Source organism: Ammospiza caudacuta, chromosome 2, assembly GCF_027887145.1.
Source record: "Ammospiza caudacuta isolate bAmmCau1 chromosome 2, bAmmCau1.pri, whole genome shotgun sequence".
NCBI classification, from domain to species: Eukaryota; Metazoa; Chordata; class Aves; order Passeriformes; family Passerellidae; genus Ammospiza; species Ammospiza caudacuta.
In genome coordinates, this window is record NC_080594.1 from 58,016,316 (window position 1) to 58,237,271 (window position 220,956).

A 220,956-nucleotide genomic window follows, 5' to 3' on the forward strand; every position below is an offset into this window, starting at 1 on the left:
CTACCAATACAGGTTTCCAATGATCTGCACAGAAATCTTGAAGTTTCTGCCTTAACTGTAAAATGTAAAAGTTAAATGTAAAAGGAAGATGAAGAGTGAATGGTCTTCTTTCTTCCTCATAATCTGCAGGACCCAAATGTATCTCCCAGTGTTTGATACTACTCAAAAATGTAACTGTAATTTTTAGCAAGCCACCACCAGCACTTAGTGAGAGTCTGAACAGAACCCCAAGTGTATTATCTACCAAACCAGGTATTTACATCTGACTGCATCTCAGTCTTCTCAGATTCTATAGTAAGCAAAAGATGCTTATTCTGGCACTTTCCTCAAAGCAACCCACCAGGTTTCAGATATTACAGCCATCAGTCAATGCAGGTTGAGCATATTTGCAGCAGAGACCCCCTGCACTGCTGTCATGGCTGTAAGATTAAATTAAAAAGCACAGTTATCTTTTGTAGCCTGGAGCACTGTTGTCTCTTCAAACACAAGGAAGCCTTATTCCTTTTCCACTAACAGAGCAATGCCAGGGACTCACCAAGTACTTTCTATGCAACACTTGAAAAAAAATTAAAATCTGTGGCACTGAGACAATTATCTGAACTCTCATTTATTATGTGGAAGAAATCTGGCAGGACTTTTGGTAGATCTGGCAATGATTTTCTGCCAGGGAAGGAATTCCCTGTAGCCAGCAGGGAGGCTTTCAGTTTCTCATCCACTTGGCTTCCCTCTTGTTTTAATATGAGCTTGCTGAGTGCTGACAGGGGACATGGTGATGTGCAGCTCAGCATTTCCTAAAGCGAGCAGTTGAGGGGCAGGAGGGAGCACATGGGTCTGCCAAGGGGGTTTCTGAGGGGACCCAGCCAGCATTCCCCCCAAAGAGAGTCCCCTGTCAGTACCATTTTTCAAAGTGGATGAAGGAGGCTTGCAGGGTTTTGGGGTTTACCGCTGTTGTTTTCCCTCACTGCTTGTATTTACCTTGGCAGCTGGGGAAATACTGATCCGTGTTGCTGAAGGTTTGCTGGAGGTTTTCTGGGAGGCCCTGGTGGTTTCTTACTTAGTAGCTAGCTGAGGGTAGGAAAAACAGACTGGGAAAAGAAAAAAGACCACCACAAACACCTCTCTCCCTTTTTCTCTTTTCCCATGGATCAGTTCCCTGACCTGATTCCTGACAAGCCTGCCAACCATCCATACTGGCACATGGCAGGGGCCTTGGGGAGCAGAACCAGCCTTTGTGCCTGGGGCTGGCAGCAGGGATGCCAGCCGAAAAGGCAGCACCCCTCTCCTCACCTAAAATACTTGGTGTAAAATACCAATTTGAGCTAAATTTTAGTAGCCACAACAAGCTGGCTGACACCCAGTTCAACTGAGCCAGATTTTACATCAACTGCATTGAATCATTGTAAAACTATCTGCAAACAATTACTTACAAAAGGCTCCCTCCCCTCTCAAATAGCCCACACTCACATTTTTTGCTCCTGCTATGTTGTCATTGTCATGTTTTAGCTTAGATAGAGCATTGCCAACACTCATACTGCTTAAGGTTGCACTTTAAATCCAGTGTTTGAGACAAGCAGTCAAGTAGGAAATACAGAATGCTTTATTAGTTTCCTTTTGCCCTCTCCTCTCCTCTCCTCTCCTCTCCTCTCCTCTCCTCTCCTCTCCTCTCCTCTCCTCTCCTCTCCTCACCCCTTGTCTATTATTTTCCTGCCTTCTATTGCCTCTGCCTGCTTTTTCTTTTGCCTTGACTTTCATTCCTTGCTTGCTCCTTACTTCTCCCTTTTCCTCACACTGCTGAAGAAAGCTTAAAAATACCTCCAGGGCTCACCCTGAAGACAAAGCCAAACTCAGGACTGGCTTAGCTCAATCCCCTCTGCTGGTAAACAGCAGCTGGTGAATCTGTTTTACCAGAGGGCTGGATGTCCCTGCCCAGGATGACAGCATCCATTGGTGGATGCTGGAGACAGGAATGGCAGTCATCTGCAGTGATGTGTCCCCTGCCAAGCTTGGAGTTAATGGCCCCCAGTCTCCTCCAGCAGGGGCCTGGCAAGTCCAGTGCAGCACCTGGCATTGCCCCATGCTGGCCAGCGAGCCATGAGGCCTCAGTCACCTCATCCAAGTCCCATAGGATGCTTGGGAATGCCCTTGTTCCAGCTGGCCTGTGAGAGTCAGGCAAGGGGCTGAGGACACTTGCCTTTAAGCAAGCTCGCTCGCAGCTGGCGAGATGTCATCGTAGCGAGAAGTTGTCATCACCCGCTCTGCTGGTTGTGATAATAAAAAGAGACAATTTAGGGTTGTACAGCTCCAACTGGGAGTGTTTCCCAGCTGTGTGTGCTTCTCAGCCATGCCACAGCTTTGCTCTGGGTTGAGCAGAGCAGAGCAGAGCACAGCCTCAGCCTGTGCGACATGAAAAGCTCCTGTCTGGAGCTCTGCAGGTTCCTCACTGCTCCCTGCCACTCTGCTGGGATCTCTTGGACTCCCATGCAACCCATGTTGATTTTGTCTTATTGCCACAGCCCTGCACCTGCAAGCCCTGTTACGACAGTCTGCCATGAAAAGTAATGGCCACAGTGTGAGAATTGCCTTCCTTTTCCATCTCTCTTCCTGTTCCTGGGCTCTTGCTCTCAGCTGACATCACAGAACACAACAAAATCCTAGAATCATATAATGATTTATAGAATCATAAAATAATTTAGATCAGAAAAGACCTCATTGAGTTCAACCAGCAATAAGTTTGAGTGTATAAAAAAACTCCCCCAAACCCCTATATACTCACCATGGGGAATATTTCTGCAGAGAGGTGACAGATGTCAGCAGAGAGGATGCTTAGGGGAGGACTCTCTTCTGAAGACCTCCTGTACCTTCTCCTCCCAGCTGATTGTGTGGTGAGCTTTCCTTTCCCTTCTGTTTCTCTCCTTTCAGTTTTTACCTTTTCCAAAGAGTAGCTGTTATCTCTGAAGTCAATGCACGTCGCAGCTACAGACCCTGTGAATAAAGCTCTGTGTGGGTTCAGCTGTCTCAACATCCTCCCCACAGCAACCTGGGTGAGACTGGCAGCAGCTGAACAGCAGCCAGCAGGTGAGCTCCACTGGTAAATAGTGCCCAGCTTCCCGAGGGACTCTGTGCCTGCCAGCTCCTGGCATTCCTGCATAGGGATCACACTGGAACCAGGCTACAAGAAGTGATGCAGAATTGGGCAACCAGGAGAGAAAGTACATGTGCTACCTGTGGCCTGCAGAGAGAGATTAATCCAGTCACAGTCCTGCTGGAGCATCCTCAAAGGACTAAATGAAGGTCCCTCAGGATGGCAGAAAGCCATTCTTTACTCAGAGTGAGTAAAGAAACTTACTGTGTAGTTGGTTCTTCCTTCATTGCACATTATCTTCCAACACCTAAGGCAGCACCAAAGATGAAAACAGGTTTCTATTCTTAACCAAAACGACTCACAAGGCTTCCCATTTTGATTAACAGTTCCAGTTCAAAGGGGGAACATATGGTCACCAAAATTAAGTTAGAATATATTTTTCTCCCTCTGGTCTTCTGTGGCACTATTCCAGTGATTCTTTGCTGGGAAGAGTGATGCCTTATGGGTTCCCAGTGCAGGTACACCACATCATTAGAAAGCCATTCAAAGGACTGAATGCAGATCTGGTTTAAAAAGTCACAATATAAAAATGTCACTCTCTCACTTGACACATCTGATCAAGCAGAGCATATCTTCATGTGCACTTGGAAAATTGCTGTTTATTTTCATGACTGAAATGAAACCCTCACCCCACAAGCACACAGTGTTACGCTTAGCTTTGTGCATACGTGGCATCTGGTTTATTCAGTCAAAATAGCTGTGCACATTGTTATTTTCAGGCTTTGAGAAGCTATTGCCATGGGGACTGAAGATCCAAATAGATCCTGAGATCAGATCACAGGAGGTTTTAAAATAAAATTGGCACTTTTGCCAATAATCATGTGAAACCAGCTTCGATGTGTAAGCACAGAGACTCACCACCTTGGTGACTCCTCACAAATCATAGTCACTGAAACACGAAGGATATTCTATATTGTTCATAGCAGCCTGATACCAAATGCATTTTCAGGATTTAAATATACAGAATGTCTCCTCAAAGGAGAGGGAGATGGCAGTAGCCAGCTGTAGAGGCTTTGTATTGGTACCATAACCATAACTCCAGCTGAATTTTTTTCCACCAAGGAACACAGAGGCAAGATCTTGTTCCAGATTCATATAGAACTGCACTTGTGACCTTCTTATCTCAGCAGGAAGACAAGCTATTAGACACAGACAGAAAGAGAGAGAGAGAGAATATGTATACATATAAAACTATGTATAAATATATGTATAAATATATATATAACTATATGTGTATTAACTTATAGTGGAGCAGAAACTAGAACTTGTTTTGCAGAGAAGTCACTGGAATCTGCCTCTACTTCTGTGTAATCTCTTCAGTGAAGCAATCTCAAGCTGTGCTATCAGCTCTGGTAAATGAAGCAATGTCAGGGCAGGTTAATACTTGGATATGAGAACGTGAAAGAAAATCCGCCTTTCCAAGGATGCTGTAATCAGAGCTGCATTAACCAGGGACAGAAACAGCCTGCTCTGCCAGGCTGCAGGGAAGCACTGCTTGCACAACATGCACACAGTGTGCAAATGCATGTTGTGTTGCTGGGATTAAGGGTGGGATGGAACCAGAAGGCCCCCAGATCCACCTTAGTAAATCTTTGTGGGTTTTGTCATAATTATTGTCATTAAATTGCTTTTGCTTGCACACAAAGAAATTTTTAGTCTGAGTTAGTGAAATCAGTTCAAATCCAAGTGAAGGCTTTGGTGTCATTGCAATTCTACTTTTGAGACACTTCTGGCTTTATTTTGCAGTGCAGATGTAAGCCCTTCAGCTCTCAGCAATTGTATTTAGGGGCAAGAGTGTATTGCTAACATGTACCAAAATCTGAAACAGGTCACCATGCTTTGTGATGGTGTGGTGGGTTGACCCTGGCTGGACCCCCAATGCTCACCAAGTCACTTTATTAGTCTCCCTTCTCAGTAGGATATGGGAAGGAAAACAGGACAAATGCTCATGGGTTGAAATAAGGACAGGGAGGGATCACTCACCAATTACTGTTGTGGGCAACAACAGAATCAACTTAGAGAAATTAATTTATTGCAAATTGAATCAGAGTAGAGTAAGGAAAAAAACCCGAAATCTTTAAACACCTTCTCCCCACCCTGGCCTTGACAGCTAGGTCCATCTGGGAGCCCCCTGGCCTTGGGGGCTCTAGGACATGGGGAAAGCTTCTGGCAGCTTCTCACAGCAGCCCTGCCTGTAGCCCCCCTGCTGCTGAAATCCTGCCATGGAAGCCCAGCACAGATGGTAATGTGCTGGCTCTTCACATCTGTGCTAGCTAAACACCACTGACTATGGCTGATCAAACTACTCTCTACTATCCCCGTGTTAGCTATTGTGTATCACTCACCACCTCTGCAAAGCATCAGTGTCCCAGCACCAAGCTGTCAGCATGGTGTCTCATTATCGCTCTGGAGCTGGTGAAGGTCACCCCACCCACAGAGCTCCAAACCTGCAGTCAGGTTATTTCAGAACTGATCCTTCAGTGCTACCAAATCAGAGGCTACGAGAGCAAAACCATCCTTTTCCCTTGTCCTGCCAAAATACAAGACCTTGTCTGATGTGCAGGCCAAGACTTGGACTTGATGATACTTGTGGGTCTGTTCCAACTCAGGATATTCCATGGTTCTGTGAAACTTCTCATTGCTTGGGGTTGTCAGCATAAGGGAGTTTGCAAGTTGAGATCTGACCTTGCAGCACTCCAGAGACTTTATGTGTTCACTAAAATGAGGTTGTCCTGTCTGGATCCTCTTTGAGAGACCAACCAGAGCCAAGCAGGGCTCTCCTGTGTTTATATGGTCGAACTGAAGCCCTCAGGTGGGTATACAGGCTGGTTTGCAGAAGCTTCATTAGTTCTGGGGAGGACAGGCCATGGGCATGCGTCCTGCCAGCTGTCAGGAGTGGGCTGTGACAACAGAGCTGCCATCCCTGCTGAACCTCACCAACAGCAGGCCTGGGCAGCACAGCCAGCTCTGACCTGTCCACATTGTGCACACACTGTGACCACATGGACAGACATGTGCAGCACCAGCACCCTGCTGCAAGTGGTGCTGACAGCTGTCTCCATGATCCCCATGGCCACCTCCTCATAGATGGAGAGCAGCAGCATTTATCTGGCCCATGACTCTTGCAGAATGCAATACAGGGCCTTTGGGCTGCTGATGTGAGTGCCACGGCTCCCCAGACAGGCTTTCCCTCAACCACTGTGACATTCTCCACCTGCCACAGTTTCCACAGCTTGCATGAAGACTTTGAGGAGTCCTCCTGCCTAGAAGATGCAGTGAGACAGGGAATAGGAAGAGAGATGTCAAAAGACAGTGATTCTCACATTGGTGGTCATCAGTGGTCATCATTTCTCGTGGGAGAACACTATAGCAGGGCTTGCAGGTGCAAGGCCATAACAGTAAGACAAAACTTCCAATTATGCTAACTGAATTATCCACTTTGAAATATAAATTAAGAGTCATCCTGCGGACAGTCACTCCCAGGTCCTCAGGGACCTTTCCTGTAAATTGCATTCCTTTAACATCTCCGTCAGCTACAACGTTGCCAGTGCCAGAGATTTCCTGGCCCTATTTGGCTCTGGAATTGGGCTTCAATCAGTGCATTTCCGGGCTACCTGTGCCAAAGGCTCTGGGCCATGGGGAGGACCGCCCAGAGCCATTTCTACAAAATGTTTTTTATAGAAAAAACACTGGCCCATCAGGCTTTGCTGTTTGTGGCACAGCCCAGCCCAGCCTTCTGAGCACCTGCATCTCAAGGCCAAAGCCAAGAGGGTGGTGGATCCATGGTTCTGCAAAGAGTATCTCAACAGCCCTGCTTGGATCCTCTGGGCAGGATGACATTCCGTCTCCTGATCAGCATCTAACTTAAATTTGGAAAAGCTGGTGTGAATATCGGTGACCTGTCAAGTTTTGGAGCTCAGACATCTGGAGAAAGGGATGTCTTCAGCTCCAGGTGGGTGCCCAGGCCCCCAGCACATCCCCCTTCTCCTGGGGCTCGGGCTGCCTGGGCCCAGGGCCAGCTTTGACAGTGCAGCTGCCTGGCCTCAAATCAAAGAGCTGTTTGAGAACAAGCTGTGAGGAGCCTTGGCAAGGATTCACTCCCCTTATCTCAGGCACTGTTTTTAAGTAGGGCTTTTGCCCTTGGTTTGTGCCTGAGCTACACTGCAGCTATCCCTGTACCTGGCCATATAACTCCCTGGTCTGGACCTGGACATGACCTGGCACCTGCCTCAGCTCTTCTTGCTCGGGTACCATGGCAGAAGATCCTTGCCCATGAAGCCCTTATTTCATGCCCACCTTGCTGTCACCCACAACAGCAGCTCACCAGCTCTTTTGTGGAGCTGCCTAAAAACAGGGAACAACAGAAGATGAGGAAATATTATAGACTGTGGGATTTCCTCTGAGAATAGCAGAGAAGGAAAGTGATGCTCTGAACCAGTTAAAGTGTGGACAAAGATGCTGAGACAGCAACTTGGCTCAGACAGAACACAGAGAACCCATGAATAACCAGAGGTTTCATGGTTCCTCCTTCATTAACAACGTTCCCCAGACTCTGAAGATGCTGGCAGACTATCCAGCTGCTCCCTCAATGCTTCTGTTCCTCGTCTGCAGATAATGAGGCATTTGTTAATCCTGACCCTGGGCTGCTCACTGGCTCTCCCAAAGCCAGCCTCATGCCAGCTCCCTCACCAGCTCTTTGTGTTGTCCCCAGAAGTCACTGCTTCCAGCAGAAAGGGCAGCCCTCTGGGACTGGTCCTGGCACAGAGATACTGAGGAGGGCCCTCATTTCCCTGAGCCCTTTGCCAGTCTGCACAGCTCCTGAGAGCCCACTGAAGCTGCTTGTTTGTGCAAGGTGCCATTGACCATGCTGCCCACGGGTAGCGGAATAAGGTGCTCTGCTGCAGAGAAGTATTTCAGACTGCCAGGTCGACTAAGGCACTGTTGAAAGACTGGAGAACAACATCAGAGAGCCAACTGGATGAGATGCACACCCCACTGCAGCCAGAGAGTGTTTCCTTGTGGGCATCCAAACCTATGGCTGGAGTTCTCTTCCGAAAAAGCAGCTGTTTTCATCCCAGACTGGAGTCTGGCACCAGGTAAGCTGACTCCAGGGTGGGTGACCCGAGAGGGGACAAAGCAGCAACAGGACAACCAGGAGACACCCGTAACCACCTGCTTTGAAACTGGAGGACCACGCTGGGACTACTCAGGTATCAAATTCACACTGACATGGCTCACTGAGCACTAATGCTCTGCTGTGAATATAAGAACTATTGTGGGTCAGACCAAAAGCAGGTCTGAATAAGAATTCAGTAAGGCTGTTGCATCTCCAACAGTCACCAGTAAACAGATGTATCAAAAAAAGCATAAGGACAAGAAAAAAAGTGATGCTCCCCCAGCACTTTCCCAGTGTTTCGACTGTTTTCAGCTTAGGGATTTCCTGACCTGGGGGTTGTGGATCTTTCTACACAGCAACTCACCATGGGCTTCTCTTCAGTGGATCTATCTCATGTCTCCTGGAGTGCATTACCTCTTAGTTCACATGGCATTTGTTGGCAGCCTTTGACAAAGCTGGAGTGTCTACCAGCATTTAGCTCACTGTCATTACCAAGCCACAGTTGCAATGAGGTGAGAACATAACTCTTTTCCTATGAAGACAAATTTTTTAATCTTAGTGGTGGAGAGAACTGCAAACCTGCATTAATGGTCTCACCAAAACAATACACGTACCTTCAGGGAAAATGAGTGTCAGAGGCATTGCTTTCTGCAATGAGTAACTGCATGAGTTACTCATCCCTTTTTGTAAGAGAGCAACACCCAAAACGCTGCCTAGCCAGCTGCTGGAGAGCTGTATATACAGCAGGACAGCCACGGAGGGTCTGGCCAGGGACCCCAGCCATGCAAGGGTCTGAGCCTGCCCCAGTCACGCTGTCTCTAGAGGTACTAGAAGGCAAGGTATGAAGATTAATGTCTGCTGAGAGGCAGAGAGCACATGAACAGTGCAGATTTTATAAGGCAAAAAGGCTTTCTCTCACTCTGCCATGCCAGTGGTAACACGTGGTGACAGCTGTCGTGCATCCCAGGTCAGAGGTGCGTGGGTATTCCATTTTGAGGTGGGCAAGCAGGGCATGAGACCCATGGGTGCTTTAGGTAACAGCTTAAACTTCTGTAGCAATCCTTGTACCTTGTGATTACAAGTTACACAATTTTACAGGCTGTTCTTGACATGTGGTTTGTAGCCAAACGAGCAGCAGTGTTTTAAGATGATCCCACCTTGCCAGCCATCCTGCTGCCCTGCTGGGGAGGCATCCATGCCCCCTCCACCCTAAGGTCTTGGCTGCAGCTGCTCATGGCTGTGAACAGGGACTGAGGAGCTGACAAGTTTAATTGTCTCTCCTGCCTCGCCTTCTAATATCCATTAGCAGGGTGGGACTGCATCTCAAAGCAGTGCACCTAAACCTCCCCAATCCTTCTTGAAGGGATTGCCAGCGAGAACATGACTCAGGTTCATTACATTTTTTTCACATGCTGGTTTCCTTGCAGCTCTGTTGCCTGGTGGATACAGACAAAATCGCTGACTTTTTGACAAAAGAACAAGTGACGGGCAAGCACAGGGTGAGTGGCCTCTGACTCTGACACTGCACTGAGCTGACCATGTGCTCTTCCCAAAACATGGCAATATTCATTGGGCTGATCCAGTTTTGCTGGAGCCAACAGGTCATCCCAGAAACAAGCACTACTCAACTTCATCCCGTAATGGGACACCTGAAAAGGTCTTATTTCCCTTGTCTTTGAATTACGAAATATCTTTCCTCCCACAGCTCTTCAAGCTACAGATTTTATGTTGTCAGGGCACTGAAGGCACCCACAGGCCTTCTTTTACTCCCCTTCCCCTAACCACCCTCTTTTGCTCCCCTTCACCCTTCCCCATCACCCAGCCAGGACACTGAGCACCCACATTTGGGCCAGGGCTGCAATGGAGCTTGAGGCTGGCACCACTGCAGCATCACTGGGGCAAGGGGTGGAAATGGAGCACAGGGAGGCTGCTCAGGGTCAGTGAATCCTTCAAATGTGCTCATGGCCCTGACACATATCTTGCAGGTCTTGACAACATGAACACAATGATTTGAAAGTCATGGTGATGAAGAACCATGAGCCACCCAGATACTTTTTAAAGTAGCAAACTACTCATTCCTTATATTTCATAGTGTCTGTTAATTTCTGTGCCAAAAAGTAGTATTTCCTTAACTGCATCAATATGTTTTCCCTGATGCAAATCAAGAACTTCACCACAAAGCTTTATTCAGGCAGCAAAGCCAAGCAAACTTCCATGTAGCTCTGTCTAAAAGGTGCTCAACTCCTGAGTGTCTACCAGGACTAATGAAATGCGCTGTAGAAACTCTGAAGGGCTTGTGTACAGGAAGAAATGGGAAAGGAAAGAAAAGAACAGTGAATTTATAAATCCTATCTAGTGGAATAGGTATAGATTTATGGATTGGTAAATTGAGTTATCCCAATCTGGAGACACCTGATATTTAGTTGCAAGTTTTCCTTTTACCTCTCAGTTTACGCTGAGTGGTGCTGAACAATAATCCTTTGTTCATGGTAAAAGTGGCCAATTCCTCCAGAGGAGAACTGATCCTGCCTAGCAGGGATCATATCAGCATTGCTCTGGTGCCCTACCAGGCCTGAGACTGCCACAGCCACCTTCCTTGGGGGGGATAAAACAAAGCCCTCAGCTGCTGAATCTGCTTTAGGAGCTCTCCTGGAGACAACTGGGTAGCTGGAGAAATTTTCCTTCAAAATTCCAGGTAGCCTAGAAGCATCTCTGACAAACGCCAGCCACGCTGGTTGTGCCTTTTTGGCTCTGCCTGTTTCTGATTCCTTCTTGTCTTCCACTCCAGCAGCAATGGTGCAGCACACCCAGATAAAGCTGTGGGAAAAGGCACAGAGGGAAGTGTGCTGGGAGTTGGAACTACTTGGAAAGGAGAGGGATGGAAATGCTATATTGATCCCTCAGATAAGGACATTTGGCACGCAGCTCAGTGACGGTGAGGAAGAGCATTCCTCTTCCAGATTTTTACTCATCTCCAGCAGGCTGCAAGCCTTGTTTTGCCAGAGCTGTGAGGTACAAGCTACAGTCACTCAAATGATCCAAAGAGGGGTTGGGAGAAGGCAAATAAAAAGCTGAGCTGTCAATTAGAGACCTCTGAAAGAAAAATTTATATATAGCTGTAAGGATCTGTAGCACATCCTGATGCGGTGTAAGATGAGCTAAATTTGAACACTACATGTTTTCATTATTTTGGGGTTTTGGTATTCTTGGATAATACTCTGCTTTATGCAAGGTGTTAGATCACCGCTTACCACTGACTATAACTACATCACCCACCTACATCCTCCTTTCTACCATGAAAATTCCAGGTGTGACTTCAGGGCACCATATTTGACCCAAACTGCTGTGCCCAGGCTGCCATCAATCTGGGGGTGCTGTATCTGCAGTCTGTCCAAACACTCCCAGAGCTGCATGTGGGGAGTTGTGCTGCAATAATTTTGACAGTTTGAGAACAATTTGTTGGGCTGGCAGAGCCCCTCTGTGCCCTGCATCCCAGTAGGTACGTGGCTCCAGCTGCCACGTGCACGTGTGGAATGAAGGGCATGTTGGCAAAGCATCTTGCATGGCAGAACCACCAGAGGGGCCTCGAGGCTTCCCAAAACACCTGGATTTCCTAGGTGCTTGTTGTGCAGCACTTCCCAGGCTGGGTACAACGATGTTAGTGCAGTCATGGGGAGCAGAGTGAGGTGCAGAGAAGATCCACGACACAGCCCTGGCTGGAAGAGCTGCTTGAGGCCACTTTGTGCATGAGCCCTGCCAGTGGGGTCACCCCAGAGTGCATTTGGGGGGGGAACCCCACAGCTAACAAGTGGAATCCTGGGATGCATTAGGAAGAGCATTGCCAGCAGGCCAAGGAGGTGATCCTGCCCATCTACTCAGCCCTGCTGTGTCCAGTTCTGGACTCCTCGGCACACTGGGGACAGGGAGCTCCTGGAGCAGGTCCAGTGGAGGGCAACAAAGATAATGAAGGGACTGGAGCATCTCTCTTGTGAGGAAAGGCTGGGGGAGGATGGAGCCAGGCTCTGCTTGGTGGTGCCAAGCAATTGGAAAAGAGGCAATGGGCAAAAACTGATGCACAGGAAGCTCCACCTGAACATGAGGAAAAACTTCTTTACAGTGTGAGTGACCACACACTGGAACAGTTTGCCCAGAGAGGAGACTGTGGAGTCTCCTTTACTGGAGATATCGAGAACCATTTGGACACAATCCTGTGCCATGTGCTGTTTGAGCAGGGAGATCGGACCAGATGTCCCACTGTAGTCCGTTCCAACCGGACCTGTTCTGCGGTTCTGCCTGCCCAGCACCGTCAGGCCCTCGGTTCGCCCGGAGCGCCCGGCGTCGAGCCGGCCCCGCGCGGCCGGACCGCCGCTCCACGTGCGGAGCCGCCGCCCGCCCGCACTACACTCCCCAGAATGCCCCGCGAGACGGGGGCGGGACCGGGGTGGTGAGGGAGCGGGACCAGAGCCGCGAGGCCGCGCCGCGATTGGGCGGCGTTCGCCCGCCCTCCGCGTCACGTGCGCTCGCGCCGCCCGCTCCCCGCCCCCCCCACCCCTCTCCCAGTCACTCAGCAACGGCGCGCGCGCGCGGCAGCGGCCCCCCCTTCCCCCTCCCCGCCCGTTTCCCCCCCGCGCGCTCGTCACGGAGCGCGTCCCGCTTCCCTCCGCCCCTCGCGCGAGCCGCCGCCGGGAGCCGCCGGAGCCGCCTCGCAGGAGCCGCCGGGAGCCGCCATGGCCGAGAACGCCGCCGCCACCGGCCTGGAGAGCCACCGCATCAAGAGCTTCAAGAACAAGGGCCGCGACGCGGAGGTGCGTGTGGGGCCGGCGGGGCCCCGGCCGGGCCCGGCCTCCGTCGGCGGCCGCCAGAGGAGGGGCCGGGCCGGGCCGGGCTGGGCCGCGCTCGCGGCGGGAGGAGGCGGCGGGGGAACGCCTGAGGGGGGTTTTTTCTTCGCCGTCATACGGGCGGGCGCGGCCGGCGGGGGGCGGAGGCGGCGGCGGGGAAGGGTTGGCGCGGCCGGGCCGCCCGCGGGCCCCTCCGCCCGGCTCGCCGGGGCCCGGGCAGGGCCGGCGGGATGCGGCACCTTCTCCTCCCGCGGCGCTCCCCGCTCCCGGCCCGGCGGCCTCCCCGTCTCGCCGCCTTCCCCGTGCCCGGGGCTCGGATGGGGCCTCGGACAATGGTGCCGGCCGCCTTTGTGCCGCCCCCCGAGGCGGTGGCGGCCCTTCCGCCGGGGCTCGGGGCTGCCCTGCCCTCGGCCCGCCGTGCCGCTGCCGCTCTCGGGGGCCTGTGCTGGTGCCGGGGACCGCTCCCACGCTCCGGTGAGCCTGGTTACGGTGTGCTGTGCTGGCCCGTTTTGTTCCTTGTGCTACCGTGTATCAACCCCTCTTTTCAATTTTTATATTTTATTTTCAAATGCTGGTAGGCACATCAGTAATGGCTTGCTGGGCGTCTGCGTCTAAATGGGGAAGGAGTGCGGTGCTCGGTAAGGCTGATGGGGTAATAGTTTTCTCCCCCGAATTTGAGAGGTTCAGGGTTATTGGGAGCTTATTCCCTAGAGATGTTCCAGAGGTCTTCGAATCAGCGTGTCATTTTCGGACACATCTTCAGCTCTACTCGCAATTGAAAGAGGAAATCCCAAATCTCATGTTTAAGTTTCTGTAATAGGAAAGGAAGGGGGAGGGAGCTCTGAAATCAGGCTAGGATTGAAATCGGCTTAGGATTCGCTAGAGTGAAAACCTAAATATGTGTCAGATTACTTTGACTTCACCTGAGGGTGTTTTCCATGCTTCTGTCGATTTTATCACTTAACTTTTGTAATCGGTAGACTGGAATTTTAGTCCTCTGAAAGCACATTTTGTATTTTAGGAGAATTCACACTTCTACTGCTATTGTTTGCATGGAGACAATTTTATGCAGGTCAGGCTTAGCAGCAGCAGTGTCTTTAAGATGACATTCACAGTGTAAAGTAATCTTTATTTTTTATTTAAGTCTGCAACAGTGAATCTTTCTTACAGAAAACCTTGCTTGTAAAGAGTATGATAAATTCAACACTTATGGCTAACATTAGTAAATGTTAGAAAGTAACTAAAAATTGCCCATCCTTCTGTTTAGCAGTTGCTTCTCAGGGTGAGGAGGGGGCGTGGTGCATTTCTTTTTCCCCTTCTCATCCAGTGAGGCTCTCCCTGCTGCTCCTCATTCATTTTGTCCTTGTCTCATCTCTCCGTATTGGTTACCGGCTTTGTTGCTGCTTTCTCAGTCACTGGCCTGAATCCATCAGAGCTCTAAACAGGGAAAGGTTAGGTATGTTCGTGCCTGGTGTGAACTGATCTGTCATCCACGCTTGCTTATATTATAGCATGCCCAAGACTGGGGGAATTGAATGTCTGCCTCCATGGGGAGGAAGGAGGGGATGGACTGCCTTCTGCCAGACCAGCTAAGGTGGCTTAGCTCTCATTTCCCCCTGAAGGGGAAGCAATTATTTTGGAGTAGTGTATTTGCTCTTTTGGAGAAGCATATCCCTAGGGTTGGCTTCCAGTGTGCTGAGTGATTCCCTTTCTGTGGCCGAGCCTAGGAGTGGTGCAGAGCTCCAGTAACGCAGTTAAAGCTGTCGTATCTGCTTTTGAAAAGGGTTCAAATCTAGGTAACATATTTCTTTTGCACTAACAAATAGATAAAATGCAGAGGTATTTTAAAGTCACATACCCATGGAGAGATGCTAAAATGAAATATAGGTTCATTTAAAGGACTTTTAAAGATTGGAAATGTTTCAGTGTCTTTCCAAACAGCTTAATTTGTATTAAATATCTTAGATTTTCTACTAAACCTCCTTTTTGACTCTTTTCTGATCCGGGTATTTAAAAGTTCATGTTAGAAATACCCTTCTGGAGTAAACTTTATCTAACTTAAGCCTCTAAAAGTAAAACAATGTTGATTAAGTTTAGAGTGGAGAATGAATGAGCACAGCAGAGCTACATAATTGCCATTAGTTACTGTGCCTCTCTTGAGGAGCTGGTACACAGACTGACCTGCTGATTGCACAGATTGTCTCTGCGTAGTGAAAGTTATTGGCTCTTCACAAAGTGTTTGTTTTCTAAATCAAATATACCTAATTCCCAACTGTCAGCCATTAAATACACTTGGTTTGCTCCCTGTACTGCAGTAAAGGGTTTGACATACAGAATCTGCCTCCAATTTTCTGTGCTCAGCTTTTGAAATCAGGAGGCATCAGTGCTTTCATTGGCATTGATTGACACTGCCTCATTTTGTCAAACTCCACCAAAGAGAAATGAAGTATTTAGAATGATGGCATAATAAATCATGGTCTGATCTCTAGATTATATCCTCTGGATAACTTAAAATATTCAAAGCTGTACAGTCTCAGCATCAGTTTGAAAACAGTGGCACTTGAGTCACCTTCTGCCTGGAAGCAGTCATTGCCTTTGAACACAGCAGGCTTGAACACATTCTTTAATAATCTTCCTTTGACTGCTATTAAATACTTGAGAGTTACTATTGATCCCCTCTGGGTACAGACTCTTCTGGCAGACCAAAATACTTACTCCTTTAATTTGTACTTAACTCATATTTTATTACTGGGTTTGCTGGGACATATAATTGTCTTTGCTTTTTCTTAATGCAACTTTAAGGGAAACAAAAGATAAATAAGTACTTTTGGATTTCGCTCTGCACCCCATGCAGCTTCTCATTGTGAATTTCTAAGAGCAGAGGAACAGATGTGTTGAGCAGAAATCAAAGTTCTGAATCTTTGACCTGTACAGGTTCATTCTCCTTCTTCTAGTTTCAAGTTTGGGTGGAAGTTCCATACCTCTTTGTTGTCTTCCTCATTTAGGGAGGTAAAGTTGTTGATACTGAACTGGAATTTTGATTTTGAGGTATTAATATTAAAAAAAATATTTAGTCCTCAGAAAGGATAATAGCAGTATCAAATGCCACAATTTAAGTGTTCTTCACTTAATAGGAGTTTTTGTTCTTTCTTTAATTAGTGAGATTTTTCTATTTTTATAGGTACTGGCCTGTGATTAGCAGCAGACAAAGTTAACCTCAGCATGCAGAGCTGATCAGTAAGGAGCCAAGACTCTCATGGCTACAGCTGCCAGTTCTCTCCTCACTGAATTCTGTGTTCTCCTGAGATGTGAAAGAGGTTTTTGAATTGTTACACATAAAATGAGAAGACTTTCCTATGTTGATTATGGACATGAGTCTTAAGTCTCCGTGATGTTTTTTTTCCCTAAATATCCAGCACTAATTATTCCAGTACAGTTGAGGCTTCACAGGACAAAATTAAACAGTTGCAATCACTTAATTTGTGACACTCATTGTAACTGTGTTTATTTGTTTGTATTGATATCTAAGCTAGCCTAGCTTTTAGAAAACCTAATTTGAACCTTCTGATTTTTGCGGTTCTTCAGCTTCATTCTTTGCTTAGTAACATCCTTCCTAACATTATTTACTCCTTCAATGTTTTGGATTAGAACTGTTGCTTATTCTTTATTACAGCAGCAGGCACCCATTTGTTGACTCACAGTTCTGATGTTTAAGGTGGTGGATCAAACAATCAGCCCATTTCTTTCTGTCAGGATTAGTCAGCATCCCTGACTAAAACTGAGAAACAGTCTTGGTGAGCAGAGGTGTTATAATTTGTAGGGCTGTCTGCATGATTTGCTGGTGTTTTTTGTGTGTGATATAATGAGATTGTGTGGTCATGAAATAAGCAAAGTGCATACTAAATTGAAAACTCTAAATGCTCTCATTTAAAAGAAAGCCAAGGAGTGAAAGAAACCCAAAACCTAGAAGGGAGTTGTTGTCTTATAAACTGAATAACTTTATGTAAAAACACTTCAATGACTGGGATTAAAATTTCCTTTTTGTGTACTCGTCATACCCCTAGTCGTAAGTCAAAAGAAGGCAAGTCCTAGATCTTCTGTTGGTTAGGCTGTAGGGTTATCCTTCTGAGATTTGCTGAGGGCCATTTACCAGAAGGAAATGTAGCCACTGTGTCATCTTTCACCTGCTCCTGCTCTATTTGATTTTTAGTTTCTGAAGTGCTGGTCACTGATGTATTTTTCCCAGTTACAGGCAGTTGTGTGATCTTTAAGTCTGGATCACCTTTGGGATCAGGAACTTTGAAGGATACATTTTTATTCTGTGCCTTCAGCATTTTCACTCCAAATGAGGCAGAGGAAGCAAGTGGCCTTAGCCCAGATCTCCATCATCAGCTCTGGCAGATTCAATGTATTTACTGTTCCTGCATTGCTAACAGTGAGGATCTAGTTTTTGAGGATGCTTGAATTCAGCCCCATTTTTCTATCATGCTGCCATCAATTTTTTGTGAGCACAGGAATGTTGTTCTGGGGAGGCCAGATCAGTGCAGTCTCTGGGCATCAGGGAAAGGTACAGCCTGGCTTAAAGCCCTGCTCCTGTCAGGTGTCAAAGGCTTTTTGCAGTGGAGGCTCCGTACCTGCACAGTGCTAGGAATAGTGCACATGCTGCTGCCAGCTCATTTCTGAGCGCTGTTCTGTGCACTAAGGAGAGTTTTCGCTGGCTCCCTGTATTCCCCTCCAAGGCTTAATGAAACAAGCAAGTGTTGTAGCAGTTGTAGAAGTCCTGTTACTCCCAGCTACTTTGTACCAATGCAGTTTCTCTCAAAATTTCACAGTACGGATTGGTCAGCTCTCTGCATTTCATTTGGACACAGGAAAGGACACCAGAAGGGAGTAGGGATTTAACAGCTGGCTTAGGTGGGTTTAAGGTACTGTGGACCTGCTGTAAGGTTCACTGGCTTGTTGAGTCTCAGTAGGTAAAGTGAAAACAGGTGTCAGGTAACTTCCTGTTGGGAAAGGTAACTTCCTGTTGGGAACTAGATGTAATACATGATCCAGTACTCTCATGCAGAGTTTTTTAGCTCCAGCTGCTTCTTTATTACCCTTTAAACCCAATATATATACTCTTGGGAGAGCAAAAGTGTACATGTTTGTACCTTGGAAAGAATTACATGGGTAGGAAGTAAGGTACGGATGTGGGAAGCCTCTTTGGTTGCTATTGCTGCAGAACTTTCCAAGCTTTAGTCTGCAAGTAAATAGTTCAACACTGTGAAATGTTCGTGACTCTTGGCAGAAAGCAACCACCTGATAAGTCCATTTAGATGTACTGTGTAGTGTTTTCTATGAGGTTCAAAATCAGTTGAATCCATGGCATTTTAAAAGATTTAAATACACACATACATTAGGAAATTGTTGTTTATTTCCAAAATACCTGTGGAGAATGCAATTTGGAGATGGTGTCTTGTGATGAACATAATCTTCATAAGCTGATTGGGATCTGTGCTTGCTGTATTGAGGCCCAATTATTGCTGTTTGCTGTTGTGATACACCAAGCCTCTGGTAATCTTCCGGTAATTACAGAATTTGTTTTTCTTCATTCTTGTGTATTTCTAACACTATAGCAGTGCCACTGGTATCTCTAGAGCTTCTTTTATGAAAGGATTGATTTTTAATTTGTAGAATATTAGTCTGGTCACAGCTGGTAGCAGAGTAACAGTCAGACTAGTTTTAAAGGGCTCTTTAACTATTTTTTACATAAGTTCTTTGAGGCCTTTGTAATTGTACTGTTCCAGCACATATCTAATCAGGATGTTTTGTCCTTTAAAACAGCGTTATGTGAAAAGACAGCAATTAGGAAGATACAGCAGCTGCAAGTAACTGATCAGATTTGTATTTGTTGTGGGATTAGAAGTGGAATGAGGCATCTAATTTATAACAGGCTAGAGGAGGCAATGAACTATTAGATAACGGGTTAGTCATCAAGTAGTAAAGACAAATTATCAACTGACCTGATTTGAAAAAGAAATCCAAAACCTGTATATTTTCCAGTAATAGAGTCTGTCAGTTGTTTCCAAAATACCTGCTGTAGGAAACTCTGCTACTGAATTGATGTTCCTGCTTACTAACATAGTAGCAGAAACTGGGCTTTGTATTCCATTTCACAGAATTTCATGTAGGTAGTCAAAAGCACTGGTATCTTCCAAAAAGTTATTCCTGCATCAGAACTGTCTGTGCCTTGGAGTGAATGAGTTGCAAAGCTCTTCATGTTTCTTTAATTTTCTGCTCCCTTAGCTTCCTGAGCCAGCCCTTCACATCTGGAGACCAGTGGTGGCTCAAAGAGGTCAGTGTGAAGGGGAGAAGGTATATCTTGTCTAGTGGTATTTAACTGTTGGATTGTTATCCCTTCACAATCTGGTTAACACCATTAAATCTGCTGGGGAGGCTCCTTGGCTCACCTGACACTTGTCTCCCTTCTCAGGCTAAGCAAATGTTGCAGTCAGCTTTGAACTTGATTTTGTGTGTATTTAAAAGTACAGCAAGTACAAAATAGGAATATATAATGTACTAGTTTCTGCAGAACAGGAGACAAATTTGTATCTTCTTCATTCAAACACCTGTTACTGAATTACTCATTTCCCTCGTACTCTGTCATGTCTCATCAGCTGAGGACCTCTTCTTGAGCATTTTTAACCTTTGTTATTGTCAGATTCAGTAACAGGTGGACTTTGGAGGTGGTGATAGAGTAAGTGATCCTCAAAATCCGCTTGGGAAAACAGCTTCCTTTCAAGTCTTGTAAGCCTTGATGGAGAAGTGTTTTATTGAGTGTTCCAGCCCCAGTGCAGACTTGCTGGTGTGGAACACAGAGCTCATCTGTGTGAGGAGACGGTGGTCAGTCACCTAGGGTGCTAATGTGGTGTGTGCCCAGGCTTTCAGAGGTGCAGTAGGGGATTCCTGACCAGGTACCATGTCAGATTTCAGCTTTGCAGCTCCTGGAGTGCCAGTCCTTGCCTTTTCTTAGTCAGCTACAGTGTAAGTCAGAAGGTTGATGAAATTCTGCAGAGAGTTGTTGTGTCCTGCTTAGGTAACTGAAGTCACCACTCACCAGCAGATACTCTTTGCATGCAGATTTTTAGCATCAGGGCCTCTCACTTCTCATGCACATGTAATGTTAGGTGCAAAGTCAGTGGTAGTGATTTCTCTGCAATAAAAATCTGACTTTCAGCCAGATACAGGAGGCTTTCCACATCAGGAGAGGGTCCTGAAATGAGAGCCCTGCTGCAATTCATCAGGATCCTGTTTGCCAGGTGAGCAAGAAGAATCTGTGGTGTTCATAGCACTGATCAAACAGCACTGAGGAGCAACCTTCCAGACAAGAAGAGGCATTAAAGGAGCACTGACATGTGCAATCAGTGTGATAGCATCTTTTCTTTAAGTGGAAGGATGTGTAAACTGGAATTTTAAGAAACTGAAGGAGTCCTCAAGGAGAGCAGTATGATACCCAAAATGTTCAAGTAATGTAAGCACACGGATTCTCTTTCTGTTACATTAAAAACTGAGGTAGAAGCATCTAAAATTTAGGATACTGAAATGATTAAATCAAAAGGGCAGCTGACAAGGTTCATAAGACTGTGAGATGTTGCTAGAGTGCATTTTCTGGTTCCTAATGCTCCATCTTCTTCCTGCGTTGTCAGTTGGGTTTGTTGTTTTCTCTTGCATTTGAGCAGAATGATCTCTTCATAGATTTAATTAGGCAGCTAGCACATGTTTAATCTTTTTTTTTTTTGCCTTTTGATTATATCTTTCAAAAAAACAGCAAAGAAAATCTGATTTCATTTGGGCCATGTAATAGTATACCAAAAAAGTCTGCTGTGGTTGAATATAGCCTAGCTCTCTAGGGACTTGATTTATTGTTTTTTTTTCATGGCACCCTGTGAATGTATGCAAATTGTAATTATTTTCTCATTTTATAGATGGAATAACAAAATTTTTTTCCCCAGTTCACAGGGAAGTGTTTGTAAATCTATAATGGATTCATAGAATGATCATCCCAGGTACTTTGGTATTACAGTTGAAGACTGTTTACGTATTTGAAAAGGGAGTGTCTTTATTCAAACACAGATTGCACAAGAAGGTATCTGGCTGTATTTAGCCTTGTATGTTTTCTTTATTTTTCTTCTTGCTAAGGGAAACTAGTATAAATATTTGGCACGCTTAAGAATCTCTGGTCTTCTGGTGTTTGCCCCAGAAATCTGTGAAGCCTTTCTGACCAAACACTTAATTTCGTAATGAATTTCTTAAAAGTGGTTATCTACAATTTCTACAATCTACAATATAAGTTTTTACATTTGAAAGTATTTAAATCTTTATGTTGATCTGAAGATCATAATTTTAGTCAGTTGTTTGCACCTAGTTACCATGAAAGATCCTAATTTGGCTTTGCTGCTTTGATGTCCTGTACACCAGTGAATATGGTATTTTGTCTATGAAATATGACATTAGGTGGTAGGTTTGATTTCTGGTAACATCTGTTAGTAAAAAAATGAAAGTGTACCTGAGTTGGTTTTCTAGACTCTTCTTCAGACTCTTCTGGGCTGTGGAATGGGAAAGGGCTTCCTTGTCTTTTGTGGATGCAGTCAGGTTTTTCTGCCTGACTAGACAGGTCTGCTGCTTTCCCTGCTCGAAAGGGATGGGAGGGATGCTTGCTTAGAAACTTTAGGAGAGGATAGAAGAGGTGTCATGTCTTAGGCAAGACCAAGGAGTGGTGGAGGTATTTAATTTGTTCTCCCTCAAGGCGGGGTTAAGCTTCTCTTTCCAGGAAACTCTAAAGCTTTTTCTATCCTGCTCATGCAATTTAGTGAAATAACTAATTGCCTTTTTAGAAGCTTGTGTACTGGCAAAAGCAGATTCCTGTAACATAAAAGTACTGAATCTCAAATCCTTGGATTTGCTTGTACCTATTTAATGTGTCAAGAAGCCTTTATCTTTTAACTTTCAAAAGAAGTATGAATAGGAATCACTTATAATTAGACTATCTTGGTTTCCACTCTTCTTGGTGTTTATTTGGTGTATAGAGTATTCAGATAAGGCAGAGCTGGCATCTTTGTGAAATTCAGTATGCCCTTCTCTGTCCAAAAGAGATGAGAGGAGAAGAAAAACTCGATGCAGGTGTCCATCAGTTTCTTTTGGCTGCAGCATAAATGACCAAACACTGCAGTTAAGTTTTTCAAGGTAGACCTTGTGTCAAAATGGAGATGGCAAGTGACAGCATTGCCACTACTTTTTGTGACATTCTGTGGAGAGGTTCCTTGCTCACTTAGGACCACCAGTCAAAAGTAGTACTTGGAATTAGTTGGTCATCCTTGCTGCCTATCTGTTGGTTTGTGCAGACCAGCTGTTGCACATTGGTGACTTTATCTGGGGATGCTGTTGAATTACCTGGAAACTTGATTTTGCGTTCAGGTAGAGCCCAAATGGGTGCGTTTCGGTCTTTGGTCTGGTGTCAGTAAGTGTGATTAACAGTGTTAAGATCTACATACATCTGAATGGAAGTCCTGTAAAACTTTTGATAGGATATAATGTCCTTGATTCACACAACTGTAGTAACTGGAAATGGACTAGATTTTGTATTCCTTCCTTGAGTTGTGATGTTGAATAGAGAATTCCAGCTCTTTTATTCTATATCAAACCAGGAGATAACATGTTCACCGTATTCCAGTATTGGTGCAATTTGTGTTGAATGCAGCCAACTTGCTTCTAGTCCAGTCTCCTGAGGGTTGTTTGATAGTTTGTACTTGTAAAGTGGATGATTGGTATATGGGAATGAAAACAGGAATGCTCATTTCTCGCTTCTTTGCTGGTAGTAGCTCAGTATGAAGGTTGAACAGTTGCAGAGAGGATATCAGGACCTTGAAAAATATCCTTACAAAAGAGCTGGTAATAAATAAACACAGCAATTGCTTTTCTGCTAAGATCTTTTGGAGCAGTAGAAGCAGACAATGTGGATGGGCAGCTCTGTCTGCTTCCACAGGGCTTTCAGGTGGGTCAGCATCATGAGCAATAATAATTGGAGGTTTGTGGCTTTCAATATTGGCATGAGAATCTGCCTTCAGTGAGGCATTACCCTCCACTAAGTAAAAGAGTTATAGTAGATCTCTCATTCATCCAGTTTGCTGAGGCTAGCCATGTTCAGATACCTGAATTATCTTGCCACAGACTAGTTTACAGAAGGCAGCTGGGCTTAATTTCAGGGGCCCCAAATTGGGGATTTTAAAAAAAAATGTGTCATCTCCAGCTGCAAAAGAACTAGTTTGCTTTTAGTGGCCTTTATTAACCCTGAGGAATATAGGTCCCAGACAAATCATGGCATAAGATAAGTAAGATAAGACAAGTGGCATAAACACTGCACTCTGCTCTTTATGTACCTAGTACTGTGTTAAATGCTACAAGCCAAAAGGAAGATTTAAAATATTATGGTCCTGCAGCACACAGGGAATCTCAATTAAGTTTTAATACCTTCTGCAAAATAATAGAATGTTTACCTAAAAGAAGAGCAAATACCTTTTAGATCAAATAGTAATCAAACGAAATAAAACTGTCTTGGAGTATCAGATCAAGGTACAGACACATTTTAAGTTTGTTTGGCTGCTTTGTACTGTGGAATCCATGCCCCCTGCCTGCATTTTTAACTGGGTCAGCATAATTTATGTGGAGTTATGATAACAAAGCCAGAAGTGAAGTTGTTCTAACTCTGTAGTCTATACAACTGGGAAAAATTCCCTTTTTTTTTTTTTTTTTTTTTCTTAGAAGGACAATTTGGAACTTTATATAGGAGCACTTGGTAATTAACTAAGTTTCAAAATTAGGCTTGGGGAGGAAGTCTGCCTGGAACATACACTGGTTAGGGGAGAAAAGATGGGTAATAGTCCATGATGCTGGTGAGTAAGGGAATAAACCTAGCTAGAAGGGTTAATTTGGACTAAACATTTGGTTTACTTGGCGTGAAGGTCAAATCTTTTTGTGTGTCCAAAAGAACAAGATGGGATTGGTGTACAGAGCATCATTGTTTTTAATTCCTCCAATTGTGATTAAGTAGTTGCATTCAGATTGTCATGATGCTATCCCAGAATTCTTCTCTCCTGTATTGTGAGATACTTGCAATTCTTGCAGTAAGGGATATATATACACTTTGAAGGTGTGAACAGGTAGAACAGCAGTGTCACCTCCTGTCAGTGTTCTTAGTCTTTGTTTTTATCTGAAGCCAGCTGTTCTCAGAACAAGTAGAATATCATCAGTTTAAGCCTCAACTTTGCATGTACAAATTTACAAATTATATGTCTGTGCAAATTGAGAATATTTAGCGTCCGATGTTAACCAAAGATAGGCAGCTGTCAGTCTTAATCATCTCATCCATTGTATGCGAACAAGCATTTTGATGGGCTTTTTTCCTGCCCCAAATCAGCCTGGCTCCTGAGGCTTGTGCATTTTCACGTGCATTGCAGTATTTTGTACTTTTGAAGAGGTGTCAGGGAAGGAATAGGGAAAAAAGGCCAATAAAGCAATTTCTGGGGAAGATGGGTGTTTACTTCATCTATACAAACATCACCTTTTATTGTTTTGCACACACACCTATGTTGTGAAATATAAAAATTGTACTCAAGGATATGCTCACATGCAAGAGGGAAGGCATTAGTTACATCCAGTCCAGCTGTTGGAACTGGGCCAGATTTGTCTTTCAGTTAGGGAGGTGGAAGTAGTCTAGAACTGACTTGCAAATGCTAAGCTGGTTGGGCTCACTGTATGTTTTATCAAGCTGCTTTACTAACCCAGCTATGTGTTCAGGGTAGCTCTTTCCTCTAAGCATGTGACTTCTGATTTTCTGAGACCTGTTTCTGTAATGTTGAGAGACAAAAGCAGAAATAAAGAATTTAATGATGTTTGTAGATTGAGAGAAATTGGAATTGGTCAGTGAATTTGTTGTCTCAATTTAATAGCTGAATTTTCAAAAGAATTAAATGCACATCTTAATAAAGTTCCCGGAAACATAACTTGTGTATCCAGAGGATAGCCAAAGCTGACATTGAGGTGTGGTGTTCATCTTGATGCCTTGCGAGGCTACCCAAAACAGAGGCTAGACAGTGTTAAAGGAATAAAGTAGGAATTTATTAAAAGGTCCTCAAAGGATCAACCTTGGGCAGTGCTAGAGCCTGGCTGTGGCTCCACCCAAGGTGGACACTGTGCCACAAATTTTCACACTTTTACAAGTTTTGGTCCATTTATATATTGGGGTTAACTGTCCAGTTACAGCTTCAGGTTATGCAGTCCCATCCTCCCAGACTGCTCTCCTCAGTTCTCTGTTGTTTACACTTTTTGGGCCTGAAGCTACAACGGTGTCCTTGCTTCTCAGGCTGGATAAAGGATTGTTTTGTCTAACTAAACTGTGAAGAGAACTTGCTAACACTTTAACACTTTATATGAAGTTCAGAGTTATGTCCTACTGCAGTACAGAACATGAAAAATATGAAAGCTAAAACTTAAGGCATGAGTCTTGTCAAGGGGGTGCTGGCTTTCCCACTGCCATGGGCTAGCTGGAGGCTGGCCCGCAGGAGAGTGGGGGTAGGCAGCTAGCTGGCAGTATTGACGTGCTGCCTGGGTAAAAACATCTGCTTCCTCCCTCTTAATTTCTGATGGCTTGTGGACTTGCTTGCTGAAGTTGTAATGGAAGTGGTCTAAATGTGTTGATTTAAAGTTGACACTGTTGAGGTATCCCACTTAATTCCCACTTAATGAGGTGGATGCTCAGGATGAGCACCAACTGAGCTCCCTATGTTGTTGTTACAATGGTAGATAGATTTTTAGTTGTAGATGCTGGTTATGCTTTAATCTTCCTTCTGACACAATTGGTATAGCTAAAAGTAGTTAAAATTATTAGAATTCATACCACTTACTGTTGTAGCATTTGATTGTCTTTTTCTGTGCAGCAAATCTACATTATTAAGCACTCTGTACATGAAACTTAATTTTTAATTTTGTTTAAGGGTTCTATATCCCAGTGTACAGCTAGTCAGGAGGTCAGGTCGTTACATTTCATTTTGTATCACCCACTTATTTAAATAGTTTTGGTTTGCTGATTTCTGCTGTAACTGGGGATGAAGTAATCTTACCAAGTGTCCAGAATTCTCTGACTCCAGAAGTGATATACTTAAGGGACTTCAAAATGTTTATAGTCATTTAAGATTGATTTTTAGATATGGAGTAGAAACTTAAAATTAACTGAAACCCTAAGACTCATTTTCATGTTTAATTGTGCATGAGATTTAGCTGCTTAAAGTAGTAACATTGTTTTAAAACATTGTGTCATAAATGGATGACTACTCTGTCTGCTTTGTCTGAGGTGTGATTTTTATCCTTTTGGATTAGCTTGATTTTTTTTTTCCCCTGCAACCTTGTATAACTATAGTAAGGTTTGGGTTGTTGTCCCATTGCCTCCCCTGCTCCAGTACACCACTTTATGTATTTGCTACAGAGGAGTTGGAAAAATGTTATCTTGTTCTCATGTACAAGTACAGGTGATTGGTTTTGGGGTTCCTTGAAATTTATTTTCTTTTTTAGTCTACAGAAGCTCTATGGGTTGCCTTTTCAAGTAGTTTAATGTATTTTTATTATAACTGCATAACTATTATGCAGTTAAATAGTTTTTATGTTAAACAAAGGCTCGAAAAGCTTGTTGGACTTACCTCCATAGAATCTCAGCATTATTCAACACTTGAAAGTAGTCCTTTTTTTCCAGAAAGGTCTGCGTGGCTCGTGGTAAGGCACCAAGTGTCAGTGTGACAGGAGTGGTATTGGCTCTTTAACATGTGATGAGCACGTACATCCTGCGCTCTCTCATATGCGGTTTCACAAATGGTAATTGTGCAGTGTGTATGGTTTGGTAAAAGGCTTCCAAATATTTGAAAAATAATTCTTTGCATTGCTGGTGGTACAGCTTATGCTGATAAATCAGAATTTCAGAGGCCATTGATTTTTGATACCAAGAGTTCGATGCAGTTTTGTGTTCTGTCATAAAACAAGTATCAACTGAAAAATAAGGAAGACATTTCTCTTCGCCTCAGGTGGCTGAAACTGAACTTTTGAGTTTCTTGTCATCTTGTTGAGAGAGATGCCACCCTTGTTGAGAGATCTGAAACATTGATCTGATGAGTACAGCTGTATTCTGTGTTCCTTTTGCCCGTTGAGTGTGTCAGAGGCAGTTTTACAAGGACCATGGCATTCTTTTCCTCTTTTTTTTCCCTTTAAGGTCTAGTGTCTCTTAAATCTCTTGTCTTTTGTCAGCTTAGCGTTTCTGTGTTTTATATCACAGTGAAACAAAGTTCCCTTGCAGCCCTTAACACAGCAACCCTAATGTGTGCAGTGATTTTCTTCTTTGGCATATGAAATTAATTTCAGATTTGAGGGAACTAGGAATTATTTTTCCTTCAGGTGGAAGGTGGTAAGGAGTGATTCTTCATAGGTAACTGTCTGACTTTGTAAGAACATTCAGAGTAGAAGTGAAACACTGATTTATCCAACAACATCTAGCAGATCTTTTGGGGTTTTAATGCTTTATTTTATAAAATAACAAAATGCTGAGGAATTTGAAATTAGAAATACTGCTCGACATCTACTTTGACTTGAAACGAGACTTAGAGTACTTGGTGCATTACTGTGATCATGTCAGCCTGTCAAACATACTGGTAAATAATTGTTCCTTACATATGGTGAACTGGGGAGAAGAAATTTCTTGTTACAAAAGCCTTATGAACTGAAGTCTGCCTTGAGTCATGTATAACAATTGGGATGTGATGTTGTAGCACAGCTTGATAAGTGCTGTGTTCTTGTTTCTTACTGCTGACTGGCAGTTACTCGTTTTTACTGTTTGCACGCAGTGCATGGTGCATTAATGCCTTGTGTTTAGGGTGTCCTCATGGTTCAGATGCTGCAGCTGTCATCATTTTGTGATTTGTAGGATTTTGCCTGTGCCATATTTTCCCTGTCTGAGATTTGGAGACTTGTTTTTTTATCCAGTGAAACAGTTCAGCCTTAGCTTGGGGGTTAGTGTTGAGATGTGCTGTTTCAGTGTTCCATGAAGTTACTTGTTTGAGCACATTATGTTGAGATGTGATCACAGTCAGAAGCTGTGGATGTCAAACCCTGGTTTAGATCCATTGGTAACCTCTTGCTAGGCTTCAACTGGTGTGGTATCTATAAACTTCAGCAGATGTCCTCCCAGCCTGGAACCTGGGAATGAATCCTGGGTTAGGTTGCAGAATAATTTCATCTCTTCTCTTTGTCTTATCTGACATGTATTAGCTGGGGAAAATGTTTAGCCTTCCCACTAGGGTATCAATCCCTTGTAAATACCTCTCAGTCCCCTACATGCTGGGTCTTGCAGGTTGTGTAAAAGCATGTTATTCTGCTTACAGTGGTAATGATTCCTAGAAGGGAGACTAGCAGTGGTACTTAAGACTGCTTCTTTTATATGCTATTGCATTATAATATGTGTGTCTCTTCTGAGGCTGTAGGAAGGTGCTGATGACCTGCTGTATTTCTAAAATGGTTCATCTGAAACACAAGCTTTAAATACTTTCAAGAAATGGCAAATCAGGACAAAAATTTATCTGAATCATTTAGGTCTGTTTTTTGGGGAGTAAAATCTGGGCTTTGTCAATCTTCCTGTCCTATCCTGTCCCACTCTCCTCACCTCACCCTACCAGATAAGATTGGAAATTGTGCCTTTTGGTCTGAAAGTTTTAAAGTAAAACTTCCAAAAGTCCAGCAAGAGTATGCAGAATATGGTGCTATATGTGTACCTGCATTTCTTGTAGTTGGATGAAGCTGAAATATATTTTAGGTCTTTCAAGGCAAAGATGACTAGATTGTGGACATTCAGAGTCTTACCTTAGAGCAGTCTGTCACTAGTGTATCAGCACCAATGGTAAAGAGGAGAAAATCAAGCTGGGCAACAGTCTGGAGAAATCCCCAGTAAGAAGCATGAACAGAGTTAGGTAATCAAGCCAATGTGAAGTGCATTCATGTGTTTTTCATGTCTGTGATTGCCACAATTGGCAAGTACTGGAATCTATGGGATTAAACACATTGATATGCAGTGGTCATGTCATGTGTCAGGGACACAAAGTGTTGGGTTAGAAGTAGTGTCAGCAGACCTCAAGCAAGGAGCACTGATCATGATCCAGCCATGGCAACCAAGTTTAACTGCCAGAATGCACCACAGGCTCTTTGGGAACTTCAGTCCCATGTGCTTGTAGGAAGCCTCTAGCCCCAGTGTTGTATCACTGATTCTTGGTGATCTTGATGACCCTGACAAATGGACTTTTTTAAAGATGCTGTGCCATCAGGAGAGCCCTGGGAGCACTAAGACTGGGAGCCCTTAGTTTAGTGGGGGGCACTAAACTGTTAAGTACCAGTCATTGGTTCCAACTGGTATCCCAGTTATCAACCTGTACTGCCTTTAAAAGGAGGAAGGTGAAAAGTACCAGAGCTGCTTTAAAGAGAAAACACTCATAGTAGGTTTAAAATGAAATACAAAAGAACACCTAAAAGGATGAAACCCAGGTAATATGGAGATTGCCTAAAGAATATTAGAGCTCAAAAAATCTGTGGTACTGGACAACAAAAATGTCTTCAGAGGTGATAGCTTTTTTTATGAATCTTTCTAAAGAGTGGTAGCTCTCTAAATGAGGAAAAGATGGGAGATTTTTGTACATGGAATGTGAAAACTGTGTGTAATGGAGTAGTGAAATATTTTGAAGATCAATTTGATAAAAAAGAAGAAAGAGTAAAAAAATATTGAGACAGATTTGTAATAGGGTAGGATCAGACAGGATGAAGTAATGGAAGCATGAAACAAAGATAAAACCCTAATGGAAAATCTGAGTGAGTGATTTGCCCTTAGAAAGAAGTTTGGAGTCTTCCCAATTGAGACTTTATAGCTGACTCTTGAGTAACTGTCTTTAGTCAAAATATTGTTAGAGAAGGTTTTAGAGTAAATTGATGAAATGAGTAGTTATGTCTTGCCTGGGACTGCCCTGTATTTGGGTTTTTTCTAAACCAGAAATATCAAACTGCTGAACTGCTGAGCACAGCATATAGTGTTCCTTAAATCTGCCCTGCTTCCCGAAGAGTGGTAGGTGATAAATGTTATCGTTGTCTTCTAAAGAGCTTCAGATTTAGTCTCTCTCTTTCTCTGTTCAGTATAAGTGTTCTAGAGTATTCTTGCATAGATAAACGAGTAAATTGTAGGTAGGGAGCAAATCTAAAAGTAAATTATGCCTTGCATCAGTTAAATCACTGAGACTTCAAATTTGGCATGTGCAATATTGGAGTTTGGAGAGGAAAATTCTAGTGGACATTTGAGTTGAGTGATTATGGTAGGTTACACCTCAAACTCAAAATTTAAGATGAGTAGGAATGAAAGGTGAGATTTGAGGGGAAGGTGGGATGGTGTTGCTAGTGAAAAGTTCAGTAAAGAGTTTTGGTGTTTGGAACACAGAATGATCAAGAAAAGGAGACTTTACAGCATTGTTTTGTTACATTTTTTATTGAAATGCAGAGTTACAGAATCATGGAATGACGTGAGTGGAAAGGAGCCTTGGAGATCCAGTTCCAATCCTCCTGCCATGGGCAAGAATACCTTCCGCAAGACCAGCTTGTTCAAAGCCTCATCCCTCTTGGTCTTGAACAATTCCAGGGTTGGAACATTCACAACTTTTCTGGGAAGCCTGTGCCACTGCCTTACCCACCTCACAGTAAAGAATTTGTCCTAATGTCTAGTCTAAACCTGCCCTCTTTCAGTTGAAAGCCATTCCCCCTTGTCCTATCACTCCATGCTCTGGTAAAAAGTCCCTTTCCAGCTCTCTTGTATCCCCCTTTAGTACTGGGAGGCAGCTGTCATGGGGAAGAAGTGTTGAAAAACTTCAGGCTGTGTGGTGTTCTTAAATTTGACACAGTTATTAAGATTATTCAAATATAAAGTTCTAATAAAACAAGAAATTTGAATGACTGGTCTTGCTGGTTGCATATGATGACTTCTTGGGTTCTTTGTTCAGACAAAGCCCTCCCATTCCCCAGCTATCCAGTCCCTATCATACTGAGCTGTTGCAGCAGGCTCAGATGGTTACAAGTATCAAATGGTTTACCAAAATGGTGAGAGGGGGAAATAACATGCAGTTCTGGTGGATGCTGTAGTGCTGGTGTCCTCTGACAGTGATGAGGACTTATTTTGTTTAAAGTAGTGGAGTTCAACCCTGTAGATGTAAAAGGAGCATTTTGTCCATGTTTACATGAGTGAGCTGGTTAATCAAGTAGTCGGGAGGAAGACAAGCCTTTCTTATTCTCAAGTGAACCCAAGGTAATGAATTTCATGGAGAATTTCATGAATTTTATAATGGAGACGAGACAGCTTCAGGGAGACCTCATTGCAGCCTTCCAGTACTTTACAAAAAGGAGGGAGAGAGGTAGCAAGAGGACAAAGGACAGTGTTTTTAAATTGAAAGAGGGTAGGTTTAGATTAGATGTCAGGAAGATTCTTTACTGAGAGGGTGGTGAGGCACAGGTTGTCCAAAGAAGTTGCCCCATCCCTGGCAGTGATCAAGGCAGGCTGGATGGGGCAACCTGGTCTAGTGAGCAGCACCCCTGCCCATGGCACTGCTGTGCAAACTGGCTGAGAGCAGTGAAGCCATTGTAGTTCTGTCCTGCATATATTCATGGTGTGAAATCCGCTCATTTTTTCTATCTGTGTTTCATCTTTAGCACGTTTGGTGTTTTCTTAGGTGGCTGATGGGGAGTGCTGGTGTTTACTGTTTGTTGCTGGTCTTCACTGGTAACTTTTTTTGCTCAGGGAGTTATTTGCCCTAACTCAAAAGGAACATGATAGTGGCAGTGAAGGTCAGTAGGATAGGACATAGGAAATATTTTAAAAGGCTAATTTTAGTGAGTGTGGGTGATCTTGCTGGACTGCCAGCAGTCATCCAGTCCTGTTCTCCTTTGAATTGCATTCTGATGGTACATGTTTTTTCCACTGATAGTTGAATGAACCTAAGGAGATTGCCTTCAGTAGGCTAAAATACGTGTTCAGTGTTCTGGCCTCTCTTATCTGAGAGGTGCAGCAGCATTGTCGGGAATGTGTTCGGAGTGTGCAGTATCTTTAAGGAGCTGAGATGCTTGTGGGCTGGTTTTCCTTTGTAGTGTTTCAGCTACAGATCCTAAGGAGACTCAGTACCACTGTACTACTTTGTTTCCTTTTTCTGCAAGCCTGATGGGTCTTGTTGCATAGAGCTCAGTCATGATTGATTTTGGCCAGAGAACTGGTATAGGTTATGTGTTTAGGTTGTGAATGTGATTATATGGGAATATGAGATTGTCTGATATGAGAATATGAGAACCTGGATTTACTAGTGCTTATGGTCTGCACATGTAAACACCTGGAGAGTCATTTCAGTGAAAACACCTGGAGAATCATTCTAGTGAAAACTCCATGGGGAAGTTGATATTTTGTACCTTTGGGATACTTCTTGAGGTAAAAGCTATCTGTAAGGTGTATGATTAAAAAAAAGAGAACAAATCAAATCAAACAAAAAAAACCCAAGTGAAGCAAAACATCACAAAAACCATGTGCATCCTCCTAGAAAAGATTGAGTTATAAATTATGCACAGTTTTCCATGTCTTTTGATGAATAACTGCATTTTTTAACCTAGAAACAGCTGATTCCAAACTGGATACGACTTTCTTGACATACTTTTTTTTTTTTAAAACAGACTATGAGAAGACACAGAAATGAAGTTACAATTGAATTGCGGAAGGTGAGTCTGCTTTTCTTTATCAACTATGTTGCTTTGCTAAAAGTGCTCTGGTGTCTTAAATAAATATTTTTCCATAAGCTTTGCTTTATAGCCCCAAACTTATACAGAAAAGGTGTAAATTTGGTAAATACTAACTGTGGATTCTAATTTATTTTTCTTCTCCAATTTGTGAAGCTCAGTACAACAGAACAGTACTGCTTTACTCCAATGTATTGCTTGGAAATAATCCATATTCAGTTTCTGTACCAGTTATTATAGTGGAGCTCTCAGCTGTTCAAATGTTTAAAATCTCTGAATGGGAAAAGGGAGAGTTTTAGCATTTAGAAAGTGAGGTTGTTAATTTATCTTGTTTTCTGAAAATTATTGCTTCCATGCTGTAAAGGGAGTTAATTTGGGGGTCAGATTTTGGCTGTATTGGGTAAATGTCAGTATGGCTGGGAAAATCATGAATATGAGAGCTGATCTAGTTTACTGCTCTGCCTAATTAGAGCATTCGTTGCACCCTCATCTTTCATAACTCTGGCTTTCCTGCCTTTCTCAGCACCTCAGAGAGAAAGGGTAAGCTTTTATTTGCTTTTGGGTACCTTCAGTGTATTTGAGGACTTCATACTGGCCCCTTTACCTTTATCCTGTTGAGACAGATTCAGTTCTTCACCCTTTTCTTGAACACTCTCTTTCCTAGATTTGACTTGTTGCTGCTTCATAGATCCAAATTGCCCGAATTTTTCTGGAAGTGTGGAAATCTGAAAGGATGGAGGCTGCAGCTGAGTTTTAAATGGCATAGTGAAAACCAGTTCCTGATACTATTTTCCTCTTTATACTAAGTATGTTGTTGACATACACAGCACACAGGCACACAGTCTGTGTATGCTTTGTACACTTCTGAGAGTACCACAAAGTAAATATAGTTATTTTGTTTGCGCAGTTGAATAAATGCAGATTTTTTTATTTTTTTTTTTTACAATTGACTTCTGTCTCCTGAATTACATCTGCTTTTTCCAGGCTTTCCCATTCTGTTCCCCAGTATGCTTCTAGGCTTCTCCAACTTGGTATAACCTGTATTTTCTATTAGTTTCATTAATGACCTGATAAGTATTTGGTTTTAATATTCTCAATATAGCCCAAACTCCTTTTGGTCTCCCATTTGATGCTTATCTCCAGTTTGCCAGTTGAATCCTTGACAGTTTGAGTAGTGCTTGCTTAGAAGTGCACACTCATCAAATTCTTATTTTTCATTATTTGCAAACTGAGAAGACAAAATCCTTGCTAAAATCAAAGTGAAGGGTTTGTAAATAGAAACTATGTTGATGGAAATTAGCTTGACTTTTGAGAAATTTTGTCTGCACTTAGCACCTAATTATGTAGGAGCAACCAAAAAAATCTTGTAATAGTATTTTCCTGGGATCCTTCTGTTCCTCTTGGAAAAAGGGACTTTGTTTTTTCAGCTCTTACAGAAAAACTTCTCTATCTCATTACAATATAAACTATAAACGTTTTTAAGATTCATCCTGAGACTATAATAATTAGTCAAAGAAATCTAATTTGACCCAGAAGACTGGAAAATGATCAGCAGTGGAAGTTTATGGTGACATGTTAGAGGCCTTATTTCTTCAGAGATGGTGTAAAATTTGCTGTGTAACTGTGAAATCTACACTGGGAAAAGTCATTCATTGCACTTGGGCAGCCTGTGCCTGCTAGCAAAGCAAACCTGTAAAAGATGGCTTAACTAATAGAGCATATCCTTATACATCTTGCTAAATTGAGATGGAATGTGAGCCTTCCTGTGCAATCTTGGAAGAGAACTTTGCAGTGCAAAGTGAGAGTTTTAGTTTTAAATTAATTTTTATAATTGGTTTTTGTAACAGGTCACAATTTCAAGGCCAGTTTATTACAGAAGCGTGGTGGGGAGCAAGTCAGACACTTAAGGGCAAGATATTATCCTGTGTGGAAGGAATCCAGCATGTGCTAGTAGTATGTGAGTGAAAATGAGGAGGAAGCCTGTGAGCTGCCAGTGACTTCTCACTGAAACCTGCACATGCAAAGATCAGTTACACATTTAGAGGAGAAGCCTGAGCACTAGATGTAGGTCAGACTGTAAATCAAGAGTGAGCAGCAGCTGCAGCACTCTTAAATGCAGGAATTGGTGTTCTTGAGTTTTGGTTAAACATCTTCACTGCAGAGACCAGAAAAAATCTGCTTTAATAATAAATTCAGTGCGTGTCAACTCAGCTGGTGCTAGTGGGCAACTGGTTTACAGTTGGAACTCTGTGGCAGATGAGATTCTGTGCATTGCTTCTGGTACAGAATTGAGACTGAAATGTTAAGGGATATGTTTTATCCAGTTCCAGCAGTGGAAAGGATAAGTTCTAATATCATTGCTTCAGTCTTTACAGTTCACACTGCTGCTCTAGCATGAGTATGCCAAAATCAGGAGAATTTTGGCATGACCTTAGTAATCCACTGGTGCCTCTTCAAAGGAAAGGGATGTGTTCTCTTCATCCCAGCTACCCAGATGCTGTATGTACACCTGGCTTTGAGGAAAAGAGGCAAATTGAGTGTATTCTTGCTCTGTACAGTTGAAGCACTACACAGTCATGGGTTTGTCTTTTGAATCAATGTGGATATAAATATTAAATGAATGGATCTGATGAAATTGCTCACATCTCTGTTTAGTAAGATGGAATAAATAAAAAATCATGGCTTTGAACAGTAGTAAACAATTTCTGCATGCATCAGTGTGAGGTGTTTATTCTCTTGAAATTACAGACATCAAGGTGCATTTGCAACACATTCTGTGTTTCAAGAATATATTATCTCTATTCACTGTCTTCACACCACAACTCTTACTCTGGAAGAAACTATTTTTTCCCCTGCTTTTTATTTCTCAATCACTTATTATTTGTTTAGGAATTTAATTGACAAAGATTAGCAAAGCCATCTGACATGAAAAGGTAGCAGTAGTCTGGCAGATTCCAAGTTGAGGCATGGGTTGGCATCATGAGCCAGTCAGATGACACTCCCCAGGGTCAGATGCCCTTTTACTGATTCCATATTGGCTTGGTGTTCTATGCATTTTGAGAATGGATCTGCTACATTTCTGGAAAGATAGTCTTGGTCTCTGATTATATTGTTTGTACAGCAACAGCTCTGAGAGCTTAAACTTAAATAGCCATCTCCCTTTCCTGACAGATAAGTGTCAGTTCTGATACTGTAAGAGTCAGGTGATGGAGACTGCATCAGGATGTAGAATATAAAGCTCTTCAGTGCAGTGTCTTGGTGAAGTCTGATTTAGAGTGTTTATCACTTGCTTTCAGCATCCCAGAAACCTGAAGGCTGCTCTGCTAGTAACAGGGATCCTGGAATTAATTGGCTTAGTCTGTTAGCCTCAATCTAGAGGAGCGTGGTGGATGAGCAATGGTTAGGATTCAGTTTAAGGTTCTATATTTAAATGAACCCTGTAACTCCATTGCTCTGAGACATCCTTTGATTGTGGTTGCTTGGCTTTCTCTGAAGATGAAGTTGGTCTTGGGCCACTTGTGTGCCTAAAGAAAGGCAGTCAGTCCTTAGCCAGGTCAATGATACATACAGTCATTGAATTAGATGTCACCCTTCAAAGGAAGCCTTAGCACTCCTAACTTCAGCAGAAACACAGGATACTGTCCTGCTAACTGGAATCCTAAGAACTTCCATGATCTCTCACAAGGTTTATTTTTGGCTTTCTTGGCAAACTCAGCTGCCTCTGAGGGCTCACAGACATGAGCACGTGAAAGCTTTAATTGCCAATTAAGTTTGGTGCAAGGCAAAGCAATTATTTGCTAAATAAGTGGCAGATTAAAGAGTCATGGGCATGTCTTTTTTTACCTCTTTCCCTGGCATACTGTCCTTGTTTCTACTCTGATCTTTCTTAAAGATTGCTTATGCCCATGATAGCTCCTAAATAAAGTAGAAGACTCTTTGAATAAAGGAATCTGTCTTTTATGTTGCTGGGAGTGCTAGGGTGGAAAAAATATTTTTCTGATTCTCAGTAAGTCTGAAACTCCAAAAGAAAAAGAAAATACTTAGTTTCAGGACAGTAAAACTTGTATCAGTTAAGTGTCTTTTCCAGTTCAATGTGTATGTATAGCTTTTTGTTCGCTGTAAAGAACATATTTTAGTACATAATATAAGTCTGCCAGTTTGAAGAATGACTACAATGACAGGGACACTGAAGCACTATTAGTATGTTCTTCTGGAGGCTTCCCTATCAAGTGTTAGTAGCACAAATTCTTGGAAAAGAATTTGCATTTACTCTGCCTCAACTAATTCATTTAAAAAAATTACCCTAAGAGGAAAATTACATTCCTAATGGATTCTTTTAGAGGCATAGTTGAAAAGGGCTATGAAGAAATTGTTTGGAGATTTGCTTGAATCTTTGAGTGAGATCTTGCTGTTCCCTGACATAAGAGGTCTCAATCTTTGCAATCCATGCTTAGGCCATACACTGCTATCTACTTGTTTTTAGTCAATTTGCTCCTTTTCTGAGCACTAACCAAACAGGAACATTATGATGGCTCTCTGTTGTCACAAAGGTGAATTAGCAGAACTCAAATGTAGGGAAGCTGCCTACCTCTTCTAACTGTGTATCTGTAGCTAAATCTTTATCTGAAGAAGAATCTTGGAATCTGACTTGGGCTCAGTGGTAGCTTAAAAGGGATGTCCAGAAAATCTGAATCTACCTCCATCAGTGGCTTGAACCCTTAGTCTCTCCTTGGATGTAATTGCAGGGGCAAGAGCTGCTTGTTGTCATCTGTGAGTATATCTAATACTGGCTACCATTAGGAACTCCAATTTTTAATGTTGAAATGTTCTTGAAGTTCTGCTTTTTGTCCTCAGAAGACTCAAACATAATAATGTTAACTTTAGTCCCTCAAGAACGTCTACTGGCTACTGAGCACCTATTAAACTTTGCCCTGACTTGAAGAAACAAATGGTATTTGTTACCTGCAGGCAAAGATTTTCTTGTTAATTTCTTTTCCCTTTTAGTCTTGGAACCTCACAACAGCTGGCACTCTTCACAGAGCTTGCCTGCGTGTCCAGTGCTGAAAAATATGGAGAAATTCATATTTGACACCTTTCCCAGTTCCGTTAGAGCATCCCATTGGCCATGTCCCTTTGTACTAAGTTCAGTGCAGCACAGAGTGTTTATGATGTTCCCTTTACCCACAAGGAATCTTCTGTTAAATTGTGTGTTTGAACATTTGAAACTTGCTTGTGTTAGTCTATATATTTTTTAATCCTGTGTCTATCTTCCAAGAAGATAAACAAAAGAAATACCAGAATCTGCAGGACTTGAATATTTCCTGTTCGTGTAGCTTGACCATCCCACTGTCAGTGAAGCAAATGATGGGCATCTGTCATAAAAACTGGACAAGAAAGTGCACTCCTGGTATCACTACTGTTACCTATTCATTTGGCAAGTTTACCAATGCCCTTTGTAGGCTGCTGCAGTGGGATCTCTAGCAGCATGTTGGCAATACTTACAACCAGCAGTCAGCACCTGTTTATGAGCTTCTGTACTTACTGTACATAGTACACATGGTTCAGGCAGTGTTGAGGATCCTCCCTTTAGAAGGAGACCTGCTGCATTTTGTTTGTGACAAGGTTTTACCCTTCATCAGAATTCTACTCTGATGCTTGTACCTTTGAAAGGGCTCTCTCACCAGGCTTTGAACAGGACAGCTGTGTCCAGGTATGTTCATTTGTCTTCATTTTCACCACAGGAGCCTGCAGAACGGGCCGGTGCTTTGATTTAGGCAAAACCTTTTTGAGTTCGCTACAATATGTCCAAATACCAGCATTTTAAAGCCATGGCAGGCTGCAAATCATCTTCTTTTACCTTCTGTAGGAGAGTGATTGGCCTGTCAAATACTGGAGAGAGCATTTTACTTGTCTAGGGATTGGACACTTTTGCAGATGGACAACAATATTTCAAATAGCCTTAGAGACACTGTCTAGAACTGAAAGGTTTCATGAACACTGACTTTATAAGAACTACTAATTAGAATAGAAACTTTTGGTACTTCTCAGTAAGTACTAGCCTCTCTGCCTCAGGCTGCTGTGGAAACTCTTCTATATTGGTGCTGATAGTTGTTTTTCAACCCAGCCACCTGCAAAGAGTGAGTAGCTACAGGAACATTGTTGCTCCTTCTTTCTTTCCTTGGCTGAGGTAATTTTTTCTGGAGCCTATCACACCATATGACTGATGGCCTGAAGACACTGCCTGCACTCACAGAAATTGTGGTGTTACTCTGTGGTCAGTTACATCCTGTGAAGTTTCTTTTTCTCTCTTAAGGGGGTGTAATATCTTGGCCTTAGAATATGGACTGTTACTGGTACTTGTTTTAGTTAAGGTTAACAGTAGGAGGCATTCTGGGAGGTGTGCTCATGGTGCTGAAGGATTGGATAGTTGGATAGTTGTGTGTGCAGGTATAGAAGGCTTACTGGAACAGAAGAGGCTCTTGTTCAGCTCAGTGACTGGTGTGGGAAAATCAGGTAAATACACTACAGGTCATTCTGCTGAAGCCATCAGTTAATGTGTTCCTGCCTGATGCACGTGGTGTGCATACACTGCTTTCTTGGTGCTCAGCTGCCTGCTCCTTCCCATCTTCCTGCTCTGCAGATGCACTTGCCAACAAACTGCCTGTGCTGCTTTTCTGTACTGATGTGCTCCATGTATGCAGCCATTGCTGCACAGCTCTGGGGCCAGTCTAGGTGGTCTTGTGCACTCTTTGAGGACCTAGTTTCTGTTCTTACAGCTTGACTGAAATTAAACTATGCTAGGTCTGTGAGATACTGTCTTCTTCATTAAAAGGTTATTCTCATGCTTGTTTGTAGTTCTAGCTTTGCTTTATCTGAAAATAAAAATATATTGACTGGGAGGATTTCAAACTTGTTGTAAGTTATTTCTGAGATGTCTGAAAGGTAAACAAGTCCCAGAAATTTTGGACCTGGAATTGCTGGTTTTTATAACATAAAATACTGGGGACCCTTCAATACATCATTCTGTTTAGAGGCCTTTTTTAGATATTACAAACCAGGTGTGGTATAATAAAATCTCTTAATGAGAACTGTGCTTGTCAGATAAATAGAGACTGAAAAGCCTGCCTGTCCTTGCTAGTATACTAGATTTCTTCTAGATGTTAGAGCTAACTCTTACTCTTTTTCAACATTTTGCATCATTAAAGAATGAAATCTTAATAAACATATAAAAAACCCAAAACCAAGCATAAATAGGTGTTCAGATATATGTACTGTATCATCATCATCTTCCATTGCATCTTCTGTCTTTGTACCTCTAGACATACCAAAAAAATATAAAGTCTAAAATTTAGAAGAGACCATTTCATAATTTTGGTCTAATACTTTTAATACATTTTGAATTTGTAAAAAAGTGTAAACAATTGATGATTTGTTTTCTTTCTTTTTAAATTACTGTTTTATATCTTCAAATTCATTAAATTAGGAATGTTAAAAGGAAATGTTAAATGGGTATTTTACCACTGAAAAGATAATTTTATTCTTTTGTAATTCCTTAAAGGAACTAAGACTGGAGGGTGTCTTGTTTTTTGTCAGAAATTAGGCTAATAGCTTGAGTGGGAAATACTGCAAGTGCCAGTGTGCATGGAGCATGCTACTTTACACAGAAAATGCAAATAGATGTGACCAGGGAGCTTCAAAACAAGGTTTAGCTGAAAAATAATCTTTCACTGAAAAAGAATTTCTGTTACGTGTGGCTAAATGTTAATATCATGCAGAGCTATGAGTATTGTGAATGCCTGTTAGAAAACTGATCCCTAGAGTGTGAGTTTTAATTAATTCAAATGTCATGGATTGTTGTAGATCTGTCTGATTAGCAAGCTGCCAGATTATTACAGCTAAAATACTGCAAATTCTATTTGCAGTTACAAATGCCTTTAAAAAAGGCAACCTTATCTATACTTAAATGTTGAAAAGGTCCATTGTGCATCACCACCCTGTACTAATAAGCATTAAAAGTGGCTTTATTTTTTGTCATTTCTTTACAGAACAAAAGAGATGAACATCTTTTGAAAAAAAGAAATGTTCCTCAAGAGGAAAGCTTAGAAGATTCTGATGTTGATGCTGACTTCAAAGCAGTAAGTTCCTTGATTCTGGAATTGTTTTTAAAACTTTGGTGATGTCTCTAAACAATATATTCTGTTATCTTGCAGTTATTTGAAAGTAAATTTATGAACTGATACACTGTTAAAATAAGTTTTCTTGTATTAAATGTTTAAGAAGGTTATAATTTATCAACAAAATTACTAAAACCTTTTTTTTTTCTTTTCAAGCAAAATGTAACACTAGAAGCTATACTGCAGGTATGTTACATTTAACTTTTTTTTAACCAGAAGGGTGTGTTCTGTGCATTTTTAGTTTTTACTGTGTTTTTAATTTTTTTTTTCAGAATGCCACAAGTGACAACCCAGTGATCCAACTGAGCGCTGTCCAAGCTGCAAGGTAAAAATAAATAAAGATACAGAAACATAATTTATATAAGGTTTTTATTTTAAAAGTTACTTACTTTTGCTTTCAATTTCACAGAAAACTCCTATCCAGTGACAGAAATCCACCTATTGATGACTTAATAAAATCTGGAATTTTACCAATTCTGGTAAAATGCCTAGAAAGGGATGATAAGTAAGTATTCTTTTTAAAATCTTCACTGTTACTAGAAATTTGCATTAAGAAAAAAATGATTATTTGAAACAAAACTGAGGATTCCAGCACCATATAATCTGACACAGTGGATCACATTCCATGGTGATAGATCAGAAGTTCTCCAGGAATATTTATTCTGCTACAGAAATGTAATTGAATTTTTTCGAGCGTGTTTGAGCATATCCAAGTAATGGAGAAAATCTTACCACATTTATCACTGGGTTTGAATATTTCAGCCTTTTACCAGCTTTTTTTAAGAAGCCTGCCACAGACTTGTGTTTATTTGTGTGAAGGCAGAGAACATGCCTGGTTGTGAACAGGGCATTTTTGCAGAATACATTTGTCTTTTCCATTAAGATTATTAGCTGAAGTTTCTGGTTTCTTCTCACTGCAAGGTGTGTTTCCTTCTGGCTCTCTGCTGCTCTCTTATGTGATGGTAGAACATGGTGAGCATGCTCTCTGAGTCTATTGAAAAACAAAGAGCTTCAGTAAAGAACGTAGAGAACACTGAGCATATAGCTGCAGGCATTTAATGACATATAAGAAACAAAACATGCCATATTCAACAAATCTTGAGCCCCTGATTTGGATAGATAGGGATTAACACAACTGAGGTTAATATTTTAGCCTGTCTTTGATCTCAGGCAGACATGAATGTATTTATAGTATTTCCATTTTCAGTGTTATTTCTGCAGCTATGAGAGCGAGGAATTTCAAAAATATGTTGTGGTATTTTTGGTGTATTTTGATGGCTGCAAAACTACGACCTGTGAGTAGGGTTTTTTCCAAGCTTGTTTAAAAAAACAGTTGCTTAGAAGGCAGCCGACAATAACATTCAAATCAGGAAAGAATTTTAAAATGGGTCATGAACGCTTGTCTGCTCTAGAAGTAGATGGTTCAGTGCTTTGAAAATTCTTTTTAATTTGAATCTTCTGCTAGTTTTTGTATGATTTACCCTTGTAAATATTTAATAAGTCTTTCAAAATTAAGCTCAATTTTTTTTAAGCAGTCCTTTTAATCGGGATTGCTATGTAATATTTAGCAGAGTTAAACTCTGAAAAGACTTTGCATAACAAATCATTAAAGCTTTGGTTCATGTTATACTTGAAAGCTTATCATGAGAGAAAGAAAAAAGGGACTAACCTGAAACTAGAGTTTTAATACACTTGTTCCTAAAATTTAAAGGTTTATAGGTAGCTGCTGACAGGTGTGATTTGTTTTTACCTCCTTTTTAATTCTTCCCATCCCAAATAAAACCTCAAATTGCTTTGGAAATTAATACACAAAAAAATTTCAAAGAAGCAGGTATTTAAAACTATATACAAAACATGACTGATAAAGACACAAAACCCATGTAAATTAAACAGTCACCTGACAGTAAATATTCTCTGTTCTTCCTAAATCCAGACACTTACAGTGGTGCTAATGACCATGGGCTGTAAACTCTTTTGTAGCTTGTAGAACTCTTAACTTAAACAGCAGTTTTCATGCAAACTGTTTTACTAAACTGCTGTTGGCACAGACAGCAGTTGACAGACATCTTGGAAGAGATGTTGTCTCAGCTTTCATGACATTTGTAACTAATTTTATCTGTATTTAATAAGACAGGTGTGATGCTGTCTTCTCATGCTGATTGTAGATATTTTGCCTGTCAGTGATGGTGCAGAAAAATGTCTGTATCCAAGTATACCAGCTTGCACTTGATCTGGAATGTAATGGCAGGAGAATCAAGTTTACTTGGTTGTTTGGTTGGGGTTTTTTTGTTACAAATATTAATTCAGACTGATGGATGGTTTACAAAAGGTCAGGGAATGAAAGATCTCTTTTTTTCTTACAACTTTTCCCCTGAAAAGTCCGGGCTTAGATGTTGGAGTTTTTTAAATGTTAGCCCAGTGGTACTGCCTAAATGTAGAGTATTTCTTATGGATACAGCTAGCAATGTTGAAATGAACCATAAAATAGTCTTCCGATGATGTATCAACTTATAACTAGTATCAAATTCTTTCATTACAGTCCTTCATTACAATTTGAAGCTGCATGGGCATTGACTAACATAGCATCAGGCACTTCTGCACAGACTCAAGCTGTTGTACAGTCAAGTAAGTATTACAAATTTGGTTTTTTGGGGGAGGAGGCAGTCGGGCTGCATATTGTGGGAAAAAGAAAGTATTTGGATAACAAATGCCATTTCTTATAAATACCATTAAAGTAATAAATACATGCTTGTCCTGAAGATTTTTGAAAGATTTCTACATTTGCTCTTAAACATAAATCTGCTTGTCACTAACAATTAATGTTAAGGATGCCAGACAGGATTTCCCATAACGAAGACAGAGAATGACAGATGACACAATAACTATATCAAAAATCTAAGTCCTTTCTCGTTCTTAGTTTGATTTCTGAAATCATGTACCATTAATTGCTCTGTGGCTAACACTTAAGTTAGGAGTTAATTCTTTCTGCCTCAAAGGTGTGTTCATAAATCTTATTAAAGTTGTTAAATATATACAGTTATGTAAGGTTGCACATTTAAATACATTGTTGGGAAAATTACCATCCTTTCGTTGTCTGTATGATTAGTATCTCCTGTACACACAAGTTTATTGAGCTGCTTTCATTTCTTGTTTAACCAGACAGTGAGAAAGGAAAGAAACTCTAAAGTCAAATGAAGATAAATTAATAAAATATTTTTTTCAGGATTATAGCTATAGCTTTTATGGATCAGCATACTTATCTTAAAACAATCACCTTTGTGCTAAATAAAATATGTTGTCATAAAACACTAGATTATAGATAAATATATAATAAGCTGTCTTGGCTTACCCATATTCTCATTTTTATATGGGAAAGTGGTGACTTAGTTGTTTGAATTTTTTTTTACTGTATGAACCTGCCTTTCAAATTGAAATGCTGGTTTATATGTTTTCATGGCTAAGAAAATAACTAAATTATTAGATTCTGTATATTTAAGATATTGGAGCAATATTATTGTTATTGTTGTTATTATTACTATTATCCAAAATAAGATTTGGATAAAAATCCAAAGGCATTAAAACAAAAAAATCAACATCTTGAATTTGCTTCAAAAATTTCTGGTGTGATTTGGGCGCCTCTGTTTTTAGATTGCATTTGTGGTGTCTAAGTGCCTTTGAAAATCTACTTCCAAGTTTTTTCTTCCTTCTTGACTTGTTCATTGGTTAGTCATTGTTTTCTTTCTTTTTCATGTCCCACAATGTTGTCCTGTTTGAATGAAGTTAACAGAAAGGATGTTTATAGTATTAGCTTTACAGGAAAAAATCTCAGAGTAAAAATTAAAAGTAGAATAAAAGTATGTACAGCAGAGCTAAAAGCATTATTGTTACCTGAACAATTGCTAGAAGTTGAAGTTGGGACATGTTTCTCCCAAAATCTGTTTAGTTAATGCTTGAAAAGAAGAAAATGTGCTAAATGACTTCAGAGAATCAAAAAGCATTTTACTCATGAAGAGAAAACAGATGAAGTTTAGTCTGCAAGTCTTGCTGCTTTGACTGGGAGATGACCAAGGGAAAACAGTCTCCCAGCTCCTCTCCCTTTAGATAAGGAAGGGTTTGAGGAAACAAAGCAATAGGCCCTTGCAGCTACAGAAGAGGCTGATGCAGCCTTAATACAAAAGAAGGCATCCTCCTGCAGTCAGGAGGGACAGATGGTACTTGGGAGGCCCAGCAAAGGAGGAGAAGTACTATATGCACAGAATAGCTCCTGGCAGAAGCCAGTTTGGAGCAGGGATAATTAATTTTTTCAGAGTGATAGGTCAGATAACTTCAACTCATGCTGTCTCAGGTTGTCCTCCTGCCTGAGTGATATTATGAAATAACTTCATTCCTGGTTTGGAAAGCATACCAGGATTGCAGTGTAATATAAACTACATAGTTGACCCTCTTCTCCAAAAGATGTTGAATGCATGTATGACTGAATTGTAATCTCAGTAATTGCTGAGAAGGAAGCTAAAATATTCCACTTGAGCTAATGGAAGTGGGGTGATTTTATTACAAGAGTGAGTGTTCTTAAGCAAGAGTGTGTTGCTGTCCCTGCTTGTCAGTTATAAGCAATGGCTGAATCACTCCTGGGGTGGGCAGGGAATTTTAGGTTATCTTTGTTCTTCATGGCTCTGTGTTTTTCAGGAAAATACATCAGAGTTTTTTTGCTTATTATCACTTTACATTATCAACACAATATTGATTCACGGTTGCTCACAAACTGTGTTGCACTTTTAAAAAGTTTGTGAAGCTATTTCTGCAAGAAAAATACTGTTTAACGGTATATAAACTGATCTAGTTTACTCAGACTATAGGATGAGTATGATCATAGATAGATTTTCAAAATTGCTGCAAGAGTTACTGTCTTTCAAACAGTATGGCTTGTCTGAAGGAAAACAGTGCATGGGGATAGTAGTGGGATGGTTACTTAGCTCTATCAAATGTATTTAATTCCACAGAGAATGATATCTAAAATCAGTACCACTTCCTTAATTTGCTATGTTGCTGGCATTATATAAGAGCAAATTAAAATGTGTCTTGGGCCTGGCAGATGGATGTAAATCTTCACTGCATATGGAAACTAACTATAGCCACCTCTTGGGAGGGAACTATTTTCTTAAAGTCAGGATATGAAGCACGTTTGCACAAGTGGGCATGTCATTCTGCTTGGTATGTGTTGTGATCCTGGATAACTGGAAAATCTGAGTTACCAGGACATGAAACCTCACGCCTGCATACTTGAGGGTCTGCCTATCGCTTTGAGAATTATGGGGGAATGTTTAAATGTGGGGAGCACTGTTGATTAATAATTCTGTTCTTAAGTCTATTTTTCCCTTCTCTGGATACATATAGAAATGTTCAACTTAGGTTTTTTGCACCCTTCATAATAGAAACATTTATAAGGCATGTTGGAGAATGTGTTTTGTGTAAATTAGTGAACATGTTGCTCATATACCAAGATTCAGCATTAAACAAATCTAATCTTTGCATTCTGCAGATGCAGTACCCCTCTTCTTGAGACTACTTCATTCACCACACCAGAATGTTTGTGAGCAAGCTGTCTGGGCTCTTGGAAATATTATAGGTAACTTGTTGTTTTAATGGTTTGAATTCAGGGAACATTTCATTTTAGAACTTGACTTTTTGAACATTGGCATTATCATAAGAGACTATGTTTCCTCTGAATTCTGTGTCTTGATGCAATTTTTTTGAAAGTATATAATATGGCCAGAATTACATATGTACACATATGTACATCCTGTTTTTTCTCTAAATAATAGTATCACTTGCTATGCAAAATATTAACAGGATAAATTTTGTGTTTCCTAAAATATACATACATAACTTTACGTATGTATATTTAATTAAATATGACCTTTTAGTGGTAGATTATTGGTGAGGAAACATAGAATTTCAGTATCCCAACATGTCATTGCATACATTTCAAGATTCTCCATTTTTAATGTAATTTCTTTTGCAACAATTTTCATTTCTGTAGGTGATGGTCCTCAGTGTAGAGATTATGTCATATCACTGGGAGTTGTCAAACCTCTTCTGTCCTTCATCAATCCCTCCATTCCCATCACCTTCCTTCGGAACGTCACATGGGTCATTGTAAATCTCTGCAGGAATAAGGACCCCCCACCGCCTATGGAGACAGTTCAGGAGGTAAATAAAGAATTATGAGACAGATAATGTTTTATACTCTGGGCTGCAGGCCAAATGATTTACATTGTCATATTATGAATTTTTGCATGTTCTTTGTCACTGCACATGTGTTGTGCCACTCTATCATATGTTAGATGAAATAATTTGACCAATTTGGTGGTTCTTGCTACAGCTGTAATAAAGGTATTTGTAACATCCGAAACTGAGTAAGACTAAAGTGATGAGCTATACAACAAAAAAATTTACATACTAGAAAGTATTAAAATACTCAGCATTACATGTTTTCACTAAAAATAAAAAGGCCACAATGTGATTTTCTACATAGAAGAACTCAGATGTAGTTATTTTCAGCAAGAGGAAGCGTAAGTAAACAGTGACATGTAGTACGGTTTGTGTTTCAACTCAGTGTGCACATGCAGCCAATGCCAAGTCCCAGAAATCCTGAAAATCCTTTTAAACTGGTGAACAGAGCAAATGCTTGGTTCATAATGTTGGCACAGTTAGTAAAATTGAGCTATTTGACTAGAACTGTAATTGTAAGTAAAGTTCTTGATTTTAAGATAAATTCAAAAGTGTAGATACAGTTTTTGAAGGCATGTGAAGTATGTTACTATTAACAGCTAAACTTTAATGACATTTTAAAAATGAAGCAGAGAAACAAGGAAACTTGCAAGTAATGCTTTACTAAATAAAGCACTCTGTTCAAAGCAGTTTTATCACAGCCCAGTTTCATATTTTCTCCATTTGTGATTATAAAAAATTAAACTTTAATCCAAGAGGTTTATATATTGATATTTGGCTAATAATTTTTGTGTGTGATGATTAAACTTCTAAAATATCAGTAGGGTACCTTATCTCTGTTATTTGCTTGTTTTCCCTCAAAATACAGTCTACATTCTGTGTCTAGAATCTAGTACTGTCTCATATTTTCAGAAATTTGAAATACAGATTATACAGATATTTTTATACATACTTTGAGGGAATGAGCAGCTGCTGGAAAGTATGTGATTACAATATACTAAAGCAGACTCAAGCTAAGCTTTGTGATTGCAATACTTGGATTCATAATTTTACCACCAATTTTGTTCTACTGTAATGACTGATAAACTTCTTTTCAGATTTTGCCAGCATTGTGTGTTCTCATTTACCATACAGATATAAACGTAAGTAATTTCTAAAGTTTTAGATATTTAGATTATTTGTTTTCTCTAGAAAGAAAATGCTACAGGATTTTGTTAAAGTAGTAAACTTGGGTTTGTGCGTTAATTTATGTATAATTAAATCATAAATGCATAATTAAATATGAAGACTAATGTGATTGTAGCCATTCAGAGCATGAAAAAGAAAGTGCAAATACCATTTCTGAAATAGTTTTTGTAGAAGATGGCAATTTTTTATCCTGTACATTTGAAATAGCTTTAAAAATCCTATGTTTAATTGAGCACTAGAAAATTAAAGTGTCAGCTTTACCATCAGCTGCACTTTAATTCTGCCCCGGTTTATAATTTTGCCTAGATGATATGTAATACGTGTAAAAACATTAGATGTAATTCTGTATATCAGTCCAGTAAAATATTGTGATCATAAGGGTAAACCTGACTTCTGTAGCTTGTTGGGTGCCTGACTTTGCAATGTTTAATTAAAGAAATCACATATTAAAGTATATTTAAACAAACAGCAATAAACTATTGTTTTGTGGCACCTTTGACAACCTTCATGTTTTTAATACTAAACCTTCAGTACTTCCCACATTCCTGAATCGTGAGTTTGCCTGTGTTTTTCCAAGTAATGTCGTAGGGAATGGATTTACCTCATGAAGCCGGATATATTGGGGCTTCAGAACAGAGATCTGTGTAATTGACAGATGTTGGGCTGTTTTTCTTCTCCTTCTATCAGGACTTTGTAATCCCTGTAGTGATCCTTTAGTTTAGGGAAGAAGGAATTGAACCCTTGTGTTGGGTTTGGGGATAAGATAAAGCATGAGATCAGTGGGACTGTCATTTGTTAGTTCAACACTCTAGTAGCAGTGTTTCTGCTGCTTTTTAATAGTGAAGTGGGCTTGCCTCCACAAAATATTTGTACAGTTTAAGCTGGGATTTTGCCAGGGTTTTCCCAGTGTAATGTGAGTGGGAGACAGCACATGGTGACTTTTCAATGAGTAATTTGGACAAAGCTGAACAGAATTCATTGCAAAACCGAATACACTTCTAACCTGTAGGCTCTTTTTTTCTGCCAAATTTTAAACTTTTTGCAAGCAATGATTGTATGAGAGCTTATTGATGTAGATATGAGACTGTGATGCCAGGTTTTGACTGATCTCAATTAGGGTGTCCGTCATTTTGATCCTGAGAGTCAGGTGCTAGTTTGGAGGTACCAGTGTGGTCTCAGCCTCTCCGTACTGGAGCAGCAAACCTATCTTTGGAGATGAGTCAGTGATGCAGGTAGGTCAGCCCACAGTCCTGTGAGCGCTTCTGGCGGCTGCTGCTCTCGTCACCAGCAGGGCTGTGGGGCAGCAAACTGGTGAGGCACCATCTCTCACTGCTTCTGCTGCCACAGTGGCTTCACTGCAGCACAGGAGGTGAGGGCAGCAGCAGGCTGTGGCAGGAAAGCCTTTGGGCTGTGCTGGCTGGCATCCGGAGCTGGGTGGCTGCAGCTGGGTCAGGACTGTGAAGTCCTTCCTGTGCTCTAGTACTGCAGTATTCAGCTGTTCTCATAGCTGGAAATTGCAAATGGCTATCTGAAAAGTAGGCTAGATCTAGCAACCTAAACAGATTATGTCCTTAGTAGGGTCCAGATTTCTTTTCCTGCAGTTCCTAACATCATGTCTATGTGATGTGATATCCCTCTCTGCTCGCTTTATATCTGCTTCAGGTACTACCTTTCAGTGACTAACTTTTGTACCTGTCTATTTTTGAGGGCTTCTAATCATCCTTATCAAGTCATCAGTGACTTTTTTTCTTTTAAGATTCTCATATGGCCCTGCATGATAGGCATTTCTCTGTGGGTTTTGCTTTGCTTGAACACTTCAACAGTTGCCACATTACAATAGTTGCCAGTCCTTTAGTTGGTATGAGAACCCCTTTCCTTTGCTGCTTTTTATTCTTAATATGAAGGCAGGAAAAGGCATACATCCAGACTTGTTTGCAGTTTCACTTCAGAACTGCACTATGGATCAGAAATGCTAAGATGTCCAATGGATTAGAGACTTAAGGGAATTTATATATTCTGTAATCATAAGATAGCACAGCTGACAAATTACAGCTATGCTAAGGAAGCAGTATTGGTATTTTCTTCAGAAAGTTACTAGCACAGCTACTTACCTGAGCTGGTTGTCTATCTTGAAAATGTAAATCAAGCCCAACAGTTTACCTTTGTGAGATGATGTATGCTGTCACTTTGTGCACCAAAATGTGGACATACAGGACATACAGAAATTACTCTGATGGAACAAATGGCCCTGGTTTCCATAGTTGTACATAATAATCTAACATATTACTGATTAGGTCTTATCACAATCATGTTTAAGTTTTTCCTATAACTAAATTGCATGTTTTCCCCTCTCCACCCCAGATAGTAGAATGTTGTTCACTAAATTAAGCCTTCGTTATACAGATTTTTTCTGTTCAACATGTAAACCGTATTCTCTCCAATTTGCAGATTCTTGTGGACACTGTTTGGGCTTTGTCCTACTTAACAGATGGTGGAAATGAACAGATACAAATGGTGATTGATTCGGGAGTTGTACCTTTTCTAGTTCCCCTTCTGAGTCATCAGGAGGTTAAAGTTCAAGTAAGTCTGATTCAGTTGTGTTTGAATAGTCCTTTGTATGCTGTTTGCTAAAAAATGTGCCTTACAGTATTTATTAGTGGAGTTAGTGAGATGAACATTTATAGCTACATTTTGCGTAGGTAAAATGAACAAAAAGTATTACCTACACTGGGGAAAAAAATGTTAAAAAGAGACAAAACTCAAGCAAAACAGTGCTAAACCAGTTTTAAGTAGTAATAGGTTAAACATTGACTTCCATTATGTGATTACCAGGGGTGCCTTCCTTTTGTAGTCCTAAAATATTTAATGACAATAGATTTTATGTTTTCCAGAATTCAAGTAATATGCACTTTTTCTGGTGCTGCATACATGGTTGTGCATGTTCTATCTGAATAGTTCATGGAAATCTATATTTTGGAACCTTTACAGTATGGAAATATTTGTGAATGCTGAGTCCTTTTAATAAAGTATATTTGTAATTAGCTGTGAAAGGCTAACTGAGCTTACTTGATTAATTTTAAAGACAATGTGAAACTAAAAGCTAATTAATGTGCACTGGGTTTTTTATGACCCATCTGCTGTAATATGGAGATCTTCTGTATATCTGTGCTTTTGACACATTTGTTTAGTTTGTACTTTGGATGAGATTTGGCTGTCTTAAAATTTGTCAGACTAGTTCACTTGATGGAAGAAGTCTCTCCAGTGTTCTGTCACTTGTAAAGCATTTACTGACCAATACATAAAGATGTAAAGTCCATTTCTGAAATCACCTGAGACTCAATAAGTAGTTGTGAGGTTTTGAATGCCATAGTGAGCAGCTGAATGGAGCAGTGAGCAACCTCAGCAGACACAGAGCCTAGAAGCTGTTGTTGGAATTGTAGCACAGATCAGGTACATGATGACTAATCTTCAAAGGTTTTAATATTCTTTTAATTTCTAATCTTTGCACTTTTTGAGTTGAGCTGCAGTGCATTTATTTTGTAATGTACTGTGTATTTTGATGAACCAGTATCCATTTTTTGATGTAGCTCAGAGGATGAAGTGCTAAATTGTATTTTGCAAAGTGTTTTTATAAAGAGATATCTTAAAATGCTCTTTGTTACAGCGTAAGTAACAGCAATGTCTTTAACATGCAATTTTTTTTCCTTCCCACTTTGGATATTCAGACAGCAGCACTGAGAGCAGTAGGCAACATAGTAACTGGTACTGATGAGCAGACACAAGTTGTTCTCAATTGTGATGTTTTGTCTTATTTCCCACATCTCCTGACGCATCCAAAAGAGAAGATAAACAAGGTATGATTTGTTTCTTCCTAACTTAGTTTTTTTTTTGAGAAATAAAACAGTAGCCTGTGGAATATTACAGAAGAATTTCCTACAGCTGTTATTTCCAGCATGTGAGCAATTCTGTATAAAGATGCAGCCTTTGAGGCTGGTGCTTAATTAGGACTGAAACCAAACAGCCATAGTGAGTATCCATGCATTGGTGTTGATGCCTCGTGCTTTTTGGGAGGACTGAAGGGTTTTGCTTTGGAGTGAGATACTTTTTCTTTTAATTTGCAAAATGAATAACTGGCTAACTTCAGTTACAGTTTTTCATAATTTTATTTGAGTCCAGTGAGTTGCATAAGACCAATGCACTTCACCTTTCCATAGTAAAGTTGGTTCACTTGTTCATCTTCAAGGAAGGAGGGTGTATCACTGTTCTTCCCTGAAAATTGTCTCTGCATTTCATCTCCTTCCTTTTGGCAGAAATAACTTCGCTGCTGCAAGGCTGGGATGGAATAGGGAGAGTTTGATCAAAGTGATCAGTGCCTCCTTTTCCAGAGCTGTATTTTGTGTTATTTGGGGTTTTTTAGTCATTGTGCTATCTTCCATTGCAGAGATGGTCTGGTTGAGGAGAAGGCTTTTTTGTTTTGATTATGTAATTCCCCCATATAGTGTATCATTGAGGAAAAATCTATTTGTGAGGAATCTCTGTTTCTTCAGGCCCTGTCAGCTGTGAAGATCTCTGAAGAAGTTATCTTTGACAGTCAAACTGATGTGATTTATTTTTGCCTTCCCTCTTAACTCTCACAAAAGAGTGATGAAGAGCTCTTTTGAAGGCCGGGGAATTATTTTTGTACCAAAAAAAAAAAAAAAGTCCAGAAATGCTTTCAGTTTTGTTTCAAGTCTATATTGTGAGAGGCAAATAGAAATAAAATAGACGTCCCTAAAAAGTGGAAACCCATGGGTTTTTTTCCTGCAGTGCTTCATAATTGCCTTCTTGCCACATCTTTTACTTAAGATTGGAACCTTTTTAAGATGTTCTGGATTGTCATGACAAGTACCTGCTTTGTAACTGGGAATTTATAACTGCCATCAGATAGGTGGTAGCTATGTGGATGAACCTTCTGAAGGAGTAACTGCTGAGCAAAGTCACAGGACAGTGTCATGTGTGATACATAAATGGGATTTGTGGACACCACTTCGTGTTACACGAAGAAAATGGGAGGTGGAGTCTTCCTTTTATCATAGCAGAAAGGTTCTACTGAGCTGTCAGTAGTAGGATTACAGGGCAAGTCCTTTTTTTTTCTGATGCTTTACCAGTTTTCCTATTTTCCTCATAAAACTGATTGAAAGTTTAAAGCCTGTCTGTGAGTCCAGCAGTGCAAAGTGGATATAAGGCATACATTTCTGGATGTATGGAGACACTTCTTGTGTGAGAGAGAATCTGGCCCTGTGAATCAATCGTATTAATTTTACATTGATTCCTTTTATCTTTCACAGTACAATAAAAGTTTGTGTGCTACAAGTGCTACTGAGGAGGAGGAGGCTTGTCTAGTGATTGCTCATTGTATGATGTTAGGTTTTGAGGTGGTCAGGTTTGGTTAAGTTCTTTTTTTCATCTGCTGACTAGTTTTTAAACGTGCTCTACTTTTTTGCTTTATCCCATTGTAGGAAGCAGTTTGGTTCCTTTCCAATATCACAGCAGGAAACCAGCAACAAGTTCAGGCTGTAATAGATGCTGGGCTAATCCCCATGATCATACACCAGCTGGCTAAGGTCAGTCAAGCTATCAGCTATGCAAGTTGTCATCCTCTTTTTATAAATCTGACATGAGGGGTTTGTGATTTTTAATAAGTTTGACAGATGTTTCCATGCTGATTTTAATGAGCTATTAATTTTATTTTTCAGGGGGACTTCGGGACACAAAAGGAAGCTGCTTGGGCAATTAGCAATTTGACAATAAGTGGGAGAAAAGATCAGGTATGTGTAGTGGGATTTCAGGCTGTCACTAAAATGTTGTATATGCAGCCATTTATGTAAGAAGCACAATGCTGAAATTTTTGTTGTTGTTGTTTTTTGGTTTTAATTATTTAGGTTGAATACCTTGTACAACAAAATGTAATCCCACCATTCTGCAATCTACTCTCAGTAAAGGATTCTCAAGTGGTGCAGGTGGTGCTGGATGGCCTGAAAAACATCCTGATAATGGCTGGTGATGAGGCTAGCACAATAGCTGAAATTATAGAAGAGTGTGGAGGTAAGAGCTTACTAGACTTTTAAAAAATTGAGTTGGCTGGATGTTATTCTGTCCTCCCCTTGCTGCTGTTGATGTTTACTGTAGTGTTATTTAACATGGGCTATTTGAGTAAACAAGGGAGACTTTTTCATGAGAGACATTACTTTTTTTTTTCTGTTTATTTCAGTTTGGAGATGGCTGTGTAGAGGCAATTGTTGAAGGAGCTTTCTGTAGCATAGGTATTTTTTAGGTTTCAATGAGAATTGTAATTCTTTTCATTTGACAATTGCACATACTTTGTCCTGTGGCAAAACACACAATTCTTGCTCCAGTTCATTGCCCTGGAAGCAGTTTTAGGATCATAATTTCATTACAGAGCAAAGCAGGATGAGGAGTCTTTTCAATATCACAATCCAAGTTGTAATGTATGCTAATTAGTGTATTATAATAAAGAAATACTGATGAACATAATGCACCGGAAGCTTTTCCCTTGTGTTATTCCATGTCCAGTTTGAAAATAGGAGTAGTCTTTTAGCTGCTTTGTCACCTTGCTGTTTTAAACTTACAGCCAACACACAAGCATAGCCACTTCTTTTTGGGGATACATAGAAAGCACAATGACTAACCCAAAAGTTACGTAACAGACAGAAGTTTTAAAAATGAAAGAGTTTTATCTGAATAAAGAGAAGACTCCATTATCCATTGCTCATAAAATGGAATATTCCCTGGCATATAAAGTTCACAAACTACTTCTCTTTACTCTTAGAGACAAAGAGAGCTGCTGTGTACATCATATTTTCAAACTGAGCTGCATCTTTTCTAGTGTGTTTCAGTAGTAATGTTTAATTATTTTTCTTATTTTTTTAAAGTAGTCAGTAACTCTGGTTTAATCTTGCAAAACTCTTCTCCATTTTCTTTTATTCAGGATTAGAGAAAATTGAAGCCTTGCAACAGCACGAGAATGAAGACATTTATAAACTAGCATTTGAAATTATAGATCAATATTTCTCTGGTGATGATGTAAGTATGCTAAAGATGGAAAAGTATATGCATTGTGCTCTTAGCTCAGTAAGTACATTGTCACTGTTCCTCAGCTCCAGTGGTCATGAATATACATTATCTCCCAAGTCAGTTTTCCTGGTCCTTGTTCAGTAGTTTCCCTCAATTTAAAGTCTTTGTAGAGTTTCTCAATGTCAGGACTTTCCTTCAGCAAAATCTAGAGGACTACTCTAGTTTTGCCTAACAAATTGATCAATGCTCACTTAGTTTTGTCAGGTTGACATGCAATTACTTGTGATTAGAATCTAAACAGTTCTCTGGCTCTCCTTTTTATTTTCTCTCCTCTTTTATTTTCTCCTACATCAGTCTTTGAAAGAGGCAGCAGATCCTTACTTTCAGAAAATGTTTGTATTTCAACTCTGTATTTGCTCAGTCTGGATTCTGCAGTGAAAAGCATCATCAAAACTATTAACACTTTTTGCAGCTGTTTGATTTAGTGTTTTGTTGTACCTAGGGATAGGTGTTTTGACCTTCTGATTCTAGCTCCTCCTGCTACTGGCTGCTTGTGAGTTTCTGAGGAGCACTTCAACATGCAGTTCAAAGACAAATTATCTTTTCTAGGCTTTGCGGGGTGTCTGCAGTTCTACAGCCTAGTAGAACTGTTTTCAGTACTTCTCTTAAATAGAGCTGGCATTTAGAGAGTTCTAACTTCAGGAGTCAATAACTTTCAATTCATGGGCCCATTATATGATTGGAAAGTTAGTCACCAGAGGTTAAGATATGTGAGAAGTTCCCTATGCCTGTAGTGATTCTGTGAGAAGTGTCCTAGAGTCTCCACAGAGACTCTAAAACTTCTGTGTCTAACTGAAGAGTGCAGTCTGGTTGATGTGGGTGGAAAATATCTCTGTTGAGGTTAGTACTCGCTTTTGTGCATTTACTTTTTACATTAATACAATTTAATCTATGCCCAATGGGCTGAATATGCCTGCTTTACTCAAGAGCAGGACTTTCCTTCAGATTATTATGTTGTTACTATGTTTTCTGGAGCTTCTGACACTCAGAATTGTAGGAATATCCATAATTGCTCCAGGGAGACAAGGGATTGGTTATGGTAGCCTGATTGGCACTGTTATGATGGACTGTCCAGGAGTGTTCTTGCCTTCTGTCACTTCAGGAGCTTCTGTATTCTCATGAGACATTGGTGATTCCTTGATGTCCCTTCATTGCTAATCCCATCTGTTCCTTTGCTGAGTCCTGTAAAGTGCATAGCCTGTACTTTATTACCAGCACTAACAGCTTCCTGACTTCAGTTTTGTGTGTTAAAGGCAGGTGAGCTTAGGTGGGGTTACTTTGTAGTATCCCTGCAGAAGGCAGAAGTGCTAATTTATCAAGACAAAAATGTTTAGTGAAACGTTCTGAAACCAGCTCAGTCTTCATGTGGGCATGACGTGCAGATTGTTGTGGTCACAAAAGGCCTCAGTCTCTTCCCCCTGCTTTAGACAGTGTCACCCAAAGTCAAGAGTCAGTTCTGATGTGTGCACTACTGCAAGGCCAGGTCTTGGACAGCTGTTCAGACCCCACCACGCAAGGGCTCTTCCTGCTTCAGAATGACGCATGATCTCAAATGAGGCTCAGAGAGCAGTGCAGCTTGTGATTTGCAGGAGGATAAGTAGGGTTTGAAGTTGTGCATTTTGTTGCTACTGACCATGTTATTTGCTAGTTCTTGAGGCTGTAAATACCAAATTCTAACAGCTCAGAGGAGGCTGGGGGAAGTTGGCTGCTGATGCCTTTCACTCTGTATCAATAGAGCAATGAAGTACTGTTGATGTAAAACCAAATTTGGATTTTGTGCTTATGAGACTGCTCTGAAATGAGTTCTAAATCCTTCAAATTCTGATAGGAGATACTAAGTCTGTTAAGCTTTATATAAGTATTTCTATCAGCTGCTGATAAAAATATATTTTCATTTTGAAAGAAAATGGGAGAAAATACAAAACTAATTTTGGAATCCGCAACTAGTGATTAGCCAACTCCAGAAGTACTAAAAATTGGCACTGGAAATTAAACTGCATAGCTAAAATAGCAACTGCTTTGACCAAACAGCAGCACTGGCCCTAAATTACCATAAAAATTTTCTGTTTCCCTAATGGTATTAGAACAGAGTTGATGTGTTGTTCTTTTTAAACATATTTGGAGAATTTAATTGGAAAAACAGATCTAATTTTGCTGCGATAATACTTTGAAAAAAAAGAAAACATGAGTGTTTGTGAATTTCTTCTCTGTGTACCCAGTGATGCAGGAAATCAGCCTCTCATGTGTTTCTGCTGTTGTGTTTTGTAGATTGATGAAGACCCCAGTCTCATTCCTGAAGCCACTCAAGGAGGTACTTACAACTTCGACCCAACGGCCAACCTTCAAACAAAAGAATTTAATTTTTAAGTTCAGAAAAAGTGCAGCTTCTCTTGTCCCACACCAGTACGAAGCACCACCAGATGGCTACCAAGTGAAGAAACAAAAGGCTCCAAGACACACATGCCTCTTCGTTTTGATGCTTCTAAAGCAAGCCATGTATTGGTCACTTTGCAGTTGCCAAACATCACTATCACATGGACTGTAAATGCATATGCATGATCTCTTAAACTGTTTCAGAATTCTTTTTAACAGTCCCAACTACCTTTTTTTGCCTTTTTCCTGGTGCCACATGCTGACAACCGCAATCTGCAGTTTTGTTAAGAATATTCCATAGTGGTGGCACATTGGCTTTCCACGGAAAAGTAGCTTCTTTGGAAAATGGTGCGCTGTGGATCAAGACACTTTGGTATGATGCATACATTTTGGAAGACTTTACAGGGGCCCAGTTTGCTCTGAGCCTCCATCATCGTCCTCCACAAACATATTTTCATAAACTTTATGTGGAAGAATAGATTCAAAAACGCAAGCCAAATGAATTTCATTGGTGAAACTGAAATAAAAGTAACTTATAGAAACACAACACTTGGCAATTGATTAAACACTTAAGTTTAAAAGAAACAAAAAAAAACTACTTCAGCTATCAGTAATTGATGTGTGTTCATTAACTGCCTCAGAAACCAGGGTTGGAGAATGAACTGTAGATTTGGACTGGTGAAGCTTTTGCCATTATACCTAATTTTTGAGAACAGCGAGCCCTATTTGACCACTCACTTCAGCCTGTGTGTTCCTGCTGTTTTGAAGTAATCAAATGCTGTGCATGGTATTTTACCTGAGCTACAACCTGTTATGGACTTGAACTTCTGTTTAAGCTGAAAGCAAGAGTCCCAGACTGTAGAAAAAAATTCTGTCCAAAAATGTATTAGTTAAAAAGAATCTTGCTTTCAACTTTCAGTAGTCAATATCTTCTGTTTTAAATTGATAATTGGATATGGTTGATTTATATTGGGTTTAAACTGTGGAGCTTTCATGTTTACTGTAATTTAGTCTTAAACTATTTTTTACTTAGTAACCAGTGCTTATGATGATGTGGTTGGCAACAAACCAGCAACTACTTAGAAGCGTCATAAAAGCTTCATTCTTGGAGTATTGGAAGAATAATTCACAAGTTAGTCTCAAATCTTATTCATGTGATTAAAAACATACAAACTGGTTGATGTGTGAGGCTGTATCGAAGCTGCCGTTACTCAGCGTAAACCTGATGTGCAGCGCACATTAAATAACTTCCTATAGGGTATGTGAAGTCATTGCTTTTGGAAAATCGCCTGACCCAGTCACTCTCAAAGGGATTTTGGTATTGCTGGGGTGAGGATCGGTAATTTTGAAATTCTGTAAGCTATCACACAAACTGGTTTTGTTGCTGTTGTTTACTGGGTGTAATTTCCCAATGCATTGATGTGAAGGGATAGAAAAATCTAAACTAATTTAGTTATTGGATGTGGGTTGTATTTACTGTGATGAAGATAAGGACAGATGCCATCAGAGCTTTGTGGATCAGCTGTTTTTCCACTGATGAACAACACATAGCAGGTGTGCATTCATTAAATATATATCTGCCAAGGTGGAGCCACTTTAAAGAGTGAGTTGTCTTGTATCTCAGCTGGATACAAGCGTATGTTTAAACTGCAAGATTTTTACTTGCTAGATAATCTGTTTTAATATAGTGGTTTGGCCTCTGATTATTTATAGGTTTTATAAATTTTAGAATCAATTTCTCTTTAAGGTGGCTCAGATTTTTCAACTCTTGTGCACATAAAATTGAGTTGAAGTTCATTGTGCCTTTTTTCTTTTCCCAGAAGTTGAGTTGAAGCTTCATATGGTAACTGCATCCTATTCACACACTATAGTCTAAAATCTTGAAACTGTGTGGTGTTCGCTAAAAAACTAAACAATAAAAAGTCAAAGTTAGGTAAGGTCACAAAGTTTTTGTGAAATTAGAGTTCCAGCAGGTGTTATTGTGAACAAATATTTCCCCCTTCTAATTCAGTCTAGTCTCCAGTACGCCATATAGACTGATGCATACCCAGTTCAGCCTACGCTCACTGTTGTTCTAGAGATTACATGCAAATTGATGCTGAAACAACAGTTTCCCTCTCCTGTCAAGATTCGATCCTTTTCTTGCACTCAATGCATTACAATAAAAGTGAACATCGGAGAACTGGGTAAGGGAGGTCAAAGTGCTTGCTCAGTTCTTTCTGCTGTGACCTTATCAGCTTTTGATTGGGATTGCACCATTTCATAGTTAATAAAGGAAACAAAGTATATTGCTGCACTTTTACGTTTTCAGAACAGTGTTTAAAATTGCATTGTTTTTATTATTTTTTTAAACTATCAGTTAAAATAGACTAAAACGTTCTTTCAAAGAGGCATCTAAATGTGTTCCTAATTTTGTATATGGGCTTAGGTTTTGTAACCAATAAAAAGCTGCTATCAAATACTATAAAACATTCAAGAACTTATTTTGAAGGTTATGGAACTGCTTAGTCTTCATGGATTGACTTAGGGGTTTTTGTCTTTGACTAGATATTAGTTAGCAGAACTCCGCATCAAAGTTTGAATATGTTACAAGTATGAATAAAGCAAACTAATGCAGTCATCTCTGAAACTTTGGATACGGAGTTTTATACTTTGTATGGAGATGTTTCCCAGGTGTGTACAGGGGGCTCTGGTAAGAGGGCTACAGCTGTTCCATGTAATTATTGAAATAGTGACTTCAGTTCAAGGGCTTGAAGGAGGACCAAGAGTGTCAAGGAACTTCCACAGTTGTCTTCTACTTCCAGAAACATCCTTTCAGGCTCCTGATGCGAGGCTGATTGCTGATTCAGCATTAATTTAAGCTCAGGATCCTGCACAAGGGGAGCCCAGCTCCTGCCCAGTGTGGGTTGGGAGGGAGTGTGCACCAAAACTGGCCTTGGGCCAGACAGCCTTTCATGGCCAGTATCCCTCCCCCTGGCACAAGTGACCCCATTGGTGCTGCTTGGGAACAGCTTGGAAGTGTCCGGGACTTGTGTTGTCCAGCAGCCTCCTAATTAGTACAGTCCTGCTTTAATTACAGGGCAGCACCAGTGGAAGGGGAGACCACTTGAAAGGTGCCTGTGACTGTAGCTGTGGTTTTGCCTTCCTTTCTCTGTGTCAGTTGGCTGAGCCACTTGGAAAAACCCCTGTCTCCATGGGTGGGAGATGGAGAAGAGCTTTCAGTGCTGTGTTTAAGTCTTTACAAATGTTCGTCCATGGGGATATAAAGGAAAAAGATTTCATAAGGACCTAACTCCAATTTCCAAAAGCTGTTTAATCCCTTTGGTTCCTTCAGCTTTCAGGTGACAAACTGAACTGTGTTGGGTTTTTGCAACCTGATAATCATCCTCTAGATCCTACCTGGAGGACATGAAAGACACTACATTGGAATAAATAATGCATTATTTTAAGACATGTCTTGTTTAGAAAGAGTAAAGTGCATCTTTATGTTCCCCATACTTGTAAAAATACAGACACTTCCATTTTGTTTGCTTGATTTGCTGAACAGAGAAATGAGTAAGAACAGCCACTGACAGGTAGATGTTTCATTGATTTTTTTAATCTCAGATAGCTGAGGCCCACTCTGTTATTCTGCTCTTCGCTAATGCCCTCTAGATTCTGAATGTCATTCAAACTAGTCCTTTCCACCAAATGCAGTGTGTTGTGTTCCTTCTATTTTGTTGCATAAAATGTATTCCTTTTTGTGGCATAATTATACTTCTATTCAAACATATGTAGGACAACAAATTATGCCAAGCCATTCGGAAGCCCTTTTCAGGAAGAAAAGGATAAAAACCCAATCAGTAGAAAACTGTGGGCTCCAGCAGGAAAGCCTTGGGAGATTTTGCTGCAGGGGTTTGTTATGATTGTCAGTGTCACCTTGACAGGAGCGTGAGCTGGAGCTGCCTGAGATGCACAGGTTTGGTCTGCTTCAGGCTGGGACATTATTTGAGGCTGCTCAGGAAAACTGCTCTGTGTCAAGATGCAGTTTAGGAGCTAGAGCAGTTTTCTGCTTCCCTGATCCCAGTTTGTGTGTGCACCATCCTGCCACAGAGACGGTGATGGGCAGGTCTGCTCCGTGCTGCTGCCTTGGCCTGGAGCTCTCCAGCTGCTGCTGCAGGCACACGAGCAGCTTTGTGTGCAAATGCACTCAGGATACAGCTTTCTTGAGCAGCAGCCCAGTTTGTAAAGGAACTTAAAAGCTGATTTTTTTCTAACCTTAGTTGTGAAGTTTTAATGTTGGAGAGATAGCAACCTTGTGTACCACGCTTAAGAATCTTAATAAGATTATTCTTTTGTTTTAAAATGAAGGTTGGAGCCTTTGGGCTGCTGCCTTCATCTGTAGCAGTAGAATAGGTGAATGTCACCACACAACCTCAGAGGAAGAATGGCAAGTTCTGTGAAGGATTTAGAAACCCTGCAGGAAGACACTCCCGTGGATGCGTTGGGGGAGCTGCGGAAGGAAGTTGGTTCTCCGTTTGCTCCGTACACTAAATAGGCTCCAGGGACACACAAAGGTGTGCAACATGGATTAACCATCCTCTTTCCTAAGTAGGGTCCTGTGGAAAACTGGTGGTTGGATTTTTTTGATGTGCTGAAATGAAGTGTTAGGGAGCTCATGTCTGCACCTGCTATTTGCAGGCTGATAATCTTTAGTGGCTGTATTTGATTGTTTTTAATCCTGATTCATGGAGCCAGATGATTGCCCCTACAAAACTGTTTGTACACTAAGAGGGAGGATGAAATTGAAATATTTTGCCAGTGGGCTTCAGCAAGGTCAGTTTGTAAGTTTGTGCAGAGAAATGCTCAGGGGAAGCTGCAGCTCTTGCCCTGAGATTAGACTCATCTCTGTTCTGTTTGATGCAGTTTGCAGCTGGTTTCCCCTGCATTTTGTACTTTTATATCCCGGTAGAGCTCCCTGAAATCTGCATACTGCCTGCATGTTATAACATTGAAAATAAGGGATAAATTCCTTCTGTTCTTGCCATGATGATCCCAGCTTGCAGGAGGTCTGGCCCAGTAATTGTGACAATATTTATTTGACACTGATTCTCTAGGAGTGCTTGGCGTGGTCATAGATTTTGTCATGTTAAGCACAGAAGCACAAACATCTCAGGAGGTGATGGGTGTAGAGGGAGAATTTGGACTTCTCTAATTCTCGCGTTTTAAATCACATACATAGAAAAATGTGTTGCTTTTTCAAAAGAAAAGTGCTCTTTTGGTTGTTTCAGATGTCTCAGTCACTGCCTTTACCAGTTTGGAACAAATATAAAATTTTTTAGAAAAAAAGTGGCTAAACTTCCCACTCTTTTAATGTGTGTTTGTTTCAATTGCTGCTGAAATGCTGCATCTCACATGGAAAAATTTCTGTCCAAAAGGCTCGTTTGTGAGCATTAACAGGGATCTGAATGTGCTGGATTAGCAATAATACTTAGCAATAATACTTCCAGCTCTGTAATATCAGTCTCAAATTCTCACATTTCAGGGCTCTGTGCTGAAATATTTAACCCTTTGGTGAGAAAAGGGCCCAGTCCAAGGGGAGTAATTTCCAAGGTGGCACCTTGCTCCTGCAGCAGCAGTGTTTTCCTTTCTCCTTGCCATCGAACTGCTGGGGTTTTATGCAGCCACATTGTCAGCAGCATGGAGCCAAGAGTTTGCACTGAGCTTTGTGTGGCTGTTATTATCCAGGGAGGTGTTTTTGTGTGAACTCAACCAGAGGTCTGTTCTTGAAATATTAATAACTGATGGAAAGGGAAAAATCACTTCTTGTAAAGGTCACAGTTTGCTCTGTATTTGATATTTTAGTCAACATCTAAACTCCTGAATTTCTCCAGGAGTTTTACTCACCTCAGTTGTGTATTAGTTTAAATTTAATAGAAGAAAGACTCAGCCCTTAAAGATGGGAAAGAAAATTTGCAAATGTGAGTCCTGCATGTACAGAAATGGAAGTTTACTGAGGTCCATTATTTCTCTTGATGTAACCTGGGGGCTGCTTCTTATGTTTCCAGTTGCAAGAATACAAAAAGTATTCCTCAGGGCCTTTGTTTGCTCTTACCCCAGTCCCAGTCACCTCCTCAAAGAGAAGCACTGCAAGCACTAAAGTGTTTCCAGTGAGAACCTGGGGGCTCTCTTCTCCCCCTGTTGGGAATCATCAGACAACAGGCTGCTGGACTGCTTCCATATTCCTTCCAGCCTAAGAGAGTGTGAGAGCTGAAAGCAGTGGCAGAGGAGCAAAAGCTCCTTGCTAGGTGGGTGTCAGTGCAGGCTCTGTGCCCGGGGACTGACTGCCCAAGTCAGGCTGTCCCCCTCCCTTTCACCAGGGGAAGTTGGTGTGGACATAATTTGCTCCTTATTCAGTGTGTAGTTGCTCAGGGTTATGAAACAGATGGCTGGAACTGAACCATTGACTTGAGGCTGCCTAGCTTTTGTTTTGCAGATGAAATTTCCTGCACTGTCCCTATTTTTTAGGGTTTGGGTGTTTCTTTTGGTTTTTTTTTTTTTTTTTCTGTTTGTTTGTTTGGGTTTTTTTAACTACTGTATTATTTAGATTGCTATTCTATCATGGATAAAACAGGCAGTCTCAAAGCTCACAGCAGGCATGTCATCTAAAGCTCTTTCCTGGGGTGTTACCTTCAAGAAAATGGCAAGGAGATCCAAGAAGTGCCAGCACCAAAGAGACTGAAATAATTCCATGAGGATGCATGTTGTGGGAGGAAGATGGAAGGGACTGTGAGATGCTCCTGCATGGCCTGGACCGGGCAGTTGGGGGCTGCATTTCCGCAGGCTGCTGATCCAGTGACAGGCAAGGGCAGGGTGGGCCAGGGCCAGCCCTGAGGGCACAGGAGGACACTGCCTGTCAGAAGCCATTCTGAGGCGTTTTCAGCCTCTCTCTCGGGTCGAAGCCCTCATCTTTCCCAGGGAATTAGTTCTCTAAGGATCTGTTTTCCAGGGATTTTCCTGTCTCCAGCAGCACTTGAGCTCCCATGCAGTGGTGGAGGTGGCCAATGGGGTCTTCAGCTCTGCCAGGGAAGGGTACAACAAGGTCATTTGTTTCCTCTGCTGATGTGCTGGGGGAACAGATAGCAATGTTCCTGTGGGTTTGTGGTGTGGAAGAAAGGTAGGGCGCAAAAAAACCGCAACAAATCTATTTTTTTTAAATTTAAGGCAGAGTGGCATCTCATTGAAGTAAATCACAAGTGCTTCTTCCCAGGATGGAAATACAGGAGAATAAAGGTCTCCCCAAGGAAGAAAGCCTGGAGGAACCAAGGGGTCAAATCAGCACTTTTCTGCCAGGCTGAGGTGCCTGTATCACCCAAAGGCCTGGGGTTGCCTGCAGCCATCTCCAGCAGGACATGTCCCCCACCCTCCCAGTCATTCCCAGGCACTGTCTTTGCAGAGCTGCTGCATAGCAGACATCATGTCCATTCTTCCCAGGGCAGCTCTGGAGACTCAGGATTATTTTCCCATGCTTGCAGTCCAACACCTGCTCTTCCTGGCTGAGCTTCCTTTGCTTTGCTAGTGATGGGTCCACCCCACCATGCAGAAATGGAGCATCCTCAGGAATGGTCTGTCGTGTTTTCCCTCTGTATTGGCCTTCCCCAAGGAACAGGGAGAAGCTACATCTCCATCCTTGTGCCAGCTCCATCCTGAGGCAGACTGTGCAGACACTTACAGCTGGTGCAGTGCTGAACCCCTGCTCCAGCCCTGTACTGACCCAAACCTCATGTCTCTGAAAACACTGTCTGTGTTGAAAGGTAGACTTTTAGCACTGAAGACTTCTAGTCTTCATTTACACCATTATTAAACAAAAGGACTACTGTTAAGTGCTGTCAAAAGCCAGAAGATCATGAGGTATAAATTTTGTGTCTTTATAAGCAGAACAGACTGTGCCCTGATCCCCCAGGAAATGAGGGTCACAACTCTCCTCCCAGCAGGTATTTTTCTTCCCCAGGAAACCCCCAGTTTGGTCTTTGCAAAGTCCTTTCCCACCATTATCAAACCTCACATGGACACATGTGACTTTGTTGTCTCTGTGCAGAAACCAGTGGCTTTGTAACCCCACCACTGTTCGATTAAAAAGCAGATCTTTCTCTAATGCCCAAGGCAAAGTGTTGCTGCAGAGCCACCATTCACCAAGCAGGGCTTTTGTGCAAGTGGTTTTGGCCTGTTGGGAAAAAACCCTCATTGCCACATCCAAATGTGTTCAGCCAGCGCAGGCCAAAAAAATCCTAACAAAAATCTGAGGTGTAAGGGAGAATTAAAGAACAGTTTGTCAGCTCCAGGAGCTCCAGGGAGATTGTTTCTCACAGCAATTAGCAGACAAGACATTGATGGTGCTGGTCTGGCTTAAAGCATTAGAACTTTGGAGAGGAGGAGTGCCCAGGTTGGGTTGGAGTAGGGGTTTGTGCTTTGGGCCACAGAGAGACAGGTGGAGCACAGGCAGAGGGGGACACACTTGTCAGGTCTGGGTCACAGCAGTTGGTTAAATTATCTTTTTTTTTCCCTTTTGGCAGGAATTTTGTGCGAGTCACACTGTGTGAAGTATGAGATGTGGGGATGTTGCACTCCTGGCCATGGATGCATTGCTGAGTTCCTAACCCAAATCCCAGCCTTCACCTGGCATTTTTAACAATATCCAGATGGCAGGCTCAGGGCTTTGACTGAAGCAAATGCATCATGAAAAAAATCAAGTGTGGGAAAGCTTAGATGAAGGCCAGTTAATTAACCCTTTGAAGCCTGTGATGTATTGAACAGTAGTTTGTCATCTGTCTTAATCATTATTGCATAACTGGCTTTTAATACCATTTAGCGCCAGTTTTGATTTTTTTAAGAGATGGCATCACACGTGGTTTTGCTCCTTGTTTTTTGCTGGTAAATTACCTGTGCAGAATCTTTGTAAGTGGCATTTCAGGGTTTCTTCAAGAGGAAGAAATTACTTTGCAGCTGTTAGGTGTATTAAGCAAAAATGAAGACATTTCACTGCATTATACAGCCTGTCTCTTAACAAAAAAAGGGGAATCAGAACTTTTTTTCCATATTATATTTGAAAAGAAAGCTCTTATTAGCCTTTAAAGAACTTCTTATTGACCTTTCTTCCCCTGAGCATTTTCCAGGTCTCTGGCTGCTGCCCAAACACTCTCCTTCCAGTTTTACATCCGGCCACAGATCCCTCTCATGCACCCTGTGCCTGCCTGTTCCCTCTTGAAATACTTTTGGCAACTGTCCATGCCCTCACCCTGCAGCCCTGGGATCTCATGGTTCCCCTCTGCTCTCAGGCCCTTCAGCAATACTGAAACCCATTAGGGAAGCTCCACCAGGAACTGCAGGACAAATGGCACATCGCTCCATCTGAAAAGAAAGCAACAATGCCAGCAGCAGAAATCAGCTCCTGTGCAAGTAGAAACTGTTTTGTGTCATGGACTGGCTGGAAAATGGAAGTTGTGAAGAGAGCAGGGAAAAGGTGAGTCACCCTTCCTGAGCTGGTGAAGAGGGAAAGATGAATCGTCCTTCCTGCTTTTAATGTTGGTTGTTGGGGTTGTGCTTTTTTTTTCTCCCCAGTTTGCTGCTTTCCTGCTCTCTGGACTAGGATGGAAAACTTCTTGATAAGAATTAAAAAATAAATCTGTGTTGTGTTCATACTCAGGAAGCTGCTTTAAAAACCAGTCCTACAGAAAAGTTAGTAAATCAGTGAGGAATAAGCTATGTCCTTTCATCAACAGTGTGAAAGAGCAGGGAGGTGTCTTGGTGTCCTTGAAAAAACAGCAAGGCATGGTGGTAACTCCCACTGCAGTGATCCCTGCAAAACAGAGAAGGGATGGGAGGCCCAGGGGCTGGAATTGCCGATAGGGCTGGGCAGGGAGGCTGCTGTGACAGCTCCAGGCAGAGTAGATGATTGTAAGGCTCACCTCAGTGGAGGGGTGGCTGGGAAGGTTAATGCACAACTATGGATTCTGGTTATGTCCCTGTAAAGGTTAATACACACCAGAGTGCATCCAGCAAAGTTTCTAAAAAAGGGTCTTGAGCAACCAGAGTAGGCTCTGGGACAAATAACTCCTGAAGGATGCTTCAAATTTGTGAGGAACCTAGAAAAAAGTTCTAAGGATTTTTCTTTTACCTGCAATTCAGAGAGAAGCTATGTTATTTTTAGAAATCGGTGCCGAGACTGTGACATCTATCACATGCCCGTGGAGATGGAAACTAAGTTTGAGGGTGCTCTTCTGGCTGAAATCCATGAGGAGAGATGTTTTAGGGATTAATATCACTCCATGTGGCAGGGGCTCTCCTGCAGAATTGCCAGGAAAGAGGTAACAAACTTCCCTCCCTCGAGCTGGCTGCTTCCTGCAGACTGCCTTTGAACCAGGCAGGAGTTTTGACACCAAAACATTTAAGTGCTCCTGGGTGAGTGTCCAGCAAGCCTTTGATTAGAGCAGTGCAGTGCTCATTAGACTGACTTGTTTTAGCAGCTGTCCAACACAGGAGAAAAGAGAAATCATTGGAAGTAAACTCTGTGTTTCTATTTCAAATATTATTACCCATCATTGCTCTGACAGTCTCTGAACAATGGCATAAAATGGGCTGAGTAATGTGACCCAGCGTCCAGAAAAGCCTTATTCCAGAAAACAAGGCTGGTAAATCACATGGTGCCCCATGAGATGGGGTGTTTTGCCAAATTACTGCTTCAGGGGAAGTGAGAACAATTTCAGTAACTGGAATGTTGCTTCATCAGTTTCAGACCCTCAGGATTCCCATTGCCCTTCCTTCCTCACCTCCCACCTTGCTGTTTGCATTTTTAATCGGTGATGTCTGCCAAAGGCTGGTGGTTACCTCTATTTGCTGCCAGAAAACCCCACTTTTTATCTTTTTAAAGAGCTTAGAAAACAGTCAGAGAAAAATGGGAAGGCTTCAGTGCCTCTTTTTACTACCAGCAGACAATCCTGTAGAGCTGAATGCAGGCATCAAGGGGCAATTAGGAGCAAGACATCACCACAACACCCTTTCAGTCTCTGTTGAATTTACCTTGCTGCACAATTCTCTGTTTTGTGCCATGTGAGACACAAGACCAAAACACCAGCAAACTCAACTAGTAAAAGGTTTTTTTGGCATGGCAATGCAGTACAGAGCCTTTTATGGCCATTTGGGACACTAGCCTCTAGAACTCGTGTCCAAAATGGCCAACAGATGTGTTGGAGCCTTGGGTGCTAGAGACAAAAAATTACCACCTGCAACAAGCTGGAGGTAGATCAACCAGCTTATGCCACCTGCAAAGATGTGAAGACTGATTTTGTCCTCCTCACCATGCACACAGGTCATGGAATTAATTATATGGTTCAGTGCTGTTTAAATACTCTCATAACTGTGACTGCTTAGGCCACATCGTCACTGCAGCACTGTTTTAGTTCTACATCAATGCAGCTAAAACAGTTGGAAGGACTCTTTTATTGAGACTTTCCTATAAATGTCTGATTCTGTTTCTTTGTGACTGTTTGAGCTCTCTATCCCAGCTGCTGCCTTCTATGAAGTACAGCTAATAACAGCACCAGCAGCATCTGGACAATTTATTCCTTAACAACTGTAAAATGTATGAACAGAGGGGGATTTTGCTGTGTATTTCTCCTTGGTGTTTCTAGGCTGAGTATTCTGTTCCTTGAAAGCAGCTGATTTCTGAATAGAAACAGAAATGGAAAATAGAAATAAAAATGTTGTATCCTATCCCTCCCCTTCCCCCATTCATCTCATAATGAAGCAGGGACTACTATGAAATATTTTAATTTTAACTCTGGATCACAGAATCTTGGATACACATTTTATACATCTTTCCAATGTTAGGTTGAGCAGGACTGGCCAAAGACCATCACTGCCACATGGCACCTGGTCCTGCTGTGAGCTGCACAGGTGTTTTCCTTTGCCCTGAACAGAGCTGAGTGTCTGTGCCCAGAGGTGCCCATGGTCACCAGCCAGTGCATGTGGAGTGGTCTCATGCAGTCTCAAAAGTCTGAGAAACAGGGTTTGTCTTGGCTGTTCAGGCCACCATGAGGATATTTAGAGGTTGACTGGCCATGGTGACATATTTCCAAGCATCTAAAAGTCAGGTCTGATTTTTTTATATTTAAACATAATCCAAGGAAAATGAGGGACAATTTCCATGAAATAATTCTTTGAAAAAAATGGTGAATGGAGAAAGAAAGAACCATTACAAGAAATGCATAAATTAATACACACATATCCTCAAACTGCATTACACCATCAAATCCCAACTTGTTTCCATGGCTTGAAGATTATTATACCTGGAGATGCCACACTAAAACCAATTAGTTGCTTGCCCATTTGATGTCCTGAGCTTACAGTGCTCCCATCCAGCCATTCCTTTCAGTGCTTTCCTGCATTCCCAGCCAATGAACATGTGATCCAGGCTGAGAGAGGAGGAGCATGGGGCACATCCAAGCTCCCTCCTTGTGAGGATCATCCCATCTGGATAGATGTATCTGGGCTGAGAGCTGCAGAATGAAGAAAACTTCTGTTCCTTGCACACCTCTCTGTTAAAATTATTAGATATTTAAAACCATCCTTGCTGAACCTCTGGACACACAAGTGCAGTGGATGAGTGGAGCATGGTGACAGTGGGACAAGCTGCAGCCAGAGATGGGAGTCCAAGAGATGTGGCCAAAACTGCTCCTTGATGGGAGTTTTGCTCAGAGATCCTCCTGGTGGGTTTTGGTGGTGAGGAGCTGGGTGTTTCCCATGTCAGGACCCAGGACATCCCTCTGGCTGTCCTGAGCAGCCAAGACCCCTGCCAGGGGGCTCAGAGCCTGGCACAGAGCTCAAAATGCCTGTGGCTTTGATTATGACCCGTGGAGCAAGTTACTGACCTTAGATGAAGATCTGCAAGCCATGACAAATTAAGTAGAATGATAGTGAATTTATCACAAGGCGAAAAAGTAGATTTTGGGGTTTTTAGAATGGGGATTCAGGGGGGCAAGACGGAGGGATCTGGGTGTGTCCAGCCTTTCTTCTTCTTCTTCTTCTTGGCCTCCATCTTCTGCTGTGATGTTGGCACTTTTAGATTGACTTAGAGTGGAAGATTACTGTCTAACATAGGTAATAGGTATTGGACAGTAATTGTAAATATTGTATATGTAATTTTTTGTATAAAGACATAACACCACCCTGGGGGCAGCCAGAGTGCCTGGACTGTCCTGCTGGATGGACGTGGGCAGGACAGGGGAAAGAATTTTATAGATAAGATACAAAAAACAACCTTGAGACCAAGAAATGAAGAGCTCTGACTCCTTCTTCAAGCGCCGGGCTGGGAAAAGAAACTTTCTAACATTTCTCGGGGTCACTCTGAGCAGCGAGAGACCCCGACACCACCGAGTGTCCCAGCTGCAGCTGTGCTCTTTGTAGGGGTGCCTGGAGGCTGGGATCCCCCGCGACAAACCTGCTGGCAGCCGGGAGAGGGAGGGGTCCGTGTGAGGGTCAGGTTTGCTCTGGAGCTTGCCTCCTCTCCGCCAGCTCCGTGATGAGCTGCTCCTGGGACAGGGAGCTGTGCCCCGAGCCCCGCAGCAGCATTCCCAGGATGGCCAGCACTTCCTGCAGGCCCTGGCCGGTGCGGGCGCTGCAGCCCCGGAGCATCCAGCGGTGCCTGGCCAGCCCCCCCAGCCGCAGCATCTCCCCGAGCTGGGCAGGAGCCAGCGCTCCCGGCACGTCCTGCTTGTTGGCCAGGAGCAGCACGGGGGTGCCAGCCATGCCGGGGTGCCTCAGGGCCTCCTCCAGCGCTGCCATGGCTTCGGCCAGCCGGGCCGTGTCCGTGCTGTCCAGCACGAAGATGAGGGTGTTGATGTCCTCCAGGTAGTTGGGCCAGCTGGCCCGCAGGCTGTCTTGTCCCCCCACATCCCAGAGGGTGAAGGAAATGCCACAGGGAGTTCTCAGAGACTCCACGTTGAATCCCACCGTGGGGCAGGTCTCCACAGCCTGGCCGCTCTTCAGTTTGTACAGAAGGGTGGATTTGCCAGCGAAGTCGAGCCCCAGCATGATAACTCGAGCATCTCTTTTCCTCCAGCCTTTGGAGATCAGCTTCCCCATCAAGATACTGCCGGTGCGGGGGGAAATGCAGCCAAAAAGAAAAAAACAAACAAGCGTATTTCCTCGGTGATGTCAGTCATTAGCAGAGGGCTCAGCCCTGCCTCTCCGAAGGAGCACCCGAGGTTTGCTGAAGAAAGGCGCGGGCAGCGGCTTTTGCTTCTCTCGGTAGCTCAGATGAGGTGGCAGCGAGTGTTTGCGAGGTGTGCAGCAGAGCCAGGGAGCGCTGCTCACATCAGCAGCTCCCACAGCCCCGCTCCGCTGCTGCTCACTCCTTTCCATTCAGGACCCGAAGGGATTGGTGCGAACGAGAGCTAACATTTTGCAGGAAGAGGTGGGGAGACTCTGCAGTGTTTCCTCCTCACCACATACATACATAAATGAGCTTCTGTTGATTGGCTTGTCTAGCAGAAATCCACCCCCGGCAGGACAGGACAAGGAGGAACCCGGGCTTCAGACCAGGGTTGCTCCAGGAATTTGCTGAATCACAGCTCAAGGGTGGGGATTCAAAGCCTCTTGAGCAACAAGACGATTTTTCTGCCAGCCTTGTGTTAAAAAGTACAAAACAAATCACTGTATCATCAGCTTTTACTACCTTTAGTGCAAATGGTAACAACAGCAATTTTAAAAAATGCACACAAGCATGTTTTTTGAAGTCTTATGGAAATACGAGTCAAAACGCCATTCCTGGGGCAAAAATCCATAATATTCTCTACATCAAAGTATTTACGACATTTCAACTTTTTCAAGTGAAGCAAAGTTATGTGGCTGAGGGGCTACAAAAATCCCCTAAAAGAACAGAAAACTGTTTACCAAGACAGCACCCCTTGCACTTTACAAGCCAGAGGCAAAAATGTGCTGCTGCAACAACTCCCAGCCTCGCTTGTGCAAGAGCAGCTGAAGGCAGCCAGCAGAGTCCCAGCAAAGCCAGTATTTATTTCCCTTCTTTATTGGTTGGGTTCGGCTCCTAAGAGGCTGCTCAGAGGTGTGCAGACCTCACCTCACAACAGTAAGGCAGAGCTGCTCTCTAGCCACCTTTATCTGAGAAAGAAATGGGACTCACCCCTGCTTCCCTGGGCCCACAGGGGAATTTTTAACACATCTGTGGGAGATGCAGTTTCCTCAGCAATAACCTCCACATGACAGCTCCACGTCACAAGCATTGCTGGGGATGGAGTTCAGCACAGCATGTGGAAGGGACTGTCTGGTCAGCTGGTCACTGAGAGGCATATTTCTTCCTCTGGGGGCAAGATACTTCAGTTTTCCATCTTTTACAGAAAGGAAGATGCACGAGAAAAAAAGAACACGAGGAGTCCAGCCCGCTTAGGCTGCATGGGATTGCAAGGGGTACAAAACAGACCACATTTTGCAAGATAATTCTGTGATAAATGCCTCTCCCATTGTTAACCCACAGAGCTGGTTGGCACCAGAGCCTCCACAGGATTTATGCAGCTTGTGGATGTGTAAGATGGGTTTTAACAATGTGGAATACCAGATTGGAATGAACTCAAGGATTATCTGGTCCAACCAACCTTTCGAGGCAAAAGCATGTTTTAAAAGAAGCTCAGCCAAATCTTAAGTGTCCCCAAGTGCTGGGGAACACACCACTTCTCTGGGGAGATGATTCCAATGGTGGATTTTTCTCATTGTGAAAAGTTATCCTCTTGTGTGCAATCAGAATCTCCCCAGGAGGAAATTGTACCCATTACTGCTCACTTTTTTCCATAGACCCCTTGTAAAAAGGGATTCTCTATCTCCTTTGTAACCACCCTTTGAATATTGGAACACATTGATCAGGACTTTCATAACCCTTTTTTCTCAAGATTCAACAATAAAATCATGCAGTTCACATGTGATCTTTTCTAAAACCAGTCTGTAAGTGCAAACCTGGCAGAAAGCTCCCTGGATGTGGATAAGAAAAGAGATCTGTAATGCACAGTGGATTCTGGCCCTTCAGGGCACTGCTTGCACACCCTGAAGTGTGTGTTGCTGCCTGAGGGTTATCCTTTGGTCCATGTTCTTTACTTTTTAAAATAAATCCTTTGTTAAAGTGAGGGGGAGACGACCATCCTTTAATGCATCGAACTCCAATTTATTGATTGATCAGTCACTTTAAATAACAGTGTTAATTAACTTCATGCATATTCCAAAATCCAGGTTTACGATAGGCTAACAGAGAAAACTCTAACCACTCCTTTTGTTTTACAATACCGATAATTGTTTACACAAAACTAAACCAGTGTTCCCACTGTGATATGAAAGGTTCCCAAAACTTCCATATCTGTTCTCAGGGTGCCATCTTTTCCCAGAGAGGGTGTTTTGCTTGTTATGGGAAGACTGCCTGAGAACCTTATTGTTTATAAAGTGATGCCTGAGAGAGTCTAATTGTTTATAGAAATCAGGCTGGGAACTGCTTTTGGAACTGCTTTGCAACTACCTTTTACTTTTCTCTCAATTGCATGGCTTCATGGCCTTTTTCTTTAAGCCATGCTTGAACTAAACTCCCGACAATCCTTGTTCTGCTTGTTCACCACTTTGGAATAACCTTCCCATATTTCATTGCCCTTTAAGATCAGTATACTTGGTATTTTTAGACATAACAGTGGGTCAAGTGAATGGTGTCTTGATCTTTTCATGTTTATCCTGCCTTTGCTGCTGCTCATTCTCTCTGAGACTTGGCAGGCAATGGTGGCACACATCTGACCAGACATTCATAGTACTGTAACTTCTTTCAAGTAAATTAAAATGCAGATACAGGAAGCAGGGATGGAGACTCTACCATTCAGTGAATAATTGAGCATTTGAGATATGATGTGATGGAGTCTTTGATTTCATTGCTGACTCACATGCTACAGAAGAAAGCTGCTTCCCAAAAAAAAAAAAAAAAAAAAAAAAGAAAGGGAAAGAGGAAAAAGGGAAAAGGAAAAAGAAGAAATAAAGCCAGAACTAAGCACAGTTTTACTGATGATTCAGTAAAATTCTGAAAACTCTTCAGGTTATCTAAGGCACAGAATACAGTAATTCATGGGCAAATAGAGGGAACTCTATGTTCTTTTTCTTTTGCTTTACATGCTTATACCTTATGTATTGAACCTATTTTCTTTCTTCCTGACAATTATTCCAAATACAGGGTGCAAACTGTGCCTACAGAGCCTGTTCTGCCCACAGCTATGTTACAAAAGCAGAGCATTTCCAATAAATAATACATAGGAGCAATTACAAGTCTGTTTAAGAAAGAATGAAAGAAAAGAAAGTAAAAGCAGACAAGATGAGTTCTGAGTGCATCTATTGCTGGAACAGAAAGGCCAGGTACTAAATAATTCAGACACTGTGTTCAGAGACAAGGACAGCGCCTATTCAAGCCCCTATTCAAGCTGTGTCTTCTATGGACAGAATAAATGTTCTTGTCTTGTGTGTCATGTCCCTGAATTCTCAGAAGCAATGCTAATTCCATTTATAGTTTCACAGAATTTCAGTCCATTTATTTGTTTGCTGTTTTTTAGGTGTGCATTTCTCTGCTTCCTAGATATTCATCCCAAAAAAAGTAATAATCAGTATGAGCAATATAGAAAAGAATCCCCCCTCCTTCTGATGCCCTAAATATTCCAATTACCTGGATTTTGTATATTAACTCAAATTATAATTTTTTCCAACCTGTGCCATGTCTTTGGAAGGCAGCTCCAGGGAGACAACCCTTCACAGAGCCAGGAACAGCAGCTGTAGTTCTGGTCCTTGTTGTGAGTGTGCATCCAGATGGCATCTGCTTGGAACAACAAGCACATCTCAGTCCAGCACAGGCAGAGTGTGCTTCCCCATCCAATTGTGCTTGTGTCCCTGAGAAAGGCCACCAAAACCCTGCCTGTGTTTCCTGCAGGATCTCCTCACTAGATCATACATGGCAGGACAGCAAGGAGGGCATGTTCAGAGCAGCAGCTGGTCAGAAAGCCCTCTGGGGGCTGAAGAAAGCCCTGGACACAGGATGTCTTGTCCTGCAGAGCCCCCTGCCCACTGCTGGCAGTCACCTTGAAGGGGACTTCTCTGTGTTTGGCTTGTGACAGTTCCTTGTGGAGCTGCTGGGATCACTGGATTTGACCTAGCCAGGGCCCCAGGCTAAAACCAGAGCAAAGCCAAATGTGATAGTTCAGACTTAGAGAATTTTGTCCTTTTTCTTCTCTGCATCCTGTTCCAGTCCTCTTGCTCTGCCCCCAATTTCTGGTGTGCCTGCAGGAAACTCCCTCCTGCTAACAGACTCGTGCCAGTTCACTTGGCACATGCCCAGGAAGCTGCCTGTTCCATCAGGGTCAGTGGGTAGCTGTGAGAGCTGGCAGCTGAAGGCAAGCTGCTTCCTCCTGAGACAAATTCCCAAAGGCTTGAAACATGGCTTAGCATAGTCTGAAAGTTACACAAGAGAGCCACAGGCTATGACATGCCCTAGAAAAGCCTGCCTGCAGTGATGTCTCTTGACAAGACGTGATCAGCTTGAAGTTGAATCAACACCCTGAAGTTCAGAATGACAAGACTCACACAACAAAAGACACAGCAGATGTTAAGCACTTGTCCATCGGGTGCCCATCAAGGACTGTGAGAGGTGTTGGAATCTCCAGGGCACTCCTGCTGGGGTTGGAAATAGGACATTGTTGTCCAGCTCACCCTGTGGTCCTTGTTTCCCCCTCATTTCCTGGGACAAACATTTGGTGAAGGAAAAGTGTTTTTGGTAGCATAACTGGTAGCAGATAGGCTATCAGCTTTGTGCTTTCCAAAGTTAATTCCTTCCAGCAGGAAATGACTCTAGCTGGAAAGCACAAAACCTCACCCGCTACACCCTCGCTGATGCCATGTCACAGTTCCCAGAGGTCCTTGTCCCTTGTCATCCCCACCTGTCTGGCCTGCTGGGACTCATCCCTGTGCTGGCAGCCACTGGGACACAAACATGCCCACGGGTGTGAGACCCTGCACAACACGGCTGCATGATGGCCAGGGCTGGTGGTGCCCCTGCGTGTGCCCCAAGCCTGCCTGCTCCCTGGCTGGGGACAGAGGACAGGTCCTGACCATCAGACCCTGCCTTAACTCCCTGCATTGCGCCCTGGCCTCAAGGTGAATATGGAGAAATATGACACAGAGCAAAGACTTTTTCCCCTCATGTAACATCCCTTAGCTGGCAGGTGCTGCAACAGCAGGATGACACAGAAAATTATTTGCCTTGCCATGATTTCTGTTTGAATTACTGTATCCTTTGTATATGACTGTAGAATATTTTCCATAAATATTATTGCTCTAGTCTCTGAAATTATAATCGTCAAAGCTGTTTAGAATTTTATCACGATGCAAGTCCTCTCTCTAGACATACTTATTCAAGTGCTACCCGAATTGTTTTAGTTTTTCCCACATAAATTGGCAGTGCCCTTAATTCTTTTATGTCACTGAAACTCTCATTCCAGGTCCTTCTTTGTATGTCTTAAATTCACAGATCTCTTCCTCCTTGACCCCTAACATCTTAGCTTTGCCTCCTCAGGACAACTCAAAACTAAGCTTCTTTGGCACCCTTGCCTATGCTATGTGCCACATACTGCACACAAGCCATTTTCACCTTAGAAATTAATTAAAGTACAGCTCTGACTGTTGTGAGAGGCCTTAAGCTTAATTCTTTGTTATTATTAGTGTTTCTAGTTGAAGAGGGGGAAAAAAAAGAGCAAAAACTGTGTATGCTTAGAAAAACATCAGTGTTACATGTGCCAAAAAAGGCTCCTGTATCCTAGTATTTGCTTCTCCATCTGTTGAATGTAAAAGCAAGGACTGGCTTTTGGGGGGCTTTTTTTTTTTGTATTCCTTTGGTTTCTCTTGAGAGGAAGCCCTAAAGAGACTATCTAATGATGCTTAACCTTACTCCCTACCTGCACTAAATATAATATAGGTAATATCTTACCTGTTACGTCTGTGAGAAGTAAAAATTTATACTTTGAAGGTATGCTGATGAAATTCATCTCTCCAGATTAGTCTGGAGGAAATCCTTCCTTGCAATATAGAAATCCAGTTCCCTTTAAGGTGGTCTTCCCTTGTTCCAGTTCCAGAGGAAGAAAATGGGATTAAAATGACAGTGCAGGCATGGACCTGAAAATGTACTTTGTGCAACTTGACAGGCTCCAGAGCCACAGCAGTGTCACTCTCAGTGCTCCTAGATTCAGGGGGTTTGGATGCAAAGTCTTGTTTAATTGTTTGTTTTTAATATTCATCTTAGCTTGCCTGTTTAGGACATTTTATACCAATAAACAAAACTTACTGAAAAGATACTGGAAAATGTCAACAAGAAAAAAAAGCTATAAACTGTTCTTTACATTTCTATTTGGTAAAATGGAAAAAGGTGACAAAAACCCGTGAAATTTCACAAGTTGCATTTTATCTGTCTGGCCACAGAGTGTCAATGTTTTCCCACACATTTCTCAATGGAGAGCCTCCCTCCAGTGGAATCAGCGGCTGCCAAACAGCAGATGTCAGAGTTCCTGCTTTGATTTATGGGCAGGCCCTCCCTTTTTAGGAGGTGGATCACTTTGAAACGGGTTTTGCTGAACAGCAGCTGTAGGTTTGTTTTGTGTGCCTCAGGAAGCTGATGGTGAGCACTGCAGAACAGAACTGGAGTAAGATGTCAGCTCCATGCAGGTCACATTTAGCTCCTGATTGTTTGCACATCAGATTTAGCTGGCATTATATCCTAGGACTCCACAGTCTGAGTGAAAACCTAAGTGAAAACCTACTGATGACAAAAAATTACGCTTAATGAGGAGAAAAACAAGAAACACTTTGAAGAATTTTCTTCCTTTAATATCTTTTAACAGGTCACTGACACTTGCCACCACAACTCTTCACTGTTTGTGAAGCTTCAGATACAGAACTTCAGATACAGAACAAGCATCTAAATCCACAATTAACAAGATCATAAATTCCTGTAAATTCGGGTTTATCTATGACTGTGCACACCTTTGTGATCTCCAGGTTTGACAACACATCATTAGGAATGGAATTACAGAATCAGCTTTTGGGGTGTAATTCCATGCCAAGCTATTCTTCATTTAGAATTTCTACTGTCCCCACTTTGGTCACTTGAGGAAAGCCCTTCACAGTCACCTGCTACTGCTACCAAGAGATGCAAGCTGAGGCTGTTGGTGTCAGAGAGAGGGATCAGCACCTGGTCACCACCAAGGCCAGCAACACACATTACCCGCGTGGTGTCTTGGGAAACAATTCCTTTTGTTCTACAAAACTTGTCCCTGGGTAGCATTGCTTTGCCTGGTTGGCCTATTTAATGCTTTCATAACACTTCCAGTCGGTCATAACTTTTCCAAGACGGATATCAGGTTTCATAACCCTTTTCCTCATAGAAAAAGAAATGTTAGAGGAAGGTTGATTTTTGTTATTGCTGGCTTTTGCAAAAAGCCACACTGAGAGAAAAAGAACAGGAACTAGTTATTTTCAAGATAATAAAATTATTTCTGCTCCACACAGAGCACTTCTGTAGCTGTTTCAGCTGCTTGTAAAGCTCAGACACAATATAAACTGCCTGTAGCTGCTGTTTAAGGACTTATTGAATGATAAGATTGGTGTGAAAACTGACTAGTGACAACTAACAAGAAGAAAAATAAATAAACCCATGTGAATAAAAAACCCCCCTGACTTGGAGCTTGTGTTCTGGTGCTTGTTAAAACAACTGGGTTTCTGCAAATGGTAACTAAGCAGGGCTGTCCTGCAGAACTAAAATCACAGCTTTGTTTATGCAGCTCCACCTTTGCACCATTTCCCAGCAATGTCAGGAAAGGCAGCTGCTCTTGACAGACAACTCCTTTGCAAAGCCACAAACACAAGATGAAAACAAATGTTGTGTATGTTCCCTTTCTGACTCTTTTGAGCCTCCCATGGAGGCACTGATGACACTTTTCCATGTATCTTATTTACGCCTTTTCTTTCTGTTGCTCCAAAATTCCCACAACGTATTCAGCAGTATTTTCCTGATGCTGGCAACACAGCAAGCAGCAACTTGGCAGGAAAATTCTCTTTCTACCCTGGACCTACCACTGTGCTTTCCTTGCCTCGTATTCCAGAGCAGAATTTCTCCAGCATCATTGATTTCCTCTCAGAGCAACCCATCCACACGTGATCCCTGGGTTACTAAAATTGATTTTTCTTTTATTTTTTTCTTTTCTTCTCCCTTTTTTTCTTTTCTCTTTCATTTCCTTTCCTTTCCCCTTTTCTGTTCCTTTCTTCTTTCCTCTCCTTCCCTCCCTTTTCCTTTTCTTACAATTTCTTCTTTGAATTTAGCTTTTTCTTAAATTGAACCCCCTCAAAAAGAGATTGATACCTCCAGTGGGCTTGACTTTACTGCTTTATGTTTCAGATTCATTAGCTCTCCACTCCCTGCAACCCCCACCTGCCTTCTGACCCACTGTCAGGAAAAAAAAAAAAAAAAAAAAAAAAAACTAAAAATAATAATAAAAAAAAAAATTGAGAAAGAAGGAAGCCATTTCCTGGTAATAACTTTGTGCCAACAAAAGACTTCTCTTGGGAATGCTGTTTTCCAATCTTTCCTTTCCTGGATCCTGCCTACTTGATGCGCAGGTGTTGGAACAGCGAAAGGCCAAGACTGTGCCAATGCTAAGGTCTAGCAGGGGTTTATAGGCTGCCTAAATAACTTTGAATGAAGAGAAGTCGCTGAGTGACGGTGTCAGCAGGGCCTTAGCCCTGTCTCTGGAACCCACCAGGGCTAGGCCCTACTGGCCGCAGGCTGCAGCGGAGCCAGCAGCGATGCAGCCCCAGGCGGGGCAGGGAGCCGGGCCGAGCCGCGGAGGATGCGGGGCAGACAGGGCCATCAGCTCAGGAAGGGCAGCACTCTGAGGGGCTGCAGGGGCTCCGGAGAAGGGTTTGGAGCAAGGCATTACGAATAGCGTCTGAGGGAGCTCGGGCTTGAGGGGATCGCTCAGCCTGGAGAAAAGGCGGCTCGGGGGAACACAATCGATCCCTGCGGCTCCCGGACAGGAGGGTGGAGCCAGGTGGGGGTCGGCCTCTTCTCCCAGGTGATTTAGTGGCAGGACAAAGCCTCAAGCTGTGCCAGGGAATTTCTTCACAGAAAGTGACAGGGCATTGGAATGGGCTGCCCTGGGAGCTGGTGGAGTCACCGTCCCTGGAGGTGCGTAAGGAAAGGCTGCGCGTGGCACTCAGTGCCGTGGCCTGGTTGACACGGCGGCGCTGGGCCGGAGGTTGGACTCGGGATGATGCCGAGGTCATTCCCAGCCGCCCTGTCCCCGCCATCCGCGCTCCGCTCCGCCCCACACGGGGCCGGGCCGGGCTGGGGGGGGAATGGGGGGGAATAGCGGAGCAGGGGTCGCGTCACGCGCCCCGCGCACCCACGGCGCCCAATGGGGAGCGAGGAGCCGCCCACGTGATGGAGAGCGCGCGAACGGTCAAGAAGGAGGGGGGGCTCCCCCCCCCCCCCCCCCATTCCGCGCTCCCGCGTCCCTCCGGCGAGTCACGTGATGCAGCGCAACTCGGCCCCCCCCGCACTCCTCCCGCCCGGGTCACGTGCGCCGGTGCCGGCGGCGCGCGCGGCCCCGACGGCCGTGAGGGGCAGCGCGAGCGGCGGCGGCGGCAGGCGGGGCGCGCGGGGGCCGCGCCGGGCGGAGCGGGCGCGGGGAGCCCGCCGGGAGCCCGCCGGGAGCCGCCGCGGGCACCGGGTGAGGAGCGGCGCCCGCCCCGCGCCGTCCCGCTAGCGCCCGCGGGCAGCGGGCGGGCACCCGGGCTGCGAGGGTGGCGGTGCCCGTGCGGAGCGGGAGAGCGAGGGGAGGGAGGGAGGGAGGGAGAGGGTCCTCGTCGCCGCAACTGGGCTGGGCTGGGCTGGGCTGGGGTGGGGTGGGGTGGGGACCCTCACCCGCGTCTGCCTCGCCGCCAGCCAGTTTCCCCCACAGCCCTCTGGAAGGCTCCTCCTGCACGTCCTTAACACTGTGTGGTCTTACTGATTTTTTTCTCTTTTATTTTCCTGGTTCGTGGTGTTGCGGTTTATCCTTCCCTTTTGTCGCCGGCTTCCTGGAGCCTGACTGAGGTACCCGGCTGGTCGGGAAAAACACAAACAACCCAGGGGCAGGAAAAACTCAACGCTTTTTGTTTTTCCTCGCTCGGCTTTCTATGAATAGTTACAGCGTTTCTTCGGGTTTTTAACGCGCTTCTTCTAAACTGAGGGAGGATTTGCTTTGTTTTGTTTTGTTTTTAAAGGAACTTGCAGAGTTTCAGCTTAGGAAACTCTTGTAAATTAACGCTAAAGGAATATTTACCTGTTTCATAAGGAAATAGCAGGCTTCTGATTTAGAAAGTTCAAGTGACCCGTTTGTGCTGTCCTCTACTGACGGAAGGTAAAATGGGCTTAAATCGTTCCGACAAGGGGTGGGATCAAGAGAAAAGAGTACAAGGCATCATAAATGGAAATGTACTTGGAGCACAGAGTATTTTAGGAGAAACTTTAGAAGCTGTTTGGAAAGGTGCATTCATTCTTTAGTGCCCTAATATGAATGTTTCCCCTTGAATGCTTATCTCTCCATATGTCAGATTGGAAGACAGGCGTTGCTTTAGAAGACGTCCTCAGTGAATGGATTTGATAAGTTGCACTAGTGGTTTAGCGTAGGGAAAAAAAAAAAAAAGAAACTAAGGCAAAGTGTGGTTGTAATTACAGTTTTGTAATTGGAGGTTTGTTATGGTGGGTGGATGGCTGTCATCCTCATAAGGGTGGTTTCCTGTGGCTAAACCAGTCATGTTCAGCAGCATTCACTCTATGACGGTGCTTTTTGTTTGCTTATCTCTCTCAGCTGGTTACTCAAAACAAACAGGAGGTTTGGTTGTCAGCCCTTGGATCAGTAGTTCTTTCCTCCCCGTGTGGCTCGTTAAGGGCATCTGAATAAATAATTGTGCAGAGGTTTGGAACACAGGAGTTTTGCCATAGAAATTTTGCTTCCTGTAAGGTCCAAGGAAAGTAAGTTAAGGCACACTTTTTCAGGGTGTGCAGGTCTCTTCATTGGCAGGGAGAATGCCTCAGTAGCATCCTTTGGTTCATACATCTACTTAACATCAATAGTATTGTTAATATAATGATAATGTATGGTTTCTCTGTTCCTTCTCAGTGCCAAGATATGAAATCAAAAAAAGCAAACGTACACTGGGGGAAGATCGGCATGGCATGAAGGATTTGATTCTTCCTTGGTTAAGGTGTACTTCAAATTAAAAAGGGATTTAGTGTGCCAGTCACCCTGCATTGTTCTAAAGCCAGTTTTTGTGTTCTCACTGCTGTTCATAATTCCCAAAGACAATTAGGAGAAATGAAGGCCTGAGCCTGCAGTGTTTCTGTGCAGGAGTAGGTCTGCTTTTCTGGAATAAGCTGCAACATTGGAGCCTAAGGAGGGAGTGAAAAAAAGAAATGTGCGATTGTGTTCCAGCAGCCTTTGCAAATAAGGGGATAATCTTTGAGGAGTTAACTGTAGCTTTTTTTGTCCCGAGGACAATTGGTACTGTTTTCCCGGTAGGATGTTGTGTTAGGCTATTGTTGTATCCAGCGTGGATTTATTTAGCTGAACTATAAACTCTGTAGAACAGTATCTAAAATCATTTTAACAAAGCATTTTGTAAACGCTGCCTTTTTTTTTTTTAAGGCAGGATTCATGTTTGTCTTTCATGTGCCACTGTGAATCGGCTTGCAGGCTTTTTATTTAGTAAGCAAATTACTGAGGAGATGAATGTGTAGGCAGCAAATTAACACAGAATTTTTGAGGTCCAAAAGTGTGTGGCTTTTTGAAATTGTGAGCAAATGTAGATGTTTTTGCCTTAATGTTGGTGCCTAACCTAAGGTCAATTTCTTTTTCATCACAATATGTGGCCAGTTCAGTTTCCTTTCTTTTATAAGTCGCCCTTTTTTGCTTATTTTTAGCCTGAGTGAAATTCAAGGAGTGATCTGTTTCTGTTTGCATACTGAGGTTGCTGGATCATTTTGGAGATGTCAGAGCCGTGAGAAGAGGTGTTGTTGATATAAACTCCCTCTGCTGGTTCATTTTGCAGCAAAGTAAAGCTTTGTGTTGTATAATTGTCTATCTCTGCATCATGCAGCAGAAATTAACAGCTGAGAGGTGGCACGCAGTGTTTCTAAAAGCAGTTTGGGCAGCCAGTTTAAGCTCAGGGGTTTTATACTCATAAGGTTTTTAATTGCAGTAAACTTAAGATCTGGGTGTTGATATATGACGGATACTCCTCGGAGCTGCTGCTGCTGCCGTGTTGCACACGGAATCAGAGCAATAGCCTGAAGCTAATATATTGAGAGAGCTATTAGCATGCAGATTAAAGTACCTTGGCTGCTTGGGGCTCCATCTGCTACATTTACATACTTACAAACCCCTCAGCTTCGGGGCAGCCCTTGCACGGTGTGTGCTGTAGCAGAAAAGTAAATAACCTTAGGTGTGGGACTGACACTCTGCAGGAAGGGTGAGGGAAGGACGCTGGGTTTCTTTGTGCTCCTGCTTGTGGTGCCATGTCTGGAGTCTCCTGGATCGTCAGCCTTCCATGGCAAGGATTTGCCCAGAAGAAACTTCCCACTGTCCCCACCAGATTCAGGCAAATGCTGCGCAGGGATGAAGCGTGAGCGTGGTTGGTGTGAGGGGTCAGTCACGGTATCACAGAGCATCTGCTGCTTTGGGAAGTGTGCAGTATGTCCTACAGGATCCTAGAATCAATTTGGTTTCAGTTTTCATAATACTGAGTAACTTTACTGATACCTCCATTTACAGTCCTACATTTAAAAGTAGATTTCTCAAATACTTTTTTTCCTCACTTGTAGTTTTGTTTTTTTCCTTCCTGTGACTGCCAGAACTTTTATTATTTTATTGGACAACTAGGAAATTGGCTGGGGTTGTTAAGGAATCTGTTTTTAGAGATAAAAAGGTGGTGCTTCTGCCTAGGTGGAGTATTTGTTTTCTGTGGAAAATGGAGAATAAATAGTTAAATGAGCTTTCTATGTGCAATTACAGTTAAGAAACAGTAGTCAGTGTACAAAGCCCAGAACTTTCAGGTGTGTGTGTAATTTCTCTCTCTCAGACAAAAGGATATAGGAAAACAGCTGCTGTTGCTGCCATAGAAATGGTGAAAGCCAGTGATGATAGGTACTCCAGCAAACAGCAGACTCTAAGGACAGTAGTTAATATTTCAAGAGCAGGGAAAAGTGTGTCCTTGAGGAGAAACAGCACATATTGCATAAAAGGCAAGAGAATGTTTTTTGTTGTTTGTTTGGTTTAAGGATTTTTGTGAACCTTCATTGGTTCCTAAATCCTGGATAGAGTTCAGGATTGAGATTTATTAAAGAAACAAACTTGCCAGTGGCAGATGAATTGTCCTTTTGAGGAAAACCTCTGAAATAACTGTAGAATTGTAGTAACAGCTGAAATGGCTGAAAATATACAGCGTGGTTTTGGGAAAAGCAATGTTAACACCTGCTAACAATTGTAAGGATCTTCACCTGTGGATGGAGTTAATTGCTTGTATCTCCAATTTGGGAACTCTCATGTGCTTGAAAGCTTTTATCTCTCAGTATTGGTTTGATAAGATGTCAGGTTGAGCTGTGAGGTGTGGGAAGTGCAGCATAACTTGCATTAGTTTTGGAAGTGCTTGGAAAGGTTTTGTCAGAGAGCAGTGATTAACTGAGTCATACAGAGCCAAAGAGAAAGAGGCCAAATGGGTTGGAGACCTAGTGCACAGATCAGGAAGGGAGAGAAAAGGCAACACATATTGCACTTACTACTTGTAGGGTAGAATAGGTTCTCTGGGTGCTGTCAAACTTGTCACTTGGCTAGGGTATTCTCTGGCAAAATAACACCTTGTCTTCCTGTCTTCACAGGTTATGTTGAAAATTACTTCAGTGAAGAAAATAGTTTTCTAAAAATCCAGGTTGACACGTTTGTGCTTTGGCAGTTGTGTATTGAATGAGGCAAGTTAAATAGGTGAAGTCAGAAGGGACACTTCCTTGCTCTGCTCAAAAGAACAAGTAATTGCTGCCTTGTTTTAATTGATTGATAGTGTCATACAAGTTAAGAGACTTGCCAAGGTGAGGTGACAAATCTTGGCAGCTAACTAGCCTGGGCTTGTAACTGGACTAGAAATTAAGAAGGCTTAAATGCATCCAAACCTGTTTAGCTGTGTAGAATGTGCTATGCCTTGCCATCAGGTAGACTTCTAAAAAAACCAAAAAAACCCAAAAAACAAATAAATCTATTATGCATTTGCCATCTGGAGCTTTCAGGTGTTTTCAAGACCTGCTTCAAATGTGAAATGGAGAGTTAAGTTGGGCTCCTAGTAAGAGAGGTGCCTGTAGAGCAGAGCAGGGTTTATTGGATCAAAGTTATGAAATCTAATAAGGAAGCAACCCTGCTTGGGTTTTGTGTTAGGGTATTTTTTTAATGGACCTAATTCCACAGTGACATCTGTGTTTCTCAAAATTAATTTTTTAATTGTTGTTATTGCTACCTTTTTAAAATTCCCTTCTTCCAAGAAACAGCTGCACTGCATAACAGTTGACTGCTGTTGTAAAATGGCTTTCTGAAGCCCAGTGTTGGTTGTCAGCACAGTTTGAGAACCAAGCATCAGAAGAGTGGAGAGGCTGTCTGTGTTCTCACTGTTACCCATACCTGGTACCCAGGCACCATCAAGAGGCAGCCTGACTTGAAAGCACAGCAAAGAATAGGGTGATTGGGTTGCACTGAAGCAAAAAATGAAAAAGAACTAGGTGTTGATGAGAGGATGGCATCTGGGTAGAGACTGCAATTCTTACCCATGGAACGATTCCCTGCCTTCTTGGTTTTTTGTTTTATGGTGATTTGTCTTGTCACTGACATTCTGTGGAGTTCTTCACCTAATGCTCTCCACATTTCACAGAACTTGCTGATGGCCCTGGGCATGGATCATGGATTGTAAGCAGCAGAGTCCCTTCAGGGTGTGAGCAATGTGATGTGCAGGGTTGAGTGCCTTGATGAGCTCTGGGTGTTTGTGCTGTCAGCTTTGCTCCTGAGCTGCTGCACTCATCCTGGGGAAACTGGGAGGAGGGGGCACTGGGGAAGAATGGGTTCTATATGTTTGTTTTCATTGGCAAACATCTCTATACCCTGTCATGTTTCCAGCTATTAATGTGATCCACCTGGTTTCTAAGTAACAGATTATGGCAATTTTACTTAATTGCTGTTCTCTGATGTGTTTCACTGCGTAATTGCACAAGCTCATGCTTTCCTGCTCTCACAAATATTTTTTGACCATAACAGCTTTTGATTACACAAGAGATGGCAGATTTGGGTCATGTTCATAACAGCTCCAGCCTTGTTTTTATTTGTATGTTTCACATATATATCAACTGCTTGCTTACATGGCATTTGTAACTTTTAAGATTACCAAAAAAATTCACAAGTGAAAATTTTATAAGTTGGAATTGCTGCTGAAATCCCCTTTGAAAATTCCCTTGTAATTCCACTCTGCCACCAGTGGATATTTGCTAGATCACAAATTTTTAATAAGTTTGCTTGTTAGAGAGCAGATGTTTAGTTAAATACCCTGTTAAGAAAACAATTTGTTTTTCCAGTGACTAGTTTTTTGCTCACCTAAACACATGGAAATACAATTCCATATTTCATACAGAATAGGATATTTACTTTCAGAGCTACCTGTCTTTTCTCCACGTAAAGGAATTTCCCTTATTGTCTGTTAATGAAAGCGCAAAATACTCTTTTTAATAAGCTTTTTGTTTGTGTTTTTTTTTATTCCAGCAATGTCCTCTTGCTTGTAGAGGCGCCATGACACACAGCAGCATCATGGTGGACGTAGGCAAGTGGCCAATATTCACCTTGCTTTCCCCCCAAGAAATCGCTTCCATTCGCAAAGCGTGTGTGTTCGGCACGTCGGCCAACGAAGCCATTTACATCACGCACAACGACGAGGTGAGCTGCCACAAGTACCCGGTGTCAGAGTGTTGTAGATTAATAGCTTCTCAAAAGCATTGTGTGAAATCTAAAATGTGGTGATATAACATTTGTTTTTTTTTTTTGAATTTTTGTGTGGGCACAATATAAATGGACAGTTTAGAAAGCTTTCACATGGCAAAGCCACAATAGATTATATGCTCTTTGGAAGACAGGCAGAATTTAAAAGAAGGTGTGGTAGCTTGAAGTTAAGTGCAGACAGGTATGAAGATAGAAAACGAGGTTATGGCTTGCCAAGTAAAAAATACCTTGAAATGTTATCTCTAGATTTTAATGATTCAGAAACTCATAATGAGTTAGCATAGCATAGTGCTGCTGAAAGAAAATGAGACAGGTGTTCTGGGATGTATTGATGGGAAGGTTTCTGGTAAGACTGTGTAGAAAAGGATTTTTTTCCCCAAAGTCCTATCAATAGTGCCTGTAGGATGAGCCTCCCGCAATATAGCTCTTTACATGCTTATGCTTTATTTGCTGTTTACAAACTGCTTTTAAAAGAAGGTGGTGGCTTCCACTTTTCACAATTTCAGACTTCTTAGGGTGCAGTTCCTGAAAATAAAAAGCCTAAATTCCAGGACTGTATGAATCTGAATAATTCAGTTAACATCCGGAGTGCCCTTGTGCAGCCTCTTGAGGTTGTTACTTTCCCTGTGGGATGTCTCTGGCCCCTGGAGATCCAAGGTGAAACACTGTCCCTAGTTAATGAAGACCTGAGCATTACACATCTGTGCATACCTGAGTATAAAACATTTGAAGTGAATATTCTTTTGTTTTTCAGGTATTTGTTTTTGGACTGAATTGCAGTAATTGTTTGGGAACTGGAGATAATCAGAGCACCATAGTACCAAAGAAATTGGAAGCCTTATGTGGAAAGAAGATCTCCAGTCTCAGTTATGGAAGTGGACCCCATGTTGTTCTTTGTACTGAAGGTAGAAAATTAACATTTAGTATAGAAACATAAATTACAGATTTTAAGCTAAACTTGCATTTAACAGGAATGGATTATAGTGTAATTGCATTAACTTAACTGGCCAATGTACACTAAGAGGTTCTTGTTGGTCTTAAGTGGAAGTAAATGAATTTTGTAATTGCTAAAGTTTCCATTTCTACTATGTTGAGGTTGTAGCATTTTACACTGTCACTTATGATGTACTTTGTCTTACCTGTGCACTTTCATGTATTTCCACAATCTAGAGAATATGCTGTGATAGATAAATTTAAAACAAAGTATATAATTTTCTAGCATACAGATGATTCTTCTAATAGTTTGTTAATTTCAATTTCCTGTTGGTATTTGATAATTTCTTAAAATTCTGTCTTAACCTCCCTGGAGTTTTTAGTGGTTTTCATCACAAATATTTTTGCAGACGGTGAAGTGTATGCTTGGGGACATAATGGTTACAGCCAACTTGGAAATGGCACAACCAATCAGGGCATTACTCCTGTTCAAGTTTGCACAAATCTCTTAATAAAGAAAGTGGTGGAAGTAGCTTGTGGCTCTCATCATTCCATGGCGCTCTCATTGGATGGAGATGTAAGTTGAAACCTGTTCAAATCTCTTAATCTCCTTCTTGAAGTGAATAGTGGATGTGACTTTGCAGTTTGAACTTCTGTTTCTACAGTGTAATTACAAATATAAGCTTTTCTCTTGCTATCTCAAAATAGGGTGTGCTTTTCTTCAGAGCAGACTTGAAAACAAAAAAAAAGCCACCCCAAAAACCAAATTACTAACCCCCCCACCCACCAGAAAAAAAAAAAGAAAAAAAGGAACCCCAGAACCTTGTTCCCAGAACAAGAGAAATACAACTTAGTAAACTTTTGTGTCTCTCACAGGGGTGAGACTAGAAAGATGTGCCACTTAGAGGTGAAATAATGGTTTGTGAGGTGCAAAATGTTATTTATTTGCTTGCAGTTCTCTTAGTTAGGGGGTGTGTTGAATTTGTATTTACTGGGTTAGAATTTAGTCTTTCTTGTAGAAATGTCTTGCATTTCCACACTGGTACTGCAGAAGAATGTTGCTCTGCACACCTCTGAATACTTTGTTGTGTAGCTAATGAAAGGGCACTTGGTTTATATCCAAGTTTGCTTCATGCTGTTTGTTTCAGGCTTCAGGCTATGTGTTGTGGGAAACACATCCAATTAGTTTCCAGTTATGCAGATTTGACCAATGCATGCACAGTGGAAAATCTGGTTTCAGCTGTGCACTAACAAAAGAAAAGCTCTAATTTTAAACCCTTTTGACAGTGAAAAGGGAAACTACAGCTCTTCTCATCCAGGTAATCTGAGCATGTCTGTGTTGTGGCCCAGTATGGAATAATAGTGCAACAGGAATACCAAGTATTTTAAGGGTAGGAAAGAGAGATTGGGTTAAGTGCTCAGTGTTTTATCTGAAAGAAGAGCCTACTCTTAGGAAGGATTTTGTGCTGTCATGTTTGACTGTGTTAAAGGTAAGACTTGGTGAGCATGCAGGGAGGAGGGGACATTCGCACATTGCTTACACTGGAGGTGCCAGCTGCTCTGTGGCAGCTGCCTGTGCAGGCCAGGCTGTTTCTTGTCATAAATGTGACACGCTTGAAATGTCAGTGGAAGCAGGGAAATTTCTTTGTGTTGACCATGAGGCTGGTGTTTGCAGCTGGCTTGCCAGTGTGGCTCGTTAATGTACTTTAAATCCATCCCTGGTGTGCCTTGCAGTAACTTGGTTTGTGCTCTGAGCTTTTACCAGAGCTGAGTGCACTGAAAGCAGCAAAATGTGTTAAGCAGCTTTACAGAAAGATTTGGCTGCCAGCCTCCTCGTGTCCTAATAAACCTGAAGCCTCAGGGGGACATTGAAGTTGGAAGTATTTGTGGAAATACTTGGCATAATTGGTTGGTATGGTTCAGTGCAATTTTAATGCAGTGCAAATTTAAAAAAGAAGTATTTTAATGATAGAGTTAAAGGAATGCAAACATTCATGCTTCTCTGGCATGTCCTTTGGCATTTTGATCTACCTTCTGAGATTCTCTATCTAAATATTTGCTGTTATTAAAATTAAAGTATTTCATTAGGCATCTTCAAATATTCAGTAGGAATCAAAGATGCAGCAGTTAGAAGTAATAAAAAGCAAAGGACTGATTCTTTCTTTTATGCATGTTATTAACTGTAAATAAGTTGTGTTGGTGTGGGGTCTTTTGTTCTTGTCTTTGGTTGGAGTTTTTTTTTGGTGCTGGTGGAGGTGTTAGTTTTTAATGACTTTCAATGACTCCTGGTTTGGTGTTGCAGTAAACAGACAGCTTCTGGCACCAAAGGATGTGAAGGCTCCTCACAAAGGGTACCTGTTAGTGTGCTGTACTGCCAAGCATGTCTGTGGAAGGTGTTTCCAAGAGGCCAGACTTTTGAACTGGATGAGGCACCAGAGAATGAACCCTCAGAAACATTTTTACTCCAAGTTGTGGGCATGTATACATGTAATAAAATGGGAGACACCAAAACCACAGTGTTATATTTTTTTTAATACCAAACTACTTCCCCGTCTTCCTGACTTTCAGATAACAGGAACTCATATTTTTGCTTGTATTAGTACTAGTTTGCCACAAGAAACTTTAAACTGACAGAAATTGTGGATTTTTTTTTGTTAATGCTGCTGTGAAACACGAACTGACAAAACCCTGCTCTCACAGCTCTTGAAAGATGCAGAAGAGGTATGATGAGTGTCCAGCAGTAAACCTGGCTTAGGGTTCTTTGAAGAAAACTACATAGCTCTAAACTAGGGAGTTAAAGTGTGTCTGGGAAACAAATTATGATCTGGCTTGCATTCCTTTTTCAACATAATGAAATTATAAAGACAATCACTATGCTCTTTGTCTTACAGTCTGACTTGTATTTAATATGGAAAGATGTTCCTTTTGTTTTCTGTTTTAGTCAGATGGTATTATTCTTTTGCAATAAGCTGGAAAAGTGCTATATTCCTATTTGCTAAATGAGTCCTAAAGCTGTTTATAATTTTCATTCATGAAAACGAACTTTAAGCATTTTAGCTTGTTAAATAGGATAGCTTACCCAATCTAGTGCTGCCTGTGGGAAGATTATCTATTGCTATCATTACTATTATTAAGCTTTAAACTTTGTGGCTTTGTTTGTTTGTTTTTATGGACAGCTGTATGCTTGGGGCTACAATAACTGTGGTCAAGTTGGATCTGGATCTACAGCCAACCAGCCAACTCCTCGCAGAGTTTCCAACTGCTTGCAGGGCAAAATTGTGGTTGGCATTGCTTGTGGCCAGACCTCCTCCATGGCTGTAGTAAACAATGGTGAGGTAAGTGCTGCTGCTGCCTTCCCTCATTCTGTCACCTGAGCCCACCAAGCTGGTGTCTGCATATGGAGAAATGCTGACAGGGAGTGCTCAGGTTAGGGCTGTTATTGACAGAGGTATCCTGGCAACTTCTGTGAGCCAGCTGCAGGAAAACACTGCAAGTGACTGGAGATGCAGTCTTTCAATATCCCTTCTTATGGCAAAGACTGTGTGGGAGCACAATTCTTACTGAGTCTGCAGCTGCAAGAATTTGAACAGTTGTATTAACTATGTCTGTCTTCATGTTGCAAGATATTACTTAACATAAATGGTGTTAAATTCTTCAAATTCATTAAATTAGTCTCAGTTTATTTCTTTTAAAGCATGCTCAATCAAACAGTTAATTTTTGTGCAAGGATACATTGGCTGATCCTGTTTTTTAAACACATTGCTTAATTACCAGCAACAAACCCAAAGCATTCTTTTAAACATTGCCCTCCCAGTGTGCAACTGTTCCATTTGACATAAGTTTATGGTGCTGTCTTGCTCTTAGGTATGAACTGTGACCTCTATTTTACTTCATTTCACCAACCAGAGGGTAGTATCTCCTTGTGAATGGAAGGACTGCAAAGTCCCTGAGGCTGAGATGGGTTTTCATTGTCCTTATGTATGTCATGGTGTGTCCACTGTAACAAAACTAAAGGAAGAATTAGAGATAAACTGGGGACTTCCATTTAAACTGATCAGTTCATCAGAATAACTTAAAAAAGGAAAAGTAGTAAGGGAAAGGATGGCGTAAAAGTCAAAGTGTTGATGCTATGGAAGAGATTTTGGTGTAGTGTAAGTTTATTGCCAAATTCCTAGTACTTCAAAGACGTGTTTTTTAGCTTCTTTAAAAGGTAAATGCAGGGTGGAGAAGTTGAGTGCAGTAGGTCACTGCCGTTTACTTAGTATCTTTCAGTCTTCTCTGTCTTGCTCTTCAAATAGCACACAATTTTTTAATAAATACTTTTCTTGGCTTGTGCTTGATACTAAGTCTTAAGTTCTGTGTACTCCTGGTGAAGAGTGGCTTAATTTTGTTTTCCTTGTGCACTCAGGTTTATGGCTGGGGCTACAATGGCAATGGGCAGCTCGGGCTGGGGAACAACGGGAACCAGCTGACCCCGTGCAGGGTGGCAGCGCTGCACAGCGTCTGTGTGCTCCAGGTATGCCCAGCATGGAAGGGAAAGTGCATTCCTGCTGCTGGCTTCTGCTGGAAACCTCTCCTTGGAGTATTACACCTGCTGCTAGATCTCACTACTTCCAATGCTGAATGTTTTTTAGCTACACTTAATTATATTTTGCTTATACGAGGTGCAAGTAAGCTGTGAAATACTTGCTTCGGTAAATGCTTGGAAAGGTTTAAAGTTAGCTACTGTAACTACTACTGAATTTTGCAGTTGATACAAATTGCATACTTGTTACAAAGTTAAATGAAATGTTCTAGTCAAAGACCAGGCAAATCAGAGGTTCAAATTTGTTCTAAGTATTCTAATTAGTCCTTTAGAAGCAAGGGGAGAGGAAAGATAAGACGTGGGGGTGGGTTTGATTGTTTGGTGATTGGATTTAGTTTGGTTTGTTTGGATTTGGGTTGGGGTTTGTTGTTTTTTTTTTTTTTTTTCTAGCTAGAAATTAAACTAAAATTTGGGATTTCCTGGGTTTTTGGGAAGGTTCTGTAGAATTGAATGTGGTAAGTTGGGTTGAAGGGTTGTTAGCTGTTGAACTGCAGCTCTCCTCATTACAGAGTATTCATACTGTATTCAGAATAATCCAGCTCTGAAATACTTTCAGAGCATTGCAAGATGTGATGCAGAAGTTCTGTGTTTCTCACGTGCAAATAAAGCAGGTAGCACCTAGGGAGACTTGTCTAGTGTGCAGTAAGTTACTTGGGAGCGGCCAATGCAATTAATGAAGCTGGGACTTTGGCAGTACCCACAGCCAACATACCTTGTGTTAGCTGCCAGTACTGAGAAGTACCCCATTGTGGTGCTGGGTGCAGAGTGCCTGAGATCCTTCCAAGGTACTGTGTGTGATATCTTGTGTCTCATTGTGTTTGGTTCAGCAGTAACGCTGTTACATTTACTTACAGATTGCCTGTGGCTATGCGCACACTCTAGCACTAACAGATGAGGGCTTGCTCTATGCCTGGGGAGCTAACACTTACGGGCAGCTGGGGACTGGCAATAAAAGTAACCAGCTCAGCCCTGTGCAGATCATGATGGAAAAAGAAAGGTAATCTTGCTCAAGCTCTTTCTGGGTTGATAAAGTCTGAGCATGTGTTATGTGGTCTCCAGCAGTGGAAGCATGCATGTGTAGGGCTTGGTGGGTTGTTTTTCTGTTGCTGATGTTCAAAATATGGGAAAGGATGGTAACTTATTGTTTACAATGATCACTGAGTGCTTTTTGCTGTCTGTAATGGTTGTTGAACAAAATGTACTTTGCATTTACCTGATACAGAAAGATAATGAAGGAATAAGTGTTATGCTATTCTGTATATTGTTCCATTGCTTAAAACTGGAGCTATGAAATTTTCAATAAACCAAGCCATGAATTGAGGCCTACATTAAAAAAGAAAAAGAAAGTGGGGAGAAAGGAAACACCACCTTTGCACAAAGTGACATGTGAAGAAAAACAATTTTGAAAGGTTTAAAATAGTCCACCATGAAAATAGAACTCAATTTGCAAGGTTGCCTGAGCTAAGGACAGTTAGCACCCATATTTATTACTTGTACCAGTTTAGTAGTTTGTAGTTTTTTTAGTTTCCTGGACTCATAAAAGAATGAAATTAACCCTTGTCAGTCCTCTTTCATTACCCTCCCATCAGCCTCATATTTGGGGCTAGCTCTTTTGCTGCTCACCTACAAATGTGGGCCTCAGTCCCAATCTCTGGGCCCTTGTGTGTTCTCTGGGCACATTAATGTACCTTGTCTTGGTCTACAGATCTCTTAATTTGCAGTCTCCTCTTAACTAGGAAACACTTCTGCTTTGTTTTTCTCCCCCATTTGGGAAGTCATTCCTATTTTTTATTGTTTCTCACACTTTAAATTTAAAGCTTCACAGTATTGAGAATGTTTAAGAGCTTAAAAATGGAGGTCAGAGAAAGAAGAAAGGAGCTATCACAATAAAAACCACTGCTGTGGGGCTGGTTTGTCTGTGAAGGAACTGACACTAGTGAAGGAAAATGAAATATTCTTTAAAAAGCAGTGAAAGAGAAATGTGTACATTTGCAGATGGATCAACTTTGTTTTGTTAGTGATTTATTTAATGAGTAAACCAAGGGGAGCTATTGCATTTAGAACTGTATGTGAACCCAAGCATGGGGTTATAATAAAGCTGGCATTTGTTCAATGGATGAAGCAGAGGGAAATACTTTAGAACTTCTGCTTGGGATCTAAGGGAGAGATAAGTCACTTGAACTTACTCATCTTGCTTGACTTGGCTCCCTTGGAAACAGTGCTAAAAGTGGGTGAGCTGTCATTTCCCATGAAGCACATTACTGCTGCTCCTGATCTTTTAGTTTATGTAATTCTTTTGTCATTTATATTTAATGCTGGCAGCAGTTACTTAGGAGGTTTCATTCGGTGCTGTCTTGAAAAATATTGCACATACAGATGTAAGGAATGTTTAGACTTAATTTTGTGTTAGCTCAGAGGAACAGCTGTGAAGGTCATCCTCCTGAATTTTGGTGTTAAATGCATGGTTAACACGTTACCCTGTACATGTGCTGTAACTATGTGTACCATAGGTGTGCTTTGGTACTGCTGAAGTGCTGTATAGTCTGTAAAAAGAACAATCTGTTCTGCTGAGAAAAGAAGGTTTGGAGAGGGAAGTAGTTCAGCTTGATAGCTGTGATAAAAAGTGAGTTGTCTCTAAAATAAATACTCTGTGGTGTGTCTTGCAGAGATGTTGCATAGGGGTTCATAAGTTGACAGTAGTGTAAAACCACCAATCAGTTTTCTTTCTGCCAGAAATTGATATGCTGAAAGTGATGTAGATTCTTTGAGTTTTGTCTTGAAATAATTTTTGCACTTTAAATATGAACGTTGTGCTAAAACTTTTTTTTTGCCTAAAAATTGAACTCTTTATGGGCATTGTTCTGTAAAGCAATACACATTTTTGTGTGTGTATTCTTAGATTGCTTGGAAGGATATTTGTTTGTCCTGGTTGATGGGCTTCTGGCACAAAAGCATGAAATCCTCTGATGTGTTTACCACAGAGAAAAAACAGGAAAGCATAGCTTTTATTTTGAACTTGGGAACCCTCCCTGTTTTACTTATCACATTTACAGGAACTCTGGCAATGTCTTTGTGGTGTTTTAATTGGAACTGTGTTCCTTCTCAGTTCTTGCAGTGTTTCAGATAAGAATCTAGGGATTGCCTGAGCAACGGGAGAACAGGATAGATAAGTGAGCATCAGCAGCTTTAGTATTTTAAAAAGCTGTTTGAGATGGGTGAAAAGATTATGTAGACTTTATTTAAAAACAACCATAGCTCTTAAAGAATTCACTCCCCTCAAATGAAGCACTGTGTTTCATGTTGAATTTCAGTGCTGAGGAAAGTAAGCTGAACAGCAAAATAAGAAGTCTGAAGTACAGGCAGTAGGTCAGAGCTCTGTCAACCTACAAAAATCAAGTTAAAAGGAGGTAGAAGAAATTTCTTCTTGAGAATAAGTTCTGATGTGTGTTTGTTTTAAGAGGGAAAAACAAAACTTGTTTTTTCTTTATTCCCTTTCCCATAGTTATGAAAAAATAGGAGGAAAGTCAGTTGATAAGGACATAACTAAAGCAACATCTGATTACAATAAAATCCACAATCTGCAAATTGAATTGTGGGATTTTTTTAATACCCGTTCAAGCAGTATCACATTTCTGCAGGACAAAAACCCAAGTGCGGGGATGTTGCTGCATAGTTTGATTGCCTGCTGTTTTGGTGAGGCCTTTGGGAAGTGCTGCGAGCGCCTCACGGTGTTCCTTGTGCCCGCAGGGTGGTGGAGATCGCCGCCTGCCACTCAGCGCACACGTCGGCGGCCAAGACGCAGAGCGGCCAGGTGTACATGTGGGGGCAGTGCCGCGGCCAGTCCGTCACCTTCCCGCACCTCACCCACTTCGCCTGCACCGACGACGTGTTCGCCTGCTTCGCCACGCCCGCCGTCATGTGGCGCCTGCTCTCCGTAGGTGAGCTCCCGCTGTCCCTGTGTCCCTTCGTGATTGGTGCAGCACGCTGCTTCCCCGGCAGCCTCCTGTTTCGAGGAGGGAAGCTTGGCAACTCAGTGGCGAGTTGTTTCTTCCTTCGGCTTCCTTCTGCTGTTTCAGCAGCTGGGGATCCAGGGTAAGGGTAACAAGGTTGTTTGCCAGTGTACATCCAAAGCAAGCCCTGTTTTACCATTGCACAATGAATATTGTGTGTGAAAAACGCCGATCACTTGTTTTTAAAATTTTAAAAGTTTAACAGTAATAAAACGGTTATAAAAATAGTAATATAATGAGAATAATAATAATTTGGACAAATTGAATTAGGACGATACGAGACAACAGAAACAAAGAGTTATGGATGTCCAGGTATCTTTGTCTGGGCAAAATAAGCCTGAAAAAGTACACATTAACAGAGGATTAACCCTTAAAAGCAATAGCCTGTTGCATATTCATACATCTCATACACGATGCAGAAATTCCATTCAAACACAGGATTCTGTCTGGTCAGTGTCAACTTCTTCCTCTGAATCCTAACGGCATCTTCAGGGCTGAGCGAGGTGGGAAGAAGTTCATGTCTTCTGATAAGAGAGCAATAAATTCCCTTTCTCTGAAAGATTTAGGTGTCCTGTGGCTGCTATCTCGCTGCAAGTCCTCTCTTTAAAAAAAGTATCTTACATAGCATAGTTTCTGTTTTAACATTTTTTATAATCTAAAACTATATTTAGCACACTACTTAAGAGAATTAATACAGCATAACTTTCTAACACAACACATATAATATTCGTTTTAATATTTGCAAAAAGCCAATCAAAAAATACATGCATTTTTCACAGTGTGTTTCTTATGTTTGTGTTGTTTGAACTCCAGGTCCAGGAAGGAATCCTGAGTCATTTAACAAAACTTCGGGGATTTTTTCCTCTTAAAACTATTCCTGCTTGGAAGATTACTCCTGAGGCTTTTTTTTTCTTGGTATCTAACAACTTTGGATTTTAAGTGTCGCCTGTAGCTTTCCCCTCATTAGTATTTGCCCTTCTAGGAGCAAATCTCTCCCCTGTGTTTTCTTGTTTTGAAAGTAACAGAATTCCAAGTTTTCATTTCATGAGATGATTTGTCTCAAGTATATATAGTTTGACTATCCTTAAAGATGGGCAGACTTGTAAATAATAGTCCCTGTGAAACAAGACTCTCATATAATTGCTTTTTCGGTTGGAACTCTCTTCTTATACTGCCTTGGATTACTCTGTGGGGTGCTGTCTTTGTGTCCAACAAATAAGCTCAAACCTTTTTTCTTTATTTTCCTTGATCCACATGCTGCTAATTCTTATTTGACCCCAAATAGGCTATAAAGGGCTTAGCTTGGACTTCCTGGAAAACATGAAGGTGTTTTCATGTTCAAAAAAATAAGAATGTTTCATCTTACATCTGCTGCCTCAGTTCTCAAGATCTCTTAGGACATCTAATCTATTGACAACAGACCCTAATTTTGTTAGTCCCTGTATGGAATTGTTTTTGGGGAGCCATGGATCACATCCCAAGTAACCTCTCTCCAGTTAAGTCTCTCAGACTTTACTGTTGCCTTTGGCTTGTCCTAACCCAGGTTCTCTGTGGTAACGTCTCATTTAGCATGTTATTTGTAGAGGTCCAGGTAACAGCATCTCACCTGTAGGGGAGAAGTGAGTAGAGATGCTAAAGAGAGAGAAGATTAACTCCCAGCTGTCGGCTCCTGAGTAAATCTAAGCCTGCTTTTATCCCATTTGTCACTTTCTCCGTTCTCTAATCCTCTGCAATATGTGCTGGTCTTGCTCTCCCTTGCCTCCACACTTGTGGGGGTCTCCTGGTTGTCCAGTCTGTTGCCTTTTGCTAATAGTGAGAGCTGTTTAAATGACATCTCTCCCTGCTTTCAAGTCCCTTGTTTTTAGGAGGTATTCCCAGACTGAGTATAGCCAGGTGTTTGACCTCTGTTACCTGCACTTTAATTCCTCTTAGCCTTTGGGGATTCTTCCCCACTTAGTCTGGCAATCTTACTGAATATTTAAATCAAAATAATTAGTTCTGTCAGCGTTTTTAAATCTCCATTTTCCATATGTGTTTTCCTTTCCCATCTGTTTTAATCACATAGGAGTAAACACTTCTTTTTTCTTATGGGTGTTTTTTTTTGTTTGCTTGTTTGGGCTTTTTGGTGTTGTTTTGTTTTCTTAGGGAGAGCTAACTCTGTGTAAAGGTTATTGTTCTACTTACAGTTACAGTGTCCCTGCCAAAAAAATGAATCAGCCACTCAGGATTGACTGTGGTGAAATACAAATTTGCAGGACTGAAAGTATTTGGAGTGAAAGTTGAGCTGCATAGCTTAAGCTAAGCTCATGACCTAGCAAAAAAGATCACATGAGCAAATGGAGAGGGATTGGAGCACGGCTTAGTTGGGCCAGAGGAGATGCAGTTTCTGTGGGTGATTCATGTAAGTGAGAGGAGTGCAAGCTCTTGTGTGGCACAGGCATGGCTTGCCAGTTCTGAGTAGTTTGTTCCAGCAGTATTTCTTCTTAAATGCAAAATAATTTAGTGTCCCTAACAGTGAAGAGTGGTGTGCAGATTGTATATGGATGAGCTCTATACAGTCCTGTGGATTGCATTCCATTTAGTAGAAATCCATTTGTTTTCCTTTTCCATGCTTCACTTCTTAGAAGCCACTTGCTTTGAAACGCACATCTAAGATGCATCAAAATAGTGGGTTAGATTAGGTTTTCTGAAATTTCAGAGGCCTTTCTTTACCAAAAGCCTCAGATAGCTTGTGCTGCAACTTCTGTATGACTTCTAGAGACACACAGAGTGGGACCTCCATGAGACCGGTGCCACAGGCCTCAGCAGAGAAAGCTGTGGTATTTCTGCTTTAATCCACTTCCAGAGTTGCTGAGGTTCTGTGTCCTTGGTTGTACCTTCAGCAGCACTGCTGCTGGATTTTGTGTTGTTATAACTGACTCATAAACTGAGTAATTGGTGTCAGTGATAGCTCATGTTAATGAGCCCTGGCAAGGACCTCATCAGCCTGCAGGCTGTATCCAATCTGCCAGCACAGAAAGATGACCATGTGCTGACCTGTTTTCTTTTAGGCCCAGCCCACGCCGTGTCAGTGTGGCTGGAGTGCTGCAGGCCCCTTCCCCAGGGATTTCAGGGGTGTTGCAGACTCCCATTAGCAGCACTCTGCAGGTCAGGGGGCAGAGATGAGCTGAGCCAGCACCAGCACTGAGCTGCCTGGAGGCTGGGAATCTTGTGGGTAGTGCCCACATGGAGACAGAGTTCTCCAGGTGCTTCCCTACTGCTGTGCTGCCTCTGTGCAATGGGATGGAATGGGAACTGCTGACCATTGCTGCTTGGAGCTGTTGTGGAGCAGCCCTTCCCAACAGGAAATGCTATTGGATTAATTAATCCTTCCCATTTTTCTGCTTAAGCCAGTGGATCCCTGACACAGATCTGTTTTCCTTGATAACTCTTGCTTATGTTGCTAGCTTTAGTTAGTGATGAGAATGTTCCATTTAAGATGCTCTTAACGTCTCATTTTGTTTGTTTTGAAATTGTTTCTGTAGAGCATGAAGACTTTTTAACAGTAGCAGAGTCTCTGAAGAAAGAGTTTGACAGCCCAGAAACCTCAGACCTGAAGTTCCGTGTGGATGGAAAGTACATCCATGTCCACAAAGCTGTTCTGAAAATCAGGTAGTGGTTGTGTTTCACAGCTCTTATTTGTACAGAACAAACTTAGGATATCATCAAAGGGGCAAAAAACAGTAAGAGGGAAGGAGGGACCCCAAAACCTGTAGTAGATGGTATCCATAATAGCTTTAAATGAAGTGATGATAAAAGGAGGTCCACATTAATTTTTCACTGAGCCTGCTTTTCCTGGGATAATAAATTCTGTTAAGTTGGTCTGGTTGCAGTGTATACACAGATGTTTCTGTAGCATGGGCAAAATAAGAGTTTTATTTAAATGCATAGTGAAGGCTGCAGTGTTAGGAATCAAAATGTGGACTGCCGGCCCTGATGGGGCATGGTGAAATATTTGTGAGTATTGTAGAGTGCCCCAAATATGTGTTTCAGGGGGGACTGTAATGTAACATTTGTGTGTGTGTGTAATAGTGTTCCAGATGATGCCTCTGTCTCCTAGGTGTGAACACTTCAGAACCATGTTCCAGTCATACTGGAACGAGGATATGAAGGAGGTGATAGAAATTGACCAGTTTTCCTACCCTGTGTATCGTGCCTTCCTCGAGTACTTGTACACGGACAGCGTTGACCTCCCGCCTGAAGATGCAATAGGTACTGCTCAAGGGCCGGAAGGCAAAGCCAGAAAAACTGGGGAGGGCTTGCAGAATAAGTGACTAAATACAGGCTTCTAGTCTAGCCTACAATGTGTTGTACTGGAGATTAATTCAGCTGTCTTTAAAAGGCTGTCGTAGCAAACTTAACTACAGCAAAAATGTGTATTTAGAAGCAAACTATGAGCAGTTTGGTCAAGGTTGGGAGAGGAACTATTTCTCTGGGTGAAAATACTTGCATGTTTTACTAATTTGAGTCAGTTGCTGTTTGGCATATGATCAGAGAATCTCAGTAGATCTAATGGGGAGGAAACTTGGACAGCAGAGCAATTACAGCAAGCTGAATTCAAGTCCATTTGTTGATAATAGTAGCTTTTTACTCATGCTATGGTGCCTGCCACTAGATATGCAAGTTAGTAGGACAGCCTTCATGTTTACAGAGATTAACAGGAGTGCAGAATGAGGTAATAAAAAGCCCTTCTTTGCCTTTAATCTGAATTTTCTGAATAGTAACCGACTTGGAAAAAGCACATTATAGAGATAGAGCTTTGCAGGAGCAGAAACAGATGTTGCAAGAGCAGAGGTAATTTTACAACTGACTGATACCATGATGTTTTAATTGCAGGGCTCTTGGACTTGGCTACTTCATACTGTGAAAACAGACTGAAAAAACTGTGTCAGCACATTATCAAGAGAGGAATTACTGTGGAAAATGCATTTTCATTGCTCTCTGCTGCTGTCAGATATGATGCAGAGGTAAACTTCTAAAGTTCATTCTCTTGAATAGGTGGCTGCTTCCTGACTTAAACTCTGGAGAAAAGCAGCTGGTTACATTTTCATATAAGCTCTCTCTTACTTTCATTTAATTCTATTTGCCATTTTCAGAATTTGAGAATGTTGGACTTACCTCTCATGGCAAATACAGTTTTTGTATCTCATTTTTTATTTTCATTTTTCCCTATAAACCAGTACTGGGAAGGCGAACTAGTCCGCAGATATTTCTGAGGATGGAAACACTAACTCTGAAACAAGGGGAGGGTTTAAACAAAAAGTAACATAATGAAAAGCAGGCTTCTAAGCCTTAAGTTACTGATTTGTAAGGCTGTGTGTTGTGTGTGATGACATGGTGGTAGGTTGGGGATTGAGTGCGTTTGGGTTTTTTTTTTGGTTGGTGGGGTAAGTTTTTTTAGTTTTTTTGTTTTGTTAGGGACAAATACACTTCCAGTTTTCAGAGTATGCTGATGAGTGTCAGGATAGGAACTGCTTCAGGGGCCTTATAAATGTTGAAGGCAGAGCAACAGTGTGTGAAGAGGGGAGTGAAACCTCCTCACTGTGCAATGTCTGACTTCACTCCTAGATCCCTAACATGCTGCTTTAGGAACTAATCAGGAAGTATTCCTGGGCTTGCTTTGGCTGCTTGTGTTCAGTAGTGTCTGTGCATTGCGTTGGCAACTTTACGATTGGTTGGTTTTGGACTTGCTGCTTACGCTTACAAAGCAGTTTTTTGGTACTCAGTAAATCAACTTATTGCTTTTTCTTGTACTTAATTTCCAGCAGCTGGCATGCAGCTTGCCCTAACTTATTTCAGAGCCTTGAGGTGTGATGCTTGCTTGACAGACCTTAACCAAAGGCTGTGTTAGTGTCTGTCCTGGCTTCTGATCTACTGTGAATAGTGATGTCTTTGATAGAAGTTCATAAAAAATAGGAAGACTCCCATATTTTAGCCTCCAGAGATGGTTTGCAGGATGGGTCTTAGGTGTGTGATTGATTCTGCTTGTAAGGGCTGTAAGGAATCCAGTAACTCTGCCACAGCTGTAGCTCCCAAGCTAAGTGAAGTTAGAACCATAGGCTTCAGTGCTGCTTCTAGGAGAGAATGGGTGATGCTGAGGGGTTGGGCTTTAACAGAAGTTGGGTTTACATGCTGCAGTGCTGGCAGGGGGCTTGCAATTGCTTGGCTGATGTAGTTCTTTTGGGGGGGGTGTGCTGGAAGACAACACTTAAAAGAAGCTGCTTCACTAATTTAAAATACCTCCATGACATGAAACTCCTGCAGTTTCTTTTGGTGACTGACTGAAGGGGCTAAAATTAGGTCAGGGCTAGCTTCTTGTTGTAGCTTTTAAAATAATCCTTAGCTGTACCTTGTGCCTTTATTCACCTAAGTCTATATTAAGTAGTTTGCTGGGAACTCATCCATCTGCAAATGAAACTCAGCCTTTCTTTTTATACAGAACTTTAGATTTTTCCAGAGTTAATACTACAATAATTCTGTTTATTGTATGCTTCTGTTGCATTGACTTGGAATATGAAGTTTTTAATAAAGCAGTGCAAAATATTGTAATGTGTATGATGTAATTTTCTTTAAAATGCTAGTTAATTTTGTTATTTAAAAATACCACAACTGTCAGTGTTCAGTTCTAATAAGCTTGTCTTTTTTTGTTGCACAGATGCCACACAAGTCAAGATCTGCAGCTTCAGAATGCCTGGTTTTAGGCCAGGATATATTTTTATATTACTGTTATGTCAAGAACTGGCACTGGCACACACAGTTGCTCTAGTTTCAGTATTGACCTTAAGAGAAAACATGAATATTATTCAGTCTTTCCTACATCATGGTGCTTAGAGAGTTTGTTTTGCCTTCCTGCAGTGGCCAGCTTGCTGAGCAGCCAAGGAAGAGTGTGTTCTCACATATAGAGTCCTACAAACATCTGATAAAGAAACTAGAACAGTGTGGGCAGTTGCCCTTTTTTATCAGGGCTGCAGCATCCTCCCTTAGAGCAGCTTAGATCTGCCCCACAGAGTAGATTTCCTCCTCAAAGGAGGAGCTGGAAATAATCTGAGTGGGAAGTGTTCTGTGGGGAACCTTGCACTGACAAGGACTGTGCCTTTTTTTGGTGCTCTTTAAGGCATCCTCTCTGTCTGACATCACCAGGGTGCAATGATGTCTGTGAGGCTTTTCTGATTATTACATGGGAGTCACTTCCAAGTAAACTCAAATATCCAGAGCCCACTTTCTGCAAGGATTGCTGTGCTGCACTGTGCTCCACTATTGCATTTGAATCACATTCAGGAGCCCTGTGAAGTACTTGTAGCAGAGGTTGTTTCTAATGCACAGAAGGACCTCCTGCCTAATCTGTGCTGTACAAACTGTCCAGTCAGGACACACTGAGCCTGGAACTTGAAGGATCTAGCTAAGCCCTTCAAGAAGCAGGAAGGAAGTCGAGCAACCTTGAAAATAACAGATTTGTTCATACTGTGAAAGAAAAGAGCTGCATTTTCTTTATCCACAGTCTTGGTTATACATCATTTCCCCAAGATCTCCTATTTACATTGGAGTTTCAAAGTTGTCAGAGAATGCAGATGAAACAAAGTGTGAGAATTTAAAATATATATTGCTCAGAACAGCTGGTTTTTGTGACTGCTGCTATTTAGTGAGAAACAAATTTTGGTTACTTCCTCTTGTAGCTGCATTTACATAGTGACATATGTGGGTAGAATCATTATTTTCTGTTGCATTTACGTAGTGACTGTTGGGGGGGGAAACACAGAGCCACTGGGTGTCTTTGTCCAATTTACTGCAAAAATAAAACATAAATAGGCATTTGTGCCTCAGTGATATTTTCTGTGATTGAAAGCAAAGATAACATTTTTTCTTTTTGTTTTTTTTCCCACCTCTTTAGGACTTAGAGGAATTCTGCTTTAAGTTTTGTGTCAATCATTTGACAGAAGTGACACAAACTACAGCATTTTGGCAAATGGATGGTCCCCTGCTAAAGGAATTTATTGCAAAAGCCAGTAAATGTGGAGCCTTTAAGAACTGAAAGAATGAGGCCGTAAGTCGCGGTGTTTGTGGGGTTCTTTTTCCAGCTACAATGTAACTGTGTGGGTCCAGGCAAGTGTTTCGTGGTCTCTTCCACCACAGAACCTGAAAGGCCACAGCGAAAACAAATGTTCTCAGTGCTCAAGAGCGAACTGTTGTAAAAATGTCAAGCAAAATACTCACTTGCATTTAACAAACCTGGATGGTGGATCCAGCTCAGGATTCAGGCAGAGAGGGAATGCTGCAGTGTGCAGAGGATTCCGGCCGCTGTTCCGCACTTGCCTTTCCCGCCTAGGAAATCTCGGTTCTAGCCCCGCCTGCTCGTATCTCCAATTTACTGTCTGGGGTTGGAAAACAGTCTGGCCTGAGCCACTGAATGATGTCACTTCAATCATTAACTCTCTGGGATTATAGAGGAGCAAATGGCACGGTTATCTCTTGCTGCATTTGCATGATTGTGAATGAATTGGCCACTTGCTGTAATTAACCAAGTGTATCCAGTGCTTCAAGTGTGCAAAAATGATGTATCTTCAAAGCCTCTGCAAGTGACTTCGAAGAAAGGAGTTACTAGGAAAACTAATTTGAAGTAAATCTCTGTATTTGGGTATATTATAATATAAGTTGTAATGTGTACTTTGTAGAATCTGTTCAAGCAGTATTTATAATGCTTAATGGAAATAAGTCCACTCTTGAGTGATTCAGATTATGTTGGTTCCCTCAGAGGGGGAAGGGAAAGCTGGGTGGGATTTTGCTTTTAATTATTGTCTAAATTTAAACTACATGTAATAAAATTACTTTTTTGTACCTCTTCACTAGCAAATTTTAGATTTTGAAGAACATTGCAAGCTTTTTGTGTTACATACAGCATCTTAAGTTGCTTCATTTAAAAAACTTCATCAAAACAACAAAGGAAAAGCCAAATAAACAACAAATAAAGCCAAAACCCAACTTACCCTATACAATGAATCTTGCTGATTTCACTGTGCCTGACAAAATACCTGTGCTCTTGATTTCAGAAGGTCACAGATTTCTTTGTAGGCACTAATTTTAGACCTCAGTGGTTCACTCTGTGGATCTGACTTTTTACACTAAGTCATCCTTAAGTGGCTGTAACCCTTCAGAAGGTATGTATGGACCATCCTTATAATCCTTACTAAGTTTAATAACAGAGCTTGTTAATGCATTTTTGGTTTAGGTGGGGTTTTTTTCAGGCTGAGTGGCCCTCAAGTTCTGGTGATGTTTCTAGGCCTAGAAGGGCAACAGACTTGAACTCTGTAAGCAATTAAAATTACTGTTAATTTGTTGAATCAAGCACACCTTATTGTTCAAGAGCTCATTTTGAATGCTGCTATTCTGTGCTTATCAATCCCCACCTTCCTACAGAGCAAGCTCAAGTGAGGAATTCCAAGTGGTCATGGAGAGAGTACAGCTGTTGTGACAGGATGTCACATGTGTCACACCAAGTGGTGTTTGCCAGTGCTCTGCTTGTCCCTCAGCAAGAGCATGGCCTGACAGCATTCCCCCTTCTTGGCTGTGTCCTGTGCAGCCGCTTAGGGATGGGGAGCACAACTCCACACATAGCTCCTTTAAAAAATGTTTTATTTTATTAACTTAGCCTATTGCGGCTTTTCTGTATTCAAACAATATTTTAAAGACAAAACAAAAGTTGAACCCTTTCTTAATGGAGAAGGGAAGATTCAGTCACTGTTTTGCTCCATTTGACATTGTACTTGCTCTGAGTGCAATGCCCAACCCTTTCTGGTCTGCCTGCAAACACTGCTTTACCACTGCCAGTATAGCAGAAACAGTGTGCCTTGACCAGTCAATAAAGAATAATTTGGCTTTTAAAATTAAACTCCTGTTTGTAATCCAGAAGGCTTCTTTGAGTGCAAGTCCTGCTCCTTTATCTTTTTTGGGAAAGCCAAAGCAGCACTATGATCCTTCAAACATCACTGAATAGACACAGACAGTGAGGCACTACTGCCCAGCCAGGAGAGGGCTCCCACAGTTTAAGTGAATTTAGCAAGTGTTCTGTGGCAGCTCAACACTTCCCTGGCTTTGAGAAAAAAAAGTTTTCCCTGGAGGGTTCTGTTAAGTTTTTGCAAAAGCTAAATTTAGTTAGTAACACTCATTTATGTTCCATTGTGCAATATAAGTGGAAATTTCTAGTGGAAGCAGGGAAAAATTTGAAAACTTGAAGGACTTTAAATTATTGCAACAGTGAGGTATAAAAATGAGTATAACACCACATTCTTGCACCCATTCAGCCCTCATCTTGGGGCTGGGGAATTGGGCACTGACCAGACTGGTCTATGGTTTTTATCATTAAAATTCCTAACAATTGCACCATCACAGAGAGGGGTTATTCAGATGCTGTACTGGATGTACTGGCCATGTTCTCTGGAGTAGAAAGGATGACTTCTTTTAAGTCCTGCAGCAGCTCAATCTTGTGATCCAGTCTTTTTCTGTTTTCCAGAAGTTTCTGGATTTTTTCTTCTGTTCCTATTATGAAAAAGGGATAAAAACTTAATTTATGAAGGAATAAAAAGATTTTATTATTATACATAAATATTACAGATATAAAATAGATTACATATTCATTAACTCTGCAGAGCTACCACTGCTTGGTTTAACCTGCAATAAAGCCTTTGCCTTTCTGCAGCAGTACCTGTAACCCACCACCCTGCACAGCTGGTGTCCTCACAAAGAGCTGAACTCTGTGTCTGCTGAGAGCCTGGCTGGTGTGTCAGAGAAAGCTCAGAGCAGGAGCCATGTCCTCTGCCATCCATCTATAACACAGCTAGTTTTGAGATTAAATTTCAAACATCTCAGCATATGTAAAAATTACTAGTTTAGCTACTAATCCCCTGTGTTAACTGGCATGTGAGTTTAAAGGTTCTGTTTTCAGAGCCTGTTTGTGTGAGAACTCCCCCAACAATAATGTATTTTAAATTTTTAAAGATACCATCTCTGAATTACACTCCTAAAGCAAATTACAAGCCTAATGGATTTTAGCCAACAACAAAATTAAACCTTAAACCGGATGGTTTGGACAACTGCATTCAAAACCACAATTCAATAGCATTTTTTCTCCTGCTTCTGGCAAAATCATTATTGACAGTATCCTGATAGGATTATCAAAGTTGTTTACCTTATTTGCAAAGCCCTGCTTGACTGCATTTCTGCTTCCCTCTGCTGCTTCCATTTCCCTAATGTTAAAGATTATTGAAGTCAGTGAGAGCTCAGTAAGGAACCTGGCCAGTATTCAGAAGCATTACCACAGCCTTACAGGGTTAATTCCAAGTTTTTAATGAAGCACCTGCTTTGTTCAGTTAGCAGGACACACAGAGGTGTTGGTGACCTCTGAGCAGCAAGGCTCGTCTGTGAACAACAAACGACTTTCTCAGTGTGTGAGAATGTTGAGAGTTCAGATACTAGTAAGAAGAAGACATTTCATACAAACTAAATGTGTTTTTCTTCTTTTGGGGGAGAAGATGTTGAAGAATGTCTCCAAAGTTCCAGTGAGGAGAGTGCAGAAACATCTCCAGCTGTTTACCCTATCCCATTCAAAATAAAAAAGCCTTAAGTGATTTTGAAAAAAAAAAAAAAAAAAAAAAAAAAAAAAGGAAAGCACTTTGGCCTTCTGCCTCCCTGCTGCTTCTTCCTCTGTGGGTGGATGTGGAAGGTGATGGACAGGGACATGTTTTTAAATCCATTACCCAAAGTTGGGTGTGGCTGTTGAAGATGGGCAGCCAGAGCACTGTTGGTGCCTGCTGCCCATGGGAAATTCTGGTAATATTCACTGAAGAGGGACCTGGTGCCCCAGGCTGGCTCTGACTGGAGAGAAGGAGATGGCCCTTCCCTCTGCACTCAGGTGACACACACCTGAAGAAGTTTGACATGTACAAGTGGAACCAGGGGGAAAAAGCCCTCTTAAGAGAGTATCTGGATATGAATTAATTATCAGAAATGAACAAAGCAGCTCAGCTGGTTAGAGCATGGTGCTAGTGCCAATGGTTATGGGTTCAACCCCCATTATCCCCATACAGGCCACTTAAGAGTTGGACTCCGTGATCCTTGCAGGTCCCTACCAACTCAGAACACTGTGATCCTGTTGATTCATCATTTGGGAGTTACAGATGGAACACCCACAGCTCAGTTTCCCTCCTGTCAAAAGGATGTGGCAGAAATAGAAGTAGCCCAGAGAAGCTGTCAGTGATGGGAATGACTGGCCTACAGAAATGCTTCCACAGGAAAGGAAGACAGGTAACAGATTGAGAACCTTCCACTTCATAGAGGAAATGAGCTGAAGGGAAAGAAAATGTATTTCTGTAAAATCAGGAATGGCCTGAGGGACGTGGACCTGGAATGACTGCCCCAAGTGCTACGGGGCTCTCAGTGAAGGAAATGCACAACAGTTTTAAAATTAAGTATCATGGCCTTTGTCTCCACAACCTTTATCTGAATTGCAGAATTTGCTGCTCCAAACCCCTGAAAACAAATGCTGTCAAGGAGCTCAAAAGCTTCTGACCAGACTGCTGACCAGCACAGAGGAGAGGGAATCTGATGAAGACATCCTGCCCAAGCAGGATGCACAACAGAACTGAAAACAAAACTAAAAGAAGGCACTTTCCCATGGAGGAGAGGAAAAGACCCTCCAACCTAGAAATCTGAAACTGCTGCTGAGGCAACAGCATATCCTGTGTGAAAGGTTTTACATGCAGTTGAGTTTGCAGTAAAGCTGCACATTGCAAAAGGAGTGTGGATCCCTGTACATAAAAAGGGATTTTAAAAAGCCATTTCACCAGTTACAGTTCAGAGTAGCCTTGCTGTGCTGGCATGTAAGGCTTTAGAACGGGATTTGCATGATGAATTAAGAAGTGACAAAAAGATTGAATTTAAAGCATGGCAGATGACCCAAAATCATCAGCTTGAAACACAGAATTTATACCAGTCCTGCTTTTTGACTTAGTATGTCACCACAAAGCTAGCTAGAGCTTATAAGAGATTATGACAACAGTAACAATAAACAAAAAAAGAAGAAAAAATAGCAGCTGGTGATTTGCTTTCCCCTCTAAAGTTTCACTTGTAATTAGCATGGTTTTCATTTCTTTCTCACTGCTTCATTTTAAGAGCTCCTCTTGGATCAGTTGTGGAACCAACCTCATTATTATTGACCTTGAAATAAAAAGGTCTCAGAAAAGAAGATTGTGTGGTACAGAAAGAATTGAGCTGCTTGAATTGTGGGGATTTGGAGAAGGGACAATTAGTACCCATGAGAATCACATGGTTGTGTGCAGGGAGGTGCCAATATCAAGAGATTTTCCTGTAAGCTGAGAAGAGGATGAAATAATTGATGCAGCAATGAAAGAAACAAGTGTGATCCAAGGTTGTGTCACATGAGGAATTTTGAGCAGAGATGTTTTAATGCCCTCAGATGAGGCAGTGGTGGAACCTGTGTCAGACAACTGCAACACTGGACACTCCAACTGCTGAAAAAGGAATTTAAGTGCAAGAATGGAGACTGAAGGGAGTAGTGGCTTTTTCAGTCAAGTGAAGGGGAAACAGCAAACATCATCTTCACATAACCAAACCTCAACAGTAGCTAATTAAAACCCTTTTCACCAGAATAAATTATAGCAAAAGTTAGAACAGCTGTTGGAGAGGGAAATGGGAAGCATGAGACCTGCCCGTCTGAAAACCAGCTTCAGCCTTGTTGCTGAAGCCTTGTTGCTTCAAACAGCTGAGAATCCAAGCCCAAGAGTTTTCTTCCACACCAGTGCTCCCAAGTAACTGTTCCTGCCTTTGTTTGCATTTCACTCTGAGCATTCTCATCTTGTTTTTCAAAGCACAATTGCCCCCCAGTCCAGGTGAGTTCTGCTGGCCTTTGGCTGCTGTGTTTCAGTGGAAAGCACTACTCTGACCAGCACTTGTCAGCCAGCAGCAGAGCTGTAACACTGGCAAACTGCTGAAGGGAGGCTGTGGAGAAGGAAATAAACTGCAGGAGAGCCAAGTTCCCCTGGGGTGGAGACCCTTTGGCCTTCTAAAGCTGTGGAACTGTGAGTGGCTCCCTCCTTCAGGTCAGCCAGCCCCATGTGATATAATGTATTTCTAAAGATTCAGCTAGCCATGGCTTTTATTCAACTGTTTATATAACACTGAGAAAAAAAGTTCCTTGGAATTTTCATTTTAAATTATTGTTTTATCAAAATTCTCATTAGAATAACTTCAATGCCAAATCCCAGATCAGCTGCTCCTCTGACAGCTTTTCTGCACCTACCTGAATAAATATTTGTCAGTATGTTTTCAAACAGTCCACAGTCAAACAGTGCCATCACTGTCTCTTCATACTCTGGGGAAAGAGATAATTTGATGTAATACTACCGAGGAAAGGTTTACAGAGCCCTACATTAGAGGTACCACAAAACAGTAATCACTTATTTTCCATTATACTGACTGCTCAAGGTTTTAAGATGTCTTCCTTCTCATATAATCTAGATTGAGAAAAAAGGATCAAGTTGTCAATTCTTTCTTTTAAGTTTCACACAGAAGATTATTCCTTTTTTGTGTCTGCACCACATGAACAGTGCATTTAAAGAAGAGCAATATACTTAAGCCATATTTGACTTCAGTGTGCCAGGACTGTGTGATGGCAGAGCTGACTGTACCAACTCCTCCTGACACATCAGCTGTGGGGCTGAGCTGTCCCCATTTGCTGTTAAGAAATATCCAATAATTACACCTCAATTTCATACCTGAGGCTTCTGCTGAAGCAAAATACAAAACACTCACAGAGTTCAACTGACACACCAGCTGCTCATGAAGGAAGACTTTCCAGGTGGGACATTTCACTTTCCATGCATGTGCTTCAGTTACTTTGCATAAAATGGCCTTCTTTATGCAAAGGTATTACTCCTAACTTTGCAAAACCGGGAGGGCAGTTGGAGAGGAAAGTTCAAAACTTTCTTTAACTGTGATGTGGACAAAGCAACATTAGATTGGAATTCTTTAAAAACAAAGTACCTCATGCAAGGTGATAAACCCATAAAAACCTGAAACAGACACTAACGGCTGACAGTACACTTGTAACAAATCATCCAAAGCCTTAAAATGTACATCCTTAGGGATTTTCACTCAGAAGGGAGTGCTGATATTAACAGACAGCTGGTACCTCTGTGAAGCTGCAAGAGCAACACAGACTTATGACCTAAATAAAACCTGGCTCTCTTCAGGACCTCTCTGTTCCCCAGTTCCTGGGAGGAGAGGCTGGACTGAACCTTCCTATGCTTATGCCAGCATGTAAAAGGTGGCTTCAAAAATTCAAGTCAGAAGGTCTCACTGGACATGCTGAGTTGGCAGCTCTTATGTAATTCTGAGAAAGAAGTTCCTTGGAACTTTCATTGTAAGTGGTCATTCAAAAGGGGAGGTAATTTTCAACCTCCTGCACAGCTGCAGAAATAAGGACTGAGTTATTTAGCACCATGCTATTCTCAGGAAGGTGGCCCAGGGCCAAGTGCCCAGGGTTCAGATCTGCACCTCTACTCTGACAGCAGAGTCCCTGCCATGGGTCCCCCTGAAACATACCTGTTTCTGAAGTGTTGTCATCCATCAGCTTTTCCTGAGCCAGATGAAGTGTGTCCAGCATTTCTTCAAATATATCATCCAGAAGCCCAGCTTGTTTGCACTTCCTAACAAAGTCTATCCGAACTGTTAAAACACAAGAGCATTCTCATACAGAAGTGATCTGTAAAGTGGGCTTTGCTCCCTCTCTTCCGAAACTGAAATTTAAGCCAAAACCCTTCCACCAGTAACAAATAGTTTTGCAGATCTCTGGCTCCTCCAGCCACCCACACAGCCCTTTTCAGTGGGAACAAAAAAGTAGCCAGGCAAATGTAAGCACTGTGCTGGGTGTAAAATTTCCTAAGCTCCAGATTTGGCTTCATTCATCACAAGCAAACAGCTCCACAGCTCTAAATGTTCCATTCCTAAAGCTCATGATACCCCCTAGTGATTTGTCTTGCTTGCAGCTTCACCAATCCTTAGGACCACACCATGGACTGAGCAGGCTAAAGACAGAAAACAGTGCAATAAATGAATCAGATTTGGTAAAAATTGAGGCTACTTTTATTCCAAGTGATCCAGGCAACTAAAGTTTTTTATTACAGCCCATTTTATATACTGACTTTGTCAGATTTGGATTGATAGAGAAATAACCATTTTTTCTTTACCTCTGAGCAGCAGCAAGTTTTAGTAAGATCAATGCAATGGGCTGTTCAAAAGCAGAGGCACTGGATGGCTCACTAAAGTCTGCCAGTCTCTGTTAAAAACAATGTTACATTCTACTGGAGACATTTGTGAGGAAAGAAATGCTTTCTCACTTACACGAGATGCTCTAGGAGTATTCCAGGATTCTTTATAGGTTTCCTGTTCATTACAGTGGTAATGAAATTCAGAAAAGACCACTAGGCAGCCACTTGCAATACCATGCCCATACATGAAGCATATCCACAGTGAGGTGAATAATCACCACTAGCACATTCCAAACTTCCAAGTGCCAGCAGAATCCCAACTGCAGCAGGAGCTTCAGGGTAACATGAAAACTGCAGGACAGCTCCTGTGATCCATCTCACTGTTGTAACACCATATATATGCAGTGACAGCCTATATTGTGTTAAGCACCCTGTGTACACCCAGGCTTCCAAAGGCAAGATGTGCTGCCCCCTACTCAGAGCACCTCCTCTGTTAATGCCTTCCAGGGTTCCCATTTCAGATTTAACAGTTCTGATATGGAGGAGCAACGTCAGGCAGAGGCACCCCTGTCTGCAGGAGACAGAGCTGAACACAGCAGCCAGCCAGAGTGGGGCATTCCCATCTGAATCACCAGTTCACATCACACAGCAAGTCTCACCACAGGCATTTGTTTGCTGCACAGTTATTAAAGCATTCTGCAAATCAGACTTCTGCTGCCACACCAGAGCACAGAGCGCCACTTGTCTCAGGAGAATCATAAAAATACATTTGCATCATAGAATTTGCTACCAGCCATCTCCAAGCTCTGCACTTGAACATAATAGATCACAGTACCTCCTAGTTGCTCCACGAAGTTGTTATCAAATGTCCAAAGTATCAGAATAAGGTTCCTTAACACTGCAGTTAAAGAGAGCATCCTTTCTTCAGGCCCAAGGCTCTGCAGGGAATTCACCTAACCTTACATGGACACCCTGGCTCCACATTAAGTGTGTTGCTCATATACACTCCCTACATACACTTACAATTTAATCATTATCATAAATCCCACCCCAGGCTCCCAGAGAATAAGTCCTTTGTTCCATCTATCACTGCATTCTTGAGTCACATATCTTCTTGTCTTCCCACTGTCCTTGCTGGAGGAGCAGCGTTTGCATGCCTTGTTTCTCTGCTGAAAGTTTCACAGGCACAGTAAAAACTGAATTAACCCTTCTGGTATCCAATGAGTCTCACCTTTATGCCTGTTGTTTTTTCTTTTTAGTATTCGTAAACTGTTTTCTTCTGCTGTCTCTTCTGTACTCTGTAAGAAAATCAAAACATTGCATTTTTACACCATGCTGACATTTACTGCTGTTGTCATTATCACACTTGTGTCTTAGCAGAAAGATAAAAAGCAGTCCACATGTCTGTGAACACAGTCAGCCTCTCTGAATGGCTAACAATATTCCTCTGCAGACATTCTATTCTGAAAATAGAAGCAAAAACTGCTTCAAAGCAAAAATGCTTTAAGAAAAGCCAAACACCTGGGACACCACCTTCCTTAACCACTGCATTTGCAAATAGCAGAGAAGTTAACAAATGCCTACTGGGAACTCCCAAGGCTCTTTCTGAACACTGTCAGAATACTTTGATATGTAAGTCTTTTGCAGTAGCAGGTGTGGGTCCCCTGTTTTAGTAGTACTGAAATTCAGAATTACCATTTCTTCTGTGATGGTGGGAGATGTCAACGTACGTCTTCTTTTCTTATTAGCTGCATCTAGGAATCAATAAACAACAAAGTAACAAGTAACAACTTCAGACAGACCATCACACATAATTTAAATTCCTTCTCTTCCCAAAAAGCTAAGGAAGTAAGGCCCTTTGAGTGGCAAGGCAGAAATATGCTTCAGGTTCCCCAAAAAACTGACATTTCAGCAGAATTCACACTGTTTCCATTAAGGAAAATTGCAAGCATCAACCAACCATTAGGAAAAGTGCAAATTATTATAGCATTAGGATATCACTTAACCTTTTCAACTCAGAAATTTTTAATTGTGGCAGGGTGAACTTATTCCTCCTGGCAGCAGCATCACTTCTAGGCGGTAAAAAATGGTTTGGTTTTCCGAACAATTCTTACGTATGTTAATACACCCTCAAAACTAAGACTACATAAAGAATTACTTAGGTGTATCAGAGACATACAAATGGCAATAGTGTTTTCACCAACCTAAGGACCCTCCCAGAAAACCTCCAGAAGCCATCTGACTTGTCAGTTTACTATTATTTATGCTACAAAGTGTTTGCAGTTGTGTGGTACAAGATCTCTGAAAAATTCTCTGCTTTCACTGCATCCTTTCCATCAGCATGCACCAGACTCTTGCCAACCTCACAACTGGCAGCTTTTGGAAACAGCTACAGTATCACAAGCAGAGAGGGATAGCTCTGGCAAGAAGACATGGCAGGAGCAGAGAAAGGCAGAAAAGAGTGCAACCACCCACCAAAAGCTGAATGTTTAGTGTACAGTGGGGTTATACTTTCCCTTCCCTGTTTAATTCCAGAACCTCTGGGTAGTACTTAGTAAGGGCCTCCCTGTTAGAAATCATCCTATCAAAGAGGAATGAGGAGCCATTGCTGTATACAGAGGCTGTGAAAACAAGTTTGGGCTTTGGGCACTGGTGCTGTACATTTGCATTTCTCATGGGCTGAAAGGAAATTGGTCTCTCACTTCATCCAAACCAAACCTGTGAGGCCAAATTTGGAGCAGTGTGGGAGATACTGCTGTAGGTACAAGTGTTCCTTGCTGTCCAGTGTGGTATTTTTGACACTTATGGGATTTTCTGAGCTCTCCCTGATATCTGCTGTAAGGATGCCTTATACAAGAGGAACACAGTCTGAAGAGCAGCCCAACTCCTCCTGCCCTGCACAGTGCTGGCTGCTCTCCTGCATTTGTCAGCCTTTACTCTGTCCACATCCAACTCCTCCAGTTAAACAGAGGTTGGAGCCTGTTCCCAAGGCCAAGCTGCTCTCACATCTTTGCTGCACAGAGCTGCAAGGAGAGTTCTTGGCCCATAAGGCACCTTATCCCTTTCCAATCACAGAGCACAGCTCTGACATTCCAGCACAAGAATATTGTATGAACAAGAATAAGGGGATCTTCCTCCACCCCCTATTCTCCAAACTATAAAGGAGGAGACACTGGGCTTGGGGAACCAAGTGTCTTCTACTCAACTCTCCCACTTGCTCCCGACTTCCCAGGGTACAGCTACCCTCAGGAGGTGAGAGAAGCTCTGTCAGGAGGCAGGGTAGACACTGCCAGCAGAATTAATTTACCCCTCAGAAACAGAAGGTCTCTAAATTAAGTGCCTCTGGAAGAATTCCTCTAGGAGAAAACTCTCTTCTCAGGGAACATTGCATATGTAACATTTGAAGACACAAAACCCATCCAGCATCTAAAGGGGGCTACAAGAAAGCCAGAAAATGACTTTGTACCAGAGCATGTAGGACAGAACAAAGGGAGATGGCTTCAGACTGAAAGACAGCAGGCTTAGTTTAGATATAAAGAAATGCCATACTGTGAGGGTGGTGACTCTCTAGAACAGTTTGTCCAGAGAAGTTATGGATGCCCTGTCTCTGGAAATGTTCAAGGCCAGGCTGGATGGGGCTTTGAGAACCTGGTCTAGTGGAATGTGTGCCTGCCCAAAGCAAGCAGGCTGGAACTAGATAATCTTCCAAGTTCCTTCCAACCCAAATCATTCTGTGATTCAACCTTGTAAGACTTAAGTACTCCTGATGAACAAGGAGAGGTCTAGAGGGCTGGACCTAATGCCTGAATATTATCTGGTACTGGAAACAAAACAATCCTGGGCCTGTCCAGTACCTGTGCAGGAGATCACCTGGGACCCTGGGCAGCCCCAGCAGACACTGACAACCATTAGACCACAGAAATCAAAATAATTTTGAAAAGGGAAGAAAGGTCAGGATTCAGAACTACGGATAAGTAAAAAGCAAAGCTACTAAGTAAACTAAGAAGATGCATTTGGTTAGTGAACCACAGCAATATCAGATACTAAACAGACTGTATGTCTGGTTAAGAAGTGAGCCAGGGGCATTAGAAATTAATTTAGGGTAGAAATTAATTTTGGAGTTAGGATATCTGTTTTAGATGATGTATGTTGCTTAGCTTGTAACTTGCTGTGCTGGCAAAGGCCTGTGAAGATGGAAAAAGGAATGCAGGGATCCTGATAAGAAGAGCTCATTACCTCAAACAAAGTGGAAGGAATGCAAGGCCTGTTGGAGATAAGAGAGGCTCCTCAGACCCTGCAGAGAGATCCTGCATGTGCCCAGCACTGAATAAATACACATCTACCTTACAGCTTTTACAAGTTGTGGAGTCTTTCCACAAAGCCCCAGCCCTCATGAATAAAAGCTTAAATTATAATCACCTAACCCATCTCTTCAGTGTCATCAGGGTGGAGCAAGGCTCAGTTCAACTGAGGTCAAATTCAAAGTGAAGGCCAGTCCAGGAGCCACTTCACTGTGAGCAGAGTTCTCTGCATTAGGCTAACAAGGTCCAGCTTTGGCTGGCATTTCCAAATACCTCTGAATCAGGAAGGGCCAGGACTGCCAAATGAAGCTGCATTTCTGAAGCACAGGAAGCAATCCTTAAACAAGATTGTACAACCCTTTTGTTACACTTAAAAAGCTCTTTGGGATCCTTCATTTTAAAAGCTACTGCAGTGAATACAGAAGATGTAAATGTGAATGTCTGCATAACCACAGATAAAATCCCAAGGTGACTTCTCCTGAAACAGCCTTTTCCTTGCTAATCTAGTGCAAACTTGTGTGTGGCTCTCCTGTCTCACATGGATTTTACAAGCTGCTTGGGCCTACTTGCCCAAAGAAGAGTAAGAATTATTCCATTAAGGATTGGGTCCATTGTGGTTTAAGCCAGTTTTCAAGAAGATTCTGGGAGGATTAAGTTTTAACTTTTCCACTTCAAAAAACCCTTGATTTTTGTGCATACATGTGGATCTTAACCAAACCACTCTTGCAAGATTAGAAATCCACCACTCGATATGAAGGTAGTAATATTTATCTTGTTCTTATGAATTACTGATTGTAGGATGCAAATTTTTAAAACAAATGAAATTAAAGAAGTCATTAAAGAAACTCACCATAGCGATTGGTCCGATTCCCTGGGTCATGTTTTGGGCAGAACACTCTAAAATTTAAGTTCAATTAAAAAAAAAAAAAGAGAAGTAGTATTAATAAACATGCAAACAGAGTTATGTTGACCTATTTTAACATATATTTTCTCCTCTTTCCACTGAACATAAACTGAAAGACAGTTCAAAAAACCCAGGATTTTTGTTCAGCATTACCCACCTCAAAAACCACCTGCTTTAAAGTCCCGTGCATGCACAACCTTGTGTCCGTACTCCTAGAGCCACAGTGGATTCTCAGCACTGAAGTTCTGAATGATGAGCTCCACCAGCCCCCCCTGTCCGGGCCTGCCCACTGCTCAGGCCCTGAGTCAGACACATTTCATGTGTGTGGCAATCACTGTGTCAGAGACACTGAAATGAGATTAACGCTCCCAAGGTGAAACACCACAGCCCTGACACTGCTCCATCACAGCAGCTCTGCCCCACACGGGCCAGGAGCCTCCTCAGACACATCTGCCCAGTGTCACCTTCCACCCCTCAGCCCTGAAGGGCTGGCAGTGCCACGTGGCACCACCATGCACTCACCTGCCTGGAGATCTCTGTGCCCCTCCCTCCCGCTGCCCTATGCTCATGGAATGGCCCCCAAACCCTGAGTATGTGGGGCAACCCTGTGTGAGATCCAGTAGCTTAAAGCTGCTCAGTCCATATGTTACTTAAACACTTCAGCAATATGTGAAATGGGAATATTTTCAGTGGTTCTAGGAGAGCATTGTGAATTCCTTGGAAGAGGCAAAATGAAACAAATTTATCTGAAAATATTCCTTATATTTTGGATACAATAATGTGCAAAGAATGAAGCCATTTATTATAATGAACAATAGTTTCTGAGAAATAAAAGAATTAAAAGACACTTAAAGGTATATCAAGGGAATCGCAGAAGTTAATAAATAACCTAAAATACACTATTAGGAAGAACTTTGATCAGATATCTAGATAAGTTAATAAATAATCTAAAATACACTCACAGAAGAAATTTTGGAATTAGAATATTTGAAGAAACAGAAGTGGAAGCCAATAAGTTAAAGTGACCTGCCAAGCCGTTAGAATCAAGCCAAGTACAACAGTAACTTCAGCCAAGCCATGGAAAAACATGCCAAGGATAACAGGAAGATGTCCAAATTAGGAAAAGCTTAAAATTTAACTAAGGAAGACCAAGAATTCCCGGAAGACTCCGCCTATACCCCTGCCTGCCTATGAATATGCATGTAATAAATGATGTAATCCTTGTTTAAAATTGTATAAAAATCTGCTTTTGCTGTACACAACTTAGAAATCCATTCAGTGATTTCTCCAACACGTTGCCAATAAATACCTCCTGCCTATAGGCCTTAAATCCAGTCTCTGGGCAGCTTATTATTGCCTTTTGGGGCAAAATTCGGCATCAGAACATGAACCAACTTTTATAATATGCCTTTCTTACAGAAGGATCCCAAGTCACTTCTTAAGCAAAAATGCCTTGTCAGGAGCCTGGCAATTTTTAAAGGGAACTGCATTTACTAGGACATTTTCTAATTATTGTCATTCTTTTAACAAAAACAGAAGCACTGCCATTAGAAATGCAGACTGTTGGCTTGACGAGGAACTTCTTTTGCATGTAACGCATCTCGAAGCACAACAAATCAGATTTAGGTATGCCTAACAATGCAATCAGAAAGCTATATACTGAACACACCTTATTTACATCCCTGAATTTCTAATACTGCCCTTTGGATAATGTTTTTTATTCTTCCCCTCCCTTTAGTTCTAGTCTTTCACAGTTAAAAACAACCCATCCTAAGCACAAGAACATCTTACAAAGTACAAACAGTGTATTTTACTACTCAGGCCACTTTATTTGGGAGCACTCCCCTACTATCATTTCTGCAAGACACCAGTGCAAATTGTACTGATTTCTCCACCTCTGCTCTTCCTGGCCACTTTCCACAGCACCATTGCTTTTTCTTTTTATTCTGCTCCATTTGTTTTGATGATCACTACCCATCATCACAACGATGGCAACTCAGAATTTAAAGCCACCAGCTCTGCCTCTCTCGAAGGAATTCTCTCTTTTTGGTATGTTATATTTCACCATGAAAATGTGCAGGGGCTGTCAATCCACATCCACTGTTTTTCAAGTGTACTCTCCAATAATTTCAGCTAGCTACAGCTTTTGTGCTTTATTTACACCACTGCTACAGTGCAAAAGTCTTTAGGTTCAAATCCTTGAAAGCTGTCCTAGCATCCTTCTCTAATCCAGTCCTTTCCCAGCTCCTCAATAAAGGTTGCTATAGCCTAGTTTCCTAGGCTATCAGTGTCCCACAGTGACTTAAAACAAGGCATTTTTAAGGGTCCCTCTTCCAAACCTCCGAGGTCACCAGCTCCAAAATGCCACCAAACCAAACTGTATATGCAAGCACTTCTTTACCAGTTTGTATCTAGAACTGCTGTCAGTCCCACTTGTTTTTCAACATCTTGAGTTCAGTCTTCTTGAGCCTGAGCTATCCTTTCTAAAGCTATAAGATGAAACTGTGATCATAGAAAGTTTCCATCTTCCCGGTTACACTCTTTCATAAGCTTTGCAGATTCACAAAGATTTTACAGCTCCCATCCTCCCTGCAGAGTTGGGCTTACAGCCTTGCACAGATGCATTCATTTTAGACAGAAAGCACTGTGAACCAGTCAGGAGCGCAAGTCTCTTGCCACAAAAGGACCCATCTTCCACTGCTACCAAGGACTGCACTAGTCCACCCCTTTCTGAAACAAGTAGTGATTAGATGATCCCCAAATGAATCTAACATGACCTGTGACCTCTCTGGCCGTGCACAGAAATGAGCATCAGGGCTTTTATGCACCTCAGACTTTACTATAACTTCAGCATTTCAAAAAGTCCTTGAAGCCCCAATTTTTCAACCCCTTCATCTGCATCCTCCAAACAATTTATTTCATCTGTCAATGGCAATGCAGGCAGCCCAAAGGCAGTGGACACCAGGACTATGATGATCAGGACAGAAAATTTACTTAGAATGCATTCAATCATGTTATTGCTAGCAACATACTTGACATACAAGGCCTTTGGTGGGAATCAAAGTTCTTTGCTAGCATGGGGAGGGAAAACCACCCAAATTTGACTAATGTGAGCAGACCTAGAAGTGCTATAACCTGCTCTGTGCTCAGACCACGTTTACTGGAGCTTCTGAACCAACAAAAAATTTAGAATTTGAGTGACGTTAATAAAAGTTTTGGTTCTTGAAGACTGGCTAGAGAGTCACAAAAGACTGACTTTCTCAGTTTTTTCCTTGTTATCTTTCAGTGATGTTACAGGCTCAAGCACCAAACAGATTCCCTCCCATTGCAGTAAAGTTTTCCTGTGAAATGATAACACTTCTCCCACAGTGTGCAAACAGAGGATCACTTTAGGAGAAGGGAACTCACTTCCTTGCCTAAAACCCCTTTAAGCCCCAGCCAATGAAGTGGCCCTTGCTGACCCCCGAGGCTGGCAGTGGCAGGGCACTGGCTGAGTACCTGTAGACGCCGTTGACCTCGTCGGTCTCTACGGCGGCATCGTCGCAGAGGGCGCAGAAGAAGTGGTAGCTCCTGCGGCACGTGCGCTCCTCGCAGCCCACCGTGGCCCCCTTCTTGCGGCAGAAGCTGCATGCCTGCAACAGGAGGGGGTTCACCTCGTAAATGCCACAGGCAGCTACTCCAAATCCTGCCAGAGAGGGCAAATGATGTTCTCTGGGGGAAAATCCAGTATTCCATTGCAAGTCACCTCTGAGTAATTCATCAGGCAAATTCACTCCTGCAAACGCCTACCTCGGTCATTACTGCAGCCACCTTTTTGCTATCTTACCTCTAATTCATACTGATCAGTTTGTAAAATGAGGCAAAGAGCCATGTGAGGGCACTAGCAACTTTTCCAAGTTATTTCAACATTAATTTGTGTTAATGTTTGTATTTATGTTTCCTAGCTAACTTCGTAATGAAGAGTCCCACCCAGGACATTGAGGAGGAGGGCAGCTGAAGACAAAGGCAATTAAAAAAACCCTCCTTTAATCAATCATATTTCTGCTAAACTCACAATGTGTTCCCCTTTACAACTGTGGATTGCATTCTTTTGTTTCAGGCACTGGCTTAGTTCTATACCAAAGTCTCAGGAAATTTCAGCTAAGGACACAAAAGGCCAGGAAAAAACCCACCTGTATTTTAATAGAGAATGAACTAAATTCCACCAAACCAAATGGTAAATCAATGACTCCAATGATAAACCTGTAATTTCCCTAATCTTATTAGATCAGAAGGACCAGCTACTTGAATGGGTTTTTTTTAAAGCACAGAACAGGCCAGACAACCCTCAACACTATGAGACAGGACTAACTGCAGGCTCAGAAACATCTCCTTACCAGCCGCTTTCCTCTCCTCAGCTCCTTCAACACTGATGACACATCAAACCTTATTTCCAGATTTTCTGGGTTATGATCTTCAGATTCCACAAATCCTGAGGAAAATAACTAAAGACAAAAGAGACAGTTATAAGAAATAAGAATGACCCAGTCACCAATGCTGAAGAGAAACAAGGAATACATCTTTTCTTCTTGCCCTACCTAAGGAGGCTGATTTTTCTGTGTGTTAACAAGAGGTTTCACCTACACTGAACAAGGAGCTAAGCTTAAACATTTCTGCAGTCAAAAAAAGTTCCTCCTTCCACATAGGAGATTTCACATAACCTGAAGGCAGACTAAGAAAAGATAGTAAGGTGAGAAAGTTAACTTATTAAAAACAGGATCAAAGAAAATGTGAAATTCCAGGGTGCCCAGAGTGAGGATGAGAAGATCTTCAGGCAAGAGACCTCCACACCTTGGACATCTTATTATTTGCTCAGCTGTTCAGACCTACAGCTGGATGCAACATTTCTCTGTAATAAGATTTCCATACAGCCCAAAGCTGACAACAGCTGACTGCAGGAAAAAAACAGAAACATTGCACATATCCTGCGAGAAACTCACTAAAAATGCATACATGTACACTCAGGCCACTTTAATTCCTATAGAACTGCTGAGCCATGACAGTGAGTGAGGAAGGGGAAGTTCTTGGCAAATATTTTCTAAGCATTACATGTAGCTAATTCTAAACAAAAGGGAGCTACCCTTTCATCAACTAGCAGGCACAGTCTATCTGCTCAGAGGGTGATAGCTGACTGCAAAAAAATCCAAACAGCACAAACAAGCCTAAGGCAGAGAAATGAGTAAAGTTGCTGGGAGGAGAAAGCAAGCAGAAAAAAGAAAAAACAGAGACAGGGAGAGAAAGAGAAGTTTTAACACTGGAGAAACATTAAAGCCATAATAAAACCTGTTTCAAACAAAACATTCAAGTGCTGCAAAATAACGCTGTTGTGAGACATTCTGATAGAAAATAACCAATCAAAAAAGATATCAGAAAAGTAAAGATGTAACATAACAATTGTGAGAATAAGAAGGCTGGGACAGTGACAGTCAGAAAGTTGCTTTAGCAGCAATCTCTGGCACTAAACTGCCCTCAGCTATATTCTCCCTCTGCTGCAGGGAGAATACAGCAGCTGTAATTGATTCTGCACTGCAAGAACCAGCTCCACCAACATTCCAGAATAAAGGGAAGGCAGGAAGAGTAGGAGGATTGCAACACATTTAAGAGCTTCACAAATATTTTTATATCATCAGCTTCTGATATTTTTATTCCTTATTTTAAATTATTGACACATTGGAAAGTTTTTTAATCTTTAAGTGATATGGACATTTTTCTGCAAAGTTTTAAGTATACAACTTTGTGTGGTCTGAGAATCCTCATCCAAGAGGATGAGTCTCAACAGTGCCTCAAGAAGACCTATTCCTGTTGCTAGACCATATGTGGTCCTTGTGGTGTTTTCATGTGTGTCTGGGACCACTGCTCAGCAGACATATGAAAACACCACAGATCAACAGCTCCAGCTGTGCAGACACATCCTCTCCCACTCCAAGATCCTGGCCAAGCCCTGCTGCTTTTTAAGCTTTTCATAATATAAACTTGCTGGTTTGAGTAACCAGCCTTTCAATCCAGACATCATTGCAAAACCAAAAACAGATAAGCAGTGGAAACTTCCCCCTCATCCCTTCAGCAGTGCCCAGCTAAAGGCACTCACCAGACAATCCTGATGAGCTGCAATATTTCTCTCTGTGGCGATGTACATCACAGAGCCAGCCTCCCCTTCTGAACAAAATGCACATGTCGTTCTCACCATCTTCGCCATTATCCACAAAGCACCTAGAGCAGGAAATCTGGGACAAAACACAAAGCAATTGAAGAACTTCCATAGGCCAAGCAGGACAGAGGAAAGCAGAGCCTGCCAACACCTGCCTCCACCTACATCCCCTGACCCTGGGTGCTTTGCTCCTCCAGTAGCAAGTACCAGTAGAACAGGAAAAGCCTGCACCTGGCACAGCAGTGGGATGGAAACCAGATCCCAGGAGCTCCAGCAATTAGAGCGGGAGAAAGAAAGGTTTATCTCCTCTTGGAAAGTCACTAGCAAGCCATAAGGGGTAATACCAGAGTTTTCAAGCTTGCTTGAAATATCTGCTCCAAAAACAGATCCAAGAGCAGCCTGGCAAGTCATGCTCTCAGGTGTGAAATTCCTTTTATTTGGAGGAGGGCAATTACTCATAGTGTTTTCTTAACCTACTGCTGCCACGCGTGGGTCTGCGACTCAACAAAGGACAGAGAAACAGCTGCCCCCAAGCTTCACCAGTGCCTTCCAGGAGCTCACAGAAAACAAGGAAGAAATACTAATTTATTGCTGTAAGAAGGATGTAGCAAAGTAGTGTGGGGAGGTCTACAAGTAAATTGGAGCACAAAAAAAATCTTAAGTGAGAGATTCAAACATTCTCTCTCAACAAGGTGAAATGCTGACAGGAGTGACAGAATTTTCCCTGAGCCCCAGGAATTTTCCTAGGGACACTTGTTATCTTTTCTTGGCCATATCCACTTAAGTCTTAATTGTTCTTCACATGGTCTTTCTCCAGCAGCTGCAACATTCTGAGGCCACCTACATACTTCCCGAAAGCAGTCTGTTTCTGGACAAGCCTTTACACACATCCCCCACCAGCAGGTTAGAGCATCACCCCACAACATTTGTAGCAGAAATCTTACTTTGTGTTTTTTGTGCAAGTCCCCCAGAGAAATCTTCAACAACTTCCCACTCCTACAAGGTGTGATACTCCAAACTATCCTCTGCTGGAGACGTCACCTCTGACAGCACAAACTCCTGTACGACAAGGGGGAAGAAAAAATCTGTGTTTACTTTCAAGAAACAGGAAGATCTGAAGTTAAATTATTCTAGTGAGAAGTAGTAAGGCCCAAGCACAAAACAGGCAGGAAATGGCATAGCCCAACAAATCCTGCAACCTTTTTCCAAGTTTCAACAGACAAATTGTTTTTGTTAGCTCCACTCCCCTTGCATAAAACAGACTGGGTAGCCCCAAGTGGAAGCACCACCAAAGTAGAAGAGAATTTTTTATGGTTTTTCCCCTTTGGCTTACACTCCCGACAATTTACTTGTTATCACAAGTCACTTTGCCTTTGCACACAGTTGGAGTTTTTTTCTCTCTGTCCTTCTATGTCTTGTAAGCAAGGCAGGGTATAAACTGATTTCCAATACCCATCTGTACACTGACCATATCAGTTTCAGAACCTGAGCAGTCAATAAATACAATAGAAAGAAACAGAAACACAAGGACATATTAGAACTAGAACAGAACAGAAAGAAATTCCAAAGAAGAATGAGCTAGAGTCTGAATGGCCTGGAATAGAAGAAAAGCTCTCTGCAGCAAACCAATACCTGGAATCAGTGCAGACACAGTGCCTGCTCAGGCCCAGTCAGGGGATCCAGCTCTAGGAATTTTTTAAGGAAGGGGCTAAACGTGGACTCTACAGTCCCTGGTGTTCTTACAGGCTCCAGAGAAATCCTGGTACTGATGGTGGACAGAAGACACTTGATCATGGTCAGCCTTGGGCTTACTCCAGCACCTTTCTAGGAATCCTGAAGCAGTGGAAACCCAGCTCTTGGCCATTCCTCTGTGCAGAAGCAGGCAGCCTGCACCTACAGCCCTGGTTAGCCCTGTATCCTGTCCCTCTGTGGTGGGCTGGCCCTGGCTGGATGCCAGGCACTCCCCCAAGCCACTCTACCACTCCCCTCCACAACTGGATGGGGAGAGAAAATATAACAAAGGGTTCATGGGCTAAGGACAGGGAGAGATCCCTCACCAAACGCCATCACAGGCAAAGCAGACTCAGCTTGGGGATAGTTAACTGAATTTATTACTAACAAAATCAGAGCGGGATAATAAGAAGTAAAATAGATTTTAAAACCACCTTGCCCTGACCCCTCCTTTCTTTCCAAACTTTACCTCTTTCCCCCAGGAGGCGCAGGGAGATGGAGAGTGGGGGTTAGGGTCAGTCCATCACTCATTGTTCCTGCCACACTCAAGGAGAGTCCTTCCCCTGCTGCAGTGTGGGGTCCCTCTCAATGGAGACAGCCCTCCACAAACACCTCCGTGAGTCCATCCCACGAACAACAGCTCTCCATGAACTGCTCCAACACAGGTCACTCTCCCATGGGGTGCAGTCCTTCAGGCACAGCTGCTCCAGTGCTGGTTCCCCCGCGGGTCACAAGTTCTACCAGGGCCCTGCTGCATCATGGGCCTCCCATGGGCGCACAGCCTCTCTCAGGCACCCACCTGCTCCCAGGCTGTGCATGGATCTCTCAATCCCCATGGACCTCCCTGGGCTGCAGGGCACATCCTGCATCCCCATGGACCTCCCTGGGCTGCAGGGCACATCCTGCATCACCATGGACATCCCTGGGCTGCAGGGCACATACTGCATCCCTGTTGGAGAATTTTGCTCAGAAATGGCTTACAGAGTTTTGTGCAGACATGCCATAATCATATACAGCTGATGAAAAAGTAAAAGGCAGCTGTGAGGAGCAAATTCTCACAGCCTGTTTCTGTAAACAACAAAAGTTCTCAGGCACGTTTATGTAAACAGCAGAAATTCTCAGGTTGTTTTTAATAACAAGTAAATATCTTGTCCGTGGCTGGTTTGGGAAAGCAAAAGCTGACAAACATGGAGGCCTTGAGAACTTTCATAACAGAGTGAGAAAATAAATCTTGGATTCAATAACAAACCTCAGGTATTGAAAACAAAAGGAGGGGTTAATGTGTAATCTGTGACTTACGATGAGCTTGGATTTTGCAATATGCATGAGCTTAATTAACACCACTATAAAGGTGTGTGAGATCAATAAATTGGAGTTCGATGCTGATCAACAAAGATGGGTTTCAACATAATGGTGACCCCGACGTGATACGGCAATGCACCACGAAGGAGCGAAGAAAACGGGTCAGGTCCTAAGCAGCGGGACGGCAGAAACGCGATAAAAGGGATAAAAAAGAAGCTGAGTTGCGTCGTGCCTTGGGTGATCGTAAAGGCGAGCCCGACTGAGACGTGCTGCACAGACCTTGAAGAGGCTGCAATCAGCGCTGAGGAATTAGGTATGAAAAGGCAAGCAGCATATTTACAAAAACGCAGGCTAAGGGGATGGATTTGCAAAAAGGATTTTACAGGACTTTGGACTTACGGCTAGGCTAGAGGGGTTTTCCTTAACCCCCATACGGTTTACGAGTTAATGGAGTGGCGTAAATTCGGTGATTTATTATGGGAGGCTACTTTAGAGAGTGATAAAACTGCCAAGAAGCTAAGCAAGCCATGGCGGGTGACGTACGGTGCACTGCTTCAGTATGTCTCTGAGTGCAAAGCAGCCGCTGTGGCTCGGGACGCCTGCGGCGCTGTGCTACTCTGAACTCGGCACGGGCGCTCCACCATGGGGAGCAGCCGCGGCGAGCGACCGCCTGAAATGCTGCGCTGTAGCAGCGGGAGCGGAGGCAGCGGCGGGGAGAGCGGAGCCGCTGCCACGGGAGCCGAGGCGCGCCGCTGCGGGAGGAGCCACGGGTGCGGTGCACGCAGTGAGTCAGCCTGCCAGCGAGTTTTGCGAAACGAAGAGCCCAGTGCGGGGGGGGTTCGCCCGCTCCGACACACGCGCCGCGGGACCAGAGCGCGGCAAAAGCTTCGGTTTTAGACCTAACAGTGATAATAAACAAGAGACACCAAGGACCATTACAATCCAGACGTTCCTCGCATAGCTGATTTTGGCTCAGCATCCGTTATGCTGTCAGAATTACCTGTATTAACATAGACTTTAACATCAGAAGCCTGGATAGCTCAGTCGGTAGAACATCTGACTCCAAAATTGTATTTTGAAAAATTTAAAAATGTTAAAGATGTTGGATTGATTGTATGAGTGAGATGTTATGAGTGTGCTTTTTGGTATAAAAATGCTATAGCAAACACGTGAAAAAAGTTGTTTTAGCTTAGTATTTTAGAATGAGGCCTGTAAGTAAGTTATAGTAAATGCTATATTCTATTTTTATAGTAAGTTTTATTTGTTGTTAAGTAGTTTAAATTAAATTATCTATTAAGTGCCATTAAATATTAAACACTGTTGAGGTTAAGTTTTGTTAAGTTTTCTGTTAAGATTAAATTATATTAGGTTTAAGTTATGTAGAATTTAAAGTCAGTTAAGTTCTGCTAAGTTAAGTTCTGTTGATTTGAAAATAAGTCTGCTAAGTTAAATATTTTAAGTGCTTTAAGTGCATACTACTTTCCCACCACTCCAAATCAATAAAGGACTGAGAATTGCCCAGCTAATGCCATTTGAGCCAAATGACTAAAGGATTACAGACTGTAAAACTGATTTTGAACTTTTCTGAGAAACCCAAGAAAAGAGTGGATGTGAAAATCTCAAGGACAGAAAGGATCATTTTCAGGCTTGCCGTTCGCCTCCTCTCATGGTTCGTGTGAATGAAAACAGCTAACAGTCTTCTTTTCTTAGTCCAATTACCACCTACCCTGCAATGCCTGATAAGGCCGGACATTGTGGCTCAGCTGGGGGTGGTTTTAACCCTTTGGGGTAAAAGCCATTGCTCGGACCATGGCTGGGGAACCTTATAGAGATACTAAGTGTGCTTTTAAATGCTTTTACTTGTTTTACCTTGTGTTTTTGATTATGTTCAAGATATGGTCAGTAGAATAATAGAAAAACCCTAGCAGACTAACCTCCTTTTGCATAAAAGAAAAAACGGGGAATTTGTTGGAGAATTTTGCTCAGAAATGGCTTACAGAGTTTTGTTCAGACATGCCATAATCATATACAGCTGATGGAAAAGCAAAAGGTAGCTGTGAGGAGCAAATTTTCACAGCCTGTTTCTGTAAACAACAAAAGTTCTCAGGCACATTTACGTAAACAGCAGAAGTTCTCAGGTTGTTTTTAATAACAAGTAAATATCTTGTCCTTGGCTGGTTTGGGAAAGCAAAAGTTGACAAACATGGAGGCCTTGAGAACTTTCATAACAGGGTGAGAAAATAAATCTTGGATTCAATAACAAACCTCAGGTATTGAAAACAAGAGGGGTTAATGTGTAATCTGTGACCTATGATGAGCTTGGATTTTGCAATATGCATGAGCTTAATTAACACCACTATAAAGGTGTGTAAGTGAGATCAATAAATTGGAGTTTGATGCTGATCAACAAGGATGGGTCGTCTCCCTTCGCTTTCAACATATCCCCATGGACCTCCCTGGGCTGCAGGGCACATCCTGCATCACCATGCTCTGCACCAGGGGCTGCAGGGGAATCCCAGCTCTGGCACCTGGAGCACCTGCCTCTCCTTCTCCATGGACCTCGGTGTCTGCAGAGTTGCTCCTTTCACATATTCCCACTCCACTCCTCTCTGCCCACAATTTTATCTGCCCAGTAACTTTTTTTCTTTCCTTCTTAAATATGTTACCACATTCCTGCTGGGCTCAGCCTTGGGAGCAGAGGGTCAGTCCTGGAGCTGGCTGGCATTGGCTCTGCTGCACACGGGGGAAGTTTCCAGCAGCTTCTCACAGAAGGCACCCCTGTAGCCCTCCTGCTACCCAAACCTGGCCATACAAACCAAACCAACCCCCACAGGAGCTTGTGCTCTTCCTGAGCTTTCTGCTACAGCACTACCAGGAAGAGGACCTGGAGCTAAACGGGGCAGTGGAGCTGGCTGGCTGCTCCTACGCAAGAAGGGAGAGGCTGAGGACAGGTTTCCAGTTTCACAGCTCAGTTACATTTCATCTCAACAACGCCTTGCTTTTGCAGGGCTTAAGCCTGCCACTCAGGGATTCCAGTTGAAACACCTGCATCTGTCTGAAAAGGCAAGAAATCCATGCTCCTTGCTCCACTCTCTCAGTAGCACTCATGACAGCATTGCTGTTACTATTTCTCCTGCTGTCTCTTAAAAGCCAAGGAATCTCAAACTATTTAGCTCTTCTCTCTACAGAAGCTGGTCTGCAGTTTTTTCCACCTCTGTCACTTCTATACTCGGCTGGCTACACTCAAAGAGGAGCACACCACCTCCAAAAGGATGGGCTACCATTTACACTACAGAGCCACAACATCACTCTGTATTTTCCTTAACAATTCTCACTATTTCAATCACATTTTAGCCTGCTTCTGAGCATAGAGCTGACACTTCCAGAGAACCACTGTTGGAAGCACAAAGCACTGAAAAATCCAGGAAGCTCAACAAGCAAGGGGAGGCCCAGGGTGATCAGAGCAGACAAACCTGGGTGGAGGGCTGGTGGTTTGTGCTGCCATAGGCCTGGAGAGGAATGTGAGGCATGTGGCCTTGTGCTTTCCCTTGCTTACCAGGAAATGTCCTGCACCACCTGCACCTCCAGGGTATTCTGTGCAACGTGACCACAAACAATGGAAGGTACAAAAGTACCCTGATTTGTACCTAAGTGGAAAGAGAGAATTCAAGGCACAAATCATAGGGACAGATCCATGGGTTTGTCCTCCGAGCCACCCCAGAAGGGAAACCTTTCAGTGAGAGTCACATACCTGTCTGTTAGTTGGGTTAAGTTAGGTAGGGAAAGACCTCTGAGATCATCAAGTCCAAACAATGACCCAACACCACCCTGTCAACCCCAGACCAGTATCACAGTTCCCCAGATCTCCTCCTTAAGTGGCATCTGATTAAGCAGGGAGGGCATCATCATGATGGTTGTTTCTCTGCCACATCCATCATCTTTCACTTATCAATGCTGGATTTTCAGCTGCTGTTTTACAGTCAATCCCTTGCTGTCCCTAAATCCTTCTGCAACCCTTTACTTCCACTGTCACCACCACAGGGAACACAGGGGGTCCAATTCAGCTGCAAGATCTGGGGGGCTCGTGCTGCCCTCTGCTCATGACAGGACAAATGACGTTGCAAAACAGAAAGCAGAGCAGCAGCTGAGAGAACAGTCACACCTGGACACTCCTCCTGTGCCATTGCCTAGAATAAGGGCTGCTGGTTTCGCTTCTTTACTTTTTCACAACAGTGACTCAAGGAAAGGAAACGGGAAAGGAAACAGAAAGTAAAAGGGAGAAGAACAGTGCTGGCAAGAGTCCAGGGCTTGTACTGTTGGAAAAAGAAATGAAATTTAGCGAAATGTTTAATTACAGTTTAGTTATGAGTTGTGTGCAAATTGGTTTGTTAAAAACAGTTCTGTAGCCGTTGACAGTATGTGTTGGGTTTCGTGTGTAACTTAGCAAGTAGTCTTAGGAACTTAATAAATATTTAAACTAGTGTAAGAAAGTAAGAATGCTAACCTGTCTGGAGGCAGCATACAATGGTCTTAGAATAAGATAAGCAGAAGATTTATGATTTTGTTTGTGAACTAAGGAATGTATCACAAGGGGTCTGTGGCTAGGCAAGGGGAACTGTTTCTTGGAGACCTTGTTATGAATCGCATGTATAAGAGAGAAGCACCTGTACGTGAAGTTGGAGCTCTGACTTGAGATGCTAGTCCACAGGCTCCCGGGCCCTTAATAAAGCACCGCACAAAACTTATCCGAGTTTTGTGTCCTTTATCTATCGGGCAACAGTACCACTTACAAATTCAGCAATCCTGCTGAAACATTACCAGTTTGTCTAAGTATTTGCTCTCCAGACCCAGTTCTGAAAGCATTCTTGTATGTAAATACCCATCTTTTACAGAGGAGGAGGCTAAGGCACAGAATCTCTTAGTACATCCATAGGGGAGTAAGGAAAAGAACCCAAGTCCCCTGAATTCCAGTGCACTATTGAAACCCACTGCCCCAGCTCCTGCTCTGCTCTCCTCTTCCTTCCAGCGCAGGGCAGGATTGGATCTACGGAAGCAGGAAGAAAGAAAGGAATCACACACCCGTTACCCCACACTCACTGTCCCTCATTTGTGCTTTGTGGGGAAAGAAGCACGGCTGGAGATTTCACAGCTAAACACGACCGACACTCACCTCCCCATTCTCCCCACGTCAGTACAGAATCTATACATGCAGGTTTCGCAAGGAAGAAGAAGGAACAAATAAAACTTTCTGATCACCTCTCACTGAGAGCATCTTGCTCCAGCCCCCTGCCATGGGCACGGCACCTTTCGCTGGACTGGGCTGCTCAGAGCCCCATCCAGCACGGCCCTGAACACCGCCAGCGACCAGATACCCACAGCTTTTCTGGGGAACCCGTGCCGGGGCCTCACCACTCTCACCAGCAAAGAGCTTCTTCCCGGTACCTCCCGGCCCCCCCGGTGCCTCCCTCACGGCGCTCCCGGTGCCTCTCTCACGGAGCTCCCGGGGCCGCCCTCACGGCGCCGCCGCCCAGCCCGAACCCCGGCAGGCTCCACTCGCCGGCACTGCGGGGAGAGCGGCGCTGCGGGACCGCCGCTGGGGAAGCTCCGCGCTCCCCCCGCCAGCAGTGGCACTTACCGCGCGGCGAGTCGTCGCCGCCACCGCCGCCACCACCGCCCCCTACCCCGCCCTCAACTCTCCCGCGCGGAAGTGAGCGCGCCCGGCCCGGGCACGGAGCATGCGCGGTGGGGCCCGCCGATGTTCCGCCCCGCACACCTGCGCGGCGCTGATTGGCTGCGACGCTCGCGTGGCAGGAGGGAAGGCGCGCCGGTGAGGCGCCGGTCACGTGATAGGGGAGGCGTGGCCCCGCGGGCGCGGCGGGGGTCAAGGCCCGGCATCCGGGTTCGATACCCGTGCCCGGCACCGCCGTCGGGCCGCCATTCCCGAGGGCTTTCACCGTGGGAAAGGCGATATCCTGCATCCCTCCCTAGCCCCGTGCTCACTTTTCACAGAATCACAGCACTACTGTCCAACCTGAGCCTCCCCGGGTGCAGCTTCCCGTCACTTGTTACCGGGGGGAAGATGCCGACCCCACGCTCGCTACGCCTTCGTTTCAGGCAGTTCTATAGTGAGGTAGCGTGAAAAGTGCACATTACCTGGCTCTACGCAGATATTTACTGAATGTATTATGTTGTAGTGGTAAGTAGTGCTGTATTAACATTTCAATAGTATGGTAATTTTAGTTTTGTAGTTAAAGTGTAGCTTTTGTAGTTAAAATAGAAACTATGTATGTGGGATATTTTGTTAAAGAGAGGAATGAGGTCCTCGCACCGAGATAGCAGCCACAGGACATCTAAATCTTTCAGAGAAAAAGAATTTATTGCCCTCTTATCAGAAGAAACTAACTTCTTCCTGCCTCAATTAGCCCTGAGGACGCCTCAGGATTAAGAGGAAGAAGCTGACATTGACCAGACAGAATCCTGTGTTTGAATGGAATTTATGCATCGTGTATGACATGTATGAACATGCAACGGGCTATTGTTTTTAAGGGTTAATCCTCTGTTAACGTGTGTTCTTTTTTGGGGCTTATTTTGCCCAGAAAAAAGTACCCAGACATCCATAACTTTTTGTTCTTATTGTCTTGTATTGTCCTAATCCTAATTGTCCAAATTTTTATTACTCTAATTTCATTACTATTTTTATAACCATTTTATTACTATTAAACTTTTAAAATTTTAAAAACAAGTGATTGATGTTTTTCACAGGAAGGGTCACCCAGGAGCCTCCTTTTCTCCAGACTAAACTCCCTCAGCTTCCTCAGCAGCTCCACACAGGATGTGTGCTCCTGAGCTTTCCCCAGCTCTGCTGCCCTTGTCTGGACACGCTCCAGCCCCTCCACGTCCTTGCTGATGTGATAAATGAATATGATTCATGCTAAAAATTGTAACTATATCAATATTTTAGAAAATATTTGTTAAAAATAGAGGAAAAGGATATGCAATTAGTGTCACAAAACAAATGTTTTCAGATGTTCATGAGAAAATAGGATACAGAGTATTGAGATAAGCATTATCCCAAAATGGATCCCAGCCTCAGGATAATTAAGGGATCAGCCTTGAAATGGAAAAAATTGGGATGATTCCAGGTATCTATGAAATAGTAAGGCTTATTTTTAGAATGTAATGCTGGCTTCTATAACACAAGACTTGGGGTGCATTTGCAGCCTGTGGGGTTGTTCAAAGGACAGTGATGATGATGAGAAGCCTTCATCAGAAGCGACCACCAAAGAGCCAAGACCTCTTAGAAACAAGTGGAGCATGCGCTGTGCAGTACAGCGACATAGATTCAAAAATAGGAGGAGATTTACAAGAAAATACTGATGATGTATTAGCATACAGTATATAAGTTGTGTTTGAATTCCTTTGTTTTTTTTGGTAGGGGAGGCAGGGTGAGAAACCCCGGTCGGGTCTGTACCATTGTCTGTTTTGCTTGTGCCTTAGCAGAACCTTAATTAGACTTAAATAATCACTGCCAAATTTACTTTGTACATGCTTACCCAATTATATTCATTTTTTATGGAATTGCTGCTAAATTCTAATTTTGTGGTTTATTAAATTAGACATATACGACCTCATTCATAACACTGATTTTAGGGGCTCAAAACTGAACACAGGATTTGAAGTGTGGCCTCACCAGGGTCAAGTACAGGGGTGCAATCACTGCCCTGGTCCTGCTGGCCACACTTGCTGATACAGGTGTGAGAAATTAACCCCACTTTTCAAAATTTTATAAAGCTTAATAAGGGGTAAAAGGGACAAATCAATAACAGCACTGGGTGCTCAGCTATGGCCAGAGGCACATCAGCTAACCATAGTAACTCTTCTTATGTGCTTTCTCTATTGCACTGGCCAAATACATATTCATAAAGATTATGCATATTCAGACATTTCTTTGAACTCGTTTACATGTTCTGGGAATTCTTTAGCTTGGTTTGACCCCTGACCCACCTATTTAGAGTACATGCAGTAATTGTGGATGTGGTTTTGAAGGTTGTGTGTCACTTCCTCACAACAGCCCCTGTTCTGTGCTTTCAGCAGGTGAGAGTTATTGATAGTTGAAGAGTCAACAGCAGGGATCCTCATCCCATCCATTCCTTTAATGTTATCTGGCCATGCAGACAGTTTTAGCTATTTCCACAAGTACTTTAAATCAACATCAGCTATTTCACAAATATATCTGAGTTATTCTCATTATTGTCAGTTAGTTACAAAAATAAAAGTATTAGTTATTATTTCACAACTACAGCTACTTCTGCAAAAGTTAACACTGTAATGCACAACACAGCATCCACTTGAGTAATCTGTAAAAGCCAATACATAATTAGTGAAAGCCAACAACTACATGGTTGTGGAGGAATTTTTGATAGGTGACCAAGAATTGGGAGGGTGCCTGACCCAGCTAATCTGGGTCCCTGCACTGCAAGGACACTAGCCTTGAGCACAGCTGTATTACAATAACAAGAGCTGAGAAAAAGACGTGAGAAAAAGTAGATGTAAGATATAAAGAATGAAGAAGTAAGAGAGGAGCTGATATCTATAGTATAACCAATGGATTGCTTAGCTTACAGAATATGTATGAGCTTATCACTTGTTGTGCATAAATGTCTGATGCTCTCACGAATAAACGAAGCTTGCTCATTCTCATATTAAGTGTCTGGAGTCTTCCGTCACTGTGACACATGGTTACCTTTACAGTATTCTCCATAAGTTCTCTAAGTCTAGAGTGGCATCAGAAGGCCACCCTGGACTGCCTCCCTGACAGACCCTTGAAGACTGTAGCTGTGGATTTATGCAGTGCTGTGACAACCTGAGGTGGAGTTGTAAACAGGCCCTGAGAAATGCACAAAGTCATTTGGCAGAGAAATAAAACTGCAACAGGATAAAGGATGCTTGCTAAAGAACTGGGTGTGCTTTTGGCTGTTGTTACTTTGGCTTTGTTGATCTGTCCCCAGTGGGCCTTGTTTCTCACACAGCCTGGGATGCCACTGGCCTTCTTGGCCACCTGGGCACACTCATGTTTAGCTGCTGTCTCCCAACACCCCCAGATCCTTTTCTGCTGGGCATCCTTCTAGACACTCTTCTCCCAGCCTGTAGGGCTGCCCGGGGTTGCTGTGACCCAAGTGCAGGACCTGGCACTCGGTCTTGTTGAACCTTCTCCAGCGAGCTCATCAGGCACATTAACAGGCATATTCTGGCTCATCAGGTGTCAGAACCCAGGACATTCCTCTGGCTGCCCTGGCTGATTCGAGACCCTGGCAAGGGGCTCAGAGGCCTTGGCACAGAGTCAAAAACACCTGTGCCTTCCATTTTAGCCCATGGAAAAAATTATCAACTTAGTGTGAAGATTTACTAGCCACAAGAGTTTGAGTAGAATGTTAATTTGTCACAGGGTGAAAAAGTAGAATTTTGGGGATTTAGAATGGGGGTTCAAGAGGCAAGATGGAGGAATCTGGGCATGTCCTGTCCTTCTTCTTCTTCTTCTTGTCCTCCATCTTCTGCTGTGATGGTGACACTTTTTGATTGGTTTAGAATAGAGACAGACTGTCTAACATAGGTGATAGGTACTGGAAAATTATTGTAAATAAAGTACACGTAGTTCTTAGTATAATGTACACGTAGTTTTTAGTATAAAAAGTTAACAGCACCTCAAGGGCAGTTGCTGTGCCACAACCCGACCTGCTGGACACATCTCCGCAGGTCAGAGAAAGATGTAATAGATGAGAAAAAATAAACAACCTTGAAAAGGAGAATGGACAAATGTCAACTTCTTTGGTCGCGGGGCTGGGAAAAAAAAGACTTTCTAATACCTTGGGGGTCATCTCAACCACAGAAACCCGAGCATCATGAGGCTGCACCAAACACAACATGGAGCTTTTAAGATCTGTTCCCTTAACCAGCTAGACCAGCTTTGGCTTTTCAGCACTGCTGGCATCACTCCAGTTGGTTTCCCAAACTCCTTTGCACCTGCCCACACGCAGCATATCAGAGCTAAGATCAACTCCTGCGTCCAGGCTTGCAATTAGATTATATCTATTAGCCAAATACTGCTACACAATTCCAATTCCCAGATCTATTACCTAGATTATACTCAAATGAGTTAACGTGATTCAAGCACCCACAGGTGCATAAATCTTAAACTAGTAAAATCTTCCTAACAGAAGTCTGTTCTTCAGCACAGGAAAAATTCTCCGTGGAGAATTCCAAAAAATGTCCAAAACCCTTGTGAGCTCTTCCTTCAAACTGTTGTGCTATCAAGCCATATAGTTCTGTGAAAGAGCTGGAAATAATTGCTCAGTGCTTTTTTGGCCAAAAAAAAAAAATTTTAATAAGCTCCAGTCCAGTTTCTTTTATACTTACGCTGTAAGCTTCAGCTGTCTTTGCACTTTTATGCTTATCTTGGGTACTAATACTTATTACCATGGAGCCCTTATACATCCTCATATGCCTACTGTCCCTCCATAGGGACCATCTTGCTCACCGTAAGAGCTGTGATTCACACCTCAATGCAACTTATTCCCATCAGGCACTCTTCATTTATGATGCCCCCGACAGGCTGATGAGAAGTCCCAAATGTGTCATTCCACAGGTACTTCACTTGGAATATCTTCATCTGTTTTTCCATCAGTGCTTGTGCTCGGTGCTTCTACACACTGCTCTGCTAAAGCATGGGTGACATGAGGGGCTGTGCTCAGAAATATCCTCATCTGTAAGCTGTGACAAGCAGAGGAACAGTCAGCAGAGCAGAGAGAGCTCAGGTGAGCATTCCTGTGGTCACTACCTGCAGAAATACTTGCAGGACACCCTCAACAGAACATGTTCTAGCAATACTATAGAAGCAGGCAGAAATGACACCTTGTAAGGTGATTTTGCTCATGGATAGTTATGATCCCTGGTCTGGAGGAGGACAATGAAGAAGCACCAGGCAGGAGACAGACCTGATAAACCCAGCTAGCCAAAAAGCCCTGTCTCATACACAGGCCTTCTGTGACATCTACACTCACAGCAGGCTCTCCCACAGCTGCAGACCACATGGAGCAAGTAAGTGCTGCCTCTTTTAAATCATCAGGTCTGTTTTCCTGCATTAAGAAACAGGGCTCTTCCTCACCAGCCCAGTATCATTAATTCCTACCACTGATCTGGAATATATCATCAACAGCAGTAAAATGTACCTTCTTCCACCCCCCATTCCTGAAGCTTTAAAAATATTCCTGAATCATTTAAAAAACATGTTTTACATAGACACAGATGTTTTCTGCATTTTCATTTGTTTACAAGGCTAATACCACTCCTGGGTTACCTGTGGGTTTTGTCATACACATTGGCATGTCCCTGGTTAATGCTGAAAAGATGATCCCCCAAGGCATATTCCCTCTGAGTACAGACCTTCAGATCTTCAATGAAGCAAAAAGCAACTGGGCTGAGTGCTGCCTACAGCTCACACAGGGGCTGCAGTGACAGAGGGGCTGATCAGGGTAGCAGTGGGTGGCTCTGACCCTCTGAAGAGGTACTGCACCATCAGTGGGGTAGCTCTGCTCTTCTGCATTTATCCCTGAAGATGGGTGGTGAAAGCCCACACAAACCCAGAGTACAATGACAGGGACCAAAGCTGAGGAGAGGTTTGCTTGCTGGATGTGTCAAACTCTCAAACAGAGCTGAGAGAGAGAATATCTGAGGTTTCACAGTAAGCAGAATGGTTCACAGGTCTGTTATCTCTGTGAAAGGTCCACTTTTAACAGGCTGAAACTCCTTATACATGATCAAACTTGAAAAATCCAAGAGCATCATGTGTTGCAATACAACCCCATGATTTTTTAAGCTTGAAGCATACAAAACAAACAAACAAAAAAACCCACTTAGGGCCACAGATACCATGTTTGTCCACAGTTACACAGCACAGATACAACCCAATTAAAGCAGAACCCTAAGCCATGAGTGCATTAGATATCCACTGCCTCCTGGCCTCAGGGCTGAGAACTGGCTCCTGCTTATCTTTCATTTTGCAGTATAGGCTTGGACATAACCAGGCCACGACCTTCATTTGCTCCAACCATTTCCCTGAAAACCCCCACAGGAGCAGAGTGACATGGTGAGCACTGAGGCATATGGACTGGAATCTGGGATACCAACCATGCAATTAACACATGAATAGTGGTGGTTTTTCCAAGACTCATTTATCAAGGAACAAAGAAAGGTGCAGGTACAAGAGTCTCATGTTTACCTTCTCCAACAAAGGTAATTTTACTTCAAGCCAACCACTTTATTCCATAAACGACAGTCTGAGTGAACCTTTTTTTTAGGTCTCGTGCTAATCAGCTGGCTGTATGGCAGTGATTTCCCTGTGAGCTAGGATGCTCTCAGCATTACTCCTCGAGGCTGACACATACCTGATCAGCTGCAGGCTTCTGGTAAGTGACACACAGTCTTGTACTATAGTGCCCCTGGATTTTGTATTATTAACTTTAAATCATTATCATATCCTCTGCAGTAACAGAGTAAAGTTTGCCATCAAACTCCTTAAGTCTTACTTTTACAACATTTTTAATAAAACCACTTTTTTTGAAACCTTTGGCAGTGGTTCTTCAAGCATCTAAACTGCTCACCTGTGCCACCTCCTTGCTTGCCCAAGGCTCCACCACATTCAAAAGCCACACACCTGCACAGCCATCCCTTGCTCCATTTCAGAGCCACCTCCTGCATCTGCGCTCCCAACGCAGCTTGTTTCTGTCTTACCAACAAACCATGTGGTAAGCAATTCTGTGGCCCACCTGTCCCATACACAATATGGCACTGAGATGAGGTACACTGGATTTCTCAAGGATTTCTCTGTGCGTCACAAATGTGGAGAGGGGAACAATCCAACAAAACCCAGTCATTTCTCTCCTGCTGCAGCAGGACTTGTCCAGCTCATTTTGTAGCACAAACACAGCTCTGCAGAACTGTTCTGTTTAATTCTGTCTCTGTTCAGGACAATCTGTCCCACCGGATGCAACAGACTTAGGTGTATTTGAACAATTCCTAGTGCCCAGACAGGCAGTCTTGCATTCATAATAAATCTCAGAAACCTGAGTTTTGCTAACTAAGCACTGTGGAGAGGCACAGAAAACACCAAGGAACTGCTGCTCTCATCAGTCATGTCTCTGCTGCAGATGGCATGGAGCAGGAATTCTTCCAGTGCACTGTGAACTTTGCTTGTGGAGGGAGCAGGGAGGAGGAAGACCAATTATCCAGGAAAGACTCGATGCCTGCTCTGATGCCTGCTCTTAGGACAAACAGTTCTATTTCTGTAAACTACAAAAGTGACATTTGAATGTAAATTTAAAAAACCATCAGGTGAAAGGCATTTTAGTTGAATGCAATTAGCACCACAGACTTGAGGGCTGTTTGCTGAGTAGTCATCCCTTCCAGCATATAAATTCCCAGGTATGAGATGTGTTGACAGTAGGAAAGCTTTTGCCTATAAGGTTTTTTTCCTGCACTTCTGAACTCCACAGTGACAGGAAATTTCTGTCTCTGGCATGCTTCCAGCTTCATAACCATAATCCCAGGTGAGTTCGGTTCCCGCTTTCACATGTCTAAGGAATAAAACAGTTAATTTGCTTGAACTAAGTGAAACAGTACTGCGCTAACAATTTGTCACCAACAACACACATGCAAACCCCAAAATTGTAGGGGGCAGGGAGCATCACATAGACAGCTTGGGATGGGAAGGAAACAAGGCAGACAAGGAGTCGCTGGCACACTCATGCTCCTTTGGCTATGGAAATTACAAATAGGGTTGGAGTCTATTTCTAAAGAATGTGCTCTAACCTAGAGGGAAATTCTGGGAGACAAAAATCAAACAAAAAAAGCCACTACAAAGCCAAAGCCAACCGAACAAAAAACCAAAACCAAAACAACAACAAAACAAAAACCACTAAAAGAAAAACCCAAAACCCCTTAAAACAAAACAAAACAAACAAAAAAAGGAAATTCACATAAATAATACATCTAAATGAATAACATAGTTTTCAGTTTTGTTATTTTTGCTATGTACAGTGCATCACTGAAGTTTGAAGAGATCTTTAGCTATATTGCTGAAGACTGTCATCTTTGGTCTGGCAGGCTACCTTTTAATGAAATTGCACTATGTGCACCAAGCTCAAACTCAGAATTAAACACGTGCTCCTCATGAATTAGCTGCTCTGGTAGTAAAATAGAAGAAATGTCTAGGGCAGGAAATTCATTGTCCAAAATGAATGCCAAACTAAATACCTGAGATTATGATGCTGAGGAACAACTGATGGAAAATGTAAGAAAATATGAATATTGTGATGAAGAGAGTAATTCTCTGATGTTTCTCACTGGATATGGTATAGGGGACATCCAGTGAATTCCTAGGCAGCTGACTGAGAACAAACAATAAGGACTTTTCATACAGCACTGGGATAACTGCAGCCTGGGACTTGCTGACTTGAGATGGTCTAGAGGCCAGACATGTAAAACAAATAAAAAGGCCAGGCATGTAAAACAAATAAAACTTGCCCAGGTGACTGGGCAAGTCCATGGAAGGCACACAATTAAGCTCAATGATCCAGATGAAGTCCTTAATTTAGAAAAGTTGTAAAAGGGTGATGTCCAGAAAATGGAAGAGCCAGCGAGGGGAACTCTCCTTCAACAATCTTCTTCCCTAAGTGTCTTTGCTGTCACTGTTATCTCTCTCCAGTGGCCTCAGTCCTCACTACACTTCTTTACCAAGTGCCTGAGCAAGAAAGACTCTAGCTAAAACAAAATCCTGTTTTGGATGTATTTCAAAACATTGTCCTCACAGTTCCTCCCAGTACAATCCACAGCATCTGTCATATGGAGCAGAGCTGCAAGGCTTCACAGAAGATCAATGTTCTGTGGATTTGGTTTGTTGGCACAAATTCTCCCCTCTCTGTTCTGTTCTCACCTAGTTCTACTGCTGACATGCATGTCAGCCAACTTCATTTATACAATTCATCTTTCCTCTCCTGCTGCCATACTGTGTCTTGCTGGCACTAGCTCTCTGTACCTCTCTTTCTGTTAGACACCAAGGAAATATCTGCATCTCTTACTTTCAGAACACATTTTCACCTCTGTGTATCCTATTGTCATATCCCCAGGACATGCTGGGCTACATAAAGTCCTGCTTGTCTTGACAGCTCTGAGGAAAAGGACTGAAGCCTTTTTGGCCCACGAAGTGTCTCAACCTTAAAATCCTGTGGGGTTCAATCCTGCCCTATGTGAGGCAAATCTGGTGGCCATTCCTTGAGACACAACAGTAGGATGAGTGGATCTTGGCCTTCTGAATGACCATGCTGAGTAAAACCTATTCTTGCACTGAAGAAGATTATCACTGAAGTGGACACATCAAAATTAACCTTCTCTACTTTACATTTCAGTGCAAAACTGAAGCAAAACTCATTAATGATAACCAATGACTATTTCTTCTGCCTTTAGTGCACAATAAGAAGTCACCTCTAAGGCAGTTTAATGCTTTTATGATCTAAGCATCTGCCCCACCCCTCAGTATAATTATACTCCAATAAGTGAGCAGTGTTTTTTTTTTTCCTCCTAGTGCCTTAAATGAACAACATTAAACTTCCAGAAATTCACCTGTTTGTGAAGAATGCAACCCATGGAAAACTTCTGTTGTGAGTTTCTACAAACACACTTTGTGCAAAGAGATTTGGGCAGCAGCTGTGCTGTAAAACAGATAATCTGAATTAGTAACAGCCCAACACCACATCGTTGGCTGAAAAATGACGTCAGATATCACTTTGTATCAGATATCTTTCACCAGTAAAGGCAGTTTCTTCCTTCCCTTCTTGAGCCCACATGGAAAGTTTATCACTCAATGCCATTGCCAGGGCAGCAGTGCTAGGGAGCAAGCAATGGATTGCATGATTGTGTGTTGGCCAAGTACAGGATGTGAAAGGTCACTCAGGTACAGGTAAGAACATGTGTATGCTCATGAGAACAGAAGGAAGGCTTCTGCAAGATGCACTACTAATATTAACACCGTATTACCTCTGCAAAGAAGAACAGTTTAAACATATGCAAGAGTTTTGCTGTAAGACATATTCATGCCAGTGAAGAGAAATAAATTATTTGTGTAAGGAAGGCATGTTCATGCCAATGAAGAAATAAATTATTTGCAGCATACCTGCAAGATAAGTCTATGACGTATTTGTCTTAGCTGAAGGTACTTGGCAATTGAACAGCCAGTGTGACCCAACCTATTGTCCTGTCACCTGTGATGGCAGGGAGCACCACATGTGCCTCTCTTGTCGTGCACCCACCACCCATACTGTTTATGTGCAAAAACTTTCTAGTCAAAGCTTAAATAAGTAAATGATGTATTTGCAGAGGCAATGAAAAGAACCCATGCAATTTAGTACTTACATTTAGAAAACGACCCACATTTCCTTCTTTTGTGGCATCCAGTACATAAATATTTTCTTCATTACTGTTCTTGGGAAACATCCCATCATCCTCAGACTCCTCACAAAGTGCATCTTGTTTTGGCTGCCTGCTATTTTCTCTGCAGTCAGCTTTTAGGGGTGCATTGCTGGATGGCCTCACAACACAGGTGTCATCCAGCACACTGGGCTTGCCACACTCAACACCCTGCAGTGACAGACTCTTCCTTTCACATCCTGCAGTCTCTACACCAGCAGAGTCAGTCTGTCCAATGTCCATCAGATGATCTTCCTTCTGCTGCTGGGTGCATTCTGTCAATGGACATGTATGTTATTTCTCAACAGCAGTTTAATGCCAAAGCCTTTCCCTTGTTTGGCCCCAAACTCTCACCCACCCACTTTTCCCACATCCTCCAGAATCTAGGCAGCTTACTTGCTATCTACAAGTCTAGAACACAATTTTTTCATGTCTCTCATCAATCCTCCCAACAAATGACTGTTTCCTGCTGTGATGCCTAAAGCACTTGCTCAAGGTGCCTCTGAGTGACCTAGTGTCTCACTCTTCTCAAATCCCATTCCAGACTGACTTTTCCCACATAGCATTTTTTATCATTCTCCACTTTAATTCCCAAGAGAATCACAAACTGTAATTAAGACAGAAGCAAAATGGATGTGCAAATAGCATCAGTTTCACACTGCCTCTCCAGCTTGACGTCTCCCCACCCCAGTGTTATATCCTGTTCAATTTTTGTTGGCTGGAACAGGTACTGGCTGTGACACAGCAAGATCTGCAAGGCTGACTTTCCCACAACTGCACACTATTTGAGAAGCTGCTGTCTGGACAGTCCAACTTGTCTCAACATCTATGGACAGCATTGCTCTACTCTAAGAAGTGGCCTGCCCACACTGTCTACATTAAAGTCTATCCCCAGATGGGACACAACTGTACAAAGCATGCAGTACATAGAGCTCTGCAAACCTACTTTCTTTTCCTTTCTTTGTTCCACTGGTTAGTTTTGTTTTGCTTGGTTGATGAATCTGAGAACTATCATCTTCATCTGAGCTGGTACTGTGCACCTGTGTATCAAATGAAAAGGCTGTGATGTGCTGCATGCAACTCTGGGCCAAAAGTGCATAGCAAGTGGCTTTTAGAATTTCAAGGCTGAAGTTTCAAAGCTATTGTAATGCATAGCTGTGGCTGAATTTGGCAAGTTAATACATTGGCTGCAATGCAACATTTATCTTAATTTCAAATTCTCCTTCATAATAACCAGGAAAGAGTCTCCCAGTAATTAAGACATGTAAGTAAGTGCTAAAGTCCCAATTATTTCACCAGAATTTTAAGTTGCTTAGCCAAATACCAAACATGCTTTTTACACAGTTTCAATGAAATGACAAGATGTGGCAGAATTTCTCCTCTCCCATCAAAAAAAGGCAATTAGTTATGGGACCCCTAAAAAAGACAGCAGTACAAAAAGGTTGGATGAAAATTTCATGTGCATTTCTTAAGGGCAATAAATCCAGTAAAACCTACAGCATGAGCTTACACCAGCTTTCCTCCTCTGCACATGTTTGCAGGCAACACTTCACACTCATAAAAGGTCAGGAGTCACATTCAGGTCAGTTCTCCCAACTCTGTTACTGTATGAGAAAACTGCATAGACATCCTGGAATTCCCTTCTCTCCCTGCTGTGCCATTCTTTGGGGAGACATCACACAAATATTATCACTCTGACCCCCTAACCCTGTACACAAGGGGTGCAGGGGGAGAATGATTACTTCAGGCTCTTGAGGAATGTAAGCGAAGGGGGGAGAAGGGAAGGCCATGACAGTAGATAGTGCTGGTCTGGGGGAACATGCTGAAGGATTGGTAATGGAGAGAGGATGGGATGCAGCTTCCAGCATGACAGCCTAGCTCACAGTGTGACCCAATCTCATGAAGAAAGGTCATTAGAACTATACAAACATACAAGATGAAAATGTCAAAGTTAACATACATATTCCACACAGTGAAAAATGAATCTGTTAAAGCCACTTATTACCATTTCTGGCTGGTGATTGCGAAAAATAAGTGTTCTAGTTCCAGGCCTTCTCACTGCTGCATTACTTGAGTTCTTCTGATGAACCCTGCACAGAAAGGTCAGAAGGAAATTATAAAAGACAAACAGACCCATAAGTAACTCTCACAAGACACATTTCTCTAACAATCTCTAGTTCCAGTCTCTTCTCTAGAAGGAACTACAGCAGAGCCTGTGGTCTGGCCTCACCCCATGTTCTGTGAGTATTTTGTTTTTAAGAATTGAGAACCTAGGTTAGGTTCTTTACTGCATTTGTAAGAAAGCAGTTGCTCAAACTTTTTTGAGAGATCAGCAGCTGCTTTTAAATTTTTTTCCAGCTGTCATGCTGAGAACCAAATTGTCTGCTGCTTTACTATTATTATATCAGATTATCTCAAAATAGAACACCTACAGAGTTTTGTCTTTTCCTGTTACTACTTTCAACAATTTTGACAGTACAGCTTTCAACTAGGAAAACATATTCACTGCAAAAGTGAGGTGCTGTCAGACTCTTAACAGGAGAGGTTAAGGTTTCTGGCAGGAAAGGTTATGTTACAAATAAAAGGTTTAGAGACTGGGAGCAAAGGGCAGAATAGCTGGTGGCTGATGTATTATCAAACCCTTCAGTGTCATCAAGTATCTTTAAACAATTTATTTCAAGTATACTTTATTAATTCTTTCAAATTAGCATTCCCATTAATGCCCTGAACAGATCAAGTATACCCAAGAGATGAACTGAATTTCTAGAAAATGCCAAGCGGTACACATAAGTAAAATTAATACAGAGAGAAAACTCTGTCCCACAAATAATTGGGAATTTAAAAAGAAGTTCAGAAAGAAAAAAACACCACCCTCATATGACGACATACTCTAAGTGATACAACAGAATTCCTTGATTAGCAGAATATTAGTTTTGTTATGCTTAAGCTTACTTTCATAAACTTACAGAGTTGATTTATTTTCATTATCCACAGTCTGAGACAAAGAATCCTGATTCTCAAGAATGTCATTTTTGTCAGTCTGCACTAGTTCAATCACTGAGTCTGAACGACCAAGGTCAAGTTTTCTTTTTTTGGAAGAAAAGTCATGGCCTCTATCATTCACTGCACTTTTCTCCTTCAGCTCTTGCTCACTATCTCCCAAAACTTCAGCTCTGCTCATTAATCTGCCTGAAAGAAAAAGAAAAGTTTTCTTGCTTTTTTTAAAATGCTTGTTTGCTGAGTCACACTCACTAGCACAGGTCAAACTTACATTAATAAATAGAAGAGCATTACTTGGGAAAGCAAAATATGAATGCTGTCTGTAATTCTATAATGTCAATAGAGGCTGGAGTACAAACTGAATTAGAGAAGGGCATGTAGTAATAAGACAAAGGACAATGGCTTTAAACTACTGGAGAGCACATCTAGATTAAATATTAGTAAGAACTTCTTCACTGTGAAGGTGGGAGGTCCTGGCACAAGTTGCCCAGAGCAGCTGTGAGAGCCCCATCTCTGGAAGTGCTCAAGGTCACTCTGGGTGGGGTACTGAGCCACCTGGTCTAGTGAAAAGTGTCCCTTGCCCATGGCAGGAATGCAACTAGGTGTCTTTTAAGGTCCCTTCCAACCCAAACAATTCTACAATTTTAAGAATTTTACTGAAGGAAAATTAACCGTGGTGTAGGATGCACAGATTTATGAGGGAAAAACCCAGCAATCTGAGACAGCTTTTGCTCCATTTGTTTGTCTGTCACCGTCTCATAGCAGAGCTTTTCCAAGTTCTTATTCATATTGATCATATTGCAAGTTAAGATTACATTGACACACTTCTCTTCCAACCCTGTATTTCCCTGATCTCAAAAAAAATCCAGGGCACACACTGTGGGAGAGGAAAAATTATGCTACATGTCTTCACAGGTCCCCTCCTGCTACCTGAGTAAGTACAAACAAATGTCCCCTTGTCGATGTCATCCAGGCAGCGGACACCCCAGCCCTTCTTCTCCGTGTTGAACACTTGCAGCCTGACTTGAATGCCATGCTGCACAACTCTGTTCTGACACATCAGCTTGTCACACCTGCACAGCACACTACACTCATAAATCCTGGCAAGGGAAGAAAAACAAAGCACAACATAAATGGATGCATTAGCATAACAAAGTTCCTGTTATTAATTCCCTTTCGAAGCATCAACAAGGCAGTGGACTGAAATATACAGACTCTGGCTAAAACTGGTTGTGCAGCAATGCTCTGAAGCTTGTGATTTTATTGACTGCTGGTTCATCAATTTTAAGAGCCTGTCTGCCAGATTTTGGCATAAGTATACTTAAGATTACATACATTTTGGCATAAGAAAAACAAGTGCCATATTTTTGTTTTATAGGAGTAAATCACACAGAAACTGAAATCCCTAAGAAGCACCTAATTCTATACTGGAACTGATTTTAGCAAGAACACATATGCCTGGACTTCACTGTAGCTGTCCATTTCCAAAAGGACTCATAATTGTGGGGTTTTTTGCATCTGTTTTTGGATTCTCTGACAACTTTAATTCTGCATGTCAGCCAAAAACTAACATCACATAGAGGACTGAAAGGGGCTCCTCAAGCCTATAGATTTAAGCCTTTGGCTATTGCAGAAAGCTACCTTGCATAATACCTCTCCTAGAGACCTGAAGTAACTAGCTTCTTCTCCAGGCCACCTATTAATCCACAGGAGCTGAATAAGAGAAAGGGCAAACATTTGAATCATTGGATGGCTTTTGGACATTCTTGGAAGAGCCACCCATAACAAAGTCTGGCAAAAGCAGCTGGCTGCTACATCTTTAGGATTCTGGTCACTCTTCACACTTCTCCTGGACCTTGACCTAAGCTGTGAAAACTGTAGGATCTGCAATACAAAAGTTTTTTTTCCCTCTTATTCAAGTCACATTAATTATTTTTTAGCATCCTGATCTGTCACTAAAATTGTGACAAAAATGGAAGGTTTCAGTAATCCAAAACCTCCAGATATTTTAATCCTGTGGCACTTAGACTGAACTATTCACTGCTGTTTTATTTGTGTGCTCTTATTTTACTCCTGTGGTGTTTCTTACCCACTAGGAACAGGTCCCTCCAGTCTCTTGTAACGGTACCCATGGGATCTTTTACTACTTGGAGACAGAGAAATTTTACTACAGCCTCTTGCTGTTAGCTGTAGGCATGCACATTTGGACCTAAAAATAAGAGTAAAACATCTCAGAATGGATTTGAAGCAGAATAAATCAATCATAAATCTAGGTAATTTGAAATGCAATTGACTATACACACACACACATACATTTCTGTATATACACCTGTATTGCCCCTCCCTGCTCCATTTACTCCACAAGACTGTTTCAGGCACCTTTTCCCTTAGTCTCTTGGCTGGTTACCTGTGCTTTAAAATAACCATGTTCTCTTCACGCCAACTCCATTCTTCTGCCAAGCTCCTTAAATGGCACATTTAAACAGCTGAAGCACAACAGAAACTTATTATAGGCAGGGCACTGTCAAATGGATCAAATGAATAAAAATCATCTCTTCTGGCACAGCATCCCAGCCTGTTTGCCACTACTTGGTTATCTTCCTCCCTCCTTAGCCCCCAAGAAGTGAAGAATTTTACACTGTGGAAAATTCAAGCAACAGTGCTTGTCTTCACCATTGTATGTCATGACAACTTCAAAGAGTCACAGTGATTGTGCAAATCCTAAACTCCAAAACTGCACATCAAAAGCAACTCAATTCTTGTGAGACTTTATGCAAAAAAGTGGCACACTGCGTGCTTGCTGTTTCTCACCACTCAGCTGAAACTAAATTACAAAATCTGGCAGACGTTACACCAGGCTGTGATTTTCAGCTTTTGTTGGGTCATGAGCAACTATGTTGCACAGCAGCATGTGCAACTGCCCTAGCTGTCAATAATACAGAATGGATGCAACACCAAATAATGCCTGCAGAGAGAGACCACACAAACATCCTTCAAGAAAGTAGACAAAAATACCACCAAACTTGCATATGGTAACTGTGGCAGCTTTCCACAGTGTCTGTAGCTCAGTTACTGGGATTTAGAAAAAGATGACAATGAGCAAGAGTATTGGAACTGCTCAGACCACAAATGTATTCTGTAACCACTGAGTTTTGTAGTTTCTGTTTAGACAAGGGGAAGAATGACATGTAGATGTTGGAAACGGGGATGTTTCTTCATCTGCCCTCAGTAAACCACTAATGTCCGAATGATCTGATCCCTCAAGGCTGTCTCACCCCATCTACAGGATGTCATTTAACAGTAGGAACTGCAGCAGAAATTGTCAGGCAGGATCCTTCCCTGCCTGCCCTGCCTCTGCTGGCACAAGACTCCCGTCCCTACTCTTTTTCCAAAGCCAAGATATCTGCTTGTCAGTTCCACCTGGAGAAGAAGCACTGCCAGTTTGGAAGAAAGGAAAAGGAACACAATAATCCACCTGTTGATCGCTTCCTTGCCTACAACAGAGGGTGGACCAGTGGGAGCACCTAAGCTCTGGAGAAGAGGAAGACACAATGGTGTCACTCAACACAAAGCATGGCACAAGATATTCCAGCAGTGCTGGTTCTGTTCGGTACTGTGCCTTCACACCCCACTACTCTGCTATTGAGGCATCGTGTGTCATTGGCCCAAGATGAGATGTTTCTACCCACCTATCGATGCAGCCATCTGTGCAGTCACAGGAATCAACAAACAGGCTGGAGAGATTGTTGAGATAATATCCACGCGGCCACGAGGACTTCCGATACTTGAAATAAGGCAGTCTTGCATGGTCGAGGCTGTTACAGAAGGAGATGGGCACAGACTCGGCTCCGTCGCTAATGTCGAACTCAAACACCAGGGGCTCGGGATTCATGGTGTTCCTGCCCAACAGCACATAGGTGTTGAAGGAGAAGTGATCAACAAACAAGAAATTGCACTCTGTTTCAAACAAGTAGTTCCGCACATCTTGAAAGCTTCTCAGACTGCGCCCACAAGGAGCTTTGTAATTCACATCCAGCGGCTTCGAAAGGCAGTCTGCTTTCGCATGGCGTCTTTGGAAGTCAAACAGGATGGGGATCTTCAGTGGATTTTCACCCTTGTAGGAACCCACTGCTCTGTTGGCGAGACATGCACTAGAGCACTTGTGGTTCTGATACTGAACTTTTAAAGGTAAACCTTGAATTTTGCTTGGTGCTTCTTTACTCCCTGAGTAAAGGGAGGTTTTTTCCATGTCCTCTTTTTCACTACTTGAAGTAAAAGAGTTAAAAAAAAAGAAGGAAGAGCAACATCTTAGATAACCAGTGTTGTGTTCAGTTTTTTAGCAGTTCAATATTTTTAGCCCCATTGCTAGAAGGCCCAAGGTTTCTCATGGTATAATTGTCCTAACAACATATAAAGACATATCCAGTTGCATTAAAAAAAAAAGCTTCTTCCCAGAACTTACACGCTAAAACACAGCAAGGAAATTTTAAAAAAAGGAACAATGTTGTCACTGTCATATTTTCTGGAAAAATCCCTTCACCACGATTTCTTCTCCTGGGAAGCTGAGAAGCCTCAGAGAAAAATGAAAACAATAATTATATGATTGCTTCTCCAGTGTCTTGCTGCTTTGGAATGTGGTTTGGAGATTGTTTATCCAACATGTGAATTGTTTTTACTTAATGACCAATCACGGTCCAGCCATGTCGGGACTCTGGAGAGTCACAGGTTTTTCATTAGTGTCTTGCTAAGCCTTCTGTAAGTATTCTTCCTCTATTCTTTAGTAAAGTTTTAGTTTAGTATTCTTTAATATAATATGGTAACACAAAGTAATAAATTATTCTTCTAAGAACATGGAGTCAGATTCATAATTTCCTTCCTGCCACGGGGACCCCAGAAAATACCACACAATGAATTTGCCCCCATCTTTCAAATCAGTACCTGAGGCTAAATACTAAACACAGAGAGACTAAGTTACACAGCTGACAATCTGCACACTAAGGAAAGCCTGAGAAGTGATGCTCAAGTCCTAACCCTGATAACACTCATGAACCTTTATTCACAACCATGCCTTATTCTGCAATGTTCCCATGTGGGAAATTAAACAAGTCTATCCAAAACCTCAGGTTTTCCACATAGGTCAAGTTAAAAACATTTTCACTTTGAAAACTCAAAGGATTCAAATTTGGTTTAAAACATTGACTTTAGAAACACAAATTTTAGAGCTCTCTCAACTGGAGTAGAGAATATGTCAAATAAGGAACTGAAAGAAGGCACTGACCTGTCAGAAGCTTCTACAATGTCTGCAGCATTGTCATCTGGAAGAAGAGGCTGCACTTTGGGTTTGGTTTCCTGTGCATCATCTCCATTCAATTCGTCACTTACTGAAAAAAACTGAATGTGAGCAAAATCTTCATCAAGCCAGATTTCAATTTATCATTGAATTTACTTTAGTTACTAAAGAGATAATTAACAAAACACATTACAAACAAGGCATTGCTATGAACTACAGCTAACAAAAAGCTTGTTAGCAAGTGTCCCACTGAAAAACCTTCCATGTGGTTTTCAAAGTGACCAGAAAGAACATGCACATGAAACACATTTACAGATCTCCCTTCATTGTCAGAGATAAAAGGATGCCAAGCTATTACAGCCAGTGGAGCCATGCACAGGATACTGCTCACAGACAGCTGGGGTTCATAAGGGCTTACTAGTTCAAATTCTCTTCCTGTGGTACAAGTATTATACACACAAACCACAAAAATACAAACCCAGGTGAGAGTTCACAGTTCACTACTTGAGGAAATTAATAATTAGGCTTTCCTAATTGTAATGCTAATGGCCTTCTCAGATCTATTTTATTGATTTCAAAAAGGGACTTGAGCTTCTAGTGAGTAAAACAAGACAGATTAAATCCACACACCAGACAAACGCAATGGAAATGCACATACCATTTGGCAAGGTTAAGAGATCACCTAGATTAGCTTCATTCACCAGTGCCCAAGCCTGCCAGCACTCTATGCAAAAAAAACCAAACCAAAACAGATAATAAGTTGGATTTAAGCGATGACAATAGGCAAAACAAGTGTTAAACCCTCCACAGACACTTGCTTCTCCTCACTTGCTCACCTAGAGCATCTCAAGACTGATACTACTAGAAATGTGCTGCACCACAGACCTGAGCAGACACATCTAGGAATTACAAAATTGTTACAGCTCACAGCACTGTGAATTGTTGTGAATTGGCACTCAATATCCATGAGCTTTTGGAAAGCTGCTGGAATATCTCCAAACACATAAACTGGTGGCAGCAATATATATCAAGACAATTTAGTGTAAACCTCTGCCTTGGTCAACAGACTGATCATCTTCAGGCTAGGAAGTGCTGGAACTTGGCAAACCAAATTAATGCTACTTCTAAATTGGTGGAAATGGCCTTCAGATAGAAGAATGCAAGACACCCTTTCTGTCTCAACCTCTTACCCCATGCTATAAATTTTACAAGCTGGCAGACAACTCTCAGCAAAATCCACCTTAATATTTTTGCTTGAAACATTTACAGGACAAAGCACTGAAAAATTCAAACTGAACTTCATCACAGATTCATTGCATCATCTGGGGATTCAAGTTCAACTTTTATCTCTGCACTGCTTTGATATTTTGCTGTAACAGTCAAGATGTGGGAGCTCAAGAACACAAAAAATTGCACTTCCAGTTTAGAGGAAGTGCTATATATATAATGCAGAGTGTGTGGCTATACTAGTTTTAAAGCATCTTACACCACTGTACATTGTCTTGCACAAGAAAAACCCATTAAGAGCCATAGGTTACATTTAGATAGGTGACTTAACAAAAAGAAGCAATTTTACTCAATTAAATAAACCAGTAAAAAGCAATCTGTGTACTGCTTCAATCTTATCAGATTTATGATTTTAGTGTATTTTGATGTAGACAGAGGAAGCTTATTTCCTTGAAAATCAGGAACAATCTGAAATGCATTAGTGTCACATTTTTCTACTATTGTTTCATGTTATAATGGAGTCTCTGACAAAAAATAATACTGAGGTGATTATTATCCTACCCCAAACCACTCAATTCACTGACAACAGCCTGAAAGGCTAAAACTTCTGATGATAAATGAAACACAAAGCACTGCAGATATTTCATTACTTCTCAAAAATTAATATTTCAGTTCCACGTGCTTAAGAGCTATTCATTGTTTAAAAAGTATACAGGCAAAACAGGAAAATAGCCAATTGTACCTGAAATTACTTTTATTTTTTAAAAAAGAAAAGACATTTTTAAAGTTCTTAAAACCACCAACAGCTAAGTTATTAAAATTCAGGGATATATGGATTATGGCAGATATCACATGGACTACACAATGCAGGCCACAGCTACTCTGCAGTCCAGTTTAACCACCATAAGGATTTCAAACCTTGGTTTGTTGCAGTTCCATTCTTGATCTTTTCCTTCAGCAAGGACAGCACATTTTGCAGCTGCTCAAATATGACATCCACTCTTCTACCTCCCAATAGTATCCAAAATGTCTTCACATCACCTGAAATGCAAATTACCATTTACAGTTCCTGAGAAATCTAAAAACATGCAAACTCCTAGTGGACTATGCAAAGGCTCCCAGTCATTTGATTTGGAGTCACTTCTGAAAAAACAATCAGTACAGCAGGATTCATTAAACCTCCAGAAGTCTATTCCTAAACCTAATCAAGAAAGTGAAACAAGTTAAGTGTTCAAGAAGTCAAGTGATGAACTGGAGTGGCTTCCAATAGTGCACAATGCTCCTTCAAGCAACTCTTAAAGCAGATCAGAAAAGGAGCTGTGGAAGCTTTTCTTCAAAGGCCAGCAAATGAGTCCCAATAAAAATGAATCTCTGAAATTCAAGTGACACAGGAGAATATTTTCAACTGAATGAACCGAATATTTTACTTGACAAAAGACACTGGGATTTCTTTTTATAGCTGTAACCTCTCTTAGCTGCATAGGCTGACTATCCTGTCCCATCATTAGTTTTGGTATGTTTTGTCAGGGAAAAAACTTTCAAAATATTTTCTGATAAAAGCAGTTTGATGAATGTTGTTCAACAAGGAGTATCAGTTGAAATAACTAACACACCTCATATATCATGCCTCCTTCCTCTATGAGAAATATTTATAAACATTTTGTTTAAAGAAATGTTTTTAAGCTACTGGTTTAGAACCTCTTCCCTTTCAAAGGTATGCACCTTTGAGGTGCTAAGCCCAGTCATGAAGGGTCTTGTAAAAATTTTAGCTGTGCATCTTTGTCAAGGACTTGAAAAGGAAATATGTTTCAGTGTGCCAAAAGATGATGGCAGAAGAAAGAACCAGCTCTTTCTCAGTTAATTTTGCTCTTCTTCAATGACCAAGCACAAAAGCATAAGCTAATCTGTTTTCCTACTCAGTTTCTAGAGGTGGAGTCACCACTGTCACCACACTAGGTTTTACATTCCACTTTCAGAAAGCAAATCTCTGTTGGTGCTGGGATAACACCTTCCCAGCAGTCAAGAAATACTGCATTCTTTTCAGGCTCATAAATAATATTCTTTCATTTTTTTGACTTAGTAGAGAATGACTTCTGTCACCCAGGGTACCTGGAGCCCAGTGATGCTACGGCAGTGTGGTTACTCTCAAAAGCACCATGACAGCAGTGAAAGAAGTAACAAACTTTTGTCACAACAATCCCTGCTCATGTCACCAGCAGCTAAAGGCATAACACTTAATATCAGCAGGCAATAATAAAAGTACTTTTCTCTTGTGAAATAGCTTGATTTGGCACTAACTTTCAACAAAATTTAATGATCTCTTATATTAACAGAAATTTTTTAAACAGGTGGAAAGCCTAAAGTCCAACTACAGAAAAAGTCACAACAATTTTTGGAAACCTACACTACTGTCCAAGGGACACCACCTGCCCTGTGCCATTCCCACCCTTTGCTGTTCATGACAGTATCACAAATTTAATATAACAAAAAGTATATTAAATATTTGTGTTTAAAATAAAAATTTAAGAACACATTCAATTAAAAATATGCATTTTGAACTTCTAGTAATAAGTTTCTCCACTGCAGATTAAAACTGCTGTCCTTATTCATTACATGTTTTCAGCTATTTCCATACATTGACTAAATCTGGATAGCACTGTGGATGGATTCATTCAGAGGATGGGTGACAGAACAGTTTCTTGTTTCTGGGTCCTCAGCTATAATAAAGTGTAGGCTATAGGGAAATAAAACACTCACCTTGGAAATGCTTCCCCAGTTCTCATGCTGGAGTGCTCCAAAACTCCAGCAGCAAAAGCTTTGTTTTGCACAGAGAAGCAAAGATTGCATTTTTGTTCATAGAATAACTTTCATTTCAAAAAAGACAGATGTCCACACCACTAATCTCTCCAGTGCTAATGCTGCTATCACCAACCACAGCCAGAAGGACAGGGAATGAGCAGACACCAGATACATCTACCTTGCCAGCATTGAGAACCATCTCTCCAGCTGATGGATCAGGATGTGCACTGGCATCTGGCTCCAGGGATTTTCTTTTCCCTTTACAGAATCCTTGTGACCACATATCTCTTTTTTCCCAGCATTGTGCAGGGGAATGATGCTAGAGCAAGCAACAAGCAGCCAGCATCAGGGCTACTTACTCCAGCCACCAGATAAACAACCTGGGTGCATGTTTCCTGTAGTGCTGCTTACAAACCTCTTACACCATAAAAGGCAAAACTATTGTCTTCCAGTAGTAATTTTCATATCAGAAGCAGTGCCAAATATACATTACTTTCCTCTTTCCCTCCATAAATCTGAATTATATTACCTTCAGTGCTCTCCTCCCTGGGACTGGTAAGGTTCTCCTCTTCAAAGAGGTCACACAGCACTGCAAGAGGTGCAGAATGGACAAGTGAGTAAGAGATCAGGTGAGAAATTAAAAATAATTGTACCTACTCAGCTTTTCAAAATTTATACTAGTAAATACTGCAGTTGGCATCAGTGGAGGAGCACTGTGTGAGAATATGTTGTGTTGAAATAGTCACTCCCCTTTTAAACAGTCATCCCATGCCTTGTCAAGCTCTAGCTGAGGAACACTCAAACAAGCAGTGTGAGGAAATTTTTTTACTTAGGTGATTTCTTACTGTCCTTCAAGCACGAAGTTGTCACAAGTTGACCCAAACTTTCCAGCACATTCAAATGAGCCTACACAACTCCCCTGCCCATTAACTCATAGGGGTTTTTTTTCCCTAAATTGATGTGCTCAGTACAGCAGTACTATAGCTAAATCAATTTATTTAGGGAAAAAAAAGGAAAGTTGTTTTTAGGCGAATAAATTACTGAATCTGTTTCTTGCCAAATGCAAGACACCCTTCACTGCAAGAATACTAAGTAAGACAGCACTCTTCAACCACATTGAAGATTCCAAATTTTTATCTCCATGAATCAAGGAATCAATTAGGTTGGAAAAGACCTCTGAGATCATCCAGCCCAACCCATGACCGAGCTGCAGGATGCCAACTGGACCATGGCACTGAGCGCCACATCCAGCCTTCCCTTAAACACCTGCAGGGACAGTGGCTCCACCACCTCCGCGGGCAGCCCATAATGACACAGACAGGGTAAAACATGTCTTATTTACGTTCGCTCCTTCATCTTTTCTATGCTGTAACTGAAAAAAGAAATCAACCCCAAACCTTGCCATTCATTCTGGTTACTTCATTGAGTTGAACGGGAAAATAGGTCAAGACAGTTGACTCCTAAAAATGTTTCTTACAAGACTAATGGCTGCCCAAAACACGCATACATATATATTTCTATATATAACTTTTAAAACGCTTACTGCTTTTCTCTTCCATCCTCCGGGGCTCTGCTCGGAGAGCTGCCCCCGGCGCTGTGGCGGCGCCGAGCCGGGCTCAGGTCGGGGTCTCGCTGCGCTCCGCCACGGCCGCAGGGCCCGCGCCGAGGGCCGGTGGGCAGGGGCCGGGGTGCCGCTCGGGCTGGGAGGCCGGCATGGGGCGTGCCTGCGGCCAGGGCTCGGGCCCCAGGTCACTCCCGCACCCCTCGGGGCCTCGGCCAGGCCCACGCCGGCTTCTGCTTCTTCTGCTGCTGCTGCGGCTGCTGCTTCCCTTCTCCTCCTCGTCCAACGCTGCACCCGCGCTGCCGACCGCCAGGGGGGGCAACCCCGCCGGGGAGTGCGAGAGCCTGGATTTGGGCGGGCCCACATGAGGCGGGGCCTCGAGCGCGAGAAGCCCTTCCCTCTCTTCCCATTGGTTACAGTGGCAGGAGGGGCGGCGGCAGCAACCAATGGAGAAGCAGAGAGGGCGGGGAGGGGGCGGGGCCGCGCGGCGGCGGAGAGGCGGCGCAGGCGGGGCGGGGGCACGGCCGAGGGACTGGAGGTGCGTCCGCCATGTTGGAGGGGCGGGCCGGGGGGCGGGCTGCCTGCGGGGCTGTGGGGGCGCCGGCGCCATCTTGGGGCCAGGAGGAGAGCGGGGCTTCGGGCTGGTGTCCGGCTGCCCTCTGCTTGTTAATGTTTCGTAAATTAAAGCGTTCGGTACGTGGAGTTGCGTAACATCGCTGTGGCCTCTGCTCTTCTTCCTTGCTGGCTGCGCTGCTGCCGTATGGAGCGCTAAATTGTGGCTGCCCGTTTCTGTTCGAAATGCGAAAATAAAGTTTTATATCTCCCTTTAAAATTTGCAGCTGCGTTGCCTTTGCGAGTGTTGGTGTTGTGGTTATGTAGAGATGTTTTTCACAGGGGCAAAAATATAATCTGTTCTCAAAAAGCAGGGAGGCTGCTTTTTTGTCGCTTCTTTTTTTCCACCACTTTAAAACTGTAGAGGTAAACATGCTTCAGTAATTGCGAAAATATTTCCCATCTCGTGGCGGGGGGTAGAAATGTGATTATTGTGGGGACGGGAATGCTGTGTTTACGTGACATGCCGCTCTCATCTGATCCAAGATCCCCCAGAAGATTTTGATGTCCAGCATCTGCTTTGTACTCGTATAAAACCTTTTAAATGTTCACACAGACGTGCCTCCATCTGTGGCTGAAGCTCAGCCCGTGAGAGCTGCCCAGCTCCCCAGACACGAATGAGACAGCTCACAGCAGCATTGCTGGGAGGAGGGTGGCTCAGCACTCCTGATGTGCTGGCAAATCTCTCAATAAAATAGTCGTTTATTATGTTTTATAAAAGAGACTTCTCCCTTCTAATTGTTCATTTTAAAATTAAGCACAAGCTTTTCTTGCTCCTGGAATATTCTGCATTATGAGGTGATGCTTGCAGATTAATCTCGCTTTGGTGAATTATTAATAAATGTGCTTGTGAATTCTGAATGCTAGGGAACACTTATGGCTTTACAATTGTATATACGGAATAAGCCAAATGCAGAGAAGATGGAGCCCTATGCTGGAAGAATCTGAAAGAACATGACTACCTGCCTTGGACAAATTTTGAATTTTATGAATATATTAGAAAGTACTAATAGATTTCACTTGCTATTTGAAGCAAAAAGAATGGTAACTACATCTTTCGTTAAATTAAAGACTTAGGACAAAATTAATGAGGCACTTTGTAAACATGCCTGAGTTTCCTTCCTTTTGCTTATAGCCTGGAACTCTAACATAGGCTTTCTGCAACATAGCAGCAAATTCTGCCGGTGAACCAGTAAGCTCAGTTCTTCCCAAACTTGTTAGGTGGCAGAAGCTCACCAGCGATGCTGATCTGACATCCCAGCAACCTGCCTGCAGCTCTCCTCCAGCAGCAGTGGGAGCTTCCTGGGGCTCTGCAGTCTGCACCTGGACTGACTCCCTGTACCCAGAGGTGAGGGCAGCACTCCCACGGGGTGACAGCAAAAGGAATGACTGTCCTGGAGAATGGTGCTGTTGGCTGAGTTGCTGAATTGAGCTGTCGTTACATAGGTCTGGTCATATGTTGAGATTTAAAATGAGCAATTGCATAGACAGGCAGAGTGCAAGTAGTTCCTTGGAGTGGGAGGAGGTGAACCTGGTCTCAAAGGAATTAATCTAGTTGTCTTCCCCAGGGATGTTTTTTTCACTGTGAATGCAGTGGGGTTTGGGTTTTTCCTTGTATGACCAGATAGACTTGGGTGAGGTAGAGACATGCAAGTCAAGCTCTGGCAAGTAGCAAAGCAGTCAAAGCCATAGACTTTGGAAAGCCATGGGCATTCAGAAAATGTGGTTTTGTTTTTTTTTTTAAATTTTTAATTTTTTTTTAATTCTGATAGAGGTTTCTGTCCTTTTCTGATAGGCTTGGCTCTTTGTTTTATTGACTCTTCTTCAAGTGTCATCATATTCATTGAATACTTCTGCCAGCTCCTGCTCTGTCACATTCTCCCTGTTATCCTTGGTGATTTAACTTGCTCCCTTACAGATGAATGTCTGCACTTCATCCTTTCAAAATGCAACTCTGATATAATCTACTTTTTTATTACATTGATTAGTTTCTGTGGTTTATATGTAGCCTCTTGTTACTCACAAGTCTATCTTCAGTAAGGTAACAGAACAGAGAACAGGCAATTCACTGCAAATCATAGATCATTCCTGCTTTACAAGTTGATCATCAACAAAATGGTTTTAGTGAGGCAGCATTTGGTTTATCTTAGAAATTTTGCTGCAACACATCATTATCTGTGAAGACACAGACTAATATTCCCTGTAGGTATGTTGCTCACTAATTGGACTCAGAGTATTTACAGGTCCTCAGTATGTTTTGTTACTGTGTTTTGTAATTCTTTTGGTATTGTAGATATGGTAGAAGGTTTTTCAGATATTATTTTCCCCCCAGGTATTAAATGAAAGACAGGGGAGATTACGGGTCTCTGAGACGCCTGTAAATGAATTTTGTTCTACCTCTGGTGTAAGCATGTTTGCATTCTTGGCAACTAAAAGTCTGACAAATTGTCTGTTTGAGAAGTGGAGGTTCTAAAATCATAGGCTGTTATAGTCCTAAGGGAATCTTAAAACACAGGCAGAGACTGGCTAGGAAAAGGAAAGGAAAAATTTGTGTCACCGTTTTAACAATAGACTTCTTTCATGTGGAGGACCTAGATGTCTGTTAATTACTAACTGGCTTGAGGATTTTGGAATCTGGCCCAATATGCTGAAACTCTTACCCATCCACTGGCTGGCATTTTCTCCAAGGTCTGCATTTGGAAAGTGGTAGTGCAATGAATTTCATCTGTTTATGTAGCAGAGGTGTTTTCAGTTTCAGCCATATTTCTGTCTTCCACTCTCGGTGTTCATTGCCAGCAGAGATTCCAGGCAGTTGTGTGAGCACAGAGAGCAAGGACTGCTGTGGATGTTAGGCTATGTCACACCAAGCTGAGCAGCATGTGTTGCCTTTGCTGTGCCACAGCCCCACCACACTGATCAAGACCTAAAACTGCCACCTAATTTGGGTGATGGGAGTGAGTTAACAAGATCTGAAAGCCTGTGATTACAAGTGCACTTGAAAGGGCCTGAGATTTCTGGAAACCAGGCAGTAGATGTATGTGATGCAAGGAATCCAAAATAAATGGATGCCTAAAACCCTTTTTATCTTCATTTTTCCATGTGAACACAGCAATATATTTATTTGAAATAAATTTTCACTGGTACTTTCTGAAGTAAGGCTTGTGGTTGTAAAGTATTCTGACCCTTTTGATGGCTCTTTGTGGGTTTGCCTGCAGGGTAAAGTAGGCACACAAACTACTTTCATTACATGAACACGTAGGAGACATTAAGCAATCTGCAAGAATTAATGAATTTGTGGTGTTCCCACTCTGAAGAGATGATCTCTGGGGACCCTACAACTTAATTTTGACTTTTCAATCCAAGTGTGGAGGCAGCTGCCCTTGTGGTGCCAGCTGATAGAAGGTTGATGGGCTGGTGCTGGTCTTGCTAGCTGCTATGGAAAGGCTAGAGAGGCAGTGCCTGCTGTAGAATTGGACTTGAAGTAATAAAAGCTATCAAAAGGAGGCATAGGGCAACAACCTGAAGTCATTATTGTGTATGCTGAAACAACCACTTACAAATAAAATTGAAACATGTAAGGTTTCAAATGTACTAAAGGGAATTTGACTAAAACCTTAGAAAACAGGGTAGATATGTGTTGTCGTGTGAAGGCTCAACAATAGAGCTCTTCATAAGAATATTCTGGACTAAACTGTCCTTAGTCATAGTTTCCTGTGAGGAAATTAATTTAGTTGAAGAAAATTCTAATTTCTTTAGCTTCTTTTTTTTTCCTGAATCCTGTTCAATGTGTTGCATCAGTGCTAGGTTTGCTTAACTTTGTAGAGTTGTGAAACCAGCAGTAAGGTGTGAGGAACAGGAGCAGCAAGAATGGAATGGAGTATTGTCCTATTAATATTTATTTCATTTGAGTTTGTTTATAAGTGTTTTGAAGGGTCAGGGAAGCCACAGTCCCCTGAACGTTTAAAATTGGCACTGTCAAAGAAAGAAACAGTCCAGATGTTCCTGGACTTCTTGGACTGCCCTGTTCCTCTGTGTGATTACTCACGGGACTGGTTGGGGTTCAAGAAAAAGACAAAAAAACCCAACCAAACAAAAAAAATACAAACAAAAACCAACCAAACAGAAACAAAACAAGAACCCAACCCAAACCAAACAACAACAAAAAATGAACCAAAAAAACCCACCAAAAAGCCACCAAAAGAAACAAACTCAAAAAACCCCAACCAAATAAAAAACCCAAACAAAACAAAACAAAACAAACCCAAAAGAACCCACAAAAACTTATTTGGCTCAGCTATATTTAACTGAATAACTTCCCATCTCATTTGGCGTGCAGCCACTTGGTATTTGTGCTTTTCTCAAGGAACTGGAGGTGGTCTAGGTGCAAAATGAGCATCTGGAAATCAATGGATTGCTTTCTAATTTTATTGTTGGTGTCATTTATCTCAATTTAAAATGTTTGAGCCAACTACTTCTACAGTATGAGCAAAGTGGTGGTATGGGCAGAATACTTACCATATCTAGGTTATTTGGGATGGTCTTATCACACAGCAGAGCCTGGACCTCTCTATGTTCTGAGTTCTGCTGGATCAGAATCCCCTCCTGCCTTTCCACAGACAGTGGAGGCAAATGGGTTTCTCTTATGAGTGCTTGACTTTAACTTTGTTGTTAACTTTTTCCCCTGCAAAATTCTTGAATGACTGGAACCAAAGAAGCTGTGTTAAAAATGTGTTTGACAGTCTTTCACTAAGTGAACTGTGGGCCCAAATATTGTAACCCTTTCTTTAAAAAAAGCCCCTTTTCTGAAGACATGTTCCTCAAGTGACTCCAGTGTATGGCCTTCCTCTCACAGAAGTGGATACATATGCTATTTGTTACAAAGTAATCACAATTCAGATTACATTCAGACTGGCATAAAATTTTAAAAAAGCTTTAATAAGATTGTATGCTTCTCGACACATAAATTGAATGTGCATTTAAAAAAAATAAGCCCACCAAACACTGCTGTTTATCACAGTAAAGTGTGTGGAATTGGTTTCTGTTCAGTTTGTGATGAACCAGTTACTTGAGAAGCTTTTTGGTAACATATTTTGCCTTTACTTAAAGTGAAGAATTGTTTTTAAGAATGAAATAATTTTGTTAACAAATTCATAGCAAGGTGTTACAACCCTTTCATTAACAGATCAAGATGTATGGTTGCAACCTCGGTGTAGAAATTAGCAGAAAAGAACGGGACATTTTTTTAAACTGTTTTTCCTAACAGATATTGTAGAAATATTTTAAATTTTCACACACCTACTAAAACATTTGTGATTAGATGGATTTTTTTTTTCTTTTGTTCTTTTAATATTATCCATATTGATAGAGGTAGTTCCAAAAATTTCACACAATTTATATTAGTAAGTCCCCCACACCTCTTCTCACTTCTCCAAAAGCTGCACTTTTAGGGGAGGTAAGAGGGTTTGTTTATTTCCTGGCTGTTAAATTTTCATGATGCCCAGCAGGCTGATCTGCCTCCCTCTGCAGTCATGTCATTCCTAGAACTCATGCATGGGAGGTGATGGCAGAAAGGGCTAGAATTCTCATTTTGACAGCAATGTGTCCTTAGAGCAACTTGATAAACTGTGAAACATTTTGAAATTATTTTACAGCATTAGTTAAATCACCCTTTCTGATATCACAGTAACGTTTGTACCTTGCTTTTCCTGCTGCAAGAGGCAATAATTAAGATGGAAGAAAGTATTGCTGCATAACTGGATTTTGAAATGTGGGGACAGCCATTGGATCTTTGGGTGGTCTTACTTAAAGATCATGTGTCAATGTGGCACAAAGGCACTTGTACAAATTTACACATGCAAATTTATTGCAGCAAAAGTACAGTTTGTTTGCTCTTGAGTGTGGGAAGGAAGCTGTGTGTGGCTTTGTAAGTCAAGGTACTGGAGACTGCTGAATACAGAGAGATTAATGTTATGTGGGAAGGGTTCACATCCAACAGCTGTAGTGTCCTGAGCATTCAGCTCTTTGTTTTGCCTATTTTCATATGTCAGCAGGGAGGCACGGCTATATCACCTTTCCCTCTTCAAGTTTACCTTTTAATTGTGTACTCTCTCTCACTTTCTGCAGTTCACTGGCAGTCAGACAGCTCTCTTTCACTTCTGCAAATAAGCAAAACTTATTTTGGACTACCAGTTCATGGTGGTAATTCACTGCCTGTTACTTTTGGCTACAAGAGAAGCACCAAATTGAACCTTATAGAGTGGGTGCAGGACTGCATGCTGGATGTAGTCCTCTGTTAGGGCAAATATTGTATATACCATGTAGTCCCTGGGAAAAATCTGTGGGGGGAGGGTTAATTTTTTTTTACAAATTAATGTAAGTAAGTGAACCAAAAAAGGCTGAACCTTCTAAATAAAAGCTTATTACTTAGAAATTGTGTTGACCTTTCGTCCTACTTATCTGCAGACCATTAACAGGTCTTGTCTTTTACATTACAATCCATGTTTAGGTCTGTATCTGCTTGCAACATCTGTACTGCTCTGTTTGCAAGCATCACACACAGCCTTGGGCAAAATATGGAAGTAAAAGATAAAGTGCTCTAGGTTGAAGGCAGTTTGAATGAGGACAGGTTTGAATGTACTCTGAGGTCAAGCTGGCTTGCTGGTCTTTAGGCTGTGTGTTGGTTGGAAAAGTTTTTCCCTTCAAAAAAGCAGCATTAATGTGAGGAGATACACACCCCTGCAATTCTTCAGTGTTCCACCCTTTTGTCAGGGAAGGGAAAATGCTAGCAGAGGATTTGCTGAGATATTCTTATGTGATTTTGGTGGCTTGGGCAGCAGTTAAGTGCTAGTTAAAAATCCATAGAGATGTTATCCATTGTTTTTCCTTTCTTGCTGAACTCCCTCCATGCTGTAGTGTCCCCTCACCAGGGTTCCTAAAGTTCAGCACAGGTCATCAGGCCATGGGAGAAGACTGCTGCAAAACCTTGAGGGACTCAGCAAATCTCCTCTGTGTGATGGGATGTGATGTGATGTGCTGCTACATCACTGGTACACTTCTAGCCCTGCCTAAAGATTGTCTCCCAAAGCTGGGGAGCAGCTGGGGACGTGGGAACACATGGCTGTCTGGAATAGATACAGATACAGAAAGAGGATTTCAGCAAAGGGAGAGTCATATCTTGATTTAGAAATGGTTCCAAGGCAGCAGCCAATACATAGGAATTAGTACAAGTAAGTTTTATAAAGATGATTACAGAGAACTCACTGGATTTTCTTTAGGATTTAAGGCTAATAAGAAATTTTAAAGTACCAAGAGCAAAAAGAACAGTGACATTTGTCTGCTGGCTGTGCTAAAGTTGTCAACAGTGATGCTGAAAATACAGAACTGTTCCATGTTTCTGTAGTGAGAATGAAGATGAATATTAAAAGTAATCACGTAACTGTGAACAAATCCATCATATTTCAGCGGTAAATAAAGACTGAAAGAACACTTTTGAAAATTTATGGAGACTGAATTTTTTTCTTTTGTGTCTAATGTAAAACTCTGAAATTCTAAGGATTGTCATAAAGCAAAATATTCAACATGATTAATAGGAAACATATTATAAAATGTCTAGTATTTCAGATTATGGGTTTGATGTATTCTGGCTAAGAAACTCAATATTGAAAATTTTACTGTCATTAAGAATATTTTAATTGATAAATAATTTGTTGATGTTCAGTCACTGGATGTTTGTCTGCAAAAAAAAAAATCCCCAAATGAGCACACAGTTGAAAGGAAATGCACAATCCTTTCTGACAGTTTTATCTAGGCCATGCAGAGTAGAGAGATGACAAATGATGGCATAGCCTCATGTATTTGATTGAATCAAAAGGCATCTTGGCTGACTCTTTCAAAAGATGGACTCAAAGCTTTGTGAAGTTAATAACCATGGGAAGAGGCTGGATGTGCCTTAAAAGATGAGGAACAGTGTCTGAAAATACCTCAAGGTGTCAAGACTCATGCGCCACAAACAGTGGACAAGGCACTCCCTGTAGATGAGTGGTAGCCAAGAGCTGATGGGAGTTGAAAACACTGAATGCAGAGTGGGAGATTTCTTTTGCTGTATTAATTATCTCACTTCTGTAATCAGGTTTGATTTCAAGACATTTTTTAATTGAAGTCAGTACTGGTTGTAGATGTCAGAAAACAGTATATGTACACTTCATGTAGGTGGTGATGAAGAAGTAAATTCTGAGTTTGTTGAAATGATTTAATCACATATCTATACATGAATAAAATTAGGAACCTTCAAAAAACACATGTTTGCAAACATAGGAATCACAGCTTCAGAGAGCAGAAAGTAAAACAGAATATGAATTTTCAGAAAAGGAAAAAACCCCGAAACATTCAAAGTGGTAACCAATTAACTGTTGCACTATGTTATTAATGGACTTCACAGATTCTCCAGCACTTGAAATTAGTGTAAAGATACAAAATCTTTTAAAAAGCTGCTCTTGTTCAAGAAGCTGTTAAGCTTTGGGGAATCAGAGTAAATATTTGAAATTTTTAAATGCCTTTGCTGATACTAACAACATTCATTTATTGTTTTGAGAAGAACAAAAAAAATCTATTTCAAACTTATTTTAAATCCAAATAAGGTCTTATTTCCTAAGTGTAGGAATCATATAGAACTATCTTTAGTTTTGAAAGAAAAGCCAGTCTGTGTAGTGTGTCACAGTGTCATACTATTTATTACTTTTGAACTTCTATGTCATCTGTTTTTAGGGGTTTTTTTTAATTGAAAAACATAAAAATAGGTAATGTTGTTGTTGGGTTAAATGCCAAGGTATTAAATAGCTTACGTTCACATCTTTGGTTACCTGGCTGCCATGCAGCTCTCTGGATACAGGCCTTTGTGTGCTGGAATATTTCAATGGAAGTTCTTATGCTTGTGGAAGTAATTTCATCCCATGATGACAGCTGGGGGAGACTGCCTTGCTCTTGCTGTGGTCATGGAAAGTTGAACTGATATGAGTCTTGCTGGGTGACCTTCTCACGGGGCTCTGCCTGCTCCCAGACAACAAGCCATTTCTTTTCAGTGGTACTTGGGTGGAGACTCCAAAGTTTGCAACAATGCCAGACATAATTTTGTGTCCTTATGAGCGCTGCAGTTCTGAAAGAAAGTTTTGAGACTTTGATCCCTGAATTCTGCTATTGATCCTACAGCTCTCATAAATTCAAGGTACTGCATGCAAATATATTAGAAAACATGTTCTGCAGGTGATCAGGCTCCGATAGCATCTAGCTAAAAATATTATTTTTTTTGCAAAGATAATAGGTAACTTCTCATGTCTGGGCTGCTACAGCTTGAGACTCTTTTTTCATTTGAGAGGCGTACACCTTACTTATTTTCGGTGCTAAACATGACTTTTATAAGTGGACAGTAGCAGTCTTTTACCCTTCAGAGATGTAGATTTTGATGGCAGATAAAGCTATTTTGCAAATGCACACTACCAAAACACACGCAGAGAAGAAAATTATCAATTGCTTCTGTGGGAAGGGAACAGGTATGTGAGAAAGCCTGAGAAAACTGATTTCTTAAACTATTTTCAGAGGGTGTGACAAAGTCTGTGAGTATAGATCTGTGTGAGGTTGAAGCTGTCAGATTTCATTAGGAGATGTCTCAAGGAGTGATGTTTGCCAAGATTTCTGTGAGCATATTTGACCTGTTACAACCTATATATCTGGAGCTTGCCATTTATGTCATGCGGTGAGTGCTTTTCTTCCAGGTATCCAGAGCCTGTCAGGGATCTCCACTGTTGAGGCTACACAGAAATGGAGTTGAATCAAAGCACACCCAGGTGCCAGAGCTGCTCTTCCTCCAAAACAGAAATTGTCCAGAAGATGAACACACTGCTCCTGTTGGTCTTTGTTGGACAGGACAGACTTGGCTAAAAAATGCCATCTGCAGCATGCCTGCTGCCATTTAAGGACTTCAAGGCATGACCCTGGTTTATTAATTGAAACAAAAGGAACTCAGCCCTTAATTGGACACTTTGTAATTGTATGTGTCTGACATAATAATTAATTTGTAATGTCAGTTGTTGGGCAACATGGATGGGGGGAACAGCAGATGGCTTTTTAGTAGTGTGGGAATGTGCATGGACAGGTTTTCCCCACTGAGGACTCCAAAGAATACCCTACAGGTTAATTTGCTCAATATAGTCAACTTTTGGCCAGAATGGACTACAGGGGTCTTTAGGAAGGCACTGGAGGCGCCTTCCCGGGACCAGAAAAATATGTTACTAAAATCTGAGATAGGGGCTTCGTGACGACAGGAACTGTTCACCACCTAACAGGAAGATAACATTGAGGTGATGGTAAAATATTACTGTGGGACAGAGAAGTGCAAGCACCCCGTGTTTCATCAACTGGCCATGTATCTATCACATGAAGGCAAATATGTTTGCAATCTGTCAAGTGATGAATAAACTTAATTGTCAGGAGGAATGACTTTGGGGTACTTGTGAAGACAATCTCTCCTTGTGCAGCTTGAGCTTGATGAGTTCTCAAGGCTCCCTATCCTTTTCCGATGTCTTAAACTAATGTCTTTGCAGGACAAAACTGGTAAAGAGCAAAATGTGAGAGATGTGGGTTCTCTTTCTCCAGGGGAGCAGTGTTGGCACCAGAGATTTTCTTGTGTGACTTTAGGCAAGTCACTTTAGGGCAACACTTGCTTAAGTATAACAGCTGTTTTTCAAGAATTATAGTAATGCTTGGGTTCAATTATTTGACATTGGGAAAAAACTGTAATTCTTCATCTAAAAGCACCAGTTTAGACCTTTAAACTAGTATTATTCTGGTTTTGTTTCGACTGTTCTGCTTTAGTAGGATTCTTAACCTGTGTGAGAAGAGACTCAGAAGTTTGTTGTGTCTGTAGGCATGGTTTCTGGAGACCTGCATCACACAAACTGCAGACTGTGTGATGCAGGACGTTCCTGCATCACAGTCTGCAGGAAAAGGACACAAGTAAGCTGGGTACTGCCTGCTGTGTTTGTTTGGCTTCCATCACTGCAGTGTCAAAGCACCTTATGGTTTTGAATACATAAATCTTCCAATGGGGAGACTAAGTGGCTTTTCCAAGATCACAGAGTGTGACATAAATAGGAGCTGACACTTCTTAGACCTGAACTCATCTTCATGGGTATAACACCATGCCTCTGTATGGGACTTTCTGGAAATACTTGTTCTCTTGTCTTGGGGTTGCCACTTGAAAAATACAATGGTTCTGCAGGTAAATCCTGCCTTTGCTGCCCTGAAGAAGGAACTAACTGGAAGGCAATAAACTGATGCTGGATCTTGTCCTGTTTGGTCCCTCACCCACAGGAAATAGCAGTCTCTGAACTGTCTTGGCAGCTCAGTCTTGACAGTCAGAAGCAATCCTGAGCAATCTGTTGTATCTGAGTATGCAGAAGTGATTTAAGAGTCCCCCTAGATGGGGAATAGTGCTCCTTTGGGATCTTAAAAGTGAAAGGTGTGTAACTATCCATCATGGTGATTTGGGATGTTGCTTCAGGAAACCTCAAAGGTGCTGATTGCCAGATGCAGAGGAAGAGTAGAGTAGTCCTTCCTATGGTATAAGTTTCTTTTTCTAGTTTGCTCTTGGTGTCAGCCCCTCTTAGAGATGGGATTTAGTGGAGCTTTGTCTTATCCAGAATGACAATTCCTATCTCCTTTAACAGTATTCTTTAACAGTATAAACTTATTCTTTAACATTTTGGACTGCACACCTTTGGGTGTTCCCTTGGTGCCACCTCACTTGCCTCATATTAAATTGGGTGTTACAGTGAGTGCCTCACAAGAGCATTTAACTTGTGTTTTAAATTTAACTTAATTTTGTTTGTCTGCAAGTCATCTGGAAAGCATCTGATGAAAAATGCTTTAGCCTTCTATAGTAGTGGTCAGCAGAGGAGAAGTCTTAAATCCCAAACTGTCTTCCAGCTTGTCAGAAACAGTCACACACTGTGTTTCAAGTAATTATAGGCATCAAAGTTGATCTGCCCAACATTTTCACAGCATATCACCATTGCTGAGGTCAATATGCAATAACTTTCAGCTTTTGGCTTCAAGCACTCTTAGGAAGTTTAAAGCTCTGTTGTCTTTGACCAGCAAGGAAGTTGTAGGGAACATCTATAGGGTTTTTGGTTAGTGAGCCTGGTGGAAGGAGATGTCTTAACCTGTTCTGCCTAACGTTAAGAAAAGTGCTTGGTGAAGTTATGTGGAGATCAGTAACTAAATTCAATCATTTCAAGAACACCAAACACTATTAATATTGTTTGACTGTTTCAGAAATGGGAGATCACAGATAAATGCTTTTATACACTTAAAATTCAATTCCATGAAGAAAAATGGTTTTTTGTGTGCTGCTATAGAAACTGCAAGATTGGCACACAAGTGATGAGTGGTTTTAGGTCTTCAGCAAAGCTCTTTTTGTTGCACCTCTTGAAATGGTCTTTCCTCTTCCCATTTTTAATTCTGCAATTGGACCTTAAAGAAACAAACAAACAAACATGGCCACTGAGGTGATTGACTGTACAGAACTGGGACAGAAGCAGTTTGGAGAGGTGAAAACTTTAATTATTTTAAAAATACTTGCTTGGCTCTTCAGGCAGTCACTGATTTTGGGGGCCTAGTTTCTGTTTGCATGAGTCTGCAGGTAAAAAGCCTGGTGTGGTCATGAGTCTGTGTTCCTCTGCTCATAAAAGTGGGAGTGCAGGTATGGTTCTTATTTGTGGTTTATGTTGGGACACAGTAGATAAGGTGCACAATTAACATTTTATAAGTGACTTTAGGGCAGACATAAAATTTTAATATGTTATATCTTTCAGCTGTTGGGCTGTAGTAACCTTCTGTTTAGACACAATTCACTTGAGAGAGGGAATGCTCAAGGAAAGGGATTAATTTTAATTGACTTTCTCTAATGATGGAGCTGGATGCCCTTTAAAATGAGTAAACTTTTAAATATACTGGCCTGTACATAAAGTATTAATATACAAACGTTTCTGGTAGAAAGGCCAGTGTCAGTGTTTGGTTTCTGGAGGGATTGTACATATGAATAACACATTCAGTAAAATCTCATGAGCAGTTTATAAGAGCTATGGCAGATCTTAAAAACCCCCCAAAACCCCAACTAAACCAAACATCTTAGCAACTGTATTTGCATTACATAAATTAGGAGGGAAAAGGCCGTATGTCCTTAAAAGCGCTAGAGGGAGCTAGGAGGAAGAGGAAGGGAACATAATCGTGGAAGACATGTCTGCATTTTTAGCAGTAGCTTATATAAACCATCCATTTAAATGCTTCCACTCACGCCAGCTAAAATGCAGCTACAGGTCAGCCACTGCATCTTGCTGCTTTCTGTTTCCCATACTTCACTGAAGGAATATAAATTTTCTAGTCCCGAGAGAGGCCAGAAGCTTTGCTGCTTTTTACATGGCTGTAGGGAAGACCACCTGCCCCTCCGTAGACTGTACCCCTTTTTTTTGTCTTATTTTGTATTTGGATGAGCAGCCAAATGTTATTTTTGCCTTTTGGTGCTGGTAGCTGTTTTGTGGGGACTGGTATACAGGCTCAGTTCCAAGCTTGTGTCCCTCCAAGATTACACAGAGAGAAAGTGTGTGTTGGATGTCTGTATTTGGGATCTACTGCATGAAGAAGAATTTATTTGCATCAGTCTGAAGTGGCCACAGTGCTCTTGCAGGGATCTGAAGAAATTGAGTATCTGTGGACTCACAGAATAACACAGAAGTATGAAGTAACTGTAAAGCATCTTATTTTATGAGGTTTTAGAAATGTTGTTGGGCACTTTTTATATTGCTGTGCCGTAATGCTAAATGCTTTGAGTTAAAGTGTAACAGCTTTACGATGTAGATTATATAAGTGACTTGTTTTTAGTTCCCCTCCACCCCAATAAACTGCCAAACTATCAAAATGTTCATATCTTGGGCTTTGTAAGAATAGCACTAAATCCTGTGGGGGATGTTCTTTAGTTTCCAGGTTTTGGAGGGTGGGGGAATCTTTTTAGTATGCTAAAACTTCTCCTCTTGATATTCAGCATTACACAACTAAACCTGTTGCTGTGGAGAGCTGAATTTTGATGGCCTGGGGCACTGAGCAACTTGGGGGGAAGGAAGGATGTTGTTGTTGTTATTGTTATTAGAGGCTGCTTTGGGCTTTGGAATGCTGGAAGTAATCTCAGAGGAGGTAGGCAGACTGGAAATGGATGATTAAATAAGCAGAATTTATATATATACGCTGTGTGTTTATCATCTGCTGCTGCAATTTATTGCAATTTCACTCACTGTTGAAGTTCCCTAATTTCTCTTTTCCACATTAGAAAAGAAATGGTTAGAGCAGGAAAAATCAACTGGGGTTTTCTTCCTTTGGTCTTTATTAGATGGAATGATTTTAAGTTATGAAAGCAAGGACAAACATTTCTCAAAAGTACTTTAACCATGCCTTAGCCTGAGGACTCTGCCCTCTTTAAAGGAAACAAATATAATGAAATTTAAATATGTGGAAGCTGGAGTATTTTAGCAGTGCAGAGATTTTTTTTCCCCATGTACTTCAGGACTGTAAAGATTTTTTGTCTCTTTATAATTACATCATTCTAGATTTTAGATGGCTACAAATTAAGAATTGAAGAAAACATATTTTGGAAATATTTAATAACCTCTTGGCAACAAAAAATCCCAACAAACAGATAAGAGCACCAAGTAATTATAGCTTAATTCCTATTGAATGGTTCAGGGCCTTTTCCTGTCATCTGAGAATTAACTCTACTTAAGATGAAACAGAGTTTTGGAATAGCAGAGAATCTTTTTTTCCCCTGCCCCTTTAGCTACCTTGTTTTGTGCAGTTTCTTCTGCTGCAATGCAGGGATGGAGGTGGGTGGGTTTCTTGCTCTCCAGCTCTCAAGAGGGCTCCTATTAAAGCCCTAAAAGATTTTCAGGTAGAAGATGGGAAAAGTTGAACTGTAATTGAGTGCAAATTCAATTTAATGTTCTGAATCAGGAAAACAGGCATATTTAGTCTGAAACAAAGGACAGTTACTTTGTAGATAAATTTCTTATACTTCCAGAAAGCTGGGATACTCAGAATGGTCTGTGAATATTTTATGGAGTGCGGTGATACACAAATTATCCCCACTGGGGCTCCTTATGTGCAGCTAAAACACATTTGTTGTGATATTTCAATCTTTTTTTGTGATGGTTTGATTTCAGGGTAACACCTACCACTGTTGAACTCCACAGTACAGCAAAAAGTTGGGGTTCTACCTGTTGAAGGGATGGTGGATTTACAATAGAAAAGATAAAATTTTTCTTGGGACAGGTAGAGGAAAAAAGTTTTTCTCTTAAAAACACACAGGGGAAGCAGTGATGCACTTGGATTGTTGTGTTGCCTTAGGAAAAGCCAGTGCTGTCATCAGCAGCCCAAGGGTAGAGTGTTTATCATTTGACTTTTGCTGTTTATCCAAAGGCTGAGGTATCTGATAAAAAATAAAGGTCCAATGTCAGAGTGGGTGTGAGGTCCCACAAGGCCCAGCTCCCCTTCCCTTCCCCACCCAGCTGGTGCTGTAAAGGTGCCCAGTGCCAGCTTTTCTCTCCGGGTCCTTCATGCCATGACACATCTCCTCGGGTCGTTCATGTGCCTCCTGAGTTTCGTGGGTGGCTCATCCTGTTCAGAGCTTGGCATCCGCAGTGTCCCTTGCTGAGATCTCTGTGGGGCTTGCCTGGAGAGGAAACCTGCTCAGTGGTGGCTAATGTGAAGCCTTTAAGTTGGTGCTGGAAGAATATTTCACAAGGGGTTTGGAGCAGAAATTGCCACTTGGTGTCACTTGTTGCAGTGCTTTCTGGTGCAGTGGGAGCAGCACTAATTAATGCCTGTTCCCAGTGCTGTTCAGGGCGGTCCAAAAACACAGGAATGCAGTATCTTGATGATCTGTTAGGTAAAGTGTGAGCAGAGGTGGTGACGTGCTTTACTGATAAGTTGAGAGTACAAATGTGCTGATCTAAGGTTGGCTTGGTGCCTCCTGTGCACAGGCAGGAGCAAATGCAGGAGGTTAAGGGAGCAGGGGTGGCTTCTGCCTCCCTGAGCCCAGGAGGGACAGGTGAGTGGCTCTTCAAAGTGAGGATTTGGGATACTCCTGTGTGCTTCATTGGGAGCTGGCATTGCAAGCAAAGGTTTATAGCCCTTTAAAAGGTGTCTGTTTCATCTGTATTCCTCAGAATTTAGGTTTCTCATGCACTTTTGGCTGCCTGTAATGTAGAGCTGTGAATACCTACTGCAGGTGAGCCTTAAATCAAGATCTGATGCAACTATAGTGCTGCTAACTCTGAGATCAGCTCCCCAAGCAAATGTAGCATAGCAAATGATTTTTAATAATGTAGGACTTTGGCTAGGCTATGCCCTGAGGAAGAAGTGATGGGAGGTAAAGTTTTCCCCCCAAGCTGGAGAGCTTGGCAGAAAGACATGCTGGGCACACATCCCAGCTGGGACTCGGCCAAGATCCAGATGAAGATACATTTTAAATCCCACCTTGAAGTGCCTGTAGTAAAGCATCATTCTTCCCCTGCTCTTAACAGCTGGGGGCAGAGGGGGCAGAGGGGACAGCACTTGCCATTCCCTTTGGGAATGTGTGGTGCTTGCCAAACAATTGTTGCCGAGAGAGAAAAATGAAGCACTAAAAATTCCTTTAATTACATTTTGCTGTGTTCGTACACTTGATAATAGCTGGTAGTGCTCGTTTCAGAATACTTTATGATTTTTTTCCCCATCACATTAGCCTTTGAAAAAATACTTAGGGGTAATGTTTTTCTTCATCAGGATTTAAATTTTGCTCAGAGTATACTGCAGATGGGTGGATGTTTTTATCCCCTCAAGTATTGTTGTGGAAAAGTATTTGGATCTTTGTGTAATAATATATAGTCAGGCAGGAAGCAGCTTATCTGCAGCTTTTCTGGACAGGACTTTGCCGAAAGATGTGGTGCGTGAGCATGTTGATTTTTTTTATTATCTTGTAACAACAACCCGCTGTTGGGCTCCCTTATTTGCATTCCTAGCAGGACGGCAAGGTGAATAATTTAATTCCAGCAGCCTACGCCACGTGATGGTGCGAGGAGCCGTCAGCGATGCCTCCCCCTGCACCGGCAGACTTTGGGCAGGAATGGAAACTTACAGAAGTGATGCGAAATTGTCGCATGTCCTCCCTTAACCCTGGGGAAATCTCTCGGCGGAGTGATCGCTTCATCCCTTGCTTTTCCACGCGTTCCTGTGACGTGGAGTTTGGGGTGTGTGTGTGTGTGTGTGTGAGCCTGTGAGCAAGACGAGCGAGGGAGTGGGAAGCGGGGAGGGCAGTGGGGGAAAACGCACACCCAGGCACAGAGCTCGTCGGAGCAGGAACAGCGAGGAGCCGGGAGTGCAGCCGCAGGCAGCGGGGAGTGGAAATTTACAGCTGCTTGTGAGCGCCTGTGCATGTCCAAGAGATCCTTTCTGCTCACGCTTTTCCAGAGGCTGACGGCGCCCGGCGGGAGAGGAGCGTGAGGCCGAACCGAGGGATCCCCGGGCTCTGCCGCTTGCGGGCGACCGGCGCGGGGAGCCGAGCGGAATTAATGGGAGCTCGCTGAGGGCGCTGCCGGCGGCGCGGGCGGCGGGAGGCGGCAGAGCTGTCCTCAGCACCTGGCCATGGCGCTGCGATAGGAGCCCCCAGCTTCCCACCCCGGTAAGTGCCAGCCGGGCTGATGGCCTCCGAGCCGCGGAAAGTTGAGGGATTTAACGAAACTTTCCTTTTTCCCAGCCTTTTGGTAACAAACCGCTTGCCTGCTCGCTCTCGATAGTTAGGCTGGTAGCTTTTTATAGCTTTGTAAACTGTGTTACCAGGAGTGGCTCTTTAACGCAGGCAACCCTAAACAATGCTCCTCCTGTTACATAAGGCGCTGGCTCTGCGACCAAGCACTCCGTGTCCATGGAATATCTCTGGAAATGGCTTTATTTACAGTGTGGTTTCCAAAAATAAAATATCTGCAATATATCATTTCTCCCGCTCCTCTCCGCGGGCTGCGGGCTGGCTCCTGAGATGCAGAGGAATGAGAGCGTGGCCACTTGCATAAGGCAGGGCAAGGAGGGAGATGGAGGGAAGATGAGCGCCCGTGAGAGCTGCCACAAGGAACAGCCCGTGTGAATGTCCCAGCTCCTCCTCGTTTGCAGCCCACAGGTCCTGTCCACTGGAAATGCTGATTCTGTGCCACGGGCCATGCTTGAAGTCTTTATCAGGCAGAACTTTAATGGAGCTTAAGGGAAGTTGGGGTCTTTCTTAAAAGCAAAGGCTCTTTCTTGAACTAATGTTATGAGTGAAGTGAAATTACTGCTATAGAAAATTATTTTAATCCATTACTATTGAGGCTATTGAAAGTAACACAACGGACTTGCTATGAACTTGATCAAGTGAATGCTGTGTAGAGAGGTAAGTTTAGTAATATTGGACCAAATACAAAAATAGTATCCATCTTCCTCACTAATGAATTTAGAGGAAGTCGTATTCCCTCTTGGCTGCTGCCTGTGTTATTTAAATTATGTTACCAGCTTCCATTATTTCTACAGATACTATTCCTACTAGAAATGGATATTTAACTTGGTTTTCCTTTTACTTAAGTAAATGAAAAGCTGTTAAGGGCTCTTCTGTTAGAATTGTGTGTACTTCAGAGGCGTTTGTTAAGAGAGCTCTTTCTGCATGACTGACTTTGTGGGAGTTTTGCTATGGACTACAGTTAGGCATGGAACTGAATTCTTAATCCGTTAGGTTTTAAAGGTCTCTGCGGTAGCAAATGCAAATTGGGATTCCAAATATTCTTGACTCATCAATCCTGCAAATTTGGTGGCTGTAAAACCTCTGTATATTTCTAAAACCTCTTGTATATTTCTAGTTTTATTGAATGTGAAGTAATAACCTACCACTTCTAGCTAGTTCATTAGCATGACTGGGAGAGCCTATGTGATCCTGTGATACACATAAATGATGGTGGTGTGAGTATGGTGCCACCGGATGCCAGTTCTGCATGGGTGAGAATCTGAATGTTACCTGGCATTGCAGTGTGCAAATGCTGTTTCGTAATAAATTAATAATAATAATAATAGTGGATGTGAAAACACAGGACTTCCAATAGAAGGACACAAGGTAGCAAAATGTCCTTAACTTCAATTCTGTTCTCTGTACCCTACTCATGATAGATTTAGATTAGATATTAAAAAGGAATCTTTTATGGTGAGGGTGATGAGACTGGCACAGGTTTCTCAGAGAAGTTGTGAATGCCCCATCCCTGGAAATGTTCAAGGCCAGGCTGGATGGGGCTCTGTGCAGCCTGGTCTAGTGGAAGGTGTTCCTGCCCATGGCAGGGGGCTTGGAGCCAGATGATCTTTATGGTTCCTTCCAACACAAACTATTCTATGATGAGTATTTTGTTTGCATTGCCACACATTTATACCCCCTTTATGATCATCACTGCCCCATTCTGGGTATGGTTGGTGAACATCTGACCTGTAGCATACGCTCCAGCAGCCTTACCCTCTTCCCATTCCCTTCTTTCCCTCTTGTGCTGGTACAGCCCTAGACTCTGTCTGGGCAGAACTGGACTGGAAACCTGTAACCTTTTTTTTTTCCCCAGCAGGCTATTTCTTGTTAACCTGGATCACTTCACTGATCTGGCTCTCCATGTAGCCCTGCAACAGCTGAATGGCTCCCACAGAGGCTGTAGGGATGTGAATACATGTGGGGCAGGGTGTCACCATCACAGAACAAAGCATCTATCAAAATAGAGTGCCTCAGTGACCAGACTGCTTTTTGGTGTTTCATTTTATCCACTGTGTTTACTGAAAGACTGTATATATAGGGTTTTTTAAAATTGTTTTTTACTTAAGTGGCATTCAAGCACTCAGATAAAAAGAGTTAATAATTTTTTTGAGTGCTTCCTTAGAGCTACATCATAACACTTGAGGGGAGCATCACCGTAAGTGCCTTCAGTTTCATAACAGAATTGAACAATGGTGTGATATTATTATTCTCATTCTGTAGAGGTGATCAGATTAAGGGCAGAGCTGCCTACTTCTTTTCCCTGTCTGATCTTCAGGATGCTTACCATCTGCTAAAAAAATGACATGTGTGGTGATGGTAGGCATTACTGTGATGTTTTGTGTGTTCAGGTGAAGTTTCAGCTAATATCCCTCTTCATTTCAGGTAATGCAACAAGTAGGCAACATCAAACTTATGATGAGTAAATTCTGGAGTTTTTGGAAAAATCAAGTTGCCAAGCAGAGATGGATGGCATTCATTCACCCTAACCACAAAACTGTCCCATCTTCTGGTAATCTTTTGTCTCATTTGCAGTGTACCTTCCAAAATCTGCAATTCATAAGGAGAATTTGCAGAGCAGTTGCTTGTTCCATAGCCTAGATTCCTTCTGCATATCAAGTAAAACGTGGGTTGTGTGAGGAGACTGCACTGGGCTTCTCTGGGTGCTCCATCTCCTGGAGCATGGGGGCTTCCATCTCCTGGTCTGAGGACATTGCTCTGTCATTGCAACAGCTTTCCCAAATGGCAGGAGGGAGAAATGAGCACCTCTTCCATTATGTGGAGACTGAATTAGACAAAATGATGAAGAAAGTGTTCTAACTGGGAAGCAGGACCTATGTGGGTCATGGGCACACTACAGTGACTGGGAAATGAAGGTCTTTTTTTCTGTTCCGGAAACTCTCACACGATATGAGTTATTGAAGTGTTTTGATTCTGATCAATAACTTGATGAAGGTTGGGAGCTAAAGCAAGACAATGTCTGATACTCCATGGGAAGGAAAATTTTTTTCTCATTTATTTTTGGAGACCAAATGTTTTGTCCAGAGGAGTGTCTGCAAAGAGTGCATGGATAGGCTCACGTGCTCTCTTCCATTCTTGCTGTTGTGGGCAGGAAGAAGCCTTTGCTACTGAGCTGCTTCACTGAGTCACTTCATAGTGGGATGGGCTGCTGAAAAGAGTGGTGTTGCTGTGTGCATTTTTCTTTCATTGTGCTTCCAAGTTCAGTTGCACGATGATATTTTGAGGAAGTATTTGACTTAAAAGCAGAGAAATTGTGGAGAGTGCCTACAATCAGACCTAGATCTCTTTCTGTACTTTATAGCTGTGCTGAATTTTTTTTTAGTACATTCTCTTTATGAGCAGATAAACTGGCAGAAGAGATATTTTGAAGCCTGATAAAGTGTCGGCTTTGTTGTCACATGATCTAGGTTGCATTCCTGACACAGCCACTGATTTTTTTGTTTGTGGCCTTGGGTAAGTCTTGTCATCTCTCTGTGTTTCAGCTTCTCCCTTTGCAGAGGAGACAGAGTAAAAGTAGATAGATAGGTTTTTTGAAATTGTGTTTTCCATCTTTGTTGAATGTGTGTGGAGTTGGAGACCTGTGAGAGACTGTATGGCCTCAATATGAAGGCAAGCTACTTTGACAAGCTACTGAATACCCTAAAAGTCATGTCTTGTAAACCACATCCAGCTCTGGATTCAATTCACTGCTTTGGTCTGTGTGGTTTTTTTTTTTTCCTGACTTGAATAGAAACAGGCTGACATTTAGAAAGTGGTTAATTATTGTTTCCTTTTGGTGTTTCTATGGCTTATCTAACATAAAATCAGTGCCATTTTTTTCTCCCAAACATAGATGGAATGGTATTCCATTAAGTACTTTTGTAAAAGTAGAGTTTCTAAAATGTGCTGGACACTCCAACTCTGGTGTCTGAAATGTCATGTTCACACTGATGGAAACAGCAGGCTTAGGAAACTTCATTTCCTCCTACAGCACTGCCAAGGCATTTTCCTCATGGTTGGGAGAGGCAATCTCTGAGACCAGGAGAGTTGGTCTGGTAGGATACAGCTGTTTCTTTCCTTGGTCTCATAAGCTGCTCTCAAGAGCACCATTGAAATAACATCATCAAAACTAAATGTTTCACAAGTTGGCTGGTTCTCCATTATGAATTCAGGAGTGTCCACAATCAATTTTTGATGTTATGAAAACATATGTTGAATAACCATTAGATGGAAAAGTTTTCCTAGAAAGTGGGAAAGAAAGGGGTTCATTCAGTCCTGTCCCTTGCTGCCAGACAGCCCTGTCAAAAATTTATGAACAGATGCTCTGTAGTGTGCCTGGTAGATTAGGCCATTTCAAAACCTCAAAGCTCCAATGGGTGGAAACCTTTACATTTCCAGCTGAAGTTTATACATCAGCAGTTTTTAGCTATTTGCTTCTGCATAAATAAAGTGTTATTGTTATTTAAGCTGAAATAACTTTCTCAGCTTTTCTGTATTTTTATTCTAAACTTATGAAGGTGAGCACCTTTAGCCTCCAAGACACGCTGGTCTTCCCATTTTTCTGCCCATCCAGTGTGATTATCTCCACCCACTCTAATCTCTGTTGATTCTACTTGACTCTGGGTGTACAGTGTTCTGTATGAAGGTCTATCAACACTGTGTACAAGGGCATAGATACCCTTGGATTTCAACTGACCATTATTTTTGTGATTCATCACAAATTTGCATCTGTCTTTCTCAAATCTGTAAAGTACTTGTGTGTTTGTATATGTCACCAGCTGCTTCCTTTCATCATTTCTCATGGCAAGTCCTCAGCTTGAAGCAGATATTCTTGGAATGATTTCAGTTGGAAGGAACCTTTAAAGGTCATCTAGTCCAATTCCCTCTATCATGGATGTCTTCAACTAGATCAGGTTGCTGAGAGTCCTGTCCAATCTGATCTTGAATGTTTCTGAGGATCTGGAACATCTACAAACTGTGTGTCATTTACCATTCAGCATTATCTGATACCTTCTACTCTTAACTTTTATCCCATTTGTATTACCTTTGTTCTTGACTCCATCCAGTTTCCCAGGTAATGATATTCCAGTCCTGTAATGTGTTGATAATAGCTTTCTATTTTCAGTAACCACAATTTTTTGATAGGTTCTTAATTCCTGTGCCTCTCTAAATATGATCCCATCCACAGATTGCTCTTGCCTTCTCAGTCAAATGACACAATAATTTTCTTCTTCAACTAATTTTTTGGTACTGTACTCAAATTGGTGCATTTCCACATTAGATACATGGATTCTACTCTGTTTTCTCTGTTAAAAATATGTTTATAAGGCATTATTGTATGAGCTACCTTTGGTGAGCCTGTGCTGCATTTTTTTTAGTTGTCATTCATCTTAGTTTTTAAGTTATTTTTAGATGGGTTTCTTGAGAGAATGAGGCTTATGTGGTCACACTGTCCACTTCTCATCCCAATTCTTTTCTCATGGTAACTTTTAACTTACTGTGAAATTTCAAGCAACCTTGACAGAGGACTAGGTGCATGGAAAAAAGTTCCAAAAATCATACTGAAAATAAGTGATGTAACTAATAGGGCCTCTAAACCAAACTAGTGCCTCTACTGAACAGAAAACCTTCAAAGAGAAAGCTTAGAGAGCAGAGGGCTGGTACAAAGAGGAGGACAGGACAGGAATGCCCAGCTGTGATAAAAATTCTTTAATAAGAGCTTGTGCTTTCTTTGATTCTGGAAACTCCAGTCATGGGGAGCAAAGCTGGAGGAGAGGAGTCCTCCTTTTGCCACTTGCCTTATTGGATGGCCAGCCATAAGACTAAGGAATACAACTCCCAAATCTCAGTAGAGTGACTTTACCCCCATGTGCTTCTGCCTGTAGTTGTGAGCAGCTAGAAGATAGCTGTGTCCCCCTAGAAGATTCATGCATGGGCAACCAAAAGGTTCTGCAGCTGCCAGGATGCATTTTCTGAAGCGATGATCGTCTTTTGCCTGGTTAAAAACTGTATCCTGAAAAGGGATGAATCCAAAAATGTTATTTCATGCACATCTGTGGCTCTTCCTTCTTTGCTTTGTATCTAAAACTTTGTATCTAATGAAGTAATGCAGAGACTTGGCTCTGTTCAACAGAGCAATGAATTAAACAGTTTCTTGAGTCCCTTTCTGCCCTATTATTGGTGTTTTTGCTGTTGTGATTAAGCTGCTGGTAGGGAATGTAGTGGGAAAAAATGGTGTTTTATCACTGAGCAGTGCTCTGGTGACTTGCTGGTGATGCTGGAACTGTGCAGTGGAAAAGTGCTGGTTCTATGGTAAAATTAGTGATTATTTGAAATGCAGACACATTACTCTAGACAGCCATGTAAGTTACTTTTGAGAGGAAAAAATAGTTTATTGTCAGCATTTCTGTTAGAAATGTGAACTTCAGTTTTTAAAAATCTCAGAACATTAAGCTCATGAGCTCTTAATTTAAAAAATCAAGTAATCTCCCCCTTTCCTTTGTGTGAAGACTTCTGAGAGGAAAAGATGAAGGGATGACTTTAGCAATCTGAATATACCTGTCCCACCCTGGATGAAAAGAATTCTTTTCTGAAATGCAACTTGCCTGTTAAGCTCCTGATTTCAGACTCTGTGTCTCTTGCATCATCACATCCTCATGCCATGCTTCAGAATAATAAAAACATGCAGAATCAGGTCCTTCTCAAAGTGTATTGTGAATTATTAATCTTCTATTTGCACCACATTTGGGATTACAGAGTGCTTGGCGCTTGCTAGCAGCATCTAAACAACTTTATTGTGTAATTCTGTCATCACAGTCTGTGTCAGTGCTTGTGTGTGCCCCAAAGGGTGACTTGTTAGTGCACCCAGGCTTCAGCCTTGCACCTTGTCAGGCTGAGACTCTGCTCTGGTGACTGGTGCTGCCAAAACCTGCACCTCTGAGTTGCATGGGAGCAGGACTCTGCAGCTGGGAGCTCTGCTGAGCAGTGAAGGTCATGTAGCCAAAGCTGGAGAAATAAAAATGAGTTTGAGCAGGACCGTGAGGAGCTTGAAAATGGGAACTCAAAAGTCGAGAGGTTTCAGGCACTGAATGTGAAAATATCCCTGTAAAACTGACCTAGCAACAAATGAGAAGCTATATACAAACTCACCTATTTTGGACACTGTAAAAGAGCTTTTGTTTTAAATAAGACATTCAAAAATATTTCCTGTGTGTCATGGAAACTCTTCTTGTAAAGATACTCTGCAGAAGTGTTCTGAAATTATTTTAATAAGATATTAGGACAAAGTCTGTATAGATTTTGCTTTTAAAGTTTGAATTCATTTCGTACTTGGCTGTTCTATATGGTTACTATTTATAATTGCAATAGAATGTATGCCCAATCTGAGTATTAATTCCATAGGTTATTTGGGGATTAGTAACACATGGATGTATGGCTCAAATGGGATCATATTTCCTGATGGATTCTGTACTATGCCCATAGTAACAATGAAGCATGAGAGAAGTTTGTTCTTTGGGACCACTGGGTTTTTTTAAAACTGTGCGTATTGTGTTTCTGTAGTTCTCTTGTTTGAAACCTCTCATACAAAGCTTTTTTTCAACAGCAAATCTTGGTGAATAATGGGATTGAAGTAGTTTGTGTGTGTATTCATGTTTTCACAACTAATTTTACAAATGTGTGTGTGGAGGAATTGTGATTTTATTGTGTTGTGGAAGGAGATGAAAGTTTGAGATAATTTTTTGCTTTTTGTTCTTTTTTTTTTCCCCTTTTACCTCTTTTTTATTGCACAAACTGGAATGCAGTCCAGAACAGTGCTGAGCTTCTAACCAGAACATATTCCCATCTGTAGTCAGTCATTGACTTCAATAGATCTTTGTATTGGACCCTCAGCAAAACCCATAAGAATTCACAGCCTAAGCAGAAACTGAGCTACTTGGTTTCTTTCATATATAAATACAGTGATGTAGTATTTGCCTTTCTAACCATACAGAAGAAGAACATTTCAAATTAAACAAACAATCCATTTTCATTAAAATGCTCAGTCTGTCATTTGAATGTAATGAATATATTTGTGTTTATATTTGGGGCTGATCCTCTCTTCTTTATTTAACTCAGGCAATGTTCTACACAAGTGAGATCTGACCCACAGATTCTTGAAGTCTGTCAAACTTAGGGGATAGTTTAAATAATTTCCTCTCAAGATCCCCTAGGCTGACAAAGCAAAGCAATGGAAGAAGAAGGAGAGATGGCAGAGAAGCTGGGACTCCATTTTGCAATGCTTTAAACAAAGGGTGCTTTTGGTGTGCTGTCACCCACAGTTGGTTTTCTGCCCTGTGATGGAGCTGGTGAAGTCTGACGGAAACCCATATGTGAAATCCAGTGGAGCCTGCCGGATGTGCAGTGTCCAAAACACATTGGGCATGGGCATGGACTTGCTGGAGTGCTGACCTGTAGGTTAGAGCTCCCTGCAGGAAGCATCCAGCTCCTGTGCAGGTGCTGAGTAGTTGCTTTTCATGTTCTAATGGTGGCTTGTGAATCCTTAATGAACTTGCAAGAACTACACATGGGAACTTTCACTACTCCACTGGGAGGCTGAAGCAAAGTGTAGTGCCTGAGGTGCAACCTTTTCTTGTTCATAGTGTCTATGTGTGTTTTATTGTGTTTTTGTATAAGCCTTAAAAGCTACTTTTGCTTGTTGTTTGATTTAAGGCAGTCCTCTTCTATCCTGAAGGAAGAAAGCCAGGTGGAGGAAGACCATGCCTTTGTTTAGTAAATCGCACAAAAATCCTGCTGAGATTGTGAAAGTTCTGAAAGAAAACATGGCCATATTGGAGAAACAAGAAAAAAAGACAGACAAGGTATGAGGTAACGTTGTAGAAGACCAAAAAGGTTTTTGTGCTGGGAGAACAGCAGAATAATGGGAATGACATTGTGTTTGGTCACTGCCCTGGTTCTGTGAGTGCTTGCTGTGGATGTAGCTGTGTGTTTGAATGGTTCTGCTGAAATCAGGGGGCTTTTGCATAAATAAAATACAAAAAAATCTGGGGCTCAGACAGAAAATGCTGAGATCCAGGAGCCTCAGCCAAAACAAAGGGTGATCTCCCACTACTTTATACAGAGATGAATCTAGCAAAACAGCTTGGAAGGCTGTGTGAAAGCTATTGTACTGTTAATGGTGTTAGCAGGATAACAAATGAGGTTGCCAATTAATGTGTAGGTACCCACAGAGAAAAACTCTACTTCCGATGCACACTGTTTCCAGAAACCAGGAAAGCTGTATGTGTCCAGATGTGTATAAAAGAGATCTCACTCTGTTCATCCTTTCTAATGTTCTGGGTGCCAGTGCTTCCTAAAAGAGGTGTGCTACTCATTTTCTATTTATAGTGCTGGGCTTTTGCTAATATTACTGCTCTCTTCTAATTCCATGACACAGACTCGAGTTACTTTTGCTGCTTTTCCAGTGACCACTTAATAGGTACCATGCAACACACAAAATCCTCCCAGTTAGCAATTTGAGCTTGTATAAATTTTTAAATTTTTTTTATTTTTATTTTTTGCATCTGAGACTCTAGCCCTCTACACTATTGCTGTAGTGGAAATATATGGTTTTAGTTAACAACAGACTAACTTTAAGTTAAAAGTGATTTTCAGTGGAAGCAAAAATAGCTGATAAGGGACACTGATACATTTTCCATGGAGCTGATTTTTGCATGTGTGCATGTTGTGCTTCCCCCACCTTGTGCAGGAAGTTGTATGAAAACGAACCCAACCCAAAAAGTAGGCATGGAGCCCTTTGCACCCTTAGTGAAATCCTCTTGAAACTTTTTGGTTCAAAGCAAGTAGCTCAGAGTGTGTTAATTACCTAAGGTAAGTCACATGGATTTCTGGGAGGTCTCTAGTATTTGATGTTTCATTCTGAAATACCTTCAGTAACCTGAGAATGGAGAGAATTTGACTCTGAACTAAAACATTAAAAAAGTAACTAAATAAATCTGCAGAATCTGTTCTGCCCTGCTGAATTCATCCTTTGGAGCCTGATTAAAGAAGACCTTCAAAGCAGATGCTCCATACTTGGGTTTCTTTTTGATCTGCTCTGCAGAGTGACTCCTCAGGGTTGTGGTTTTGAGAATTTTTGGCTTTGAGCTGGTTTGTATATTTGGGTGTCAGTGACAAGGAGAAATTCAGACTTCTTAGAAAACTGAGTGCTCAATGTAAATTTGTTGTGAAAGTCAGAACAGCTGGTGTGTGTTTTCCTCCCAGAGCAAAAGATACAGAATGCTTCCCTGGTGTGTTAGAATGGAAACAGCTCATGAACTCAGTGGTGCCTATTTTACAGGAAGAGGCTGATTTTCACTTAGTTTTTGTGTACTTCTTTGCTATGGGGTAGAGGCCGTTCCTGGGGTGAATGGGGGTGATTGGGGGAGAGGAGAGAGAGGGACAAGGCAGTCCCTTCAGCAGCAAGACAGAAGGTGAGGAAAGCCTTTTTTTGGGTTGGTTTAAGCTTATGTGGCCTGTTGACTCAGGGCTTTGTACTGTAATGTCAAGGAAGCACATAGCGTCCTTTTCCTTGCAGAAGGAAAGGTTACAGACTCCTTGGCAGTTCTGCCTTTCATCTGAAGTGTTCCACTGAGCTGTCCTGAAATAAATACCTGTTAAAGAAAATAGCTAAATTTATTCTCCTGAGTTTATGGAAGTAAATCATAAGAACTGTCTTTACTACTGAGATGGTGATAAACTTTAAAAACTGGCAGGAAAAATACAGCTCTTGCAAAACCACCCAGCCCTATCACACCTGCTGCTATCCATTCAGGTTTGTGAGCTTAGTAATGCCATTTCTGTTTGCAGTTTGAGTTGGAGAAGAAAAGACAATGGGAAGACTTTCAGTGGCCCGCAGGTTTTCAAAATATACTCAGTAATGCTAATGAGTAATGTCTTTTCATGAGAATAATTGGAGAAACGCAACTGAAAACAAAAGCAAAGAGAAACAAAGCACAGTGCTGTACTCTGTGCTCTTGGAAACCTAGCAAGGTTTTTAACTCTACCTCAAATTTGATTTCTGGAGGGAGAAGAAATTTGTCAAACTTTCATGAAAGTGTCTAGAGGTTTAGCTACTGCAAGAGCCAGAGACCCTGGATGTCTCAGAGCTGGGTTTGGACCCTGTAGCCCTGTGACCTGGGAAGTTTGTGACTCAGGGCCGTCCAATTTTTCAGCTTTCTAGCTCCTAGTCTGCTGTAAGAACTAAAAGAGTATTGTTATGCCTCACCATAAAACCAAAGTTCCCAGTTGTACTTCCAGGGTACAACTCCAGAGCATCCCTGATTTTGCATGCAAAGTAGTTTCCAACTAGGACTTGCTTCAGATGCTTAAACAAGAAGATTTATCCTGTGACAATTAAGCTGTTATTGTAGTACAGCCAATGTGGTATGTGGGTTGAGACAGCTAAAAGCTGCTAATACAGGCAGAATTGGCAGAGAAGTGGGACAAAGCCTGAATTAACTGCAGGGCTGGCAGAAAACCGCCTTTCCTTTCCAGCTGAGAAATTGTGAGTATGAGGTGAAGATGCCATGGGCAGCCAGGAGAGCACAAGGTCAGACAGAAAGGGGCTTGATGCTTCTAATACAACTTTGTGCAACTTTCATCAGGAACCATCTGTGTCTTAGAGGGGATGCTTTTAAATACTGCAGAAAGGATCATTCCTGCCAAGGTATGGAGTGCACAGCTAGAGGGAACTTTGCAGCACAGCAGTTAAGACTTCTCAGGCAATGGGAAGAGGGTAGAGGATATAACTTGATAGACAGAATGCAGAGAAGCCAGTTGTAAGTGTAAAGGAAATTATACATATTTTCTGAGGCATTTCCACATGCACACATAATATACAGAGGTTTGCACCCTTCCTTCATGATGCTTTTTGTTATTCATGGAATAGTACCCATTCAAGCTTTCGCTAAACTCTATTGACTTCACTAGCATCTGTCTCCTTAGATAAGAATTGAATTTGACCCACTTTCTCCATGTGTCTAGTTTTTTTGAAACTATTAATGTGTTGTGTTGCCATAGTTCTTTCTGATGCTTTTTTAACACTCCCAGCTGAAAAAATAGGTTAAGTTTTGATGTTTGGTTCTTATTTTTTTATGTAGGCTTTCTTGTTTGTTTTCTTGCATGGATATATGTGTGCTTAAAGCTTTGCCATTTTCTCAGCTACATTTTGATGGTTGATAGACCACAGGTTGAGAAGCGCCAGCACATCTGGCTCTCCTTTTCTTCTGAAGTGCTCTTTCTAATACCTTGTTTTTACAGATTTAAAAAAATAATATCTATTTTAAATGAGGGATTGCAGCACTGGCAAGTTTAATGCAATAATTGGGAGATTAAGTAGGGTAAGACAGAGCTGGAAAAGTGGACTAAAATGTTCTTTGTCAATAAACCTCCTCTCTTACAACATCTGAAAGGAAATAAGGTGTTCTTCAAGCATATACAATTGCTGACATCCTGTTTGGGCTTTGATGTGGTGAAGAACAATTAATTAAGTTTTATTGCAGTATTGTATAAATGTCATTACAATTTAATCTCAGTTATGTAGAATTGATCAGTCCTTGAATTTAATGAGAAATGTCCACTCTGGAACTACCTAGAAAAGCAGGAAAGTATTTAAATACATAAGAAAGAAAGCCTTTAGAGCTGAGGCTCTCTTCTTTCTGGTACAAACTCCTATAGCATTTGGAGGATGCATGTAAGTAAGGATGAAGAGAAGCCATAATACCCAGAGGCCACACCTGTTGAACCTGAGGAAGAATGGACAGCATGTGACGCTCTGGTCACACTGCTTCACTTATTGCTGGTGTGTCGCCGTGTCTTTGTTGATGGCTATTGTAAAGGAACATTGATAGAAAGGGTGCCTGACCAAGCTCACAAAAGAAGGGGTGTGACATCCTGACTTCTCAAAGCCCTGTGTTCAGCTGCTGGGCCCAGTCAGCACCAAGCAGTGCGGGTGGCATCCAGTTTGTCACTGAAGGACATCCTTGAGCACATGGCCCTCCCGCTGCTAACCAAACACCTTGGGGTGTGGCAGCCTGACTCAGTGCCATCTGTGGTGCCTACAGGTTGGGTAACATTTTCTGAACCTGCCCTGCAGCAAAAGCCTTCCAAGTGTCACAGGCTTTTAATTTAGTGCAACAAACGGATCTGAGGTTGGTTGAAACTTGGTGTAATCTTTGCATGTGGTCTAGATGGGCTGAAAGATTTGCAGTTTCTGGTATAGCTGATCCAAGACAAGGGTTTATTGTGGAAAATGAACCCCAAATGCATTAGAGCAGGTTCAGAGCACTGTGCTGAGTGCTTTCCTGTCAGGCAGAACTGCAGGCTGAAGTGCCTTTAGTCAGTGCTCAGAAGCACAGTGAAGCGAGATGTAAAAATAACCTCAAGTGTCACACTTCTGCCCCTCTCACTTAAATCTCTCTAACGAGACTCCTCCTTCAGGCAGGTCACTGCAATCTGTCCTCTCTTTCATCTCCACATGCTGTAACAAATTTGGTGCTGTTCACAAGGGTCAGGAGAGCAGCATTTTATTAAGGCTACAATTAAAAGACTTCAAGATATCTGGAACAAATACTTCTATCAATAAATCCTGCTTTTTTACATAGCAACAAGGAAGCCATTCCTGGCTGCTGCTCACCTTGCTGGCTGCTGCGTTGGTAGAGCTCTGGGGACTGGTGTGTGAGATGAGGTGCATGCAGACGGCTCTGTGTGCATTTGCATGGAAGAACAGTTGCGTGACTGCCGGGAACGTGAATACCCATGGATGCAATTCTGCAGCTGCCAGTTGCAAAATTGCTTTCCATTTCATGCTGCACACTGAAACCAAGGGAATGAGATAAGAAGGGTTTGGCACCCCTTCCTCCTAGCTCTGTGTGTCCTGGGGTTTTGTGCAGCGTTTCATGTTTCAGCTTCCCTGTTCTGCTAAGGCCTGTTATTGCTCTAGAGGTGGGAGAAACTCCAGATACTATCAGGTTCTGGTGCCAAGAGTTTAAACCTGTCTCTTCTGGTTGCTTTTATTTTTAAGGACCTTCAGAACCTTTAGTTCTGTCTAAAGTGCAGCCTTAACAGTGGGAAAGGAATTTATGTCCAGGTGGGGCAAACCTGTCTTGTCCATTTGATCATACATCCTTTTAAAAGGCATTTCCCTGCTGTGCTTGCTTGCCCAAATTGTCTTTGCCAGCTTCCTTGAGTACAGGTCCATAATGTTTTGCTAAATAACAGACATCAGGCCTCCTGATCCAAAATACCCACAGTTTGTCCCTGCAGATTCGTTCAGCATGAAATTGCATCAAGAATAAGTCAGTTGGGGTGATCCTGAGGTTACGTGGTTGCTTGATTCAGATTCTGCTAATGGCTTTTCTTGGGAATCCTCCATGTAGAGAGAGCTGCATTGGCACTGCATTTTAGGAGAAAAATTGGTTTGAATCACACAGTGAGAATATTTTTAAACCAGGTAAGACCAAATCAAGGAGCTTTATGCTTTTAGTTGCAATATATAGCATGGAGTACTGGCAGATCACTGAATCACACATTGGAGTATTTAACATGGCCCTGGTAGGCATCTCTGTGTGTTACTCTCTGCTGCTGTGCAAGAGAGAAACAGTTTATAGAGAGATTTTGGACCTGGAAATGTGCTAGGTACACAGACAGAACCTGTATGTGCCTATTTGCCATATTCTTGTGTTTCTCCCCTCCACAGCCTATCCCACACTTGAAGATCAATCAGTCTTTCAGGGAAGATTTTTTCATATTGAATTTCAGGGAATCATTTTTCTGTAAGCTCCTTTCTTTCTGTTATGTTCCCGTTATGTCAACAGTGACAAAACTTTGATGTGTGAGGAAAATAAACCAAGACAAAAATCTTCAACTTATAAAATTTCCAGCTCTGGTTGAAGCTGTTGGTAGGTTTAGAAAGACACATAAAAACTGACAAAAAATCAGCTTTATGAGGAGGGGATGTTGAACATGTTTATAATTTAACATAGAGAAGTTATGCAGGTTTATCTATACTGTCTGTTTTCCACCTTCAAGGCTGTTGCGGATCATCTAGTCCAGTAGGGTTGGCAGAGTAACCCAAGGATTGTTAAATTTCAACATTTACAAAAAATCCTGTCTTTCAAAATGGACCCAAAAACCTCTTGTAGGTTGATGGCCATTATAAACTACATTCTGTGGATGCAGAGTCAGTTCTTGTTGGAAAGACCAGAAACTTGGCTTAGGAGGTTGACATCCTGACACCTGTGCAGGCACAGCAATACTCGTCTGTGTGTGCTGGGAATCAGCTTGCATTTCAATCTCACTTTTTTGTCCCTACCTGCAAATTCTGATTGTCCAAAGTTCAGCATATTCCACTTTTGACATTAGTTTGTCTAAGTATAAGCTGTTCTGTTTAGGATTATGTGTGTAGTTTTCTCCTTGCCTTCTTTTTTCCTCTCTATTCACAAGATCCTCTCTAGATATAATGGCATAAATTCAGTCATGATGGAAAGGACTTGTACCTAAGGGAGTAAAGGAAAATCTGCTGGAAATAAGATTGTGCCTAATTGCAAGAGTGAGGCAAATGGCTGAAATGCTTTTATATTTCATGAAATTGTTTCTTTTGCACTCTAACTTCTGCTGGAGTGATGGTTGCAGCACTTTGCTATTGTTGCTCTTGCCACTGAAAAGAAAAAATAGCAAAGAAGTCAGAATTAGGGGTTTCTAGTGAATCCTTTTTATTTTTTGTCACTGAAATTCTGTTTGTGACACAGCTGGGGTGAGGATGTCTTGCTGAAGCTTTTTGTAGGTTTTTGCAATTTTTCCTAAAGAGGCTCAGGACTGGTCTGACTTCTCATGCAGATATGTTTCTGTCATCTTGTATTTTCCATGTATTTGAGTGAATAAATGTGCTTTGTTGTTTGTTTTGGACAGATGTTGGGTCTTTGGATCTTGGAATGTCTTTTTTCTCTGAGTATTAAGAAAGTTTCCATCCCAGAAACAGTGCTTATGTACTTAAAGTATTATTCTAAAATTGCTGTGAGATTAAGTGGAAATGTCAAAACGAAGGCTGTTAATTTAAGAATCTGTGTTTGGGATTATGGTTTTCCTCCAGATATATTGTGAGGGATATCCACTGAGGAGCAGTCCTTAGATTTGACCGTGAATAACTTTTGGTGGAGAGTTGCACATCAAAACACAGACCATGGAGAGGCTGTGAAGGGGGAGGAAATGGCACATGAAATGTAAATGGCATGTGGGAAAGCTGAGGAGACAGTGGATGGGATGGCAGGTGATTACAGAAATGCAGCTGTGGTGGCCACTTCTGCCCACCAGCACCAGTGTTCTATGTTTCATTTTCTCACATTGCTCTTTTTTGCCTCCTTTTTGAGAATTAAACCTAAAGCTAAATCCTGCAGAGCTTTTTCTACATATCAGAAAGGACTGCTTATACTTGAAAGGAAAGTTATTAATGTTTTTTTTAAACTACAGAATGCCAGAGATATTCACACCCAGCCCAGCAGAAAGGGTGGAAAGCCAAAAATGTATGGGCTTTGCCTTTGAAATGAAAATATTTCCCTAGCTCTTATAAAGATTTAGAGCTTTAGTTTCTAAGATAGAGCCCCTGTTGTTAATCCCATCTGTACTCTGTGGGATATCTCAAGTGACACACGACTAACATTTGAGGTAAAAATAGGCTCTTTTGCTGAGTGATGGCAAGGAACATCAAGATTTCTGCTGTTAGAAGTTATCACACAGTCATGCTCATTTACACACTGCCCATGCTGACCTATCTCAACCAGGAGAAAACTGCATGTAGGTACAAAGAGGTTGGGGGAGAGCAGTTCTTTATGCTGTGCAAAATCAATGCTTAAATCTTCCAGGTAGCTGCAATGTAAAAGTTGCTTTTTGGTGTGGTTGGTTTTGGTTTTAGTTTTTTTTAAGACATCCAGGTTTTTTGTATCATTTTTATTCACTAATTTGAATAAAATCTGTGATTGAAAATGTTGGGAAATCAGCAGCAGGTGGGAGATGCCTCTTCAGAGCACTGTGGGGTTATGTTGTGCAGATTGATGGGGTGGTATTTGAAAGCATGATGTTTTTCCTTTCAATGTATGTGAGAGATATATTGAAGTTATTGATGTGGCTTTGAACATCCATTGATTTCCAGTCAGCTTTTACAAGTCACTCTTGGGTTTTCTGTGTTTGTCTTGATTTTTTTCCCACCTGCTATGCTAACAAAAGGCTAACTCCAAGTCAAGGTTTTTCAAATATGTGAAATGCTGTCTTCAGCATCCTGCTGGCCGTTTGCTGTCATTCTCAGCTTTGCTTTCAGACCTGATCCTTACTTCCTTCCCACTCCCTGCCAAAGAATCCAATCAACCTTGCTGCAGGTGATGTGTGTATTAAATATAACCCGACACAGAAGGAGCCATTGCCTCCATAGCCCCGTGGCTGGAGCAGGTGGGATTTACAGCACACACATCCACATGAAAAAAAAATTACTCCTTTCCTCCACAGAGTCTTTATTGGTTCACAGTGGAGCATAGCTGTGAGGAGAGCGTGAGCCAGAGCTGCCATGCTGTAGCCAGTGGCCCTTTTCCTTGGGAATCTGTATTATCACTCACATCTGATTTTCACCTGCTGACTGCATGAATGCTGAGCTGTTACCTGTTTACAGGCATGGCTCTTTCCTTTCCCTCTTGCAATCCTGCTGGTCAAGGTTCTCTGTAAGGCAATTCTGATTCATTCTCTACATTAGATACCTGAAACATTGCACAGGATTAGTATACTCTAGGTGGGAGCAAAAGATGTGAAAGATCTATTTTACTTCACTTGGCGGCAGCTGTGGAGCTTTACTAAAGCAAATTGTTTCATTTAAATTTCTCAACCTGAGGCTGAAATGCCTGTGTGCTCAGTGAGCAAATCCCATGTGGAAGATGCTGGCTCAAACCACACCTGATGAGGAGAAATGAGATGAGGCAATGTGAAGCTGTCAACCTTGGCTGAGATAAAGTGAATTTTTTTTTTTTTTCTGGTAGCTGGTAGAGTGCTGTGTTTGGAATTTAGGATAAGAATGAAGTTGGCAACACTCTGATGTTTTAGTTGTTGCAGAGCAGTGCTTACACTGAGTCAGGGCCTTTTCTGCTCTGCAGCCCACCCCACCAGAGAGTGGTTTGGGGCTCAAGGAGCTGGGAGGGGGCACAGCTGGGACAGCTGACCCCAGTGGGCCAAAGGGATGATCCCTGTCACATGGCATTGTGCTCAGCACACAGTGCTGGGGGGAGGCTGGCCAGGGCTGCTGCTCAGAACTGGCTGGACATTGCACTGTGCATCACTGGGTGTTTGTTGTTGTTATTGTTGTTTTACTGCTGCTATTTCTTCCTTCCTTTTCTATCCTATCAAGCTATCTTTAGCTCAACCTAAAAGTTTATTTCCTCTCCCCAGTTCCTTTCCCCATCCTGCTGAGGGGAGTGAGCAAGTGGCTGTGCAGGGTTCAGCTGCCTGCTGGGTTAGGCAGTGCCACAGGGCTGTGAGTGTTTGTTTGGGTTCCCAGCAGAGGAGCTGGGACAGCCCACCAGGAAGCACTGGGTGGGCAGGCAGCCCAGCAGCACCCCTCTGGTGGGAGCAGCCACCTGAAGGCTTGGCACCTTCATCTGGAGCCTCTTGCCCCACGAGTGCCATGGAGCCCACTGGGGAGGACAGGGGGAGCGACAGTGAAATTGCTGCTGCCTCTGCAGGGCTGTGCCTGCCTCCAAACCTGCTAAAGGATCTCACTGGTGCTGGTTGGTAATTGATCTCTTGGCCCTATTTTGTGCTCATGGTCTGTAAATGGTGATGTGTCATGTATAAATTGAATTTATCTTGTGTAAGGCCTGCAGGGTATAGTATGGATGCTTCAGCCTCCATGATTACCTAGAATTATGATATCATTTTGCAATAGATAATGATCATTGTAAGTACATTTAGAAACATTTGTTTTGAAATGCATGCCTTTTAAAAGAACACCTTTTTCTTTTTTCCTGTTTCATTTTTTAAAACAAAACCCATTATCTGCTGGCAAAAAGGCATCAGAGGAAGTGTCAAAATCTCTGCAAGCAATGAAAGAAATTCTGTGTGGGACCACAGACAAAGAGCCACCCACAGAAATCGTGGCCCAGCTGGCACAAGAGCTCTACAATAGTGGCCTTCTAGTGACACTCATTGCCAACCTGCAGCTGATAGATTTTGAGGTAGGTCAACATTCATAAACTTTTTTCAACTCCTTGGTCTTGGTGCTGTCAGTGACTAGAGCCATATTTTTCTGAAGTTTAAATAATTTCATTGCATTCAAAACTGTTTTCCACAGGCTGAAGAAAGTTGCTGCTCTAGATTGGTTGGTGTCCTGAGGACACTGGCAGTAAATCTGATTTTTAAAAATTAAAACAAAAAATATAAAGAAATATTTCCATGTGTATCCAAACAAGATACAACATGGTGCTGGGAATACTGTCTAAGACCAACCTTGTAAACTGCAGGGATGATCTTTGGGATAGTGCCAATGGAGCTACCTGCTGTCTCTGAAGAGTGTCCAAATTAGAGAGGGTTCAGGGACATGGAATAAAAATAATTGGAAGCATGGAGAATTTCATATGACAAAGACTGAAAGAATTAAAATGGTTTAGCTGAGAGGAAAGGAATTGAAAAACATGTTAAAAACAGACAGCAGGTCACAAGGTAATTTGGCTGTCCCCCACTTAGCTGTTTCAATTAAAAGAATAAAGGAATATAACTGCTGGTATGGGTTCCATGATTTCTGTGGCCCCTGGGGATTCCTCCCAAGTGTCCAACCACTAGCGGGAAATCCCCCGAGCCCAGGAGCCAAACCTCCACCACTGAGCCTGGAACAGGAGCAGCACCCAATGCACAGGTAGCTGCTGGAGGGAAAAATTTAGCTTTTCAAAGAGATCTGATGCTCTCAGAGACATTTTTTGTGGGAGTCATGTGTAGAAGTTATTTTCTTTCCATTTTGTAAATGAATGAAAAGGAGGAAAATGGGTGATTTAATTTTTTCCACTCCACCCCCTACCGCCAGTAAATCCAGGATCAAGGACTGATTTATTTATTTTGTAATGATTTTTGAAAATGGAATGTATCAGTTTTTGAAAAGTTTTAGTGGAATTCTCTCACTCTGGCTCAGGTCTTAAGTTCAGGAGGGTTTTTTTTAATGCTTTGACTTCTCTGTGCCTCCTCTGGTTACTGTTAAATATCTAATTACAAAAATACTCAAAACCCCAACAACCAAGCCCTTAAAAAACCCTTTAATAGAAATGGAGAAGAGGGAAGGAGAAGATACTGAAAGCACAGAAGGGAGACTTCTGCATTTTTTTAGTTACATGAGAGTCTGTACTGCTTTTGCCAGAGAAAAATTTTGTATCAACATATTAAACACACAGTCCTAAAATGCAAGCACTGGATGAAATACTTAACTTGTTGTTGAATTGCTGTTATTACAAACAATTCTCATAATTCTTATTGCAAAATATATTTTTTATTCATTGCAAAAGCTTTCCAATCATTTAGCCACGCTGTTATACATGTTCTTTGGACAAAACACTGGAAACCAAACATCACTGAACAAGAGGACAGTAAGAGCATGTGCTGCTTTGTCTTCATGTCTTCCCACTGACTTTTCCAGTTTATCAACTTTTCTGTTTCCATTTTGTTATATTGGTGGCTACAGCTGGTATTTAACTTGTTTCATTGAACAAGCAATTTCATCTCACTGTAACATTAATTGCATCTCACTGTAACATTAAATGCAAGTTAATTTTTTGATCCGTATGAAATGGTAAAAAGCAAATCATAAACTACCGAAAATCTGATTTCTGAAGGCAATAATGTTACTCTGTTTTGTCCTGACTCCCTGTGTCCTCCTCACCAACCCTGCTGCCCACTTTGATCCCAGTTTTTCACAGCTGAACTTCCCTTTGAAGATGTGTTTTCAAAGACAGTGTAGGGGAGACTTCCATCACACATCCATCACACATCCATAGAAGACACAGGTTTATTGCTTCTGCCACTCAACAAACAAGATATAATTTCAGTGATGATATTGTTTTGAAGCATTAAAGCCAGGTTTGGGCAGGAGCCCAGAATCAAGATCTGGGCTTTTCTGAAATGTAAAATATGAAATTTATTTTTGAACTTTAAAGAACTGAGGCAAATGTGCAAACAACAGAAGTCAACTAAAAATGTACATGTTACTGTGTGTAAGCCTAAAGGTTCACAAACTGTAAAGCCCCTAAAATAGGCAGTAAATAACTACAAGCCCAGGACTGGTGATTTTATAATCTTTTCCCTACTTTGCCTTGAAACAGGGGCTAAATTATGATATAGGTATTATACAATTTTTTATTTAAATAATGCATTCTTGGCAGGTTTCTTTTGTTCTTGTCTAGCCACTTTCTCTTAATGCTGCCTTATCTTGTGCTTCATGGCCACATGTATTTCATTATAAGGCAAAATTCAATTGCAGATCCAAGTAAGGAGTGTTTCAAAAGTATTCCTACAATTTTAATGTTTGTCAGGTGGTGAGGGAAATCTGTCATGGTTCCCTTCTATTTGCCTCCATTCCCTCCTGGAGAACCCATGGAGATCAACTCTGGCTTTCACTGTCACTGATCTCTAGAAAATTAGCTATAATTGGATACTCATATCAATATATCAATATATCAATATATCAATATATCTATATATCTATATATCTATATATCTATATATCTATATATCTATATATCTATATATCTATATATCTATATATCTGTATCTATCTCCTCTCTGCTCATGGATATTGTGCTGCAATGCACACAGTATTGAGTAACCAATATAAAATTTGGCATAGCAGAGAGGATCACTTAATTTCTGGCCATCTTTACCTCACCCTTTCAACAGCTCTTCTCTGTCTGAATTGTTTTCATCTTGGAATAACTGCTGAAGCCCGTGGGGATCACAGGATTCCAGGCATATGATATGGGTGTTGTAAAGATAGGGGAGAATGGGATGACTTTATACAGAATTAGCCTATTTGAAATTATGTCCCAGGGTCAAAGAAAGTGTTGCAGATAAAGGCAGATGGACTGGCCTGCACTGATTTGATTCTCCTGTTTAATTCCCAGAGTCTCCAAGTCTCCAAGCCAGCTGGGCTGGAACAAGTAGGAAGGCAGAATATTTTGTGTTCCTCGGCACTGATTTATTTGTAGAGGTGAAACCAGGGAATTTTCCTCCGTGTGAAACTATCTGCTCCTTGGCTTCAAACATTCAATAATTTCTCTGCCAAGGAATGTTTGTCCTCCCACGAGAGATCAATCAGCATGTACAGATTATAGGTGACCTTTTGCTTTAGCTTGCCCTGTGCATAGTGACCTGCTGTTGACTCAGTGCCTTGGTTACTGGTCCTGAGTGCAGCATCTCCCACCTCCCTTAACTTCACATCAATCTGGCTGCTGTGCCAGGGGAGAAAGTGGTGGGGGAGGATGTGGATTTCAAATGCAAGATGGATTGGTGAGCCCTCTGACTGAACAGAACATGATTTGGAAAGACCTTCTGGAAAGCTGTGTGCACAGGGAAGCATTTGGAGACAGGCTGTGACTCTCTAGATGGATGCATACAGCACAACATCAGGAAAAAGAGAAGGACTTTAGTTTTGATTAAAGCGGAGACACACACGTGAGGCTGCCATTTTATTGGTTGTGGTTATTCAATTTTCCATGGTAAATAATGGGCACGGGTTAAATTTAACCCTGATTTTCAGAAATGTAATCACACTTGGAGTTGTTTGCACTGGACTGATAAAAAGCTTTAGCTTTTTAAGTGTAGGCAGTGTGGCAGTGGTTTGGTACCAGCTCTGTTACTCATCTTTGGAGGCTATGGGACTAACAGCACACACAGCAGCAGCAGGCTTGGCTCGGGGTAGGGGCTTGCTTTTAATGTGCTTTAGTGTTCCCATTTGAAATAGCCAGGGTGGCAGTGTAGGAGGAATGCACATCTTCATTTAGGGAAAAAAAGGTGCAAATGGGAGTGGGGAAGTCGGGAGCCATCAGAGCTGCCCGAAGGAGGAAGCCTTCCTGTGGCATTGGAGAAAGAGCAAATATGAGGCAGAGACTCAGGAGGAAAAAAAAGGCTGACCTGTTCTGACTTCAGTTTCATTTGCACTTTAAATTTATATAGTAAATGGTTGTTTGCTCGTGTTTTTCTAAGCAAAGATATATTTTGCTTTTGTAACAGGGCAAAAAGGATGTTTCCCAGATATTCAACAACATCTTGAGAAGACAAATTGGCACACGCAGCCCTACTGTGGAATACATCAGTGCCCATCCACATATCCTATTCATGCTTCTTAAAGGGTAGGTGCTTTAATTTGAGTTTCATTAAAGAGCATTGCCTGGAACATGCTGGCATTGCAGTTCATCTACTCTCTCACTTTTAGTTAAAAAAAAAAAGAAAGGGGTTTCAGATTTTGTTCCAGCTTTCTTACTCTTTTTTTTTCCTGTTGACTTTCTTTCTATGGAACTCCATACTTTTTAATGATCAGATTATTTCATTTGGCTGTTATTTCTTCACCAAAAACTTAATGTTGAAATAATTATGTGCTGGTTGTTTTTGACTGCACCCCATGTGATGTGTACTCCATTTCTCACTGTGGACTCTTGTGCAGCATTGCTGGTAACTGCTCAGGTTCATTTAGACCTTTTTGCATTGCAGGAGTGACCAGCAGTGGTGTCTGTAAATAACTGAGTGGTAGAGCAGAGAGAAACAAAAATGCATTAAAAGAGTAGTTGTGCCTGCAGAACAGACTTCTCCAACACTTGTGGCCACAAGTGAACTTCAACTTTAAATTCTTTCTGTAATTAACTCCACAACTTTCAGCATTAAATTTTTTTTGGTCTTTTAAATCTCAGGACAATGATGATAATTCTCTCCGTCATTTTTACAAACTGTTTTTAATTTCCTATGTATATACAATGATTTTCTTCCCTTTTCTCTGTCTTTGCTTTTTCAGTTTTTCACTCATTTTGATCTTGCACATTGAGCATGTATCACTACCATATGTCTGGGCTTTATTTAAAGATAAAAATATTTTTGGATTATGTCCCAGATTTTCTTTGGCATCTGTAGCAACCTAGAATATTAAGAAGATAAATAGTAAAGTTTTTATGCATATATGCTTCTGACAGACATTTTACAGCAAGTGACCTGAGCTGGTGGAGGAATTTAAATAGCATCACTTAGATGCTTTTTTTTGAGAATCTTGCTGCATGCAGCAGTGTCTGTGGTCCTTGAGCTCCTTGTTCATGATGTCTTGACTGGCCCTCTGCAGCACTGCACTGGCTCAGAATTGCCATTTCTGTAATTTCTGTTAAAAAGTGCAGCTGAATCCACAGTAGAAGCCCAGAGTCAGTCCTGCCCAGCCCGAGCAGCTGCTGCAGAACAGTGTAATGATGTCAGACGTGATGATGCCTTCCCAGCCTGTGTCCTGCTGCTGGGACTGTCTAAAAATGGGACCCAAAATCTGTGCCTGCAGCCAGGGCAGGGCCCTGAACACTCAGATTGCTGCATGCCCACAGCGTGGGGGTGTGTGTGCAGTCAGCTGCAGGACTGGGAAACAAGCACCTCATGTTAGGCACCACCACATGAAAATGTGACTTGAGGACATGTTTTCTTATGTATTTAATGCTGAATGAATTATATTATTTATACTATATAGATATATATTTATATAATGCTATAGGAAATATAGGAAATCAAACTCTGCTAAAGGAAAGTGGGTTTGGCTGAGTTGTGCCGTTTTGTGTTTGTTACATGACATCATGACATTGCCTGGAGAGAAAAAAAACCACCTCTACCATGACTATAAAAGAAATGGCCAAGATTATTGTGACTGTTGTACTTCCATTGGATGCAAAATTTCCTCTGCCCTGTGTCAGTCCCCAAAAGCAAGAGGTTCCTTTTTTGTGGCTTAATGTGAGCTCTGTTGGGTGGGAAGGATCTTCAATCAGAGCTCCCACCCAGTGTTTCCTGTCTCATACTCCAGTGGAACTGCCAACTTGAGATAACAGTTCCTACCTTTAGGCTTCATTTCACTTGTTGCCTGCTTCCTTCCAGCTTCTCAGCTTCAGAAAACACACAGCACATAGTCAACTAACTTTCTTTCTTTCTTTCTTTCTTTCTTTCTTTCTTTCTTTCTTTCTTTCTTTCTTTCTTTCTTTCTTTCTTTCTTTCTTTCTTTCTTTCTTTCTTTCTTTCTTTCTTTCTTTCTTTCTTTCTTTCTTTTCTGTAGGTTATTTGACTTTGCTGCTGCACTTGCTTTAAGGATTGCTTTGCACTTGCTTTAATAGCCTCTTATTTTCTGTGTGCAGGCTTTGTGTGTAGGATTTCAGATGAGTGCAGTATTTGGTGTGCATAGAGAAACAGTTGTAATTGGGCCAATTTTTTGCTCTGGTGTCAGCCTATTGCATTAGCCCAGAAATAACTTTGTCCTTTGTAAGTTAAAATACTTTCCCTCTAGGACAGTGACTGTTGAGGACTTAGTTTATGGCACTTGCATTGTTTCTCTCAAGTGACAAATTCAGAAGCTTCTTTATGAATATCTATCTATATCTCATGCCACATGCTATCTCTGCCTAGACACTGCCCCAGCCTGTGTTGTGATGACCTCTTCATATCACAGCCCAGTCAAAGCTTTAGTGGTGTATTGGCTGAGGTTGGAGAATTCCCCTTGAGTCTATCCAAGGATAAACTCAGGCTATACAAGTAATGTAAAGTCAGATCAGAATGCCTCTGTTTAAGACCTTGTGTCTCCCAGGCTTGATGCCTTCCAAATCTCCTGCCTGTGCTCCTCACCTTGTACCATCTTCTGCACTAACCATGGAAGAATGATTCCCCTTGCACAGAAATGCTTTTCTGCTCTCAGTCTTGCCCCTTTCAAACTTCACAATAAGTGTTTTGAAATACTTCAAGTCCATTGTTTCATTTTCTAGTTCTCTCCAGTATTCACTGTGTGGGGGTTTCTTTAGGTTGTAAGTTCATCCAAACAGAGAAGAACTCAGGTTTGTTTTTTTTTTCTGCTGTGGAAATACATCAACACAGAACACTAATTGCTCATTAGAAGTGATTTGAATCACATTTCTATCATTCCTGCCTGGTTGCTTTGCATGTAAGTGTGGGTGCAAAGGACATGCTAGCTATGACTGGGCAGCCTGTAAACTTCTTCCAGGCTTATTCCAGGCACCAAACCCAACTTCCCTCGCTTGTGTGAACAGCCAAAGGTCCATAACCCACTTCCAGATAATGGAGCATTTGACTAAGAATGATTCTGTTGATACTTAATGTTTGTAAAAGTTATTGTGCTGGAAACAATGTAATTTGCTTTTATTCCAACCAAAATATTCATTAGCCAACTATTAAATATTTTCCTGGCTGCACTCCTAGGAGCAGCTCTGCCTCATTTTCCTTAAAAATTAGTATTCCTGTTAATGGAGTTGATGCCTCAACGGGAAACATCAGTGAATTTTTGCTGTCTGAAGAGTTAGAAATTCAAGTTTGCAAATGCTTCCCCAAACCAAAACAAATAGGGGCTTGAGCGCCTGCATTTCCTTGAGGGTGGGAAGCTTCATTTGCCTGTTTGGAATAGCAATCCATTTTCATTAAGCCAACTATTGTTGACAGCAGGTTGAAGTATGCAGCTCTGGTATGCTTGCAGAACACAACTGTTCTTTTAAACTGCATGCTAGGGGTAAATTTGAGGCCCACTCACTTACAGCACAGATGGCATTTTGTGTTTTTCTTCCTTTTTAAAAAAAAATGTATTTCTTTTGGCCTAGTGATAGGAATTAATTGTGCAAAGGAAAAATGATGCTGATAAGCTCTGGGTGATAATACACAGCTCTGATATAATATAACCAGTTTATTGAAACAGAGAGTGCTTTCTGTCCCCTTGGACTTCACCACTTTCACATGATTTCTGGGAGACTGCTGGAAAAAATTCATTTTAAATCTTTCTTGACTGTTGGATTTCATCCTTTTTGTTTTTTAATGTGTTTCTAACAGTTTTGTTTCAGATTAATTTCAGCTTTAAAGAAATCAAGACTTTATAGAAATTGAAGATGATCTGAATTTCCTCCCCCCTCCCTCCCTTCCTTCCTTTCCAAGGGCGAGATGTGTGCTGGCTCCTGGCTATTGCAGGGCCTCATGTGCCATAGCAGGATTGTGGCTTGGGGAATGGCTGCTTGTGTCCTATCACAGCCAGAGCCTCTGCAGAAGAGGCATTGGCCCAACTCCTCCTAAACTGAAGAAAAAAAAATAAATTTCAGAGCTACAGAAAGCTTAATCCTGTGTAGACTGCCTGGAGAGACTCTTCCTACTTTCCTCATTAATACTGCAGAATGATGTCCTCTAGAGGAGGAGTGGGAGTTGATGGATGGTCATGAGGTGTTACAGTTTTCTTGAATAAACTGAGGAGCTCAGAACTGAATCTGAAAAGGGAGGTTATTATATTGTACAGGCTGTGCTTTCTCACAAGGTCAAAAGGGTGAAGGATTTCTGTTGAAATGTTGAACACTCCCCACGGTCTTTCCACAGAGAGGGGGAGTAGTGCAAATTTACACCAAAATGTGGTTTGGCTTGGGAAGAGAGAGGTTTGCAATGAAGAATTCTGGCAGCCTTGTTTGTGTCTGCTCCTAAGCTTTGGGATGAGGTCCTGCAGCTGGGCACAGCACTGTGGCTGGGAGCTGCCCTCGGTGGGCTGTGTCCCTCCCAATAGGTGTTCCTGTGCCACAATGTTCCCTGTTGCTAGAAAGGTGCCTGTTTATCTTCTCTCTACTATGTTTTGATGTTTTCTGTTTCTCTTCATTCTCCAGATATGAATCCCCAAATATTGCCTTACGTTGTGGAATCATGCTGAGAGAGTGCATCCGCCATGAGCCCTTGGCCAAAATCATACTGTTCTCAGAACAGTTCAGAGACTTTTTTAAATATGTGGAAATGTCAACATTTGATATTGCTTCTGATGCCTTTGCTACATTCAAGGTAAATTATTCAGTACATGCATCATAGTTTGTGTCAAAAGCAGCACTCCATCAGAAGTCGTCACTGAGCACTGTGTGCCTTTGAACTGCGTGGCTTGTTTATTGTTCAGTAAAGGATATAATTAATTAACTCTTGGTCTGATTGTAGCAGGATTCACAACAGTGATCAACTCTGCAAAGAATCTTTAGAGAAATGTAAATCTGTATTTAATAAACACTCTTCCCCTTGATAACTCACAGTCTTTTATGCTACCATTTAAAACTCAAATGAATCATGTATTACCTACAGCTGTTGTAAAATGCATAACCTTCTTCTCTCCCTACCTTCCCCCACCACAAACCCACTGCCCATCATGACCACACGAGTGAATAGAAGGCAAAATTTAAAACTAACATTTGAAATAGTTGTAATTTTTGCTGTCCCTTCTGAGCTCAGCAGTCAAGTAGAGATGAATGCCAAGCCTGCTGATTATTTTGCAGTGTATTCAGTCTTATTTTTGTGACCCATGGTTCAGGGTAAGGACTGTAGTGCTAAAAGCCAAGTAAGTGGAAGCACTGCATAGGCTCTGTAGAGTGTAGAGCAGTGTGCACTGTGTAGAGTTTGTGTTGCATTAAAAATTAGTTGGGTGAAGATGCCAAATTTCTTGGAGCTTGTATGTGACCATCATTCTTCCCACCAAGTGTTAGTACAGTCTCTGAGCAAAAAAAAACCAAAATAAATTCGATGCCTGTGAACTCCACATACAGGGAAGATTAATTTATTTCTGAAAAACAGTTTAAGAAAGCTGAGGGAAAATCTTTTTAGTCAAAGACTCTTCTAAATATAGATCCAACTCCTTTTTTTTCTTCTATCACTGAGCTCCCTGCTGTCATAGAAACACATTGTTTATTCTTTCCTTTCAAAGCTAATTAGAAACATGATTAGATAGACCTCAGGAGTAATTGTAAGGAATGTTAGAGCTCAGCTCAGTGATTCTACATACACTGAAGCCTGGCTTTTTACTGGTGTTTACTAACCTACTGAATGGGACAAAGATTTGCATAATGGAGATAACATTGCATTCTTCAGTAATGACTTGAGCAGGATTAGCAATTCAAATCACCCCTTAATCAATTGCAGCATCTTTCCATTATTTTAAGTTTCACTGTTGTGGTGTCCTTTAGGTAAAGGTTATGAAATTCAAAGTAGCACAGAAACACAGACAAGGTATAAAAATGCAACATAACTGAGGTATTTAATTCTTCTGTTTCTGGCATGAAACATTTTACCCTATGCTCAGAAGAATATTTGTCTCTGGTCAGAAAATGTGCTCCCGGACTCAGTTCCCAGCTTGACAGAAGGGAATTGCATCTTCTCCCCAGGTCCTGCTGAAGCAGAACAGCAAAGTTTGTTGGTGGTGATGAGCAGCGTTCACCCCAGCCAGGAGGCAGGATGGGGATAAGGGTCAGTTAAGCTGTGGCAGGGACTGTAGACTGCTACAGTCCTCCCAAAAGGAAGAGAGATTGGTGTTGTTCACAGATCTACAGCTGCAGCATGTACTCCTGTCCCCTGTGAACTGAGTGTATTTTTAGCAGGATTTAAAAATAAGATTCTACATCCTCGTGTGCACTGGAAAGAGAGGAGTATGAGGGCAGTTCATCCTCAGACAAAGGACAGAGTTCACCTTTTAAAATGCTTGGGGTAAATGTATAAACAGCATTTTTAGGTTTTTTGAAATTATCTCTTAGCACCTGATACATGGTCAGTTCTGGAAAGAAACCAGCTGCTCATTTCATCTCCTGTTTGTCTGTTACTCGGAATAGCTGGAACAGCAAGAGATTATGTGGAAGCAACTGAAATATGGAGCTACCTAATTTCTAATGCTGGGAAAAGAAGTGCTATGATTGTTTGCTTGCTGCATTACCGAACTCACATTTTCATTTCTGGTGTCCCCATGTTGGGTTTGCAGTTGCCACCGCGGTGTCTGGTTCAGAGCTGAAAGTCTTGGATAGCCTATGCACCAGAGGAGGGCTCAATTAAATGTGCATTAAAGTCTGAGGATATTTATAGCAGGGAAGCACTGGAATTATGATCTGAAGATGTACTTCTTAATTAAAGTTATCCAGGTGCACTGCAGAGAGGAAGCAGAGTTGTTAAAAATGCAGAGGAAAAGGGCTTGTATTTCAAGGTACAAGCTGTCTGTGGAGGGAGCAAGCAGCAGTTGGAATGTGCTGGCTGAATGCTGCTGCTCCATGCTTCCTCATTTCCTGTGAAAAACTCATTTTGGATTATGTTTCATTTGTGCCCCCTATTGAAGGACTTGTACTTGCCTCCAAGTGCCCTGCATAAAAGCTCCTGAATCATGTGTTTCACTTCAGCCTTTAAAAGTGCTGTCACTGCAGTCCTGCTAATTGAAGGGATTATTTAAAACAGGCACTGGATTTTGTAGTGCTCTGCTTTCCTCTTATAATTGATGGTAAAAATAAATTAAAGGATTAGTATGTAAAGGATTTCTTTTATTTGTGAGGATGTGTCTGTGCATCTGCTTGAGCTTGAGCTCCTGATCAGCTTCAGTCTCTGCCTGGGTAGGGAAACCAAGAAAAAGATTATAAAAAAGAGCAGAAAAATACCAGCTTGATTCACTGAAAAATACCAATTTGAATGGACTTCATCAGGCCTTTATTGAGATTAATGTTGTGTTTTAAAAGAAGCAGTGGGATAAAAATCACACTTAAATACCCCACACTGGCCACTCATTTCACAGCTATTCATCCAGTGAAAAAGACACACTTTCTTCTGGAGCTGAACATTTGCATCTCTGTCACTGAGCACCAGCATCACCATTCTGTGGGAGAGGTTCTTTTAATTTAAATTTGAATTAATTAGCCTTCTGGAGTGGGAAGCAGTCTGTCCAGCTGTCTGGAAGGTCTGCTGCTGCTGCTTTGTGTCAGAAAGCCAACCCCGGGCAGAAAAAGCTCTACAGAAGAGACTCATCTCACCTACCTGAGACTCCTTCCAGGAAAGGGAGTGGAGGTGGAGGGAGCCTGGATGGCTTAGCTGAAGTTGGTGCCTGGCTTTCATTATTAAATAGCTAGGTGGATATACAGTTGAATTCCAATTTTTCTTGTATTCTTGGAGATGAGCAATAGCAGTTCAGGCTTAGCATCATCCCCAGCTCTGGGGTAGCATGTAGGCCAGTTTTGGCTTGGAGACCATAGCTCATCCTCCATAAAGGGCTAATTTTCTTTCTTCCTTTTGCCCATCCTTGTTTAATGTGACTACTGTGCACTATGATCTATCAACAGCAAGAGAAGGTGGGAAGGAAACAGCAATAAAAAGAAAAGGTATAAGAATAGGTCTGTCTTGATTCAGTTAGCATTACATTAATTGAGTTCTATAGTACTAAAGTCCTATAGAAATCATGTTGTAAATGCTTTCTGGTCAAAACTGCTGAAATACATTTGAGAATCAAGAGACAATCACAGGCACTTGCTCTCTCAGCTAACCTTTCTCTGTTCTTCCCCAGGACCTGCTAACGAGACACAAATTGTTGGTGGCAGAATTTCTGGAACAAAATTATGATGTAGTAAGTATCAATGCTGAAAGGCTTTTCAGAAAATCTGTTTACGTTTGGCTGCAAAAAAAAAAAAGCACAGAGGGTTTCATGTTCTGCATAAACTCCTCACATAGAACTGTAAAAGCAAACACTGCTTTGTGCTGGAGCAGAATCCATGCCTGGCATGTGAAATGCAGATGCCCCCTCTGCACACAGCTGGGAACACAGCCAAGGTCTCAGGAGAACTCACAGGTTAAGAGCAAGTTTTATTCCTCGCCGTGTGCATCAGATCTCCTCAAGTGTGAATGGAACTGAAACTTGCAAACAGATCATGGGAGAAAACTTGTGCATGGTTTTAACCAGTTTTGTGATACCCCAGCACTGACAGGGCCATACAGGTGTTATTCACTCTTCTTTGAGAAGAGTTACTGAAACAAGTTTTAGCATTACTGGAAATTCCCTGTGTCTAAGTGAGGGACTGAGGTCTGAATATTCCTATTATCTTCCCAAGGCAATTAGCCCCTTGGTTTGCTGCTATTTTTCACTTTGATTTTTTGGCTCCCTTTTGGACCAAATGTGGGTCAGAAAAATTCCATTGGATTCAACTAAAATTGGATTGATACAGATCATGGAATTAGACTGTGGGTCACGTTTTTGTGTTACCTGAGGTATTCTTTATTTCGCTGCCAAATGAAAAGACAAATTTCTTTCATTCTGGTTACCATGAAGGTTAAATAAAGAGCAGGCTTATTATTGCTGAGTCACTAATGCAGCTTAGCTGGAGCAAAATATGTGTCTCTGCTAATCTTTTCTCTTAATACTGGAGCACTGCACTGGAACAGTCCCCATTCTACATTTATTTGACATTTTACATTTTTGAGTATCAATTGCCTAAGGAAGTTTTTTTGGGTTTTTGTTTGGGATTTTTTTTTGTGACTATTGGACAACCATGTTGATTTTTCCTGCTTGTTTGGTAGGTAGTCTGACCATATTGCAGCCTTGTCTCTCAGTCTTCCTGACCACAATACCCCCTTGATCCATCCCTGCAAAAACCAGCACACACTTTGCTCCTAGTGACCCTTGCTGAGTAAAGAGCTTTAACGAGTAATGGTGCTGAAAGCAGATGAGGTGGCACCTCCCAAAAGGAGCATTTGGGAGTCCCCGTCGCCATTTTGGGGTGTTGCATTGAGTCACACAGCATGACCATGATATGAGTGAGTGGACGTCATGTGCTGGGCCCACATGTCCTGGCAGCAGTCACCCTTCTGTAAGAGAGGCTGTGCAGGCACTGGCTTACTTGTGTCCCAGTTGGCTCGCACCAGCCCCAGTTCCATCCAGTCCATATGTGGTATTCCCCCTCTGCAGCACTTGGAAGAGGAGTGTTCCTGGGCATTAGTTAATTCCCTGTGCGATAATCAGCCAAGAGGAAAGGCCACAAGAGCTCGGCCTGGCATTGCAGTGAAGTGTTAGAGGGTGGCACTGCTGCAGCAGTGAGAAGGACCAAGAGAAGGAAGGATGGACATTCATCTGATGCATTTGTGTTTTCTTGTTACTCTAGATCTTTGAGGACTATGAAAAACTCCTTCATTCTGAGAATTATGTAACAAAGAGACAGTCTTTGAAGGTAAAGTCTCTCAGCACTTTCCTCCTAATTTTGTACTCTGTGTTATGCAGAATATCGAGGTGCATGTATGGCAATGGAGCAGCCATTCTTCTATCAACAGAAGGACTAAGGGCTTGTGATACTCTTCCTGAAAAGCACAGGAGCTCACTGTGTCTTTTCTTTCCTGGGCCTCTGGGGAAGCACTGGGCCATTTCTATGGAACGAGTGCTGTCCCTTCTCCTCTGAGCTTGGATCTGTGCTTTGGTTCAGAACATGGTTACAATGAGCTTGGCAGTAACGTGGCAGTCTCTGTCTGGGACACCAAGTGTGGCATGGCCTGCACATGGAGGCAGAGGGGGCTGTGAATGGAACATGGCAATTAAATGAAGGTCTTTGTCTACACTTGCTTTTGTCCCAGATACTCACACCAGCCCCTGTTACACCCAGTCCAAACACAGGATCTCCCTCTGTAGTATTTAGAAGATGAGCATTATTTTTCTAATTTTGTTTACAGCTTCTTGGTGAACTGATCCTGGACAGACACAACTTCGCCATCATGACGAAATACATCAGCAAACCCGAAAACCTGAAGCTGATGATGAACTTGCTGCGAGATAAAAGCCCCAACATTCAGTTTGAAGCATTCCATGTGTTCAAGGTGAGCCAGTATGAGTTGTAGAGGTGGCAGACTTTCTCTTCTCCTCATAAAAAGATCTTTCAAGGTAGGCAAGAAGAAGTCTGGGAAATTAAGGCAAAGGTTGAGGTTTACAGTCACTTGCAGTGTTTGAGTGTCATAATTGAAAAGAGCCTTCAGGTGAGACCTAAAGCAGCATCATTTTGGTTTAAGCTGGGGGTAGTCAGTCAAGTAGCCATTGCTACAGTAGTACACAACCTCTAGGTAGTATCTAGGGGATCTTCTCCCCACTCCTGGATCATTTTACCATGTGATTCTGAATAAAGATTAAAAAAAGCCTTAAAACTCTACCTTATATTAAGAGTAGGTCGTGCTGGTGCTGGGCATCAGTGCAAGCACAATATGCTTTTACAGATATTAGAAAGGTTTAGTAAATCTGAGCTTGAAATGAGTTTTATCCTTCCATCATTTTGCAGTGACATTATTGCAGTTAAAAAATTACCAGGCCCAACCAGTGTCCCTTTTTTCATGGTAATCAATGTTAATAAGTTAGAAGTTTACAATTTTCCTATCAAAAGAGTTCTCTGCTCTGAAACAGAGGGTGAGTCAGATTGTTATGCAAAACTAACTCTAATTTGGAATGAACACGTTAATTTCAAACTATAAATAGAGTTGTTAATGATTATCAGAAGAGGAATTTTGGGCCTCTAAGGATATCCCTTCCCTAAGCTGGCTAAGAAAGATACCAGATAACACCAAATGACTGTGAGAAGAGGTTACAACACCCTCCACAAATTCAGAGTGACCTGTTAAATATTGTACTTTTGCCATTTCTGATTTGGGAAAAAAGCTTTCAGATCTTCAGTGTGGAGACTTAGAGAATGTGCAGCTTCTTCAAAAAGCTTTTAGTTTTGTAAAAGAAAAAAAAAATCTTCAAGGAGGATTAAAAGAAAATTCCTTTCATGAAATAAGTGGCTTGGTAAGCTGTTCCCTTGCTGACTTCCTCCAGTTAGCTGAACCACTGTGAGTAACTTGTACTCCTCCTCCTTATCAGGAGGTGTGTGGCTCCAAGATAAGCAAGCAGTCTGGCTCCAGACACTTGCAGCCTTTGAGATGCCAGTGGAGAGAAGGTATCAGAGGATTTGGGTTTCTTAGCCACTCTGTGAATAAATGCAAGATTTTTATTTATGAAGGACATGAGTTGCTGTTCCTGAATTTTTGAATTAATGATAGGCATGGACTAGGCCTTGGGAAGGCTGATTTCACTTATTTTAGGAGACATTTAAAAGGACTTGGAATAATGTAAAAGGATCCCAGTGTGCAACCATGTCACACATATCTGTTCCTCCTATTCTGCCTTCCCATTTCTCCCTTCCAGTGTGTTGCATCCCATTACCAATTAGAGTGGGGATATTGCAGGCTCATCCTTGCTTGACCACTTGCAGTTGCTGCCATGTGGAAATAATGTTTGGACCTTGGACTGCCAGCAGAACAAGCCATGAGCAACAGTGGTGTTGTGTCTCTTCAGTTCAAAGGGCCAAACTCTGTCCTCACACACCTCTGTGGGTCTTTTCCAGTGGTGCCAGTCAGCAGCACTTCAGGGGGCCAGGGCATTCCCATGGCATTCTTCACACTGCCTCACATGCACAGGGCTCATGGTGAGGAGCTGCAGACTCAGAGCAGAACCTGATCAGCTGGAAATTGCTCATTCACAACCTCCAGCAGCACACTATAGAGTAACTGTAGAGGTGCAGCAGCTCCACTTATAGGATCCCCCTCACTGAGGATCTGGGTTGCCTGGATGCAGCAGCATCCAGCTCCTCCCCAGGGGGAAGGGTCTTTATAGGGTTTGTTACAGGAAATTGCATTGTGAATTAGCTTTGTAGAGAGGGTCAGAGAAGATCTTTTCCCTGATTTCACTTCTTAAATTGAGTTCTAAATTCTTGAGGATTAAAGAATTAGAATTCTAAATTCTACTGAAATCCTTACATATTTAAAGATTGGCTTTGTCTTTAAGTTTTTTTTTTTTTTTTGTGCCCAGTTCTGCAGTGTTCCTGACTCCTGTTTCTGGTTTTGTGTCCCTCAGCCCAGTTCTTTTGTCAGCTGTAGAATTCCATGTTAATGTACCTGGATCTTGTCCTCAGCTTCTAATCTCATAAATTTTGAACTGTGCCTGCATTTTAAAATTATGCTTGCAAAATACCTATGCAGTCCTGGCTGAAATTACAGTAGACTAACCACAGTGATTTGGAATGAAAAGTCTGCTGAGAAGTGGATACTTGCTGCTCTGTCTGAGCTGCCAAAAGATTTAGGTTTAAATTACCTGATTTAGATGTTTTACCAGTTAGACACAGTTGAAATGAAAAAGTGTTTGTTTTGTAAGCATCCAGATTGCAACGTTCCCGTGCTCCAGCTGACCCAAAAAAAGGCTTATGACTCTTACTGCCTGAGGCAATTTCTAATTATTGGAGATTTGAAACTGTGAGATAGAGATGAAAGTGATGACCACTTCTAGTGCAAACTTATTTTGGAGGAACATTTTGTGGTTGAAAATGCCAATCCGCCCAAGCTCTGAGAATATTTAATTCACTCGACTTACTGTGAGTGGGAAAATGAAGACAGAGTGCCCACTTGGAGTGCCTTTTTCCATTCTCCACTTAGGAGATGGTTGATCTTCCTCCTAATTCCAGCCCCTTCTCTTCTTTTGCCTGAAAAAAAATGGACCTTCTGCCTTGCAGCAGCATCCTAAAGGTCTGCAGCTGCTTTGTAAAACTGGATGTCCCAGGCAACGTGTGCATAAGGATTACACAGTGTTCAATCATGAGGAAAAGCTAACAGACCTCACCCCTTCCCTCCTTCTTCATAAATAATCTGAGGGGATCACTCAGAGCTGTGGGCTTTGAGAGTCACTGGCTCTTCTCTGTAGTGATTTCAGTGGAGAGATGTTGGTCTCAAGTGCAGACACTTTGGGGATCAAATACTGGGAAGGGCTCTCCAGCTCCTCTGGTGGGTTTGGGATGTGTTCCATTAGTGGAGCTTCCTTCAAGTTTGTCTGTCTGTAGGGCGGGCTGTATCTTTCAGACCTATGTGAATGTGGTGCAGGGATTCCTCTGACCTCACATATTCAAAAACAAAGGATAGGAACAGCTCTCTTAGATTTCACATAAACAATTTGCTGATTTTGAGGAAAATACCCTGTAGCAGTGAGCTGGGATTATATGACTTTCTTGCTCTTAAGGGGACATTTAGCAAGATATATTTTACTGTTTAAATCTAAAAATAGAATGGGTACACTGTGTTTTGTGACCTCAGTTTCATTTTTCCATTCTCTTTCGTGCACATTACAAGCTACCTCCTGCAGCTTGCTTTGCAAACAGCCTCACATAATTTGACCATACTGACAGTCTGCTCTTGGTACAAAGCTGAGGCCGTGTTTATGGGGATGTGTCCTCTCTGTTTCTCAGCTGGATAATCTAAAGGACAAGGATTATTATGTGAAGCATTGTTCTGTAAGCAGCATGAACCTTGTGTGTTCTGTGTGTGCAGTGTCCTGACAGTGACATCGTGCATGACCCCAGAGCAAGTCCTAAAATGCTCAGTCCAGGGCATCCTGTAATTGCTCTTGCTCTGCTCTTGCCCCAGAAGGTTGTAATGCCTGGTTATTAATTGTAAGGAAATAAGGTCAAATTCTCTGGTCAAGTAATTTTGATGTTTGTTTGAAGAAATACATTAAGACTTTTAATGGAGAAGGTAACAACTATTCCACTTTCAATAACTTTATAAGCTTTAGAGTTGATTTTCATTCCAGGTCTTTTGCAAATACTTATGAAATGGAGCTTTCTCTGTTTGGAGACAGCTATATTTAGAGTTGGAATTTTTATATGGGTACTGTCTTTATTTTGGGTCTCTGTCTCTCTCATCCATCTGAATTTAGTGCTCTAGAGCATATATCTTTTCATAATAAAACCACAGGTGAAACCAAGTTCTCTGTGGTTTGATCCAACTTCATTTTAGTTGAAATGTTGCAGATAGCATTAATAATGTTTCTGGTTTTAGGAATTGATCTCCTTCTCTATGCCAATACAGAGTTCTGAATGAGGGGAACCCTTTCTAACATAAAGTCTCGTGGTGGTCCTGCTCCTGGGCTCTGTGAAACTGGTCAGTTGATACTGACAGAATTGATTTTGTTTGCTTAGCCAAAGTATTGAATAACATTTCAGGAATTTTCTGGTCCTTGAGCATTCTCTCTTTACTAGTCCCTGTTGACACTGAGCAAGACTGGCAGCTGAGATGATCTTTGTTTGAATGTTCACTTTGCCAGTTTTGCAAGGGGAAGATTGTAATCTATAAATAGTTGAGCAGGAAGATAAACAGGATGTGATGGCTTCTATGAAACTAAGTTATTTATTATTTGCTATGGTAATACCAGTGGTGGGTCCAATATGAAATACTACTTACTAGGTTTACCACCTACCTTCCAGTCCTGTTTGCAGAGCAGAGAGCTTTTACAACAAGAATTATTTATACTTCTTCATTTTGAGAGTCACCCTTCAGAGAAATATTAGGGAGGCCTAATATTCATTGAAGGAAGATGTTCAGCACTTCAAGGCCAGGCCTTCTTTGATGGCTTCCATTTGCATTGTCATCACATGATTTCTGAGCATGTGGGTCTTGCCAGTGTATCTCACAGCTTCTTCTCCTCATCACCCAGGGTGAACTGAACTCCAAAATAAAAATTTCTTATGAAGATCTGTAAATCCCTGCCTGTAGGTTTACATCCTGCTTTTCCCCATGGCAGCTCATCCAGATGACTGGGGGCTTATCATAGTCCAACTCCTGGAAGTATCCAGCTTCCATCACCATGATCACCTGCTGTAGGTCAGCACACAGGGAGCTGCATCCTGGGCCTGCTCCAGCTGAGAGCATGAAGTGCTGCAGCCTCATCCAGAGCCACATGTCCATGCTCAGGAGATCTCAAGATTCGTGTAGATAAAGCAAGAGTGGAAAGCTGTAAAGCACGTCCATATTTACATCCCCAAACCCTTTTTGTCCCAGTCTGAGGGGAACCAATGCATCAATAGCAGTGTATCAAAGTTATTTGCAAAGGAGGAGATGCTGCTTTCAGATGCTGCAGCTGTTGCTGTGAACTGGCCATCCCAGTTCACAGCAACATCCCAGGCAGATGTGCCCCTGGTAGGAGGCTGCCCTGTGAGTACTTTGGGCATTGTGCAGGAAAGGGGCTGCTCAAAAAGGATCCTTGGAGGCTGTTAGTGCTGGACTTGAGAAGTTTTAGGTAGCAAGTGGGAATCATTTAAGATGATAGCTCAGGGAAATTAGACAAGGGCAAGGTGGAGGCCTTTGTGAATAACTGTAGATAGTGTATTGTCACTGGGACCATGGCCTGGACACCAGATCAAGGAAAACTTTGTAGTGCACTTGGGAAGTGTTCACCCAGCATGGCAGAGGTTACAGCTCTTCCTGCACAGCAAAGGGCAAAGTACTTCGAAGCAGGGACTTCTAGGAGAAGCCTGAGGAGGAGGGATCCAGGGGAGACAAAAACATAGACACAGATTAAGATTACTCTAGCATCAGGATGCCAGGGTTTAAGAGCAGATGCTTTGTCTCACCTTTGTGAAATGAAAAAGTACTTCTAGTTTCCTGTTTGGGCAGAAGTTCTCAGTGGGATACTGTTGGTGTGTGTTGAACCCCACTCCTTCCACATGTTCCCCTGATGTGGCACTTTCCCCACCACTTGTATAACATCCTCTGATTTTGGAGTATGAGGCCTAGCGGTGGGTGCAGCCTAAGCCCTGCCCCAGCCTCTACCAGGTGTTGTCTTAGCACAGCCCCCCAGGACAGAGTGTGTGTGATTCTCATCAGGTGTCACAGCTCCTCCCTGAGCAGCTGGATGTGGCCCAGGTTTTCCTGTGGGCTCAGTCTCAGGGGAGACAAAAGGACCTGCAGAAGAGCCCCATACCGGGAGCCAGCGGTGGTGCTGCCTGTGCTCAGCAGGACAACATGCCATTCTGTGCTGTCAGCAGATGTTTGTTTTCATTCTGCTTTGGACAGGCTTGGAGGGAAACTGGATGATTTCCAGCTCTGTCCATCCTTAATTTCTTCTCATGGGGCAGAGACTAACTGGAGTTATTTCTGTCGTTGCACAAGCGCTCGGGTGGTGTTTGTTGCCCAGCCATGGAAACCTCGGAGCCAGCCAGATGTGGGAGCTGCTCCCGGGGCGGCCGGGGCGCTGCATGTGTGCTCCCACTGTGAGCCCCACGCCCCACCTGCCCCTCCTGACCCACATCCAGGAAAGAGAGCCCCATCTCTGTGCCATCCCGGGGTCCCTGAAAGAGCCTTTCACTGTTGGCCTTTGCAACCAACCTTAGCTTTGCACTTAACCCAGAGAAAATGTTAAAGGAACGGCACTGTGGCATGAGGGGTCATGTTCAGAGCTGCAGCTTTAGTGATTATAGTAGGAAAAATCAGAGCATTGAAGAAGGCCAGTAAGCCACAGTGCTGGGCTGGCTGTGCCAGGTGAGTATCTGTGTCTCACCTCACCATCCTGCAATGCCACCCTCCTCTGGTCAGCAAGGACTACAAAGGTGCTGGACACACCACAATCCTCCTGCTCCTGCTGCTGTAGGTTTCCATGCTCCCATGAATGGATTAGGCAGAGGGAAGTGAGGCCTCTGACATAATTTTCCAAACCAAAACAAAGCTGGCAAGTCTAATTTTAGGCCTGGTTTAATACGGAAATGATATCAATACTGACACAAAGCTTTTCCGTTCTCCTGATAATTAATTTCTGTGTATTTGTCTTGTGGGTGGGAAGAGGCTAAGGATTGATAGCTCCCTCTCAACAGCTGGATTTACAGTCAAAAGCTTTTATCACCAAAGAGCAAAGTGAAAGGGAAATGATACCACGCACAGGCATAGTTTTGCTTCAGTTTGCTGTGGAACCAACATGTTTGAACTCCTCTCTGCCCTGGAACAAGGTGTGTAGCAGTAGAGGATCTGCCTGTAACTTGTGGGGATGTTGTGACTGATGTTCCTCTATCTCTCTCTCTCTCTCTCTCTCTGTCCCCACCCCCTTGCTGTCTCTCTGTGCCTGATTTTGTTTGCATGTTAGGTTTTTGTGGCCAGTCCAAACAAAACACAGCCTATTGTGGAGATCCTGTTGAAAAACCAACCCAAGCTAATTGAGTTTCTGAGCAATTTCCAGAAAGAAAGGACGGACGACGAACAATTCACTGATGAGAAGAACTACCTGATTAAGCAAATCCGAGACTTGAAAAAGCCAACGGCATGAAGGACACCTCTTGTTTTCCACTGTAGGCATTAATCCAGTTGACAAGTTCCTCTGTGTCCCTTAAACACCACAATAGTGCTTGAGAAGGCACAGCAAGTGCCTGGTTTTTATTTTGTCTTTGTTCCTAGATGTCAAGAGTATAGGGGTTTTACATGAGAACTAAAAAACCAAAAAATCTAGAATAATATATTATTTTTAATCAAGATTATAATTATTTATGTCAGTTTAGAATCTCTCTGTAATAGAAGCTGGTTTGAAGTTTTTGTGCTCAAGAAGAATGAACCTCTTTGCTTAACTCTATCAGCAAACTCAAGCACTGGCAAGTGCACAGAGCAGGTCTCCTGAGGACTGTGACATTGTTCCTTCACACCTGTAGTTGTGACTTGGTTCTAGCGCTGCACACACACAAGACTGTGAAAGAGTACATTGGTCTCTGGAGTTAGCTGCACTTATAGGTCAGGTTCTTTAGTCAAAACAATGGAAGATGAAAAAGCAGTAAAGGTCACGTTTTTGCTTCATTTTGTGTTCTTTCATCCTTTCCCCCTACCCCTAGATCAGAGGTTTTCTATTCAGTGCTAGGGAATGGATGGATATATCAGCCATCTGAACTGTTTCTGCCTAACTCCCATTTCCCTGTGTGTGATCTATCTTGTGCTAGAGCACAGGCTTTTCCTACCAGCTCCCTGCAGTCTCATGAGGAGCAGCCCCATGGACACAGTGCTCACGTGCCCCGTAATGGGAAAAGGCAAGGGCAACACCCCTCCATCAAAGGCCATGCTGTATTGCTGATAAAGTGATCCTAACCTACAGAAACCATCCACGGTCAAGAATACTGGGTGGCAGCCAGAGCTGCTTGGCTGAATTGTGACAAGGGCTGAGCCTCAGCATCAGAGTGAGAGGAGGGTCCCTAGAGTCTTTCCATATAAATTCCAGTCCTGGCTGTGTGAGGCGGGGTTGAGCTAAGTTCAGTAAGGCAATCATGAAAAGGCCTCAGCCAGATTTACTGCGTGGGCTGAGGTCCCTGAGCCTGCAGGTGCTGCCACAGCTGAGAGCATTTACTGGATACTGAGCCTGGGAGGCCACTGAGCAGCAACAGGCACCAAAGGCCACCTGTAGTTTGGCATTTTCTGCCCTTGTTCATCCTGACCTGAATTCAGGTTCAGTGTTAAAGTTGTGGAAGAGGAGGTTGTTGCACCATAAATGTTTTGAGTTTAATAAGCTCTATGGTACAGACTGTTTCCCTGGTGTTTTTGAAGAGTTTTTGGGGTCTTTTGTTTTCTAACAGGAAAATGTTATTCTGATGCTTTAGTAGGAAGTGGAGTTTGAAAGCAGGGAGTGGAAATTTCTTGAATTTTTCTGGACAGCCTAAGTTCTGAGTTTTCCTATTTGCTGTAAGAAAGTTCTCTAGCTAAAACTCTATCTAATGCTTCAGGTAACAGGTGACACTGAATTGTAAAAACAGAACAAGCCCTTTTCTTTCATTAAACTGTTGTATATTGAGGTGAGTGATACTTTAATTTATGTGGTTTAGAAAAGGGAAGAAACAGAATTGATTGTGGTCTTGGTTTTTTTCAGATATCAGACACACACAACAAACGTACATCTTAGTTGCCTGGAATTAAAAAAAAAAATTTACAAGCTATTAAAGGCATGATTACTGATCACTCTATTTCTGTCTCTGGGTTTTTTTCTCTCTTGCCTTTCAGGACAGCCAGATTCCATATAGTGCTAAATTCCTTCTCTCCTTTGTCAGCTTGTTTCAGCAGATGGAGAGGGATGAGCACTGTCTTCGAAGCCAATGCTCTCTGAAGCATCAGGTCTGCAGCCCTGGCTGGCAGGGGTCTGGCAACCCCAGCCCAGCTTGGCCTGGCCATGAGCCTCAGCCCCTGCCTGCAGGTGGTGCTTGCTGGCAGTGGTCACTTGCAGGTCCATAAGGGAGCTTCTCTGGAATCACAGTGCTTGGAGCCAGTCATTTAAGTCTGATCCTCTGAGATCTGGAGCCTGAATCCAAAGGGTGCTTGGCTGTGTTCTGAGCTCCTGGGGTGGGGCTGGTCTCCAGGGCTGGATTAACACAGAGACACGTGTCCATTGCCTCAGCCTCTGGAGTCACATGAGAACATTGGGCTTCCAGCCCGTGCTAGGAAAAAGTGTCTCATGGTGTGTTGCTGGGGAATGCCTGCCCTTGACGCAGGGAGCGTGACCCACACAGAGGTGCCCAGAGAGTCTGTGAGGGGTCACACTGGCAGTGCTTTGTCTGCATGGTCTGGACGCAGAGGAGCACTTGAAGAGATGCAAACCTGATGGTAACACAAGGAGTGAGGCTCCACCCTGGTGTCTGCATGGGCAGAGAGGTGTCAGGCCAACAGGAGATGTGCTCTGGCCCTGCAAAGGAAGCCTTTTCCAGGGCAAAGA

At 42.1% G+C, this 220,956-nt stretch overlaps 5 protein-coding genes and 1 long non-coding RNA gene across 12 annotated transcripts; 4 read left to right on the plus strand and 2 right to left on the minus strand.

The window, feature by feature from the left end:
* The first annotated feature begins 12,885 nt into the window (after window positions 1–12,885).
* Window positions 12,886–60,667, plus strand: KPNA3 (karyopherin subunit alpha 3). The gene is made up of 17 exons (XM_058821817.1): window positions 12,886–13,063; window positions 32,906–32,950; window positions 41,014–41,103; window positions 41,299–41,328; window positions 41,415–41,467; window positions 41,552–41,647; window positions 43,682–43,767; window positions 46,682–46,768; window positions 47,183–47,352; window positions 48,471–48,515; window positions 51,010–51,141; window positions 52,287–52,415; window positions 54,060–54,164; window positions 54,297–54,368; window positions 54,483–54,645; window positions 55,550–55,644; window positions 57,964–60,667. The coding sequence occupies exons 1-17, from the start codon at window positions 12,986–12,988 to the stop codon at window positions 58,060–58,062; spliced, it is 1,575 nt and encodes a 524-aa protein (XP_058677800.1). The 5' UTR covers window positions 12,886–12,985; the 3' UTR covers window positions 58,063–60,667.
* A 9,317-nt stretch (window positions 60,668–69,984) lies between these two features.
* Window positions 69,985–72,297, minus strand: ARL11 (ADP ribosylation factor like GTPase 11). The gene has a single exon (XM_058800180.1). It carries the CDS (start codon window positions 72,184–72,186, stop codon window positions 71,581–71,583), a length of 606 nt encoding a protein of 201 aa, XP_058656163.1. The 5' UTR covers window positions 72,187–72,297; the 3' UTR covers window positions 69,985–71,580.
* A 9,524-nt stretch (window positions 72,298–81,821) lies between these two features.
* RCBTB1 (RCC1 and BTB domain containing protein 1) lies at window positions 81,822–106,635 on the plus strand. Of its 2 annotated transcripts, none has more exons than XM_058800475.1 (12): window positions 81,822–81,899; window positions 87,999–88,169; window positions 88,987–89,137; window positions 89,576–89,742; window positions 92,342–92,500; window positions 93,574–93,681; window positions 94,605–94,747; window positions 97,498–97,688; window positions 101,285–101,411; window positions 101,860–102,011; window positions 102,636–102,766; window positions 105,688–106,635. In XM_058800475.1, the coding sequence occupies exons 2-12, from the start codon at window positions 88,026–88,028 to the stop codon at window positions 105,826–105,828; spliced, it is 1,614 nt and encodes a 537-aa protein (XP_058656458.1). In that variant the 5' UTR covers window positions 81,822–81,899; window positions 87,999–88,025; the 3' UTR covers window positions 105,829–106,635. The 2 variants fall into 2 exon arrangements, with proteins under 2 accessions (XP_058656458.1, XP_058656459.1); XM_058800476.1 differs by lacking the exon at window positions 81,822–81,899 and adding an exon at window positions 83,099–83,185.
* A 774-nt stretch (window positions 106,636–107,409) lies between these two features.
* On the minus strand, window positions 107,410–159,167 carry SETDB2 (SET domain bifurcated histone lysine methyltransferase 2). Its single transcript, XM_058825585.1, has 26 exons — window positions 158,876–159,167; window positions 157,862–157,921; window positions 155,452–155,574; window positions 153,965–154,030; window positions 153,295–153,397; window positions 151,706–152,281; window positions 150,106–150,225; window positions 148,947–149,116; window positions 147,983–148,205; window positions 147,022–147,106; window positions 145,963–146,056; window positions 144,963–145,291; window positions 144,174–144,262; window positions 142,030–142,129; window positions 134,533–134,621; window positions 134,275–134,448; window positions 134,137–134,178; window positions 125,409–125,544; window positions 123,658–123,765; window positions 122,780–122,913; window positions 119,228–119,274; window positions 115,772–115,830; window positions 115,308–115,374; window positions 113,412–113,534; window positions 112,108–112,179; window positions 107,410–108,329 (listed from the first exon to the last, which is right to left on the minus strand). Exons 1-26 carry the CDS (start codon window positions 158,889–158,891, stop codon window positions 108,190–108,192), a joined length of 3,345 nt encoding a protein of 1,114 aa, XP_058681568.1. The 5' UTR covers window positions 158,892–159,167; the 3' UTR covers window positions 107,410–108,189.
* LOC131554884 (uncharacterized) lies at window positions 134,396–137,201 on the plus strand. The gene is made up of 2 exons (XR_009274463.1): window positions 134,396–134,697; window positions 135,264–137,201. It is a non-coding gene; the product is annotated as an uncharacterized LOC131554884 (long non-coding RNA).
* Window positions 159,168–159,446: 279 nt separating the features above from the next.
* Window positions 159,447–220,203, plus strand: CAB39L (calcium binding protein 39 like). 6 transcript variants are annotated; one of them, XM_058824754.1, is made up of 11 exons: window positions 159,447–159,586; window positions 160,727–160,853; window positions 177,053–177,263; window positions 186,100–186,244; window positions 196,466–196,630; window positions 200,664–200,782; window positions 205,295–205,463; window positions 208,969–209,028; window positions 210,557–210,622; window positions 211,116–211,259; window positions 218,365–220,203. In XM_058824754.1, the coding sequence occupies exons 4-11, from the start codon at window positions 186,143–186,145 to the stop codon at window positions 218,542–218,544; spliced, it is 1,005 nt and encodes a 334-aa protein (XP_058680737.1). In that variant the 5' UTR covers window positions 159,447–159,586; window positions 160,727–160,853; window positions 177,053–177,263; window positions 186,100–186,142; the 3' UTR covers window positions 218,545–220,203. The 6 variants fall into 6 exon arrangements, with proteins under 6 accessions (XP_058680737.1, XP_058680735.1, XP_058680740.1 ...); XM_058824752.1 differs by having other exon boundaries at window positions 159,449–159,586; window positions 186,096–186,244; XM_058824753.1 differs by lacking the exons at window positions 159,447–159,586; window positions 160,727–160,853 and adding an exon at window positions 176,723–176,832 and having other exon boundaries at window positions 186,096–186,244.
* The last annotated feature ends 753 nt before the right edge of the window (window positions 220,204–220,956 follow it).

Excerpts from the sequence above, each read along its gene's own strand:
- ARL11 (XM_058800180.1), bottom strand. The coding sequence starts at position 72,186 with ATGGGGAAGCTGATCTCCAAAGGCTGGAGGAAAAGAGATGCTCGAGTT.
- RCBTB1 (XM_058800475.1), top strand. The coding sequence starts at position 88,026 with ATGACACACAGCAGCATCATGGTGGACGTAGGCAAGTGGCCAATATTC. Across the intron at positions 88,170-88,986 it reads ACATCACGCACAACGACGAG|GTATTTGTTTTTGGACTGAA; the intron begins GTGAGCTGCCAC and ends TTTGTTTTTCAG. Across the intron at positions 93,682-94,604 it reads ACAGCGTCTGTGTGCTCCAG|ATTGCCTGTGGCTATGCGCA; the intron begins GTATGCCCAGCA and ends ATTTACTTACAG.
- KPNA3 (XM_058821817.1), top strand. The coding sequence starts at position 12,986 with ATGGCCGAGAACGCCGCCGCCACCGGCCTGGAGAGCCACCGCATCAAG. Across the intron at positions 43,768-46,681 it reads TCAAGCTGTTGTACAGTCAA|ATGCAGTACCCCTCTTCTTG; the intron begins GTAAGTATTACA and ends TGCATTCTGCAG. Across the intron at positions 47,353-48,470 it reads CTATGGAGACAGTTCAGGAG|ATTTTGCCAGCATTGTGTGT; the intron begins GTAAATAAAGAA and ends ACTTCTTTTCAG.
- CAB39L (XM_058824754.1), top strand. The coding sequence starts at position 186,143 with ATGCCTTTGTTTAGTAAATCGCACAAAAATCCTGCTGAGATTGTGAAA. Across the intron at positions 210,623-211,115 it reads CAAAGAGACAGTCTTTGAAG|CTTCTTGGTGAACTGATCCT; the intron begins GTAAAGTCTCTC and ends TTTTGTTTACAG. Across the intron at positions 211,260-218,364 it reads AAGCATTCCATGTGTTCAAG|GTTTTTGTGGCCAGTCCAAA; the intron begins GTGAGCCAGTAT and ends TTTGCATGTTAG.
- SETDB2 (XM_058825585.1), bottom strand. Across the intron at positions 153,398-153,964 it reads TCTCTTAACCTTGCCAAATG|TAAGTGACGAATTGAATGGA; the intron begins GTATGTGCATTT and ends AGTTTTTTTCAG. Across the intron at positions 152,282-153,294 it reads ATTGTAGAAGCTTCTGACAG|TAGTGAAAAAGAGGACATGG; the intron begins GTCAGTGCCTTC and ends TTTTACTTCAAG.